At 39.5% G+C, this 288,358-nt stretch overlaps 6 protein-coding genes across 8 annotated transcripts; 3 read left to right on the forward strand and 3 right to left on the reverse strand.

Annotated features, from left to right (window-relative positions):
• The first annotated feature begins 20,247 nt into the window (after positions 1 to 20,247).
• Positions 20,248 to 36,043, forward strand: LOC128379627 (primary amine oxidase, liver isozyme-like). The gene is made up of 5 exons (XM_053339319.1): positions 20,248 to 21,860; positions 26,160 to 26,278; positions 26,562 to 26,728; positions 33,940 to 34,072; positions 34,179 to 36,043. Exons 1-5 carry the CDS (start codon positions 20,303 to 20,305, stop codon positions 34,461 to 34,463), a joined length of 2,262 nt encoding a protein of 753 aa, XP_053195294.1. The 5' UTR covers positions 20,248 to 20,302; the 3' UTR covers positions 34,464 to 36,043.
• A 9,427-nt stretch (positions 36,044 to 45,470) lies between these two features.
• On the reverse strand, positions 45,471 to 48,997 carry LOC128378641 (membrane primary amine oxidase-like). Its single transcript, XM_053338207.1, has 5 exons — positions 47,425 to 48,997; positions 47,188 to 47,306; positions 46,196 to 46,362; positions 45,849 to 45,981; positions 45,471 to 45,740 (listed from the first exon to the last, which is right to left on the reverse strand). Exons 1-5 carry the CDS (start codon positions 48,995 to 48,997, stop codon positions 45,471 to 45,473), a joined length of 2,262 nt encoding a protein of 753 aa, XP_053194182.1.
• A 2,790-nt stretch (positions 48,998 to 51,787) lies between these two features.
• On the reverse strand, positions 51,788 to 86,364 carry LOC128378537 (proteasome activator complex subunit 3-like). The gene is made up of 10 exons (XM_053338100.1): positions 86,247 to 86,364; positions 74,479 to 74,511; positions 74,307 to 74,369; positions 68,221 to 68,325; positions 65,616 to 65,667; positions 64,643 to 64,758; positions 62,938 to 63,006; positions 56,553 to 56,675; positions 56,256 to 56,342; positions 51,788 to 52,457 (listed from the first exon to the last, which is right to left on the reverse strand). The coding sequence occupies exons 1-10, from the start codon at positions 86,286 to 86,288 to the stop codon at positions 52,377 to 52,379; spliced, it is 771 nt and encodes a 256-aa protein (XP_053194075.1). The 5' UTR covers positions 86,289 to 86,364; the 3' UTR covers positions 51,788 to 52,376.
• Positions 86,365 to 87,529: 1,165 nt separating this feature from the next.
• LOC128378538 (apoptosis regulator BAX-like) lies at positions 87,530 to 99,203 on the forward strand. Its single transcript, XM_053338101.1, has 6 exons — positions 87,530 to 87,709; positions 87,849 to 87,879; positions 92,896 to 93,060; positions 93,157 to 93,304; positions 94,807 to 94,911; positions 97,530 to 99,203. Exons 1-6 carry the CDS (start codon positions 87,682 to 87,684, stop codon positions 97,671 to 97,673), a joined length of 621 nt encoding a protein of 206 aa, XP_053194076.1. The 5' UTR covers positions 87,530 to 87,681; the 3' UTR covers positions 97,674 to 99,203.
• Positions 99,204 to 120,913: 21,710 nt separating this feature from the next.
• Positions 120,914 to 190,952, forward strand: LOC128378535 (potassium voltage-gated channel subfamily C member 1-like). 2 transcript variants are annotated; one of them, XM_053338099.1, is made up of 5 exons: positions 120,914 to 121,471; positions 161,982 to 162,113; positions 162,804 to 163,665; positions 166,660 to 166,872; positions 190,794 to 190,952. In XM_053338099.1, the coding sequence occupies exons 1-5, from the start codon at positions 120,929 to 120,931 to the stop codon at positions 190,943 to 190,945; spliced, it is 1,902 nt and encodes a 633-aa protein (XP_053194074.1). In that variant the 5' UTR covers positions 120,914 to 120,928; the 3' UTR covers positions 190,946 to 190,952. The 2 variants fall into 2 exon arrangements, with proteins under 2 accessions (XP_053194074.1, XP_053194073.1); XM_053338098.1 differs by lacking the exon at positions 190,794 to 190,952 and adding an exon at positions 169,855 to 169,973 and having other exon boundaries at positions 120,929 to 121,471.
• Positions 190,953 to 215,608: 24,656 nt separating this feature from the next.
• Positions 215,609 to 225,628, reverse strand: LOC128378350 (pyruvate dehydrogenase (acetyl-transferring) kinase isozyme 2, mitochondrial-like). 2 transcript variants are annotated; one of them, XM_053337837.1, is made up of 11 exons: positions 225,406 to 225,628; positions 224,231 to 224,372; positions 221,768 to 221,839; positions 221,261 to 221,448; positions 221,059 to 221,148; positions 219,908 to 219,985; positions 219,684 to 219,760; positions 219,327 to 219,425; positions 218,559 to 218,669; positions 218,354 to 218,467; positions 215,609 to 217,506 (listed from the first exon to the last, which is right to left on the reverse strand). In XM_053337837.1, the coding sequence occupies exons 1-11, from the start codon at positions 225,533 to 225,535 to the stop codon at positions 217,363 to 217,365; spliced, it is 1,245 nt and encodes a 414-aa protein (XP_053193812.1). In that variant the 5' UTR covers positions 225,536 to 225,628; the 3' UTR covers positions 215,609 to 217,362. The 2 variants fall into 2 exon arrangements, with proteins under 2 accessions (XP_053193812.1, XP_053193813.1); XM_053337838.1 differs by lacking the exons at positions 215,609 to 217,506; positions 218,354 to 218,467; positions 218,559 to 218,669; positions 219,327 to 219,425 and having other exon boundaries at positions 219,724 to 219,825; positions 219,866 to 219,985.
• Positions 225,629 to 288,358: the final 62,730 nt, after the last annotated feature.

Raw genomic sequence — 288,358 nt, forward strand, 5'->3', positions numbered from 1 at the left:
GTCCTCCGCTTCTCTACCCTTTTTGACAGGGAGTGTTGAGGTTTTTGGAGTCCCAGACTCCAGCTGAACAGATTTAAACCCGCAGCGCTGAGTCCCGAACGCTACCTCACGGGTGATCCTGCTTATTCTGGCAATTTTATATTAAGAAGCACAAAGTTGTTGGTTGTCTTTCTGAGAGTTTATTGGGTCGCCTGGAGACGGACTCTTTGCTGTCTCAAGTGTGAGATAGCAAGAAAGAGCCCAGAGCAGGAGAAGTTGTCAGATTATATATAATACATTATCTTGCAAAAGGATGAGCTTGTTCTACTATTAGAACAATGTAATCAATCAAAGTCACGTCATAATGTGTGTACAATCAGGACAATGGTTAATCAGTAGATTTTAACATACATGATGTTCACTCAATCAGCAGACTATGACACACACAAGTTATGTCATGGTCAGCAGATTATGACAGACACACCTAATCATATGACAGTTACTCATTTTATCAGAGAAGATGACTAATAAGAATTCCCATCACAGGATAAAAGACCTCGAATTGAACTGTGCGTCACAGTTCTGTGGTACATGCCTCTTAAAAAATACTTATTAATATTACATACTTCTGTTCTTGGTGTAATAACACTTTATGCCCACTCCCATATTTTGTCACTTTCATCAATATCAGATTGCGTCAAAGGGAAACTTAGAACTTAGAAGAAATTGGTAAATTTTGCAGCCAAGACTTAGTGGGATCAAGCCAACAGCTTCAGTATGTTATAAAGAACTGAGAACTGGATGATAAAATGACTAGATTGTATCAGATAAAGGGAGGAATATGACAAAAGCTGTTTAAAACGTTTGAGCGGTGTTTACAACACACCCATACAATTACACTGGATAAGGTTGAGCTAGATAAGATGTGCTGGGGGTACAGGGGAGGACAAGACCACCTTCAATACCAAGAACTCTAATATCAGGAACTCCAAAATTAGATGTGTTATTTGACAGATCACAGGCAGAAGGGTTTAACAGTATGAAACTGTCAATGCTCAGATTAGTCTGGCTCAATCCTACAAAATAATGCCAGCAAAAAGACAGAGTAGGAGTACAGATGTATTCAGATGTATTGGACATTATGTGTATTTCTTACAATGTGCACTGTATGTATAGAGTATACAAACATAATGTAATGTATATGAGTGCATGCCTGTCCTTTTCTTGAGCTATGTTTTGGAAGGTAAAACAAATACAGTATCATAATTATTAATGTATTTTTTACGTATTCTCATCACTGTAGCTTTGTATGATCCCCACCCTTATGTGCATTATTTTTTGTCTGTCATTGTGTATTATATGTGCTACATTGTTTCAAAATATAGTTGGAAAAAGTGAAGTGAAAGCTTCATATTTTATTAGATATATTATGTATTTTATAATTTTTCAAGTGTATCTTAAAACAACAGTTAGGAGCTGAAATGAACACTGAAATGTGTTTTTCTTGCTTGTTCATACTGACCATTATAAGATCCTTTCATAATGCTCTTACAATGGAAGTGATGGAGGACTAAATCCACAGTCCTCCTTCTGTGTAAAAATGTATTTTATTTATGATTGTAACCTTGAAACATAGAAGATGATACAATACAATGTTTTTAGTGTCAAAGTCTTTTTGTTACTATACTTCCTCCATCACTTCCATTGAAAGCACATTTGAAGGAGATTTTTTATTTTTTAATAGTCAGTATGAACAGGAGGAATGATTACAGAAAGGAAAACCTCTTTCACTCAGATAAACACGACTGCTGGTTTAAGATAGATTTAAAAAAGTGTGAACTTATCCTTTAACTGCGTGCTCAGTCTACTAGTTGGTTTTTGCACAACATGCATTTCCACACCAGTATGTTTGTCTATCATATAGCACTTATAGTGATTAGTTTTAGTAGTTTAGGTCTATTAAAATCTATCAGGTTGAAAATTTGAAAATGTATGCAAGATGGACTGAAAGAAAGAAACTGCAACAATCTTCAGCTTTTTTAGTCATCTAATAAAAAAGGTTGCATGTCACATTTATAGCAATAACATTCACAGGTCAAATTTCCAAATGGGGACCTCCCAGTCTGCTAGGCTGAAGCAATACTTTTAAAAGTTCAGCGTGTCATAATCGTCCCATTTCCGTCAGCCTAATGGTTTTCTTTTAATGAATTCTCTAGACAGTTTCACTTTGTGATACAGAGCTGAAAGCCAAATCCTTATGTGCCTTTCCTCCCTGAGAACTTTCCCCTTCTCTGTCTCTGTCTAATAACCAGTACAGTCCCACAGCTCACCTTTGATTGTACCTGTTTGGAATATGTTTCACATGGGAAGCAGAAAGCTCAAAGTCTATAATATGAAAATCGATCTCAGACATTTCTGTAGAATAAACTGTAGTTGGTTATTCCAGCAGTGCAGAAACTCAAAGGCATATGATATATAGTACTATCTTGCTGTCTCAATAGAATGTACAGTATGAAGTGTAGATGGAGCTTGCTTATCTTCTCATCTGTTTCCACTATTTCTATTAATATCCCAAGCATGGTGAGGGGTTCCATACCCTGCTGTATTGTGCCTTTAAAAGTCACGACATCCAGAATCTTTTTTTTTCTTCTTGTAGATGGATATGAATCTGAAAGTAAATAATTATGTGGATATGAATCAGCAGAGGAGGGGGTTGTGAGGTTAAAATGACAAAAGTCTTGTGGACAAAGAGCAGACGTGGCAGGCTGCTCTGTAAAAGGACAGAGTGGAGGATTGTTGAGACTGAAACACATACATCCAGCTCGCTAGACACATTTGTTCTCTCCCAGTTCTTTCCACTGTGGAAAGATAGATAGGTACGTCTTAACTACTGGAATGCTTATACATTTATTTTCACTTCTTTCCCTCAATTAAAATGCATGTGTGTAAAGAGTTTAACTGGTTCTTATGTACAGTATAGTTTGTACACAAATGATACTTAATACCTAACTGGGAAGGCATCCAGACCCAGTATGTGTATCTTTAAGGTTCATTTTCAGAGCTCCACCTCCTTCCTGTCTTTCTATATGGTCCACTATAAATCCATCATGCCCCCTCCACCTCCCCTCCCTCTGTACAGTTTGTTCTGCTGTGGGAGAGGAGAGTCACAGTTTATTGATTTATAATCACAATTCATCCAATTTTTTGTTGTTCATATTTTGTCTTTCATCACCTGTCGACATGTAGAATTTAGCAAACTGGCCCTTTAAAAATACTTCTTTTTCAGTTGAGCACTGCTAGTTTTCAGTTTTAAGTTGTTTATTGACCTTATTTAGTTGAATTTGGAGCAGGCAGTAGTGTTTAAATGGAGGTTTTACGTTACTTTGTGTCAGAATAAAGAGAGATTACTCCAACGAGCTCCCACTATCACAGCTCACTAGTTACAAAAGCAGAGTAGAAACAGATAAGAGGAGGGGAGTGGAGAAGATACATCAGAGGGAGGATGGGGAGTGAGATTTCCTTATCATGTCACGAGGGAGTCAGGAATCTAAAGAATGAATGGGGCATGGGGTTTTGTAACATATTAATCATTTAATACATGACAGGAAAAGAGCCAGACTTCAGACAGTGATCACTGGCGTCACTGAATGGATAAAAATAAAGTACTTGATTTAGGACACTGATTTAGGTGCCATGTTTGGTGGAGACACAGGAACAGGCCTTATGTGGAATCTTGCTTTGGGAAGTCTAACCCTAACTCAATAGAAAATAAGAGAGAGAGAGAGTTGGCACCTTGTTACATGTGTTTCTAATTGACTTATGACACCGGTTACATAGTTCCAAAACTGTGAGGAGGGCCCCAGGGTCACTGTAGAAGGGGGCACATGACCACAGGGAGTCTGTATACAATGTAACAGCTGTGTTGACCACAGACTGTTTCCGTACCCAAAGTGGGGTTTGAGAGATTAGTGAAAAGTGATCTTGCTCTCTATTTGATCTAAACATGTCCTCCTGGTCGGCTCCTAACATTCATGTGAATAAACATGAAGTTGAACATTCAGAGTTCCAGTCAAAGAAACAACACAGTGAAGCATTAGAAGTCCTGTGTCGACCAGTTAAATGTCTGAAGCTAACCCTGCTCATAGCTCCCACACACAGGATCCAGTCACTGTTCAGCATCTCCTGTATAGCTACTTGTATTATTAGCTGCTCGTAGTTGTTGAACTTGGTGGTAACATCACACAGTTCTCTCCACCATGCACCATCCAGTAGTGTTGGGCATTTTATCCGATGCTCAATCAGTGCATCGATGCAAGGGTCTATGACACATTGCATCGGTTGGAGTGGTGTGCATCGGATATAAACTGGGCTGAAACCAAGATGCATCTCCTTGTAAAAGCTTTGCATCGGTAAAATCAGATTTCTTCTTATTGTATATATTTTTTAAATGATTATTTTCAGTCAATTCACTTCCATAATTATCTCAATCAGCCGTTTCTCATGAGTGGACTACTTGTTGCGGAACGACAAACACACTCTGATTCACCTATTCACAACCAGGCGTCACTAGTCACTGAATATCAACATCCGGGCCGAAAAAGAAGAAGCAGAAGAAGAATAACAATAATAACATTCAGGCAACAGAATCAACAAGAAACAAACGTGTTGAAGTGGGCTACCGGTAAACATGGCAGAAGACAAACAACAACAAATCCATAGCTTACCCAGCCATACATACAAGTCCAATGTTTGGCGTCACTCCGAATTTTTCAGAAAGGACAGAAACCTTGATAAGTCCCAAGCAATTTGTAAGATATGTCGTCTTGCTATAAAGTACACAGGCAGCACGACCAGCCTGATAACTCACCTGAAACGATGACACAGTGTGGCTGAAGAAGCCCCCTCGATAGTAGCCAACGCATTTGTTATAAGCCTCTTAATCAGGGGCGGGCTGACCATCGGGAAATTCGGGACTTTTCCCGAATGGCCGGTCTATTCCAGGCCCTAACCGGCCGGTGGTCGGAGCGTTTTTTTGTTTTTTTTAAATTAATGATGTTAATAAAGCGGAGCCACAGCAGGCTGCCCTCACAGCCCCGGCCGCAGGTAGCACAGAGTCGGTGGGACGTCAGACCGGATCAATCTAATATTTTGCAAATTAAGGGGGGTAAACGAGCGGCCCCTCCCAAATTGAACTGATCCATGTTTCCAGACATGCATGTTTCTGTCAGAGGCTAAATATGATTGGCTCGGCTGCTCAGTCAGTCATTAAAGTATTTTCCTGTTTTGTTAGAAAAAAAGAGAGAGAAGGTCCGGATGGTATTCAGCAAGCATGGCGAAAAGAAAGAGACAAGAAAAAGAAATGGGTGGAGCGGAGAAAGTAAGGGCTAAAAAGAAAAAGTTGTTAGTACAGGATGCAGCCAAATGTGCGAAAATAACGGATCTTTTCCGTGGAGGGGCTGCAGTCAGCCAGGCCGCTGACGACACGGGTCCGAGTAGCACGGCCACAGCAGGTTAGCAAGTGCAGCCGACATAACCCTATCATCACAGACTTGGCATGTCACGTGCTTGTGTTTTTGGATGTGTTAAGATAACTTTAAAGGTAGTAGCTATCAATGTTACACCATATGCATCACTAATCTGCTTTATCAATTAAAAAGAACATAGATACATTTCTTTATTGCAAGTATATATTTTAAATTACTCAACAAACATATTTCAGGAGAGTCTCTGTGTTCAAAGTTAAAAAGATAATAGCCTATCTAAATTCAGGCTGTGCATTATGTTTTCCTGTTCTGTTTCTACATTAATGTATTGCCATTTTACCAGCTCAAGAGAATTACATTAAAGTGAGTAATTATTTTACCAAAAAAAACTATGAGCAGATTATCAAAATCAAAACAAAAGTGTGAGTGAGTGAGTGAGTGTGTGTGTATGTTGAATGTATGTGCTCTAACGCTGTGAATTCTTTACTACAGTGCTTTATCATTTATCATTGTTGCTGTTATTGTTATTATTAGCAAACACAGCCAGTATAAGTCAGGACAAAGAAACAGATGTGGAGGGACAGGAGGAGAAGGAGGAGGAGGAGGAGGAGGAGGAGGAGAAGGTGGAACAGGAAGAGGAGAAGGAGGAGGAGGAGGAGGAGGAGAAAAGACCAACAGTGTCAGGTACAGGTGCACTGCACAGGACTGAGTTGTGAATTGGTCTTTGCATGGAATAGTATCAAGATGGTATATATTGATGTTCCAACTCCAGTCACATAGAAACAATAAGCCCATCTACTCCTGCAGTTATGTTCTGAAATAGATATCTGTTTTCCCCCCCAATATTAATGACTTATAGCTAATTTTTGTTATTACCTATGTTCTTTTCATGCAGATGTACAGGGAAAGGCAGGGCCCAGCACAGGGGAAACAGAGGCAGAGACATCAGTTGAAATTGAAGATGAGGGTTTTGATTTTTATGCACGCCCAGCCTCCAAAGATTTAGATCTCTTTTTTTCTTGAAATGCAAAACACTCTGTAGTATATAGTAGTAATAATATAGTAGTATTTTTACACTTAAATTAAAGTTGTAGTGTTAAAATCACGGTTCCACTTGCGTCCTTCATGCGGTCGGATAAAAGGCCTCTTGACACCAAACTCCCGGGCTGAATTTAAACCCCAGTCCGCCCCTGCTCTTAATGATGAGAAGTATGGTACTGCTTATGTTCTTGAAAGAACAATGATGTTGAGTCAAATTTGCACAGATTTGCATTGTTTTTGAATCGCAATTGCATCATGATCGCGGTAGGAAGATAAATCATATCGTACTGAATCATTAGATGCTTTATGTGAATCGTTAGTGTATCATACTGTAGCCTACATATCGAGATGCATATTGTATTGTCCTGGGGATGGAGATTTCCATCCCTACCATCCAGACTCCATGTAGAATCAGAGTAATGATGGGGGTTAATGTTGCTATTGATTATCATGGCTGGATCTACCATATGGGCAATGTTGTGCCCAGGGGAGCCTTGAGCAGAGAGGGGCCTTCAATGATGGGAGGAGAAAAAAATGTTGTTGGCTCCATTGAAATATGACACAAGGCTTGACTCATTTTTTGGATTATTAAAATGATTGTTGCTGTTGGAAACCTAATATGTCCAAAACCAAATATGGAGTTGCAAGGTTTCCACTTAACAATGCAATTATCCAATTGGGTGGTTGGGTTGTATCAACTAGTGTGTGGGTTAGGGTTAGGGTTTTACTACCTTTACGGTCCAGAAAATCCTCGTTCTCGGTTGTTTTACCTGTTGAGTCTTGGACAGTACCTTTTAAAATCCCAGTGGAGAGACCAATTGTCAGCGACTGTGAATCAGTCATATAGGGTAGCGGAATATATCAAAAACATCAGAGTTATATAAAAGATATCTACAATTTTATCCACAAGTTGAAAACCTTAAGGGTTCCTGTTGGAGCCTTCCTCTTCTCTGTGGATATTGATTCATTATATACAAACATAGAGACTAACAAACTACTCAACATTCAAAAATTAAACTTAAAGTAAACTTACAGAAAGATAAAGAAGAGTTCTTGGACACCACCGATTTCTTAACACCCATTTTTAGAAGTGAGGAGAAAGATGTGGTGACCAAAGTCTATTTTAAAGAAACCGATAGACACGCCCCCCCATATAAGAACAGTTACCACCCACAACATACTTGCCAAACAGATGATACAGTTTTGACCTGAGTCCCTAAAAACTTAATCATGTAACCATAAAGTGTGAGAAAGTGCACAAAGCACCACATTGGACCTTAGCATCTTATTCTAAGAGTGGCTGATATTCTCTGAGTCTTTACATGAAGAGATGAAGCAGCTGGTACCACCAGTATTTGTGAAGGGGGCGTCCAACTCCTGCTACAGCCTGAGCTTTGACAGTGTTGACACTAAACTAAACTATGTACGTGTGAATGAATGTGTAAGGGAACCAGACATCAAACTATACACACTGCATTGTCTGACTGTATGGAGACTACAAGGGTCAATCTAACAGCCATTTATAATGCTTGAGTGGGAACAGACCTGTGTGTGTTTGTGTGTGTGTAGAACCTAGGAGTCTGTGTGTGTGTGTGTGGGGGGGGGGGGGGGGGGGGGGGGTTATGCCGTGAGAATCCATCCTGCAGCCCATAAACATTCCCACATGTGTGTGGACAGAGAGCTAGCAGCCCTCCTCTTCCTCGCAACATTCTTTGAAATATTTCCAACAGCCAACCAGAGAGGGTTATCCACAGGTCACCTGCTATCACAGGCCAATCAAAGTGGCAGAACAGTTTCAAAAGCGGGGATTTTCTGAGAAAGAGTCAGACACTCCCATCATTAGATCTGACATTGTGACATCTGAAAACCTTCAGGCAGTTGTGTTTATCATCAGTGTTGGCTCTGAGCTGCTGGCTATCTGTCACGTACAATGCTGCTGCAGCAGTAAAGTAGTTGGGGGATTCCATCCATCCTTTTTTAATGCACACATACAAAACAAGTGCATGGAAACACTGGAAATTCAAACAAATGAAATGTCCATAAGATGATTTTATGCTTGGATGGAGGTGGAAAAGAGAAAGATGCATCGATAAAAGCAAAATGTGACAAAGAGCGACAGAAACAGATTTAGCAACACAGAATCTGCACCTGCAGAATTACACTGCCACAGATTCTCAATGGAAATGACCTTTTCCCTCTGTTAATCCTCTATCCCTGTGTTGTTTACAGGCTTGGGGAGTAACAGAATACATGTAGCATTTTACAATAAAGAACTTTACACTACCATGCACTGTAAAAGTCCCAAACGTGCGCAGAGCAAAGGGAAAATGATCTCTCTGATCCACGATGGAGTAGAGGATAGCCCCGTTTCCACAGCCGGAACTTCAGGAAGGGTTAGGGTTAGGTTTAGGGTTAGGTTTAGCTGGTTGCTGCGTTTCTGGTTTGTGTGTTTGTATACATGACGGTGGACTTTATGAACTTTTTTTCCAGCAGCGTAGACGCTTTCTACTACTGTTCGTCTTCTGCTGGGTTTTACTAATACTGCTTATTTTTATACTGCCTTGAGTATACCCAATCAGCACCAAGAAAACCCCAAGCCCCACCCAGGAACTTATCCAAATGGGGTACCTACCGTACGTACACACACTTCACACACACATTGAACTTACTGTAAAAGTTGGCAGGGTTTGTTACACACTGTGTCACTCCCAAAGACTCACAGTTATCAGAGAGCTTGAGTTTGCTGACAGCTTGTAGCGCACATTACTGCTCTCCACTGATATGACTGTGTGAGCGTAACGTGTTGACCTGAGCGGGCCAACAGTGGTAACTTCATTAAACATCAGGGGCCCGTTTCAGAAAGTAGGTTCAACAAACTCTGAGTTAAAACCTTAACCCTAGGTTGACCAACTCTGAGCTGTCAAACTCTGAGTTTTCAGTTTCAGAACAGGTGATAACACTTAGTTCAATCAACTCTGAGTCAAGGTAACCCTGAGTGAAGCCCGTGCATGAGGATATAAAAAGCCCTCATCAATAGCACACAGATAACATGATTCACCATGGCAACAAGTGATAAAAATCCTTGATCCTCCTACTTCTCCTCGGTGGAGATGGAAATATTAATGACCGCATATGCAAAGTAAGAAGAAAGTAAGAAAAAAAGCAACACTGTGGCAGCAGCAAAAGAGCGGGAGCTCGCATGGCAGAAAATTGCTGACCAAGTCAATGCGTGAGTATTAATTGGAGAAAAAAAGAAATGTTTTGTCTTGAATGTTCCACTTTTTCAACAATTATATTCCATATGTGTGTTTGTGCGCACAGGTGCAACCCAACAGGCACCAAACGGACGTGGCAGCAACTAAAGATGAAAAAAATGTAGTTCAAACAGGTAAGGTATAATAAGTACAAGCAATTGTGATGTTGTTTAGCCTGCCCTCATTAAACAGCATTCAGTGGCTACATTCCACATGTGATAGATATATTTAATATATTGGTATTTAACAGTGATGGGAATAAAAAAGTAACGCCGTTAGTAACGCCGTTTATTTAAACGACGTTACTAACGGCGTTACTTTTTTCAGTAACGGGTAATGTAACTAATTACTATTTCCATCGTTACAACGCTGTTACGCTACTTAATTAAATGAGGCATGTTACAAACTGAGGCTAATTAATCTACTCAGTGAACCTGTTCTCATCCAACTTTGCTCTCAGCCACAAAAGCTGCAAAGCCTTTTTTTTTTTTTTTTTTTTTTTTTTGGAGAGGGGAATGGGAGAAGGGAGGGGCGAGACAACCGTGATGATTGGTTAAGGCAGAGTAAGATTTCATGGTAAGCCAATCACTACTTTAATCTCCTTGAGGTAAAAGGCAGGAACATACATGTGAAATGTACATTATGTATCAGAGCGAAGTATTGGTTACTGATGGCGTAATCTGCCTCGTGGAGCGTTCTGCCATAACAGACCGCCATGCTGTTGTAAGTACTCTCAATATTCCACAGATTTGTCATAATGGGTAGAATATAATATAAACATTCTGTTTCATTACAGGAGGATGATGAAGACACCTTATCAGCTGCCACAGAGAGGGAAGATGCAGAGAGGCCTGTTGAGGTTTACACTTTTTTTCTTTTAAAAAAAAAAAAAAAACTTTTTCAGTTTGTTGTTCCACAATACAACTTGCAACTTCTTTCTCTAACAGAGCAATGCTGGAAATTACAATGAGGAAGAAGGTCCATCAACCTCCACAGCACAGCTTACCTCAGTAAGATGTTGTTCAGCATTGACCCACAACTTCAGCATTTATGTTCCTATAGCTCCCTGTGAAACAAATCTACAAGGTATATTTACAATCACAAATCAACAAATCACAACTAGAGATGGAACATATAAGGCTGCAGATCACCAAGACAACTGCTGGACCATCAGTTAAAGGTGGGTGATGTGCCCACATGATTTTTAATTGTTTCAACAAAAAAGGATTAACAACATTGAACATTTGTCCTTCTAGGAAATAAAGAAGACCTCATAAAACGAGAGGCATATTGTTGTTCTTTGGGTCAATTAGAAATGATTAACACATATCATGTCTCTGACAGCTCTTCCATCTCGTGCATCAGCAGGGGGGTCAGGATTACTATCTGTATCATTAGGGGAGAGAGTAGGACATTGTTCTCTTCTAATAGTGGCAATGTTGTGGAGAACCACACATGCCACTATAATGTCACAAGATCTTTCTTGGGTGACCCTGAGCCTACGAAGGCACTGGAACCGGGCCTTGAACATCCCGATGGTCATCTCCACTCTGGCTCGTGTCCTGCAGTGAGCCAAGTTGTAGTGTTGCTGTGGGCCAGGCTCAGGGTCAGGGTAGGGGGTCAGCAGATAGCGCTGGCAGGGGTACCCTCTGTCTCCAAGTAGGTAACCATCAAACTCTCCTATGATAATACAAGATACAGTTTAATGTTTCAGTTGCAATAGGAGGAAACAAAATATTGATCATAGGATATAGCTATATACTGTATATAAACTCATCACGGGCAAATCTGGCACTCAGTGTAGACTCACGAAACACTCGTGAGTCATGCACAGACACAGGCCACTTCGCTTCCACATTGTTTATCATGTGGGCTGCATCACATATGATCTTCACAGTGGAGAACAGTAATTAGCTGTATAGTGAAGTATATTTAATTTGGAATGTTAAAGGCTATTTAGGCCTACCTGTACATTAATGCTGTGGACAGATCTCCCATTCACATAATCTCCTTCATTTATTGAAGGAGCTATGATCAGAATGTGAGTGCCACCTATGCAGCCAATCACACCTGGAAACCCTAAAATATATCAAACTGACTGATTAGTGCTTCAAGCTTCACAACATAAATTAATTACTGCTTAGACTGATAATTGCAATACTGTGGAACTCGTCTTCGAGAAGTCTGGTGGGTCTGTGACTTGAAAACATTACAAACATGTATAGTGCAATACAAAGAATTTGCTCAGAACTGAGAGCGTGTCCACGATGTGTCATGTGAACGATGTGAGGGCTGAGAATATTGTTTAAATAAATAATTGATGATGCAAAGAAACAGAACCGACTGAGATTTCTGCGGAGTATCTGCGCCTCGACATCAACTGGCTCTTCAAGAAAAGGACACACCATGTCTGCCACTGCCTTCAGCCTGCAGGCTTCAACTTAAGAGCAGGAGAAACTCAGGGTTAGTTGAAGAAAACCTGCCAGCGAGCAGGTTAGGTTCACGGAGTATGTTCCCAGTGTAACTGACTCAGAGTTAAACTGAACTGGCTTTGTGAAACCGAAAAACCAGAGTTTCATCTCAGGGTTAACTAACTCAGAGTTTTCACTAAACCTGCTCTCTGTATTTATACATTGGTGATAGTGGGTTGGGCTAAGCTTGGGGGATTTATTCAACTCAGTTAAAGGGCTGATTTCATGTCTTTTGATTTATTGTTTTGGCTTATGGAAATGATGGGTATGATGGGTGGTTAACAATGTTGACTGATACAAGTAGCATTGTTGAGTGCCAATTGGTACCCCCCGGCAGTAATGGTTCTGCCTAATTGAGTGGAAGGCCTATTTAAGGGGAGAGATGTAGGTTTAGAGGAGGTTAGAGGACAAAGGTGTAGCTGTGTGCACTTGTTCATGCCTTAGTTTAGTATCTTGAGTTACTAAACTTCATTTTTTGGACACCCATTCTTTTGTGTTGTTACGCCGGACTGAATAGTCAGTTTTTACTCATTCAAATGACAGCCTGAGTCTGCCTGCCTACCACTTTCCTTGTCACTTGAGCTACACTACATCACACAAATAGGCAGTCTTTAATAAAATCAAACTGTTTTAGGAGGAGTTTTGTGACCGATATTTGGCTAGGGCCAGTTGCCAAGCCAGTAGTTGAGACAGGAAGTTACTGCTCAGGCCCAGGAAATAGTGCAGCACATAACCCCTGTACAACTGTGGCTTCATTTTAACACTTCATTTTTTGCACACATTAAACAAACAGCATTATTTACATGTTAATATGTGACATTTAGAGTTGGAGCCTGGAGAATTGTTTACCTATGCTTCCCGTATTTGTGCTAAGCTATGCTAACTAGCTATTGGCCCCAGCAAGATATTTACCAGAGCTAAATTAATCTCCTGATGTAACTATCAGCAACAAAGTGTACAAGCGTTGTATAACATGTTTGTGTACTTGTGATACGATACGATAAGTACCATAGCATAAGTCAAATAATCATTTCAGAGGAAGAAATACTTATACAAAGAGAGGTCAAAACATTCACAAAGAGTCCATTCACTATGTCTCTACAAGTCTATAGCTTCAGGGGCTCCGTCACCACACACATGCATGCAACAAAGAAACAATGTCTTTGATTGCAATCTTTCCTTGGACCGTGTATTTTTTTCTTGATGGGATACACTTTAAAAGACATTTATGGTCAAAGTTTTCATGCCACTGCACATGAAAATATCATCATTCTCTTAACCCAAATTGGTCTTAGTCTGACCTTAACCTGTGGCTGTCCTCTTGCATCAACATGTTGGAGGGGAAGTCTGAAAACATCCTGTGGCCATCAAACACATCAGAATGTCCAACTGAATTGTGACTGAGACTAATCAGAGAAAAACATTTCCCACCACGCTACCAAGAAACTCTGCAGGTCATGTGCAGGCCAATTAGGACCGACTTCCTCTTCTGTGTGACCTGACAGGACCTGGAACAAACAACAACAGGAGGCCTGTCTATTGTTAGCAGTCTACAGTTCTGAACTCACTGATGGGAGAGGGAGTATTTACAAGACAGGTCTAATCAGGACTCACTGACAACACCTATCACACTGTAAGGAAGTGAAATCTAGTTCCCTATAAAACAATGTACCCCTATCAGTCCCTGCAGAATCCTGCTGGTCTGCTCACTGCTCACAGGATAAGGCTTTTTTATGGTAAACAATGCCAAACCAACAATGAAGTGAGCTTCCTGAGCCTCAGTAAGTCACATCACTGCACTGGGTGATATGCTCATTCTATTCATTACAAAGACTGTAGACTTTAGGAATGTTGGTTTGTTTAGAGATTTACAAACAGTAAGAAAACACAGAAAATCACCACCCTTATTCTGAAAGTCAAGGTTACACAATGTCACTGCTATATGTTTTATTGAGTCGTAACATTTTGCTCTATCCGACCCTCATCAGCATATCATGGATAGCATCACAACACTTAAATAATTGATAAATAAGGGTTGGCAAGATCCACAATTCAATCTTTAAAATGTTCTTTAAAGCAGCATCAGGTTTGTTAAAATGTACATTTAGTAGTTTTGTTGGTTTTATGTCATTTTTTACCAAAAGTAAGACTGAATGCTCCTGAAAATGTCAAATGGTGTAACCACAAAAGAATGATAAATATTAAATATTTTATCCACCTACAGTGTATTTAACTGGACTTATACTAATAATGACTTCATTAAAAAAAAAAAAGTTTCCTGATTTACATGGTTCCCCAGATTTAGAACAATAGTATTCCATTAGCTTTATTTAATATAAAAGTTATAATGTAAGATCATGCTAAACTAGTTGATATGGTGTTTTATTGAGAATTTAATGTTTTTAAGCAAGTTGAATTATTTGGTACAAAGTTTTTATAGTTACACCACTTAGACATTTTTGCCATAATCCTCTAATATATTCTCTCAAAATGGATTAAAAGCAGAAATGTTATGCTGGGTCCATAAAAAAGTTTGCTATTTATTCATAAATTAATTTTCAAGTTTAAACCCTTTTAAATTTGACTAAACCACATGGAACAAACACATGTAATTGACCCATATACACAAGAGTTGCCTCAATCATTCAATGGGAAGACCGAAGGGATCAATCTAACAAATTGATGGGCACTTTGGGTTCATACTGTCAATCAACATGTCAACAATCCTGGTTCATACCAGCAAAATAAATGAACGTTCCAGCGTGTAACCTGATGTTGTGGTGATAAGTAACATTGTGCTCATCACTCTCCTGTAGTGGGGGAAGAGGCTGCGACAAGTTCACCATGGCTATCATAAGTACAAGGACATCTACTGATATGTAGCACACAAAGGAAAGATGCAGTGCTACATTTCTGTCAAAGCTTTCCGTTCTAATTTAAAACTGAACTCAGTGTGCAGTCATTATCTCTCTGGAATATCACCATCCTGTTCCTTCCTGTGTCATTACTCATAACATGAGGTCCAGTTATAGTTTTGAATAACAGGTCTATCATAATAAATCACTTGTTCATGAGTCAGAATAGAAAAATCAAAGATGTACTGAAAACGTTTTATTGTTATATGGAGAAACTAAGGAAGATCCTTTGCAACCAGAAAGTCTCCCTAGTGTTGAGTAAAACGTAAAGCTATAAAAGAATGCCATCACGATTCTGTTCCATTGTAAATAGTTGAGAAAGAAATGTAAAGATATATGCTCAACTCAAATTGTTCTTCAAAGAAATGTCATATATGGGGGTTGAAACTTTAAAAAGGTGATATGACAAATTGAAAAGTCTGCATGCCATGACTTACAGTATGAAGAAAATACCATTTAATGCACTGAAATCTGGGGTCGAGCCTTTCCTCAACATGTATGAATTTTATTTTCTGCATAAGGTAGGTGTTGAACCATGACCACAATAAATTCAGAAAGGTCAGAGAATGGTATGACACACAGTAAAAGCCACCCAAAGGAAAAATACAGTGAAGTATTGAGAAAATTTAAAAAAATGATAAGTGATCTGATGTTGATAATCCTAAGCCTAAAGGGAGAACTCCAACTGGCAGAACAACTACAGATTTTAAAAAATTGTTTGTATACTCTCTTTATTGAGATTTATCATCTATACAAACACAATCCCCACAACATACCCTCCCTAACAAATAGACTCTAAACAACTAACAAACAAGCAAAAAAGCAAAATTCTGTGCACCTTATAAGTACTTCCTCTTCAGTATCAATTCATATAGAGGCCAATTCAATGACTCCATCCAATTATTTATATATTTCAAGTTATTAAAATAGTTTAAGAAAGGAAACAGAATGTCTCTCAACCATCTAGCATGGGAAGGGGGACTAGGCTGTTTCCAATTTAGCAGAATGAGACGGCATTCCAAAAGAGAAGTAAATGCAATGACATTATGTAGATTACATGACCAATTTATGTCAAATTCACACCAAACAGAGCAGTAACAGGTTGCACCTCAATAGTAACACGATATTCTTCACTTAAGGATCCAAACACAGCCTCCCGAAAAGCATGAAGGCTAGGGAAAGTCCAACAAGAACAACAACAAACCATGGATTAACCCTGACTGAGAAGAAGAGAGTCTTTCTGTCAGGAAACAAAGAGGAACTAAAGGCTGTGCGGAGGAAGCTGAGAAGAAGGATCAGGGAGGGGAAACGTTGCTACAGGAGGATCAACTGCAGCAGAGCAACATCTGTGGAGTTTGTAGAGACCTCAAATCCATATCTGGCCACAGGGAACCCAACTCCCAGGCTGGGAGGGACCAAAAATGGGTAAATGATCTGAATTCATTCTTCAACAGGTTTTAGCAGACATCTGCCCCTCCCTCAGCTCAGTCATCACTGCTGCACACCCATCCGCACTCCAAGTACCTCATCAGCTACAGGCCGACGGCACTAACATCCCAACTGATGAAGACCCTGGAGAGGCTGGTCCTTGTCCATCTCTGCCTCCTGGTGGGCCCATCAATGGACCCACTACCATTCGCCTACCAGCATGGCATGATGCCATCTTCCTCCTACACAGAGCACTTTCTCACCTGGAGAAGCCTCGTAGCACTTTGAGGATCATGTTTCATGATTTCTCCAGCGCTTTCCACACAATAAAACCTGTGCTCTGTTCCTCTTCACCTTCTACACTGCAGACTTCTCACACAACACACCCACCTGTCACCTGCACAAGTTCTCTGACGACTCTGCGATCCTTGTCGTCATCACAGATGGGGATGACAGAGAGTACAGAGAACTGACTTAGGACTTTGTAAATTTGGTATCTGAGGAACCACCTCCAGAACAACGCAGGGAAGACCAAAAAGATGGTGGTCGATATGTGCAGGTGGAGACACTCCCCTCCGACACCGGTGAACATCCAGGGAACGGACATTGAGATGGTGACAACCGTCCTTCCTCCCTGCAGCTGTCAGACTGTACAACCAGCACTGCTCCCAGTAAACCTCAACAACCCCCCACCCCAATTTCTCCATTGTGGGACTAATAAAGGAATATCTGATCTTATCTTATGTATTTTTGTTCCTATTGAGTGACATTATTTATGTGAGATGTCTGTTAGACACTGATTTTGAGAGCTCATACACTTTCTGTTGCAAATTTCTGACTCCTGCCAACCTTTCATAATAAGTGTTTCTAAGCAAGTGTCACAAAATAAAGAAAAAGTCTTAACCCTGTAATCTCCAGGGCCCCCCCAAAAACTGATCTGTAACCACAGACACAGACATCCATACAGAGAGTGCTGTTTTCAGCACAAGTGTAAAAATACTAAAACAGTAGGGCAAAAGAAAGACTTAGTGTTTTTTCAAGAACAGTCTTTAAGGCCCTAACAGAGAATGAGAGGCTATTTCACTCTTGAGAGAAGACAGAAGCGCAACATGGGGAGTTTTGACCTCCTGCCACAAGACAACGAATGTCAACCTTCACCAAACTGTTTTTAGTACTAGACAGAGGCAGTAAACACCACTGAGGACACTGAGGTCACATCCTGTGTGTGTGTGTGTGTGTGTGTGTGTGTGTGTGTGTGTATAGGTGTGTTAATGAACAAGAGAAGTATAAATCCTGCTATTTCACACATATTACACATGGAGCAGGAATCTCTCCACTTCAGCAGACAACTGAGGCAGGATCTGAAAAGATGACATGTGGAGCATACAGTAATAAGAGCTTATAATAAGATTCACAAATTAACATTTTGATATAATGCATATTTTTATGTGGAAGAAAGTAACAAAGTACATTTACTCAAATACTGTAAGTAGAGTTTCACTTTCTACATCTCAGAGGGAAATATTGTACCTTCTACTTCACTACATTTATTTGACAGCTTTAGTTACTTTTCACATGAAGATTAGACACAATGGATAATATAAAGATGAAACCAATGGTTTCCAAACTTTTTGTCTTTAGTCAGCTCACATTTCAGATGTCTATGAGTTCACCAAATAGTGATTTTTCTCTCTAAACTTCTCACATGCTTTCTACTCAATAAATGTTCAAATGATCCAATATTTCAGCAAAAAATCAAAGATTAGAGAAAAAGTCCAAAAACTGAAAACACATTTGTGTATCACAACTTTGTTTTTTCTTCTTTCCTCTCCCATTAATCATCTCAGCAGCCCTCACATTTATCTGCTGACCCTTTAGAAGGGCCTCACCCCTCGGTTGGGAACCACTGGACTGTTATGTTTTGGACATGCAGACATTATGTCGAAATGTTAGTTGGTGCACTTTATAAAAAATGTTATTACTGCTGTGTGTTCCACGTCACATCTCTCCAGATTCCACACATGTTACATATCTTGTTTCACTAGATTGTGTTGCAATCATGTTTTTTTTCACTTTATCAGCTATTGTCTTTTTTATATGCTTCATATACAGGCTTGGAGAGTAACAGAATACATGTAACAGTGTTATGTAATTAGGATACAATAAAAAGGTAACTGTATTCCACTACAGTTACAGAAGAAATAGATTCTAATTACAGGTACATTTTTAAAAATGGGGATTATTTATCAGGATTACAATTTTAAAACAAATTTTACAATAAAGAACTTTATACTACAATGCAATATAAAAGTCCCAAACGAGCAGAGCAAAGGGAAAACTATCTCTCTGATCCACGATGGTCTGACTAGAGGATGATAGCATGACGAGTGCAGCGGGCGCACGTACACACACTTCACACACATATTGAATTTAAAAGTTGGCAGGGATGTTTGTTACACTGTGTCACTCCCAAAGACTCACAGTTATCAGAGAGCTTGAGTTTGCTGACAGCTTGTAGCGCACATTACTGCTCTCCACTGATATGACTGTGTGAGCGTAACACAGCCAGCGGGCCAGGCGCTGTTTCATCACAGCTTTTACCTGACAATGTTACAACACCGTGAATTGCGCAGTATTTGCACCGCTATCTGCTGCGTTTTATTTCTACCTAATCTGCAGCTGAGAGCAACACGCAGGTAGCTGTACATCACAGTTGACTGCAGCATCATTCAACAATAAAACAATAAGTGTGTCTCCAAACTGAGAAAAGGGATGTGCGCATTTACGCACGTGATACAGTGGTAACTTCATTACAAGTGTGGTGTTTACCAGATCGATCCGGATGTAATGGCAGTTAATGTTCATTAGCACATTTCCACAGATCAGCTGTTACACACTGACTCAGGTTTATATGTTGTTTATTATAAAGCTGAATTTATGGATGAACCTGAGCTCCATCAGAGCTGTCAGCACATTTTTATTTTTAAGTAGCTGAAATTAATTTAAATTCACTTGCCCTTAGTTAGCACCAACTCTCTGAGCACACTAACTGCATGTGGGAATTTGCGCTGCGCTGCGTATTACAGTAATCCTAAAGTAACGGAAAGTAATCATGTTACATTACTTTAATATTGTGGTATTTGGATTACGTTACTGAGTACATTTTTTAACAGGTAACTAGTAACTGTAAGTAACTGGAATACAATTTTAAAGTAACTCTCCCAACCCTGGTTATATCACTGTATATTTCATGCCAGTACAGCAAATTGAAAACACGTATGAAAGAAAAACGTGTGTCTATTTTCTCCTGGTTATATAATTATGTCTACATATATGGAATCTTTATGTATTCCAGTTTTTGAGAGGTTTGCTTTTTTTGTATTGAATCTGGAGGAATGCTCACATACCCTCGTTTTGTTATTTCTCTTGAAAGCATCTGTGATGATTATTAGACAAATAAACAGCACTTAAAATAGCCAAACTGTGTGCGTAAAACATTTCCTCTCTGGTGTGTGGCTGCGCACAAGATGGATGAAACAGTAATAAAATTGCCCATTGAAAGGAGGAGTTAGGGGCAGAGAGTTATGTGATCCATACATAGAGGGGTGGGAAACATAAGGTTTGAGGGGCGTGCTTCTTCTTTCCAAAATCGTCTGACCGTTCACCAACCCTCCCCGCACTCATTCCTTTCCTCTCTTTCTCTAAGTCAGTGCGTAATGGTATAGACGAGGATGAATTCCCTTGTGAAATGGGCGCTCATCCTCTTTGTCCTCTTCTCCATCATTCTCAACATCGTCCTGATTGGCATCCACCATAACAAGGCGCCCAAATGTTCTACCCAGCGCGTTCACCCTCTGCGGGGCAAACACAACGAGCGCAGCGACGTGTTCGCTGACCTCACCCGGGAGGAGTACTTGCAGGTCCAGGAGTACATGCTGAAGCAGAAAGACTTGGCCATATCCACCAAGCAGTTCACTAAGCCGTCGGAAAACTTCTTGTTCCTAATAGATCGCTCTCTGCCCAAGAAGAAGGAGGCGCTGGAATATTTAGACGGGAAAAGCCCCAAGCCGGTGCGAGAGGCCACGGTGGTGGTCTTCTACGGCACCGAGGGCCAGATCAAGGAGTATGTTGTGGGTCCTCTCCCTAATCCCCGACAACACAGAGATGTCACAGTGGAGAGGTACAAGAAGGAACTCCATATCGATGCGCGTACGGTCACCATCGGGGAGTACGTCTTGATTTTCCAGTTTTTTCAAGAGAAAGTTTTCTCCCAGTTGGAGACGCTCCTGAAGGAAAGCTTCAATTACGGTCCGAAGAATCAGCTGAATGTCTTTGAGCAGATGCCCCGCGGAGTCCAATCCGGAGATAGAATTACCTGGGTGTCTTTCTTCAGGGACATGAGTGGCATGTACATCCATCCCGTGGGCTTAGAAGTGCTGCTCAACCATAAGAGCGTAAACTCGTCCCAGTGGACAGTGGATCGGCTGCTCTATAACGGCCAATACTTCGACTCAGTAGACGAACTGAAACAGAAATATAATGACGGGACTATTAAGAAAATAGTTTACAAGGAGTCAACTGACTATGGTTCATTAAAACCCAAACACAAGCCTCTGGAGCTCGGCCCGCAGCAGTTTTACGCAGAGGGTAAGCGCTTCAGCATCAGCAAAAACCACGTTCTGTACCTGGACTGGAGCTTTGCTTTCGGGTTGAGCTCCCTCACGGGCATGCGGGTGTTTGATGTGCGCTTCAAGAACCAGAGGATAGTGTACGAGCTGAGCGTGCAAGAGGCCATGTCTGTGTACGGCTCAGTGACGCCGGGGATGATGCTCACCAAGTTTCTTGATTCGAGCATCGGGATTGGCCGTTTCGGACATGAATTGGTCCGTGGAGTGGACTGCCCCTATGATGCCACCTACGTGGATACATACCGGTACATCGATGCCTCTGCCCCGATTAGATTCAAGAATTCCATCTGCGTCTTTGAGCACAACATGGGTCAGCCACTGCGGAGGCACTTCTCTGACTTCTTCCACAACAGTTATGGAGGGATGGTGAACAGCGCTCTGGTGTTCAGGACCATCACAGCCATTGGTAACTATGACTACATGTGGGATTTCATCTTCTATCAGAGCGGAGCGGTGGAGGCCAAGGTGCACGCCACTGGATATATCTCGTCTTCTTATATACAAGACGGTTCTCTGAAATACGGACACCAGGTGGCAGAAAACGTCCTGGGAAACATCCACACCCACTTCATCAACTTCAAAGTGGACCTGGACGTGATGGGTGAGTACAGCAGTGTTGGTAAAGTTCACGTTCTACATGAACTAGTTCAGTTCATAGTTCACACATTTTAAAATGAACTAGTTCAGTTCACAGCTCCAAAAAATGAACTAGTTCAGTTCTTTTTTTCAATACGTTGCGAACTATACTCTTTTAAAATTGTTGCCACAGCCAGCAATTATTTCATTAGTTTAACACTGAAACTATGTGTCAGATTTCATCCAGTTTTGAATCCTTATCCAACCAGGATTTACATTAGCATCGAAGGGCCTTCCCCCATTGTTGTTTAAACTCCACTCAGTCCACACTTGTAGCAGTTGCAGCTTTCACCCCAACATTATATTCTCAAAAACATGAGGAAAAACTAGCTTGAATGTCATATATATGCTAGTTTATATAAGCTAGTTTTATATATATATATATATATATACACACACACACACACACACACACACACACACACACACACACAAACACATACTTAGGAGTTTATATTATATATATTTACAAATATTATGGAAGACAACACAGTAAGCAGGCTATTAATTAATGACATCAATAACCATTTACCCGATTTTTGTTATCTGTGACTGTGATTGTGGGAAAGTATGACTATTGTGGAATCCATGAGCGCATTTAAACATGAATCATTAACACAAAACTGGACGCTAAACAGAACGTGACATGGAATGAGAATATCATTTTTGTCATTGTGTGTACGTTGTCATTTGTAGTAAATTAAACATGAGCATTTAGTCCTTTTTGACATTTACTCGTGAATAAGAGATCTGTGGGTAATATATGTCCGTTTGGTAGTAGTTTATAGCGTCCTCTCCACATGCGCGTTCCCGTGACCTGTATTTATTAAAAAATAAATAAAAATCACCATGTTTTCTTCATATCCTATAAAATATTCTCCTGGACCAATAAATAGGAATTATGAATGTCTTGTTCCATAAATAAATAAAATGCAGCTTCATTAAGGATGAATCAAACATTTATTCATAAGTGATGGGGAATTTATGAATGTGAAGTAGTGTAGAGACTAATTATGAGTTAGAATATGAACAGTATGTGAGGGTTAAAAACAATGTTGATTATATTTATATGTTCATGTGAGGAAATTCATTGACAAGCCTTAACAATTCCTCAACTGACCCTGTATTATTGTGTAGCACCAAGTCTGGTTTAATACATCTCATTTTTCAGCATCTTTCCCACACACTTATACAATACAACCACAGTGCATTGTGGCCTGATAACCAATATTCACTTGCCCAGCCAGTCAAAAAATAAATGAAACAGTCAATCTTTGTATTTTATTCTGATTTGATAATAATGCATTTTAAAAAACAATTACACTGCTGTCAGACGGATACCTCATAACTCCATATTTAGTGTTTGATATGTTAGACCATGATTATCATCATCAAGAGAATGAGTCAAGGCTTGTGTCTTTTCGTTGTGAAGCCCAACAATAAAACAAGCCTGCACATTTTTCCCCCATCATTGATGTCCCCGTTTTACTCAAGGTCCCCTTGGCACTTACCGAGACTGCCTGTAGACTCAGCCATATACAGCTTATTTCCTGTATACTAGAAAATTACACAACCCTTTCAAAGAAATGTACTTAGAATTAACAGTTCCACATGATTGAAAATCCTACTATGCTGCTATGTCGTGCTGCGACTTTGTTTTGGAAATACAGAAAAATGTGTGGTGTATCAGTCTACAGCAGCCAAACCAACTCATGATGTTTTAATTTAAAAAATCAGTCAATAATAATTACAACATAAGTCTGATGTTATGCTGCACATATTACAAGTAGGCCACAGTACAACTGGATACCTTGTAGAGAAGTGAAAGTGTTCAGGTCTCCATTTAACAGCTAAGCATCAGTAGTAAATAGTAAACAATCAAATGGATCACATGCTGTATCATCATGTGAATCCTATGTGCATTCAAAGACTAATTCAGAGCAGGAATGGAAGACTGCCAGTAGCAATAACATCTATTGTTGAGTTGAGGGGAACTGTGAAACTTGTTTCCAGCGGGGGGAAAAAAGTATGTATTAATTATTTTCCTCAACACTCAAGACTGACGCCGACAGATGCAAACATCGCATCACTGCCCCAGCCAGCATATCCATGATAAATTATGTAATTCAATTCTTAGATGATACAATTATATTAAGCCTGCTGAAGGTAAATGACTAACCCTCAGTGTACCATGAAGAGATTTGCCACTTTTAAGGTTTGGTGTGACAGCCACTACCTCATTCTTAACACTGATAAAAATCAAAGAAATAGTTTTTGACCGAAGGGAGGTGAGAGGCCACGACCCTGTGTTTGTTGGGCACACTTATAATTTAAAATGGAGTGTCCATGTTGATTATCTATGTGCTGGCTGGCTCAAAGACTTGACTTTCTGTTTGGTGTGGGAAGTGAGATTATGTTAACATTGAACAATGCAGTGCTGGGAAGCATATGGCATGAGTGCATGGTATGGCTCCCTTACTGTTATGAAGCTGAAAGGGAAAAGAGATTACCTATGAAAACCACCTATGAGAGAACGGTGGTCAGAAAGGACCTATCACATATCTTACTCCAAGAATGTGAAATATGACTTTCAGGTAGATGCTACAGAGCCAGCAGATGTAAAATCAACTGTTTTAAGCTTTCCTTTGTCCCAACTTCTATTGCGCTACTCAATAAACAATCAGCTCAACCTTCACAGTTTGAGCAGTGCAGAGGTGTTGTAAGGCAGGACAACTAAAGTGTAGATTTATAGTCCAGACATCATCTATACTGCGGCTCTGTGTAGCACTTTTGCCCAAGATGAATTTCCCTCAGGACATTTAAGTTTATCTTCTCTTATTTTATCCTCTCTTATCTTCACCTCAGTGAGCTAATGGAAGCTATGGCCATGTTTTTGATTATGGATGTGGGGCTATACAATTTTGTAACATGTTCAATAATCATATATTTTTTAAATGCACATCAAAAAACACATACAATTCTAGATTTATATTTGGATAAGGCTTGAAGTTCACCATTTTAGGGGGAATGTTGCACTTTTACTAAAAAGGAACATATTGTGGTCAGACGACTGGGCGCCAATCTAAAATGACGTTTCAGCCTATTTTGTTTCACATCTTTGAATGTTGGCTGTTGCTTGCTGTGTTTCATTCACTGCATGCATGGAATTTTGAGGTACATGTATTATATGCTACCTCATACTACTACTTTACTACATTTTGGGGGGAAACTTTAAACTCAGCTACTTAACAGATAAAAACTTTGTGTATAAAAAACATACATCTTCAGCTCATTGATTAAACTGGCTTAGTGCTAACAATACTAATAAGATGTATAATAGTATCAAATTCTAACAAGAGCCATCCCAGCCAGCATGTCCATGTAGGCCCCACATGGGTTAAATGTGGGTACTGAGTGGGCATGGGCTTGAACTGGGCAAATGTTGTGTGTCCCACATGGTTTCAGTAATACTTACTGTAAGTGGGCTAAGCAGGCATGGGCATAAACAGGGGGAATTATATTGTCCCCATATTGTTTCAGAAACATGGGCCCCACATGTAAAGCCCATGTGGGCTGGCTAAATGGGCCCCATTTTAGGTAAATTCTGATCCCACTTAGACTCCATATGGGCAAACATATGGGGGACCACCATGGAAACTGCAGACAAATTTGCAGCCCAAATTTAACCCATGGACATGCTGGCTGGGATTTTTCATAATGTTAAAATTAACTTTTAATACTATAATACAGTTAATGGAGCTTTCACTTAATTCAGCTTTTGAAAGCAGTATTTTTAGGTTGTAGTATTGCTACTTTTACTTAATCGTGGATTTGAATACATCTTCCAGCGAGGATAATTTGGTTATGGGTAATGTGATCAATTGCAAATTCTTCAAGGAAATGAGGAATATCAAATCAGATGTATCCTGTATATCAGTTCGTCCCTGCCTCGCAATGGGGCGCTGAGTCAAAATGTGGTTTTGAGATCTGTATAAGTTTTGTTAATGTTGTTGAATATTTCTAAATATAGTTTGATGTATGTACTTACTTTGTGGGAGCTGGAAGGTAACAGGGTACAAGACAATGAGCTAAAAGAGTTCAGAGTTAGTGATAACTGCCTGTGGCTTGTCACATGTAGTCATATGGCCCACTGAAGACATGCTAATATTGAATTGTGCAGCTTTAAATAACATTTAAAAAGGGAAAATAAAACATCAGTGCAGCTTTGTTTTGGCTAAGACATTTTTCATGTTTTCTTCTCCAGGAGTGAAAAATGTGTTCCAGACGAAAGACATGGAGTACGTCAATGTGTCGCTGCCATGGATGCCTGATCGCACCGCTATGATCCCTCAGCTGGTTGAGAAGCAACTCAAAACGGAACAGGTCTGCCATTACCTTCATTCACTTCCATATAGGTGTTTAAATATTCACCTCCATATAGGAGTCATTCAACAGTATTTCAATAAGACAACAAGAATGAGTAACAATGTGGAACAAGAGTTATGAACTACTCAGGCTTTGATAATGTGGAGAGAGCATAAAGTGTTCTCTACTTTGACACAAGAATGTCTAACAGTGCTATTTTTATAGAGAGCATTTTGGAGCATCTGATGATTGATTGATCGCTTTCATAGCAAGTAAAGTGACTCTTAAAACACTTTGACAGGAAGCAGCTCTGCGTTTTGACACCAAGACTCCTCGCTACCTCCACATTGCCAGCAACATGACCAACCGCTGGGGGCACCAGCGCTCCTATAGGTTACAGGTGTACAGCTTTACTGGGGACCACCTTCCAGAGAGCCAGGCTGAAGAGAAGTCCATGTCCTGGGCCAGGTGAGACTGGAACCTTAGATCCTGAATAGCTAATCATAGCAAGCATTTCTTTACCTTGATTATTTAAAGTATGTTTGACAACATGTCTTTTACAATAATTTCAATATCTACATTTAGGTTGAGTTTAGGTTGAGTTTAATATAATCTATTCAGGTGAATCACACTAAGTATTTATTGTGTAGCATGGCTGGAAAGTAACAATCAGAGGATGAGCCCCCCTATGGACAGGGAAGTTCTGGAGACAGACTATGTTTTTCTTTCTGTTCGGACAATTTCCTTCAGTCAAAGTACTTTGGATGAAAGAACTTACATATACTGCCTGGGACCACATATGTGATATCACTGGATTACATATTATACAAACATGATATTAAATTGTATCTGTATGCAGACAACACACTGCTGTATGTTGCCATACAACCTGATAAGAGCATCCCACAATTTGGGAATAATATTAGACTCTAATCTTTCACATGAAAATTAAATGATGGTGGTTCAATCAATCAATCAATCAATCAATCAATCTTTATTTGTATAGCGCCAAATCACAACAAAGTTATCTCAAGGCACTTAACACATAGAGCAGGTTCTAAACCAAACTCTTCAGGTTTTAACTTTAAAGAGACCCAACATTCCCACATGAGCAACAGTGGCGAGAAAAAACTCCCTTTTAACAGGAAGAAACCTCAGGCAGAACCAGACTCAGAAGTGGGCGGACATCTGCCTCGACCGGTTGGGTTGAGAAAGGAAGGATAGAGGAAGGATAGAGAGGAAGAGGAGAGAGAGGAAGGATAGAGGAGGAAGCACAATGAAATCAACAATGAAGCTAGAAGGTCCGGGACTGGAATCCGTCATCCGGACGTCTACAGGCCCAGATTACCTGTGAGACGAGAAAGCACAGACAACTCCGGGGAAGAAGTTCAGGTTATTGAATGCATTGATAGAACATGAATGTTAATGGAAATAGATGGATAGAGAGAGAGAGAAAGGGAGAAGGAGAGAGGGGCTCAGTTCATCATGGGGGTCCCCCGGCAATCTAAGCCTATAGCAGCATAAGCTAAGAGCTCAAAGAGCCCTAACTATAAGCTTTATCAAAAAGGAAAGTTTTAAGCCTACTCTTAAATGTAGGGAGGGTGTCTGCCCCCCGGACCAAATCTGGGAGATGGTTCCACAGAAGAGGAGCCTGATAGCTGAAGGCTCTGCCTCCTGTTCTACTTTTAGAGATACTAGGAACCACAAGTAGACCTGCATGCTGGGAGCGCAGTGTTCTAGTAGGTACATAAGGTACTATCAGTTCTTTAAGATATGATGGAGCCTGACCATTAAGAGCTTTAAATGTGAGGAGGAGGATTTTGACTTCTATTCTGAATTTTACAGGAAGCCAATGCAGTGAAGCCAAGATGGGAGTAATATGATCTCTCTTTCTAGTTTTTGTCAGAACACGAGCAGCTGCATTCTGGACCAGCTGGAGAGTCTTTAGAGACTTGTTAGGACAGCCTGATAATAATGAATTACAGTAGTCCAGCCTAGAAGTAACAAATGCATGTACTAGTTTTTCAGCATCATTTTGAGACAGGATATGTCTAATCTTTGCAATATTACGCAGATAAAAGAAGGCAGTCCTTGAAATGTGTTTTGTGTGGGAATTAAAGGACAGATCCTGATCAAATATAACTCCTAGGTTCCTTACAGTGGTGCTGGAGGCCAGAGTAATGCCATCCAGAGTAATTATATCATCAGATAATGAATTTCTGGGGTGTTTAGGGCCAAGCACAATAACTTCAGTTTTTTCTGAATTTAGTAACAGGAAGTTGCAGGTCATCCAGGCCTTTATGTCCTTAATGCATATTTGTAGTTTCAGTTATGGTTTTCCACCCAAAGACTAGCCAATTCATTTGAACCTTCTCCTCTTATTGATTATTGCAGTACTCTTTGTTCAGTCTCAGTGAAGAGTCAGTAGGTCCTTTTAATGCAGGAGACCTAGTTTTTTTGAATTACTTAACCTTGACCAAGTAAGTGTATTTGTTCTTCACTATGATTCATTTGCCAAACAAAGATCTTTTCCTAACCTTAACAACCATAGTGTATGTTAGGGAATTTTCCATCATTTGGCATGCACTGGGTCAAACTAGGCTGTTCGGTCATCACAAGGCCACACCAAATCTTGGTTAAGTCACTGTCTCCCCTTGAGGTAGTGGTAAGCAGTGCGTCTGCTCCCTTTGGGGAAAACAGGAGGCATTCTGATAGTGTTGCTATAGCAGCCAAGATCAGATATGTGTTTGACTGTTTTCCCTGAACGGGGTAAAGGTAACTGTAGTCAGAGGTTTGATATTGTGTTGGATGGAGGACAAAGGTCCTGAGTGTTGTTGAAGCAATGTTTTGTCTTTAGACCAGAAGACTAAATTCTGTGGTAAATGTGTTGGATCTGCCCATATTTGGGCATGGCTCAACCTGTTTAGTTTAGTTTATTTGGATCCCCATTAGCTGTTACCCAGGCAACAGCTACTCTTCCTGGGGTCCATATTAAAATAAATACAACCAATTACATTACAATTACAATATAACATAAATGCATACCTAAATAGAGTGCCCCCCCCCCCTTTAAAACAGTGACTTCAAACTTCGTACAATTCCATTAAAACCAGCTTACATAATTGGTATCAAAACACACAAATGATTGAGACAACACTATAAACAACAAACAATCAAACAAGAAACAAAAAAAAACAACGAAAACAAACAAACAAACAAACAACAACAACCAAGCAATGATACATATTAAATATTTTGCTGGCCTCCGCCCAAGAATAACCTTTTTATATGCTTTTTAAAACGTTCTTTATTTGCAGTTTGAATAATATAGTCTGGTAATTTGTTCCATTGAAAACTGGCTCTATACAGAACTGTTGTTTTCATTGCATTTGATCTAGGTTTAGGAATTACAACATGACCCCTCCTCACCTGTCTTGTTTCATGGTCATGTCTGTTCCCAGAAAACGTTATTCTTGAGTATAGGCAGGTTGGTTGTTTAAAAACACATATATTCCAGAATAAAGTTAAAAGACTCCGTCTTAATCTATCTTCCACCTTCAACCAGGCAAGATCAGCGTGCATTTGGTCTGTACTTTTCCTTATTGAACACCGGAGTGCAAGACGGGCTGCTCTATTTTGTACTAATTGAAGCTTATACAGCTCTTTATAAGCTGCACTAGACCAGATAGCTGAGCAATAATCTAGATGAGACAGTATCAAAGCCTGAATAACCTGCAATGTGGTACTTGGCGTAAGAAAAGAGGAGCATCTTCTTATAACAGATATTCCTCTCCCCATTTTCCCAATAATTTTATCAATGTGATTCTGCCATGATAGTTTACTATCAAGGGTGACCCCTAAAAGTTTAGCCTCATTGACCTGCTCTATACAGCTGCCCTTGATGGAGATGGATAACTGCTTCTCCTCCCTTAGTGCATACATTGATCCAAAAACAATACATTTGGTCTTAGACACATTCAAAACTAAATTGTTATTCTCTACCCAATCTGAAATATGTTTAATTTAATTTTGAAGGAGAACATTTAACTCTTCCACACTGCTTGATGACATATATACAGTAGAATCATCAGTAAACATAGCTAAACTGGCTTTACTCAGAACAAGAGGCATGTCATTGGTAAAAATAGAATAGAGCAAAGGACCCAAGCAACTCCCCTGGGGAACTCCACACTGTACTGTCTTGACAGTGGAAAAACTACCATTAAAAGGCTGTTTGTGTTCTATTGGATAAATAGCTCCTCATCCAGCTAAGAGGCAGAGTATTAAAACCATAAGCAGTAAGTTCCATTAATAGCATCTCATGGTCAATTAAATCAAATGCAGCACTAAAATCAAGCAGAACAGCACCTACAATTCTTTTCCTGTCTATGTCATTCAACCACTGATCAGTCATCTGCATTAAAGCTGTACTTGTGGAGTGACCTTTCTTGTAAGCATGCTGAAAATCAGAGTTAAGTTCATTAACTGAGAAATAATGTGTGATCTGGTCAAATACCAATCTTTCCAACAGTTTACTTAACAGAGGAAGAATGCTGATAGGACGACTATTGGCACCTGTAAACACTTCAGTTTTGTTTTTGGGTAAAGGAATAACTTTTGCAGCTTTCCAAGCCTGGGGGAATACACCCTCCTGCAAACTTAGATTAAAAATATGACAGATGGGTAATGCAATAGGACCAGAAACCATCCCCAAGAGTTTTCCATCCATATTATCCAATCCTGAGGGTTTTTCACCATTTAGATTTAGCAGAAGTTTTTCCACCATATTCACTTGAACTGGTTGAAAATAAAATTTGCAATCTTTATTTTTCATAAGATAGTCATTGATTAATTGTTTTGATAGTTTGTTATCTGAATTTGTCATTTCATTTTTAAGTTTTTCAATTTTTCCAAACAAAATATTCATTAAGATAATTCGCAATATCATGAGGTTTTGTAATGAAAGTGCCATCTGACTCAAGGAAAGAGGGAGAATTATCCCCAGATCTACCCATTATGTCATTTAGTGTTTTCCACAGTTTCTTTCCATCATGTTTAATTTCATTTATTCTATTTTGATAATACCTACTTTTCTTTTTCCTATTTACTTTTGTAACTTGATTTCTGAGAGAACAGTATGACTTCCAGTCAGTTTTATTGCCAGATTTAATTGACACCATTTTCATTTTATCCCATTGAGTCATCAAGGCTTTCAGTTGATCATCAATCCAAGGTGCTTTTCTGTTTCTCACTGTGAATTTCCTAATGGGGGCATGTTTATCAGCTACCTCTAAGAACATTTCTGTAAATAGTTCCAGTGCTTTGTCCACATGTTTTATTAAACACAAGCATCCTGGTGCCTTTCATACTCAAACAGAAATGTATATGAAAGTGTGTGCTAGATAATATACATAGAACAAATAAACACACACTAATAATCACTGTATGACATTAACATGAAACCATGAATGCACGTCACTTATCGCTGATAAACATTTTAAAAAGCTCATAGAAAGACTGCGTGCTCTTACTTTGATATGCGGAAATGACGTCACCAGTAGGCGATCACTTGCTATCCGAAAATGTCCGAGTGATACGAGTGGATTTTCGTTCGGACTGGCGGAAAGTTCGTTTCAAAACTCTGTGTGTGTAAAAAGCAAATCCACAAGCGCAGAACTGAGATCCACAAATGTTTTTTCGATTCACAAATAAAAACTGAGTTCACAAATGCTTTTCATTTATTTGTAAATTAATTTAATGTATTTTTTATATTTGTGGAATTTGTTTGTGTATTTGCAGATCCGTTTTATATTTGCAAAATATTTTTGTGAGTATACAAATCTTTTTTTTGTATTTGTGGAAGGTGTTTATATTTACAGATTACACATTTACACACAGATTGTCGATCTGCACACACACAACATTATGAAACAAATCTAACTCCATATTGTCTTAACAGGTATATGATTTTGGACATATATTGCCACACCACCACCATAGCTGTTCCTATAATTCCTGAAAACATTATATCCTGACACAGCAATTTCATTTACACCTATTGTTGAATTTAAGTGAGTTTCTGAGATGGCAAGTATGTGTAAATTCTCATTTTTAAGTAAGGAAGTGATCTCATGAACTTTGTTTCTTAGACTACATATATTGAGATGGGCATTTTTTAAGCCCTTCTTTGGTAACTTAAGAGACATGATAAATAATTCCCAAATGTTAAATTCTATGTTCCATTTTTATTATTTTTTCTGTAGGTGCCATTTTTGGCTTTTGGTGGTCTCACCGCTGTCTTGGGGTGCTGCTGCGGGGGTGTATGATCAGCCTGTCGTGTCGCAGAAAAGCAATGTCCCCTCTGTCTTGAGCAGCTCTTAATTTAGGCATCAGTTCTTTCCTTTTCTGTCGGACAGCATCTGTATAGTCCTCATTTATGTAGATCATTGAGCCTTTGAGGCATTTGGCCCTCTGAAGAATCATTGATCTGTCCTTGTACTTTACCAACTTGACTACAATCGACCTGGGTCTGCTGCCCCCGGACACAGGTTTCCCTGCACGGTGTGCTTGCTCCACCTCAATCGTCCCCTGCAGTTGTAGTTTCTCCACAAGGACCCTCTTTACCTTTTCCTCTGAATCTGCCCATCTATCTTGAAAATTTCTGATTGCATGTCTTTACAGTGATCAGTCTGTTTTATAATACCCATTTTAATGTCATCCACCTCTTTCTGTGTATAGTGAATGCTGGCTTTAATTTCTTGAACTTCTTTTGAGATATCATCCATGCGTGTGTTTGTTGAGTCCAGGATTATTTTGACAAAGCCTTTAAAGTTCTCTTGCTGTTGCTACAAGAGTGCTAAAAACATCTCTCTCTGTTGTTGCATTAGCTCATTCACCTGTGTGAGCGTAATACACTCTTCCTCAGACTTTAGTCTGGCTTCTGCTTCGGTGGCATGTTGCTTCAGTGAGAGGGCTAACAGCCTGGGCCTTGGTATCAGGCTGCTGGCTGCTGCTGGAAGGCTGCTGGTGGCCCTGATGGAAGGCTACTGGTGGCCCTGATGGAAGGCTGCTGGTGGCCCTGATGGAAGGCTGCTTGTGGCCCTGATGGAAGGCTGCTGGCTGCTGGTTAGAGGCCTGGGCTGCTAGTGGAAGCCTACTGGCTTCCTGAGGGAGCCTGAGAGGCTCAGAATATGGAGTAGGCCGAAGCAAGAAGGAAATCCACCAAATATCAAGAATATAAAAAGTCATCCACAATTTTCGCCTATCTGTTCACTTAGTATGATCTAAGAACTATTGTAGTGCCTTAAATTAGAACTTTGTGATACATTAAACTTAGGAATTCACTCCAAAATCAAGGTGAGGTGTCAGGAACACACGCTGAGTGTTCTGGCCTCTCCTGTGACATTATCTGTGTGTTTTAAAGTCTATCCCTGGAGGACAGAAACTTCAGATTTTAAGGGAGCATCACAACATTACATGTACCGTATACTGATCATTCATTTACTTCTCCTTTGCCAAGTAAATAAACCATTTCAACTTCAGACATCCTGGACTCCTGTCTACTCTCTCCATTGACGTATGGGCTGCATAATTACAAATCTCTAACAGTGTAGTTGCCATGCACAAAAATAGTACAACAACAAAAAATCAAAATGTCTCTTCTGTCTGTCTCTCTGCAGGTATAAAGTTGCCATCACCAAGCACAAGGATTTAGAGCAAACCAGCAGCAGCCTGTACTCTCAAAACAACATCTGGGATCCAGCTGTGGACTTCAGCAAGTACATTGAAGACAACGAAAGCATTGAACATGAGGTGTGTTGATATGGAATCTGCATGTTATTCACAGAAAATCAGAAAACAAGATAATGAACTTTAGGTGTGAAGACATTTACATGATTGTTTGAAACTATGTTCCCAGGATCTGGTTGCCTGGGTGACCGCTGGCTTCCTCCACATCCCTCATGCCGAGGATATCCCTAACACGGTAACTGTGGGCAATGGGGGTGGGGTCCTGCTACGACCCCACAACTACTTTGACGAGGACCCATCCATCCACTCTTCTGATGGGGTGTACTTTAACCCGGGGAGTGAGCAAAGCTGTGAGAACAACAGAATGGCCTGTCTTGCTCAAGAGACCTGCAGCCCCGTGCTAGAATCCTTCACCTACCAAGGCTTTGATGGGGTTATGAAGTTTGAGGAGTAGGTGTGATTCATTGAGCACTGAAATGTAACCTCAGAGCACTGATGTGCTCAGAGAGGCGCTTGGGCTTACTAATCAATCTATCAAGAAGAAAATGATTCTTGCTACACATGTTTTGCAGAGTTTTATGGATATCAATCTCTTGTCTGTGTGTTCAGCACAGAGCTGGACTCAGACTCTCTCTCTCTCTCGTTGTATCTGGTTTGTTTAATCCATGCACAAATAGTAATATAAACACAATAATTTGTGGTTTTTGGCGGTGTTGTCTGCTGGAACAATTTCTCCTGAAGTCCTGTCATCACAGTGAGGTTGCTGGGTCTGGTACCGTTGTGCTAGTACAGACAACCTTTGTTCATAGACCGTATATGGCAACGCTGCACTACATCAGGAGACACTGCACAGACCTAACTCCAGTAAAACACAAGCTACCCCCCTCTGTTCTCCATGGTTCTATTTTCATTACATTTAAAACTATGCATCATGTAAACAAAATGCAAGACTTGGTGGCATTATAGTAGCCAACTTGGGGCCCTTAGTTTTTTCTTGTATGCTTTTCTGTATGTTATGCTTTAGTGTTGTACAGCATATTACCAGACACATTCTCAATGAATAAAGCTATCACAAAATAATTGTCACACAGTGAACTTGGGGCCTTTCGGAGGGTCCCAGGGGAGTTACCCTACTGGTAAAGTAGCCTTGATGGATAGATACAGATATGGCTGACTATAACGTAGGGAAACAATCTATTTTATGGTATCAATGATACTTTAAATGATATTTCAGTTGTAATTCTAGCATCTGTACCCTCAGCCCCCAGCCTATTGGTTCTTTCTAAAGATGTAATTTTTTGAAAATGTCTTAACATCCTAAAACAGGTAATCCCCACTTTAGTTTTTGTTAGTGTTAGGGTATTAGTCAAACAGGAAGAAATTATATATTGTTGGGAACTATTTTCAGTGGCAGATAGATCCAAATTTGTTGTTCTACTAAGTATTTCAGGCAGCAGGACAGTGTGTGTGGAAGTTGGGAGTTAAAAGAGGTTTAGGATCTCACTTTGCCTCAGCAACCCTCAGGAGGTTAATTCAGCCATGTAGTTAAAGATTTCTGTCGCTATTCATCTGAAATAGACAAAAACAAATAATAACTGTTATGAGCAGTAAAAATTGTGTTGCCTGGGATTTCAAAACTATCAACTGTCTTCATTATGTAATGGTTTTATTCATTTTCACTCTTATGCCAGCTAACGTTTTTCTTCTTTTTTTTTGCATGAAGTCAAAATTAATCCAAATGCATTGTAAATGACACATTTCTTACTTTTTCCTCTGATGAACCACTGTGATGTAAACTGTGACATAAACATTATAAACTGACACTGTACAGTCAGCTGTAAGTGATGCATTGACAAATATGAGCTTTCAGTCCAAAGGACCCTTCTCTGATGTGGCTCGAGGCTGGGACTACTGAACGTCTGATTGTTGTTTTACTCTTTTTAGATATTTTTTTCTACACTGGGACATTCAGAGGAATTTTACTGTTGTTGTTGTTGTTTCCTCTCTTAATAAAAGAAGAGATTATTTGTTTAAGAGGAGTTCTGCTATATTTGGTCCTTTGCAAAAACACACGCACACACATATGCTGTTTTTTTGTTTTTTTTAAGTATATTTTTTGGGGCTTTTTTGCCTTTAATATACAGGACAGTGGATATAGACAGGAAACAGGAGGCAGAGAGAGGGGGAATGACACACAGGATAAGACCGCTCGGCTCAGGATTCGAACCGGGGTCACCTGCAACGAGGGCTATAACCTCACACATGGGGCGGGAGCGATACCCGCTGAGCTATGCTCAACCCCACATATGCTGTTTTTTATATGCTTGTAAGGACATTTATTCCCTAGCCCCTCTGCCTAAATTTAACCATCACAACTATGTGCCTAAACCTAACCCTTACCCAAAACTGAACCTGAACCTAAACCTAATTAACCTTAAACCTTAAATGACCTTAAAGTCTTAACCCTCAAAATGCACTTTGAAGTTGTGAAGACTCAAAATGTCCTCACATCACAGAAATGTCCTCACAATGCTGGCACCTGAAATTGGTTCTCTCAAAGACAGAAAGACATGCACACACGCACACACACACACAGTAGTTTTTACAAAATTCTCACAAGATTTTATAGATTTCAAAAAAGAAAAGCACTGTTACACAGACTGAATGGAGATTTGAGATGCTGAAAATACACACACACACACACATACACACATACACACAAAGAGAAATGTGTAATGTGTAGGTCTCACTCTTCGACATTGTTTTTCCAGGAGCAAGAAAATTGAAACCAGAGCATCAAAGCAAGAGTAAAAACACACCCACCCACTTTGACTGTACATACTGTACTTCATGGGAACCGAATCAGCAGACGGTACATGTAAGGTTCAACGCTTGTGTTTGTGTGTGTGTGTGTGTGTGTGTGTGTGTGTGTGTGTGTGTGTGAGTGTGAGTGTATGTACGTGTATGTTTGTGTCCCTTTGTGAAGTCACATTGTAAGTGTTTCTTTTCTTCAGAAGTCAAGTAAAATGTTTCTCTTAAAGCTTTCATGCTCCTCTGTGGCTTGCACTTGTTTAGGAAAGCCAGTGTCAGGATGTGAAAAACAAAGGAAAGCAGAAAGCTCCCATGAAGAATCCAACAAAAGTCTGCACTCAAACAGAAAGCCAGGCCATGCTGAGATGGACTTGAACTGATGCTCAGAGATGTAACTCACCCTGATTCCATTCATCTTAAAATGTTATCCCCTGCAGATCTCTTTACACACAAATAAAATCAAATCACTGTGACCATTCTTTCTTCCATTAATATGTAGATGATAAGAGAGTACCCCTCCCTGAGCTACTACCTTATCATGGTGGAGGGGTTTGCGTGTCCCAGTGACCCCAGGAGCTCAGTTGTCAGGGCTTTTATGCCCCTAGTAGGGTCTCCCATGGCAAACAGGTCCGGGGGGAGGGGTCAGACAAAAGGTAGCTCAAAAAGACCCCTTATGATGAGTTCTATAAATGGTTTTCCGTGTCACCGGGCCCCCCCCCCCCCCCCCAGAGCCAGGCCTGGGGGTGGCCAGGCCTTCTCCCATGAGGCCCGGCCAGGCACAGCCCGAAAAGGGGACATGGGACCCCCCTCCCACAGACCCATCACCAGTGGGGGGGACCAAAGGGGTCGGGTGCGTAGAGGGCTGGGTGGCAGCCGTGGACGGGGACCTCAGCGGTCCGACCCTCAGCTGCAAAAGCTAGCTCTAAGGACGTGGAACGTCACCTCTCTGGTGGGGAAGGAGCCTGAGCTGGTGCGCGAGGTTGAGAAGTTCCGGCTAGATATAGTCGGCCTCACCTCGACGCACAGCAAGGGCTCTGGAACCAGTCTCCTTAAGAGGGGTTGGAGTCTCTTCCACTCTGGAGTTGCCACTGGTGAGAGGTGCCGGGCAGGGGTGCCAATACTTATTGCCCCCCGCCTTGGTGCCTGTATGTTGGAGTTTACCCCGGTAGATGAGAGGGTAGCCTCCCTCCGCTGAACAGCAGTTCAGAGTATCCAGCCTTCTTGGACTCCTTGGAGGGGGTGCTGGAAAGTACTCCCTCTGGGGATTCCCTCGTTCTGCTGGGGGACTTCACGCCTACGTTGGCAGTGACAGTGAGACCTGGAGGGGTGTGATTGGGAGGAACGGCCCCCCCGATCTGAACCCGAGTGGTGTTCGGTTATTGGACTTCTGTGCTCATCACAGGTTGTCCATAACGAACACCATGTTCAAGCATAAGGGTGTCCATATGTGAACTTGTCACCAGGACACCATAGGCCGCAGTTCGATGATTGACTTTGTAGTCGTGTCGTCGGACTTGCAGCCACATGTCTTGGACACTAGGGTGAAGAGAGGGGCGGAGCTGTCAACTGATCACCACCTGGTGTGGAGTTGGCTACGATGGTGGGGGAGGATGCCGGTCAGACCTGGCAGACCCAAATGTATTGTGAGGGTCTGCTGGGAATGTCTGGCAGAGTCTCCTGTCAGAGAGAGTTTTAACTCCCACCTCCGGGAGAGCTTCAACCATGTACCAGGGGAGGCGGGGGACATTGAGTCAGAGTGGGCTGATTGGCTCCACCTTTTTTTTTTCATCAAGAGAAAATATGATGTGATAATTACAGTGCTCACTTAAAGGCAGCAGAGTGTAAAATAGCAGTGAAATTATCCCACTCCACTTCACACACCAGCTTTAGTCAGAACAGATTTATACAGCGAAGCCCTGTGACTACACTGTTTACAACATCTGGAAATTGTCAGCAAAGTGACAGACCCATGGGAGCTAATCCTGCCAATTCTCTTTAAATACATGTAAACACATCCTCAACAATCACAGAAATGCTTAACCCTCTGGATCCCAAATCACACCGTTGGGATCAAAATACCACTTTTTTAAATTACTGGCATTTACAAACCATTTGTCCAATCCAAAAACTATCAAACCAAGGGTGAATGAGTAAAAATGTGACAGAAGCAAAAAATGACCAGAAACTGCATGGGATTCAGAGGGTTAAAGACCATTAAGCTAGTGGGGTTCCATGTATACCAGCACAGCAAAATGTGAAAAAATGTAGATTTTTTTTTCCTTCTGTTTGTCCCTTCAGAATTTGCATGCTATTGCTGGTTAGAGAGGGAATTATTAATGATGAAATTACTCCACAGAGGAAGGGCTGGTAAGATTGGAGAGAAGAAAAAATGTTTAGTTTTTAGGTGTGAGGAGTTCCTTGGCAGTGTCTACAACTCAGCACACATCACAAAATACTAGTAAATATCTTACTGCCTTTTTGGATGCCCAGCCTGAAGTCCTGTATTTGTGGGCGTAACACCAGTGCAACTTCAAACTCTTGCATAAAACCTCAGCCTTATACTCTAATCCAGTGTTTCTCAACCGGTGGGGCGCGAACACTCTCCGGGGGGGGCGCGAGCGGGCGCGAGTAGGCAACAGGATGGAGGGAAAAATCATAAAAATAAAAAAAAAATCATTAAAAACAAATCGTGAAAATCCCCATGTCGAAAATGCAACTGGTTGGACTACTACAACACAGAAACACTTCCCCAGCCTTGCAGACTTTATCACTGATGCAGGCACGTCACACGATTTCACCTCTTTATTTCAGTCAGCGTCTGAGCACCTGTCTGCAATGAGACAACAATTTGCGACGTATTTCAAAGAGGATTATCGCTCTTTCGCGTGGGTTCGAGATCCATTTGTGTGCACAGCAAACGAGCTGTCAATTGACATGCAGGAACAGCTTATTGAGCTGAAGAGTGACAGTAGGCTGAAGGAACGTTTCACCTCCTGCCCTCTTTCGTCATTCTGGGCAGCATTGATGCAGGAATACCCTCAACTCTGTGACGTCGCATTGAAGATTCTCCTCCCTTTCGCGTCGACATATTTGTGTGAGGCAGGCTTCTCGAAAATGACTGCACTCAAAACGAAATACCGGAATCGTGCACAAATTGAGGATGATTTGAGGCTATGTTTATCAGACATTGCACCAAGAATTGAGGATCTTTGCAAGGCAAAGCAGGCTCAGGTCTCACATTAACATCGCCTACCTCCCGGTTATAACAATAGCCTAGTAATGATAATAGGCCTATGATGATAATAATAATAATAATAATAATAAATAATAATAATAGTAATACTACTACTACTACTAATAATGATAATAATAACAGCAAAGCATGTAACTATAAATATATAGCTAGCCTAGTAATGATAATAGGGATATCACTACTCATAATAATAATAATAATAATAATAATAATAATGCCTGCAAGCTCACATTAGAAGTCTGGTGCTACTGCCAGTTATAACAATAGCCTAGTAATGATGATAGGCCTACCTGATGATTGTAATAATAATAATAATAATAATAATAATAATAATAATAATAATAATAATAATAGTGTGGGCCTAAAAATAACAAATCTATTATTTTATATATCTATCTATCTATCTATCTATCTATGCAAGGTGGTGTAGTGGGGTTGGGGCCGCGAGGGAGGGTGACACCGGGAGGAGGGGGGGCCCCAACTGCAATGAACCAGCTTTGGGGGGGCCCAGCTTGCAAAAGGTCGAGAACCCCTGCTCTAATCCCTAAAAGAAGATGATAAAATAAACTACTCATTTGCTCTAGTTTTCATAAATCATTGACTGCTATCTTCAGGGCTGTCATAAAGAAGACCCAATATATGCATCTTTGTAACCTCCTTTTTACCTCGCAAAATAATTGTCAGATGTCTTCATCTGACTCTCTTAAGGCGTCGTCAGACTTCCACAACTTCAAGAAACACTTGGACCGACCCACAAAGCAGCTCTTGTCATCAGGTTTTAAATTCTGTGCCTAAATGAGGAACATCCTTGAGTCATACATACTTTTATAAGTTACAGTGACAACCATGAATGATGCACTGCCATTTAAAGTTTGAGTGGTACACACATGTGCTATGTGTGTACTTTGCCTTTGGGAAGCTCTCTATAGCTTTCTTATACACACACTATGGACTGGTTGTACAGCAGATATCTTGACGGCCCAGTTCCATTAAGTATCCCAGTAACAGTAACAGTGAACCAGCATGCACAATAGCAGACCTCCCTTAAGTGGAATTCTCAATCATTAATAACACGAGTTTCCTGCTATGACATGTCCAAGTGTTTGCTGTACAGTCCATCCAGTGAGTATTTATCTATGAATGGTAACTTCATGAAGTACTTTATAGTGTTATACATTTAATTTTAATTAAGTGGGCATTTCCTCCATCAATCTACACTTAATAAGCCAGATTTGCAGAGTGAAAACACTTTTTCCCCCCTTCATACATTGAAGATTGATGGGAATCATTTCCAATTTTATCGATTTAAATGATATTCATAACACTGTTAAGTGGGAAAAGAATAAAAGGGTCTGAATACTTTCTGAAGCGACTGTAGATAGATTTTACTTTATGTGGCCAGCTTTTGAGATATTCAAAATATACGTTTCTTTAACCAGAGGTGTGCTGATGTGGAGCCATGTGTCAGAGGGATGACGGTTGGCCTTCTGGAGCCTCTGGATGAACATACAAACCCTGGAACAATTGAAGTGGCTGTCATGTCATTAATTTGTGTGGTGAAAACTGTGTAGTATTATGTTAGACTGACTTGTTACTAATGTTCCAGCCTGGATGAAAGTTGGGCCAACTTGCTCAGAGCCTACTTACATTTTTGAAATAGCCAAGTTAACTGTGTGCACGTTGTGTCAACTGAATGGCAATGTGAAATTTTAAACTTGGAAAGTAACTGTTTAAAAGCTGAATTAACTCAAACAATCTGCAAAACTTACAACAAAACTTTAAGTCGTTCCACCTTTGACAGTGCAAGTGTACTGTTAAGTTTATTAGTTTTTTACTGCAGCTGCATGTGAACTAATTGTCTTTTTCCAACCTGTAAGAGAAAGTAAGAGAGTTTATGGACCAATAAATGTATTCAGTAAATTCTTATCAGTGATCAGAGGGTTAGGGTAAGGTTAGCACAGGACAGTAGGTCGTGGGTGTGCAGCTGTGTCAGTGTTTCCAGCTTCTACTTTGGTTCATGGATCGGAAGGTGGGGTGATTACCAACTTCACTCTGTGCCAATCTCACTCTCTGAGCCAGTCATACCGAAACATGAACAGTGTTTAACCCATGGAAAAAGGCTTTTTCAATGCAGATTCAAACTCATCATAGTGTTTCATTAAAATTGTTTAGAGACATTTTGAGCATTATTCAGTTGTTGCTGCATACATATTAAGTTTGACAGAGTCATCAGCTTAGCAGCAAAGTGATGTATTTCTGAGAGATTTATTCTCAGGCAAGCTTTATTTATACAGCATATCAGACATTAGAAAAAAAGAGAACACACAAATATAGAGAAGAGAAGAGAAAGAAATAAAATAAGGTTAATAGGATTAATAACAACAATGATGGTGATGATGACAATTCTAACAGCAATAGGAACTGTAATAATGACAGTAGCCATTCACTAAAAAACATACAGGAAGACTTGCATTTACATTATTCAGATTACAAAAGATATATTTCATATTAATGAAAGGCAACAAAGGAAATAAATGTTTTAAGACACTTTTAAAAACACTACTTTTTCCTTCCACCTTATATCTTATACTTTACATATTTTATGTGTTTATGTATTTTAAGAATGATTTTATGGATTTTATGGATTCTATAGATCTTGTGTACTTTCTGTCTGCTGTATGTCTGTTATTGGTGAGCCAAAGACAATTTTCCACCATGGTGGACAACAAAGTTCTATTCTATTCTATTCTACAATGAAGGTTTCAGTAGTTAGTTTCTATTTGATGTGTAAAGTTCATATCAAGTCAGCTTTTTGCCAATTATTGGAATTCCTGGAAGGACAAAAAACAAAAAACAAGTCCATTTTCATGTCCCATTGAATTTGCAATCCCTTACACTGAATGTGTGTGATTTGTGTAGATTATGTGTGTGTGTGTGTGTGTGTGTGTGTGTGTGTGTGTGTGTGTGTGCCTGTGTACGTGAGTGGCTGCAAACACGTTCCAAACTACTGAAGGCATTTATAGCATGAAAACACACAACAGTAGCAGCACACTGAGTGTTAACATTTCCTTTCCTGGCCATTTTCCTGTTATACACAATGGGCAACCGAGATTGTAAGACATGTACAGTAGTATAAAAATGCCTTGAGTGGTCGAAAGACTAGAAAAGCTCTATATAAGTACAGTCCATTTACCATTATTGAACAAGACCACAGCAACAAGATCATGGATAGGAAATAGTTCAATTGAGAATAATGAAGGAGAGCTGAGATGTTCAATGATGGACGGGTCAGGGGACCGGAGGAAGATATGTGGGGGTGAGGGTTGAGGAACATGAGATGGGGGGGTTGGAGGAAGAGGGAATGAAGGGATAAAGGTGAGGTGGTAGGTAGTTTGTTAATATGACCATAGCGACTGATGGTGGGGAGGCAGGAGAGAACTAGGGGGAATCGAGACTCTGAATGGGGGAGCTGTTTCATTGGATCATCAGTTGGACAGAGCCCCCTCTTCCTGTGTTTGACTCCTCAACATCATAGACAATTCTTCCTGTAGTGAGCAGCAGGTGTTATAATAATATCTATCTTAACTTTCCATTACACAACTTACAGCGCACAGTTTAGCCATTAGTGAAGCAATATGTTTCATATCTGTGACAGTGTTGTAATAAACAGGTTTTATCTATTTTTGGCAACACATGGAAGTAGCTTCACATCCTTGTGATTACATTACGCATATACTGTATGTTAATAATCCACTATAATTTTGTCATGCTGTTTTTACATCATGTATTTCTGTAATTTGGCCTTATTTGTCTATTCTGTACACACCACATCTATTGCATACCAGTCTGTCCTGGGATGCTTCATCTGTTGCTCTTCTTAAACTTTCTTCCATTTTTCCCCTGTTATAGGGTTTTTAGGTTAGTTAGCACCGACGACACCGTCACACTATGTTACCTCCATCTTTATATACAGCCTGTGTATTCAATAGTGTTTGGAGTCTATGGTTCTAGTGTCTAATAAGCGGCAACACAGATATATATAAGGGCATATCAATATGCGGGAGACTCCAGGAACTGTCTGAGTAAGGAAGAGGAAGGAAATTGAACACAATGGTCAGCCTGTGGAAAGTTTTTCAGTGTTCACATTCACAAGCTTGAGGGAAACTAGCCTGTTATCTCAAAACAGTTTGTTATGTTGTGTTTAATTTTGGGTGATGTTTCCTAATCTTTATATGAAACTGTCTAACATTAGGACTTCAAGTTAGAAAGAGGCAGTTGTGTAAAGGAATTGACTTTTATAGCAAATGTTACACAGTTTCATTGGAAAAAAGGTTTTGCTTTTTTAGGAAGTTCTCCAAAAGAATCTAAGCAGCATTGTGAATTCTGCTGCTCAACAAAACTCATCCATGAACATTTAATTTTAAAGAGACCCAACATTCCCCACTTGGCAACAGTGGCAAGAAAAAACTCCCTTTTAACAGGAAGGAACTTAAGGCAGAACCAGGCTTCATAGTGGGGACCTGCCTTGACCAGTCGGGAGAGAGAGGAGAGAGGAGAGAGAGGAAGGATAGAGAGAAGCACATTGTAAATAAACATGAGTGTTTAATCAGAGATAGTGTGAAGTCTGCAGGTTTTAATGTTCACACTATGGATAAGAGGGGACGCTGGCTCCACCTGAACTAACACAATGCTCTATTTGCCATTTTCTCACCAATCTTTATGAATGTCTGCTACGTCTGTCAGGCCACCTTTGAATTCTTGAATGTGTTTAATTTGTCAGTGAGATCACCAGCCAATCCGACAAACTAGCCTATCTTTATTTCAAGTCTGACCTATTTGCTCTATTAGTCAAAAGAAACACTGATAAATTATGTTTAGAAATGGAAATCTACTAGTGTGCTATCACCCTCTTAATTAGACTAAAACCACATCATCACTCTCATAGTGTTATTCTGCCAGTTCACTCTGATAAGTAACCATATCAGAACCTGTCACTTCTTGTTGCTCAATATAGTGCAAGTCATGGCTAAAGACAGTCCTGGACTACAGATCTTTTTATCAAATGAATTCTTATTGTAATATTTAAATACAAGCAATAGAAATAAACAAGCTAAAAATCACAGTCAAAGTCCTCGTGGTGAACCTTTATTTATTAAAGTAAGAACATTCACACTCACACAGTTACACACATTTACAACTGGAAGCAGGCCCGTACAACAACAGTCTGATTTGCAAGCCACAGAGTAGCTCCACTGGAGGGGTAGGGGTTAAGGGCACTTCAATGGTGGTTATGAGGGAAGGGCAAGCACTGCTTTTTTTCAATTTCACTAAGCTTTTATCCTGCTCGTCTGGGGATTGAACTGACAACCTTCCAGTCACAAACTCGCCTTTCTAACCCTAACCATACTGAAAGCCTTGGTAGGTGAAGGGTTCCAGTTCAGGGCTGCAGGTCTCATGATCAAGGCAGGCCATCCTGTTGTAGTCACAGCTTTGCTCACTGCCTGGGCCAAAGTACACCCCATCGACAGAGTGGATAGATGGGTCCTCATTAAAGTAGTTGTGGGGTCGCAGCAGGACCCCACCACCATTGCCCACAGTCACTGTGTTAGGGATGTCCTCAGCATGAGGGATGTGGAGGAAGCCTGCAGTCACCCAGGCAACCAGGTCCTGTGAAAAATTAAGAAAAAAAAGGATAAAGACAGAATATAATGGTTAAATTGTATTTCATTTGTACTTTTTAGGAATTTTTCAAACCAAACTCTCCCATATACTCACCTCATTTTCAATACTTTCATTGTCCTCAATGAACTTGCTAAAGTCTACAGCTGGATTCCAGATTTCATGCTGATTGTACAGACTGCCGCAGCTCTCCTCCAAGTCCTTCTGCTTGGTAATAGCAACTTTATACCTGCAGGATTGAGATTAAGTGAGATTACATGCAGAGAAAAGGACTAAGCAATGTTGATGAGATGCTGTTAACACACTAAGGCCACTGTAAACAGTGGTATGCATGAAGTTGAATGCATTAATGAGTTGTTGATGAAACTCCTCCAGTTTGAGATTAATTGTCAAGCTGCTGCTTTCTGGTCTTTCATCCCTTCACAGGGAGCATGGTTTATCACCTGGCCCAGGACATGGCCCTCTCTTCAGCCTGGTTCTCTGGAAGGTGATCCCCATTGAAGCTGTACACCTGCAGCCTGTAGGAGCGCTGCTGGCCCCAACTGTTAGTCTGGTTACTGGCAATGTGGAGATATCGAGGAGTCTTGACATCATGACGCAGAGCTGCCTCCTGTGTGAAGATAAATTGGGAGAATGATCATATGAGTGACAAATTACAGTCTTATATCTTACCATAACTTGTGGGAGGTTGACTATAGTTAAAGCTGCAGTTGGTAACTTTGAGGAGAGAGAGGACTTAGCATCAAATTTTTAAGAAGTACAACTTTCAGATCCCTCCCCCACCCTCTCCGCTGCACTTCTGCCCTGCCTCCAAAGTCCCTCCCCCAGAGGAGGCTGAGGTGCGTGCGACGGCACACAACCACGTGCATGCGGTGGTTGTTGCTGCACCATTACTTTCTCTACGCCCCTGAAGCCGCTCTCGGGCATTTGAGTTTGACCGAGCTGAGGGGGAAGGGGGAGGGGGCTGTGTGCGTGAGCAGTGATTGACAGCTGACAGACACTCCATCAGACACAATCCTGGCTCTGATTGGTTCTTCTTGTCCGGTCGCGGTGGATTCTGGCAATTTGCAGTAGGAGCAGTAGGTGGGGCTAAATGAGCCTGTTTTTTTTTTTGTTTTTTTTTTACAGATTACTAGTTTCATGTAATGCTGTCATGTAGACTTACCAACTGCAGCTTTAATCCCCCCTGATTAACTGCTTTTAAGTTAGGTTTAACAGTGATCTTCTCTAAATATTAGATAGAGTTTTGTGTGTTTTAATGAAAATGCATCTAACTTAACTGATTGGAGCAGTCTCATTAAAAATAATGCAAATTAAATGGTGGGAAGGATATCTAGCTGTTTCAATTTTACTTACATTACAACATTTGCTTCCTGTCCAGACTAAAACACTGGACTGGAGCTATGTTTATGTAGCAATAAATGCAACACTGCACCTGTTCTGTTCGAAGTTGTTTCTCCACTATCTTAGGGATCATGGCATAGTGTTCCGGCATCCAGGGCAGCGACACATTCACAAACTCCATGTCTTTGGTCTGGAACACGTTCTTCAATCCTGGAAGGAGGACATTCTTTCACTTTTCTGCAATTTTCTGCAATTCTGAGTAATTGTAGTGCCTGTCTAATATATATCTATATCTACACACATACACACACACGCAACTCAGACTCACCTAAAACATCAACATCCACTTTGAAGTTGATAAAATGGGTGTGGACATTTCCTGTGACATTTTCTGCCACTTGGTGACCGAATGGATAACTGCCTTTTACCATGAAGGAAGAGGCAATGTAGCCGGTGGCTCTCACTTTGGCCTCCACTGAGCCGCTCTGATAGAAGATGAAATCCCACACGTAGTCATAATTTCCTATAGCTGTGATTGTTCTAAACACTAAGGCACTGTTTGCTAGTCCTCCATAACTGCTGTAGGATATTTCTGAGAAGTGCCTCCTTAGAGGTTGGCCCATATCATGCTCAAAGATGCAAATTGAGTTTCTGAGTGTCCGTGGAACACCAGTATCCATAAAGTGTAAAGTGTCTATGTAGGTGGCTGAATAAGGACAGTCAACTCCCCGGACCAACTCATAGGCACACCGACCAATTCCCAAGCTGCCATCGAGGAACTTGGTGAGCATAAGATTTGGGGTGAAAGACGCATAGACTGACATGGCTTCTTGAACACTTAGCTCATAGATGATCCTCTCCCCTTTAAAGCGGATGTCAAAAGCTCTCATGCCTCTTAGTTGACTCAGTCCAAAGGCAAAGCTCCAATCGAGGTAGACGACGTGGTTGTTCATAACACTAAATCGCTTGCCTTGTACGTAAAACTGCTGAGGTCCAATACCTGTGGGTTTCTGCTTAGGTTTGAGTGATGCATAGTTTGGCAGAGGTTTGTAGGTAACTTTACTCACATTTCCTGCTTCATAGCTGTCCTTCAGTTCTTGTATGCTGTTCAAGTACTGGCCGTTATAAAGCACTTTCATCACACGCCAAAAACTAGCATTAGTGCTTTGGTGGTCAATTAAGATTTCAAAGCCCACTGGGTGGATGTAGAAGCCCTCCTTCTTTCGACAAAATGCCAACCACGACTGTCTGTCCCCTGACTTAACACCCTTAGGCATGGTATCATAGTAAACTGGTTCTGCTGAGTGATCTATACCAAAACTGTCTTTCAGCAGTGTGCTAACTGGTTTAAGCACATCATGCAGGAACTTTTCTATAAGAAGGTACTCCCCAAAATATACAGGACGTGCAGTCAAAGGGATGTCCATTTTATACCTCTCAAAGGTAACATCACGGTGGTAGGTTGGGTTGGGGAGAGGACCCACGACATATTCCTTTATGTTGTTCTCAGTGCCGTGAAAAACAACAACTGTCGCCTCTCTTGCTGGTTTCGGCCCGTTGGTATCAAGATAGTGCAAAATATCTTTTTTCTTCGGCAGGGAGAGCTCGATCGAATACAGGTAGTTAGCTGAAGGAGGTGATTGCGGGTGTAATTTGATGTTCATCCCCGGGATCTTCTTCATGTAGTCACGTACCTTATAAAACTCAGTCGCCGAGAGATCAGCAAAGACATCACTGCGTTCATTGTGCACTGCAGATTGGAATGAATTTACCTGTTGAGCAGGGCACTTCGGAGTGTCCTGGGTCTTCAGCCATATCAGGACACAGTTGCCTATCAATGAGGCAACAACTGTAAGAACCAGAAGGCATTTGAGGACAGTGCAAACAGTTTTAGATACCATTTCTCCATCGATGTGCCACTGGTATAGCTGAGGAGAAGATAGGGTGGCAGTTTAAGAAACCTCTATAAAGGGGAGAGGCCACTGACATCAAAGACTGCTTTTACAACCTAAATTGCAGCACTTTGAAGTGTCTTAGGAGTTGAGCCATCTCAAGACAGTTACTTATCAGTTGCTTATCAATGAGGCAGCAACTGTAAGAACCAGCGTGCATTTGAGGGCAGCGCTAATAGCTTTATAGACAATTTCTCCAGAGATGTGCAACAGCTACGATTGAGAAGATATTTAAGTAATTAAACTGTGTGCCTTTCAAAAAACTTGACATTTGCTTTTAAAAGGAACTATACACTGCTGTATCTCCTCAGAGATGCTTTTAGGGCCTAAGATGAGAACTTTTTGTTAGTTAGTTAAGTTGGAGGAAGTTATTTGACATCCAGTCCTTGATAGCTGTTAGGGAGCCTTGCAAGGTGGAGCGGGATAAGAAATCCACGTACATCAAGAAACCAAGGGGGTGCATGTAATGAATAGGACCTCGGATTGAACCCTGGGGTACACCACATCAGCCGAGCAGATGAGGAGACAGTGATCAATTGCCACAGAATAACTCCTTTCAGAGAAAATAGAAGGGAAACCAGTTATGGGCAGTCATGGTTAAAGGTGATCATCATGCTTACACGCTTTACAAAAGACATCAACCACAATACATATTTTATGCTTAACACTGGCATATTAACATCGTCATTAGCAGCATTCAGCTCTTGGATTTACAACTGGGGTCAGGGCAATGCTAGCTCTGCAACTGTTGTGACATAATGCTGTGATAAAGATTAATTAAACTGATGTATGATCATTAACTTTAACAGTAGCGTGGGTCCAAATCATAAAATGGCATAAAAAAGTTCAAAAGGGTAATGGGCTTTCACTGAACCATGAAAGCCCATTGGACAGTGCAACAATATTGTCAACTGTGACGTCATCACAATTACTGCTGGATTGATACATACTATTTAACCAATACAGCATTAAAATACAAAAGGTAATTTAGAAGGATCATTTGTTTCTAAAAATACAAGTCCCTAGATTATTGTAGAATTAATAGTTTTATTATGTAAAATAATGATTCTCATAAAGAAAGGTTTAATAACTTCCTACTAAACAACACTGGATTACAAACAGGGTCCCAAACTCCCCAGGACTGTATGGCAATACATTTGTGGTCATTTGTTTTTTCCAAATTTGTTTGGTAATAATACAAAGCACAATATAAATCAAATGGCAAAGGAGCACCATGTTTTCACCTGATCTTGAGAAAGGTCTCAAATTATAATACCTTATTAACTCTATTTTTGTCACATCATACATACTGTATATTCCTCACAACATTTAGTGTAGTCAAATTGTCAGGGTCAAGAAGTTGGAAAAGTGTCCTTACAGGATGTTAATCTAGTACTGTCCTTTATAGACTTTATAAAAAATGTATTTAAATTGTGTTCAGATTGACATTGACAGGTTTATCATTGCACAAGCTCAAGAACAGAGAAACTACAGAGGTTTCATGGACCATAAAGTAGTAAAAGAGTATGCTGATTTCTAAGCAGATTTATGGATGTTGATCCAAAATGGATATCACATACCGACTCACTGGAAATAATTAATTCCAGTAAGAACGGTCGGTTATGATGAGTTGATTGAGATAACACGTGTCAACTGGCTCTTAATATTGAGACAAATAAAAGAATATTACAACGTAAATCTATCAGTGACTGAAAATCAGCTGTTGGGTAAAGAGACAAGATCAGTAACAAGTGTAAAAAACTATTCTCACATGTTGGAAACTGTCATACACACATGCATTAAGACAGTCGAGTTTTATTTAAAATGCAGTTCAGACAAATGAAAATATTGCAAAAAAAAAAATACTTTGTATGTACATGAAACAGGCTCTGTGTTAAAGCACGTCACTCACATTGGGGCAATGGAGGCGTCACAGTCGAAATTTACCTGCACACTGAGGCACAAAGTGTATAAGCATTCCAATTTAAATAATGTTGGTTGAAATTAGTTCCAACTTCATTTTGTTTTAAGTGATATACATACACAATTTTTGTTTGTTTAGCACTTCATTAGCTTTAAAAACGTCAAAATAAAACGGCTGTGTGAACCCTATGAAAACATATGTGTGTATATTTAAGAAAAAAAAATCTGATTACATGATTATAACAATCCTACGTTTTGTTTTGAGCTCCAGTTCAAGCCTGCTTGATCACTAGAGACGGACATCCAGCAAGTCTTATATTAGTCCAAACCCTCTGTGAAACTGTCTATACTGACAGACAGCAGTGTGGCACAGTGTTTCCAGCAGCAGAGTCTCACAGTCAACCTCTCAGGGCTTGAGTTTCATCGTGCACTGCGTTCCACCTGCACAAGATGTTCTGCACCACACCTCCCTGGAGAAGGAGGGCAGGTAAAAAAAAAAGGTAAAACTATATCTCCGATTGTCAGGAAAGATGCTGCGAGCACAAGACAAACAAAAAGAGAGAAGAAAACATGAGATTTCGAGAATAATCCGTGACAAATTAAGGTGTTTCTTGACAAACTGTACAGTTGTATCTGTAAATCAGCAACACTGCAACTGTTTTCTGAGGAAGGCTATCACTCCAATGAGGGGAGGATGAGTTGCATTTAGAAAAAAATCCCTTTTTTTCCTCTACATCTGTGGTGTGGCCTCCTGCTGTAAGGGCCAAAAAACAACCAAAGGCACATTCCCTGGGGAGGAGGAGGATGGGGGGGGGCAGCAGAGGGACAGATGGTAAAATGTGTGGGGTCACAGCATCCAGAAGATCAAGACTTCTGATAAAGCATCCGGGAGACAGGAAAAGAAAGCAGCGGGAGACTCCTGAGCTTCTGTCCCAGCAGAGTGGCAGATGTGAGACTGAAGATGAAGTCGCTTTTTTCTTTTTACTCCACATACTGATGAGAAAAGAGTCTGAGGTCAGATCCCAGAGCACTGCAGAGCCAGAACTGAGAGTTTACGTGTCAGGGACTATGTCTGCAGAGGAAGGCCAACAACAAGAAATGGAGGAGCATCCCAACCACAGCTGGTTTAGATGCTGAAGTGTGTGTGTGTGTGTGTGTGTGTGTGTGTGTGTGTGTGTGTGTGTGTGTGTGTGTGTGTGTACTTAATGTTTGTATTGTTTGCTCTAGCCCAGTTCAGATCATTCATGTCAATACTTAATGTGAACAGAGTCAGTATATTTTTAACTATTTGATATTTTGTGTTTGAATGTGTATATGTGTGTGTGTGTGTGTGTGTGTGTGTGTGTGTGTGTGTGTGTGTGTGTGTGTGTGTGTGTGTGTGTGTGTGTGTGTGTGTGTGTGTGGGTTAATAAAGAGCTTCAGAGTTGAAGCTTCTTGGTTTCTTAATCTTCTCAATGTTCTTCAGGATCATATCATGAAGAGTCACCTGAAAGCAATAGAGATGTTATGATTAGAACGGTGCTGATTAAAAAAACATGTGTTGAGGTGGCAGGGTTAGGGTTACCCACCCCACCCATACCTACATCTTCAGCAGTAACTACTACAGATGTGATATTTAAGATTAAGCAAGAATTCAACGACTGCTGACCTTTTGTGTGTGTCTGAAGTTGGAAGTACAAAGTGACCGTGGCGTAAACTCTAAATATGAAATCATCGACAATTAGACACCAGCGGTTGGGAGGAGCACATTTCAACAGGACACCAGTGATCCATGAACGAAGCTGTGGTTTCTGTACATGACTGACACTTCCATTCTGACCTTTAGCCAACATGAGGAGGACGAGTAAAACATGTTCTTATGTTCCGAAGTGTTAGTTAGACATTTAGTATCTACATTAGAAAACGTGTTGGATTCAGTCTTAAAGGCAATGCTATATAATCAGGTTTGGGAAGGTTACTTTGGAAATGTAATAGTTTACAGATTATTAGTTATCTTATTTAAAATGTAATAAGTAATGTAACTATTTCAATGACTTCATCAACTTTTCTAATGTTCTAACCAATGTTTTCAGCTGTTAGGGTAAGTGTTCCCATTAAAGTCCGTGTAAAGTAAGAATAAATATGTGTTCTGAGGTTGACATACCACAGAAAAGTGTGTTGTTAACCAACCTACCAAATTTAAATGATTAAAAAAAAAATCGGCAAATATATGAAATTAGGCTTCAAAGTTGTGTAAAAATCTGCCATTTTCTCTGCTACCAAACGCTGTGGGAGTTGCCCACTGAGTTCACTGAAACCCCGCCCCCTACCAAGTGTCACCTGTCAATCAAAGTCACCACCTCTACCAGAAACATGGACGCTACGTCTGAGAGCTTTCTGCTGCTAACTCAGCTGCTAGCTCAGCGGCTATCTCGGCTGCTAGCTTGGAGGCTAATTCAGCAGCTAGCTCAGCTAACTGGCTAACTGTAGACTGTAGTAGTAGTAGTAGTGTGTGCTGAATGTATTTGTACCTCTACAGCAGCAGGGACGGGTTTATGCTAATCACCGATTTTCAGACCCGCCCACGAAATCCTGAACACAGAAATCTTGAAAAACAGTTTGTGAAGCCTAGCCCCACAATTCAAATGTAAATGGTTTTTTTTTATGACCATTTATGACCTATTTAATGTGTTTAGAAGAAAATGTCACTTTACACGGCCTTTAAGCACCAAAATCTAAGTTCAGCTGTTTTTCATGGATACTGACATGATTTCTTATAAAGCAACATTTACCTCTCAATTGAAAATATATTCATTAGTTCATGTAGATTTTGGAATATAAAATAAAGATATTTGATGAATAAAGTGGGTTTAATTGGTGCTGTGACTCCATTTAAGCCCATGTGTGCTCCAAATAAGCCCACATCATGATTTATTTACTAAATATAAAAACATTGATTTTAAAGAATTAAAAACAGCAAAATGTGTATTCAGTAACATGTTGAATATTAAAAAATGAGGAAAATCTTAAAAGGTCTGACTTCAGATGTAACCTATATTTACACAAGAGGGGGTATCAGTTATAACTTAGAGGAACCACTACACATCTGAATTTACCATTTAGAGTTAAAAGGTCTGTGAGGCTATTTCATTATTGTTCTGCACTCTGATTGGCCTGCTCGATAGGACCCATGTGTCAACAGAAAGCAGGAAGAGGCTGAATTAGAAGCCAACAGTTAAGTTTGGAAAACTTGGAAAGCTGAGTGAATAACAAGCTACAGAGACAGAGAAGGCAGGAAATACCTACAGAGAGTTTAAACTGGAATTAGAGAATATTTCAGATATTTCTTTTCTCCCCCTGCTCTCTCTCTCTCTCTCTCATTTTCACTTGGTTCTGGTTCCTCTTGGTGAGGCATGCAAGCAAGTAAATCTATCACGTAATAATCGTATAATAGTTATAAATATATGTGTAGTTACAACTAGGTCAATTCAAATGATTACAAAGTTGATTTCATAATAACCCAACGAGCCCATATTGTGTCATTGTTATAGCAGGCAGATGTAGAGTTAGCTCCATTCTGTTTTCAGAGATCTGAACAATATGAAACCACCATAAGCAAAAGAGGAATGCAATCCAATTATTCACGGGCTGAACTGAAGAATTTATATCCATAACTATATGAAATATATGTGCAGCAAATATAACTTTGCCAACCATGTGTTGATGTACTGACCTGTGCTATTTAAAGTATCAGATTATATGAACTAAATATTTTCTCTTTTTCCAACATAATAAAGCATCAGATGTGTTAAGAAAGTGCACGTTACTGTACTAGCACAGAGCGTTTTCATGTATGATGTTCAGATGCTAAGGCCAAAGTCCTTGCAGACACATGCACACACGCACATGTGCACTCACAATTGCTCTCATTTTTCTGTTTTTATTATTTTTTATTAGGGATGGGCAATTATGGCAAAAATCAAAATCACGATTAATTGAACTTTTAACCTCGATTACGATTATTGAACGATTATCTCCACCCTTGATGAACAGTTATGTATTTTCAGTTTCTTTAGTTTAGTATTTTCCACTGCTGCCCTCACACATGAGTATCTTTAGGGAGTGAAAATAAAGATGTTTTAAGGTGTGACGGTGTGGTTAATGTCTAGTTTCCTTGATTAGAACTATGTAAAGATCATGGTTTGGGTTAAAATGATCACTGGAGACAAGTTTTAAATTCATTAAAAGATATGCAACCTTTACTGTCATGGCAACAGTGAACACCACCATTAATTGACATGAGCAAAATTAAGTCCATTAGAGTTTCTAAATGTCGGTTTCCATTGTTTTTTGATTAATTTTCCAGCCCTATTTTTTTATTGTATTCTATGAAGTCATTATTTTCTGTAATATTGTGTAATTTTAAAATGTTTCAGGTGGAGGCTTTGAATAAGCCCATTCAGGTTTTCTGCCTCTACCTGCACTCTATATTATCTGTTATTATCTGTCATTTCTTTGTGTAAATTTCAACTTTTGCAAACTAAACTAACGTAAACTAAACTGCCACAAAAAGCAAATCAGACAGAATATTATGTCATACATTTGTAGATGATTTGATGAAGCTACAGCCTCATATAGGCTGATCAGCATACTGGAGGTTAGTATCAGATGGCTCAGATTGGTGCATTGCTAGTTTTATTTAGTGATATTTCTGTTATATATTATATTAATGCTATCAGTGGACGCACTGAGTGGGACTGCTACTGCCTCCTCTTTGATTTGACATGTTTTCTACTGACTTTAATGGAAGAGAGCTTTGCTGGTCAGATGAAATCACGCTTTTACTATTTGGCACAGCTGACTGATGTTTTTTCAGTCCATCTGACAGGTGTGGTGTTTATAACATTCTTCCTGTGAAAAACTTAATACACCACTTAAATGACCTCATATCTAATCTCTGGATTATTGTATCAATAGTGGAGTGTTGAAGTGAAATCTCAGTATAGAGTTGATGGATTGAGCTCTTCTGTGTGCACAAGCTAAATGGGTTTAGCTAATGGTCACTACGGCTGCAACTGAAGATTTTTATTACTGATTCAACTGTTGATTATGTTTATTTGGTCCAGAAAATGCCAGAAAATGGTGAAAAATATTCCTGTTTTCCAAAGTCCAAGATGACTCATGATGATTCAGATGTTCAGTTTACTGTCACAAAGGACTAAAGAAACCAGAACACATGAAGTTGAGTTCAGGTTCTAAAAGTAAAAAAGACATAAACGGTGTCCTACTTCTATACAACACTCACATATTGATTCCTGAGCTCTGACACAATGATCTTCAGACTGATGTACTCCTTTTCATCAATCTCTGATACCGTCTTCCTGTAGTCCTCCTGCACAGCGGAGAGGGAAGATTGATACGGTTAATCATCAACATAGCCAAGCATGTTTCCTCACAGAAGGAAGACACACACACACACACACACACACACACACACACACACACACACACACACACACACACACACACACACACACACACACACACACACACACACACACACACACACACACACACACACACACACACACACACAACCCACCACGTGAGGGTACTTGATGATTTTAGACACCAGCTTGGCTCTAGTGATGTAATATCTGGATATCTGGTCCAAGTAAGACGCAGCCTCTGACTCCACCGTCCTCAGCTCTGCCACCGTCTCTTCCTGTGGCGACAAACACAAGCATATGCTGTACATCCCAAATAGGCCTTAGGGTTAGGGTTTAGGATTTTGAACTGAAGCACCTGGTGAAGGAGCCACTAGTTATACATTTTTGTTATATATAGTAATAATGCTGCTGTAACTGCTCTTCTATAGTCTTCTTTACATTGATATACTGTTCATATTCTGATTATTCACAGTATCCGCTCATAATTAGCCTCTAATCCAGAGGTAGGCAACCTTTTTGACATTTAATTAACATTTTTCTTGTTAATGTGTGTGCTATAATCAAGTTAAAACCTTAATTTAATTACGACACAAAATACAAAAACATCCTTATAGGCCACATGCAAGAACATTTTAAAGGTATTTTCCCGTTATTCACAACAAGGGCTTAGGAATTATGTATGGATCCCATGTTTAAAACACTGCTTTCAGTAACTCATTTAAAACTTAAAAAATATTGCATTGGGAGGAAATGTCAAAACAGAGACCATAGTGCATCAAACAAAAAATGTTCAAAAAATTATATCAGCATGCTGACATACACATGAAACATTAACATTAACATTAACATTTTGGAAGCTGACTGATGTATTAATTTGTATTTATTTATTTGAATGCAGCATTGCTCCTCTCTCAGCACGGACTGACGTGCTGTTAATGTAGCAGGATGACAGAGGTGATTTCTTTACATAGATCTTTATTATTACTAAGATGCTGGAACTTTTTTAGTGAGTAGATGTTTGTAAGCAGATATGTGCTCATACTTTTACACACAGCGCTTCAACATGTGCTGTGGCTCAGTTTGGTCTGTAAATACTGAAACATCACAGCAACTAGTGTGTGAAATACTTGTGATCAACACACTGAACCAGCACACATCTCTGAACTCTGCTGCTTTGCTTTTGATTTCTACATTTCATTGTGCTTCTCTCCTCTATCCTTCCTTTCTCTCCTCTCAACCCCAACCGGTCGAGGCAGATGTTCTCCCACTCTGAGTCTGGTTCTGAGGTTTCTTCCTGTTAAAAGGGAGTTTGTTCTCGCCACTGTTGCTCATGTGGGAATGTTGGGTCTCTTTAAAGTTAAAACCTGAAGAGTTCGGTTTTGAACCTGCTCTATGTGTAAAGTGCCTTGAGATAACTTTGTTGTGATTTGGCGCTATACAAATAAAGATTGATTGATTGATTGATTTCTACATACTAAACAGTAACAGCTCATCAATAATTAGCTGCAGACACAGCTGTTTACAGGACGCTATCGTTCTCAGTGTGGACGCTCACATCATTATAGTCATTGTTCTCAGTGTGGACGGGTCTCAACACTTGATGTTCAAGCACACAACATTCTGTCCATGAGACTCTTAGCTGACGGTGTTGCCATATCTGAACCAGGGCCCTCAGTGGGAAATGTGTGCAGGACACACACAGCACTGTGGGAAATGTGAGAGGGAGGGCTCGCTGTCAGTCAAACTAAAGAAGAGAGGCCATGTGTAAAGCAGGTGCCATAGTCAACAGGTGATTTTAAATGCTGCTGAGAGGATACTGCTTCTGCTGGTGTGCCAATGACTATGCTGCAGCATGCCAACAGAGGCACATGACCCCTGCTCTAATCGATCTGGTTTTCTTTCATAAATGTTACAAAGAGAAAACATACACAAGCCATCATGATTTCAATGAATCTTAGTAACATTTTTAAATAAATACATGTCAAACTGAACGCAGAACTCTATCTACAGTTTGTACATATAATGTCTATCAGTGTTTCCAGTTTTTATATTCTGGTTTGCTTTGGGGAACATTTCAGGCCAAAAGAAAAGTGTTTAATGTGTTTTTACTGCACTCTCATGTGACAATGTGGCTCAAACTGGCTGACTGTAACTTGTACAGACACAGGATGGAATTTCTGCAGAACATGTCTCATATTAAAAACATAGTACTAATAATAAGCCAGACGCATGGATTTCAGTGTGAAAGCTCAGCAAGTGTTTCATGAGGACGAAGCTGAAATGTGAGATGAGATTGAAAACTGGTGGACGAATGATTCTTACTCTCTCGTGTGCGTAAGGTGATTTTTCTTGCTGTCAGTAAGTACAAAAGAATTGGGATTTTTCTGTAAAGTATCAATCCCATACTTCTGATTTGCTAAATGTCTGCGTGTGTAAAAACATGCAAACTTGACATCACTTGCAAAAAATGTGCAAGTCGATCTACTAACATGGTGAACTGAGGTTTGTTATTTAGCACATGCATTGTGATTTACCAAATTCGAAGGTAATTTTGCTGACAGTAACTGCGCCTATAAATAATAGGTTTGAAGTAGGGATGCTTGATATTGGTTTTTCTGCCGATATCTGATATTCTGATATTGTCCAACTCTTAATTTACGATTCTGATATCACCCGATACCGATATATGCAGGCTTTTTACTCCAAAACTGTTAGATAGCAACATTACATATCTCCTATTGTGGCATTAACACATTATGCCTGATTTTATTGTGATGCTCCACTGGATGCTAACATAAATGAAACATGACTTTCAACATGTAAACCCTGTCTGTGCAAAATAAGAGAACAACTTCAACTCAAGTTTTGGAAAAAGGATGTTATGAAAATGTATTATGCTGCTTTGCAGTCATTGCAAATACTATCCGTATGACACATTTGGAAATAGATCCAAACCGCAGACATAATGTCATGCACCGGGCGAGCAAGCTTGTTAGTCACGGTTAGCAACCCACAAGTCTAGCGTGTTGTTGTTGTTGTTATACATCATCAAGCACACGCTGGCAAACGTCCCATGCTGCGTTCATGCAGGCTTGGAGATGCTGAAGCCTACAGAACAAACATCGGTTATAAAAACAGATACTTCCCGATATTACATTTTTAAGTAAATATCAGCCGATAATATCCCTAGTTTGAAGGGCAGGCATTAACTGGCTGTGCACTGAGCACTGATGACTTCTGTTACTGTGGAGGGGAGGAGACAGAGAGTTTTTTCCACCCGTATTAATATTTTTGGAGTGGAATATTTTACGCTTTACTAACAGCATTGACTTTGTCACTAATACTCTCCCATATGTCATTTTGCTGGTAGTATTTGTTTTTGTTGTAACTCAATATATTTGTTAACCTCTTTCACTAGAACCTGATCACATTTCATTTTGCGCTGCGGCTTTCTGCTCGTAATTTAATTTACGCAGTTATTCTTAGTAGTTCACCTCCAAAACGCACACAAACTAAACTCTCAATCATCGCACAAGCAATTTAGTACCCTTTATTTGGGATCTTAGTAAATCAGGGCCTTAGGCCCTGCCTTACCTTCAAAATTGAAGTCAAAGTAGTGTAAGTATTAACAACAAAATACTTAAAGTATCAAAAGTAACCTTCAAGTACTCACTATGAACCATTAATAGTGTTACATTTATAGTTTAGTATTATTATTGAAGCATTATTTAATTGACATTTTATTGTTGTCAAGATAAACCTATAATTATGAATCATATTTTAAACTCATCATATATTTTACAACACATTTTACATCTTATCCTGAAAGTTAAAATGAGCATAGCTGTTAGATAATGTGTGTGTATTTATGAAGTATAAGTAATTCAATATTATATATATATCGCACCAAATCACTGCACTTTTCACATAGAGCAGGTCTAGACTTCACTTTGTCATTTTATTTAAAGGTACCCAACATTCCTCCATGAGCAGCACTTGGTAACAGCAGCAGGAAATACTGAAGTACTAGGACCTCAAATTGAAACATATCATATTATTCCAGCTTTTATTTTGAATTTTGAGAAAATGACTTGACTTCCCCTCGAAATGTGGTTCATCACCTCAGTGGTTACTTTGAGTTTATTATATACAGTATTTAAAGCAGTGGGACTGCAACTGAAGTTGACTGGGAATAGTTATTGATATCTGACTAACACATTAATGTAAGCTGAGAAGCACTATGACCCTTTCCCCTGACAACACTGAGATATTTTAAAAAGAACCATCTGACTGCTCTGCTATCCTCTGAGCTGCTGCTGTGTAGCGTGTCAGTGCTGCTCCCTACTGTCAAACAGGAACTGCAAATGCACATTCACACACACACACACATTTATACACCATTTGTGCAGCCATCGGGAGCATTTGGAGTTAAGTATCTTACCCATGGACACATCGACATGCGATTGGAGGAGCCGGGAATCAAACTGCTGAATGATCTTAAGATTAGTGGACAATCCAATCTATCTCCTGAGCCTCAGTCATGAGTATTTCACCCTTTGCTTGGTAATGTCTTGAATGTTTCCTGGAACTATTAGAACATTTGGCAGCAAGTACAAGAAAAATGGAGACGGTTATTTTAACTAGTTCGGGTAACTGTCCAAAGGAAATTAACTACAACCCCAACTGGTCAAGGCAGATTGTCGCCCATCTAGAGCCTGGTTCTGCTTACGGTTTCTTCCTGTTTAAAGGGAGGTTTTTTTTGCTACTGTCGCCAATTGCTACTCATGTGAGAATGTTGGGTCTCTTTAAATTAAATTAAAGAGTACGGTCTAGACCTGCTCTATGTGTCAAGTGCCTTGAGACAACTTTTTTTGTGAAGGTTCACATTCATGCACCTGCTGTGCTCTCACTAAAAGACAAAAGTTATTGTATCTTAGCATTAGATTAGATTATAAAACTGGCTCCCAAGAAACTTCCTGGGACATGATTAGGAATTGGTGGACCCACCAAATGAAGCACTTTAAATGTTTATCCCTTTTGGGATGTGGACAGGATTACTGGATATTTGCAATAAACTCCACAGACTGGAACAAGAATCAAATTATAATCAAGTGACTGTACGTCTGATTTACTTACTCAAAAAGTCACTCATATACAGAATACAGACATCTGGAAAGACACATTTCTCTGCACAGTCCGGTGTGTCCTTACTCTTGAATGAAATCCAATGCTTGACCATTTTAAGCAGTTATCTGACATCGGCATCTCGACAGCTTTTGATATGTTTCCACAACTATTCAAAGCCATAATATTTGCAGAAGACATTGAAGATCCCTCAAGGATTTTCAATTCTACAGACTTTGATGATCCTCAGACTTTCCTTATAGCGCCACCAGCAAGTCAAAGATTTCACTTATGCTTTCTGGATTGACAAACAGTCTGGTTCAAACATTCATGGTCCCCAGACTATGTGGCCTGACTCTGATGATCCTCAACTTTTCATCTAACATATCATTTTCTTTACCAACATATCTCAACAACTATTGGATGGATTGTTATGAAATTTAGTTGACACATGTAGGCATGGGCCGGTATGAGATTCTGGCGGTATGATAACCATAAGCAAAAATATCACGGTTTCACGGTATGGCGGTATTACAGCTCCTAAAAGGAAGAAAAATAAAGACAGACATGTTAACCCTTTATAGGACACTCATTGAAAGGAAGGAAGGAAGGAAGGAAGGAAGGAAGGAAAGAAAGGAAGGAAGGAAGGACGGAGGAAATAAGGAAAGAAGGAAGGTAGGGGGAGGAAAGAAAGAGAGGAGGGAGGGAGGAAGGGAAGAAAGAAGGAAGGAAGGAAGAAGAAAGGGGGATGGAGGAAGGAAGGGAGGAGAGAAGGAGAGAGGGAGGAAGAACAGATGGAAGGAAGGAAAGGAAGGAAGAAAGGACGGAGGAAGGAAAGAAGGAAGTGAGGAGAGAAGGAGGGAGGGAGGAAGGACAGATGGAAGGAAGGAAAGGAAGGAAGGACGGAGAACATAAGGAACGAGGGAGGGAGAAAGGAAAAGAGGAAGGGAAGAAAGAAGGCAGGGAGGAAGGAAAGGAAGGAAGGAAGGAAGGAAGGAAAGGAAGATATTTTGGGATATTTACAGAAGTTACCAAATATAATTATTTGCCCAATAAAGGGTTAATTTAACCTGAATCTGTAATGACAGTGTGAGGGGTTGTGATACTCTACGCTGCAGCTGCCCCATGTGAGAGATTTCTGACCAGCACTTCCTGTCTTTGACCAGACTAAAAACACAAGCTCATACCTTAGGAACGGTATGACAGGAAATTTGGCGGTTTCGGTTATCGTGGCTTTTCCAAATCGCGGTATACCTTGAACACGGTTATCATCCCATGCCTAGACACATGCATAGCCCCCAGAGGATGAACTGTAATAACTTTGATCTTTTTACCCATCATCTGGTCCAAATTTCATTTTGTCTAAAACTTTGGCCAACAGCATTCTCTGGATGAAGTGGTCTTAAGTCTGACCTGTATGGAGACTCCAAAGTTGTTTCCGTCTTCGATTCTTGGGATGAGCAGCTGGACCCACATCTTAACCTGACAAAATGTAGAAACATGTTAATGACAGAATCTTAAGTTTGCGTTAATGTCACATGGTTAAACTGCTAACTGACAGATAAATCAATAATGAGAATAATCATTAGTGGCAGTTAAATATCTTGTTTTGTCCTGAGCAGCAGTCCACAACCCAAAGAATGATGGTATTTGTAGTAAACTGAACCACTGCAATGCTCTTTTTTACTGGACTTCCAAAGCAGTCACTTGAAAAATTACAACTCATTCAAAATTGTGCTGCTAGACTTTTAACCAAAACATGAAGAGTGAGCATATTACTCTGATTTTAGCTTCACTTCATTGGCTCCCCGTATTTTTTTAGAATTGCTTCTTTTTACAGAAACGTATTGCATTCACTTGAAAAAATAAAATAGCTCTGTCTTTCGGAATCAACCAGATCATTTTCCTGTTTTTCTGAGTCACCACATAGCTAGTCTGAAAGCATTTCATATATATTATGTTGTATCCGTGGAGCATGCCAAATCAAAGTAAAACTGGATTAAACTAAACAAGCGGGCCATGTTTGCGTCTATTAAATCGAGCTCTCAAGAAGGGAATGAAAGTGTTGTTTTAATGATCTAGTTAATTCAGAAATGAGGATTTTTTTTTAAGAAAACCAGGAAGAATGATCTCATTAATTCAGAAAAACAAGTTTTTTCCAATGAATGCAATACGCTTCTGTACCTTTTACTTGTTTTAAAGCTCAAAATGGTTTCTGGGGACCATCGTTATTGTACAATCCTTCACAAACTGTCAGATCATCTACTACTGAGTTTTTAAATACACACAAGAAAATAGATAGTGCAGCTTTCTTTAATTATGGAATATTCTACCTAAAGCTGTAAGAGATGTGAGCTTGTTACTGAAATGTGGCTTTTAATTAGTGTGACTTATTTTTACTATTTTTACTTAATTCTGACTAATTGTCTATTGTCTTTAATATTATTGTTTATTTGCTGTTATTCTATTATATAGTTTTTTTCCCCCTTTTTTCTGTAAAGCACTGAGCTACATCCTTTGTATGCGAGGTACTCTATAAATAAAGTTTATTACTACTATTTAAAGGGATTCCATTTAATATCATAGAATGACTCAAAATCATTCATGAGTCATCAAAATAGTTGTGTTACAGTTAGAAACGATTCATTTTCTGTCCATGACTAATAGATTAATGGACTTATTATTGCAGATCTGTGTGGTTACTAAAACATCTCACATACACTTATAAAGATGAGCTGCTTCCTTGACAATCCCTATAATCAGCTGATTATTTCATAGTAGTTCAGCTTTTCAATTCAAACAGGTTGGTGAAAATGTCTTTTCCTCTGTTGATCCACAAAGTGCTAATGTGCTAAAGATACCACATGACAACACAGAAACTGTCCAATTAATGCACTAGCTGTCAAATCATGTGACGTCATGTTTCCTCCTCTTGGTTATTTTGTAGTAAGTCAACATGAACCTAATGAACCAAACTACAGGTGTCAAAGTGAAAGAGTCATATTTGAACATCAGTCTCCTGTGAATAAATGAAATACCTTCCTTGGACTGTGTGTGTGTGTGTGTGTGTGTGTGTGTGTGTGTGTGTGTGTGTGTGTGTGTGTAGAGAAAGCCTTACGGTGTTACACTTCTCAATCAGCGCCCTGATCTCTGGTTTGACTCGTTCGATCAGGTCCGCCAGCTTGGTGTTACATGTCAGCATTCCCTCTGGCATCACCTGTTTGTTGGTTCCGCCTGGAATCAAACACAGACTCAGCTCAGAGTCCCCTCTCATCACAGAGTGCCAACTCTGTGCTGCAGTTCTGCTTATTCTAAAAAGGCTCAGAAGACATTAGCTTCATTATTTGAGGTGTTACACATGATGATTTATAGCTCAGTTTGTCATTCAGACATCAACATGATGTGTGGATGAACTCAGCTCTCATTGCTCTACAGTTGGCTTGTATTATATTATTGTATTATATATGGGTCAATTACACGATGCAACCCAGTGTCCAATTGGTGTAACCAGTATTTTTTCATAAATAAGAAAATAAATGTGAACTAGAACGTGGAATAAATACAAATTCACTTTTGCAACGCAACACTATGGTTTTTTAACAAATGTGTTAAAACATGACAAAAAATGGTTGTTTTTAGTGCTCTATATTGACAAAATGCAATATAAATTTAGAAATACTCCAACATTTTTTTGAATATTTTAAAATGAAGTAATATTTGCATTAGTCCACTTAAATACACTGTAGGTGGATAAAATATTTAATATTTATCATTATTTTGTGGTTACACCATTTGACATTTTCAGGAGCATTCAGCCTTACTTTTGGTAAAACATGGTGCAAATGTCATTTCAAACGATATAAAACCAACAAAAATACTAAATGTACATTTTAACAAACCTGATGCTGCGTTTAAAACTATTTTTATGATATTTTTGAATTGATCATCTTGCCAACCCTTATTTGTCACTGACCTGATACCACTGACACAAATGGGAAAAAGGAGCAATTGTGTTAGCAAAACTAAGCATCATCATGAAAGTTGGGAGCATATAACAGAGTGTCTTTTGAAATGAGTTTTTCATTTTTTACCTTGGCAGTTCCCATCAGCTACTCCATCTTCTAGTTTCCTCTTCTTGGTATTCTGCAGTGCACACACAGAGGAAAACACTGTGAAGTCTGACAACAACTGGAAGAACTGACATGAAATGTTGTCCACCAACTAACTTGTTCAACTAGCTCTATCATCAGGCCAAAATGTTGGTCACTCTAACAATCTTTGGCCTGATCTCATACTGTAACAAGTGACCTGGGTCAACACTGAATAAATAGGAAATCATTCTGTGCAGAAACAGGAACATGGAGAAAGTCTGCTCCCACACTTCATGAGAGACAGTTCCCTAAATAGTCTCCAGTTATCCTGACGTCACACATCCACTGCTTTACACTGAGGCTGAGGTCTGAGGCAAAACAGAAATTTACCAGCGTTTGTTAAGTTTTGGGTTTCATCTTCACTTCCTGTTAAGTCATAATTTAAGTTCTGACACGGGAAATGAAGGGTGTGTGTGTGTGTGGTTGGGGGGGGGGGGGGGGGTAGATAAAATGTAGCTTTAAATATAGCGTGTGAGTAAACAAGCCATTTGAACCTGAAAATAACAAGGCAAGGTGGTGTTTCTAATTCTTTCGCAAGACTGATTCCAGCATGAGGGCAGGAATGCAGGTCAATTAATAAAATAAAATAAAATAAAATAAACAAAGTGAGGAAACTCTATCATAACGTTCATGAATCTGCAGTGAGGAAAGGCCAGAGGTAGGTTGTAAAAATTCAGAATACCCACATTTAAAAAAAGATAATAAAAGATTAATAAAAATATAATAAAATACAGTCAGTATTAAATAAATGGGTAAAAATCAGAACTGTGAGGAGGGGTATTAAAAGGAAAACTAAGATAAGAAGCAAATAAAATAATAAAACAACTAAGGGGTAATGTGATGAAGTAAAAGCAGACATAATAGGCAGCAAACAAACAGGAAATAAAAATAGAATAAAAAGTATAGTTCAAGTAGTAAAGCTAATAAAATAAAGCCAAAAATATCAATCCATGCTGCAGCGTGATTATGTAATAGGCTGATATAAATAACACTTGTATTATTTTATTCTCAATGGGACAGTTTGTAATGGAAATGGAATGATATAGTTACAGTATAGTTATGTGTGAGTGGAGCTCTAGTTTCACTTGCTGTATGTATGTGTATGTAAATGTTATGTATTAATCACCAGCTGATTAAAAGTCTGTCATTTTATATAGGTCACATGTTAGTGGTTCAGCCTGGCAGTGAGTCAGTGTTCAGCTGCAGTTTCTCACACACACACACACACACACACACACACACACACACACACACACACACACACACACACACACACACACACACACACACACACTAACTGTGTCATCATGTCACAATTATCAGTGTGTTTTATACTTGAAGCAAATGTGTTCTATGATATTTTCTGAGAGTTTAGGCTGTGTGCTCTGTTTTCACCACCGGGTGGCGCCTCCGTCCACGGGAGCAGGTTTAATGTTGAAATCAGTCTCCTGCCTGTTACTGCAGTCTTTATTCTCTTATTATTTTTACCTTTATTTTCCTTTTAATAACCCAACTTACAGTTCTGCTTTTACTCACTTTATTTTATTTTACAATTTATCTATTCCATTTTATGTATCTCTTATTATCATTTATTTTTACATTTTTATTATACCTCTGGTGTTTCCTCATTGCAGATTTATGAGATATGACAGCGTTTCCTCACTTCCTGTTTTTCTGGAGTCATTAGTTATAATACGGTCATTTACTGTGGAGTGTGTGTGTGTGTGTGTGTGTGTGTGTGTGTTGGGGGTGGGGGTTGGAAGCACTTTGTGTTACATTGCCATGTATGACAAGGGCTGAACAAATAAAGTCTGATTGATCAATTGGTTGATTAATTCCTGATATTACTGTGTGTCATTCTATATTCATTGCATTTTGTTTTGTCTATAGCTTCTAATAAACTTTTAATTTTTTTTATTTTCTCTTATTAATTTTATTCTATTTTTATTTGTCTTCTACTATATTTTATTATCACTCTATAGTTTTATCTTCTTATTGGTTGTATTTGTCTGTCTTCGTTTTGTATCTTTTTAACCTGGTTTTTATTCAACTTTATTTTATTTCATTTTACATTTGTTTTGTCTTTTTTATTCTATTTTAACCTGTTTTTGTTATTTTTACTTTATTTGTTTTGATGTTTTAAAATTGTATTTCCACTTTATTTTATGCTATTTATATTATTATTATCATTATATATATATATATATATATATATATATATATATATATATATATATATATATATATATATATATATACACATACACTTATATGATAATAATAATATAAATCTTTTCATCTTTTTATGAATTTATTCATCTGTTTTTGTTTTTGTTTCTTTCCTTTTTGATCTAGTCTTTAGTCAACTATATATTTATGTATTGATATTGTTCTTGGTCTACACACATTCAGCATGTCAATCAACTGAGAAGCATTTTGAACTACATTAACCTGTATGAAAAGTGCTACATAAATAAAGTTTGATTGATTGAATATTTGCTGCTGTAGTGTTTGTGTGAATGTCACATGATCACAGTGGACTCACTGTGTCCACACCATCATGACTGTTGGTGAAGACGATGGGCTCCGGGACTTTGATCTTGACCTCTGAATGGATTTCTCTCAAGTCGGCCACGTTGAGAATGGGCTCCTGGATACAGAACACACAGAAGAAGAAAATAAACTTGAAAAAAAAAAACCCAAAAACATATATACATATATTACATAACCCTGTAAATGAACACATTTGTGACAGCTACTTAAATAATATAAATATCTAGAAACGTTCTATGAGGAAAATAATGATTTTGCTTTTCCTTGGAATAGGAATACACTCCTTTGCTTTCTGGTGGAGACTGTCATTACCCGATGTGAGTCGCCTACCCGATGTGAGTCTGACATGCGCAGTAGCGTTCTCGATCGTCCGCCATCTTGGACGGATATCTACGGCAACACCGCTTGGACAAACTACTGCTACCATAGGTAAGACTGTGGTTTTTTGTGCGTTGCGTTTCTCGCGCATGCGCCCTGACGCTACCTGACGTCAGTCTGCCGCGCATGCGCTTTGTGTTACCCGATGTGAGTCTGGTTACCCGATGTGAGTCTGTAGCGCATGCGCTTTGTATCTATCCGCGCTGTTACCCGATGTGAGTCGCGCATGCGCCACTTTTCAATCTTGCACCGTTAATTTCGTTATCACCGTTCATAATTAAAATGAGCGATTTTGAATTTTTCAGTCAGCTCCATGCTTACCTGCAATCGGGACAGTTTAATCCCAGTTGTGGAAAAGCTGAGAAGTGGAAGATTACTCGTTCTCTGAGTAATTACATCTTGAAAGGTAATTTGGCTAGCATGGTAATTTGGTAATGATAATCATGGTAATCATTTGAATTATAATAATAAAATAATGAAAATATTTTAGCACAACATTTCCTATTTGCCAATATTATTTTTCATATTAATCAATTTTTATTTTTAATCTCTTCATGAAAAACCGTTTTAAAAAGTGTTACACATGGCTCATTAGTGACAAAATATGTCTGTTTCATGAGGTTGTCATAAATCAATACATTTTGTAATCAACATTATTTTAATGAAAAACATGAATATATATTTCAAGACAGATAGAAGACACACAGAGAGAGACAGACACACACACAGAGAGATAGACACACAGAGAGAGACAGAGAGACACACACAGAGAGAGACAGACACACAGAGAGAGACAGAGAGACAGACACAGAGAGAGACAGACACACAGAGACAGACAGGCACACACAGAGAGACAGACAGACACACGCAGAGAGAGACAGACACACACACACAGACAGACACACGCAGAGAGAGACACAGAGAGACAGAGAGACAGACAGACACACAGAGACAGACACACACATAGAGGGAGACACACAATTGTAATTAAAAACTGAGCTGGACATCTACGTCAATTGTGTTTAAATGACACCGTTCCAGTCTCCACTCTCGGTAAGAAGCTGGTGTAGTTTGTACTTTAACTGTAGGATCAATGAATGCCTAACTTATCTTATTGTCATCTTCTTGTTGTCTGAATTCAGATTAATTGACTAAAGGACTGTGTAGGAGAGAGTGATCAAGTCTGAGCTGGACATCTACGCCAAATACAGTAAGTCATCCTCATCATCCTCCTCAAGTACCTGCCTCCCCATCTACGTCAATTGTATTTAAATGACATCCTTTCAGTCTCCACTCTCGGTAAGAGCCTGATGTCAGTAGTTTGTACTTTGTCTGTAGGATCAACACAATACTTAACTTATTTTCATCTTCTTGTTGTCTTACTTCAGATTAACAGTCTAAAGGACATGACTGTGTAGGAGACAGTGATCAAATCTGAGCTGGACATCTACACCAATTGTGTTTAAATAACACGCTTCCAGTCTCCACTCTCGGTAAGAAGCTCATGTCAGTAGTTTGTGTCCATCTTTCAAACATCTTGTCTGTGTAATGTTAATACATTACTTTTCTTCTTCCTTTCCTCCATCTTTACTGCTAACATGGATATATAGCCTACTGAACATGACTGAATCCTTGACAGAAGAAACCTGGACTCTACTCATCTTCCTCAAGTCTTTTTTGATTCTTTCAGAAGCTAAGTGCTCTGTTTGTTAACTACCCAAGTAAGAATGATACACAAATTAGCATTTGAACACATCCCAACACAAGACACTGAGGTAAAGTTAACTAGTATGAGGTAGAACTGGTGCTTAATTTGTTTTATTAACTGTAATATCTACTGAGTGTGTGGACACATGTTTAAAAGACAGTGCCATATAGCTTCAAGTTTACTATATCTGTTGTACTAATATCTTTATTTTTGTGCAATTTCAGGAAAAGATGAAGATGATCGGGAGACTGCACTGTTGACAATCATCCTTCTGCCTTAAGCATCTACATACCTGTATGCTCCAGATTCAGATTGCTTCAGTCTTTCTCTCTCTCTTTCTCTACCAACCCCAACCGGTCAAGGCAGATGGCCGCCCACCTAGAGCCTGGTTCTGCCTGAGGTTTCTTCCCATTACTGGGGAGTTTTTTCTTGCCACTGTCGTCAAGTGCTTGCTCATGGGGGAATGTTGGGTCTCTTTAAATTAAAGACTAGAGTCATATCTTCTTATGTGATTACATAAAATTGTCTTTACTTGAATATATGCAGAATTTTTCATATAGCTATGTACATACATGTGTCTTTTTTTCCTCCATTGTTTATATTAATTTTATAAAGCATGTGGTTAAAATTCAAGATTTAAATTCTTTGACAATACTGTTTAAGCTCTGTCTTTTGTTTTGTCCATCTCTGACATCAATTTGATGGAAACACATTTTTGTATTTTTAGATTAAAATGTTTGTTCGAATTCTTTGGTCCTTCAAAGTTATAAACTAAAAGTTAACAAACTTTCAGTACTGGCTTGAGCATTCATTCATTTGAAATGGTCTTGTAATAGTGTGTCAAACAGAGGCATGCATACCACAGTTTAAATATCTGTCTGCATCAAAACAACAGCTGAGGAAGTCCATCAGGTGAGTGGAGGAGCTGTGACAGAACTAGAAAGGGTGGTACCTGTGTCTATAACAAAGTATAAAATAGTGCACATCACACATCAGATAAATCTTGGCCTCTTTTTCGTTAACAAAACTGTTCCAAAATCAAAGCTCTATGAATGTAAAATGGATGTAATGTAATGTTAAAAACTTCAGTTAGTTTATACCATTCTCAATTGAAAAAATATAAAATATATAATATGTTTATAGTACAATACATCTATATGTACATATATATAATAAAATAATATTATATAAATAAAAAGATAGATACATAAGATAGTGTGTATCTATCTATATCTATATATAGATACATAAGATAGTGTGTATATATCTATATATAATTATATATTGTATATATATACTATCTAATCTATTTTATAGCTATATATAGATATATATTGTATATATATACTATCGTATCTATCTATTTTATAGCTATATATAGATATATATTGTATATATATATATACTATCTTATCTATCTATTTTATATATGTATATAATAAAATAATAATACAATATAAATATATCAATAAAAATATAGATAGATAGATAGATAAGATAGTGGATAGATAGATATAATTATTATTACTATTACTTTGTATTATTTTATTTCCATGTTTGATTTCCAGATAGTTCCATGATATGTATACTTACTCTTAACCTCTGACAACTATTTATAACCAAACTATTTATATTCATTCATATTTATGTATTTATACTATTGATTTATTTTATTTATATTTATACATGTCTGATTTCCAGATATTTCCATGATATGTATACTTACTCTTAACCTCAGACAACTATTTACAACCAAACTATTTATATTTATTCATATTTATACATTCATACGATTGATTTATTTTATTTATATTTATATGTTTATACAACTGATTTATTTCGCGTATCGCGTTTTGAGTCTGGGGGCGTTTTTTCCAAGCGGAGTTGCCGTACATAACCGTCCAAGATGGCGGACGATCGAGAACGCTACTGCGCATGTCAGACTCACATCGGGTAGGCGACTCACATCGGGTAGTGACAGAGACTTAGCTGAAGACAGCATTTCACTTAACTTAGCGTAGCATTACAGACTAGAAACAGAGGGAAACAGCTAGCCTAAAAAATATAAAAATATAAAAAATAAAAATGTTCTTATGAGGAAAATAATTATGTATAAGAATTCATGTCCAAATGCTTTTACTTAAAAAGGACCAAGAATATATTTATTTGCTTTCTGGTGGAGAGTTAGCTGAAAACAGCATTTCATTAGCTTAGCATTATAGACAAGAAACAGAGGGAAACAACTAGCCTAAATAATATAAAAATGTTCTTATGAGGAGGTTCTTATGCTTTTACTTAAAGGAACAGGAAAACACGTATTTGTTTTCTTGCAGAGAGTTAGCTGAAGACAGCATTTCATTAGCATTACAGACTAGAAACAGCCCGCCTGGCTCTGTCTCAAGAAAACTAAATTCACCTAATTCATCATAACTTTTGTCTTAAATATAACCAAACCATGCGTATTTCCCAGGTTCAAGAACAGTTTTTACCCAAGAGCAATAGTGTTGCTGAATGCAGTGAAGGCTTGAAAAATGTGTCTGACTGTGAAATAATCTGTTTAACTGTGCAATAACTTGAATGACATGCTGGGACTGTGCAATTATTTTAAAGACATGTTGTATGTGAGGTGTGTGCTTGGTAATTATGCTATATATATATATATATTTGCACTTTTCAAATATATATATATATATATATATTTGCACTTTTCATCGCTTTGCACTAATACGGGGTTGTATCTCAATTCCGTTGTATACCGTAACTTCCGGACTACAGAGCGCACCTGATTAAAAGCCGCATGCTCTAATTTTAGAAAGAAAATCAATTTTGTACTTGTACAAGCCACACCGGATTTTAAGCCGCAGGTGTCCCACGTTGTAATATGAGATATTAGCTAGGGTTGGTCCGATCGGCGATGCCTGACAGCCATCACGCAACCCTCCCCCCCTCTGACTACACACATTTAGGGCGCACTAGGCAATCGTACCGTGCCCAAGCACGTTTGCCCCCTAAAATCCGGATTATTTGGGTAGTGTGCTGTGAGTGCAAGTGTACCCTGCTTGAGGGAGGCAATTTTCCCGGGAATCCCGGGAAATGGACGATGTTTCAAAAGGCAACATTAGCTGAGCCCTGGTCATTTCAAGCAACACTAGTAAATGCGAGTGAGGAGACATTATGCATATGGGTTCCCAATCCGACCATTTTTTGTGTATTATTTTGTCATTATTAAGGCAAAAGAACTCAGTTTATGTCCATGGACATTATAATGAATAGGCTTAATATTAGTTTGCATCCAGCGTGCTGCGTGGACGTCATTACATCTGCTGCACCGCTGCTACCACAATTATCAAATGGTAAGTTTATTGTCTGTGACTGTGACCCTCATAAAAGTAATATTTTACAAATCTGCATTATATAAACTAACGAAATTCGTTAAAGTAAGTCATTTGGTGACTTCTAAGTCATTAAACTAAGTCTTACCTTTACTGGAGTAATCTACCTCGTTCGCACCTGTCATTGTAAGGTAAAACTTACCTACTGAGCGAACTCTCCCGTTCTCTCCTATGAACGAGTCGGACAACAACGTGTATCAAACATGAAACAAAGTGAAAAAATAATAAAGTACGTAACAGCCGCATCATATGCTTTTCTTCGAGTATTTTCCAGGTTGATGAGAGTGAGTACATATGACTGATTTACAATAATAAAGCGCGCTTGATTTATCACACAATTTCATTGGACCTCTGTGAACTACTCATCAATTTTATTGGTCTACTGTTACAAGGCAAAATATTTTGGGCACCACGAAAAAAAACATACATTAGCCGCACCGTAGTATAAACCGCAGTGTTCAAAGTGTGGGAAAAAAGTAGCGGCTTATAGTCCAGAAAATACGGTAATGTACAATGACAATAAAGATCCATTCTATTCTATTCTATTCTAATTGTTGAACTTTTCCTTCAATGCACTTGTGAGTCTTCCTGGTCACTTACCTTCACAAAGTTATCCAGCTCCAGTAGTTTTTGAGGGAAAACGCTGGCAACCAGGTGCTCAGCCTGTGATAAAACAACACAACATTGACATGAAGCATAAACTGAACCAGAGCTGAGAGAACATTATTATTTAACAATACGTTAGCTTGGTAGTACTGTGTCAGATACTCACTTCACTGGTGATCTGAGCCCTGAATGTCTCCACCTGTGAACAGATTGATAATGTCTTTTATTCATTCATAATTCAACATTTTAGCTTCATTTTATTGGGTCTATAAAATGGAAAATAGTGAAAAACTTCTGTCATACTTTCTGTAAACCCAAGATAATGTTCACAGAAGACTAATGACAGCAGGAAATATTCACTTCAGAGTAGATGGAATTTTAAAAATTATATATAAATGATAAATAAACTATAAAAAGACATATCAGAACTATACAATAAAGTTGTCTCTGTCTATATGGAGGCCCAGAAGAGGAAAAGCACAAAAAAGAGCAGCAGAAAAAAACAAAAACATTTTGCATCTGTCTCCTTAGCAACAACTTAACAACTATAACTCCTTGCTGGTGTAAAAACAGACAATAAATGCTGATATGTTAAAACATAGTTGTAATAATATATCTTCATAGTAGAAATGATCATTCTTTGACAAATATTGTACATTACTGTGCTCCTAACTAAATTACAGCACATTATAAACAAGTCTTTGTTTATCAAGTTTATCATGGCTGCAACTAACAATTATTATTTTATTTTTTGATTCATCTGTTGATTATTTACTCAGTTAAAAGTCATTTGGTCTAGAAAATGGTGAAAAATGTTTCTCAAAGCCTAATTTCAAGAGACGCTGGAACTGAATTTGAGCTTTTTTTCCAAAGCAATAAAATGATGAATAGTTCATCAACATAGAAAAAACTCTTTTACATGTTGATTGACAAATTGATTAATCGACTAATCATTGCAGATCTACTGCTTATAAACACTAAATATGCTGTTAGCAAAGAGTTGCACACATAAAGTCAGCCTGACTGCATTTAATACCAGTTTAAGCTGAGACCAGAGCTATAAAATATTCTAACGTTAAAATGAGTGAATACATTGCTTGAGCTGACCAAGCAGCTTCTATGAGTGAACGTTGGAGCTATTTGTTGTTATTATAAGATTTAATAATTAAATGTTAATTTTTTCATTTTTTGTTGCTGTTTTATTTTGAAAAGTGTTAGTATGTATTTTCTCTTAACATACCCCACTCAGCATGGCACCACAATGTCTGTAAAAACATGTCAAAGAATGATTGATAGAGTCCAGAATAACTTCCGGTGCCTTACATGGACATCACATTCAGCTCAAACTGCATACTGAAGATATTTGACCCTCTCTGTGACAGTATAAGACCCCTGTGTTCTGGAGTGAATCTTTGTCAGTGTCTCAGGCATGTAGACTTGAACCGAGCTCGTATTAAAACATGTATTAAGACAGAACTTCTGACTTGATTCATCTTTGCCGTCTATCTACACAGTTTCCGAATAACAATGGCGTCACGAACAGGATATGTGCCAAGGTAAGCAAATTAACTATACATCTTGATGCATTGATTTTCTGCTTACTCTTACGGTGCACAAAAAAGAACCTGGAAAGGGTGAACTGTGTATGATTTTACAATTGACCTCTACATGGATTGAGGAACTTGATTTAAAAAGTTCAAATAATTTGGCATTCTGTAACTGCTGTGTTTTAAAAGTTGCCACACACTATATGAGCATGCTCACTTGATAGGCAGACAGTAGTAGTTGTTGTACTGAAGTGATTGATGTAGTTGGTTATGTTGTAAGTAATATATGTTGGAAATAATGAAAAGGCCTAATTGTACGCTACGGGCGGGACAATAACAAAAGCGGTTGGAAGAACGCGCTATTGTGTATGAAAAAGTACTTTGCAGGCAAAGGGACTTAAAACGCTCACTATTGAGAGTGAGGCGTAAAACACTGTTACGCTGGGAAGAACCTAGGTAAGCAGGTGTTATATATGTTGTATTGAAAAGTACTTTGCAGGCAAAGGGACTTAAAACGCTCACTATTGAGAGTGAGGCGTAAAACACTGTTACGCTGGGATGAACCTAGGTAAGCAGGTGTTATTTATGTTGTGTATTAACGCTCACCATTGAGAGTGAGGCGTAAAACACTGTTATGCTGGGAGGAACCCAGGTAAGCAGGTGTTGTTCATTGTATGTTGTGTCTTGAAAAGTACTTTGGAGACAAAGGGACTTTAAAAACGCTCACTATTGAGAGTGAGGCGTGAACACTGCTATTCTTGGAAGGACTGTCCACCAGACGGCCCCGATCCTCGATAAGCAGGGGTTAGTTACTTGTTTCGTGTTATTTGTGAAATAGACACTGTCTCTTAAAAAAACGGACTGATCGCCAGACGGCCCCAATTTTTGGTGACAGGTGTTGACATGTTGTGAGAAAGATAGAATGGTTGTCTAGTGGTAATTAATAGAATAACTATTATTGATTATATAAACAAAGGCAAGTGTAAGTCTCGATCGATCGAGCAGCATTTGAAACACAGCAGAATAAAAAAACAATCCATAAAAATTAAACGGCACAATTCTACGAATAATTCTTGCTTAATACATGGATGCATGTGTATTTATGTTGTAAGTATATAACATTTAACAATGGGGAAGAAATTCAGTAAAACCTCACAATGTGAATCTACATATATAAAAAAATAAGTCAGAGAATGACTTACCAAAAAAAGAGCGAAAGGCTATGAAAAAATTGCTAAAGACAAATCCACATTTGAAAAATATTCCTATCAAGACACTTGAGCAAATGACACCTAGAGAGTGGATGCAAACCAAACTAGGATTTTATTATGTTGAACCATTTCTAACAGATATCTCTGAATGGACAGATGATCGATACCCTAGAAATGGTAGTTTTGATAAATCCAAGTTGGATATAATAAGGGGGTATTTACTTGACAACACGGCAGTCCCGAGTCCAAAGTGGGATAAGGATTACATGGTTGATGTATTCAAAGCTTGGGAATTGATGAGTAAACAATGGCCTGAAAATATTCAGAAAGCTAAGAAACGTAAACCCAAGACATTGACCTTTATGACTCAAGACTCAGAGAAATCTGATCCAACACACCCTGTTGTCAATCATACCGTCCCGATATATCCAAATCTTCATAACTTTATGCAACCTCCTGCATATGAATCAGATGATGATTATGACCTGATATTTGCCTGGTCAGGCACATCACATACAAAGACAAAATCTAGTAAAGACAGTACTAAAGTTATTCCTACAATCATTTTTCCTGTTGTCAATAACCTTACTACGCAAATCAAGACTTGGCAAACACAGTGCATTGATGAATGGCTAAACAATTGCCAGAGAGCTTTTGAATCTATGAAAAGAAAGTATGCATCAGATAAATACCAACTTTTTGATGAACAAATAAAATATGTCAAGGAATGCATGGCAAAAGAATTCAGAAGAATAATGACTGTGATAAAAAAGGGACATGATATTGGATTGAATGAGGTGTCCAAAGGCTTGCTTGATTGCTTTCATTCAGCAATAAAACGTTATCAAGAAGAAACAGATGTGAAATTGGATTTTAGTAAACCAATAGATACTAAACACATACAAGCTATAATCTCAAGAATATCTGAAACCGATGCAAAACTGGTATATGAAATGATTAACTACTTTAATAGCAAACAGACACAAAAGGATCAAAGCGACTATTCAAAGGAAGATGAAGTGAAAGTGATAACGCCATTGGTGACTTTTGATGATAAAGTACTAGACAAACCATTAACTCTTGTTGAAATATCACGTATTACACAAGATGCTCCTTCACCATTGAATAATCCACACGGGTTTATAAACTGGTGGAGAACTGCTTTGATGCATAGTTCATTGTCCGGTAAAGATGTACGTTATATTCTAACCACCTTAATGCCTAATATCAAAATTGAAACATTAATGACAGCATGTTCAACTCTAAGCTTTGACTATGACGGACCAATAGATGGAGAAACGCAACCGGAAAACAAATATCCATGGTTAAAGAGACAACATCGAGAAGAGCATTTATTAGAACTAGCACATGATAGAGATGTATCTCAAGTTCTAAACTGTAAACGTAAACTGAATGAACCTATGTATGAATATGCATCCAGATTTCAGAAATGTTGGAAGGGGCAAGCTAAATTGGAAATGAAAGAAAAAGAAGATCCATTTTTCATATCAATGTTCTTGAACGGGTTAGATCAAACTGCTGCCTACACTCTGAAATTATCCACACCAGACATTTATTCACTTAGCCCAAGTGAGTTGTTAAAGAAAATAAGAGAATTAGATGCTGTGGGATTATTTACAACTGTCAAACCTAAGATACAGGGATCACAAATGCTTTCAGAATCCGATGAAAATAACACTGTGCTTTTCCAACAGATTCCACCAAGAGGCAGGGGTGGAAATACGATATATGGAGGCCCAGGTCAAATGGGGCCCTCCACACCCAAAATAGGCTTTAACTACCCTTTCCAAAGAGGTAGAGGTTTTAACAGGGGAAGAAGAAATCGCAGACCCATGACAGACACCAACACATGTCATTATTGTTTGAAAACAGGTCATTGGGCCAAAGATTGTAGAATTAAGAGACAGGATGAATATCAAATGACGGGAGAATCTCAAACACAACCCTATACTCCTGTCCAGCATAGAGCTCCGTTTTCCCCGCAGGCTAACACCAACTTTCAGCCACAACAACAGGTTACATCAAGTAATCATCAACAACATCAGGTATCCTCTGAAAATAGACCAGTACATTTATTATGGAATAAATAGGACAACCGACAGGGGGACACGGGTGGTAACTTTAAACTCATAATCAATGCTCCGCAATTCCATATTTCTAATAAACCATCAGAAATACCACAATTAAGTTTACAAATATCAGGAAAGAGAATTCCATTCTTAGTGGACACAGGAGCAACTATTTCTTGTCTGAGACAAAAGGATTTAAAATGTCCTTTGAGTAAAGAATCCGTCCAGTCTGTTGGTATCAGTGGTGTCCCACAAACTGAATTTTTATCTAAGCCATTACAAGTAGATCTAGATGAAATAAAACTGCAACATTCATTTGTGGTGAGTGCAACAACTCCCATGTCCTTAATGGGACGGGATTTGTTAAGCAAATTAAATGCAACCATTTCATGCTCACCCAATGGCATTGAAGTTCTTATTCCTGCAAATAAAATGTACCAACTATTTTCTCATAAGTTAGGAATATCTTATAAGGCTGCCTCCACTTTGACAAACGTTGACTTTTTATCCAAAATATTTACAATGGAAGGACTTAAGAAACTGGCCTCATGTCAAGCCGCTGTCGCTGCTAAAATTTTAAACATGAAACCAGTTGATCCACCATTTTCAGATAAAAAAATTGAACAAAGTGTAATGCAAGAAATCCCACAATGCCTTTACGTATCACCACATGGACTCTTGCTATTATGGAAAAATACTTCTGAAAATATTGAACTCTTTGTGTGTGCTGTACGCACAGATTTTACTGATATTGATCTTTTAAAGGAATCGTGTAAAGTTCACCTTAATAAAACCCCAGATAATGAGGATCAAAACAAAAACTACATCATCTGGTCGTATGGAATTGAACCATCACATTTTTTTATTAAGATTTTACAAAAGAATAGTAAACCACATCTTCACATCAAAGATGTCACTGAGATTTCATTAAAACCACCTTCAATATTAGCTTCAGTTCCCACAGACTTATGGGCACTACATGCCAATCATGTGGGTTTATTGAATGTGGCGCCTTATCAAGCCAAAGTTAATCCTAATAAGTATCCGGTATACGTAAAACAATATCCATTATCAAAGGAAAAAGAAGAGGGAATTAAACCAGTTATTGAGAGTTTATTACAACAAGGTGTAATTGTCAAAAGACAATCACAAAATAACACTCCTATAAACCCGATCTTAAAGCCTGGAACAAATAAATATCGATTTACACAGGATTAAAGGAAGGTTAACGAAGCAGTATATCCTATAGCTCCAATTGTACCTGATACGAATTCCATTCTAGCAGCACTGCCGGCAAACTCAAAATATTATACAGTAGTGGACCTTTGTTCGGCATATTTTTCAATTCCAGTACATGAAAATACACAGGATTTGTTTGCCTTGCCTACAAAAATGAACAATATGTTTGGCGCAGATTACCAATGGGCTCTGTTGATTCTGCCGCTGTGTATTCTGCTGCAGTTAATATGCACCTGGCTCAATTAACCTTACCCGGCCCGTCTACGCTATTACAGTATGTTGACGACATCCTAGTGGCCTCACCGACAGAGTCTGATTGTGTTCAAGACTCTCTTGCTCTCCTCACACACCTTGCTATGGGCGGACATAGAGCATCCCTTGCTAAGCTCCAATTCTGTCAACCAGATGTCAACTACTTGGGATATGTATTAAGAAACGGATGCCGGTACCTCTCACCGGAAAGAGTGAAAGCCATCCAGGACATCAAAAGACCTCAGACAAAAACAGAACTTTTATCCTTTCTGGGTCTTGTAAATTATTGTCGAGCCTGGCTTGCAGAATATGCAACGTATGACTCCATCTTGCGGAAGGCAACAATCAAAGGCTCTTCGGACAATGTTCAGTGGTCTGATGAAATGAAGCAAGCCTTCCGTCACATCAAATAGCTCCTCTGTACCGCTCCAGCTCTGGGCTTGCCTGACTACAAACTGCCGTTTCATCTGTATATCGCAGAAAATGGACTTGTTGCCTCTGCTGTTTTGGCTCAGACGCATGGTGACAGGTTAAGACCAGTGGCATATTACTCGAAAACTTTACCTTTAATTGTTCAAGGAATGGTCCCATGTTTAAGAGCTGTTGCTGCAGCTGCTATAATGGTAGAAAAATCACAAACCATAGTTTTAGGACATCCATTAACGCTTCATACGACACATGCGGTTAACATCATTCTTCTTAATATAACCACCCAACATATGACTAGTCAACGGCGTAGTAATTACGAACATATTTTAACAGGAACCCAAAACCTCACTATATCCACAACTACCCATACAAATCCAGCTATACATTTAAAAACATTGCTGCATGGTAAAGACCAAGAAAATGAGGATTATACTCATGACTGTATGGAATTAATTAATTCTACATCAAGCATAAGAGCCGATTTACAACAAACGCCCTTAGAAAATTGTGACTTTATCTTATATTGTGATGGATCCTCTATGCGCCCCGATGATAAGACCACCTTATCAGGTTATGCTATCGTAAATGACAACGATCAATGTGTAGAGGCATACAGGTTACCAGTATCATCAGCACAAGCTGCAGAACTGATAGCCTTGACAAGAGCTTGTTTAATCGCAGAAAATAAAGCTGTCACTATTTATACGGACTCAAAATATGCTTTTTCAGTTGCACATGATTTTAGCAAAATATGGGAAAATCGTGGTTTTGTCACAACTGCAGGAAAACCAATTCAACATGCCGAGTTAGTCAAAGAATTATTGTCAGCCTTGATGTTACCAGCCCAAATTGCTATAGTAAAATGTGCAGGACATTCAAAGGCAGATTCAGATGTAGCAAAAGGTAATAATTTAGCTGATAAATATGCTAAGGATGCAGCTATAAATGCTCCCTTCCCTCCTTGGCTAAATACTGTTGTGATTGCTGCACAGATTTCGGATCCACCTTTTACCATTAACGATCTGATTACCTTTCAGAAACAAGCCCTAGATGCTGAAGTAAGATTGTGGAAGAAAAAAGGATGTCACCAAGACATTGACAATCTGTGGAAATTTAGAGATAATCGTATAGTTTTACCCAAACTAGCATATGATTCTCTTATTTCCTATGTACATGGTGTAACGCATGTTAATTACAAGACAGTAACAGACTACATTTCTAAATTGTTTTTTACAATAGGATTGGAAGAACACGTTAGAAGATTTATTCAAAGATGCTTGATCTGTGCCCGATGTAATCCACATGTAAATCAACCAAAACATGACCACCTGCCTAAGCCAGAAGGACCTTTCCAATCATTGCAAATTGATTTTACACATATGCCAAAATGTAGAGGTTATCCGTATCTCTTGGTAATAGTGGATAGATTTTCAAAATGGCCAGAAGCATTTCCTACTAGAAAAGAAAATGCACAAACAGTAGTTAAGTGCTTAATGGAACATATCATTCCACGATACGGGATACTTGCAGGCATTGATTCAGATAATGGCACACCCTTTACATCACGTGTAACTAAACAATTAGCACTAGCATTGGGAATCAAATGGACCTTCCATATTCCATACCATCCACAAAGTTCAGGACAGGTGGAACGAACAAATAGAACCATAAAGGACAAATTGATAAAGATTCATCAATCAAGACAAATGAATTGGATTGAAGCTTTACCTCTTACACTTTTGTCCATTAGAGCAATGCCTAACAAAACTACTGGTTTGTCACCACACAAAGTACTAATGGCCCGCCCTTTTCCTTTAGGTGTTCAGATGAATGCGAGACCAGCAGAAGACCTAACACAATTACAGGAATTGCAACAAAACTATGTTAAACATTTATTTTCTTTTGTTTCTAAATATTCTCAGCAGGTGATAGATTCTCTTCCCTCCCCAGCTGACACACCCACACATACTTTCCAACCAGAAGATTACGTCCTGGTCCGCAGTATGAAACCCACAGAAGGAGAACCACGTTACGGCCCACCAACACAAGTTCTGTTGGTAACGCGGACAGCGGTCAAAGTCAAAGGCCAACCGCAATGGATCCATGCCACCAGAATCAAGGCTGCACCCCTTCCGAGCATGGCATCAACATAAGTGGCGAACTAACAGAAGTTCAACAAACACGCAAAATTAATAAGATGCATGATACGAGTGTAAAATACAACTTACCTCAAGCATATCTATACATAAATTTTATAATTGCTTGTTGTATACTTGCCTGTTGCGTAACCATCCCTTATGTACTCATTGCTTGTAATGCTAACACGGGTACCATTGTTACATGTGAAAATAACAACACGAGTAAAGATAATAGGAAGTTAAAACCAGATAATAACACACTGACACGTAAGGAGGAATTGTTGAATAATGATTCTTATAAACGCATGAGAAGAGCAATCCCAGTAAGAATTGCTAAGCCTAAACCATACTTAGAAGTAGGCATGCTACAACATGTTCCAATAACTGAATTGGAAATGCAGTGTTTGTATTATCCATTAACTCCTAAACGCAACTCGATCCTACTACATTCATAATGTTACCTATGTTACATTAGAATCATACACTGTAGATGTACGAGTTGAATATCAGTCAGTAACAAATGAAGTGATTACTACTCGAATTATAGTACTAAGTGTTGTAACTGAAAGACCAACTGTTGAATTTTGTAATGCAGTATGGAAAAATCTTATTCCAAATTTTTTCGTACACTTAGATCAAGACGCTTATGTAGATTTTCAACCGATTGTGCTCAAAGCCACACAAATGACATCACCCCAAGTATGTGTCAACGCCATAACGGGAATTATACAACATAGTATGGGTGTCACTCGCAATTGTCCTAAATCTTAGAGAGATCCAAGAAGGAATTGTACGAACCAATAAAGATGCACGAGCCACAGGAGGCTATTTGAATCAACAACCGTGGGATAACATTTTCAGATTCTTTGGAGGACACCCTACCACTGCATGGATTTTGAGCATATTTGCACCTATCATTGGGATTATTCTCATTGTAACCGTACTGATGGGTTGTTGCTTTCCTATTTTTCGAGCACTAATCATGAAATCTCTTCATTCTGTTACAAATATGACGGTGATACAGAATCCGGTTAGGAACGTGACTATCTACGCTCCACCAGATGACAAAAGTGAATCCACTTCTATCTCATCCGAGTCTTCTGAGGATTCCAACGACAATGACCATTAAGGGACGAACCACCTTAAGGACCGGCATATTGTGGAACACGCGCAGAATGGATCCCAACCTTCTCGACGGCGGTGGTGCAAAGACTGGGTGAACGGGGGGTTGAGTAACAATAGTTCCCTCGTCCCCGAAGCCCAGCAGGAAGGATAAGCGTGCCGCTATTAGAAGAGGAGGAGAGGGAGAACCGGACGTGTCCTGAAGAAACTGTGCCGAAGATCTATTATCTGTGATAGGATAATTTTTTTCAATATAAGTGATTAGATATATAAAAATAAATAAATAAAGTAAAATATATAAAGAAGAGAAAAATAATAAAATATATAAAGAAAAGAAAAAATACAAAAGAGAAGAAAAAGAAAAAAAAAAGAAATCAAATAGAAAAAGGGGGAATTGTTAGTATGTATTTTCTCTTAACATACCCCACTCAGCATGGCACCACAATGTCTGTAAAAACATGTCAAAGAATGATTGATAGAGTCCAGAATAACTTCCGGTGCCTTACATGGACATCACATTCAGCTCAAACTGCATACTGAAGATATTTGACCCTCTCTGTGACAGTATAAGACCCCTGTGTTCTGGAGTGAATCTTTGTCAGTGTCTCAGGCATGTAGACTTGAACCGAGCTCGTATTAAAACATGTATTAAGACAGAACTTCTGACTTGATTCATCTTTGCCGTCTATCTACACAGTTTCCGAATAACAAAAAGTATAGCTGAATTAGTTATAATAATAATATAAGTATTATTTTAGTTAATTTGACCATTGGTTAATGCTTTTGTTTTGAAGGTACTGGGCAGCTTAGACACAGAGGTGAATCTATTTCTTTAGATAAGCAGGTTGATGGTAGGTTTATGTTTTTATCAGGGGAAGAGAGGCAGCGGACACCATTGTTCTTTGTCTGTTTGCTTGCAAAAAATAGTCAAATAAACCACACTAAACTTCATGCTAGCTTGGACAACAGATTTTTTCCCCTACAGAAGATTCACTCCTTAGGTGCCTCAGTGGATTGGTTTGATTGAGATCTTCACTTTTTTTTTCTTTTTTTTAAAATCACATTTTCTTATCAGGTTAAGGACAAATCACCACTACAGTGACTAGACTTGAATAAGACTTGGTCATAGTAACTTCAACAGCATACTGCAGTACTGGTGGCCATCCAACTGTTCTATGTGATCAGTGACATAGTTGAGTCAGTGGAGTAATTATAGACTGTAATGAGTATAAACAGGAAGGGTGACAGATGACACAACAACAAGAAGCTGAGTTCATGTGTTCAGTATAAAAACTAGTGAATTACTCTAATGTTTTATAGACAAACACAATCATGGTTAAGATTTAAAAGGACAGAAATTTGTCAAGTGTTTCTTAAAACAACAACCAGGAGCCCAAATCAATATTGAAACTGACCATTAGAAGATCTCTTCATAATGCACTTATAATGGAAGTGATGGAGGACTAATTACACAAATCCTTCTGATCTGAAGCTAATATTAAACTAAAACTGTGTGTGATCTTCACCCCTGAGTCCTGCAGATAATACAGTGATTTTCTACCTTTCAGAGAGCCGATGAGATTTAAAATAATCTCAGCTGTCCAAATGAGTCAAATCTTCATCTTCTATGTTTCAACGTTACAGTGTTTTTAGTGTCAAAGTCTTTTTGTTACTATACTTCCACCACAGCTCAACAGGAAACACTAAGAGGGAATTTGATGCTAAAAAGACTGTAATGTGTCAGATATCACTTGATATGACTAACTCACACTGCTGAAGCCTCATGTGCAGATCCCATGAGGTGTAAACGGTTATGAAAATAGAAGTATGAGCTGGAGACAGCAGTGATGAGAAGAAGAAGCAGACAGTCCATCACACACACACAAGCGCGCGCGCACACACTCACCTGGGCTTTGAGCTCGCTGTGGACTTTCAGAGTAGAGGACATGGTGTAGGAAGAGAATAAGTCACAATCCTGCAAAGTTTGAACCTTTCCTCCTTCTGTTAGAGCCACACGGAACCGCGTCTCCTATTCACGGACGTAATCAAAAAGCGACACGTGAACGCGGCATGCAAGGGGTACGTTTGTTTTCTCAATCTGGGGGAGGAGGAACGTGGCGTGGAGTACCCGCTCACCCAGACGAGCCGGTGATGAACACCCAGCAAACCTTTATAGTTGCTGGTGTGACTCTTTCTTTCTTTCTTTATTTAGTTAGTTATTTGCCGATTTTATTGCTATATTAAACTATCCATCAAGCGGTAAAAGGAAAGGAAAATAAAATAGGATAAATGACAGCAACCAATTGAAATAATTGAAATATTTAAAAATAATACTAAGTGTCCTTTAGGAAATGTCATAAATATGCAGGACATATGTGCCAACCTTTATCTTCACTAGTTGCTGCCTTTATGTACTTATTTGTCTATTTGTCTATTTGTCTATTTCATTGCCAAATCAAATGCTCAATCAATCAGTAAAGGAAAAGTACAAAAAATAAATAAATAAAAATGAATGAAAGAAAGAAAACAATTTAAATGAAACATGAATATTAACAAGAAGGCCATTTTTGTTTTGTTTATGTGCCAACCTTTATTGTCGCTCTCACTGACTTTATTTATTTGTTTAATTTATTGCCATATTTAACCAAGTCGTAACGGAAAAGTACAAACAATAAAATAAAATAAGTAAAAGCAAACAATTTGAAGGGGAATTTTTAATGATCCGTATGAACAGGAGGAATGCTTACAGTGAGGAAAACCCCTTTTACATACGGAGACCATAGACACAATGAAATAATGAAGTTTTCCTTTCAGTTCAGAACTCACACTCTAGGGGGCGGTAGTCCTATAACGATGCTACCGTTTACAACTACAAGAAGGAGGGGCTTTAATATAGTTTTACACATGTATGTCTATGGTTTTACATATCTAGGATAGAAACATGAACGTAAGAGCCCAAAATAAAATAGGATAAACTTCCATTGAGGTGTAAACTCTTGCAAACAAAACACAACAACAACAACAAAAGAATAAATAAATAAATATAAACCTTTCCGGGAATCAACCGGAAGTTACAGTTTCATGTCGGTTCAAAGTATTGCGCCCATAGACATGATTGCGCCGCCCAGTGTAGTTCAGACTTTTTAGTTGGAGCGGAACCTGGTGTGTGTCTCAGTTTGCGGTGATTAACGGAAAATTGTTCGTTTTGTAGAAGAACCGAAGCTAACTTTGTGAGGTGTTTTTTTTAACGAGACAGTACCGGAGGAGGAAGCGGAGGCTCCGAGGAAGCGGAGGAAATTATCCGAGAAGTTTTCTGAACATACTTTTTTCTTCGTTACAGGATGGCAAGTGAAGGAAACGCCATGTCTGGTAAACTTGACCAGAAACTCTTCTCTACTTTGCTATAAAGTCTACTTCTAGCCTCCTATACATACCGCAGTATTGTTGTTTGTTATAGCTGTGTGTGTGTAGCAGTGTTATAACGCTATGTTCCTTTATTCCTCCACAGATGAAAGAATAGGAGAAGCCCTCATCAAAGAGTAAGTTTAAATATACTTTATTTATTACTCTTTAGAAAAATGTTTCACACAATGATAAAGAGTAAATATTGGAGGTTCACTGTTATATATTAATTTAATATATTTGCATGTAAATATCTTCCATCTGCAAAGATAAAAAAAAGAGGAAATGATCAGATCTCTGAGCAAATTATTATAAACAAATTAAATAATAAATAAATAAATTATTATATGATGAATCAACTAATCGCGCCAACCTTGCTTTAAAAATCCAGGTCAGTTCCATGGATTCATTTAGCAAATGTTGTTGAGTAATACAACCATTTATTAGTATTTTCTAGATATGGCACCTGGTGGGTCTATATCATATCAAATCATATTGTATATTATATATCATATCATGTATGTTATATCATATTAGGGCTGGGCAATATAATGATATGATATCAATATCGTAACATAAGACTTACATATACTTAGAGTCTGGATGTCATGATATCATAATATGGTGATATGGTATAAGTTTTTGAGGCAGCATTACAGTAAATTGATGTAATTTGAGCACTAGTGGTATATTAATATTTTTATATGGAGAATATCTCCCAAATTCCCAGTTTCCAGGCTCTATAATCTGCTTTTCTTTTCTTTTCTTTTTTTTTTTTTTTACATATAATAGTACAGTTTGAAGTTGTAAATATATGTAAATAATTTAGATTGTTTTAGATATAGAAGATAAACGTTAAACCACATTCCGGTTTCAGTTTTGTTTCACCATAAAACAGCTTCTTACTGTAAATCACACCACTAATTAACACTGTCTTTCACGTACATTGAACTATGAGAAAATTCTGCAGAGGTAGAACGTCAGAGAAATGTCTCTTGCAGTGACTGATGTGTCTGGAATGTTGACAGATTCGATTCTCCTGCCGTCTTAAATGTGTCAGGAAGGAAATCACCATCATCTTTATCTAATCTTTCATTTGCAGAGTTTTTTCTAGTCTTTGTTTTCACAGGAAGAAAGACATGCGGTTTTGGTTAAAATTTGAGTCAGCTGCAAGTCGTTTGATAGCACCACAACACTTCCATAGTGGAAGCAGGCGTAAGTGGTTAGTTTAGTGGGTTCATACAGGAGAAGTCATAAGAGTCACCATGCAGAGTAAAAACAGCCTCATGTTTGAATGTGCTGTTGCATCACAGAAAGGAAACACAGGAGATACAGAACATTTTTCTTACTTTTTATAGAATCTGTGAGGTTTAATTCATCAGTGTCAAGTAAGGCAAGGCAGCTTTGTTTATATAGTGCATTTCATACACAGAGGCAATTCAATGTTCTTTACATAAAAACAAAATATTAAACGATTTAACAGTAAGAATTGGAAGCATAAAAGCATACCATTTTTTTAAAAAAACAACAACTCGACTGATTTCGTACATCCAAGGATGCTTCTCCTTCAGTCATTGAGCAATGACTGGAGCCTTTGACCAGGAGGTCGTGTCATCAGGTGTCAAGAACTTCCATACTGACCAGTGTTTCCCACAGATCTGAAGGCAATGTGTGGTGGTAGTCCGGCGACCGACAGGGGGGGGGGGGGTTGGTTGGTTGGTTTCGGTAAACCGGCCGACCGGGGGGGGGGGAGGGGGGGGGCTGGATGATGATCTCGCTGATGGAGACACACGCGGTGTGCACGGAGGGGAGGGGCTGTGTGTGTGAGCTATGTGAGAGAGACGCGTGAGTGACAGAGAGACGCAGGGTGAGCAGAGAAAGGAAAAAGGAAATGCAGCTTAACGAATACGATGCGTATTTTTTAATGATGCGTTAAAAAAAATTAATAACGAAACGCAATATGTGGCGGCCGGTGTTGAATCTGTGGCGCACCGCCACGAATTAGTCTATGTGTGGGAAACACTGCTGACTGTGCAGGGAAGCCTCTGCGTCCAACCTCGACCGGGTACAACCATGCCTTCCAACCTTTGACCCTACAGTCCTGCATCTTTGTATCGCTCAGATTTCCTTTCAAATGCCTCCTCTCACCCGTCTTTCCATGGTACAGTGAGCTCCACCAGGATAATATTCTTTCCTTCAGTGGAGAACAATACTGCATCAGGTGTTTAAGGTGGTGTGGATGACATCTGGGAACTGGAGCCTTTTTTTTTTAGGTCTGCCCTAAGTTCTCACGATTGGGCTGACTGCAGGAGACTTGCCCAGGTGGCTTTGACCCCGCCTTGATGAACAGGCGGCTTGTTCTTATATTGACATACAGCCATGCTTTAAACTTCCCTGGGAGTCCAGATTTCTCGATTTTCTTTAGCGAACCCTCTGCTTACTTCTCAGTGCTATGGACATTGTTGCTGTCCTTTTTAAAAGACTCATCGTACCACTTTCCCAGATACTTGATGGGATTGTCCTTGATGAATGGGATGACCTCGCTTTATATGAGCAGATTATATTTTCCAGTGATGTTGCCCTTCCTAATAATCATGCTTCTTAATTTTCTGTGCTTGAATGTCATTGTAGCCCACATTGCCATCTTGCCTGCACATGGGATGATGTTGAGATTGTAAGGTCATCCATGTAACCCCTGATCGCTGGTTGTCTGACCCTCAAGTCCATCACTGGTCCTCTGGTTTCCTTTTCCCCTGCTTTGACGATGAGGTTCATGCCCATGACAAACAGGATGGGGGAGACCGTGCATCCCATGACAATTCCTCTCTCAAGGTGCCGCCACTGTGTGATGAAGTCCTTGAGCATCAAGTTGAGCATGATGGTGGGGGGCTCTGTCATGCCAATTTCGGGAATGTTCGTGTAGGGATAGACCGCTGTTTGGGTCCCTGTGTGTCTCCTTGAGAAATGCCTCCACATCCTCTTTAGGGCTAATCAGACTCCCAGATTTGGCTTCTCCTAGCAAGGACCTGGTGAAGTTGTAGGGATCCTTTATGAACTAGGCCCTCCTCTTCTCCTTCTCCTTCTTCCGCTTTCTTGTCTTTTCTGCCCTTCTTAGTCTGCAAAGGTGCTCTCGAAGGCTCCTTGTGAGATCTTTTATCCCTTTCCTTTCCTCAACGCTGCTTGTTTCGTACCTCCTGTTAAGGCTCTTGATCTCTTTCCTTACGTTGTTGATCTCCCTCTCTCTTCTGTTTGGTTGTTTTCCTGCCTTGATGTTGACCTTTCTTTCTATTGTTCCAAATCGTTCTTTTGCTAGGTTGTACGTGATCTCAGTGAGGCAGTTCACTTTCCGCTCTGCTGTTCCCGCTAACGTGACTTCAAAGGACTCTACCTACGTCCTCGTCAAAGATGACCCACTCAAAGTCGGACATCTTTGGCCACTTGATCTTCTCCTTCATGGGTTCAGACTGGGGCATGGCCTCTATGGCAATACTCCCTTGGGCTGTGGGTAACAACAGTGCCGAGAAATCGCCAGCACTGTGGGGGGCTTCCTGACTGGAGGTTTCCTAAGTCTGTGCGTTGAACCTATGCCCCCCCCTTCCCACACTTGGTCTTGGCCTGGTGTATTTTGTCCCTTGTTCCTGTCGTGGCCAAAACTGTTGAATCTGTCCCGTTGAGTCTCTCTCACCCCCACATAAACAAGACAATTAAGCACTAAAACATTTTAAGATGAGAGAAAGAACAATACAAACGGGTTAGGGTTAGAGTTAGTCTTCAGTTGCTTTTTTTTAAAGAGAGTACCATAATGTTGGAGCCATTACTTCAAAATGCTGTAAAAAACTAGGTTGGAGGTCATTTATTTTTACACCAGGAAGCGAACCAAGTAGGATTTCCAACAGTAAATTGGTGCCATGCTGTTAGTATCTTGGTCAGTGTGTCTGTATCAGTCAGCTATACAGAGCATGGTTTCTATGTACTGTACAAAACTTCCATCTTATCTGCTTTTATCATGTTTACTGTAATTGTTTATAATGGTCCACCCTTGTTGACCTTTGTGTGTTTTTATGACTGTTTTTTCTCTTTCGATTTCAGTACAGCGGAAAACAAAACAAAACCAAAACTATTAGTCAGAAAGTTCAGTGACTGCAGCTGATTATGAAAACTAAGTTTTCTGCTATGTGCAGACAGTCAGAACCGCTGCTGATCCACACTGTATCTGTATATACTGTATATAAACTAGCTCCACCTTCAGCAGCTATAACAGTAACATGCTGCTCTAACACTGATGCTTCACTATTAATAATCTAATGATGTCATATATAATAATATATCACTACTTTTACTGTAATACTGCATACTACATCACTCATAATACTGCAGTACTTTTACTGTAATACTGCATACTACATCACTATAATACTACAGTACTTTTACTGTAATACTGCATACTACATCCCTCATAATACTGCAGTACTTTTACTGTAATACTGCATACTACATCACTCATAATACTGCAGTACTTTTACTGTAATACTGCATACTACATCACTCATAATACTGCAGTACTTTTACTGTAATACTGCATACTACATCACTCATAATACTGCAGTACCAGTGTTTCCCACACATAGACTAATTCGTGGCGGTGCGCCACAGATTCAACACCGGCCGCCACATAATTGCGTTTCGTTATTAATTTTTTTTTTAACGCTAATTAAAAAATACGCATCGTATTCGTTAAACTGCATTTCCTTTCTCTGCTCTCTGTCACTCACGCGTCTCTCTCACATAGCTCACACACAGTCCCCCCCCCCCCCCCCCCGGTCGGCCAGTTTACCGAAACCACCCCCCCACCCCGTCGGTCAGTTTACCGAAACCAACCCCCCCCCCCCACCCCACCCCGTCGGTCAGTTTACCGAAACCAACCCCCCCCTGTCGGTCGCAGGCCTACCACCACACATTGCCTTCAGATCTGTGGGAAACACTGAGTACTTTTACTGTAATACTGCATACTACATCACTCATAATACTGCAGTACTTTTACTGTAATACTGCATACTACATCACTCATAATACGGCAGTACTTTTACTGTAATACTGCATACTACATCAAGCTTATAATAGATAAAAATGTGTGTCTCTGGTTGGGTGTGCAGGGTCATACAGGAGGAGCTGAAGGAGGTGCCCTCAGACGATGTCCCCCCTCTCACTCCGCTGGCCGTGGAAGTGAAGACGGAGCAGGAGCAGAAGATGGTGACCCAGCTGGGAAAAATGATCCGCATCATCGGCGACAGGGTCCGAGACGACAAGGAGTTCCAGGAGTGAGTGACCTCGCCGCTTATGAATTTTACTCACGTCACATTATAAGTTCTGTGAGTCTCATCGGTTCCTCTGCTCTCTCTGTGTCTGTGTAACAGTGCGATAGACGGCATCGCTCGCGGCTGCGGCGGGACAGAATCCACATGGGACAGATTCAAGAAAGTGGCGAACAAAGTGTTCGAGCACGGCATCACCTGGGAGAGGATCGGCGTGCTCTTCTACGTCGCTGGCAGGCTGGCTCTCAGGGTGTGTTAATGGGTTTACACTAAAGAGTTTGTTGAGTTTTGATGAGATGAAAGCTTCAGAATCAGTCCAATTTTACATGACATGGTTTCATTATTGTGTAACAGGTAATATGAATAATTAAATATATATTACAGTATTTAAATCATGTTTTATAAATGAGTTTCTAGACTAACACAGCTGGTTAATAGCTTCATTATCTGCGGTTAAACCTTAGCGCTCTCTTGTAGGAATGACAAGCTGACGTTACCACGGCAACACCGCATGAGCTATAGTCACAAGTTAGTTAAAGTCTGTGTAAAGTAAGAATAAATATGTGTTCTGAGGTTGACATACCACAAAAATGTGTTGTTAACCACCCTGCCAAATTTGAATGATTAAACAAATCGGCAAATATATGAAATTAGGCTTCAATGTTGTGTAAAAATCAGCCTCTTTCTCTGCAGCCAAACGCTGTGGGAGTGCCCGCTGAGTTCGCTGAAACTCCGCCCCCTACCAAGTGTCACCTGTCAATCAAAGTCACCACCTCTACTCGAAACATAGAAGCTACGTCTGAGAGCTTTCTGCTACTAACTCAGCTGCTAGCTTGGCGGCTAACTCGGCTGCTAGCTTGGCTGCTAACTCGGTGGCTAACTGGCTAACTGTAGACTGTCGTAGTAGTAGTGTGTGCTGAATGTATTTGTACCTCTACAGCAGTAGGGACGGGTTTATGCTAATCACCACCACGTGATTTTTCAGACCCGCCCACTAAATCCTGAACACAGAAATGTTGAAACACAGTTTGTGAAGCCTAGCTCCACAATTCAAATCTAAATGGTTGAAATGCTTTTTACACCTTTTTTAGAAATACATTTATGACCTATTTAATGTGTTTAGAAGAAAATGTCTGAATTCACTTTACGTGGTCTTTAACGTGGTAGCTAACATTGAGCCAAAGATGTTTTTAAGCTAATAATCATGGTGAATGTCAGGTAGCCTAAATATTTAAATGCATACTGACTGTGAATGTGTTAAAGTGACATAAACAGTGAGTGGAGAAGTTTAGTGTGACTTTAGTTAGCTTTAGTGTTCTGTAAAATCACAAATGTGTTTTGTAACTTTGACCTTGCATCTGTTACATAACCCATTGAAATGCTAATATAGGCCCGCAGCTATTGATGTGACTTTAACAGGTCTGTTATGTGTTAAAGTCTCAATCTGGTTTGAATTAGTTGAGGTTTGGAGATTTGTGTCTCTGTCTGCAGCTTCATACCAAACTTTACTTTTTAACTTGATTTGCTTCTCAAAATATGGAACTCACAATACACGTAAATAGTGATTATATTATAGCCCATACCTTTTATTAAGTAGAAATAACTGACAGTATATCAGTGGGAAGTAATGTCACATTCAATGAAACACAAGATTATATAGTTTGGTAAAAGTACTACTAAAAATAAAACGCTGGTGTTCGTGTGTGTGTGTGTGTGTGTCTGTGTGTGTGTGTGTGTGTGTGTGTGTGTCAGATGGTGGAGGCTCATCTGCCTCAGTCAGTGAGGGAGGTCCTGAGGTGGACAGTGGATTTCTTCAGAAACAATCTGCTTGGCTGGATTCGAGACCATGGAGGATGGGTACGTATTGTTTTATATCACCATGACTACAAATACTTGGTATGAGGAGAAACTTGTTTTTTCTTTTTTCACAAAATGAATGAATCTCATTAAAACAAACATGTTGAGTTGGTAAGTTGTTATAACAAGAAGCCTTCACATTAAGGCTAGACTGATACAGGATTTTTGGAGCTGATGCCGATTTTAGGGAGTGAAAAGAATCTGATGTTGATATATCAGCTGATAAATAGTTAATATACAGAATATATGATTTTTGCAATGATGCCTCAGATGTAGCTGTCTAACACTTGACAAAGAGAAGTAATGGAGGCAAAGCAAGGCAGCTTTATTTATATAGTGTATTTCATACACAGTGGCAACTCAATGTGCTTTACATAAAAACTAAATATTAGGAGATGATTGCACATGAAACATACTTAAAAAAAGAAAACCCAATTATAATAAAAAAAGAAAACAAAGTACAGAAAAATAGAAAGAGAGGAAGAAAACAAAAAGCTGGACTGTAATAATATAAATAATTATTTACTTTAAAATGATTAAAAGAATTGAAAGATTCAAATTTAAAGTGCTTTAAAAGACCTCAATCATAAACACATGAAAAAGAAACGTTAAAAACACAGAAAAGACATATATACATATATACTAAACCTGAATAAAGAATTGCCCATACAACTTTAAAAAATAAAAATATATATCTCTGTGCATATCGAACATACAAACTAGTGATACTTTGGTAGTCAACATTTTATTGAACCATTCAGTATGCAAAGGTGACCCGCAATAGTTTGGTACACCCCTCATAAAAAAAAAAAGGCCATTTCAGACAGATGTGTTCTCTCTAGCACTCTGTTCAGCCCATCTTCACAGCCTATCAGCTAATCAGCTCTAATGTTGGAGAAGAAAGGGGAAAGTAAGCTTCTGTAGTGATAAATACTCACAATGAACGATGTTGTATCTGCTTAAAGGGTACTTGATTATTGATTATTTGCTAAAGATAATCAAAACTGAGGGCATGATCTGATAAATATACCCTAAATTATATGTGATTAAATGTACTACACTTTTATTATATTATTATTATTATTATTATTATTACCTTTTAAAAGAAAAGAATGCAGTAACAAAAGTCACAAAACAGTATTGTAATTGAGAGAGTATATAACTCAAAGTAAGTGGGCATCAGTCAATGAACTGAGGTAACCCTTGTATAGAAGTAACTGACCTGAAGTAACCCCTGTATAAAACACTGAAGCTTCAAGGCCACACTCTGAAAAAACTCCATGCACCTGCGACTGGAGTTTTGGAAGGAATCTGATTTACTCGGGCAGAGGGGATTTCCCACTTTCCCACGATGGTCAGCAAAATAATCAGTATAAAAAGAAACATTTATCTGAGATCATTGTATCTATTTCTATGTCTGTGTTGTTTTGGTTCCGAGGACGTTTTGTTCGTCGTAGAATAAAACTCTGACTGCATTCAGCCGGACCACTCTTGGTGATTTTTCTGTTCGGACCTTTTGAAACTTTAACTTTTTAAAAATAAGGAATTATTGAACTGTTATATTTGCAACTACACTTGTCAAGGAAGGAATGAAGGAAGGAAAGAAGTAAGAAAGGAAAGGAGTAAGGAGGAAAATAGGAAGGAAGGGAGGAAGGAAGGAAGGAAGGACAGGAGGAAGTAGGGAGGAAAAGAGGAAGGAAGTAAGGAGAGAAGGAAGGAAAGACAAAGGAGGAAAAGAGGAAGGAAGGAAGGACAAGAGAAAGGAAGGAAGAAAGGAAAAGAGTAAGGAGGAAGGAAGTAAGGAAAGGACTAAGGAGGAAAAAAGGAAGGAAGGAAAGACAAAGGAGGAAAAGAGGAAGGAAGGAAGGACAAGAGTAAGGAAGGAAGAAAGGAAAAGAGGAAGGAGGAAGGAAGTAAGGAAAGGACTAAGGAGGAAAAAAGGAAGGAAGGAAATGAGTAAGGAGGGAAGGAAGGAAAGGAGTGAGGAGGAAAAGAGGAAGGAAGTAATGAGAGAAGGAAGGAAAGGAGTAAGGAGGGAGGGAGGAAAAAAGGAAGGAAGTAAGGAGAGAAGGAAGGAAATGAGTAAGGAGGGAGGAAGTAAGGAGAAAAGGAAGGAAGGAAAGGAGTAGGGAGGGAAGGAGGAAAAAAGGAAGGAAGGAAGTATGGAAGGAGGAGGGAGCAAAGAAAGAGGGAAGGAAGGGAAGAACAAAGGAGAAAAAAAAAAAGAAAGAAGGAACAGTCAAACAGACGGGGTCAGTTTGACCTGAGAGGACGACAGGAAGGTTAAGATAATATTAAGATACTGACACCAAACGGTTAACGTTCCCCAAAAACCCTGATGCACCCCAAACCTTAGGAACTGTACCGTTGCATCCGTAATACCCACTGATACTGATCTGTCATGGGGCAGTATCAGCTGATAATATCAGCTGGCCCATATATTGGTCAAGCTCTAGTTAATATGTCATTAAAACGAGAAAAGATGCAGTCAGTGCCTAAAGACACCACACTGTAGTCGAAAAAATTTAAATGATTGGTTTATATGGTTTGATTATGCTTCTTACTTCCTTGTTGACGTGTGTGTGTATGTGTGTGTATGTGTGTGCGTCCGTCCACAGATCAACAGTTTCTCAGATCTGGCGTCAGCATCCATGCAGAGCGTGTCATCATTGAACCCTCACAGCTGCAACCTCATCGTCATCTTTGTCACTGGCCTGCTCGTAGGAAGCTTCATTACCTGGAGGCTGATCAGACGGCTCTGAGGCTTACACGCACATACGCACACACACACACACTCACTCCAGACATGGGTCACCATCACATAAAGCAAAAAATTCTAAGTGTTTACCAAGTGTTTGACAGGACTATGAAATGTTTACTAGAGGGTTTATTATCACGTGACCATCACACATTTAAATAAGAAACGCAGAGAATCATTTGCAAAAATGTGCCTGATCCCCTCTCTCTCTCTCTCTCTCTCTCTCTCTCTCTCTCTCTCTCTCTCTCTCTCTCCTTTTCTGCCTTATCTGAAATCAACTATGCAAACTTGAAGGAGGTAGGCACTTTGGTGCTGTATCATTTTTAACAGCGTTTTTCTATGTAGAGCAATAATAATGTCAGACTTCTAGTAACACAGCAGTAAACAGGCACCACCACACTATAACGCATCAACAACAGTTTCTATACAACACTGATATCATAAGCAAAGTTCATAGACTAAATAGCACAGGACTTATGTTATCATTTAATATGATCAATTAAAGTCCAACTGAATGCAATTATAGTATGTTTTTATTATTCAAAGAAAGAAAAAGGGGAAGTATTAGAAATGCTCCTTTTTAGTCTCAGCTGGCTGAAAGAGCATGTAGGTGGCAGGAGAAGATAAAAAGGTGTTTGTTTTTTAAATTGTGCCTTAATTTTGATAGAAAGTAGAGGCAGAAAATGCAAAGGGATGACATGAAGGATCAGGTACAGTAACATTAAAAAGGTTTGGACACGTTATCTCATTGAAGAGAATGAGACGATGTGTCTAAACTTGACTGAAACTGTATATTAACCTGCTGAATAATCAGAAAGTGAAGATTAAAGAAAAGACGTGTTCATATGAGAGTTAGATAAGAATGAGACTGAAGCTGATGTGGGCGAAGAAATTTGATTGACTGTATAGAATCCAGGTATTCTAATGGATTCATAAAAAACTAGATACAATTATGACACCAAAGAGCAATAATATGAATCTCTTTTTCTCAAATGAAAACTCAGGACAAGTGTGTTTTACTGAAGTAGACACACACGTTAAATTTAATATCAGTTGGACTTAATATTAAAGTGAAGTCACCAAATAAAATAGTGATAACAATATTATAATCATCAGTTCCTTTTTAGAGATATTTTAAAAGGACGCTGATGGATCTCTGTGCTGAGGTTTGAGATATCATTAGCTGCTACTTATTTTAATACTCCCTACATTTTTATTAGTCTTGTCACTGCCCACTTTGCTTATGCTGCCTTGAAACTAGACGCCTTAAAGCTTTAAACAAAAAAAAACAAAACAAGAATCAACAATTTGTGTCATATATTCTATATATGTAATTTCTTATAAAAAGCCCATAATGTTTAGTCATTTAGAAAATGTTGTAATAGTGTAAATCACCATTAGTTTACTGTGAAAGGTTTTATTTGCACAATGACCTTATTATTGGTTCAATCATGTCCACTACCAAAGCTTAAATCTTTTTGAAATGTGACTATGAAATGCTGTTGAATTAAAGCCATGTCACTGGAAGCTCAACTCTAGCCTGGCTGCAGTAGACTGATCTCATTACAACACCTTTCAAGTGTTTACCTGTTTGATATTGTTTCAGGATTATAAGTTCAATGTATTTAAATGTTTGATCCACATTCCATGCAAATAAGTGAATAGGCAGTTGTAGCTCATCACAGACGTGTCATTAAAGCATATGCATTAGCTAAAAGTAAGAGTACATATCGGTACAGAAATCACAAGCAATTGATTGAGGTCAGTTTATTTTTACACTGTAAGATATCCCACTCACTACATATATTTGTCATAAGTCAATGTAAATGCCCCCCACATGTTTTAAATTATATTTAAAAAATGATGATTTGAATAATTTGTGTCTGATGTGTTTTTGATCCGGAAATGAAAAATAAGATAAGAAGATAATTTATTGTCTTTGCATCATACCAAGTACAATAGTACAAATCCAGGAGCTACGAGTATACAAATATTGTTTATTTCAAAAGTTGGAATGGTGGCAGTGGTGGAAGAAGTATTCAGATCCTTTACTGAAGTAAAAGTATTAATACAGCTATGTAAAAACACTCAGTTACAATGTAAAGTCCTGCATGGAAAATCCATTGCACTAGCTGCAGAGTGTAGTTACAGTCCATGTAACAATAAAGTAGAGGTAGTATTAGGTAGATGTGGACTTACTTCAGTAAAAAAGTAAATGACTAGTAAATAAGAGGCAGGAGAATAGGAACATAATATTCCACTTAACAAAACTATTACAAATCACTGTTGTTTTTTCACTTTTTCTCCCTGTTTCTGTCAGCCTCTATGCCACCCACTGTCAAATATAAAGCAAAAATGCCCAAAAATCAATCTTTAAAACCAAGTTAGTTTTTTTTTTAAATGGTCTCCTGTCATATAATAACCTACAGTATGTAGCCATCTACTGCTAATATCGTAGTCACCTTATATTGATGTCGTCCATCACTTCTCTGTCATTATTACCACGGCCACCCGATGGCGCCTAAGGAAACCATAAAATGCAGTGAGAAAAAATGCTTCCAATAATAAATCGACATGGGAACCAAAACACCCCCGCCTTAAGTAAGATATGAGTTTGTGCATTAGAGGTAATGAGAACGGAAGGAATCATGTTCTTTTTAGTTCCAATAGTTGCTGAGCCATTTCACTTACAACCACAAACCTCACGGTGGTGCAAGAGTTAAGTCAAGGGGATCACTGACATCAGGTAGAGTTTATCCTCTGGGTGCCATGAATCTTAATCTGTCTATCGTTGAGGGGTTTCAGTTTGGATAAGGTGGTAGACCAGCCAGTCATCCCTTGAACCACAACAGCTCAAATCCAGTATTTTAAAAACCATGCCTACAAAAACAAAACTCAATGTGATATTACAGCTGTACATTGTACAATTCACCAGGCATGCATGGTACAATCTGACATGAAATATTGATATAAGACAGTATGACACAGATTGAAAATATGACTTTATTAGATCCATCTTGCACTTTGTGATATGTAAAGAATTATTGTGGTGCACAGAGGCCTTTGAATAAGAACCTTAGGCCTGGTGGAGTTGCAGTTTTTACTTCTCTCTGCTTCTTCTCTTTGTGTTTTCTTTTTTGAAAAATCCTCTTTCTTGTAAAGTGCACTGGAGCAGTCTTGTTAAATGCTCTTTGAACTGAAATAAACCTGAGCCGTCCTCTCCTCCTCCTCCTCCTTGTCATTTTCCTACATTCCCAGTGCTAAGAATAAGCTCTATCAAGTTCATGTGTGATTTGGCTTAACATAATTATACCCCTACACCCTCATCCCTCTCTCTCTCTTTATCTCTTTCTCCCTTGCTCCTTGGTGTCTCTTGCGGTCCTATAAACGGTAGACAATTAGCAGGGAAGGGTAGTTTTATTAATTAGCTAGTAACAAGGGATCAGTAAAAAAGAGTAAAGGAGGGGACTGATTGATGGATAGAATATGGTAGAGGAGAGGCGTTGAGCTTAGTATAGAAAGGTACATGTTTACTGCTGTTAAGCTGAATTTCTTTATCTCCTTTTCTCTGCGACAGGTCAAACTGCAAACCCTAGAGAGTTTGTTCTTGTACCAGTGGAAATCCTGCAGCGTATTAAAAAGGGAAGCCATGGTCCAAGTTTTACTGATATGATTGTTTGTACTCAGCAAAGTCATTGAAAGTTTGCTAATCCTTCCTTAATGTGGACACACTTTGCCCCAGATGCAGTTTACAATGACAACAGTGGAAGATTCACCACTGAAATTCTGAAGGATATCTGAAACAATGGCTTTTTGATTTCAAGTTGACAAAAATTATTTTTTATTTCATATTTATTTGTCAGGTACAGTACACATCAGTTAGCGAAAAGGCTATTTTCATCTGTAATCCCCGGGCAGGTAAAATGTTTATAGCCAAGCACAATAAAAAAAAAAGAAAACCTTTAATTTCTAACTAGCAGTTGTGAATTTTCCTGGCCAAAATGACAATGCTTACCTGCTAAATGTATCACCTGTAGCTAACTAGCTAGCTAAATTAAGGTAACATTACTGAGGTGTTGTGTCTGGGGGAGCTTTTAATGTTTCTATATGACTAAAAGACAGAGACTAAAGCTTAGTGTCTCAGGCAGAAAGTAATGGAGGACATGAAAATTGTTCTTGTATTTTTGTTTAGAGCTAGCTAGTCCAAGAAAAATATCCTATCACACTGTTTTTTCATTTAAAAAAGACTGCTTAGACACATTCTTGTTTATTTTACTGGAGTGAACATAAAGACTTTCAATAAAGAGCAAGGCAGAGCTGCTAACATTAGCATCTGATAGCATCCACGACTGGCTTCCACACAGTATGGAAATACTACACAGTGGAAGCATAATATAAAAGGTGAATATGGAGGCGCAGAATTGGGGTTGGACCAACATTTCAATAATTTCTGAGGTTTTTCATCAGGTGGAAATAGCTAGCTACTCAAAAGCTACAAGGAACTAATGATTGCTACCCCTCAATATTTGCCATTAACTTGATTACACTGTTGTAATGAAAATAAGTGAAAGTCAAATGTATGAAATTCAAACCTTAGTTGTAACAAAAAACATAACAGTAAACACTTCCCTCATTCATTTCAACTAGACGTCTGCATTGATGCTGTGTTGGTACCAACAGTTAGGCATCATTTCATAACATCATGACAGATGGATCAAATTTCATATTCAGAATAATACCTGTAGCAGCATACCAATGCAGTGTTTAAATATTAACAAAAATCATTTGAGTACTTGTGTGTGAATGGCCACATCCATATGTGTATTTGGCAGTACTCTTTTTTTTGATATATGTGGCTGTACAGTGATTTCAAACAGTTCTGGAAACCCTTCTATATGCATAGTTGTGTGTGTGTGTGTGTGTATGTGTGTGTGTGTGTGTGTGTGTGTGTGTGTGTGTGTGTGTGTGTGTGTGAGAGTGTGTGTGAGTGAGATTCCAGCGGTCCTTCTCTCTTTCCCTCATTCTGTCTGTCTGTTCGTTCATTATTAATCCATGGGCAGTGTCCTGCCCTCTTCCCTGCTCATTTATTATGGCTGTTCAGTAGAAAACACCAGTTGGGGCATCCTGTGCTATATGTGCAGGTCTCAGGTGATGTAACATGCCCTCTGGCAGCCATCTTGGAAATCCACAGTTCTTGACAACATCAGCTGTGAGTAGCTGGTTGCATTTTTCTTAGAACTTGACTCTGTCTGCATGAAATCATCATTTTTGAGGAATAGAAGGGTATAAGAATCCATGAAATAAGTGTTTTGTAGTTTTAATCGTTGTGACAATATCTGTACTGGATCTCTCTTAAAATTCACATTTTAACAAGAAGATTTCAATTAGAGATGACTATGTTACAACAAGAAAATGTCATAATATACTTTCCTCATTATTAGTCTACAACATACATACATACATACATACATACATACATACATAGGCATACATCACTTAGTCTTACAGTAAACACTTGGTATATGTTATTATTCTTTCATCTTTAATATGTGAGAGTTACAGTTAAATCTGTACAGTTAGTACAGTTAAATGTGTCATACAAAGTTAAATTACATAATTGAATGAAAGTTCAGAATCATACAATGCCAACTTGTTCTACTAAAGTGTGAATTATTTTATGAACAAATAACCAACAGCTGTAATGATGACAGTCCCCACTGATTCACCAGCACTCCTTTTTATGTGACTCACGAATTCTATCATTATTTTATGTAGGACAGTCAGCCATCTAAACTCATGCATTTATGGCTACGACATCATCAGATCAAATTCATATTCATCTTTAGTATTTGGAATGCATTTACAGATGTGAGAAAGTGAGGGACTTAAACCCTTCAGCACTAACCCTTAATCTACAGTGCTTCTAACTGCTTAGGTTATATCACTATTCTATATTTTGTTGTTGTGTTTGCCATAAATGTATAGCAGTATTTTTCTTAGTCAAGGGGAAGGTCTAATCAAAATATTAATCATTTTATATATAAAATGAAATAGAAGATTCAGCGTCCATCTCTACCTCAATCATTTTAACACTCCCTAATAACCTGTCAATTCCTAACCAGAAAAAAATGGGTTAGGGTTAGGGTTAAATTGATATTATATGGATATTGTGATATTTTAAAGATATGGTTCTTAAAATATGGTGATATGGAATAAGTGTTGTCTTTTCTTTCTTTTAAAGGCTGCATTATAGTAAAAATGTCATTTTCTGAGCTTAACTGTTCTAATATCTGCCTTTATGATGATAATTATTTATCAAAAAATCTCTTTGCTTTAATAGTTTGTGAAAGCACTGATAGTCATTTCTACATTATTGTCAAAATATTGATATTGGAGGTATTTGGTCAATAATACTGTGATATTTAATGCTGCCCATATATCCCAGCCCTAACATCCATCCATTCATCCTTTCTTTATCCTGTACAGGACTGTGGAGGTTCAGAGAGACAGTCATACTCACATTCACTTCTTTGGGCATTTTGGAGAAATGAAGATGAATATATGTTGAATATATTAAGATAAGATATTCCTTTATTAGTCCCTTGGTGGGAGATTTACAGCATTACAGCAGCAAAGTGGATAGCAAAAATATAAAAAACATCAAGTACATTAGGCAATAAAAATAATAGTAAGAAAATAGTAATAATTAGATGCGATTTTTTGGATTAAACTATATGTACAACTATACATGTGAATAGTGAATCTAGAGCACATAGTGTCCATATGATCTGCATTTATTTGCATTTTTACACATTTCACATCATGACTTCAGTCCAGAGAAATACAGGTTGAAGGAAACTGAGAGTCTAAAAATTCATAATTCCCTGTGTTCCTTCTCCTCCCCTCCCCTCTCTTTTCCTTTTCTCTCCCTCCCCTCCCCTCCCCTCCCCTCCCCTGCTCTCCTCTCCTCCTCTCCTCTCCCCCTCTACGTGATAAACTAAGGGCACATACTAAACATGTATCTTTAATTGCAGTTCTGGGGGAGGAGGCAAAGTATGGGGGGGTGGGGGGGTGGGTTAGAGGGGGCAAATGGATAGAGAGAGAGAGAGAGGTGGAGACAGAGGTGGGGGGGGGGGACTGCAGTGTTTTGGTCTCCTGCAGTTCTCTCTTTTGGCCATTAGATGTCCCCACACACCAGAGTGCAGTATGGAACATCCCAGAACTGATGCAGAAGCTGCACTGCACAGAGAGAGAGAGAGAGAGAGAGAGAGAGAGAGAGAGAGAGAGAGAGAGAGAGAGAGAGTGAGAGTGAGTGTCCAGGTACATCCACAGTCTTTCTCTCTCCATAGCAACTATGCAGTTTTCTGTCCTTCCCTCCGTCGCCGCTGTATTGTAAGGTCGCTTTCATTCTGTTATGTTGTTAAAGGAGTAGTTCAACACTTTACATTTATTTTCTTTCTGTTTAGGACTGATTTTTTATTGTGCAAAGTAAAGAACTCAAACAAATGAGACGGTTTTTGTTTTTTGTTGTCTTCTCATCTCACTACTGGACAGAAAGTAAATACAATTGATCCCTATATGTTGAACTATTCCTTTAAAATGAATATCAGCCTCTCTCTCTCTCTCTCTGTGAAAACATCTCGATCGACCACTCTCTCTGTAATTATAAAAACAGCTCTCTCTCTCTCTCTCTCTCTCTCTCTCTCTCTCTCTCTCTCTCTCTCTCTCTCTCTCTCTCTCTCTCTCCTCTTTGTTGTGAATGCTGTACCGACAGTCTTCTCTTGCTTTTTGCTTGCTGCACTGTTCCTATCGTCCACATACACACAAACACACACACACACACACAGTATTGTTTTTTATTTTGCTCAGCACACCATCAAATTTATCACTGTCTCTTCCTCTTCCCCTCTCTATCCACTTCACCTTTTCCCTCTCAAACTGAATTGTGCTTTATTTGCAAACCAGGTGCTTTAGCAGTAGTATTATTACTCACTGTGTTATTTAACACACTTTAAACACTATACAGCACTACATACACTATTAAACTTTCATTGTATGTTATGAAATGTCTGTGAATGGTGAAAAATGTAGACACTTTAAGGTGTTAAGGACGTCACCATGACTACTAACAATCCACAGATATTCAGTTTACTGTCATAGAAGACTGAAGAAGTTGAAAGAGAGAATTGTAGTATTTTTTTCATTTAAAGAATGACTAAAAATGTTATTTATTACCAAATTAGTTTATTTTCTGTTGATCATCTAATCTAAATGAATGAAGTAATTGTTGCAGTTCTACAATTCAGCATGCACTCAAGGCTGCATTAGTACACCAGGAGCCCCAAACTCATTTGATTTTATTCTGATCGGATAACACTGCTGTTGGGTGGAAACCTTGTAACTCTATTATTTGTTTTGGATATCGTAGCTTTCTGATAGTGACCATAAATAACATTTATTAGCCTTGCACTCTCCATATGAGCCTGATCACTGCTTGACATTCTGCATCAGGGCCCCTGTGATTATTTCCTAAATCTCATCTTGTCACTATAAGAGGGACCAGGCCTTTGCTGTGCAGACCCTGCAGCTGAGGGACTCTTGAATATCTTAACCAGGCAAACTCAGTATCTTCTTTTTCTTAAAACTCATTTTAATTTCTTTTTCCTCCTCTTTTTTCCAAAATAATAACATTCCTATCAGCCTCAGGTGTAGTTGTTTTCCTGATTAGCAAATGTTAGCATGTTAGCACACAAAGGATGTGTCTGTGTTTTATACAAGTAGAGAGTTATTGGAGGATATTACATGACTTTTTTGGTTTTGTGACTTAAAAAAAAATATTATATGGCAAATCAAGATCAATGACATTACCATTCCTCGCTGGTCTAGGGAAAGATATTTTCCCAAAAGTCTCCATATAAAAACTCCACAAGGTTCTACAACGTCACAGAGAGGCATAGGGAGGCTATGTTGGATGTTTACTGAAATTACCAAATATAGTCACTCGCCCCATATAAAGGGTTAAAAACATTTTTGACCCATATTTCTTTAACCCTCACATACTGTTCATATTCAGACTCTTCGTCGTATCCCCTCATAATTAGTCTCTACCACATTTTTGCACAACAAATCATTCATGAATGCGTAATCACTCTCAGATAATAAACCAGATTAATCCTCAATGAAGCTTTCAGAGAGCAGAGAGACTTTATTATTCCGTTTTTACACTTCTCTTTTATGGAGATAAACGTGACCAATGCAACACTTTTTGGGTTTTTAAAAAAATATATATATATATTATTTAATAAATATAGGTTAAAAATAATAACTCAGCTGCACTCAAATGTTTTAATAAGTCATCAGGCTAAACGTAAGAAGTACTGCAAATTTGACCCTGAACAGTATGTAAGGGTTAAAACATTCAGAAATATTGTTGGATTCTTCACATTTAATATAAATCATTTAAATCATCTTATTCCAATGTTCTATGTAACAAAGGACAATTACATGATATAGTGTGACATGTGACTGTGAAGGGTTTTTTTCTCCATAAACAAAAAGCATAAAAACAAATTAAAAGAATAAATTCTGCTCTCTGAAAGCCTCAATAAGGTTTATTCAGCTGTGACTGCTGAAGTTTTTATGAATGATTTGTGAATTTGGTATAGAGACTAAATATGAATAGAGACAGTATGTAAGGGTTAATGTGTAATGGGTGCATATAGATTGATAAAAGTCCATCATCTTTATTTATCTCCTGCCACTCATGTTCCAGTTTTCTCCATTCATCTCCATACCCTTCCTTTACCTTTTGATAACACACACACACACACACACACACACACACACACACACACACACACACACACTCCCTATTTGTTGGTGCAATGTCAAAACAAACACAGGTCTCTCCTGGTTGACTTTGTCTCATCCTGCACACATTTGTACTTTGTGTGCGTGTGTGTGTGTGTGTGTACTGTGCGTCCCACTCCTCTATCACTCTCATACCGCAAAGAGCTCCGTAGCTCCTTAGTCAGCATGTTAACTTAATTAACTGAGTGTGTGTTTACATGTGCTAATGCATTGTCCATCTCTAGGAAGGTTTGTGCATACGTTTGTGTTTGTGAGAGGCGCATGCTGTCATGACCGAACCATCACTCATTCCCAGTTTTTAAAAAAAAGAAAAAAAGAAGAGGCTGTGAGAGGAGAAAGCAGGAGAGGACAGGTGTCACAAGCAGGCTGAGGACAGGAGTTAACTGCAGAGAATATAACATGATATGACATTGGATTGTTCTTTATACTTAAAAACAAGAAATACTGTGTCACTGAACATTTTAGTGGAAGGTATAGTAAGCGATGTGGGGGAAAACTTTGTGCTCCTTCTAGGGCTCCACCCCCCGAAGTTCATAGACGTGCATTGTCATGATAATGGACGTCTGAAGCGTCTGCGGCTTGACGGTTAGCTTTACGGCTGATTTATACTTCTGCGTCGGAACGACTGCGTACCCACAGCATACCTACGCAGAGCTCCCTGCGCCGACGCAGACCCCTACGCCGTAGCCTGACGTGCACCTCCAAAAAATCCTAACTACGCATCACGGCAACGCGGACCGCAAGGGCTGTGATTGGCCCACTCAAAGCATCAGTTCCTCCAGCAGTTGCTGTATTTAATAATAATGAACAAAAGGTATGTGTTTTCTGTTATTAGAGCACATAGCGCAATGCTACATGCTACTGTGACTGGATACAGGTTAGAGACTCAGATACAGATAGAGACTCCTCTGAAACCACATACACACAGACACACACACACACACACACACACACACACACAGTCACACCAAGCAACACGTTCCATCGACACAGAACTTCGAAAGGACAACAACGGCGTCGCTCCGACGACGTAGCCTTTAGTTTGATAGCATGTATTGCTCTGATAGTTAAGGTGGCTAGCCTGGCTAAAACCAGACCGCGTCTCAATCTCATGTGAGATTATTGTGATAGCAAACCTGTGTTTATATGTCTTCATGACTGTAAGCTTGCAGCTACGTTGTAGGTTATGTTAGCACGCTGCGAACGTTAGCTGAGAAGCTAATGTGCACAGCGTCAAACAGCTGTAGTAACAACTCTGCTACTTTACAGCTAACATCACAACAACAACATATCCTGACTAACTAGACAGTGAGCTGAATGTCAGCAGTTTATGTGAAGCAGAGCTGATGTTACTCACCTGTGCGGAAGAGCAGCGCTCCTCCGTCGGGTCTCCGTCAGTCCCTCCGCCGTTTCTCGCTCCGACTGCGTACACTACATAACCTCACCCTCCACCCTCTGTCTGACCGTGAACGCACATGAACGCTCCCTGTCTCTAATTGGCTGGAGCATTGTTGTGGTGTTTATCAGCTGAATCTCAGAGCTGTCCCTGACCTCGAGTATCGCCTGTTCCTGTTTGCCTGTGGCTGTGTGGCGTCCTACGGCTTCGATCCTGTCAGGAGAGCACAGAACTTCGAGCTTTGTCAACCTCATGTCCATGAGTGCTACTGGCAGAGTCTTACCTACTGCCAACTCTGTCTTGCCTGTTGTCCTACACATACTGTATGTACCTGTACAGTTACCTTGCGGACTAAAATAAAGACATTTTCATACTGCTCACTGGTACTCTGTGCTGCAACTGGGTCCTACCACCTCCATCCGTTACAAGTACTCCAGGTGTGACTGAAGAGCATCAGTCTTCACCAGTGTTGGGAAATGTTACTTTTAAAGTAACTAGTTCAGTTAGTTTAGTGCTAAATGCATGCTGTGCTTCTGTAAGTAATCCATTTAACATTTGATTTAAACTGTATCCTATCAAGCAAACCATAATAAGATTTGTAGGATTTTAATAGTAGCGATAGGTTTGATGGTAAAGTAGCATTTTTTCAGTCAGGCAAAAATGTACAAAAAGTGATTTCATCATCAAAAGAAGGTGCGTCCATGCAAAATGTGCCAGTAAAAATATCTGTAGTTTGAGCCAGTGTTCAGACATGTTCACACGTCTTCCAAAGCTCAGTCAGCTCATATTCATGTCTAATGCTTAAAAGGTTCATCCTGTATCATCACTGACGGCCACAACTGGATTAAACTTATGAACTATACCACAAAAAAAGAGCTCAAGCCAATAAAAGTGTGTAAAAGCTTCATACACACCAACCAACATAATATGCTTCAGTATATATTAATGTATATTTCAGTTTGCTAGAAGAAAGCTTCTATCTTTATTTCCCATTCACCATACCACTCTATGTTATTTGGAATTTAAAAAATCTGCTAAAGAGAGGATACAGTAATTATGAAAGGAAGACCATGTGTTCTGCTCCTTTAAAATCTTTAAGTCCACCTATTTAGTATTTATAAGCAGTATATAACAGTTAATAAATGGTATTAATGTAGCTGTAAGCAACTTTTAAGGAGTATGGTTTGCTGGCAAATGCATTGATCAAGATTTGTATCTGCTTACAATAACATTATAATGTGTTTTACTGTAATAATCAAATGTTAATATGCTGCTTAAAAATGCTGCATAGTGGGATTTAAAGTGTCTGTGTAACTGCCTCCTCATTGGCTGAGCTGTTCTTTGGAATCATTTAGAACAGAGGACTCAAACTAATTATCATTCAAGGGCCACATACAGCCAAATTTGATCTCATGTGGGCTGGACCAATAATAAGATGGAAGAGAGGAAGGGAGGAAGGAAACAAGGACAGAAAGAAGGGAAAAGTGATAGGAAGGAAAGAAAGGAAGGACGGAAGGAAGGAAAAGGGATAAGGAAGAAAGGAAAAGAAGACAAGAAAGGAAGGAAGGAAAGAAAGGAAGAAAGGAAAAGAAGATGAAGGAAAGATGGAAGGAAGGAAGGACGGAGGGAAGAAAACAAAGAAGGAAAGAAGACAAGGAAGCAAGAAAGGAAGGAAGGAAAGTAAGAAAGGAAAAGAAAATGAAGGAAAGATGGAAGGAAGGAAGGAAACAAAGAAGGAAATAAGTAAGAAAGGGAGGAAGGAAAGAAGGACAGATGACAGGAGGGTAGGAAGGAAAAGAAGACAGGAAGGAAAGTGGGCCGGATTGGCGGGCTGGTTCTGGCCCACGGGCCGCATGTTTGACATCCTTGATTTAGAATCTATAAATTAGAGCAAAATGACATCATTAATGTTGAAATTTGAGATACAGAAGAGTAAATTTGACTCTGAATACATACAGCTATGGACAGGTACATTCAGTTTCTCCTCTTTAAAGCTGACAGGACAACAGTTTCACTGAATTTCCCTTTTTTTCTAGTTATCCTTTACCAAAAGTGGATAACTGAAGTATTTACAAGACAAAAAGGAGGAGGAGGGGGGGGGGGGGTTGTCCTTTAGGACTGATGTGAGTGTGTGTGGGTTTTTTTTAGATTTGTGTGGTCTGTTAACAGATGGAGCCAATGGTTGATCAATAATTTACTTCTGTCTCTCCAATCCAGTCATATGGTTTTCTTGGCCACGGTTTAATGCTGTTAAGATGAAAGTTTAGAGATGTTGTGGGATTGAGGTGAGGAGAGATGGCCTAACAGAGAGAGGAAAGGGGGTGGGGGGGGGGGATGAGGTTGCCAAGACCTCCAACCAAAACCACCTAACTGGTGTGCAGAGCCAGAATGCACAGAAGTGTTTGTCTGTTGCAGGGAGAGAGTGTGTACATGTGTTGTGAGTGGTGATGCGGAGGACTTTGTATTGAATCAGCTGTTTTATTCAGGTGTATGATATGTAGAATGTGTGTTGCATATGTCATTTTTTGGGGGGCTGAGACGATTATAGTGTTAGTAGTAAATTGTGCTGTTGGCTCTGTCTGCGGTGCTGAAAGCAGAGCAGACCTCAACACAGGAAAGCTCTCTGCTTAACCTTCAGCACCACAGACAGCGCCAGCACAGTCTGTCTGCTGCACTCAGTCCCAGTAAAGGAAAGAGTTGTGTGTGAAGATATTAAGACATTCATTTGATTGCAAAAAAACAAACAAACAACTAGATCTGTCATAATAATTATTGATTTATCGTATAATAACATAATTATCAGCAACATCATGTCTATATATGGACTTATCTGTACTGTCAGAGCATGTCACGCTTTTTAAATAGAAATGATCTTTACATGACTTTTTGATTTTGTTTTGGGTCCAAACATAAAACTTGAACAATCACATCACAAATCACAAACACCACTTCTACTGATGGATGAAGACCATGAGATGCTGTCAAAAGCTTGACAAAACTAGGTTTAAATACATACATATCTATATCTACAATTTATAGAATTATTTATCATTTTATCATGATTTATTTACATGTATTTTTTAATTGTAATAATTATAAATCGTGGTTGTATCAATTATTCAGTGTTTTAAAATCAGGTTGGACACACATACTCACACGCACACACACACACAGACACTACTCTGGTTCTCTTCTTTTTGTTATCTCTTCATTCCTCATCCTCTCTTTTGTGCTGAAGTCCACTTTATTGCAGCTTGTAGAGAGAGAGAGAGAGAGAGAGAGAGACACTTTTAAAAAATGTTATTCAACAGAACAGCACTGCCAGCAAAGTGGCTGACTGAATGACCAAGTCTAGAGGGCAGAAAGAGGAGGGAGAGAAAGAAAGAGGTGGAGGAGAGGAAGAAAGAGAGTACAAAAGGAGAGGCAAGGTGCTGCAGGGAGGAGAGAACAGAGATGAGGAGATAGAGGGAGTGATGAGGATAGAGAGAGAGAGAATGAGGGTTGTAGAGTTGATCACATGTGGCATGGATGGAGGAAAGAGAGGTTCCCAATGCAGGGGTGATGAGGGGAGAGAGACCAGGAGGAAGAAGAGTGGAAGGAAGGTGTGAAAAGACAGAGAGATGAGAGAGAGAGGGTGGAGGAGGGGGATAGAGTGAGGGTAAGATTAAAAAAAGAGGGAGACTGCTTTCACTGCAGCAGAAAATAAACTCCATTCACTTTCCAGTGCAGTGTCAGTATGTGTTAGTAAATGTAGACTCAGTATATTTTTATATACAGTTTGTTTTTAGCACTGAGAAATCCTGACTGTGCATTTTCTGTTTGTCCAATGGGTTTCATGAAGGAACCTGAAGGTCATCTGAATTCAAACATTCAACCTCTGATCATACAATATATACAGTGATGTGTTCACTATGATTAGACTGCAGGGCTTTGACAGGATAAAAGGTGAAATGGGACACTTGATTGACATTTTTGGTAATTTTTTTTGACATTTTGTTGTCGAGAGTTAAATGAGAAGATACCTCTTTCACAACTAACCATTAAATATGAAGCTACAGCCAGAAGCTGGTTAGTGAAGCTTAGCATAAAAACTGGCAGCAGTGGGTAATAGCTTGCATGGTCGTGTCCAAAAATTTGAGAAAGCCTGACAAAAATCTCTAATAGATCGAAACGGTGGACAATAAAAATAGCTGGGAGCTACTAGTACAGTTTACAGATCTTTTGTTTGATTCTTGCCTTTTCTGTCAGCACTTAATTTAAATGATTATTTTAAAGGATAATATTTCCCATGAACATGACTGTGAGGGAGCTTAGCCAGAGCATCAAGTAAAGTGATAAAAAAGCTGAGATTAGTTCAATGACTAAAATAGTGATTTCCTCATATAGGGACTTTACATTTTGGGTTTGCTGGATCTTATCCTTCATTCTGCTGAAATCTGACCTGTTTACCTCATTTGGTTTTTTTTGAGCCACCTAGTGGCAGAAAAAGCACAATTCGGTATGAAAAAATCTTGGCCAAGTCAATCAACAGCCGATCCCCAGATAAAAGTGACTAGGTACAAAACCGTATCAAATTTTATGGTTGAAGCTTGTTTATTTATGTTTAATAACACTGCTAATAAGGAAGAATTGTTTGAGGCAAAGGAAAGGTGTAAATGTAAGGAAATAAAAAATATAAGGAAATAAACAGTTTTATACATTGGTGAATTAATTGTTTTATACAGTAAGATAAACCCATTGTCCCCATATGAAGACATTATTTATTTCAAAAACTACTTCCTGTTCAAAGACAATGCTTAGTTTTTGTGCTTATCAGGTCTTACTGATCCCAAATATCAAGGGGAAATTAAAGATGCATACCAATCTCAGGAGGTTAAGCTTACCTTAACTGGTTTAACTAACGAAATCTCAACTCAAGTCTTTCTGCTCTCTTTCAAACCAACAACTCTCCCTTTAAATAAGATCTCAGGTCTATCTAAGCAGAAGTAGATGTAGGTATGGTCTCACACACTTCGTCACAATAATTTTACACAAATCATTTCAAATGTTCATCTCCGTCTGAACAAAAGTTAAAGGACCAGCGTGTAGAATTTATTGACATCTAGTGGTCAGATTGCAGATTGCAACCAAGTGAATACACCTCCCCTAAAACTCCTCTTCCATGCGTGTAGGAGAAGTTTTGATGGCTGTGAAACTTGCGAAAAACACAAAAGGTCCTTTCTAGAGTCAGTATTTGGTTTGTCTGTTCTAGGCTACTGTACAAACATAACGGTGCAACATGGTGGCCTCTGTTAAAGAGGACCCGCTCCTTCTGTAGATATGAAGAGCTCATTTTAAGGTAATGAAAACAGAACAATCTGTATTTTCAGGTGATTATACACTGATTAAAACATACATATGAATGTTATATTCCATTTCTGCCAAGTCCATTTCGCTAGATGCCACCAAATTCTACACGCTGCACCTTTAATGTAGAAACTAGCTGCCCTGGAACAGACATTACAGCCAACTGCATTCATATCTACAACCAGTTTGTTTACACTTTACGTTTACGTTTACTGCTGTTTACGTTTACTGCTTTAGATCACTTTATTTTCAATATATGAAATATTTTTTAATATCAAACTAAGACCAATATTTTCACCCTTCCTTAACCTGTGCTGTGTGTGCCTCAACATGATTATAATAACTTTATCCATATAGTGCAGATATGTGTGCATCATGGTAAAATGTGAGAACAACAAGAGAGATGAAAGGTCAACAGTCGTACCAGTTGGGGATGTCGCAACAAGCCTTTCAAGGAGTCTTTTCGGGTCAGGTTGACCTGACACACAGATTGACCCGACACTAAACTAATAACGCCCACACGCAACACAGTAGTATAAAGTGTATGAATGTATGGGGTTTGAGAGGCTGTTCTACTGTTGTCATTGTTTCGTTGGAGTCCCAGTTGACTGTTGACGGCTTCTGTTCTCAGTCTCTTACTTTTAGGATTACTGAAGGTAAGTAATCAAGTAATTATCTTACAATAGCACCATTCAAAAAGACCTACAAGGTGCTTTACAGTAAGTGAATAAAATCATAAAAATCAAGATAAAATAATAATAATAGTTACACGAATGGCCATGGCTGGTGCCCAGGGGTCATTGAGCAGAAAGGGGCCCTCGATAATGGAAGGGAAAAAGTGTGTGTGCTTTTTTTTTTTTTTTTTTTTATTGGGTCTCCAGAAATATGACACAAGGCTTGAGCCATACTCTTGATGTTTGGTCACTGTTGGAAACCTGGTATCAAAATTTGGAATTACAAGGTTTCCACCTGACTGCAGCGTTATCGAATCAGAATAAAATAAAAGTAGTTTCGAGTGGGGGGGGGCATGAGCTTAAGTGCCCAGGGGCCCCTGTGGGTAGTAATGCAGCCTTGCAAATGACATCAGTTGAGGAAAAAAAAAGAAGATACTAAATTTGCCAGCCTTAGACCTTTAAGAGTCCCACAGTTAAAGGGTCTGGATAGTAAAGGCCCGGTCCCCCCTTAGTGACAAGGTGAGGAACTATTCACAGAGCCCTGATAGAGGATCTCAAGTAGCGATCACACTCATATGGGGTGTTGCAAGGCGTTAAAACCTATAATTAAAATCTTAACATCAATTGTAAAATTCACAGGCAACAGTGCTTTGTATCAAGACTCAATCGTTGGATGTTTCCGCGTTTTTACAACTGAATAAAATACGCGGCAGTAGTCAGGTCTAGATGATATAAGAGCATGAATGACCTTTTCTAGATTTGCTAATGAAAGAATTGACCTAATATTAGTTAAATGTCTCAGTTGGAGAAAGCAGGACTGCATCACTTTAGTTACTTGAGCATTAACAGACAGCTGTGAACTGAAAACCATAACCATAAAACAGCTGAATCATACTGTGGCAACAAGCCTATATTATATTGAGAGGGTGATGTTATAGGAAAAGTAAGGAAATATGTTATCGAACGATTATGCTGATAAACATTTTGCCGTATTTTGCCATAATGGTCCTTCCAAAGCATATTTACTGTTGCAGATCAGTAGTAGAGTAGACACAGGTTCTGTTGGATGAGGAGATCCTCTCTCCAAGCAGGACATTCATGAGTGTGTGTGCATGTGGGAGGTTTAAGGTATTCCACTGACTGAGACTGTAGCAGCTTATCGTGTGTGTGTGTGTGTGTGTGTGTGTGTGTGTGTGTGTGTGTGTGTGTGTTCCAGTGATGTCAGAGTGGACCTTATACAGCAGTGCACAGTGCTGCAGACTGCTCTCAACAGACCAACGCAGCACATTAGCTCTGCACTAGAGAGAGAGAGACAGAGAGAGGGGGGGGGGACTAGCAGTGGAGATGATAAAGAGAGGTGGGGAGAGAGAGAGAGAAATGGAGAGAATACACTGTGAGATAGAGAGAGAGAGAGAGAGAGAGAGAGAGAGAGAGAGAGAGAAAACAGAGAAAATGGGGAGAGCACTAATGATCTGATGGTCTGCAGTCTTTTCTCCCCATTTTGTGGAGCTCAGCAAATACTCGTTCTGCTTCTGGCCTCTCTCTCTTTCTCTCTTTCTCTTTTTCGCTGGTGTTGGAGGGAGGGGAGGGAGAGAGAAAAGGAGAGAGAGAGAGAGAAAGAGAGAGAGAATGGACGGTGGGCGTGAAACACTCTATCATATCCCTCCTGCTCCACTCTAATTGAGCCAAGTGTTTTAGTAGATTGAAAGACAGTGTGGAGGAAGGGAGTGATGCAGCAGAGAGACAGAGAGAGAGAGTGAGAGAGGGAGAGAGAGAGAGAGAGAGAGAGAGAGAGACAGAGAGAGAGAGAGAGGCCAAAGAGGACAGGAGGAGAGCTTTGGTAAAGGAGACTGATTTTAATGCAGGACACTATATACTAAGTCTTAAATACAGATGTTGAGGTAGTGGCATTTAGAGTATTTTCAATTCCTTTGAGAACTCCACATATGTACAGTATGTGATGGATGTTTTTTTATCAGCTGCAACCTTAAAAAACTGCTGACACATAATCCCATGAATAATTGAACCCAGAGAGAGGGGCTGTTTCACAGAACGAGCAGCTTTAAGTACAGTTTAATGTTAATATGCCTTGACTTGAATATAAAATGTGTCCGTCCACTTTCCATATCTACTTATAGTTACTGTTGCTGCCTGTCAAGCTTTCGGTTCACACATCACACGTATGCAGTTAACAGTGATAATAGTGCCCCTTTAAATTCTTAGTTATTATTGAAACAGTTGGTACTTTATTTCAGACAGCAGTTGGTAAAAGTGGCTTTTCATTTCTTGCTTGCCGGCTACTAAGCTAACGTTATCTCTGTGTGCTGTTTAAAAACATCAAAAGCTGACTTTTGAATGTTTCCAGCTGACTCGTTTAAAAGGAGAATCTTGTAAATGTGGGTCTTGATGGCTGCATTCATTAAATCATGTTAATGACTGAGGCTAAAGCTAACACATCATAGGTTTAAAAAAAGTCAGCATCCTTGCTAGCTGATAGCAGAAGACATGGAAATAAAGAAACAGCTATAGTCTCGCCATCATAAATACAATAAGAAAATGTAACATAAGATCATTTTGTGCTAATGTAACTGTTTGGATACTTAGCTTACATAGCCTACTCATTTGTATTGCCAAACAGTATGCTTCACTTAATGCTACAACAGAGTAAAAGCAGTCAGGATGAAGGCTAGCCAGTGTGTTTGGCAAACAAAGCACTAGCTCAGGTAGCATTATCTGGCGTTGCTAGGATTTAAACATCACCTAAACCAGTTTTCAGAACAGAATTGCTAGCATGAACCTAAACTGTGATAACATCTAGGACATACTTCTACACAGTAGTTGTGGAAGGATCTGTTTTTTAACCTTTACAAACTAACAAGTCCTCCAAATGAAACGACCAAATACATTGTTTGACTGTCCACTTCAGAATGTGTTTTTTAATATGGCGCCCCTATTGGTAGTAATCAGCAGGACGACATCATTTCTCTGTGTACATAGTGTCCATAGCATGTACACTACTTTCTGCTAATGATCCCACAATACAATGCACCACATTTTAAAGATGTGAAAACTACTGTCATGTGATTCTACAGCTGATGGTGTGAGGTTTTGTACCCTTTTTGCTAATCAACTTTAATCAGACATAATGTAATACTAATAAGTTTGCTTATCTCATCAAAAAATGTAGAGTCAAACAGAGTGGTTGTTGTGGTTTGAAATGATGCTGTGAATCACTGACTCTAAAGGTTCACAGAGGGGATTAAGACCTTAAATTCAAGGTCTTCAATACAGAAGTGAGTATGTTTCCCCTTTCTGAAGTGCAGAAGGCCACAATAGCCGATACCAGGGAGGAAGAAAGTAAAACAATGCGGAACAAATAGCGGACAGTTTATTCCTGTGGGCTAATTGGAACTGGTTCCAAATTCATTATCTATTTTTTTACAGATCACTGACCTCAGTCAACAAAAAACTTAAAGCATATGACATGTCCACCTATGATATGGAAAACGCCCAAAGAAGGACAAAAAAAAAAAAAAAAAAGGAATTGAAAATGCATATTCAGGGCTTCTACTCCAGAACTTCCCTGTATAATTATTTGCTTTGTCAAATAAACACTTTCACTTTTGAACTCTCAAACATCGACTGCATCGCTTTCTTCAAATTTTGAACACGACAATGGCGATGATACAAAATGATGAGATCTTGATTTGCTGGGTGAACTACTCAGTGTTTATTATACAGGGAGTAATGAATCAGTGAATAAGGGAGTGATTCCAGGCACAGCCTTAAAGTTAGGCCACCTTTATCATCATGGCTACAATAATGCTGTGTTCCATTTACCTTGGAAGGTGGAGCTGGGAATAATGACACACCCAAGTTTGAAATGTTCCAGTTCAAGAAGTCAGAAAACCAGTTTTAGCCAGGTTAATTATTGATAGCATACTAGTTGATCAAAACGCATTTTGGACAGTGCTGTGTGTTTCATGAGACTCAAATAAGACAGGTACAGCAAGTGCATAAGACAAGTGCTAATAAACAGAGTATTACTACAATTTTCACACCTTTGATGCACAGGACAGCCATCTTGGATTTTGAGGTCAGGGCGATGAGGTTCTTCCAACCTTCAGAGTCACATTGAAATTTGGCAACTCAGAAATTCCAACTTCTGACCATAAATGTAATGACTCATGGTTGGAAACAGGAAACGAACACGAGTCTGCTCTGGTAAAGTCCACTGTTGGGTTAATGCCTCCATCATCACCACTCATCTCAATTAGGAAATCTGTCCACATATACAGTATCTAGTATTTACCCTCTGAATTGCACCACTGCTCCAGGTCATATTGTGTGTCATATTACAGCTGCTAGATGCCAATCAAATGTAACCATATGTTGTTTTTGGCCAACTCACATTATGACCTATTGCGTAATTTTTCTTGAGGGGATAGTCTCATACAAATCAGTCAGTTAGTGATGTGCAAGCTTCTTCACTCTGGAAGTAACACTTGGTTACTACTTTAGGTAGTAAGCTTAATAGCCAGACATACAAACAGATGCAACTTACCATTCACAGTTTAATCCATTCCTGACACCTTTGCTTTGGTGTTTTTTGTTTTGAAATTACAACTGAGAGGACTATACATTTTTCTTAACATCATGCTCTGAAATGACTACGTGTGCTATCACAGTTGGAGCCACTGGTTCCAATAAGAATTCAAAAGATTCGTATCAGTCAGTTTTCTTTGATATATGTGCCGAGTCAGCAGAAAGCCTCAAAAGGCCTCTGCAGGCTCTGCACTGTAAATGCTGGATGAATTCTATACCAGCACCTTTTTTTATTCTTCACACAACTAGTTATGTCAGTTTTTGTGTGAAGTACAATGCCATAAATTACCCTGAGGAGACACTGGAAATGTGCACCGTTATCTCCATTTGTACCAGCCGTTGCATTGAAACTACAAAGACACCCAGAGAGGAACCAGGAAGGCAGTGAAATGCAGGCAGATGAATGATATGATGGCAAGCTTATCGCCCAGGACAGTCTGGAGCCCTAAAGTCTGGAGTTCACAGTGTGGCATTTAGTTTGTGTTCATTTAACTCATTTCAAATGTGCATATTTGTTATATACAAGACGAGAGCATAATAACTCTTTATAGACGAACCCTACATCAAAATTTGTGTTCTGGTGATGGTCTGCTGCCCTTCAGTGTCCTTTGGCTTGGACCTCCTTTAGTCCACATTAATTGTACTTGTAGTCTGGGGATGTTTTTCTTAGTTTGGGCTCCTTAGTTCAACTGTGTTGGTCCTTTTCCCATGAAACCAGCTCCATAAAGAAATCACTAATGCTCTAGTACTGTAAGTAAATGGCAACAAACAGGTTGCCATTTACTGGAAAGCCTGCAACCAGAAGACTGGTGGTTGTTATAGCAGCAGATAAATGAACACAGTTTAATTCAACACTTAGATATATTCCGGTGTCCATGCTTCTGGCCAGTTTGATGAGTATTTGCAGTGAAAATCAGAAGCATATTCTCTATCTCTCGCTGCCTCTCATTCCAATCAATCTTATTTATTTGCAGTTCTGTTCAATATTCTTAGCCAACAGAGCAGAATGTAAATACATTTTGTTAGCAGCCATTGCAGTTTTTGACTTTAATAACTTCAAATGATCCGATAATACGAATTCAATCAGTCAGTCAATCAGTCAGTCAGGCATTCATAAAATCCGCATCCCACATATTCTCTCTCTCTCTCTCTCTCTCTCTCTCTCTCTCTCTCTCTTCTCCATCACACAAATATGCAGACTCCTCCTCTCCTCCTCTCTCCTCCTCCTCTCAGTTGGCTCAGTGACTCCTTGCCGGGACGGTATAACAGAAGCCTACAGAACGGGGACCGACGGTGGATGGGGAAGGGCAGTAGCCGCAGTAGCAGCACCAGTCGGGCGCACCGACCGAAGCATGCTCCAGCGCAGCCATGACTTGCTCGGCGTCAGATAGCGAGAAGATCGTGATAAACTGCGGCGGGATCCGACACGAAACCTACCGGAGCACCCTGAAGACGCTGCCGGGAACACGCTTATCTTGGCTGACAGAGCCCGACGCTTACAGCAACTTCGACTACGACCCCAAGTCCGACGAGTTCTTCTTCGATCGCCACCCGGCCACCTTCGCCTTCATCCTAAACTACTACCGCACTGGCAAGCTCCACTGCCCCAATGATGTGTGCGGACCGCTCTTCGAGGAAGAGCTCGCCTTCTGGGGCATCGATGAGACAGACGTGGAGGCGTGCTGCTGGATGAACTACCGGCAGCATCGCGACGCAGAGGAAGCCCTGGACAGCTTCGAGACCCCCGAGCCGGACGCACCCGAGGATGACCCGGCGCTCACCGGCGGGGCGGACGGCGACCTGAAGCGGCTGTGCATGCAGGAGGATGGCCGTAAGGCGACGTGGTGGGAGGTGTGGCGGCCCAATATGTGGGCACTATTCGAGGACCCCTACTCCTCCAAATACGCCCGGGTGAGTGACTGGATAAGCATTCTAGACTACAGCATTTTTTTGCGCATTGCACATCTTTCTTTCTTTCTTTCTGTCTTTCATCCTTTCTTTCTTTCTTTCTTTCTTTCTTTCTTTCTTTCTTTCTTTCTTTCTGTCTTCCTGTCTTTCTTTCTTTCTTTGGCGCGTGCGTGAACACATACCCACATTTGGCACTGTTTTGCCGCTGCGCATCGTTGCGCGCAAAGTAACCCCCCACACTGTTTTTGGAGGAATGGATCGGTGTCAAGTTGACTGCAGTGCTCTTCAAGAAGTAAACAAAAAATAGATGACATCATGAAATCAGACTTTCAGTGGAGATAAAGGATGTTCCATTTGTCCCTCTCTTCCTACCTATTTTTCCTTCTCTTTATTTTGGCGCATTTGGTTTTGGTTATCTCCCCTCTCCTCCACTTAATTACCATGTTCTCTGCCCTAAATCTTTTCCATTGATGACAGTGCGCATCTCTCTCTCTCTCTCTCTCTCTCTCTCTCTCTCTCTCTCTCTCTCTCTCTGCAAACACTGCACAGTCTTAACATGATTTAATTAGGAATTACCCCAATTTGGGATTCAGTCCACATTCAGTGTAAATAATTCTGTGGTCCAACAATCAACAACAATTAATCACCAAGTCAGTGAGAGTGAAAATCGAAAGGATGGTGAGTAGTCCTTTCATATCTAACATGTTTATGATGAAGCAAAAATTTAAAAAAATCTTGCAAACAGCAGGAGCCTCAGACATTATCCATGAGGTTGCAGGGCTTGTGTGTTTCTATGGGTACGCACGCATATGTGCACATGAATGCAGTCATATTTACTGGTGTAAGTTAGGAGTGCTGGTAAGTGATGTATACGCATGTAGTTTGGAATTAGATATAAAATTCTCTGCATTGATTTACAGCACAAAAGGCACACATGTGACAGTGGAATAATTTGCATTATCCAATAAAGCTCAAATATGGAATGTACAGCTCACAGGCCAGTATCACTCAGATTACTTTCATACTGGATGGTTCATAATTGATGTCCAGTATGAATGCAGGATGAGGTTTGTCCTTTAGGGTGTGGATGTGGACATGCAGCAACAGATAATATTCCCTTCTTTCCCTATATCCTTCAAAATCACCTCTACACATGTTTAACACAGAAAAATACTCATTTAGGTCTGATAAAGAAAGTTAAATAACCTCATTACATCTATTACTTTACCTTCATTAAAAAAACAATCAGAATCTATGAATAAACAAATCATTTTCAAAAGATAAAGTGTTGGATAGACACGATGTCTCCTGCTTCACTTTCATTTATAATTTCATAAGTTTCACAGGACCGCCATTGGCTCCAAACTCATGATGTCACAAATAATGCTTGTAGATACTTAAACGGAGATTTAAGATGAGCAAAGAGAAGGTTTCCCTCCCTCTGCAGTTGAATGTGAAAACACACTCTGCACATGCATCATTCTGCACAGAGAAGAGAAGGAGGATTTTAACCAAGTGTTGTGGTTGTTTTAGTTAACCATACCCTAACCTAACACTGCCCTCTTAAAGTTACATTTATATACTACTATTTTGGAATATCAAATGTCTTAAAAATATGAAAGTTAGTGAGAAAATGATGTGCTGATTGACTGGTTTTCCCTGAAATTAAAGCATGATTCATGTTTTTATAGTTATGCTTGTGTAACTTAAAGCAGGTGAAGCTTAGGGGAATATTACTCTTTGAAATCGTTTAAAAAATTGTAGTACAAAAAAATTAGATATATAACCAAAAAAAAAGTTTAATTAAAATGTTTCTGTGGGCTAAATGTAATCACACTCAGGACCCAAACTTGGTCTCTGGGTCTCCTTGAATGAACTTTGTGTTGCAAATGTTTCCTCCAAAAAAACACGAAAAAAATGTAGCAATAACTAAACATAATTTTAAGAGGATAAAACACATTTAGCAGTATATAAACAGTTTTTTAAGAAGTCAGGGTTGCTTTTCAGCCTGTCCCTTTTGGACGTCCTGTAAACACACACATGCCTACTTATTGTGGACATTTCTCTGGACTGAGATAGAACTTTTCTCTGGACAGGAAGTAGAACTTAAAGAATCCACATGTTAACTCTTTGGATTTGGACACTTTTCTCAGTTTCTCTGTGTTTTACCACCTTGCTTAGTTTCTCTTATGTACTCCATCTTTCCTTATTTACCTCTTCATTTCCCCTCTCCCCATGCGGTCAGTCCTCCACCTCTCACCCTCTGCCTCCCTCCTGCTTAATTGTTTTCTAAAAAATCTATGGCCGTTCGCAGAGCCAGAGGCCAGTGCTGACCTGATCATTGTGTGTTGAGGTGTGTTTTCTGTGGACTCTGCTATACGCAAAGAGACAGCATATTGACTCAGTCACTCTCTGTGACTCTAGGATAGAGACACACATGCTGCACACACACACACACACACACACACACACACACACTCACTGAGGCACAAGCACAAACAGTGTGCACCTGTATTGAAGGGAGGAATAAATACACATCAGCAAATGCAAATACATACACAGATACACATACACACACTCACACTCAGGTAATATTACTCTACAGATAGTTCAGTAGTTCTTTTGGTTTGTGGTGGTTTTACACTGGATTGAGAAATTTAAAAATAAATATGCACATAGAATATCTAATTTTGTTTGATTGATTTCATTGGACATATTCTGAAATTTGGAGTCTTTCTTCCTTACCTTTAGATGAACCTGAGTACAGGTACAACAATGGACATTTTTAGACGGTCCCTCCTGGAGAACATTCATACTGTTGTATTTGGTTGTTCACAAGTGACAAAAATAGTCAAGCAAGGAGAAGAAAATGAGCTTGTGAGAGCAGTCAAAACCCAGCGGTGGCTCTCTCACCACCACACAGCTAGCCAATCACTGCTGCACCAAGTGGTCGTGAATGTCAGATCGTCTATTTCGGAAAGTTACAGAAATCCAACATCAGAAAAGTCTGAAGCCAACACTTACTAGACTATTGGACTAGACACTGGATTTTTGGAGACAATGCCGATACAAATATTAGGGAGTAAAAACATTCCAATGTCAATGTATTGGTCAATAATCTTACATATACTAAATTTATACATAAACACACATTGTATATAATGATCCCTTATACGTGGTTATCAAACTATATTTTACTGTTTAACAATAAACTGTACTGTATAAAATGACATCAGTGCACTGAAATAGTACATTAACTGGGAATTTAATAATTTAATCAACAACCAAAAACTTATACACAGAAAATACACAATACACAGAAAATGTCACCTGTATAAAGTTAAAAAATTAAAAAATATTGGACAATGTGTAGGCCGATACCAATATATAGTGATAGGTTAATATCCGCTAACCGATATATCGGTCAGGTTCTAATTAAAAAAACATGGATCTATTCCATCAAATGTACAGGAAGTTGGTGGTTGGTGAGTTGGTGAGGTCGTAACTGAAAAGATAAAACATGTATATGTTTTATTCAAAATTCATTCAAGTATAACTTTTGGACCATATGTGCTTTCTTTGGGAGTTTCTTCCAGGCCAGCACAAATAGAAATGGGAACATTTCCCCTTATAATGTCCATCTAATGCAAACATTTGGAAGTAGTTTGCCATTTATGTAACCAGGTAGAAACTCAGTGTGTGGATTATGTGAATCTTGACGTAAAAACAGCTCATCAGTGAAGGAAGCTTGCAGGGAAAATGATGCAATTCCATTTTCTAACAGTTAAAGTGAAGATCCACCACTGGCTGGCTGTGTAGTTAAGTGAATGTGTCTTCGTACTAATTATATGTACAGATGGAAGTGTCAGTAGATGCCAGTGGGTCCATGTCAGACTATCACTAGGGGGGAGGACAGTACTTCAAACAGGTTGAGAACCACTGCTTGGTTCCAAACGATAAAGAATAATAAAAAGAAAAGGTTTGGACCGAGTCTTGGTGGCGTAGCTGCATCTTGTGTTTTAGCTTATTAACGTGGAACGCTCTTTGACCAGAAAGCCCTGCTTCCCGCATCCGTCTAACGCATAAAATCCGACAAGTCAGAAAATGAAATGGCAGCTGAATGATCCGATCGAAGGAGTGAAGGGGGGGGCTGACAGTAAAAAAAAAAAAAAGACAAATTGAGCTGCGGGTGTGTCAAGGTGGGGGGGGGGGGGGTGTAGAGAGTGTAGAGGGAGCATCAGTATGACTGCTGAGGTGACTTTGAAAGTGTTGCAGTCAATAGTTTCGGTGCCAGCACGGTGACATAAAGATAGGTTGGAAAGGGTGGGTGGGGGGTAGGCGGTGCAGCAACAGCAGCAGCAGCAGAGCTCAGGTAGGCTGAGGTCAGGCAGCCCGGCTCGGTTTTTAGCTGATTAGCTCGGCGGGTGAAGCCAACATCTCCACCGAAGACTAAAGAAGGGGGGAATGTTCGGAGAGTGAGAGCGATTGTGAAAATCAAGGACAGGATCACTTGTATCGTGTGTAACGTCCTCACAAAAGCACAGCATCTTTCCTTTTTTTTTTCTTTTCTTTCCTCTCGTCTCTTCTGCTATACAGTCTGCACAGTCCTGCCCCCCCCCCCCCCCCCCCCCTCCTCCTTTCCCCTCTCCTCCCCGTCATCGCCACTGACAGCTCGGGCTGCTTTATTACCACGATTTCAGAGCTGAGTGCTGGATTGCTTATTATCGCTATTCAGACCCCCGCTCCCGACCCCCCACCGCCCTACCCCCCCCCCCCCACCACCACCACCACCACCTCGTCCTCTCCCTCCATCTATCCCTCTCCTCCCCTCCTCCTCTGGTTCTCTCTGCTTGTGCTATAGCGTAACACTGCAGTCCCTGTAGTAGCTGACTGCACTCTAGTCTGCTGCAGAGAAGGAGAGGGAGACACTGAGAGAGAGAAAGAAAGAGAGAGAGAGAGGGAAGGGGAGGGGGTGAGAGGATGGGAGCTGTTTTTGGCTGTGTGGGGGGGGGAGGGGTGAAAATTTAGAAGAAACAGTAGTAGAAGAAGAAGAAAAAATGGAGAAGGGGGGGGGGGGGGGTCACTTTCTGCACCCCTTCGTTTCCAGGTCCAAACACACCCCTTTTTTCCATCTTTTTTTTTTTTTTTTTTTGCTGAGCTCGGCAGGCTGGGATGCTCGTATCCGTTTATTGATCAGGCCGTACGTCTCAGCTCGACTCATTCAGGCGGACGTCTCAGCTGAATGGTGTTCCTTTGTAAGCAAAACCCTTCCCACACACACACACGCATACATTCCTCCTCTCTCCCTCTCTTTCCTTTTCACACAGCACAGGGTGTGATGGCAATTCCCAGTCCCTGAAGGAGAGAAACAAATACCGACAGAGTGGCAAACACACACACATACACACACACACACTTACACACACTTAACTGTACAGCCGCACACAGCAAAGTCTATTGTGGTACTATCAATGTCATTTTGACCTTATTTTCAGAGGCTTTGGTTTGAGCTGTTTTTGGAAGTTTTCTGGGTTCACCATTATCAGACTGATGATGTCATACATGCCGTCCTCTAACTGCCGCCACACTGCCAGGCAGAGAATACGTACTTCTCATTACTGTTAACATATGAATGCATTCACACTGACAGCTGAGGCAGCTAGTTTCATGTAAAATAATCTGATTAAAGAACATTTCTATTAAGCTAGACACACATTAAAAACTGTGCTAGTAGAGCCCATTAAAGGATGTCAGCATGGTGGTGGATACACTAATTTATTCTAACCAATACTATACTAACAGTAATGAATAAAATGACTGAAATGTTAAAAGAGTCGCTCCTAGTAACAAACCTACAGAGAATTATCACTGTCTCTTTAGCTAAGTAGCTAACACTGGTAGTTTTAGCTTCTTTTAGCTCTTTGTTTTGTTTTATAAGCTATACTGTTCTCTAATCCAGCTCTTATCAGTGAACAAGACCAGTGGAGCATTTAGTTAAAGAGCTAGATGAATGCTAATGTTGCTATTTGTACGGCTGTAGCTAACAATAATAATGATGGATCATGGTGTGGACACGAAAGTAACCACTCCTATAAACAGCCACATACATGTCTTGGCATTGGTATTTCTCTTTAATTAGCTAGCTGTGGAGGAGTTGGTACAGTTAGCGTATTCCTTCTTCCAGTCTTTATGCTAAGCTAACTAACTATGCTAGCCACAACACAGACACGAGATAGATGTCAGTTTTCTCACACGTGTTCTGAAAGACGCCGCAGAAGGGATACAATGTCATACCGCTAACAGACTGTTAGCCTAGCATGCTAACACTATGTTTATATAGGAATGTAGCTAACAGCCAATCACGCAAAAGTAACCACCCTTTGAAGTATGTTCACAATCCCATACGTGTAATTCTCGCCTCAGCATTGGTATTTCTATTTTAATTAGCTAGTAGTAGTGATGGAGAACCAACGACAACAACAAAATAACATAATTTAGATAGCATTCCTCTAGGCATAAAAACATTTAAGACAAACATTTTGGGGTCACTGGTGAAATTTTCCTCCAGTTGTTTTTTGCTTCATTAATTCCACGTTACCATTTCTCCTTGCTCGGTATAAGTTAACATCCTTCCTTCAGCTGTGTAGCTACAACACAGATGTGAGCTAAGGGACTGTTAGCCTACCATGCAAATCCTACGCAAACCTATTGATAAGACATCTCTGTAATAACAATGTATCACTTTGTTATCACAGAGACATATTACTTTGTTATTTGAGAAAGAGAAAGGACTGAAAAAACAGGCACTAGTGCTGATATCAGTTCAAATGTGAAAGGTACCCAACCCTGAAGAGCAAAGGTGAGACAGTGGCTGCAAGCTGCCCCCATTTGTTAACAGATTCACTCCCCAAAAAAGAGTTTGCTGGTGTTATTTGTGGAGCACTACATTACTTCTGACCTTCAGGACAGAGCGTGGTGCTGGTAACATCACTGCAGGATCCTATAATACCTCTACGGCAAAACAAACAACCAGATGATGATATTTAATCACACACATTTTAACTGTCTGTCATGCAGTTTTTTCTTTGGGACCTTTCATCTTTTTTCACTTTCTTTCCTGGTATTTTTCAGTGTTTTTCCTTCTGTTTTTAAAAGCTTTCCCACCATCCACCACCCCTCCCTCTCTGGAGGTTTCGTTGCGCTATAGGCAATATATCCACCAGGGTCCCTTCCCCCTCTGTGCTTTTCAGGATAATGCTGCGACAGAGCTTTCTTTCTCCGTGTGTCGCCCATCGCAGCAGAGAGAGAGAGAGAGAGAGAGGCAAAGGAAGAGAGAGGGAGAGAGAAGGGTGACCGTAAGAGGAGAGGGTAGAGAGAGAGAGAGAGAGAGAGAGAGAGAGAAAGAGGGAGCCCATACAATATTTGATGACATGTCAAGTAGTGTTTAACCTCCGAGTGATCTCCGCTGTCCTCTCGCCTCACTAGGGGTCAACAAATACACACACACGGGCACACACTTGCTCAGAAGCAGCTAATTGAGCATAGAAAATAGCATGTGTAATAAGCCCCCAGCCTCCATACATACAGTGCACTCACACATGCAGCAGATTACTGCAGAATGATCTGCTATGACGTACTGTGCAGTGTGTGTGTGTGTGTGAGAAGGAGGTGAGAGATGCAGCAGATTTTTCTACCATACTGGCTACATGTGAACACACTAAACTCATCACTGATTGAATCCCCATGTTTACCAAAACCCCCCACCCCCACAAATATGTGTTAGTCCGTCTCGTAATACTTTGTGACTTCTCTAGCTTGTCTGTGGCTCTCACCTTCAAGCTCATTGGTTTGAAAAACACGTCTATGGTTTATATACAGTATATAGTTACATTTTTAAAAAGGCTCAGTAATTTCCTAAAACACCTGATCACTGTAGTTTTTTTATGAGTGTACCTCAAACAGGAGAAAACAGTGCATTTGTTGGGGACTATTTTCAGCTGCGGATGAATCTACATTTGGTTTTCTAGAGAATATTTCTGGCAACAGGATAGTGTAAGTGCAATAAGATGTACCAGGCTTTGGATACACACACAATACCTGTCAGTAAATCAATTCATTGTTGGTTTCAGTGTGAAATCATTCAATTCATCCTTTCAATGTCAAAGAGACAGTTCATGAGAATGTATCAATCTCCTTATTTGAATTCTTGTTTATGGACATTCTTCCCATCTTGTCATTGAAAGAAGTGAATGCAAGCAAAGTTGATAAATATGATTAGGTTACGTCATCACTAAAGGCATGGATTTAGGAAGTGTGTTACCCAAGCAGAACTAATAATGGGACGATTCTGCTGATTCAATATCCAATGCCAACTTTCTTTCTATAATATCTGCATATGGCAGGTACAATATAGTTAAGCTTAGAAAAAGGATGCGGTCATGGTAAACAAACTAAAGAAACTAGTTCAGATCTTATTAGGGTTAGGCAACTTCATTGATGTTTGTAAAGGATCTTCATTACAGTTTTAAAAAGCTGACATTAAATGCATTTTTTTTGTGGTACCCCTCCATCCATTCTGGAATTCTTTGGTTCCAGCTTGTCAATAGTGAATATTTTCACTTTTCTTCTAATCCTCTATGACCATGAACAGAATATCTTTGAGTGGACTGTTGGTCGGGACAAAACGAGACATTTTGAAACAATGACTCATGTAAACATTTTCTGACCTGCTACTTGTTTGGCTCATTTCTTAAGTTGATGCTAATATCACTGTTTGGTTGAGGTACGGGAAAAATCGTAGTCATAGTTAAAAAAAGAAGACAGGATATTAATGGTGCCCTCTAGTATCCAGAGAGAGAAAGAGTCATCATTCATACAGCCACAAGAAGTTACTTTTCACATGTCTTTTGGACTTGGTACTTGTCTCTCCCCAGAGACCAATACAGACTGAAATCAATCAAGATTCCCCCTCTTGTCACTTTGTCTGTCTCAATACAAGAAAATCTGAGGAAATGTTGGCAGCAGCTGTTCTGTGTGCTACGCCGTATCCTTGTAGCCCCATTACAGCTAATAACACCATATGCTCTGTTTAAGGTGCCTGTTAGCATACAACAACTCGCAGCAACACATGGGGACTCCATCATCCACATACACATGCTCGGACACATGCACACTCAAAGACACATTGATTTGTCACAGCTGTGCAGCAGAATGGACGCGCCGACAACAAAAGCAGCCCTGAGGATTAGCTCAGTTACAGCCAGCCTGGAGGTGTGAGACCAAATACAAGAAAGCTACTGGCTTGTGGAGCTGTGAACACACACACACATATTAACATATTTTCAACAAAACAGGGATGCATTTAACATTTATTTTCATTATTGATTAATCTGTTGATTATTTTAATAATTATTTGGTCCATAAAATGTAATAAAATGGTAAAAAAAAAACAATTACTGTTTCCTGAAGCTCAGTGTGACCAAAGATATTCAGTTTACTGTCATAGAAGACCAGAAAATATTCCAGAAAAATACCAGAAAATATTGGGAATTTTCCTCAGTAATTCAGCGATTACCAAAATGCTTGGTGATTTATTTTTTTGATTTATCAAGTTGCTGCTCTAAAAAATAGTGACGTATGGTTTTTTATTTGTTTTTTTCAAGCAAAATAGTGTAAAATGCACAACATTCTCACTCCAGCCTCTCAAATGCAATGATTTGCTGCTCTTCCTCATCACATTACATTATACACTGAACATCTGAAAGGCTATGGGAGGTTGCAAGTAGCAATATTTCCCCCACTGCATCAATGAATCAATTAATCAGATGAATCAATAATGAAAATAATGGTTAGGTGGTTTTGAGGATAACAAAACATAGCTCAAGAGAAGTTCAAACCCTGAATCCTTCAAGCCTCCACACACATGAAGACATTTTCTGGAATTTTCAATGCATCCTGATTCTATTGTCAGAAAGAGAGGCCCTTTTAGACAATACAATGACATCTAATCCCAGGCCTTATTAATAAGTGTTCCCTTTATTTCAATTCTGATATTGTATCTTAAATTAGTTAGACCGTTAATTATTTCTCCTATGTGTGACTTTTGCTGGGCAGCTTAAGCTAGCAGGAAGTAGGTATAATTAGGTGACCTCTCAATAGTCCTGTCATGAGAACGATTTTTGATCATTTTATACCACTGATGTACATGCGTTATTCTAATCTAGATGTGGATATATAGATACAGATCTCATGCTGATGTCAGGTGTAAATGGGTTTTTTTATTTGAAGCTGACGCCTTAACTGTCCAATCATTTAAATCTGATATACCAACCCAGTAGTTTGACTTATGGAGCCATAGTTACGTATGAGATATAGTACCTTTACAGAAAGCTGAATTTTGACTTTTCAGGCAGGAGATGTTTTTCTTAGTATATAAGGAAGCGTAAGTACACAAAAAATAAAAGTACCTCTATAGGCTCCTTGAGGGATTCCCCAAAATGCAACACGTTAGCAACCTCATTAAAGAAGTCCCAGACAGATTTGTTTAATGTTTGAGTATTTATGTTATAAGCAAAATTGAAGATCATTTTGCTGTGTGTGTCAGTTGTGTGTGTGTGTGTGTGTGTGTGTGTGTGTGTGTGTGTGTGTGTGTGTGTGTGTATGTGTGTGTGTGTCGTCAGCTTGCACAAAAACCTGGATGAAAGCCTGATTTTTTTAGTGCCCACAATGCATGAATCCTGTCAGTGTGCTGAGCCTCTGAGCTGTCCACTGCTGAGAGAGCTGATGTGAGGTGTAGGTTTCAGCTAACAGAGCTGTCCTATGAAAAATGAAATGCTTTACATGTGCTGTTTGCCCCCCGTCCAACCCCTCCTAACCCCCCCTGTTGTGCTGTCCAGCGCTGAAGTGGCTAATATTGGGCGCTGGCACCGATCAGCGACACTGAAATAGATGCTTTGCTCGAGGTGAAGAAGTGCTGAATCAACCTAAGTACGCAGTTTTAATTTGAGAGGGCTGCTAGTTGTTTGTTGGCACTTTCAAATGGTGGCAAATAGCAGCCGTCGTGCAGCGCTGAAGTGATGAAATAGTGTACAGACTGCATTTTCAGGTTCAGTTTTGAGATGCAGCTTGTTTAGGTACTGCAGCACAATTTCATGGAAAGTATTACTACATCTCATCTGTCATAAATAGTGGGGTTCTGTCTGAAAGAAGAGTACTAAAAGTACTTTATTAAAAGGAAAAATGCAGCAAAATATACCTCAAGTATGTACCTCAAAATGTACCTCAATTACCTCACTGTGAACAACTCAACACTTTTTTAGCCCTTGTTGATTGTTGCACGTCTTTTTTGTTGCTTATGATTTTTCTCATCCCTTTCATGCATCAATTATGATAACTTCAGTCAGATAACTCGGATTATACTAACATAAATCAACTGATTTACAACCGAAAAAGCTAGAAGTAGTGTATGAGATGAGGCACTAGTCACTGTGGTGGCTGAAGTGTAACTATGCCATCAAAATCCATGCATATAAGAACAGAGCTTTTGAATAGCTGTCCACTGTAGTGACCACTATGTGTGGAAGGGTTAAACACTTGTTTACTTCCTGTTGTTCCTTTCCTATTTTTAAAAACAACAACAAAAACACCTTCTGTCTAGCGCTTTTTCGCATTACACGTGTACCCGGTCAACTTGTCTTGTCTTGTAAATTTCTATAAAAGCGTCTGCCAAATGATAAAAAATGTAAGTATAAAATGTCATTATTAATGGAACACTTACTCAAGAACTACAGTTAAGTACAGTTAATGTAATATTACTTTACATTAAAATTACTTTACATTAATAATATTTTATATTACTTTACATGAATATTTCCATAAGTACTTTATATTTGTACTCTACTACATTTCAAAGAAAAATGTACTACACTTCATTTATCTGACAGCTGTAGTTGAGTCTACAGACTCAAGTTTTATATAAAATAAATTCAGTTAATAAAACATGATATCATTATGATTAAATAACCTTCCTAGAAAGTTTCCTAGAAATTACATTCATATATGACTAAATTTCAACAGCAAAAATGTTGTTGAATATAACGAGAAAATGTTGTTAATTAACATATTCAAGTTGCATAAATGTTGATATTGAACATAGACAAAGTACCTAGTTGTTGGCGTACAATATCTGCAAAATTAATATTAAACTCTTTATGGTTTATTCACTGGCAGAACTTGTTTAAGGTTAAGGAAAGACTGAGGTTCACTTCTTATTGTTAAAAAATTCCTGAATACACCGTCCCAAATAAATGAGTAAAAAAAACATAACATGTCAATAAGTGTTATGGTACAGCTGTAATGTCCAGAATGAAGACTCTCAGTGAGACACTTGAGACGCTTGCTTCTGGCAAAGTTATGGTGAGATGGATGACAGGCTGACAAGCAGAGTAGCATTCAAAGTTGCTTTCACTTTGTTCCTTTCCTTTGATGTTTTGGCCGTCACAATAGAAAATCCTGACTCACATGAAGAGGTGATGGTGAAAGGTGACAGACATTTGATTGGCCGTTTTGACAGAGAGGGATATTGACTGACAGCCAGTATGCAGAATGAAAAAAAGGTCAGTTTGTGTGAGCAGAAGCTTCAGGCAGCTGTCTGTTGATAGCTCCATCATTTCATTTTCATCACAGTGGACAGAGACATGACTTCTGAAGCAGAGGTTCCAAAATATAAAGGTTTCCATCAAATTCTTGAGCGTATTAAGTAAGACTGGGTATTAGTCAGACCGAAATAAATCGATACCAAGTAGCATTGAAACGTCTCCCGTCAAACGATACCTGTAATCAATCCCAGAGCTAGAAAATATGACTATTTGTATGGACTAGCTCAGCCAATCAACTCAAGCCTTCTTCGATTTAATGCGACATCTGATTGGCCCACTGCCACAGCAGCTACGACCTGTCTGTGGTGGTGAAGTCGTTTAAGCACACTTAACAGTTCAGCAGTCAAGATGCCACCTCAACGCTCTAAAGTGTGTCTACACTACAGGCCTGTTACACTACACGCCTAGTACACTACAGGCCTGTTACACTACACGCCTAGTACACTACAGGCCTAGTACACTACATGCCTAGTACACTACAGTCCTAGTACACTACATGCCTAGTACACTACACGACTGGTACACTACATGCCTGGTACACAACACGCCTGGTACACTACATGCCTAGTACACTACACACCTGTTACACCAGATAAAAGCAAGTGCACAAAATGTGTAATGGGTACAGAAGGAAGTACTCAATTGGTATCAGTATCAATTTATCATTTTTTAATCAATACCCAGCCCTAATATTCAGCCTTGCAAATACAAAAAGTATATGTAATTTTAATTTGGTATTTGGCGGTACCACTTCTTCTGTGGACCACTAGATGGTGCTCTGATGCCCACTGGTTGAGAATGGCCAATTTAACCCTTGTGTCGTCCTCTCGGGTCAAATTGAGCCCGTCTGTTTTGACTGTTCCTTCTTTCCTCCCTCGCTTCGTCCTTTCTTCCTCCCTCCTTTCCTTCCCTTCCTTCCCTCCCTCCCTCCTTTCCTTCCTTCTCTCTTTCTTTCTTTCTTTCCTCCCTCCCTCCTTTCCTTCCTTTCTTCCTTCCTCCTTTCCTTCCCTTCCTTCCCTCCTTTCCTTCCTTCTTCCTCCCTCATTTCCTTCCCTTCTTCCTTCCTCCCTCCTTTCCTTCCTTCTTCCTTCCTTCCTTCCTTCCTCCCTCCTTCCTCCCTCCTTTCCTTCCTTCCTTCTTCCTTCCTTGACTCGAGGACAACAGGAGGGTTAAACAACATCACAATCTTTCATTAAAATTAACCTAAAGTGCTTTTGTTGCTTAAACCTGAACACAAACAGGACTCAGGATGCAGACCTGGACCTGCATCTTATATGTTCACCATCTGCCTTGACTTCAGAAATATGAATGATTACATCTGTCAGTGCAACGAATGTAATTGTGAAAACAGTTTAGTTATATATGAACGTTCTCAGAACAGTCTTTTGAAACACTTTCATATTTAAGATCCTGTTTTATTGAATTGATCCTAATGATGATAATTGATCTTAAAGTGTCTGTTGTCTGGTCCACTGCTGCTTTTAATTTGTTCAACACATCCTCTGTGTGTGTTTAAATTTTATCAATTCTACATAATAATTCTTCCACAACAGTAATTCCATCATTCACCTCTTCACCATTCTGCTGCTCTGAGTTTCTCATTTTGAACAGGAACGTTCATTAATAAATGCTAACTGATTCCAGTTGGCTTTAGTTTGCAGTTATAGAGTTACAGCTGTTAAGCTGCTTTCAACAGACTCCACACTTCCTGCAATCCTTTCACATTAAAAGCCAGCTGTTCAAAGGGCTTCATGGTAGACTCACACTCGATGATTATCGGCAGTATCACACATTTAAAAAACAGCAAATTTAAAGTGACTGGAATGTGTCAGTGAACATGAGCTATCGTAGTGTGTGTGTTAATTCACCCAACCTTGGCTTTATCCCATCATTTATTAGCAGTTGGTCGGATTCTGCCCATATTCTTTTTATTATGTCTACTAATATATATACATTATTAGATATTTAATATGCTTCTTCCTCCATACATTTTGTTTCCTGCAGACTGATTTAGGATAAATCTGTGCACTAAGTAGAGAAAACTCCTACAGACTTTAACAGGCTTAGAATAAGGAAGCAGTGTGGTAAACCTCTGCTTTAACAGCCAGGCTCAACTTAAACCACATTTGTGTCCTGTAGCAGCTAAATATGTTCAATCTGAAATCAACATCACACACACACACACACACACACACACACACACACACACACACACACACACACACACACACGAACTGCGGTCACTACGACTTTATTTATTCATGACAAACATGACATTTGAAGAGCTTTCTCATGGGACGTATTGACCCGAAGAAACCTTTCATACTTGTTTGACCAAAGCAACAGTATCACTTTCACACTTGTTACAACCCCTCCGGCCATAAACACCACATCGCTGAAGTACAAACCACCAGAGAGGGCATTTCCCATCACAAGCCACGAGCATCCAGCCTATGCCATTAAAAAGCATGATAAAGGCATTTTGTTAATGTTAAATAATGAATTGACACAGAGCCATCTGGCTTCTGGAAGGACACCGGAAACTCATTTTTTCTGATGATTGCATTATTTCTTTATACTCACATACAAACAGAGCAGTTCAGATATTCTTATTATGTGCCACGAGAAGCTCTGTAAGCTGAATTTAATTGGTGTAATCTTAGGATTTTCTAAACAATTCCTCCTTAGGGGGATTGGGGGAAAGCAGTAGTGCCACAGCCTGGGAGCACACATAAAAATAGGGCTTTTACACGGGTATAGTGCTGCCAAAATTGGCCTAAAATGATGTTTGATTATTACACATAACATTCAAATATGTCATTTTGCGCATTGTTTCCATAAGAGGGCAAACCAATACAATGAGAAACTACTTGTATAGGTGTATTTAATTACATTTACATACTTACACATTACAAAATAAATGTATATTGTAAAACTTAATTTAAAGACTGTATTTGATGGGCTAATTTTTATGGAGGTTAGGTCATATTCATACTTATAACCAAAATCTTAAGGGTTTTTTTAATGGTACTTTCACACCTGCCTTGTGTAGTTTAGCCGGATTATCCATATTGCACACTGACAACTTTAATTCCCATTTACCACTTGATTTTGAATTTGAATGATAAGAACAAGAAAACAGTTGAAAAGGAGCATGGAAAGAATGAGAGAGAGAGACTCTGTTACTAATATTCATTTTTACAATTGAATGTGTTTCTTTTTACAGTTCGATTCTACGTATAATGAAATGTATTCATTGACAGCTATACACCGGTAACATGAATGCACAATTTTCAATGCACCAAACACAGATGTACCCTCAGCTTCTCTCCTAATCTCCCTCCTCAAGTAGCCAAAAATCCATTAGAGGAATGGCTTTCTTCCCTCCCCATCCCGCTTCCTCTGCTCCTTTCTTCCTCTCTAAATATAGCCTTCTTTCACTCCGTCATCTCAACACACACACACCTCGTCCCCTCTCGGTGGGGTTGGAGGTGTTACAGCGCCTCTGATGCACATTCATGGAGATGAGCCCTTGGTGCAGTCTCACACACACACACACACACACACACACACACACACACACAGACACAGACACACACACACACACACCCCTCTTTTTCCATGAGGAGGGGCACCCTGTGGTGGTTTTCATGGTGTTGCTCTGTGGCAAACCAAAAGAAAACAAATCTACACCTGCTTTTAGAGCCACTTTAATGAAATGTAATTACTTTTTAGGGAGTTTAATTTCAAAATGTAATTGTAATACATGTAATACTAATACTAGTACACAGATTAAATGATACTGATCAATATTTCTTTATATCAGCAAGCTTTTTAGCCATTTTTTGTTTAGTTTTAAAGCTCACAACTGTTTTTTGGTTGAGTCTCACTGCTCTCATCAACCTTATTTCAAACAGCTAACTGGCTAAACTGTTTGCTGACATGTTAGCCATAGCGACATATATACAATATAATGTGTTTTTTAGCTTGTTGTGGAGTTCTTATGCAAGAACCCTAACCCTAAAGAAGTTTAAACAGTTTTAAGCCGGTTTATTTAATTTGAAACTTAAATTGGGAGGAACTTAATTGCTCTCAACCCAAATTTACAAAGATGGAGTGACTGTCCCACCGGTGGGTCAGTGGCTTATACCTTTCTAGTTCTAGGGATGGTAGCTTCAACTGGGCTGTCAGTTTGCTCCAGACTAAAATATTTGAATTGCCACCAAAGTTTGTTCAGTTATTTATGATCCTCAGAGGATGAATCCTGGTGGCTACCATCACCAATACTTTTGACTATATAACTTCAAAATTAACTTTGTTTCTATTAGCTTGGGCTCTACTTTGCATTAAGTGCTAGCATATGTAAAACTAGTAAACTAGGACAGTGAACATGCCAAATATAAGAATGTTAGCATTTAGCTCCAATGGCAACTGTGCCTAAGTATAGCCTCACAGAGCTGCTTAGTCTTATCAACCTGAATTAGAACAAATTAGTCTTACTACAGATCACAAACTTCCTCTTTTGTCCTTTCCACTTCTGTGGATGGGTCTATTGAATCAGGCCTGGAGGGAAATCCACAATGTGGTCCTGGACACGTAATGACTGTTTGGTTGGTGATCTGAACACTGAGGATATAACCTTTGTAAATACACTTTAATGGATTCACCCACAGTGAATTATATTATGCCAAGCAAGTATGTAATAAACTGCATCACTTTAGGGATGATCCAATGTAATATACAGTATGCCTTTACTGTGTCATGAACAGCAGCTCTTGGATTCTCACATGTACAGTATCCTCTCTATCAAATGATGTCATTAGGAGATATGTTAATTCATCAGGAACTGTAGAACTATACAGGTGTGGTCTGGTCAGTATTTGCTATATTTGTGGTTTTGCTTAAAAGCAAAAGTACATGCATATATAATCATTGGAAAAGTATCTGCTATAGATTGGTGAATCAATTTTTCTGATTGCTACAACCCCCTGCAAAATTTCTATTATCAAAATTTGTTCCAATCGCATCATCTCTAATCGCCCCTGCTGGAGGAGGACTCTACTGCATGCTCTTTGGCCCCAAAAGTGTGAGGAAACCGGAAACTCAGGGAAACATAGCAGACTTTTATTGGCTTTACAGTATGTGTCAATGCTCAATCTCCACAGGAGTGAATGAGGCGTCATCTTTAAACATACTGTCCAGTTATCCTTAATACATCTATAGGAATACAATCTTAAATTCTAGATATTCACAAATGTATCCAAAAGTGCTCTTAACTTTTAATAACTCTAACAGTTTAATACTTCATCTAATACGTGAGCAGAATTTCCATTTCAACTTTAAAAGTAGTGTACATACACAGTGGTGCAATAACAGAAAGTAAGCTCTAGAAGAGAACAAGGATGAGCGACTGACTGGTACTGTAGTGGAAGATAAACCCAGCTCAACATGTTTTACAGCAGCCTTTGGGACCGGCTGTGCTTTATGGATACTGCTGCATTTTAACTTTCTGATTAAAGGCCAAACAAGAAAAGAGAGAGACTGATCTCAGAGGAGCTTGCGTGGAAATGATCAGCGATCGGAACATTTGATCCCTTATCATTTGATCATTAAGTAACTCAGTGAGCACACATCAACATCACACACACACACACACACACACACACACATACACAAACATTGGATTGAAGAGAAAGTGAGAGAGAGTGCTGTTCTACTGTTCATCTCATCTTCTTTCTCATCAAAAACGACCTCACTTTCTCCTGTCTTTTAACATTATCGCAGAGTCTGCAGTTTCTTTCGCTCTCCTGCACACACACACACACACACACACACACACACACACACACACACACACACACACACACACACACACACTCATGCCATAAACCTCTCAGTCAGTCTGCATGCTCTGCATTGATAATTCGATGATTCCCGCAAACTCCTCCTGTGCGCACGCTGTGTTCAAGTCACTCATGCCATGCTCTTGATTGATTGTTTGTGTGTGTGTGTGTGCGCGTGTGTGTGCATGCTGCGGGGCAAGATGTCAAAATCTCAGAGTTAAAACATAATAATAACACATTTAGAAGGTAACGAAAAGAGGTAGAGGCAAGAAAGATGGAGGATTTGTGGATGAAGGAGGGATTATTTTCTAAGAAATGGAGGAGGAAGGAGTTGCACGAACTGTATGGAAATGAACGGACCTCTTCTATTTTTTATTTTTCTGTATTTCTCCCTTTCAATGTTCAATCTACATTCTCACTATTTATTCCTCCCTTGCTTTTTTCTTACTCTCCTGATGTTCCATGATGTTCTCTTTATCCTCCATAAACCTGTCTGCTTTAATGTTTTCCCTTCAGTGCTATGCTGAAAAATATAGTTGTGCAGGTTTGCAGCTGTGTGTGTGTGTATGTGTGTGAAGGAGAAGGGGAAGCATGCGTATGTTATTTGATGATGGAGATGAAATAGGTTGCTGACCACTGCTTTACAAACCTCATGCATAATCATGTACTCAGCTTCTCAGTGAATGTACATAAGGTGTGTGTGTGTGTGTGTGTGTGTGTGTGTGTGTGTGTGTGTGTGTTTGTGTGTGTTTTATATTTTAGTGTTGGAGCAGGTACTATAAATGTGTTTAGTACTTGCAGTTAAATTTTAAAACATGAATAAACAAAAAACGATATAATTATGAGGTAATGATTAGTTTTATGCAGTAAAAGCAGAAATTCATGTTTAGTCTGGACATTTCACTGCAAACCTCATGCTAAGTTTATTTTAAAATTTGGGGGATCACGAAACATCATTAGGATCCATCCTCTGAGGACCTTGAATGTCTCAAAGTTGATTAATAGTGAAACATCCAATAGCTGTTGAGACATTTCAATGGACCAAAGTGAGGCACGATGGATCAACATTACCACCACAACTCCAAAAAGAGTGAGACTTTTTCTTTCTAGAAAATCTCATAGTGTTAATTTCAGGATTTGCTTTCTCCAATTAAACTTGAATTCATATCAGTAATCAATAATTTAAGACAATCTACTTCATAGTTTTTAGGACCTTCTGTATCTGGATTAAGTAGCTTATTAAAAATGTGAAAAGTCAGAGGCCTACAGCTGTTTTCCCAAGATGTCACATTAGGCAAGAGTAAGATGGCCTAAGTCTAATGGCCTAAATTTTTCAGTCAGATCTGTTTTAAAATGTAGACCAATACTGAATCACATTATCACTGAGCATCTGTGGGCGAGGATTCTTAAGTAAACAATACTTATGTGGCAAAAATGTCAGTGACAGAAAGTAGAGGTCTTATTTTCCAACATACATGTCCATAAAGCTACTGTTTGTTCATATAAGTTGTTGGCAAATGAAGCTACGTTTAGATGCAGATGGGCCAGGTGGGCATTTCCATTAACATACTTGCATGGACCGTGTTTGGGGGCCTCATTTTGCTAGGCTAGCAAGTTTTTGAAGTCATGGACATTTATGGGCACAACAAGATGACATCAGATTGTTGGCGAGGTAGAAAATCAGAAACGAAGCGTTCCTAGCAGGCTGGGCTTTTGACTTGCAGCATAAACCTCAAGTTTTGGAACTATATCCAACATGATGACAATATATAAATAAAAGCATGATATGGCCCCTTACACAGAAACCAGCGTGGACTGTGGCTAGGATACTTTGAATGACAGTCGAAGTGAGACACTTTATACACTCCGAACATCCTCCACCCTGCTGTAACAAAGTCATCTTAGAACAAATCCTCTTTCACACAACCACAAGAGGTCACTCATGAGGAAAACACAGTTTCTGAGCAAATGTATGTGGTTCTTCTGGTGAGGACAGTCTCGAAATGAATCAGTTGACTATGAGGTTAAAGTATTGACTTTCAGCTTTAAGGGTATTTGACAGTGTTCCCATCCAGATTGGGGGGAACAGTACAGAACTTGTTGCCCTTTTATTTAGGACATTGCAGCAGGACAATTATTCTAAATGTACCGACAAGGAGAGGAGTCCAGGAGACCAGACTAATGAATTTAAGTCTCACAGTGATGCTCCTTTTAGTTGTGTTTCGGTATCAGTTCTTGGGAAAATGTTACATTTACTTAGAAGTCTGCTGATTGAGCCTGAAACTGCAATGTACCTCATGTGTAACGTACCTAGTCAAGAAAAGAAATATCACTGATTGGCCCGAGAAGAGAAGTGTGGAAAAGGAACATTTTTACAAGGACAAATGTAATCGTCATTGTGTGGCACTGCAGCGATGAGGGAGAACAAGGAGAACTAAGTAGAAAAAGTGCACTGCCTTCTGTTTGCCTGCCTCACCTCAGTGAGGTGTGTGTGTATGTGTGTGTGTGTGTGTGTGGGTGGAGGTGTGTATGTGTTTGCTTATGCCAGGGAGACAGAAGGCAAGGCAGAGCAGCACTGGTAAGCGTGCCTGACTGACAGGAATGTAAAGGAGCATGTAGTCATAAGAGTGTGAGACATCAGAGGAATTGTATGAACTGTAGAACTGCATGAGTCATATAAGCAGAGCCTGGTGTAATAAACCACAACCTGTAAGCAAACAGCACTAAACGGGGCAGCTGTGTACTTTATGTCATGACAATAAACTGAACTTCACACTCATGTTTCGTCTTATTGAAAATGATGTGTGTGCTTATAGTAGAGTCATAATCTGCTTGTAAGTGTGCGTACTGTAAGTGCTTTTTTTCTTCTTCCTTTATTTCTTTCTTTTGTCCCTCCACACAATATCAGATTCCATTATCCTGCTCTCATTCTCATCATCCCTAAGGTCTTGTGCTGTTCTTAAACACTCAAGGGACTTATAGATGTGTGCGCAGACACACACACACACACACACACACACACACACACACACACACACACACACACACAGACACACACAGAAATTCAAACTGCACCCTATTTTTTAATTTAATATGTTTTTTCTATGTTTACAATGTTATTCTGTAGCCTATATGTGGGAGTGCCAGGCGGAAAGAAAGGAGATAAGGAAGGAAGGAAGGAAGGAAGGAAGGAAGGAAGGAAGGAAGGAAGGAAGGAAGCAGCCAGACCAAGAGAGGAAGCCAGCTAGTTAATGTACCTCCAGGCATTTCTTTACATCAGTGTAAGATGCAGTCATAATGTGCTGCGTTAGAAAGGCCAAGTGTCCCAGAAAAATTGTGAACAAAAAAGCCATACAATTCATTTCCTCTTCTTTCACTAATGCAAATCACCTCAGTGTCCTGCAGAAACCTAGGAGCGTTTTGCTTTTTGATGCCATTGCGGACATCTTCCTCCATTTGTTCCTGACCTGTGGGCTAAACCAAACCATTACCCTTCCCTCCGTGTGTGATTCTATCTCATTTTTTGGCTTTTTTGCCTTTATTGGACAGTTGTGGGCAGAGAGGCTGACATGAAACAAGATGAAAGAGAGAAATTGGTATGACATACAACAAAGGTCCCTTGCTGGATTTGAACCAAGGACATTGTGATGAGGACTCTCCTTCATTGTATGTTTTGCAGATCTGTCTACATTTGTTATAGCCCATCATCACAGGTATAATCTTAACAAATAGACAAGCAGTTAGTTTCACCACAGGAACCAAGGAACCTTTTTTAGAAACTTCCTTTTTTCGAAGCCTTCCACCATAGATATGAAGATCCCCAAAAAAGTCCCTGCACTATGAGTAATACTTTCTGATAGCCAAGGACCCATTGGACCATTTGCCTAATCTTTTTGGTTCTTGACATGTATTCTAATAGTTCCTGTGGCCCCTCAGTACTTGAAACAATTTGGTGTTCGTCGAATCATCGAACACAAACAGACACCACAACCCACAGGATGAAGGACAATTCACAATGACGAGAACAAGAGAGAGAGAGAGGGAGAGAGAAGGAAAGACAGAAGAAAAACTTGGGGATATTTTGAACATAGATGTGAGAGATGTGAAGACACACAAACAACTGAACATATTCCCTGATGAGCCTCAGTGTAGCTGATGAAATACAGAAGTAATCATCATATTGCAGGTGCTGTGTAGAAGAAAACCTTGTATGTCTGGAAAAAGTCACCTTGTTAGACTTTCCTGTTGCGATGTAACAAATTATACGTGTTGGGCCTTGGTTAGAGGTTTGGCTGTCAGTAATAATTGATTATCAAAGACACATTGGTCATGGTCAGCCAGTGAGACCCAACAAATTGAAGGTAGGGTTAGGGTTAGGGTGACTTCTGTAGTACCTTATTTGTCATTGGGAATTTTAGTCTTTCATCAACCGCCTAATGGTAAAAAGAAGTCTCATCATAATATAATGTATGATATTTTTTTCTCAAGACAATGGACTATGTAATGGTGTCACTGCTTCTAAATGACCTCAGACATTTTTGGCATTTATGAACTGCCACCTACCTGACAGACCAACAACATTACCTGTATTTTAACAATGTAAAGGTGTTTGGTTGGGGTTGTGTTGCTTCAGGTACGACTGAGACATGAAATATGATCCAAGAAGCCCAGTTGAAGTTACAGAACAGTCAGTTTGAGAGTTTACCAAATGGTGAAATACCACATAGAGGTATACAATATGAAACATTTTTGTAACTCTAGAAAAGCGGCAATCCAATTGTCTTTCGTCTTTGAGAAATCATCAAATTAGGCAAGGGAGGGCAAAAACAATTGGACACTCCATTTTTTTTGTCTAAAAGTTGTGAGTTGGCCCAGGTGGTGGACTGGTAGTCTTCCATTGAAGCACGATACACAAGATATAAAAAAAAACATTGCAAGGTTGGACCATTATCAAGACGATTTTGTCTTAGTTAAGGTTAGGGAAGATTGTGCTGATAGTTGAAAGAAACCAATGTTGACTGTTGGCAGGGTGCAGGAACACAACCAGCTGCTTGGTATCTTGGGCTCTGCGCTATTCTGTGGATGTGTGTAAGTGTGTGTGTGGGTCAATGGGTTGGTGGTTGAGCTACAACCCCAATCTTGTCCCTGCGCCAGTTCTCTGTTTGCTGTTGTGTAGTTTCAAGAAAAGAAAAAAAAAAAGAAAAAGAGAAGCTTCTTCACTTTTAACCTCACTCTTCTAATTATTTCCCTTTCAGCCACATACACAGACACAATGACTACACATTTATGCTCAAACCTGCAGGGATCTCACTTATGTCAGTAATTCAACTGCTTCTGTTTTTTCTTATGCCAAGAACACCCACACCAATACACCAACACACACACGCAAGCACATACAAGAAAAGATAGAAGATCAATATTTGACCTTAGTAGAGTCCCCTCCTCAGCTGATCACCTCATTTAACCGGCCAGTTTAAACATCAATATGGGGCAGGCAGGCGGAGCCAAGCTGTCAATCACTGCAGTGGACAGTGGGAGGCTTCATCCAGCCACCCAGTCATGCAGCAAACCTCAACCTGTCCTGCATTACTAAGAATTGCAGCATTAAAACTTATTACAGCAGTTTTATAGTTATTGCCGTATTTAAATAGCAGTAAAGCTTGAATTTCTGTACTTCAACTGCAGCAATCATGCAGTAAGTTACATACAAATTTGTGGAATTTCATGGAATGTGTTGACAAATGCCACGAAAAGACGCAAATCAAGGATGAATTACTCCTGACAAGTGTTATGTGGGTATTAAAGATGATAGATCTCATTCCTCTGTGCCATAGAGCCTCATCGATGTCTAAAAACTATTAAAAACACATCAGTGACCAACACTGTTACTCTGGGTGACATGTTCCTTCATCACCATGAGCACACACTCAATCCCACATTCACCTTCCTGCTGCAGAAAGTAGTCACTATAGCTCCAAATGTGTGTTCATCCACCACTGAAAGTAATCCCCAATAAATGGATGATTCCTCCTGTTTCGGTAACATTAGTTAAAAACTACAGTGACCACATGCTTTAAGAAATTAGCCATGCTAATGAGTTACATCAGGTTTGGGGCTGAGAGCCATAGGAAGAGTACGGAAGTCAAAAAGTGCTGAAAGACTGGTTGACATCGTAAAAGGTGTAAATGGACGCCAGCCTTATTTTTTAAAAGCTGCTCTAATCAATATTTAGTATTGATTGATGTTGTTATATTACCAATGAGTTATATGACTGTGTAATCTGGAAGGTGTCCCTCGTATTGTCAAAGAGAATTATTACCAAACTCTGCAGTTCATTTCCGTGAGGCTTTTTAGCATCTTTCAGCTCATCACGTCTTGTTTTACGGCCAGGAAACTTTTTCGTTCGCTCTCACCGCTCTCATCAACTTGGGTCAGCTGTTTTCAGTGAGAATGAAGCTCCAGATCACTGCAGTTTATCACGAAAGGAGGCAGGAAGCGATTAAGTGTCCTGCTCCGGGCCATTTTAATGACTGATTGAGATTGAGATTTAAGCCTGCAGTTCGTTTTCTGGTCACTATTCTTCTTGTTTAATTGGTTGTAAAATGACAAAAAAAAAAAATATTGAGAAGAACCTCCAATCGCCTAACGTCCAAGGTGCTGACTTCAGATTGAGAGTTTTACACAAGCAACTCTTTTAAAAACTGAAAATATAGAGTTTAATATTACGGAAAGAAAAAGCAGGAAATCCTGCTTGTTAAACTAGAATGAGTGAATGTTTGGGGGGTTTTTTGCCAGAAAAAAGGACTTGCATGATGAATTGTTTCAGCTCTAATTAGATTTAAGCCTGTTATGAGCCACAGTGCTGCCACCACTACACAACCATCTAGTGATGTAGTAAAAGATTAAAAGATGCATCGAAACACTAAATTTTTTCATAAAACCAGAAAAAAATGTAAAGAATATCCTGTTAGAATCTACACTGATGGTGGTGCAGTCAGGATAGTAAACTGTGCTGAATGGTGTGTGTGTGTGAGGGGGGGAGGGTATTATGCATCATGGCCACCACAGTAACAGGAAGTGTGAGACAGCGCCTCTACAGGCCTGTTTTTTTTATTCCCCAGATACACGCAGTATTCACTTTCTGGCATAGGCTCCGTTTGGCCCTCACTCTGTGTTTTGGCAGCCTTGGGCACTATTTGGCAGAGTTCCGTCCTTCCTACTTAGTGTATTGGAGCCACCTCTGCACTGAGTGAAGCACTGCAGCAATCTGTGGCCTGCAGCAGCACTACAGCAGAGAAGGGGAGGAAGGAGGAAGCAACGCATCCAAATACTGCTCTTATCTTTCAGGGTTTCTTCATGGCTTTTCCTACTTTTTAAAAAATTCTTTCAGTTTGACTTTTTGCTTCCTTTTCGTCCATCTTATCAATACAAACCCCCAAATTATATTCTAGAAACGCCTTCCTCTCGCCTTATTAATTCAACCAAGTGGACTTGATCTCGATGCACACGCACTTTAGACGCAGCAGGTTTTGCAGTGTGACTTGGGGCTGTTTTAGTTCTATAACCAGTATACAGTTGGTCGGCTCTCTACAGCGTTTAATTAGTCTCAAAAACACATTAAAAAAAGCAGGCACCAGCTGCACGTGATACAAGCACACAGAGCACTTTCTGTTCTGGGATTTTTCTGCTCAGCGTGCACAAATGCGTTCCTGCAAGCTGCTCAACACTCGCTCGCTCATCTAGTTGCCTTTTGAGACTTTGGAAGTGGGGCTTAAATAGTCAGTCCATTCCTTTGACTGTCCACTTTCAGACTACTGACTACGACCTTTGATTGGCTGTTTGATTTGTTATCATTGATATCAGAATCAGAATTTTATTGTCACTTCTAAATAATAAAATAGCGAGATGCCGTTGTCAAACTGATCAGTCATTTCCACATACAGTAAAGGACATATTTAACATAAAAATATAAAATCATAAAAAAAGCAGCCTTTAAATAAAGTTCTTATGTGTTTACGTAGGACAGGTAGTGCTACATATTAACAGAAACTGTCAACTGTATACTAATTGACCAAAGCTGTTGAAGAAAGGGAAATAAGATGAAGATATTTAGTGACTGATTCTCTGTTTTGTTAGTTTTTTACCACTGAAAAAATGAAGTAAAAAATGGTCATTTCACTGATATTTTTCATGACTTAATTTCACATTAGACTAGTTCCAGATCAAAAACCACTGTACTTCGACTTGTTAAATCTAGATTGGATTACCAAGGAGAACCCAGAGACTCATTTAAACACAGTTTCAAATTTGAGGAAAAACACAAAAATTGATAATTTTACTGATGTTGCCGCTAGAAAATCAGCATGATTCCACATCTCTCTATTTTGTTGGTTGTTGCCATGTAGAGCTCTGCTTTCTCACTTAAAAACAAAATATTTTGAAAATACAATCACACAATATCTTCATAGAACATTTTCTAATCTGTCTGGTTTGGTTGAGATGGGAAAAAAACAACACTTTTTCATAAGCGTACATGGTAAAAACATATCAGCTGCTAAATATTATAATTTATGTTTCCCTTCGTTCTCTCAGGCAACTACCTGCCTTCCACTGTGTCAGTCATCAAACCAAACCACCAGTCAAAGGTCACGGTCACTATTCTAAGTGACCAATAAAAGGAATGGACTATTTATCCTCCACTCAACTTCCAAAGTCTCAAAAGTCAATTTTACGAGCGATTGAGTGTTGAGCGGTTGCAAGAGCGTCTAGAAGGTCGAGCTGGCGTCCGTCACAGCTCCATGCTCACAGGACTGCATTTGCGCACGTGGAGCAAAGATGTTCTCTTACACAGATGCTTTACCCGCTTGCAGATTCTCTCCCGTGCCCTCACAGAACACAAACGTTCCCTCGTGAGGATGCTTTCACTGCTCACAGATACACTTCTGTCGCTTGTATCACGAACACGAGCCTGGTTTTAATGTCCACCCGTTTTAAGACTAATTAAACGCCATAGCTCTCACTGAGCCAGAGCCCCGTTGGTTTGTCACAGCACCTCTCCTCCTCCTCCTCCTGCCTTCCGGTCTCATTGTTCTACCTTGGGTATGCGTTGGTCCGTGTCATTATAGCGCAGTAGGGAGCTCCAGGCATTGCATTAGCTTGTAACGCGTCTGCTCTTCCTCTTCCTCTGCCCAGTCTTTTCAAGCACAAACTGCCTTGTTTAGTAGATTCAATTAGCCAGGAAAATATGTCTTTATTTCCCCCTAAATGAACACCAGTTCTAGCTTGTTATTCTTCTAACACCTGTGAATACTGCGGCGCAGAGGAAACAATATCTAAACTGTGCTTGACTGACTGTATTTATGACTTATAGAGATGCGTTGTGATTGATGGGATTTCATCCATCAATTTATAATGAAAAGGCATCAAGGCTGTTTTGTTTTTCATCCAAGAGTCCCATCGATCCTTTTTCCTTCTCCCTTCACCACCTCCTCCTCCCCCACCTCCTTGCTGAATCAGTGCAGTCCAGCTTTGCTTACGCATACGTCTGGTGAAGGCCAGACGGCAATTACTATCAGAGTGCTTTGGGAGGTTTATGCAAGGCTTCAGCTGGTTAGCTATGGTAAGGCTGGCCTGTTGATCTCTCAGAGGAGGATGGAAGGGTGAAAAGGTGGAATAAAGGAGGAGGCTCGAAAGGAAGGATGGAAAGTATAGGAAGGAAGGACAGAGGAAGAGTAGCTGGAAATCTGTCTTTGCTGTACAGTATCTAAAATACCTTTCAAATACAATGATGCACTTAAATATATTAAGTTTACAATGCTAGAGGCTACATCTGTTAATATAGAGTCTAGCTACAGTACACAAGTGATTCAATGCTCTTAACCTCTAGAAAAAACATTAAATAGAAATAGATGAGTAAGGCAGAAATACATTTTGACTATAAAATACATTCAGAATTCATATCCCTCAATCGAAAACTACAACAAACAAACATCATGCATACAAATCAAGAGATCAGCCTTTACAAAGATGGTGATCTGTTGAAGACACGCATCAATAAATCTACTTGAAAAACATAAAAGAGTTTGAGGTCTTGGTTAATAATTATGAAATTGCTGACTTTTTCTCCAGTACAAGTAATCCAGTTCATTTTTTTTTACAGTGTGTGAACAACAAACTCTGAGCTAACACAGTGTGTAACTCCATGCAGCAGATTCATTATCATGTTAAAGAAAAAAAGAACATGACATTGCAACATGTATTGATATATGTGTTGCTAGGTGATCTAGAACAGTTAGCATAACAACAGAGTGATCCAATCAATTAAATCCATCAATGCATGTTACATTACTAATCTTATAACAAGAAATCTGCTCATTTGCTATCAAGAGTTGGAGTCAGGATGTGGTTAGCCTACCTTAGCATAAAGCTAGGAAACGGGTGAATATTGAGCCTGTGTAGTAGTAAAGTTAAGCTAAGGAGGAACTTTATGTTGCCAGTTTTCTCTGTGATCGATCATTTCCTTCTCCTGTCATTAAAGCCGGTTGTTGTCATCAACCTGGATTGCATGTTCATTTTGTCAAACGGTGTCATGACCATAAAATAAAATGTTGGCTTTGATGCAGTTTTCTTGTTTGCCAACTAGTAAAAATGACTGAGAAGAAGAAATGCAGCAGTTTCTATAAAAACAACTCATTAAAAACAGAATTTTTATAATTAGATGGTGTGGTGTAGACGCAGTGTCTTGCTTCTAAATATGTTGAACAATGAAAAAAAGAAGAAGCTGAGACTGCATAGATAATGTAAGCGAAACAGATACATGTATAACCACAATGTGAATGCTGGTGTTAGAGTTGTTAGATGTCAAACAAGCACGTTTTTCTATCCATTCTATTCTGACACAAGACTCAAAAAGACCAGTACTACTGCAAACTGGTTTCAGATCTCGTTTAATATGATGTTGCTTTATAATATTATCTGAACTGTTTGCTTGTTTGTGTCGATGCTGATCTTTGACACCCCCCGCATGTCGCCATCTGTCAACAACAGGAAGAGAGGAAGAGACAGAGAAACGAGACGGCAAACAGGTTGAGGGAAAGCATGAACCGCAGTGAGGATGAAGGCAGCTTGATAGACGACGAGATAAAGAGCGAGAGATGAATGAGGATAAACAGGGAGAATGAAGTGGAAAGAAGAGGGGAAGAGAGGGGAAATCCACAGAGGGAGGTCTGCTGAGACTGGAGCACACTGGGATGGTTGTAATGCGCTGCATCGCGTCCTGCTGTCTGTAACAACATAGAACAAGACCACATACACACTGTCTCACACTGAACCTCAAAACACACGTTTTTCTATAGAAACCCACAACCTCACACATACACACACATTGTCCAGTCATATTTTCACTGACTTGGCAGAAGACATGCTTGTGTGTGTGTGTGTGTGTGTGTGTGTGTGTATGTGTGTACTGTACACACAGAGGGATCTCAGCCAACATACTGCTGTATCCTCCTCCTGGAGAGTAAACAGTATGCAAATCTTTAGTCAGGCTATTTGTAGTGAAGTCACCTTTACAAGGGACACTGTGTGTGTGTGTGTGTGTGTGTGTGTGTGTGTGTGTGTGTGTGTATGTGTGTGTGTGTGTGTGTGTGTGTGTGTGTGTGTGTGTGTGTGTGTGTGTGTGTGTGTGTGTGTTTTCTGCAGTGTAAGAGAGGACATCCCGTTTGCTGCGTCACTGCCACAAGAGAGAAAATATGATGTCATTTATGACAAATGTTTTTGCATTTTTAACTGAAAACTGTGATTTAAATGAGGAGAGGTTGTTCACTATACATAGTATCCAAGAGATGATCTTTGTTGAAGCATTTTGAACTTTTTGTTTGGGTTTCTGTCTTTAAAATTGCTCTGTCCCTCTGGACACATAGAGAGACTGACGTTGTTAGGTTCAGGCTACTAAAACACATGGTTGCTGTGAGGGAAAGATGGAGGTTTTGGTTAAATATTGAAAGGACAAAAACATGTTTCGGCTTGTACCGTGGGTCAGTTTTCAGTTGATGATCTGAAAACAGCAGATGGCCAAGATGGCGCACGGTTGTGTGCTTCCGTCCGCCGCAGCTCCAATCATGCAGAGTTTTCTGTTTATTAATATAATTTTCTTGTACTTTTCTCACTTGTGTGTGCTGATTTTGTATAACCACAACATGAAAAAAATCATCTCTTTTCTGATATCTTCTGTCATGGTCCTGCATGTCAGACTTGGAACACCTAATGATATTCCGCTGCACCCACTAGTTGTGCAGAGAATTGACAGGAATCATGATAGCTGCTGTTCATATACCAACTAATATGGACAACGCATGACCTCACTTCAGGAGTATATAAACATTACTCCAGACATCTTGAGGCTGTACCGATAGTGGTCAGGAGCTTCAATAAAATCAACTTAAAAAGGCTCATGCCGAACTTTTATCAACACAGTAAATCTGGACCAATGCAGTTACAAAACTGCCTCGCACCGCTTTCGGTAATTTTGACACCTGCCTACATGAGGAAAATACAGCAGGAAGCACCAATGACACTCTCCTGGACTCACAGGGAGATGTAGATCGGGACATGTTCCAGTCAAGCTCACATGATGACATCAGCATGTTTGCGGAAGTAACCACCAGTTTCATAAGTCAAACTAGAAGATGATGTAATTCCCACGGAGACTGTAAAGATTTTCTGTAATCAGAAACCAGGGGTCAACAAATCTATTAGAAAGGCTCTGAAAGCCTTCACTGCTGCATACAATGAAGGACTCTTGACCAGTCACATGTCAATATATAAGCATCATACAATCTCAGGAAGGCTACGATTTCAAATACTACCTACCTGGATGAGATGGAGAGGCAGACAGCATGGTGTGTGGTGGACAGTAATCTAGACTTGAATTTTGCCTAAACCAAGGAGATGGTGGTTGACTTCAGGAAAGACCGGCAAAGGATTCATTACTCATCACTACAGATCAACAGGAGCCAGGTGGACAGCTTGAACGACTATAAGTATCTTGGTGTTCACATCTCCAAGGACTAGACATGGTCAACACACATCACAGCTAAGGTGAAGGAGGCAAGGCAAGACAGAACCTGTTCCACCTCAAGAGACTCAGAAAGGTCCACAAGAACCTGCAATGGTTGCTTTCTACCCTGCAGCAACAGAACTGGTTTTCAGTGGAAGCATTATGGCTTGGTTCGGTAAGTGCGCCATTTAAAATAAGACCGAGTGATAAAAAGTGCTAAATGAATAATCGTAGACACTAAGATTAAACTACCTGACCTCGAGGACATTTATGTGAGACGCTTGTCGGACCAAGAAAAAAACAAATTATGCACGACCTCCACCAACTGAATCATAACCCGTTTAAAATGATCCCCAGAAGTGGGCGCATTTGCCACACAATGAGCAGGACAGTGAGGCGTCATAACAGCTTCTTCCCCTGGGACATGCGGCAGGATGACAGCGGGTGGCCACAAAACACCAGGCACAGATGTATGTCACTGTGTGGCCACAGCAGAGCAACTGAAGGTGTAACACTGAACACAGTAGCCACATGCACTTTCAGTACTAGTTAATATAGCCTCTGCTTTCAAACTCTGCATAACCACTGCAATATCACATGGAAAAACCCAATTTGCATGCAGTGATGGGGATAGAATTGGTGAAGAAGATAGAAAACCCTATTTAGCCCCAGTTGTGAAGCTGTGGCTACTGCTCTGCTGAGATGAAGAAAAGATGCATCGCAACACATTGCTAGTATAGTAGTAGTATATAATAGGAAAAAATAAACCCAACATTTGTATACAATTACCTAGCTATAAGTATCACCTTGGTCTCTGAGCTGCAGCTGTAGCTCCATGCTGCTATCTGCCACTTATTGGTGTGTAAAGATACTCTACATACTCTACAGTATATCCTATGTGAACAGGTATTAAGTCTGAACCAGTAATTGCTTTGCTTTTACGTAAATTTACAGTGGTCTTTCTCACAGTACCTCTACCAGTTAAAGGTCAAAGCTTACTGTACCACAACCACGTCTTTCTAAAGTTTCATTAGCCTTTCCTCTTTTCTCTCTCTCTCCTCGCTGACATATAGGTCAGTGTGGGATCAGTGTGATGAGTTTGGGCACAGATCTCTAGCCTGGCCAGGCTAAATGACTGTAATTAGATGCTTTTGATCCTCTGTCCCAAGCTGAGAGCAGTTTTTTTCTTGCTTCATTGCCTTCTTGCGAATCGTGCCTTTTGTTGCGGAATTGTCTCACCATCTTATTCCATTTCTTTGTGTCTTCAAAAAATGAAAATTGTTCATTTTCGTCCATCATCCCTCTCTGTACATCTCTCTCTTTTGCTGACACGCACACTTGCTTTCTTGGCTGTTTGTATCCATCCATCCCTCCCTTCCTCCCCTTTCTCTTAGTATTGACATTATTAGCTAAGTACTTAGGTAATGAGCATTTTCTGAGTCACCGGATGATGTTAAGGGTTTTAGTGTTATTCCCTCTGATATGCTAACACAGGCAAACCTGTGTGTATGTTAAGACCACTTAAATGCTTTTAACAAGCATGCATATTTGGTCAGTGTTTGCCTATATTTGTAGACTAGTTTAGCTAAAAGCAGGGTGGTTATATGTCAGCAAAATGTTTTAGTATAACAGGTACATTAATTGATTTTTGGCCACAAGAGGTAGAAAAACTCTGAAGGAAGGGAAATGGAAACACAGCCCATACATATAATCACCCAATATGGTTATGACTATCATGTTGGCTAATGCCTGTTTAAACATTTAGCAGACAGAGCAACATTATCCTCTAATCAGTTTTTGGTCACCTGACAAATATAAATCCAATATTAACTTTTTCTTTTAGCTCTGGTTTAGTCTCCACAATGTAAGTCTGTTTAGCTTTGGTAGCTAAAGAGAGATATTTGGTGTTTCGACTTTCTTCAACTGCTAACTGCTAACTTTTTTAAATGCTAGCTGCCTGCTAAAGTGCACAATCACACACTGAGCTAAAAGATAACTGAGGGGGGAACTGCTGAGTTCAATGATAATTCTCCAGGTTTGTCACCGCTAGCATTTCATTCTATGCACCCAGAGAAAAAAAGAAGAAAAGATAGAAGGAAGTGTGCTAGGGACAAAAATGAGGATGAAGAAAGGAGAGATCTAAGGATTCCAAGAGACGACAGTAAAAGGAACACAAATGAAGGAGAAAGGTATAAAAATAATGACAGAAGTGAAGGAGAAAATAGCTGAGACAGGAGGGAGAAGAGGGAGACATTGATGAAGAATGAAGAGAAAGCTAAAGAAAGAGAAAGATTGTCCAGGGGAGGGAGGTAAAGGGAAGAGATTTAGGTCACCGTGTATGACTGACAGGCGGTGTTAGCTGATACAGCTGATGGTTTCCAGGCCAAAAACGTTTTATAAACCACCAAAACATACACAAAATGTTTTATTTTTACACAAAATGTTTTATTTTGTGTATGCATTTTAACCGTTTACTGTACCACACTTAAAAGCAATGCACACTGGCAGCTTAAGCATACATTAAAAAATTCCCAAAGCGACAAACAGCTTTGAGAACAGCGGCCAACCACCACAGCAAAAACCCAGACAATGTGAGGCTGCTTTCACATGATAAGCCTTATTTATTTGTAGTTTTGTTCAGCTGTCCTGTAGAGAGAAGTGCTCTTCTTCGTCTTCTGTTGTGGTGGTTGGCAAACAGGTGCATTACCATCACATTCTGAGCTGGAGTGTTGCCATTTACCACTTGATTTCATCTCGATTTCTTAAACTTTGTCTAGGTGATTTTCAGCAATGTTGACAGATGTTGCTCTGTTTGGGTGCTATTGTTAATGTCATGCTAACATATAATTCTTAAGTCACTGCAACTAGCAACCAAGCAACCCGCCTAAACCAATTTTGACCTGTAGAGTCTTTGAGTTAATTATCATGGAAAGAAAATGATTATATTGATGTACTACTCGGTACTTTTGTCCATGTCAGTATCCTGAAGAAATGATAACTCACTTATTCCACTGGGCAGTTAATTGGCATATGACACATTGTGATCTGATAATCTGAGCTACAGGATAGTGGAAAACAGCAGTCAATCCCAAAGATACCAGGTGAGGCCACTAATCTTCAATCGTGATACAGGCACTTGTTGGGATACACTTGTGTTTGTCATAATACAGTATTACTAGAGGATTGTCTGATGTGGTGGTGCGCAGTGGTAGCTAAAATGCTCATATCAACTAGTCGGACAATCAACACTATTTTACCAGCCAACTATCATGCTGGCTGGTTACTTGCCAAAGTGTCTGGCAAAGCAGAGGGACTCACCAGCCAGACACATCTGGGCAGCATTTGGCTGGTAGAAGGTGTTTCCCACTGCAAGATCTCATCTGACAACAGAAACAGAAATAAAGCTACTGTATAAGTCCTCCAAACTTTGTATATATGCAAATTATAATATCCAATGTATACATTTCTAGTAACTTGACCGTTAATTCTCATAATGTATATTCAGAAAATATTTTTCCCCAAATTTGTCACTAGCCAAATAGATAACATGGGTTATACTGACTTGTTCAATTTTTTGTTTACATTTATCATATACATTTTATTTTTTGCAATTTATATTTATCAGCCCTGTTCCTCAGGAGTCATCTGATGTCAGGGATTTTGCTGATTTCTGTATTCCTGTATTATTTGGCAATATTGGATTTGTAGGTGATTTTGGCATCACTGTAATAAAGAGTTGTTCAGGTATTAAAGTAACTGGATTAACCTCTAATTATTTCATTTTATTCAGAAAATGTACTATGTAAATATCTCGACTCTCAGATCCTCCACATATTGGCCGCAGAAGCAACTGCATCAATAAACTGCAAACACTAGTAATATAAAATAAATCAGACAGTGAGAGACACTGCAGTAGTATTGCATGTATACAGTACAGCATGTGATGTAAAATGTAAACAGATGTTGTATTTTAGTAGCGAATATAATGAACTGAGATATTTTTAAAAAGGATGCAGAGTCTAGTTAAAGAGGGGGCTTGCCAAGTCAAGTTGTAAAAATTAAATGAGGGAATGTTTATGCCATATATTCTTCTGTATCTGCCTTTTTATAACTCCTCAATACCCCTAAAATGCTCAAGTGTGTAAGTGTGTGTGTGTGCGTGTGTATCCAGGACAGCTCTAGATAGCAGTGTTAAATTAGACCATGATAATAAGCTGTGGGACTCCATGTGCTCCCTGCGGATCAGAGGAAGTCTTCATCTGTCTGTCTTCATCACTGACCTGACACACACATACACACATACATACACACACGTGCTTGAGAGCATACTTACACATGTATACTTAAGCAAAAAACAGACACATATTAGGCACACGTGAACACAAGTGCACACATGCGAGCATCCGCAACATTAAGTTAACCTTCATCATTGACCTAACAGACAGTCGCTGTGTAAGACATGAGCGTCTATACACATACACACACACACACACACACACACACACACATACACACACACACACACACGCACACACACACACACACACACACACACACACACATAGGAAGTGGTTTTGACACGGTTTGACTGGGTTTTTAATCTTCTGAAGTGGGTTGCTGGTTAGGGTTGCAGCAAAGGGCCTGCTGAAGCAAGACAAACTGAAAAATATATATACAGTGACTATCATTTTATTTTCGGTTCAAATCCTCATATATGCAAAATAAAAAGAATCTATCCACCTTATACCTCATCCTCCTCATTTGAATCATGGGACCATCATCTGGCAGAGCTAGCAGATGTCTTCCTGTTTTCTGTTTGGGTAAAATGAATCATGTGACCTCTGACTACAACACTACTCCTTCAAGACCGATAGTAAAGCAATAAACAATTTGAAAATCTTGGGTTGTAATAAAGGGTGCTTTCACACCAACAGCAGCTGGATACAGACTGCGGTGTGGTCCGCGTTCACAGCTGGAAATGAATCAAAATTGGTCCGATTGACGTTCCCTCATCTTCCGGTAGAAGCACCAGAGGTCAGCATTTGGTGTGGAGTCAAGCAGACCAAGACCTTTTTCTGGAGGTCTCGGTCCGCTTGATTTAGTGCTCAAAGCACAAAGGGGGCCAAGTCAGAGCATCATCATATATCACTCAGCTAATGCTAAGCTAATTTATTTTCTTACTGCTATCTATGGCCATTTCTTCTGTTTTGTTCTGCCATTCATTGGTAGGCAGGACTAGAGTATCTGAGCTTTTCCTGCTATTACAAAATGTCAAACGTATTAGGTAATACTCAGATATTACCAGAGGACTGCAAGAGGAAAAAAAGCTGCAGTGCAACAGTGCAAATGTAGCAGATGGTAGCATCCTGCGGTTGCTGCATATACATTTTTGTACAGTAAGTATGCCACTATGTACGAAAAGTGTGCATTTTTAAAGCTTAACCTATTTTTATCTTACCTTAAATGAATAATTTACCCATAATACAAAAAACATATTTACTTAATATTGAGTGCTCACAGCAGTTTTTACAGGGACTATTTCTTCAGTAGAAACACAGTCAGGTGTGGTGTATGAGCTCTGTCATTAACTGGGACACTGTTTTTGAAAAGTAACATTTGTTGAAGGTAATTTATCCAAATTCCAGTAACTATACTGAAGCATCTGCAAGGCTAAATACAGTCTTTCTGTGGTTTGGATGAACTGGCCCTTAAACCCAGAAAACTGGCATCAAACTGTGTCAACCAAAATGTGTGTCAGTTTATTTTACCTGAGTAACTTTATAATGTTGAAAGCTGCATGAATCAATATTTGTACATAAACATTGTATCATATGACTAAGTGTAAGGTGAAAGGATTCACTCATAGTGATAAGCCCTCAGAAAATTATCAGCTGATACACCAATTACCCTGATACCCATTTTAGCATCATCTAACTAAACGTTTTGGTTTTTTGATGTCGATTCAGTCTCACTGCTCTGATTAATCTAGTTCTAGCAGCAGCAGACATCTGTTTTCAGTGGAAAAAGCTCTAAGAAGCCCATTGTACACTACCTGCTAAGCACGGTCAGCAAGTTAGCAACTAGCTGGTGAACACAGCAGAGTGTTTAGCAGCTAAAGAGCCACATACTTTAATCAGGATTTGGTGAAGACCAATACTGAGCTAAAAGTAGTGAATATTGTCTTTAGTAGAACAAAATATATCAATTTTGTGTTTGCAACTCTGTCTACTGCCACATCAGTGTCCTATGAAAAAAATTGGCACTCTTGGCCAGTTCATCAGAGTTTTAAGGGCCTCTTTTATATATGTATATGTATATTCATTGTAGAAAGTCAAAGCTCCAGCAACAGTTGCAGTATAGAACAACTGTATTAATAGACCAACGCGTTTCGGCTTGCAGACTTCATCAGTCACATCATAAAACACATTACAAGCAGTATTTAAATACGGTAGTTAAAAAGCAGGAAAAAAGTATGTGAAGTTGTGCCAGAAACCTCCACCCTGATTTATTAATTATATACATACTACGTACTATGTACATACTACTCCTTTTAGATTTGTGGTGTATGGTGTATAAATGTAGGATGAGAGTATGGAACACGCTTCATGATACTAACATTTCAGCGAGTATGGACGACCTTGATAATAAACTCTTGTGTGGAGAACTGAGACAGCGTGGAGAAGTCTGCAGAGATGTTCTGGTTAAGACGGAACAATGAGAGAAACAACATAATGGTATTTATTTGTGTGCATGTGTTCACTCCAAGCTCCTTCTGTCTGCTTCCACGAGCCACCTGTCCACCACAGACATGGAACTGAACACTAATGAATGGATGAGAAGTAGAAATGCAGTGGGAAGAAAATAAAGCAGAAGCTGTAAATCATCTGTTGAGTGTTCGAAGGTGATTTATTTGTGCTTCAGAACATAACCGCCAGGAAATAATCAGAAAATAAAATTTTAATTCTCTCATTCATCAGTTTTGTTCTTGCTATGGCCACTCACTCACTCGGTAAGCTGACAGAAAAGCCTAACTTTACTTTTAATGTCATCAAACAAAATGTCCTCCCCTCATCCTAAACTGTATACCCATCACTGTGATTTGCAGAAGGGCCAGTGATTGGCTGATCAACTTGCTCTGGATAAACTTTTACTTGCCCGGTAACATTGTGCCAGTGCATAAATGTATTGTAGGAGTTGGATAGCCATCGCTCAGCCATCAGCCTATTTTTCCCCAGTGGCCACTAACGGTATTGCAGCAAAAAATCCCCCTGCGTCCCAAAAAGCATTTTCCCCCATAGACCACCATTATAAAAGAGACATCTGCTGACAGCACACCTCGAAATGCAGACAAGCTCAATCATGACTCTTTCTATTACGAATGAATTTTTGATGCATGCATATTTGTAAAATTTTCCTCAAGCCGAGAAAAGTGATTTCAAAATCATCACAATGTAAAGTCTGTGGGCCAAGTGGGAATTTCAGTTTCATATTCAGTGGGCTGCATAACACAGAATTAAACCTGGAAGCCAGAGACTTTTTCATGTTTGCGCCAGCCGAGCAATTCTTATTGGACTGAATGGGCGCCATCTTTGGTCCAGTATCCAGCTCTTATAATACATCCATGGACCAGCTGTTGTGTTTGACCCTGCTCCAATTGGATAAATAAAATTAAGTAATGTTGCTTCAAATGCTTGTTTGTGTTACTGTGCAGTCATGGAGTGTCTGATAACCCTTTCCCACAAAGTTGCAGTTAGATACCAAATATGCAAATGTAGTGATAGTGGAAAATGTGCGAAGTTCAGAACGGGCAGCTCAGTCTCTGCATGATTGCTGAGAAAAAACAATCAGTATTAAAAGGAATAAAAGGGGCTCAGACGATGAGTCTGTGCTGTCCTTCAGAGACGTGTGAACATTAACATCTATCCCTGCATTTAGAGAGACGACTGCTACACTGCACACAGTGAGAGGACCCCAACACATCCTGGCAGCTCACTGCATAGAGCACAGGGAGAGAGGGGGTATGGAGAGTGGGGAGAGAAAGCAGGAGAGAGAGAGAGAGATAGGAGAGCAAGGAATAGTGGTGGTGGTGGTGGTGGTGGGGGGGGGGGGGGGGTTTAGGGGATGCTGCAGAGGAAAGGAAATCGCATTACACACATGTGAGCACTGTACGGAAAATGACTGGTAATATGCTACATAAAGTACATGAATGGTTTGCCAGTGTGAAGGTAGAGGAAGTGTGTATTGAGCATGTATTGGAGTGGGGGTCTGAAAGGTGGTCTTAGACAAATAGATGATCATTGATCTTATGCTAATAGAAAAAACACTGCTCAGATGTGGCAGATCTATAGACACACACAAACATACACACACATATCAATAGACATTTATCTCACATTAATGCATACATCTTATTTCAGCATTGTTCATGTACTCTCTTATTTTTTCTTTACTTGCACTGTGTATCCATCTTGTCTCTTTCGGTCTTTCACACACACACACACACACACACACACACACACACACACATACACACACACACACACACACACACAGACACCCTGCATACCTCATTTCTTTTACACTCTCCATACATCATCCCTCCCTTCCACCCTCCCTCCCTTTATCTCTCTGACTGCGCTGTTATCAATGGGATTGCAGCAGTCGGGACATTTGCACTGAATTAACAGCATTCCTCCTCTTTCCTCAGTGTGTTATTGGCGCCCTCTATCTGCAGTTTGTTGGCATAACCACTGCTTTCCACTTTACCGCAATGGCCCAAACCCCTCCTCCTCCACCACCACCAGAAATAAATTCAACACATAATAATAATACTTGTGATAAAGGCTTGAATGGGTCAGAATAATATTGGTGCAACAGTTTCTTGTAGTGTCATTTAAAATTAAAAGATTACATTTTTAACACATCTTCCCCCCTCTTGTGTGTGTCTCTTTCTGCAGTATGTGGCGTTGGCCTCACTTTTCTTCATCCTCCTCTCCATCTCCACCTTCTGCCTGGAGACCCACGAAGCCTTCAACACCATCTACAACAAAACAGAGAACGTCACCATCGGCAACGCGACACATGAGGAGGTACTGTGTGAAGTTTTTGTGAATGGGTCAATGTCAAAGAGTTGGTGTGATTGTTGGAAGGGTTTGACAATGCTTTAGTGTTGCATCTCCAAGAAGTCTGGAGGTTTACAAAGACAGATCTAAAAAAACAAGGCAACAAAGATGAAGCAATATCCCGACTATTAGCATCTAGAACCGATCAAGCTCCAAAAAGGTTTGATCCTAAACCAACCAAAAACATTCTTTCATGAGACGCTTCTGTTATATTGGAATGACCATAATGATAAGATTCTGGCTTGTAAATAGTGCTCACATTAACATCACAACAGCTTTAACTCTCGACCATGTTGATTTGTCCTGTGATGTGAACACTTGTGAGTTCTAAACATAGGAATCTTTCACATCTATATTATATCACCCTGGGGGTTAGCTCAGAATGAGTTTGGATTGTCCTAAAATAAATTATGTTGGGTTAAAACTGAATTTCTAAAGGAAATGGATATTCTGACAGGAAGCACAAATAGCACACATGCATATAGCAGTGAAATGGTAGAGCCCTATGCCCAGAGGCACAAGGTATTGACACATGGAAGGTTTTCATTTCATGAGACCTTTACTTTGACAGTGCTGTCAATACAAATTAATTAATCACTAATGAATAGATGCTTGGTAAAATCAACTAATCCTTTCTTTCTTTCTTCCACCCTCCAGATAGTGTATGAGGTGGTCACAGATGGCTGGCTGACCTATGTGGAGGGAGTCTGCGTCATCTGGTTCACCATTGAGGTGATGGCGCGTGTCGTCTTCTGCCCTGACAAGGCAGAGTTTTTCCGCAGCGCCCTTAACATCATAGACTTTGTGGCCATCGTGCCCTTTTACCTGGAGGTGGCGCTGAGTGGCCTCTCCTCCAAAACAGCCAAAGACGTGCTGAGCTTCCTGCGTGTGGTGCGTTTTGTCCGTATCCTGCGTATATTCAAGTTGACCCGCCACTTTGTCGGTTTGCGGGTCTTGGGCCACACTCTGCGGGCGAGCACCAACGAGTTTCTGCTGCTCATCATCTTCTTGGCGCTGGGCGTCCTCATCTTTGCTACCATGATCTACTATGCTGAACGCATAGGTGCTGACCCAGATGATCCAACAGCTGCAGCCCACACCAACTTCAAGAACATCCCAATTGGTTTCTGGTGGGCTGTGGTGACCATGACCACGCTGGGCTATGGGGATATGTACCCTGAGACATGGTCAGGAATGCTGGTGGGTGCCCTCTGCGCCTTGGCTGGTGTGCTGACCATTGCCATGCCTGTGCCCGTCATTGTCAACAACTTCGGCATGTACTACTCCCTGGCCATGGCCAAGCAGAAGCTTCCCAAGAAGAGGAACAAGCACATCCCCCGAGCTCCACAGCCAGGCAGCCCCAACTACTGCAAGCCAGATGCCCTCGCCATGGCAACTGCCTCGCCGCACAGGCTGATGGGCAATGTGCTTGGACCGGGTATGGTGGGATCCGGCAGCATGATGGGTACTGGAGACTGCCCACTGGCACAGGAGGAGATTATTGAAATCAATAGGGCAGGTGAGTGATTGAGGAACAGAACTGAGATCCTTTGTGTTTGTTAATGGGCAAATGTGTGCATGTGGTGGGAAAAAAGTACCAGGTCCATAAAACAAGCATGTATTGTAGTTATGAGATAAGAGATGAGTATAATGAAATACACTTTTTGAGCATGGGACATGTTTGTGTATGTTTGTGTACATGCTTGGACACAATGTTTTGGGATGGCTGAGAAATTATTTGTTTATCAGCCATGTCTTCTTCTTTACCACATATAGAGTTACAAATTACAAATTAAATCACCTTAAGAAAAATTATGATATAAGACTTTAAAAGTTTCTCACTTTCTTGTCAAACTGATGACCAGAGATCAGATTTCAAGCACTGAATGGATGTGAGAAGTGTGTATCTTCAGGTTTTGAAGCTGTAAATAACTTGCTAATGTCCTCGTTCTTCCTGGAGTGGAGTACACTAAAATAGATTTTAAATTACGATGGGACATGTAAGCTGAAATAAAAAAAAGCTTATTACTTTCTCTCGACAAATTAATCTCTTTTCCATGCCTGTACAGCCAAGGCTGGCATTTTCAGATTATCCTGGATCTGGTCTATATAGATATTCAGTATTTTCTGCCTGTCGAAACATTGATCCAAGCCATCTCATCTCATTTCTGCTCTCCTCATCTCTGCTATGCTGCACTGTTTTAATAGACGTGTCCATCATCTGCACTGATGCAGGAACGTGTGTGTGTGTGTGTTTGTTTGTGTGTGTGTGTGTGTGTGTGTGTGTGTGAGAGAGAGAGAGAGAGAGAGAGAGAGAGAGAGAGAGAGAGAGAGAGAGAGAGAGAGAGAGAGAGAGAGAGAGAGAGAGAGAGAGAGAGAGAGAGAGAGTTGTAGTGTGGGCCTTTACAGGATTTAAGGTTTATAACTATGAATAGTCTTTAAATTGGCTTGCCACCCAAGTGTGTGACAGCAAACTGACATGTAATCTGTTTGTGTGTGTGTGTATGTGTGTGTGTGTGTATGTGTGTGTTAGACCACTTAGAGATTTACTTTTAACTAAGTAGTTCCTCAAAGCACATCTTCAGAAATTTATGCTGTGTGTCTGATACGGTTGAGCCCATGAACTGCTGGGGCTGTATACTGGGATGAGGGTTAGGGTTATGGTTCCAAAGTCAGCAACTAACTCAGATAGAGATGCTATGATTAGTCGAGTAACTGATTAGTAAATCTGTGGTTCCAGCTTCTTGAATGTAAATATTTTTAAGTCTGGTAAACTGAACATTTTTAGGTTAAGAATAGTTGATCAAGACAAAACAATATTTGAGGACACCACCTTTGGCTTTGGGACACAGTGATCACTTTTCTTTAAAAAATAAATAATTTTCTGACATTTTATGAACCTACCATTTAATCCGTTAATTGAACAAATATGGACCAATTAAACAACAACTAAAATAACTGTTATATGCAGCCAGCAGAGCAAACTGAAATAAATGGCGGTTTTAAGGATTGAACATGCTGTAACCTCAGCATAACAAATTTTAATATTAACATGTAGTTCCACTTTGATCAATTTTGACATACAAATTTGGGCTGTCCATAAATAGCAAACTATCTTGACAGAGCTATCTTTTTACGGAACAGAGGAAGCTGGCATTGCCTGAGCATAAACTTGAGTATTATCTTATTGTCTCCCATGCGTCCTACTGTACATAAGTTGTTAGCTGATAGTTAGCAAGCCAGCTAGCTGAGAGAGTTATTGCGATTGCTTGCATGATCTCAACTGGCTAGCGATTTAGTGCTTAGCTTTCCAGCTGCAGTAGTTCACTAAGGACATACAAATGACCTCCACAAGTGTCACCATGTTAAGTTTATGTTATGTTTAAGTCAGAGGCCAATAAAAAATATTTAGTAGGCATTCAGTATGAAAGTAATGACCATTACCCATCATCTTCAGTTCAGTGCTTTTGTGTTTAGTGCTAATTAGCAGAAGTTAGTATGCTAATATGCTAAGCTAAGGTATTGACAATGGTAAACATGCAGGCTGGCTGTAGACACAAGGTCTAATTACTGTGTGTGTGTGTGTGTGTGTGTGTGTGTGGTCTGTATCTGTAACTGTTGAGCAGTAAGTCATATCAGATTAGATTTGACAGCAGTGTTGAAAGCTTCAAATGCTGCTTTCCCTGCAGCCATCTCCTCTATTTCTCTGTGCACACGTGTATGCACGTGTGTGTGTGTGTGTGTGTGTGTGTGCATGTGCGTGCAGAACAGTACTTTATCCTACTCCTTTGTTTTGTCTTTCATTCACTACTGTTAATGCCGTGTATGAGTACGTGGAGTGTGTTTACAGCCTGTTCTACTGCAGTGTGTTGGTCATGTGATCACTATAGCTATCACAAGGCACTAACGTTCCTTTACACCCCCCCCCCCCGTCCTCCTCCTTTCCCTCTTCCCCTGTATCTCCTATCACCCCTCCATCCCCTCCTTACCCTCTTTAATTTTCTCTTTACCTCCTAATCGTTTTTTCCCGTTTACTGTTCCTCTTACATCTCTCGCTTTTCGGCTTCTGTTTCTCATCACCTAATCCTTTCTCCTCATCCTCCTCTGAGTCGCTCCTCACCACCTTCGTTCTTATCTCCTTTTTCCATTTGTATTGCCTTTATGCTCTCAACCTTACCTTCCCTGCTTCTCTCAATGGGTCCACCTCTCACAACCACCCCCCCCCTCCTCTGATGATCCTCCTCCTCACTCCCGACCATTAATCTTCTCTTCCTTCACCTCCCCTCCTCCTCCTCACACTTAACTTTCCCTCTCCCTCCTTTTTCCAATTTTATCATTCACATTCTCCCTGTTTTTTTAACATTCTCTTATTTGATTGATTTTTCTCAATCCTGTCATCTCCTCTCCTTTTCATATTCCCTCTCCTCTTTTCTCCTCTCCTTTACTTTTCCCCTCTATCCTACCACTTTCTACTACACCTTTTTTTTCCATGGCTACATCTCATCCCACCCAGATTCCAAGCAGAATGGTGACGCGGCAGCCAACGCGGCAGCCCTGGCCAACGAGGACTGCCCCACTATCGACCAGGTCCTAGGGGACGAGCGTAGCCCGGCCACCGGGGGCCTCGGCTCCACCACCAGCCGTGAGCGTTACCCGCACGACCGGGCCTGCTTCCTGCTGAGCGCCGGGGAGTTCCAGCGCACGACGGATGGGAACGTTCGGAAAGGTAGGAGGGCGGAGGGAGGAAGGCAGAGGATGGAGAGGTTGGAAGGAGGAGGAGCAAGGGGAGGGCGATACTTGAATGACAGCAGCGAGCTGTCGCTTGATGCATGGTCTTGATTGATACATACTGACACTGTGTGTAGTGTGCAAAAACATCAACATACATCCAATTACATGCCAACCCATACACAAATGGAGTGGACAAAATAACAGGAACACCTAATCATATAAAAAATGCAGTCTCAGGAACGAGCATTGCATTTTACAGGTGTTCACGGTATTATGTCTATGCCTCCTGCACTTATAGAATGTTTCACACACAAACAGACAGGTACAGCAGAAAAATAGACGCAAATACACACACAACCTATAGACAATATAAATATGAACAAATATTATAGTTTTTAATTGTATTTCAAAGTAAAAGCAGTCAAGAGGACTAAATATATAATGCTAAAGTAAAACTAAGATTAACATCAACACATAAGCACACAACATGTCCCGTCTCCCAGCACTCATTTTCAGTGACAGCTCAGCATCACCTCAAAGCTCTTTCCTTTTAGACTGTCACACATCAAGTGCTCACACCTGAGGCACAAATGAAATATCAATGTCCAATAGATGGTATTGATTTGATCCTGCTCATTCACACTTTCCAACCACAGCTGTAGTAGAAGTTCCCTCTATGCATTTATCCTGCATCTGTACTGCAGAGGTACTGCAGAGGCTGCTGCAGCACTACTGTCTGCCGCTGCTGTTGAAGTTACTAGATTGGCTGTACTGTAACACAAAAGGTATCAGTGGCTCATAATGACAACATGCGTACATGAAGTACAGTATGGCTGTCTTTGTGTCGTGGTCAAATGATGCAGTGTTCAGACTGTGCAGATGAGGTGGATCAGCAGTCACTCAGCAACACAACATGCAGGATAACACTGGACTTCAGTGTGTGCTGTGTTCTGTTGGTACAGTTCTTTGTGTTATACTGTCTACATGCAGCTTAACTGTTTCATTTCAAAACACTGTCCTGTATTAGACTGATAATGTCAATTTCTTTACTGTATTAGATACAAATGTGTCCATATTTTTTTCTGTCATCAAATCCCATGAAAAGACAAAAAAAAAACAAAACAACAAAACACAGTTCTCTCATAAAAAAGACAGCATCAGTCATTTGTTCTCGTGGCTTTGATGATAGATGCTTTACCTGACAATGACCTCTAGTGGCCATGTGAATTATGACTCTGCAACATTGTGATGATTTTATGAGCACAGGTCATGCTGGATGGACGGATCAACAAACTGCATAAAAAGCAGTGCAAGTCTGCTGTTAAGCTTCTACACTGCTGTATTTGCATTATGAGACACACACTTCAGACAATATGTTCTTGCTGCTACAAGTGCAATGACTGTGTTTAATCTTACTAACATTGATATATGCAGACAAAAAACACTTCAAATCGTTCAAATGCAGTTCTTGTATTTAGTTACTTATAACTTTAGTAACTATAATTTCCTCACTAATTTGTGATAACATGTGTCTCAATAAACATTGCAGTAGTAGTGTGGTGTATATGGTACATGAGGCCTTGTAGTTTTGCTTTTAATGCTTAATTTTGTACATATAGTTGAAGTTTATAATCTATATTGTATTTTAGATTTTAGCCGTGCTAGTATGTGGACTGAAATACCTAAGCAGCTGTTGGATGGATGGCGATTACATTCACAAACTCCAGAGGATGAATCCCTCAGACATTGCTGACTTTTGTTCACAGCCATGTTTATCTGTTAGCAAGGTCAGCATCAGCAGTAGTATGAAAACGTCTCCTGTCAAACGATACCTGCAATCCATCCTTTTTGCACCCAGAGCTAGAAAATATGACTGTTTGTATGGACTTGCAATTGGTATCAGTATCACTTTAAGGGTACAGTAAATTACGATACCAGTGGTACTTAGATTGGTACTGGTATCGGAATTTTTTTAAATGATACATACCAGTCCTAATTATAACTATGTTAGCATTTAGCTTAGCCTCACAGAGCTGCTAGCATGACTGTAGATTCTGGTCAATCTAGTTTTTCACAAAAGTTACTCAAACAAAAGGAAATAGTGGATTTGCTCGGGACTATTTTCAGCAGTGGATTAATACACATTTGATCTTCTAGGGAGTATTTCTGGCAGCAGGACAGTGTGTGTGGGATTGAGTAAAAAACAAACAAACACTACAGTGTGTGTTCATAGTAATAAATGGCTCACTAATGTGTTTAATAGTTTTTGGACTGCATTGCAGGTCTATGGCCCAGACACACATATTATTTCATTGTTGGTTTAGTCTTTTCATGGGATTTTATTGACAGTAACAAAAATATAGAACATCTCCACATCCTTCAGGGTGCTATTGCAGTTACATTTGATCATTTCTGTCTATGTAAAGGAGGACATCTTTGTTTTGAAATGAAAGTCTTCACATGTAAATTGCAGTATTTCTTTTCAATCTGATCTGACAGAACAGACAGATGATGAGTGACATGTTTGTTCTTAGTCATCACATCATGCTTCTTCATGCTCTGTCTGTCTCTTCCTCACTCTGTCTCACTCTAAAGTTGAGGGTTTTTTTCTCACTTTTCTGCACTGTAATTCATGAACTCTTTCTCTCTCTCTCTCTCTCCTCTCCTCACTTTTTCCACCCATTCTTTCTCATTTCTGCTCTCAATTTTTGGTTTTTGCCCAACTTTCCCTTTCCTCCTTTCCCTATTCACTATACACTTCACTCTCTTTAACAATGCATGTTTTTTGCCTCTTTTTTTTTCTTAATCTTACATTCATCTCCCTGCTAATACCTTGACCTGTTAACACTAAAACAACTGACTTCATTTTAAAACTATAACCCCTGATCTTTCACGTTTAACGCCCTATACACTCCTCTACACACCCCTGACTCACACGCACAAACACACTCTGAAAATACTCTAACACGCACATCAGACGGCTCACAGTCCAGCAGTGTGACTTCCTCCCTGGGAGAGGAGTGGTTCAAGCCGGAGGGGCCTCTGCTCCAGCAGGACCTCAGTGTAAACTCCACCTCCTCCTGGATCAAACCATAGAAACACACAGGTAACACTTTCCACACAGCGACACCACCAACCACTACAAACTGTCCAGATTAAGCAAAGAACAGCTGAATGACAGGGACAGAATAGATGAGAACAGATTAGAAGGTTCAATCAGTTTAGATAAAGTTGGTCAGACTGGATTGGATTAGATTAAATGTGATTAGATGAGATTCGAACTTTGATAATACTAAATTAAATGAGTTTAATTTAATGAAACTAAACTAGATTATAGTAGACTAGATTTAACTAGATTGGATTATCTGAATTGTTGAGATTTGATTAGATCTAATTACATTAAAATACATTAGAAAACAGTAGACTACACAACACTAGATTAGATTAGAGATTAAATTAAACTAGCCAAAACCAGATTACCTTTGACTAGAGCAGGCTAGTATTTGACTATACTACAGTGGGCTGTACTAAACTAAACAAACTGGGTTTAGACTAGAGATTGGTTTATTAGATTAGATTAGACTGATCAAACTAAATGGGTCAGACTAAATGAGTTTAGGTTAGGTTAGACTGGACTACATTAGACATTAGATCTAGACTAGATTAGATTTTTACATCACAGCATAATTAGTTCAATCAATACAATAAATGAATGTGCATTTAATAATATACCACTTACAGCTCAGTAGACAACAGAGTATACATTAAACCCATGCAAAAAGCAAAGAGTACATGACAGTAAAGTGACAGATTAAATTAGTTTATATTATATAATATTACATTAGATTAGATTAGATTAGACTAGATTAGAGAGATGCTGGAAAACACCATGCAGTGACAAAGTAAAACACACTAGAAAAGAGCACAGAGCACCGAAAAAACATCATCAAATATCAAGCTGTTAGATCTCATCTCAGACAATATGAAGCATCACTTTACACACACATACACACAGACACGCGTACATATACACACACACACAGGTTTAATGTATACAGGTGCATGCAGGTTGCTTGTTACTGTAAGGCTTTTTCAGTATGGTTCAGCATCATACGGTGAATAATAGTAGTGTGTAGGGTGGGGGGGCATATGCATGGTGTGTGGGTGTGTATTCTGTCCCTACAGTGCAAAAAACACTTGACTCAAGCATTAATTTGTCCATGTTATTTGGTTCACAAAGGACTCATTTCAAACCACAGCAGCAATTTATTATTCCTAATGGTTAGTTCATTTAGCTTATATTGTAGTCACTCTTATTATATAAATGCTGTAGTATACAGTACAAAAAATCCCTTGCCTTAGATATTACAAGTACATACACATGAAATACATACAGTTATATAGTATTATATTTTTGAAAATGCAATGAAATATTTTGAGCACAGAAAAAGGTTTTTGCAAACAAATAAATTATATTTTGTATTTTTCACTTATTATTGCAAATAACTGTAAAATGATGTTAATAAAACTAGATATCTTAACCAAAACTATAAAATTATTTAGTTAGTTTAGTAATTGAACACTGTGACACACTGAAACACTGTGAGAATGATGGTAAATGATGATTTGTGAATCTAATATGAACAGCAATTGTCTAATCCAGTGTTTCCATTCTAACTGTACAGGCCTGATGGGCCACCAGGTAAATGAGGACCCCCACCAGGCCACAAAAATACTTTTTTTAATGCTAAAAAGTCCTTTCATTCAGAAATCAATAGTGGAGACTCTGTGCAGCGCTGTTCTGAAATGTGAGTCAACCTCTGTGTTGCTGCCTGGGAAACTCTCGGTAGTGTATCTCCTTTTAATAAATAGAGCAGCGTGAAATGTGTGTGTGTGTGTGTGTGTGTGTGTGTGTGTGTGTGTGTGTGTGTGTGTAGTAAGTGAGTGGTTGAGTGAGTGTGAGCGGTTGTGTGAAGTGACCCCAAAGCAGTTAACATAGAGTAAACACTGCAAACACATAGCAGGCTTACCACATTTATAAAGCAGTGTATTTTTATTTTTATTCATTTTATTTCTTTTTCCAAACATTATTCTCAAAAAAATAGAATTTATTGGCTTGCAAATTTAGATTTTCTGTGCTCAATGGTCCTATCTTGTGTGTGTATGTGTATGAAAAGACACAATATACTGTGACTTAAGCTAACATTTGAATTGTCCTTTTTGTGTCGTAAGTGAGTTTAATGGTACATTTAGAAGCCAAAAGCTGTGTTAGCTGGCCTGACGTGAAGGAGACAAATCACACACACACCTACACACACACACACACACACACACACACACACACACACACACACACATAGACACACACAGACACCACTACCACTATTTAACAAGCCGATCTCACCGTGAGCACCACTGCGGCTGTTTGAGTAAAAGCATGCCTTTATGTACTGTTTATTAGATTATTTGAGAGTGTGTGAATATATGTGTGTGTGTGTGTGAGAGAGAGAGAGAGAGAGTTATGCCTTCCCTCTCTACACCTACAGTATTTTGTTACCACCAGGGAGAAAGGGTCATGGGGTCAGAGTGGGTCATAAAGGTTACACTTCTTAGTATGGGTCCATGTCTGATGCGTGCCGTTGCTGTTATTGTTATGTTGTTGTTGTGTTACTGTCTCCTTCCCCAGGTTGTGTCAGGTCATGCGTTTGTACATTGGCTCTTGTCGGTCTGTGTTACACTATCCATCTGTCTGTCTGTCTGTTTCTCTTTTTTTTTTCTTTTTTTCTGTATGTCTTCTTTGTTTGTTTCTGTTTGTCCGTCTGTCCTTTTATCTGTGTGTGTCTGTATTTTGTGTGTGTAGCTGTCTTCCCCTCCTCCTGCTCCTCCTCTTCCTCCTCCTTCTCCTCCTCTCACCCGGTCTCTTCTCACTCTGGTACTTACAGATAGGGGGGGGGCACCGCAAACCAAACGCTCACCATCACGTTTACCCCCCCTGAAAGCACTTTGGCCTGGTTGTGAACAGACCAGGGAGGTGTTATGTCCAGAATGCTTTTGGGGAGATGGTGCCTGGTCTGCCCTTACTTTGCTTTTCAGATTCTACAGTGTAATAAGGACTAATCAAATCAATTCAATATTATATCATTGGGAAAACCAAAATTAAACAAATTATACCAAAGGAATAAATGGGGATTCAATTGGGTGCCAGAGTGAAAGCAACTGGTTGGCTCGTTGCCTTGCCAATGCCAGTATGAGAGCTGGTTGCTGATTGGTTGGTTTGGTCGGTTTCCTCTGGAACTGAGCTCAGGTGGGTTTTTGTTTTTTTTTACAGTGCAGCCCACAGAGAGCACACTGTGTGTTTTTTACAGCAGATTTGGCTCCAAACCATTACAATCATTACAGACTCAAGCTGATTGGGAACAATTCTGAATATTTGATTTACAAAAACAAGTTTCAATTGCACATTTAAAAATGAATGCGGTGTCTTTTGTGGCTGAGCCATGTCTGGCTCTCTGTCAGGCTGAGTTGGAACACTGACTGCTGTAGCTGCTTCGAAGGTTAGCTAACACAACAGCTAATGTGATTATTTCAAGTATTTTTAAAAAGTCTAGTTCTAGCAGGTTGTTTGACATACCAACAGATAGATGGACAGGCAAGAAGACAAAACTCTAATCCCCAAAAGACACACACACACACACACACACACACACACACACACACACACACATTCAGGTAAGTATTACAAAGAACAACTTCGAAGGACTGTGATGACTGTAGCATACTGTAGGTGGCACTGTTTGCTGTGCTGTGATGGCCTATTAGCATTCTCTCTAAAAGCTTTAAATCTACTGGAAAATCTATACATTGAGGGGAAAATACAATTCTGTGCTTTATTTATCTTACCTCTAAGTCATCTCCTTACATAAGTGGTTGGTCAAGTTTCTTGGTAAGATAAATAAAGCACACGCCAATAGAATTCGCAGTTGCACGCAACTCCAAATGGTCACCAGGCTTTTGCTTTTAAAGTGCCACCAGGGCTCTGTTCCCACCCCCTCTACAACACTACTCTCTCCTTCCTCCCTCCCCTCCCGCCAACATTATCACAGATCGTGCTGTACAAGGATGGGATTAATTACAGATCTTAATGTCACCGCTGTCACTGCAATCTGCCTCTATCAGATCTGTGGTTTGCAATGGGCGGGAAGAATGAAAGACTTGAGCGTTTCGGAAGGCGTTTGTTAAAGGGCAGCAGCATCACATTGTAACGCTCCTTTCAACCCCCCTTTTTTTTTGCTCCTCTTTCTACCGCCTCTTTTCCCCCCAACTCTCGTTTGCCTTGTATGAGCAAGCATAAGGGCATGGGCGCAAGCTAACTACTCCTGGATCAAAAAAGACCAATACCACTGTCCGAATCTAGCTTTTCATGTAAAACAATGGGTTCCATCCTTTGCATCACCCCTGCCAGAGGGATTCCTGTGGCTTGTGGCTCTATGTCATGGTTTTATTTTGTTTTTTCAACGCAACTCTAACTTTTTTAAGTGATCCTAGCTTAAGGGCACAGGTCAAACAATTGAGCGGACCTTTCTCGCTCTTACTTTCCCTCTCTGTGTCAGCTTGTCTGATTATCTATCTATCTATCTATCTATCTATCTATCTATCTATCTATCTATCTTATTGTCGACTGTGCTGTGTGTTTTAAATGACTTTTTCTTTCTTTGGTTTTTTGGTGTAGTATATGGTTTTTAATGTCATGTTTATTTTATTAATCATAAGCATTCGGTCTTATTTCCCCATCCTTTGATCATTATCCCACTATTCCTCAACTCTCACTGGCTCTTTTTCCTCTCTCGCTCTGTCACTTTCTCTTTATCTCCACGCTGTTGCTACGGAAACAGTGGACAGGGGAATTTCTATGACTTGGCGCAGCGAAGCATTTTGGGTCAGGGGCTCAGTGTTGGATTGCATTATTGATTCATATCGATACAGTAGGCTACATTTCACTAACGATCCACTGAAGCAAAAGGAGACAGGGAGACAGATTTTTAGTGAGTTGGATGATGCTGCAGTATGATTCGATTTTTGGGGGCACAATTTAAAGAAAAAGAGGATAGGAAAAAGGTGTCAAACACCACTTTTGGACAAAGATGTTAGACATGTTGAAGTTGGACAACCTCTACTAAAGTATGTTAGATAATCAGAATCTGATAATCTCATCTGATGTTAGAGACTTTTGCACTGAAGGGGACCAAAAAAATGTTTCACATGATCAGAACAAAAGATTTCATTCCTTTCATTCAATAAATAATAATGTTCTGACCCAGTGGCCCCTATGTTTGTCAGTGTATTTCCAAGTCTTTACAAATGACTATTACAGATAAAAAAAACTTTTTTAATATGAACTTTCCCTGATCTGCCACCTCATGGTTATAGTTTAGTTTCAACAAGTGGTGTTCAAACTATTCCATAAAGGACTGAGTGGCTGCAGCTTTTCATCCTAACCAAGCAGAACCACACCAGGCTTGATTCATTTAATCAACTGATCTCAGTCTTCAGACAATGGATTGGTTGTAGCGTGTGTTTGATGTGCTTGGTTGGTTGGAACAGAAACCTGCAGGCACACAGCACTTTATGGAATAGTTTGGACATGCCTGGTTTAGGCTATTCAAACTACTTGGCTAAGTTTAGGGTTGGGCCTCCAGGGTTTCAACTTACACGGTCTTGCAGCATTATACAGTAGCAACATCATGCTACTTCTGCCTTTTCTTCTCAGACAACGGTCATTATATTTGTAAGGCCACAAAACGTCCCTTGTGAGGAAATTGTAGATGGAGCCAGCAGAACTTTGAGTGAGTCCATTCAAGGTATAAACACTTTTGATTTTAGGCAAGATGTCACGCAACCTAGTTCATTTGAACCATACTGAGGCATTCATTCCCTTCACTGTCCTGCTGATCTAAAGACTGCTGGACTGTTACTCTTGCCTGTTAATCTGTCTTCCTGTGTCTGTACCAAACAGGATAAGTAATCAGGCAGAGCATCCTGCCTGCTAGAATGCAAAGAGGAGAACGCTGCCTGTTCCCCTTCAGGAAAGAAAAAGAAAAAAGAAAAAAAACCCGCAGAGGTAGAGCTCTAGAGTGGATGTTGGTGCAGTGCCACTAGTGCCTCTAAAGGCTAAGACTGCACATTACACCCTTCTCTTGACTGCATTCATTTCAAAGGCCGCAGACACACTCTGCATTATGATACTGTACACGTCTATCTCCCCTTTCATTGGGAAACCTAATCAGTGAATGGGCGGAGGTTGAGTAAGGGAATGAAATGTTGCATTAATCACTCCCAGACTGCTGTCTGGTCTCTCCTTTTATTTTGCTTGTTTTTTAATTCTCTATACTCTGTCTTTTTTTTCTTTTCTTTGTCCTCCTGCTCGTTGTTCTCAGTAGAAATGGTATTGATTCTTTTCATTGACGGACAGATACTACTGGCCTGAACTGACTCTTGAGTATTACTTAGAGGCTCATTGATGTAAGGATATACGTTGCACCATAACAGTGTGGAGAGCTCCCTCTTTCTCTTTTCACTCTCTCATCCTTGATTTCCATCACCACACCTTTCCACCTTGACACACACTTTCACACCATCTTAAATACACACTCTCTCTCTCTTCACCAGATTTAATTATCACTTTCTCTATCATTGTTTTTCTCTCACGTTCCTTTTATCCAACTAATCATCGGTGGCCTTTAGGCTAGTATTTAATCATTATTGGTGGTCAGAGTCCCTTGAGCCCTATTGGATTGCACTCACATTACTTTGTTTGTTGAACGTTACACAACACTAGAGCCACAGTGGTTTCAGGAAGAGAATCATATTGACAAAGAACAATATAAACATATTGATTATGTGGATTTTGGTTATAGAATAGACTCTGTACATTTAAAACCATATAAATAAGGATCTACGTTTGTCCTCAGGAAGATTGTGACTTTCATTCTTTTTGTACATTGGTACTGTTTATGTTTATGTACACTATATAGTTTGGTAAAGGTTACCTAATAGCTCTTTATGATTTATACATACCCACAAACTATGTAATAACTCTTTGTTTAGCAAATAGCTCTGCCTTCAATGTCGACCTTGTAGTTGTAATAATAAAAGTAGTAATATTATTACCAAATAACAGTACAGCAAAAAATCAGTGAACTCTTTAAATCGGTGTGTCAATTGTGGCTGAAGGAGCTCAGCATTATGCAACTTAAAGGCTTTTTCTGTTCAAAAATACATTACACTTACTGTTCTTTCAGTTGGATGTTAAAGCTTCAGTGTGTAGAACTTGTTTTCACACTCATCTGCTAAAGGAGGAAAGTTAAGGCTTGTACCTATATGAACAGGATTTGTGACATCATAACAATTTTGGAATTCGTGGTCCAACAACATACACAAGTGCGATGCAGAAACTTGAAGCTGGCAGTGCACAAACACTTAGAATGGATTTTACAGTAATGTAGGAGACATCTTGTGTATGTGTACTGTAGTAGAGAATTAAGAGAATTATGCCTTAAAACAAAACAAAAAAAAACGTTTCAGATGTCGATGTTGGAAAGTTATCTTACAATGTTTGTTACAGTCTTAACATACTGATAGCATGATTCTGATATAACTGGAGATATTAGATCATTTGTGTTATGCAGAGTTCAAGTTCAAGTTCAAGTTCAAGTGTACTTTATTGTCAAAAATCTATGTAACAGGGTTAGCACAGAAGTCTGAAATTGCGTTTTACCAGTCTCCAATGTGCAGTTAAAAAGACATGTAAAAAGACATAGACACGCACACGCACACACACACACAGTGTGCAAATACTGACATAATACACAACCACACGCACACACACACACACACATAGCAGCAGAAGTACAATCAGTGGTCATAGTAAAGTGAAAGTGTAGATCTGTGTACAAAGTGCAAGAGTAAAGTGCCAGTGGTATGGTGAAGGAAATGTTCATGGAATGTCATCCAGTGACCTTGGAATGTTCATGTGGTTTTCTTCAGTGTGTTGATGAGTCTGATGGCTTGTGGAAAAAAGCTGTTGCTCAGTCTGCTTGTGCGGGACCGCAGGTTGCGGTACCGCTTCCCTGATGGTAGAAGGGAGAACAGTCTGTGTGCTGGATGAGTTATGTCTTTGATGATGTTCATTGCCCTCTTGGAACAGTGTGAAGTGTACAGTTCATGGATGGCTGGTAGGGGTGACCTGATGATCTTTTCTGCTGTCCTCACCACCCTCTGTAGCGCCTTTTTGTCTGCAGCTAGGCAGCTGCTGCCGTGACACTGCTGGTCAGGATGCTCTCAATAGCACCTCTGTAGAAGATGGTGAGAGCAGAGGTGGGAAGGTCGGCTCTTCTCATCCTTCTCAGGAAGTGGAGTCGTGTCTGCGCCTTCTTGACCAGCGCAGTGGTGTTGGTGGTCCATGAGAGGTCATCTGTGATGTGCACTCCCAGGAACTTTGTGCTTTTCACAGACTCCACTGCACTGCCGTTGATGATGAGTGGGATGTGTGTTGGTTGTTTCTTTCTGAAGTCCACAGTAATTTCTTTTGTTTTGTTTACGTTGAGAAGCAGATTGTTCTTCTCACACCAGGCGATGAGTTGCTGCACCTCCTCTCTGTATGCTGAGTCATCGTTGTCTTTGATGAGGCCCACCACTGTTGTGTCGTCTGCAAACTTGATGATGTGATTTGTTTCTAATCTGGCACAGCAGTCATGGGTCATCAGCGTGAACAGCAGGGGGGATAGCACACATCCTTGCGGCACCCCAGTGTTTATGATGGTGGTCGCTGAGGAGTTGTTTCCGACTCTGACTGTCTGCGGTCTGTTTGTTAGAAAGTCCAGCAGCCAGTTGCACAGTGAAGTGCTAATGCCTATTTTACTCAGCTTGTTCACCAGATGTTGGGGGATGACGGTGTTAAACGCAGAGCTGAAGTCAATGAACAGCATCCGCGCATGACTGTTTTTGTTCTCCAGATGAGCCAAGCAGAGGTGGAGTGCTATTGCTATGGCGTCATCAGTGGAGCGCTTGGGGCGGTAGGCAAATTGGTATGGGTCCAGAGTGGTGGGGAGGGTGGATGTTAGATGGACCTTTACCAGTCTCTCAAAGCACTTCATCATGATGGGAGTGAGTGCTATGGGTCTGTAGTCGTTCAGTGATGATGCTGGTGACTTCTTTGGTAGTGGTACGATGGTGGTAGCTTTGAAACTTGCTGGTAAGATGGCTTGGTTCAGAGAGGTGTTGTAGATGTCTGTGAGGACGTCAGTCAGTGAGTCTGCACAGTCTCTGAGCATGCGCCCGGGTATGTTGTCTGGCCCTGCAGCTTTCCTGGGGTTAACCTTGAGTAGGGTCTTCCTCACGTCGGCTGGGTCCAGTTGAAGTGTTGTGCTGTCTGGGTTTGTGGGGTTTTTTGTGGGTGTTGTGGTGTTATTTTCTTCAAACCGGCTGAAGAAGGTGTTGAGTGAGTTGAAGAAGTCTGTGTTGTCCTCACACGGTAGGGGGGATGGTTTGTAGTCTGTGACTGACTGGATGCCTTGCCACAGGCGTCTTGGGTCCTTTGTGTCTGTGAAGTGCGAGTTGATTTTTTGTCCATATGCACGCTTGGCTGCTCTCACGCCCCGGTGCAAGTTGGCCCTGGCAGACTTGAGGGCCTCCCTGTCCCCAGACTTAAAAGCAACGTTGCGTGCCCTCAGGAGCTCACGTACCTCCCTGGTGAACCAGGGTTTTTCGTTTGCTCTTACTGTAATGGCCTTGGTGATGGTTACATCTTCCATACATTTTGTTATGTATCCTGTTACAGAGTCTGTATATTCGGTGAGGTTGACTTCCCGGTTGGTAGTGGCCGCCTCCCTGAAAACAGACCAGTCTGTGTATTCAAAACAGTCCTGTAGAGCTGCTGTGGAGCCCTCTGGCCAGGCCCTGATCTGTTTCACAGTTGGCTTGCTTCTCGTCAACAGAGGTCTTTAGGCTGGGATTAGCATAACAGAGAGATGGTCTGATGAACCCAGGTGGGGGTGGGGAACAGCTCTGAAGGCTGTGTGCTGTTCAATATAATAATAATAATTAACTTTATTTCTATTGCACTGTAACATAATACAATATATACCAAATGAACCGAATATTACACAAAAAAAACAATGGTCAAGCATAAGTAGATGAAACAAATATAAAATTAGCACATTAAACAATTAAAACAAATAATAATAATATTACAGATATACCAGTCTGTACAGGTGGATGTTGATATTGGGCACTTCTGCAAAATTCATGTAAACATTAAAAGGTCAATTAAAAAAAAAAAATCTTTCTTTATACAACATCTGCACATGATAAGTAGAGTATGGATAACAAGACATATTGTTAATACAAAAATACTGATTTAAGGAGCGTATGTTGAGTTCTCTCAGCCACCGTCGACCTCTGCACTCTTTAACTGTCTCAGCCTCTCAATCCACTTCATCTTCAGTTGGTAAAATAAAATAAAATAAATATATACATAAACTCAATGTATTTTATGCAGTGATATCTTGCCCAAAGACTACATTTGGTTTCTACTGTCTGCTTCATTCTTATAAACACTGTGCATGTGCATCTCTCTACATAATCATAGTGTGTTTCTGTGTGTTTCCATACTGTTATCTTTAATGTGTGTTTCTCTGCCTTCATATGACACGGCAACTCCCTACTCTCTGTGACTCCATATTTTCTTTTCTATCCTATGGTCTACTCCTCTTTGTGTTTGTGTGTGTTCGTCTCTCTCTTTCTGTCCTCTTCTTAAAACATAGTTGTGAGTAAGCTGCGTCACATGTCACATACATACACCTCACATGTATGTATGTATGTATGTAGATATGTACTTTTTAACATAAATGTGTCGGTGATGTCATATTGCATTTTCTGAATGTCTGTATTTGATGCAAATATTAGTTCTTGACAATCTCAAATCCACATGTGATTTCAACCAATGTAGTGAATCATTTTTATACATATGTGTCTTTAATAAGTAAGAACACTTTTGTAATAACTTCCAAATAGTTCAATATAAGCAGCAATTTCTGCTGTAAACTGAAACACATGTTGATCTATTGTGTGCATGCAGATTGTTGCTGAGATAATATTTGCCCTGGTTGTTCCCTCCTGTGTGCTCTTCCTCTCCCCTCCTTTCCACTACTTTCCACTCCTTTCCACCTCCTCCCTTGACCTCCATGCACTCCCCTCTCCACCACCATTCTTTCATCATCTTCCTCTATTCTCCCTCCCTCTCTTCAGGAACCTCATTCAATCACTACAATCATCACACAGATCATAGATAAAACTCTAGTTAATCAATCATTACAGTTACTTTTCATTACTCTCCTCATGATCATGGCAATCACTGTCATTTTTAAAGTATGATGTCACTACAGGATACTACTGTATGTGCTCACACTGCTAGTAACCATGTGGAGGCATTCAATTAGAGAAGATGACAGCTGGCTTTATCAGTAAGCAGTAAATCAATTAGAGTAACTGACACAAAGAGACCGTGCTTTAGTATTTAATTTAAAGCTAAAGGCTGGTCATATTCATTTTTTATTATCAACAAATCTCATGTGCAGAACCAAACCAACAGATGCATTTTTTTTGTCCACATAATTAATGTAAATCCAATATTCACTTTCTTTAGATGTTTATTCAGCTCCATCTCCTAGCTGCTAAATGCGGCTAATGTTTGACAGTTTGGTGCAGAGCTTTTTCTAAATATTAACTACTAAAGTAAAACAGCGGACTGAAAGATAGTAAAACAGAAGAGCCTCTCTTGTTTTGTCACTATGAGGAACTCCTTTCATATTATGCACACATCATACAATATGATACTGTTAATATATAAACCTCTAAAAAAAGTGTTCAACTATACATTTATGATCAGTTTTTGAACATTTACACTCTGTACATGTGTAGTATGCAAATTCCAACAGGTTAACGAGGTCAAACAAGGCGGTTGCACACTTACAATTAACTAGTTAGCAAGCTAGCGTTAGCGCCTAGCGTTAGCAATAGCATTAGCATTTGTGGCACCAAATCATTACAGACAGTTATATTAACCCAATAAACCTACTGATGGCTTATATCTGACAACAGTATAGTATTGCTTAGTGTAGAAAACACATAATTTACATTTTGTATAATGCAGTAATGTTCACCGTAACAACGTCCTTGGCCACCATTTCTAGTTTGGAAAGTGATATTACTGCATTTTCTCATATATCTCAGTGTGAATGCACTACACCTCTAATGTATTATATGACTTCATTAGTGCTTGTGGAGTAGTTTGTTCATTGTAAGTTTGACACAAGATTATCCACCTTGTTGTACAGTGCAGGTCAACACAGACACATGGAAACAGAATATTAGTAGTAGTAGTGGTGTGAACACACAATCAAAACATTCCATCTCAACCGCTGTTCCCTGTGCTTCTCCTTCACCCCCGTCTCCACCCACTTTCCTCCTTTTCCCCATCATCCCTCGTTCCTCTCTCCTCTCCCGTTTCTCTGCCCCCTCCCTCATGTTTTCTCATCCCATTCTAACACTGGTGTATCCATCCCATCCTCAGGCTATCCTCCTCAGTCTGTCCCACTGCGTTGTGTTACTAAAGTCTGACTGAGTTGAGGTATGTACAAGTCACCACCATCACTGCAACGCTGACAGATACGCAGCTAAGTTCTTTGGCTTTGGCTTTGAAAAGAACCAATCAGAAGTGAATGAAACATGTGCTTGAGCCAGATGTTTTGAGGATAGAAACTGTTTAGCTTTATAGCTATAGGCTTGTGAACCTGGAAACAGTAGGTACATTACCTTCTACCTTTTCCTTTTTCCCATTACCTTCAGTATTTACTTTCATTTTATTCTGCCAACAAGACTTAAATGGGTGCTACTCAGCCTATGAATACAGTTGTAATGGTGGGTTTGATGGCCTGTGTTACAGACTGGGGGTGTGAAGTTTGAATGATATGGGCATTAGCAACGCCTGGTAAAATATTGCATTATGGGACTTGTAGGATATAGCATTTTTGTAGTTTGGCCCATATTAGAGCTCTAAAATTCAGAATATATCAACCTTGCAGCCCTAAATATACAGACACTCATTAGTGTAGAAGTATCATACTACAATGCATATATGGTAACTCAATAACATTTGAAAACAGATAACCTGATACTTATTGCACCAGTATACACTGATATTTTTTTACATTCTAAAGTTGGTTTAGCTTGGTGTCTTTTCCCCAGAGAAACATATCTGGCTCTTTAGATGCTAAATGTTATGCAATGTGAACCATCTAGTTGTTAACTTAACATTTGTATGTTTGTAATAATGCAAATTAGACAAAATTCCAGCCCAGTAACATAATTTAACACTACAGTATGTCATAGAATTCATTAAATCGGTCCAAAAAGGGGCTGAATTTTTTTATTATGATTGAATATTGAGGCTTATTCATTACTTCTGTGTTTACTAGCCTTTAGTGAACACAATTTGTTCCAAGCCAAAGAGGCCAGTTATTACATGACTGTAATCGTAGGACAGTGACGACTTGCAAGTGCTGATTTATCTAAGAATATGGATGATAAAGCCTCAGTGAACACAGACATGAAGTGAACCTGCATGGCTTAGATGGACACAGCTAAATCATGAAGCCTAGCGGTCAAACACATTACCTGTTTGTTTTTTTGTCTTGCATTTCTACACATATTTCTTTATTTGTGTGTGTGTGTGTGTGTGTGTGTGTGTGTGTGTGCACATGTAAACTTAACACTGCTTTTGCTCTGTCCAATTCTCCCTCTGATCATGAGGAGCATGTTTCTTAATATTCAGACAGCAAAAAAACGTCAAAGGAAAAGAACATTATTAACAATCAGTTGTGAAAAGTATTATTTACTTCAATACATTTTTCAACATGGCTACTTTACTTGATGCTTTGTCATTTTGTATATATTTTATATTTTTATTTATTTTATACTTATAGTCCACGACAGTGTACTATTTAATACCACATTTTAAAGTCTTTATTTACAGTAGGGGAGAGTGGGGTAAATTGAGACTTTTTCTCTTTTTTTACTTATGTTGTCCTCTAGGCAAGGAAAATGATGCAGAAGTCAAATGAAAACCATCATTTCATGTCTCCTATCAATGGAAATGATAAAAATGCATCTTTGCCAAAGGACAATGAAAATATGACTTCTCAAAAAAAAAGTGGTCTCATGGCTCAACTTGCCCCACTCTCCCCTTTCTGACATTAAAATTTTACAAAACATATGAAAATCTTCTAAAATATCATGTATTTGCAATAGATTAAACTACCATATAGTACATAAAATAGTTGCTTTTAAATTTTAGTATTACTACTTTTCCCAAATAAGGGATCTGGATTGGATTGCACCATTAAATTTGTACTTTAAAATGTGCAGATACCCTGAGTGCAACATTATTTTAATGTAATTTTATTTATATTGAGTAGTTTTCTCGTGAAATGTAATTTAAAATTTAGTTTACCTATACTAATCTGTAGCCTAGTTTAATGTAGTGATGTGTACCACTATAAATAATTCCAATTGGTAACTGCAATTAAATTGCTGAATTTTCAAGTAGAATACAGGAATGTAACAGTTCTTAGTAATGCATTACTGCCCTACAGTTGATAATTAAAGTCAATCAGTTAATAAAGATTTTTTGTTTTATGTATTAAAATGTTTTAAATTATGTATTGAAACAACAGACACACCAGGCACATAAAGGAACTGCTGCATCTGCTGCAGAGAGAAAACTGCAGAGTGTCACTCATTATGGATGCAAAGCACCTTTCAGCTAGACTGTGTATACAGTGAGAGCTGCACTAGCAGAGGTGGCTTCATCAAGACACGTGAGCCCTGATCACAAGTGTGTTTTGCCTTTGCTGGTGTCGGAATGAGAATCAAATTTCCTCTGATGATCGCAGTCTTGATCACAGATTACAGGCCGCTATAAATTGCTGCTGTATGTTATATTCCGTAGGTTATTGATCCCGATCAGCCAAACATAGCCACTGCTCTGTGTGAGTGTGTGTGTGTGTGTGTGTGTGTGTGTGTGTGTGTGTGTGTGTGTGTGTGTGTGTGCGTGTGTCCCAATCAGCTAAGAGCTGCAGTGCTACTGATTTATTTCTGTGGTTACAGGACTTGACGTTGCAAACACAGCTATTTAGACAGAGGTGAATGTGTGCTGCTACACAGTATACATGCACACACACACACACACACACAAACACACGCACGCACACACACACACACAGAGTATATGTGAAGCTGTAATGTACACACACACTTTGGTCATTTCAGAATGCAATTGCAGAATCACCACACACGCAAATACACACATTGAAAAACAAGGCACAACCAAAATCAGTGTTTGTCATTCTCAGACTTAAAGGTGCAGTGTGTAGAATTTAGCAGCAGCTAGCAGAACAGACTTCACAAAAAAGGAAAATAATCTTCATATGTGTGTTTTTATCAGCAGTGGTTCCCTTGGGTTGACTGCTTTGGGATGGCGTTAGCAGCTTTTCCAACAGACATGACTTTTTTTTGGTCTTGAGAAGCTGTTAACTGATACACTGTCACCTATAGTTTACATTTATTACCAGACTTACTCTTAACATTTTATTCTGCTCTGATGTCATTCATCATCACTATTCTGCCACTACATACACATTACACTCTGCACTATTCGTTAAAAGGAAGTACACTAGGCCTGTCATCCTAACTACTTCTGTTGGACGATATGTTGCCTCAGAAATAATCGCAATAAGCAATATTATTGTAATTTGAAGATAATTTTATACCACTGATATATTGATAATAGAATAGCATAATAATACAAGGGGAGGTGGGGGGTGGGATTGGAGAATGCTTCTGTAAAAACACAGACTGTCGTTATGATTGGTTATTTAACTTTAATTCTTCTACAGTCTCTACTCAGGATGTACACAGTGAGGAATGGAGGACACTACTTGTTTAGCCAATGTGACATAAATAGCCTCTTAGCTGCTAATGTGAAGTGTGGCAATATTGAGGTCAAAAAATGATCAAGGTCCATGTATCATATGATAAGTCAGTTGTGATGCTGATAATTTTTTGTATGATATTTCCCTGGCAACAACACAGAGGTTAACTCGTGTTTTGGAACAACACTGCACAGAGGCTCCCAAACACTATTGAATTCTGAATGAATGGATATTTGGCACTATTTTTGGCATTAAATTTTTTTTTTTTTTCCTTTTTTTTTTTGTTGCTAGATGGCACCAAACCCTACAGCCTGCTCCTTAATCTCAAAGACTCAGATATTCATGCATTTTAACCCACTTGTGCTACACACTCATACACAACATACGGTGCATTTAATAGCCAGGTCTTTAGAACATGGTGACCCAGATCTGTCACTGTGGTATCCAGTACCCAGAATGCCTCCTGAGGTTTAAGCGGTGTCAAACAGAGAGATTTTCATTGGCCATTTCAGCAAAAGCACCACTATAGTATACTACCAGACTACCATAGTATATACTGAGAGGAAGCAGACTGGCTGCTGCTCACATATTGTAGCTTACGGTCAAATTTTTGCCATTTCAGTGTATCCTAGTTTGCACTTAAACCTGTGTTAATATGATCTTCCTTATCCAGATTAAATGGAGTCTTTGTCACAATTAGAATATATTGTAACTGACATAAATGAGGAGCTCTCAGTCCCACAGAGGCTGAGATTTGATACTTAAACTCCCTATAAAGTCCATAATAGAAATCTAAGTGAAATGTCAAATGTTGTAGTCCATTAACCAATCCCATTGGAGAAATGCAGGAGTGCAGTGAATTAACAAAATACTATTGGCTGAGTCTCAGCTCAGTGCTTTGCTTCTTCTTTACGCAATGTCCAACTTTAGTTTCCGCTGAGTTTAAACTGATCCGAGACTAACCTCACAAGGGCAAATCCTTCTTGAGATGTGTATCAACACATCTCAGAGTTTTTAGCTACATCATCAATGTAGCTAAAAACTTTGGTGTATCATGTGTTGGTGGGTTATGTATAGGTATTGATTTGTCATTGATTATTGTTGGGAAACTAAAGATGCCCTTTAGTACTTTCCTATCAGCTCTCATCCAAATCATATATTCAGCGAAAACTGTAGGGAACTATAGTGAGATAATCATCTAGGAAGTAATGTGAGGAAGCCTTTTTAATTTGAACTGCTGACAGTAATGTTCCCATAACAACAAATCTAAAGTCGCCTGTAAAGACGAATGCTAGGAGTAGTACATGTAGCAGTACTGTAGTTGTACATGACTAACAGTGGAAGGAAAATATACTGTGGACATACAGTATGTTTAATTCTCACTCAGAGAAACATTTGTTTCCTTTGAATAAACCAAATAAATTCTGTGGTGTCACCTGATACAACAGAACTACAGGGAGTTCTCACTTAATGGCCTGATTATGGGAAAAATGTGTAACCATAAAAACTTTGTACCAAATAATTCAACTTGCTTAAAAACACTAAATTCTCAATAAAACATCATATCAACTAGTTTGGCATGATCTTACATTATAACTTTTATATTAAATAAAGCTAATGAATACAATTGTTCTAAATATTACATTTAATCTGAGGAATCATGTCAATCCGGAACCATTTCAAATTTTACAGTAAAGTCCACTTAAATACACTGTAGGTGGATCAAATATGTAATATTTATCATTCCTTTGTGGTTACACCATTTGACATTTTCAGGAGCTTTCAGTCTTACTTTTGGTAAAATAGAATATAGAAGTAACACATGGCATTAAATACGATTCAAAGTGTTACGCTAACCTAATGCTAAGAGAAGATTCAGTTTCTCCTAAAAAAATTCAAATTTGACATTATTTGAGATCCTAAGCAACAACAATTAATATTTCAAGTTCAGTATAATATTCCAGATCTAATATACTGCTGTATTTTCTCAGCAGCAGTGACACTGTTTAGCGTTAGGTAATGAGGGCTGCAGCTGAAGTGATTTGAACAAATTACATGTTAGTTCTCATTCGTTCCAACTAGATTTTTGGAAAACGTGACAGCCCTATTTTACACTGGTGAAAAGTTACCACAGCGACAGGCGTTTAATTGTAAGATGAAAAGTACAGTCACCCCCCCCCCTTTCCTATTATTAGAAGACATGTATCAGTAATATGCAGTGGCAAGTCTTTTGCTGGATGACCCCAATATGCACTGCAGCAAAAGTTCAGCCAGATTTAGAGTACTTTAGAGGGCATCCCAGCTTTTAAAATTACACTCCTATTTCATGTCAGCTCAATGTGTTCCACTTTCACTTTACACAAGTAAAATGAGATATGAGTACAAAAGTTAAATTAAATTAAATTAAATTATATATATGAACATATCTTATTTCAGGTGAGGTTTTGATACGATTACTATAGTAATATATTCTCTAACTGTATTCAAATTATAAACAGTGTCAGAACAAGTTCTTGACTCTCTGAAGATGTTTTTAAACTCTTAAATAGAGGTTTTCATGGGTCCAAACCTCAAATGGACCTGTAGATAACCTACCCAACCCCAAAATGTATCAATTAAAAGACAGACACTTCCCGAGGGGGACCTGAGCACAGCTGGACTCCAAGAGTCCTGAACATAATAGACCTGATCCAAAATTAGGTCGACCTGAACATGTGCAATAATAATAATAACCTAACAACGAGAATAAAGACATAAAATGAAAATAATTTGTTTATATGATTCAAACACAGATTTATAACATATAATATAATCACATATAATAACTAAAAGTCCTATTCCACCTCCTGTACCAACAATAAAAACCTTCCGTAACCAACTGGGTGACGTTCTAACCTACATGCTTTTTTATTATATACTTTACAAATTATATACATTCCCAAATCCATTTAACAACATAAAACTTGTGGGCAACTGATTTTCCTACAATAAGTTTGGCTTCAGATCCCATGTCAAGAATCTTTTTCTCATCTTTGTTGTATAAAACACAAGCAAATAGCTGATGTTCCAGTTGCTTTTACCTCCTTTAACGTGTTCCTCACATTGATTCTCTTCACTTCATTCTGCCCTCACTCAAAACACACTGTTCTTTCCCGCCCTGATTGTGACTTTACACTCAGGTCCATATGGATCCACTCAGGTATTGGACATAAAGACGCATAGACCCGCGGTAGTAAAAGGAGACGCGGGTCTTATGCCCTTATGACCATGGTGACCCTTGACTTTTCATGTAGAACCACCCTAGCGTTTGTGGTTTTTAGTGAAATGTCTGGACAACTAGCTTGTGAATTGTAATCAATTTGACAATCCCTATATGTTTCATGTAGTGCCATCACTAGATCAAAAAATTTACCTTGGTTTATGACCAAATAGACTTTAAAACTAATGACATTCCCAGTGACTTCACATACACTTTGTGTTTTGTTCTAATTAGCGAATGATAGCATGCTGACAAGAAAAACAAAAATAATTAACATTTTCACAATGTTTGCATGCTAACATTAGCATTTATCTCAGAGCACTGCTGGGCCATGCTAGAACTGCCAGCATGACCGTAGATACATAGAAACATACTGGACATTCCCACTGACCTCACATATACTTTGTGTTGTGTTCTAATTAGCAAATGGTAGCATGCTAACAAAGAAAACCTAAATGTTTTCACTGCGTTAGCATGCTAATGTTAGAATTTAGCTCAGAGCACTTTACAGCCATGCTAGAGCTGTTAGCAAGGAAAACCAAAATGATAAACTTTTTCACTATGTTAGCATGATAATGTTAGCCTTTAGCACAGAGCACCACTGGGCCATCCTAGCGCTGCGAGCATGGCTGTAGGTTCTTAATACATTTGACTTTCTAAATTCATAGAAACACATACTGTACCCTGACCCTGGAGAGAGTTTTGTCTTCAGTCAGTCTGTCTGTCTTTCTGTCTAACTGACTGTCTCCCTGTTAACAGCAGTTTTCTGTTCCTACTGGTAGACTGGCTAAAACACCTGGACTCTGAGATTCAAACGTCTTCAAATGTAGACTGGAGTGTTAACATGGATGAATGTGTGTCGCTTATTTCTGACCCTGACTGTGTGCTCAGCTCCAGATGATTTACCCACCTGAATTGCTCTGAGTTTCCCAAAAAATCACAACACCCCCAGAGCCTGGCTGTGTCTCTTGTTCTTGAACAAAGTACCAACACTGATGTGCTTTTGGGAATCTCAGAACTGGTAGTCCAGTGGATGCAGACAAAGTACAAGAATCTACACACACACATAAAAAAAAAGGTTTTTGTGTGCGTCCACTGGACTAGTGCATCTTCCCTTCCCTACACAGTTTATGTGGGTGCTACAGAGCACCACCACTAGGTGTCTAAGGGATATTGTGGCAAGTGATAGCTGATTTTTCGTAACCCATATTCCTGTTTTGTCCTGTCTCTGTCTGTCCATCTGTTTGTCCCTTTGTCCATCTGTCTGTCTGTCGGTCTGTCTTTTTCCAACTTCCTCCTTTGGTCTAAAAATATTATCTTGGTTTGGGCTGGTTTTTGTTTTTTGTTTTTCTCTTTTTCTCTTTTTTTCCAACTTTGTTTCATTTACAAATGCTTGTAACTGTAACAAATGGTTTATATTTGGTATTTCTGATGTGCAATGCTGTCATAACATAACATAAATGAATATAACTAAAAACATTATTTTCTGTCATGAAAATTTGCATCTCCATAAAACACATTCCTCACCATATCATACAAACCTTTAATGCTCACTGCCAACTCACCTTCATGACCTTTGCTCTTTGACATGTGTTTTTCATCTTCGTGTAGCCACGGGTTACGAGAAGTCGCGCAGCCTCAATAATATCTCCGGGATGACGGGCGCCCAGCTGCGCCTCACCCCCATCACCAACTCCACCTTTGAGCCCTTCGAGCCGCCTGGCCTCAGGCGATGCCACTCCCCTATCCCTTCCATCTTGTAGCATAGTCAACAAGAAACAATAACAACAGCAACAATATACTCATCATTTTTTTGGTTTTGTTTTAGTTTTGTGGGGAACATGAGATAGAAACACAAGCATCAACGAAGGAGGAGTGTCTCATGGATTCGATTCATCCCAGCCGCTCTTTCATAAACCTCCACTACACGTTTCCTTCTTGATAGAAACAGCAATGAATTAGGCTCTATAAGCACTAGAGGGTCCTATTTTAAAACCACAGAGTAGCTCAATTTTACTGAATAAGCTGAGATAGACGCTTAAGCAACTGTATTTTAAAATACACACACACACTAACACACCTGCCTTACTAACAGGGATAGAGTCTAGGTTAGTTTAGATTGATATGATAGCTGAGTTAGTTTACCTCTAGCTTTCCCTGTGCTACTTCTTGCCTGTATCTCGACTGCACTTGCACTTCAATGCTTTAAGACTGACTAAGAGTAGCTTTGAATAAGAGACTTTTTCTGATATTAAGCCTCAGAACGCACACAGTCACACACACACACACACACACACACACACACACACACACACACACACACACACACACACACAAACACATAGACACTAACATATTACTCAAACTGCAGCATGCATGTTTTTACTCATGAGACTCCAAAAATAAGAACATACTGTATACATATGAGTAGATTGAAAAAACAAAGACATTTTTGTACATTTTAAGCATATCTGAGAAGGAAACTGTAGCACCTGTAGAATAGAAATGTTCAGTTTTTTTGGGTTAAATGAAATGAAACATACGCTCTGTTACACGCATTAACATAAACACACACATTTGTTCTGAGTATATCCCTTTAGTACAGTACAGGAAGAGAGGAGAGATTGTATATCACCTCCATATAAAGAGCCTCTAAAGGCAGCAGTGTCCCCTCCTCCTCTTCTCCTCTTTCTCCTGCTTCAGGCTTCACACTCTGACCCGAAACACTCACTCTCAACAACACTCACAGACCGCACTGCAGGAGGACTAAGTAATGTTTGTTTGTTTTTAATACGGTGGACAGCAGGTATTAAGATGCATGGATGTCTCTGTCAGAGTGGGATGCAGGTCACAGTGCAGTAGTTCACAGCCTGGGGAAGCTCAAGGCTAATAATAGGAGGGCAAGGAAGAAAAAACATATCTGTAACATAATAAAGGTGATATTTTTGTGAATTATTAGATCAGCTCCCTAAAAGTAGCCCACATACTGTACTGACATGCTTATATTAAATCTAAGTCCCCCTGTTTATAACCTGCTCCTATTTTCATTAGCTGAGAATACACACTTAAAGCTTCCTACTTATTTACTTATTTAAAAAAATGCACTAGAGGACATTTAATGTGCATTTGGATAGTGGAATTGTGAATTTTGAGACATAATAGTATTCCACCCCCACTAAATGACCTTTACCCAGCTCTAAATAGGGGCAGGACCTTTATATTTCTTGTGCTGATCACATGTATGTGAAGAAAGTTCCAGAAAATCCCAAATTCCTAGGATACACACAGAGGATATAACCTCAGTGTCTTTATGGTAGCTATAGCCCTGATTTTAGGGGGGGGGGGGGGGGGCAGAGTCATTCAATCATCAATTGGCTGAGTTGGCTGTCATTCAACAGACAAAAAGCAGCTGTGGGGAAACTCCTACCTTAATGACTTTGGGATGGGAGGGGTTGCAGTGTAGGTGAACACATGATGAACCTTGATCTTTAGCCTCTAGCCAGACCCTCCAGTGTAGACGTTGTCATGGAAACTGGAGCAGTAAGGGTTCCATCTTTGCCACAACACCTCTCACCTGCTCTCCATACACTCTCACCTGGCTTCTCAGCAAAAAAAAAAAGGCTGAACTGCAATGTCCGAAGAACATCTGCCTTTTTTAATAAAAGGAAATGATCACCTCTCTCATTTCTCAGTCTTATTTTAGTCATCGGCTGAGCTTTAAAGGCTTTCTTCATCCGAGTGAGATGAGAGGATCAATCTAGGAGTCTGCATGTGGTTAGCCTAGCTTAGCATAAAGACTGTAAGCTAGCCTGGCTCTGTTCAAAGTACAGAAATGAATAGAAAAGCTCACTAATTAACACGTTGCTTGTACTTTAACTTGTACATAAACAGAAATAGAGGAAATGTGTGGTTTTAGGGGGAGTCATTGCGTCACTATTTCTAGGCGAACAACAGCTGGGAGCAGTGACTTACTGACAATCTGAGTTCTAGTTGGAGATGTTTCAGATTCACTGTTGGTCAAAGCATACCAGCAGTTACAGTAGCTCCACCTAAGACCAACATTGTTTGTGTACAGATTAAACAGATGAGACAATGAAATGTCAATAAGTGGGCTTTAGAGATGCTTGTAGGCTAACCGCATCATAACTCCAGCTTTATCTCGAAGGTGGCAGCTCTTCTTTACAAGTACAAAAATCTCATGATGCTCGAACACTGCAGCTTAGCCTGCGTGTGAGAAGCATGGTTTTCCTCAGGTCTGAGTTCACCATCACCATCTCACCATCACTACCACCAACACCGCCGCCGCTGCCAACAGCGTTACTACTTTTGCACTGACTACAGTGTGATTCAGCAGCCAGAGGCAATATTTTTAGTTTTCTCCCTTTTTGGCTTCTCTTTCTTTCCCTGCTTTTGACCCTTCTGAAACCCCCCCTCTTCCCCCTTGCCCCCCGCCCCCACCCCCTTCCTCCTCTGTCCGTCCATCTCTTCCTTTGTTTTTTTCGGCTGCGGCCGTTCAGTAGGAGGCACCGTAAACGGCTACTGGAGCGACAGCCCGTGGTAGAAGAGAGCAGAGGACAAAAAAAGCGACACGCGCCACACGGAGAGAAGAGAGCGAGAGAGCATGACACCAGAGACAGCATACAAAAACATAGAAATATGCAATGTAGATAAATGACAGTGGTGGCTGGATCTATGCGTTTCTGTTCTGATATGTTTCATCTGCAGCACCCGTGACCTGTGTGCACGTGGATGTGCGTGTGTGTGCCCAGACCTGCATCTACCTCTGTACTGAGATGCACAAATGTCAACTTTTTTTTTTCCTTTCTTTTTGCTTGCTGCAAGAAAGAAAGGAAAAAATATTTAGTTCAGTTTTGTTTTGGTGTATTATTATTAGCAATCTCTGTGATCAGATCATGATGTCATCTTTCTGTCAGTGACTTGTGTATTTTTGTATTTTTTTAATCTTATTTCAAGTTGTTTCTTTTTTCTTCCTCTAAATATAAATGTGGTTTCCTTTCTGTTTTAAATTGGATCCTTCAGATGTATGAAATGTATTTCATGTCTTATTCACTGCTGTTGGTTTGGCTTCATATCTGTTTAAATCCCTTGTCCTCAATTCTCACTCTCACCTTCCTTCTCTCCCACCAGAAAAGTAACAGAGAGCTTTCAGCCGGCAGGAAATCTCCCCTTTGATTTGACTCCCAAAAGAGAAAAACAATCATTTACCGCCGACTAAACGAGGACACAGTTTAGTCAAGAATATCCTTTTGGACAAGATCCGCTTACCAAGCAAGTGTTTACCAAGCATGGTGATCTAACATAAAAATGGGACTTGATTTCTCTGTGCTGTCCATCCTGTTACTTTTTTATGCTCATTCTGGGAGTGCTGGGAGGTGAGGGCACTAAACAGGGAGAATTCCTGGCTGAGAAACAGACTGTTGTACTTTTAAGAGATTTGTTTGACATTTTTGGCTTATATGCATTCTTGCCAAGAGTGAGAGTAAGTCAATATCATGTCTGTGCGTTAAATATTGAGCTGGAGCCAGGAGGCAAGTACGTTAGCTTTGCACAAAGACTAGCAGTAGGGGGAAACAGCTAGCCTAGCTCTGTCCAAAGTCACCTTTTTTGTGTTTCTGCATATTTCTGTCAGTAGTTCAGTTTCCATTAAGGAAGTGAGTTAAGTGAAATGTAGGAGGTGGGAACTTTACAGGAACGTCCTCTCAGCTGTTGTGTCTCCATTGCAGAGTAGGATTTTGATAGGACCCATCACACTCTGGAGGTGACTTAATCATTCTGCAACAGTTTCCATCGTAACATGGCACTTATTTTGGCGCTTTCTGTTGATGTCACATCCTGCTTTGAGTATACCCAAAAAGCGCTGAATCAACCTCAAAACCAACGCAGGGACTGGTTTTGCTCTCATAAAAGTTCCAGGAGATTGTCCTTAAGGGGCAGTTCCTGTTATGGAGACATGCACCAACAGTCTTGGCCCTGTAAAATTACCCTGAAGTTCCTACAGTGGAAACGTCCCTACAAAGTACACTTTAGAGGAGGTGGCAGGCAAAGTTTGGGACTTTTTGGAGCCAGGCTACATGGGCCCAACTGCTTCCAGTCTTTATGTTAAGCTAACGTAATCGCCTCTTCCCTCTAGCTCTGTACCGCTCAGGCATTAAGTCAATTTCTCATCTCACTCGCAACAACAAATATGTCCTAAATGTCAAACTATTCCTTTCACCCTGATACCCCTTTCAGACAGAAGAGGCCGGTGTGACACAAGTCCACTCAAGCAAGTCTTTTAAATTTAAATGTCAAAGTGAGCAACGCCCATTCACCAAAGCGAGGCAGCCTCTGACCTGCACCTAACATTTTCATGAGAGGTTGGCACACATTGACTCATAAAGATACAACCCCGCCCAACATGGAATAGACCCAAGTCACCGTGTCGGTGTGAATGGGGTATTAGTGACCCCTGGTGGCCTCACTTCTGACTGACTGAGATTTTAGGTCACCAGGGTTTTTTCTGTTTCTTGTTCAGCAGCCTCAGGAGTCCAACTGAATCTTGACTCATGAACTTCTGATTGATTTTGAGGTTTTAACTATCTGTAAGTGCAGGAATAGATTCCCAGTTAGAATATCATTTAAACCTATTAAACCTAATAGACGTGCACACACACACACATAGATATCAACACACACTCTAATTTCTCTGCTGAACCATTTCTCACCATTCCATCCTTCTTCTCCTTCTCCTCTTCTCCCAGCGTCCACTTGTTTTTGAGTGTGTGTCCGTCATTTTTCTCTAAGGCCACTGCTGATTGGTTGTGTTTGTCACGATAATGTACAAATGTAAAGTTTGTGTTGTAGATGAATCTGCATGGGTTTCCATAGCAAGCAATAAGGATATTGATATGACTAATAATGTGAGGAGGTTTGATAAGATTTTAGTCTCAAGCTTAATGAATGTGTATATAATATTTAGACTACTAAGAGTGTGTATGGATGTGTGTGTTTAGACGCATACATATGCACCAACAAAGCATGCAGGACAAAAAATCCTCACCTCTTTGAATGCAAGAAGAGGTGGGACAGGCTGAAATTATGCATGCCAAAATGCTATGATGCTATTGGTCAGAAAAGACCAAGTTAGGTACTGTAATTGGGTGGGGCAGGGGCGGGAAAGTTTATTTTTGCAGGAAGGGGAGGGGTTACATTTCTAGTAGGTCTTGTATAGCGGCTTTCTTATCGATCTTGAGAGACTTATGATAAGAGAAACATATTAACAATCGTAGCTTATGATTTATTTTGTTTCTCCTTTTTTGCTTCTCTTTTCACAGAGAACTGTTCTGAAAGCCCTGCGCTTATCAGATATATGCAAAAAGAAGCAGTAACTGTGAACTAACGCTAAGAAATGAAAAAAAAACCCAAATCCAGCTTCTTCCATCAATGTCTCAACTCCTCTTCTGCAAGAGAGAGAGAGAAGAGACCCTTCACCTCCCCAAGATACCTCCTCACCAAAGTTTCCCTGTCCATCATTTTCATTAGTTTGCGTCTTCATTATCTGTCCACGTCATGGTTCATTTCCTCCTGTCCTGTTCTCTACACTTCTACCATAAACGCTTTTTAAACTTTTGCAGTGAGTTCAAAAGGAAGGAGACCTATGCAATGTGAGAAAGAATTGAATGCCACCTCCAACAAAAAGATGTGGATCAAGACGGATAAACCTGCAGGCAGCTGAGCTCCCCAAAACCCACCCTGGATCTCCATGTCAGTTTGATTGTAATTTGACTGAATGCAAATTTATTTTAAGAAATGCTCATTAGGTAGCAGGAGTCAACTTAAAGATTTCACTAAATGTTTAAATTCCTGTTGAAACAAGTCAGTAAAGGTGTAAACTAATGGTAATTACATCCTTCTTCTCCCTTGTGTAGATTAGTCCACAGTGTCCACTACAATGTCAGAGCAATGGAAACTCCTACACTGACAAGTATTTATACAAGTTGAGAGCTTAGGCCCTCACCGTCTAAGCTTAAATTCAGCATATATTCCAAATTGGACGATTTGGTGCCTAATAATTTACGTACAAAGTACAGCGCCAATGCAGCAAGTGGTGTGACCTTTATGTAGCGAGGTAAAAGGTAAGGGATGTGGAGGTTGGGGTGGTGGGTGGACGTGTAGCAAATCTGTATTTCATCCAGGAAACTGCAGTTTGTGGCCTTCTTGAACCATAATTATGATCTTTCCCTTACACTTTAAACAAATCAGAACTGCCATTCCGGGAATCTTAAAACAACAGTACTGAATGAACACTATTCAGAAAATTGCCCAATATCGATAGCTGGCGATCAGATTCATTGTGATTCAGTGGTGCGATTTGCAATCAGTCAAATTATCCTAGATTAGTTATACACAGTGGAACCTGGGGTATTTTGAACTCCTATGGGTCTTCCCCCTGGGGTAGTGATTGGTAATCCAGCCTGGATCAGGATGGGTTTGAAATGGTTCAAAATCCATGTATGGGTGGACCACAGGAACACCATAGTTACCTTAATTTGGCTGTAATTACTATTTTTTTTTCAACTGGGGAGAATCTGTAGCCTTTTGCATTAGCCTCAGACCAGTAAAAGTGAGTTGGACTTGATCACGTTTGTATCAAATGTATTTGAAATCTTAGATCTCAGCTTGTTTTTGTTCAAAAGAAGAAGAGGTTGCATTGAATTCCCCATGTGACATCACGCTGCAGAGGCTTCCTTCTAAAGTCAGATGATATTTCAATCTAAATCACCGCTGGTTCTCACTTGATATAGTTTAGCTTCTGCCCCTCATTGCCAATATTTCTATCCTTTCCATCCATTCACGACTCAGGTATCTCTTTCTCAATCTCTCCTTCTGTGCACCCCCTTGTTCCTGTTTGCCCATGTTTCCTAAAAGATGTACATGTATTGTATGTGTGGGGGAAAAATGGAGAGATGAGGGAAAAAACTGAGCTTTCCTCTCTTTTCTGTGCCTGTGAATACCATGTGCTCCCTTGAAAGATTTTTTGGCCATTTTGCTTTCCTTGTCCAACTGTGCTTCCTGTTTTCTTATGTCGTCCCCTCGTCTCCGCACCCTTTCTCAATAACTGTGTCCCTCTTTCTGTGAGACTTTATACCCCCCCCCCCCCCCCCCCACGCCCTCCGACACCAACCACCACCCCTCCCGCCAATGCTGAAGTCTCTCACAGCAAAAAACCAAAAAGGAATTGAGTGAAATTGGAGCACCTTCGCACCTGAAATTTAAAAAAAAAAAAAGAAAATACAGATTGGCCCTCAACAACGGATTTCACCGAGGAGGAAGACAGAATGGACATTTTAAAACAAACGAACAAAAGACTGGAGCGATGTTATTGTAGATGGGGGGAGGAGGAGGAGGAGGAAGAGGGGAGGAATGTGCTGTGAAATTATGTGTTCTGAGTGGATTGTCAGCCGAGCAGCGTCAGAGGGAGGAGATGGAGGAGGAAAAAGTTTGGGGAAGACAGAAAAAGTGTGGTGATGATGATGATGATGAGGAGGAGGAGGAAAGAAAGAAAAGAAGCAAAAAATCGCTTCTCCATGTAAGAATGTGTAACCTCACTGTTGTTTCCTGTGCACCTGTTTGCTTCTCGTGTTGTGTTTCCTCACCTGTGTGGTTCTCTGTTGGTGTGACATTTTTGTTTTGTGTTCTGTGTGTTTTTTGTGTCGTGTTCCGCGCTCTTCTTCCTTATTCCTTTTTCTTTCTTTCTTTCTTTATTTTTCACGTAGGCTTTGTGTATACCACACCTGGGTCAAACAGCCTTCACTTGAAACACCTACCTACCAGCTTGTTTTATCCCACACCGGGAAATCAGTGGTAGTTTGACATTTGGGGCCAAACACAAACTGCACCAGAGTATAATTATATTTGAAAATTGGTGCAGCAAACTCCACCTGACTGATGGTTGAAGTGGGATGAAACAAAGACCTTAAAAAAAATGAATCGTTATTTGGCCAAGGTCTGGTCTGTACATGTGCAGGACACACCAACTGAGATGTTTCACTCTCAGCTCTTGGTCTGGATTTTCAGCCCAGTCCTGGTTGGCCACAGTCCTCTGACCTCACTCAGTTCTGCTTTCACCTTTGACATCTATACAATATCACTAAGCCTATGACTTAATTAGCATCTAAAGATTCATTATATCAGAGGACTGAGAAGCCCCCCGAGGACTGAAACCTTCTGCAGATTGTATCTGTGTGTGTGTTCCAAAGATGGAGACGAAGTTAGTGTGTGTCATGTTCAAGCTGTGTGTACTTGGTGTTGTTGCATGCCGGCTGGGCTGGGCGAGCTTTGTAGTGATGTGACTTTTCTTTGCTTCAGTTGGTGTGTTTGGCCAATCATTTTCTTGCCTTGGTGTACAGTACTATTATGTTGCTGTAGTTTCCATTAGTACAAGCAACTATTTCATATTTACTCTGGAAACTACAGATTAGATTAGGAACACTGCCTGCCATTGTAGAAGTCTTTCCATTTCTATGTTCTTGCTCCACCCTGCAAGGAGCTGCTTGGAAAGTTGTGAAGTAGTAAAGAGAACGGTTTCTACAATGGCTACCACTTTAAATCTCATTTATAACATTAAATAAACTCCTAAGGCCTCTTTACCAACAGTATCTTAACAGGAATAGAAATAAATAATACAGCAGAAAAGAAAAGACAGAGCATGAACAGTTATTTGTTACTGTGGAAATAGCAATTTGACACCAACAATCTCAACTCAATGTCCAGTTTAGTTAGAAGCTGTTCTTCATCATAAAAGCACCAGTACAACAATGTGAAATGTGCAATTAAAGTCCTGCATCAGCAAAATGTGCTTAAAGTGTAACATATTATAAGTACTTACAGTATTTGCGTTACTACAGAAAAATGGCCTATAACATCATGTATTGTTATTACTGAGGCGCCAACATTTTACTGTGAGTACCGTTCTAGTTTTAACTTCTTTTTTAAAATTCTTATATAGCTTGTCTCTATTTTCTACTTTTGTTAAAAATAATGGATTTTAACCTCTTTCAGCCTCAAACAGTTGATGACACTGTCCAAGAAATAGACCAGGCATATCCAAACTATTCCATAAAGGTCCATGTGTCTGCAGGTTTTCATTCCAACCTACCAGGAGCACACCAATCTTCAGACAGTTCATTGGTCAAGTGTTCTTGATTGGATGGAACAAAAACCAGAAGACACATAGCCCTTTATGGAATAGTTTGGACATGCCTGATTAAGATGGAAAATGTCTCCTTGGAACTTTTAACAATTTATAGAAATTTGAAACATAAGCCAGGGCCCCAACTACACCACAGGTTTACATATAGGTTATTGTGTGATTTTTCAATTTAAAAAAGTTTAATCTGCAAAGTAGCTAGTGACTAAAACTGTCAAATAAATGTAGTGGACTACAAGTTCAATATTTCCCACTGAAATGTAGTGAATCAGAAGTATAAAATAATAGTAAAAGTACCTCAGAGTTGTACATACGCACAGTACTTGTTGCCTTCAACAATTGATATGTGATGGACTTTCAGTATTTAGATCATGCAAGATAGTAAGTGAGTTGTGTTGGGATTGTTAAACTACACAAAAAGATTAATTATATAAATGGCTGGAACATAGGATATATATAAATGAAAAACAAGGTCTTACCCTGACAAGATGCTTTTGGGAAACAGGCCCATATCTGATGTGGTTCCACATTGGAAATGGAACTCAGCACTCCTCAACTTGGAGGATTACTGAAACTTGCATTTGCTGCGATGGTGGGTAAAATAATGAGTTTTGCTCACTTTTCCCCTTTATCTCTTGACAAGTTAGATGGGTTTTCTTGGTCACATTGGCTCCTACTCCTAACCCATTTCATTGGCCAGTACCCATGGACCAGGACTGTCTATACGAGCAGATGCCATACTTATGAAATGAAATGAAAGAAAACATTACTTTACCCACCACCATGATTCCACTGACTTACATGTGTTCAAAATAAGCTTAGACCTTGACCTGCACCAGACCTGGATGAAGAAGTATCTAAAGCATCTTTATATTTATTACATTGTGTTACTCATGAAATGTGTGTAAGGGTTGTACAGTTAGCCCCATCATAAAAATTTATTATTTTTTTTAAATCCAAGCTTGATCCAACTCTTTGCCATGGTCTGGTGTCTAAGGGTCAAGAGTCATTACATACTCACTTCAAATCCTAACTAAATTCTCTTTTCTTTTTCCCTTTCAGTGCTGAGTTTCTAAATCCCCACCCTTTCCCTACAAGAAGAAACCAATAAACTTTAAAAAGCTGCTCCTCCATCTCCCCCAGCAGGATTTACCATAGAAGACGGGAGGGAGATAGAGAGAAAGAGAAAATAAAAAAGAAGACAAGAGGTAGAAATCATCACCGTCGGTCACATCTGACGCCCTGACCTGAACATTTTCATCACCTATGTGACTCATTCATATGCAACCTGCTGACAATCCCAGTTAAGAAAAATGCTTATGAATACATGTAAGCGATTTTAATCGGGAGAGAGCAAAAACATCTCCAGTCGTGTTGGAGCTCTTTTTCAGAGCAAATCTCAGCATGTAGCCGGATGGCTTGGAAAGATCGGGATGTGGTACCATGGGACAGGGACGCCCTCTATCTCCAGTTTGTGATTTTGTTGTTTCATTGCTTTATTTTTATTTCAAGAAGCTACATGTGGAACTGTTCATTTCCTCAAAGCACTATGCAAGGTGAGGGGTGGCCCATTGTGATGTCTAACAGCCTGTTATGTTGTTGATGTCTAATAGTCTGATCCAGTGTATCTGCTGCACTGCCCAGACCAGGGTGTCCTGCGAATCCCTGCTGAGCTACAGGACCTCTAAAAAAGAAAAAAAAGCAGGCTGAAATCTACTCATACATATCAGAAGCATCAGCCATATCACATGTATATTTGACATGATCCTGTCTATTTGATATATCGTCAGAATCTTCTGGGAGATAGTTGACACCTTGGGACTTCAAGTTCAACTGATCATTTTAAAGACTTCACATCTCAGCAGATGTCAGCAAGTTAGTTTTAATCCACCTTGTGATGGAATTAACCCAAAGACAGAAAAATGGATGGACAGACCATTTTGGTTATGATTCAGGCCAGTGGGGAACAGAAACCCCCAAAGACCAGAAACTGGCCGTATCATTTGCTGAGGAAAGGAGGTGTCACTGAATATGAAGGTGTGATTGAGCCTCTTTCGCTCTTTCTTGCTCTCTCTTTCCCTCTTGAGTCTTTACAGAATCCTGACTGCCCATTCCTGCATCTCAGCATCACCGCTGCTCCTCTTTAGCAAAACTGCATGGCATGAATGAAACCAATTAAAACCCGAAGAAAGACAGTCAACGACACAATGGATGGATTAAAATTTTTTTTAAAGCGAGGAGAGAGAAGGGAAGGAGTTCATGAGAATGGGGGAGAGAGACCATCTTTTTTTTCCCACCCGGCAATGTCAATGCAAAGTCACAGCACCATCGTCGTCATCCGAGCTACTTTTTATCCCACCCCTACCCCCCCACCCCCCCACCCCACCCAACCGGCTGCTAATGTGTGCAAAACAGCAACTCCTGCAGCAAACTGCTCTCTCAGAAGGCATGATGGATGAGAAGGCGCTCCCCTCCGCTCTGATGGAGAGAGAGAGGGGGGCAAGGAGATTGTGCAGACCATACACTCTATACCTCTGGGGATGTGGGGCGAGAAAATAGAGGCTTTATAAAGAAAGCAGGTATTCAGCAGGAGTGGGAGAACATCTTTGAGAAACTATTCTAGGGGAAAAAATTCAACGATTGCAAATTAGAAATGCATTTTTATGACATTGTTTACCAGCATGAATATTCTGCATGACTTCTGCAAGCCATTCTGATCTCCCCCATGAATAACAGGGCTAGAAATTGAGAATTTAAACGTGAAGATTTCATGAGAATTATGTTATATGCAACAGATTTAAAAAAATGTAGGATTATGTTTAAAAAAGATTATCTCAATTTTGTTTTTTTAATGTTGAAACATGAATAAAATAAGAAAAAAAGGGTTGTAACACCTACCCATTTTTTAAAGAAATCTTAGGAGACCCATCCCACCTCTCTAAAATCCTTCCAACCTCTGCAAGTATTTATCTGGCTACTAGTTTGTCTACTACTATTACTTCAACTTCTCACCTGGCTGCTATTCTGCTTCTTCTTCCTCCTCCTCCTCTTCTTCTTCTCTGTCTTCTTCCTCTTGCAGTCTTTTACCCTTATATGTAACTCTCTCCAATGGCAGCTGTGTGTATTTGTGCCACAATTTGGACCCAGGACTATCAAACTGACGGTGAACTTAAACTGTGCTGTCCACTCTGAGATGTCATTGCCTTGTGCACTATGGTTTTCTGTATATTTGAAATTTTTGGAACTTTTTTCTTGATCTTCATATCATTCACTGCATCAAAACAAGGTTAAAAAAGGTGACGTCACTAAAGATTCTGCTCCCCACACTCTGAGGGTTAAGTCAAGGATAAGACAGGAAAAAGGGTACTGGTGAGGTTTTGTGCCAAACAAGTATATGTTCACTTAAGCTAATTTAGTTTTTAGTCATTTCTTTGTAGGGTTTCTTCAGTTAGGATTAGTCAATAAATCATATTGCTACATTGAGGCACAGCCAGGCCTTCAGGAAGTCCAAATTAAATCCCTAAAAACTATTTGTGTAACTCTGAATTTCATGACATGAAGGACATGATCTTGGATGTCTGGATGCCCTGAATAAATGCAGTGAAAGGAAATAGTGGTTGAGGAGATTGAAGGGTTTCATAGAAACATCTCACCTCGAAAGAGAAGCAAGAAACTAAAGGGTGTCATCTGCAAAATGTTTGATCCAGTAGCTTTTTCATGTTGTAGCTTTGCCAAATTTGTCCTTTGAGAATCCCACAATCCAATTATGGATAAAATTCATCATTTAAATGTGATGACAGCAACGCAGCGTAGGTTCTGTTTTGTCTCAAATTATCTTTTTAAGCTGATATTACAACTAACTCGAAGCGGTAATGTATCACTCGGTTGAAGACCCCGTATTGTTTCGTGTTCTTTGGTGTTCAAAATTTACTCAAGCTCAGGAAAACAGTCGCTTTCTTCATGGAGTTAATGTTGCTGTTCGTTTAAAGAGTATTTATTTCATGAATAAAGTTGAGGAATAAGTCATTGAAAATATTACTGGATGAAAATACATATTTAAAATTTGCCTTGAGACAGACCTCAATTATTTCCAAGAATATGTATTCTTGGTGGTGTCATTCATCCCAAAGTATTTTTCTAAATAATGTAATGTTGGTATTGGCAGTTATGCAGATTATGTGAAGGGTCTGCTGTTTTACATACTTCAACTAAGATACACTTCCCTTTGATTGCCTGAGCATTATTATTGAACATTATTCAGCACACTGTAGAAGTGTGACTTGAGGGCCCCATGTGCACTGGATGAATTGTGGATTCCCAAGAATGTGCCCTTTAAGTTTATTGGTTTGCGAGTGTGGGGGCAAGGGTGAACTGGACTGTAAGAAGAAATGGATTACCAGAAGAGAAAGACCATTTGTTTTCTCAGTTCACTTTTTAAACAACGGTCCATCCAGTGTTTATTATTTTGTTGTGTCCATGTAGTGTTTGAGAATCTGCTATAATCCTATTTTTGAGTATTGATAACCATTGTAAATTGTAGCATCTATAGCACATGCAACCATGTTGACTGAATCCAATAACTTGAAGCACCAATGGATTTCAAATGGGATTCATGATTATGACATCATGGCTGAAACAGAGACTAAATCTCCCAGCTGGTTCTGTATGGGGTTGTTATTTGGTTTCTATACACAGTTGTGTGATTATTTTTTGATTATTTTTTGTTTATTTTTTCATTGTCAGTTTCTCAGATGAACAAGTTCCAAACAAAATGGCATAGGGCCAGTAAATTGAAAGGGCCTATCTCAGGAATATAGTGTATCATACATCTGAAAAGTGGGATGTGGAGATGTCATAATGCTACAGTATGTATTTTCAGGAAAGTTTCCATGAGTAAATCTGGATCCCTAAAACGCTACTTGAAGCCTGAAAGAAGAAATTTCCGTGTTTTTTTTTTAGGACTAAACTGTGTCCATCTGTCCTTCCACCCTGCAGTAGGTCTTGTTGCTTCCAGGGTGTTTGTTTTATAATGGTACTGTATGTGATGAGATTAGGGATTGGTTCTGATATCATTTGTCTTCCTAAAGTACCTGAAGCTTCTGAAATGTCAAAAATAATAGTAGTCTAAGGTGTACTGTAGCTACACTGAGGGGAACACAACTTCTTTTTGGTTTTGTCAGTATATATATTAACTTGCTAAAACTGTATTTTTGGTTTACATATCATATATTTTGTAATTTATTTAACACATGCATTCATTTACCATGAATGCTTTTGTACTCAAGCATGCAGTGAATATAAAGTGAGCCTATGCACGCACTAGTTACAGGCCGGCCTGAAGAAAGCATTTGGTCATGTAACTCAAATGGGGTTTGGGGTAGTTAAGTCAGGAGGCAGATGTAGCTGTGATAGGATAATCTAGAAACTATAGCGTCATGTTACAGACTTTAAACCTGGTCACCTCTGCAGAGTGAATTCATACAAAGGGACTTCTACCCACTAACCCTTCCCTGTAAAAAGTGAGTTGTCTAGAACAAAATGGTATGTGATTGAGACAAAGATGTTAATGCAGCTGCTTGGGAAATCAGAAAGTATCTCTGTGTATTGCTGCCTAAAATCTGTGCAAGTAGGAGGTTTTAAGAATACAAATTAGATGTAATGTAGCATTAAAAGGGTACTCCACTGATGTAGTAATAGTCGTCCATAAGTCGGAAAAGTTTGTGAGAGAACAGGGTCAAATCGGAAGCATCCCACACCAAGATATCCAGATTTTTAGTCGCTAGTGTGGGCTTCAAAAATGCTTGATATCATCATTCCCACAATGCATGAATGGGCACAGATAGTGTTTGGCATTATACCCCTGCTAACTGATCTTCATGTGAAATATCAGAGGAGTGCCCCTTTAAAAATGATTTTGCAAGCATTCTCAAACATGTTCGGTTTGTAGCTTATTATAAAGATTTATTCTGTTAAAGATAGCCACCAGAGCATTATTCAGTGTCACGGTATTCAAATGTCTCCAATGTCTGTCTGATACTCAAATGTCTGAGAAGGAAAAGCATCATGGGATATAATTACAGCCCTGCATCAGGATCCACCCTTTACCCTTCTCCTTCCATACATTTTCCTGAGACATGCTGCTTCAGAACACATACACAAAAGAAATAAAAAGAGACTGAAGTGGTTGTTATGTGATTAGAATGAAGATGGCAAGTTAGTTGAAAGGACAGCAGGTGAAGAAGTAGAAGTGATGGCTGTGTGGTTCTAGAAAGACAAATGGAAACCTGTAGGAGTCTGGAGCAATAATGCTGTAAAACTCTAGTTTAGGGAATCTGGTGTTAGTTATGTGTGTGTTAGTATGTGTAAGAATGAGTGTGTCTATCTGTATACATGACTGGTGTGTAAGAAAAGTAGCAGTGCAAACTGAGCTAAGCTTCGCCCCTGTGAAAAGACTGACAGCTGAGCTAACCAATAGTGCAATTTACTTGAAACCCAAACAACAACCAACATATCAGGACAAGATGCAGAGGAGCAGCTCTGCCTACTGTCACATACCCCACCTTTCTTCCATGCTGATTGGAGTTTTAAAAGCCTATATATGATATGAATGGAGTATTTCAGGATGCAAGTGCAATCTGATTGGTGGATGGTGAATCAAACGTCCTGTATGGGCATCTGGCCACACCTCAGTCGCCACTGATTTGGGTGTGATCATAAGCGTAACATACAAAAGTTTAAACTTGTGAATTTAATTTTGAAACATTAAATGGACACAGCTGAACTCAAATTGAGACCTAACATATAAAACGTCAATCCATTACTTTGCATTTTTGCGATTTTAGGCTTGCTAACTAGTAGGGCTAAGTCGAAATTGGTCATTTGTAAAATAGTGTTGACTCAAGGTTCACTTACTTTCCGCTGCATCTTAATGTTTTCTGTAAAGCAACAGTGAACCTTAAGTTTGAATACATCCGCTAACTTGTTTTAGGCTAGCTCTACTAGCATACACTGTTTGGATATATTGGTTTAACTATCCTTAAAAATCTACTTTTCGAACAGTCCTCTGAAAAGCTACTAAGTGGACCTTAGCTAGCTTGTTTTGGCCCTCTTTTTGGTTACAAAATAACGTTTTCTTACCTACTCTGGACAGATAAACTAATATCTCATGGTCCTTAGTTAACTAGCATTAACTAGCTTTGGCCTAGTTGTACTGGCCTATATAGGCTGGATATACTGGTTAATCATAATTGATTTGGCTAGCTAGATTTGCTAGGCTAGGTTTTTGGCCTGGCTCTACTAGCCTACACATCAGGATAAAACGTTAGCTAACTTTGTAATGCTACATATTATGTTACTAATACAGCTATTAAAACATTGATTAAATATTATTTTGAGTTAGGATTATTTTGTCAGATTTTTTTTTAAATGTTGTTTGTAGCTAGCAAGTTAGGCTCTAAAACTCCAGTCTGCGTTTCTTGCAGCAACCTTTCCTTCACTCCATCCCATGCGCCTCACCTCTCCTCTTTCTCTCTGTCCTTTCCTCCTCTTCCTCCTCTTTCTCCTCCTCCTCCTTCAGTTATTTTGAGGAAGAAGCTTCTTTTTGCATCCCTTGTTCTTGTGTTTTTCTATCCTATCTTTTGGAGATGAATTCTAAATGCATGCGTGGGAAAACTTTTAAATGATGAATTTAACTTAAATATGAATGGCGAGTGTGAAGGAAAGCCTCTCCTATGTCTGAAAAAAGCAGAGGTTCTCAACTTCCCTTCTTCCTTTCTCTGTCAGTTTAGAGAGTGATAGAAGATATGGCGTGGGACATATTTAGACATACATGGCACATTTTTTACCCAGCTAATAAATACCTTATTTGATTTATTGCTTCTTTTCCTACTATAATACAAGTATAGGCATTTTTCAGTGGTAGCCACTTTTCATGATCACTCTCTGGTAGCAAAACAGACTCAGTTTCATGAGTCTGATCGTTGTTTTCCACAAGCTTCCCTCACTGGTGCTGAGGTTTTTGGGAGCTTGTTTGGAAAATCAAGCGGAGAGATTGTCTGTCACTATTTGAGAACATTTCCTAGATATTTTGAGTATCACCTTTCACAAGTTTTCACAGAACCACGAATGCTGAGTTCTCATGTTTTATGGAATTCCCAGCAACTTTAAATCTTCATTACCATTTATTTTGTTTTTTGATCTTATCTTGTGCTCACTTTGCTTTGCCTTCTCCTTTCATTTTCTAATGTGGGTGTTTATTGCTGATTCTCATAAACTGAAAAATACACCATGCTCCAGTCCAGATGCAGCTATTTACTTGATATAAACACTGTTATACATTATAACATATCACTGTGGACTGATTGGTAAATTGGGCAGTGGATTGATCAAGAGATTGGTTGAATGTCCCACAGCAGAGTTAGATGAGTGGTATATCTCCACTGGTAAGAAGCAGAGAAAAAAGAAAGGATGACAGAGACAGATAGACGAGAGGCTTCCCTCCATCGATGAATGGGGTTTATGCTATAAAGACTGATGCTGGATATAATTTTATTGTCATTACACTGGAGAGAAAAAATATATATATAAAAAAAAGAATAAAATAAAAAGAATCAAGAACTGTATAAAATATATTTCAACGGAATGTTTATTATTTACCTTTTATATTTTTGAAACATGTAAAGAACAAAAAAGGTGAAACTGTAATAATTCAACAGCATTTGTGAAAAAGAGACTTATTAAAAAAAACAGTTCAGTTATTAAAACATATGAAGGTTTGACTGTGAATGCTGATTTACCTGAGCAACTCTTCTCCTTTACTGATAGGATAAATAAAAAACAGATGAATAATAATAATAATAATGAAAAGAAAAAAAATCACAAAACTACTGGGGAAAAGCAAACAAATTCAGTTTAAAGAGAAAACGTAAAAAAACTCAATAAAAACTTAAAAGCTTATGCCAAAATTTTCCATTTGTGTCCTGTGCCTTTTTTCCACACTGAATTATTCATTCACACATTCTCACATCACACTTGCACTTTTTTTAAAGTATACTTCTGAAGTTTTTGCTCTGAATCTCTGAAACTATGTATCTCATACCAATGTATATGGGTCAGTGACAAATAAGAGTTGGCAAGTTGAATAATTATTTTAAAAGCAACATCAGGTTTGTTAAAATGTACATCTTGTATTATTGTTGGTTTTATGTCATTCAAAATGACATTTGCACCATTTCTTTTAACCAAAAGTAAGACTGAATGCTCCTGAAAATGTCAAATGGTGTAACCACAAAAAAATTATAAATATTACATATTTTATCACCTACAGTGTATTTAAGTGGACTTATAAAAAATAATTACTTTATTTAAAAATGTAAATGGTTCCTGACTGACATGATTCCCCAGATGAAATATAATATTTGGAACAATTGTATTCCATTACCTTTATTTAATATAAAAAGTTATAATGTAAGATCATGACAAACTAGTTGATATGGTGTTCAAAATTTGAATTATTTGGTACAAAGTTTTTATGGTTACACCACTTTGACAATTTTGCTATAATCCTCTTATATATTCTCTCATTCTATTAGGTACATCTGTGCAATCTAATTCAATCCAATACAACAGCTCTTCTATAAATTCTACAACTATGAAGTTTATATTTTTTCAGTTTTTGTTAACATTGTCAGAAAGGTGATAATTCTACTTTTATCTACTACGTTTATTATTGAGGTCATAGTGGGTGATGGTGGTGTATTAGGGTGAATTATATTGAATGGTGTTCCTAATGTTTTGTCCATTAACATACATGAGGGGGGCAAAATATTAGGAACTGGGTGGTGACTAAATTTCTTGCAAAAGCAAACTATTCTGTGTGTTTACTACATGTAGTAAACACACAGGTATCCAAATGTGTAAACAAGTGATCTCTAACCTGGAGAGCTACTGCCCTGCATGATTTAGGTATCTCTCCACTCTAACACACCTGATTCTAATTATTAACGCGTTATCAAGCCGGTGACAAGCTTCAGTTGCTTGATAACAAGTTAATAATTAGAATCAGGTGTGTTAGAGTGGAGAGATACCTAAAACATGCAGGGTTGGAGACCACTGCTGTAAAGTATGGATGTGTATTTGGAACATGTACGTTCAACACAAATAAGGAGGGTTTTTTTGTTTTTTTCTCAAAATGTTGGAAACTCCTCAAACAACAAAAGTACAGTAGAGGAAAAGATAAACATTTGTGTTATAAAAAATAAAGAACAGAAAAAAATTTGGTTGAAAACTCTTTTCACATGTGTCAGTGTGGAAAGGCAATTGGCAATATAGTGTAGCATGTTTATCAAACTCATTTTAGTTCAAGGGCCATACAACCCAATTTGATCTCAAGTGGGCCAGAAAGGTAAAATCATTGCACAATAACCTATAATAATATATAATATGTAATATAACTTTACTATAGTAAACCATCTATTTACAAAACAGATGAACAGCCTGAGATGTAAGTAAAATGAGTGAAATTTCAACAATATTGTCTCAGACTTTTACAGATTAATTTGCACAAAAGCTGCTGATTGACAACATTTTGCACAATGTTTAATAAATGAAGGGTTTAAATAAATGACCACAATACGTATTCAATGTTTTTTCTTTTGTTTGTTTTTTCTTCAGAGAACTGTATTCTTGTCAGAGTGTGAAAAACCTCTGAAGCTGCATTTTACATGTACAGTATGTTCCTCACAGTTTAACTTGCTCCTGTAACCTGGCATCATACTCTGCAAAGTTATCTAGTGGACCAGATTAGACTTCTTGGCAGGCCGGTTCTGGCCCGCTGACCATATGATTGACACCCCTGGTATAGCATGTACAGGCCAATGTTTACAGTTTTGCCACAAGTGTGTTATAATATTACAAACTGAGTGTAAAGCGGAGAACACGCATTCAGTTTGGCATACTTGATAAGTGTATTGGCTACGAGTGTTAATAGTTTCAAAGATAGAGCTTCTACAATCACTATTACATTCAGAAAGAACTAGTAACCAGTTACCTGTCCACACTGACACAGATAAACATTTAGTTTGGACAGAGAGTCATGTCAGGCCTGGATACAGCACTCCATGTTGTCCAGCTCAAGACAACATCACATGTGATGTGGATGAAGTCCCACATAGACCTACAGAGAGCCTTATTTTTTTCTAACACAAATATTTTTTATTTCTTCTACTGCATTTTTGTGGCTTGAGGAATGTTAGAACATTTTGAGAGAGAAAATAGGGCCGTTTCCACTGCAGGAACTTTGGGGTGATTTTATGGGGCCATGACCGTGGCCGGCCGTGAAGTACAATTTCCCAGAACTTTTACGGGGGCCAAACGATTCCCAGGCTTGGGGTATGTGCTCGGTGCAGCCCCGAAAAATTCCTTGGTGGGGCTTGAGGTTGACTTGGTGCTGATTGGGTGTACTCAAAGCGGGATGTGATGTCTAAAGAAAGTGCAAAGATAAGTGCCTATAAACAGTTGCAGAATGATTAGGTCACCTCCAGAGTCTGATGGGTCCTATCAAGGTCTTACTCTGCAATGGAGACACAACAGTTGAGAGGACCAAGTGAGAGGACATTACTGTAAAGTTCCTGCCTCCTAAATTTTTTCCAGAACTTCCTTAATGGAAATCGGACAAATAATGGTAATTAGTTATGTTCAGAATACACATCCATTCTTGTTGTAAGGTTTTCTGTTTAGAGTGTATCATTTTGCAAAAATAGCCTATAGTTACACAGATAGTGCCTGAGCAATCAGGAAAAAAACTTTAACCGGATGGTCATATAACAACCTCTAGTGGACACACATAGACACAGCATTTGTAGTGTGGAAAACGTACACTTGATGAAAATTTATTTAACGGTCCAGTGTGTAGAATTGTTGTGTTTTCTGTAACTTACAATGAGCCTTTTATATCTACATAGGGAGAGGGTCTTCTTCCAAGGAGGTCACCATGTTGCGCCATCAAGTTTCTACAGTAGCCCAGAATTAACAAATCAAATACTGGTTCTAGAGATGACCTTTTGCATTTTTTCAGGGCCACCATGAGTTCTCCTACACGCTTAGGTGTGGTAGGAGTTAGGATATTCAATTGGTTGCAATCTACAACCTCACCACAGATGACACTAAATTCTACTTTAAAACTAGAGATAACTAAATTAAATCTGATATGGAAATTGGTGCTAAAAGCAGTACATGGATGTGTAGCATATGAGATTTGAAAGCAGCAAAAAGAAGCGTAGATGATGAAGGGTGGATGTCAGGGGAGTGAAGGAGCAAGAAGAAAAACTTTTTTTGAGTGTTTTTGAGTTTAATTGTGTAATACTAATGACCAGTGGTAAGCAAAATGTGGCCCGCAAGTCAATTCTGGCCTTCCAACTAAAATATTTTAAAACAAATAGACTTAGAGCAGATAACAAGTTAAAAAACAGGCTCATTTTAATGTCAATAAATATGATCTTGTAATCTCTCATAAACGTAGATCATATTAAAGTATTTTTAAAGTGCATTTAGATATATTATAAATTAGTTAATTTAAAGTGTTGTTTACTGATTCAACATGAATGTGAAAGAAATTTCCTAGAGTATGTTCAGAACTGAATCTGTAGATTTAATAGTGGTAATTTCTGAAGATCACCACACGGGGTCGCTGCTTAGCCAATAATCACACTATTGAAAACTACAACAAGACTATAACAAGCTGCTTCTTCTCTATACATTTCTTCAGGGAGTAAATACTCTATTCTACTGTTAATGATTTCCTGGATTACCACTGAAGCAGTTTAATATTGTTTCATCTCATCAGTGTCAATGGCCTCATTGTGAATGAACTTTCTTTTTTTTTAAATACATTTTGACTATCATGGACACTAGAAATCAGTGTTAGAGACTTAGAAACTGGATGTTCACAGACTGTTGGGCTAAAATATATATTCATCCCCATTATATCACACATGGACACTAGAAATCAGTGTTAGAGACTTAGAAACTGGATGTTCACAGACTGTTGGGCTAAAATATATATTCATCCCCATTATATCAAACATGAAGGACACTGACATTCCAGTTATCCTAATGATCAGTTTTAGTGACTAGAATGTTCCCAAATGAGCGCCACTCTAGATTATTTATTTTCTCTTCTGATTCTTTAGAATAATGATTACAGGTTGTCCATTCTTCTCTTCTATCTTCCACACATTTTGTTGCACACAGATGCAGGCATATTTAATGTTGCCCTGTTACTTTATGTTACAGTTTGTTTGTTTTTTAAATATAGCTAAAAACACCATTTCTGGAACTAGGCCCTCTTTGTTGAAACTCAAAAACAAAAAAGTATACAGAAAATACAAAATATCTCACATCCCTTTCAAAAGCAAACACTTCCTTCAAAACTATATAAACTCTTCTAATATGATGTTTTTGTGACTGTCAAACCTCAGCAGCCTGGTGGAAACTCACCCACCCATATGACAACACATGTGAGGTTCCCCGTCACATTTGTCTGGTCATTGGGAATGAGGATGTCATGCAGTATGTCAGTGCATCTGATTATAATGATAATGAGCTGTGTGATATGGGCCACGAGTGGCATGATGGTGGAGGACACCATTCTGCAGTTGAAGTATACTTTATGATGTTGGCACGCTGTCCAGGAGCATGGACATTCTTCCCCAGCATCTTTTCTGGCTAGATTCAAGACAGCCTCATCAATATATACAGTAGTGTGCAAAAGTCTTAGGCTACCGCTAGCTCTGTTGTTTTAGTAAAGTTTTAATAACCATCCATATAATATACAAACAGAAAATAAAGGAAATATGGACACAAAATAAAATACATTTTCAGAACAAAATGGTTTCTACAGGCAAAAGTCAGTATTTAGTGTGACCTCTCTTGGCACTAAGCACATCTTGATCTAGCCAAGTTCCTGCTATTGCTCAAGTGTAAGTGTAAGTCACAATAAAAACTTTCAATTTTAGCCTATTGTTTGTTTTGTTGTTTTTTACTGCTTTTTAATACTGCATATACATTTCCTGTATTTTCTGGTTGTTTTCTAATAAAGAGACAAATAATTATATATGGTCATTATAGCCTTGCTAAAACATCAAATCTAATGGTGGCCTAACACTTTTGCACAGTACTGTATATATACATACATATATGGACCATTCTACTGAATTGGTGCAAACTGAAACCCAAAATGATTGTAGTTTAAGATCTCCTTATGTAATACTGTAATACTGTAAAATCCTCCATTGTTGTGCACACCAAACAGCACACTTGAATCCTATTTATAGTGTTGAAATTCTGCATGGTGGGGGGGTTTTGGGTGCAGATGATTGAAAACTGAGTGTGGTATTTCAATGGTATCATGAGCACAGTGCAGATGTAGAACAGGGTAACCTGGACAATGTTCTTATGTAACAGTGTCCTCATCACGTTTACTGGTTCAAACTAGCCTGCCATGAACCTGTATTGGTTTAAAAATGCTGTGTGTGTGTGTGTGTGCGTGTGTGTGCGTGTGTGTGTGTGTGTGTGTCTAACAGGCAATGAACTGAAAAGGCAAGGAAGCAATAAACCTAGACTCATGGCAAACATGAACTAATCAAACATTAAGTTACATAATGAAAAATGTACAATATTATGTGTTTGTTTGAGTAGATGACCTGGAACATCTCACAGTATCAGGGTCAGTGGAGGGACTTTGGCCACCATGCTGATTGTGATACGTGGTCTGAGAAGCGTATGAGATGGCGGAGGATGACTTTTTGTGCATAGGTTGTGTTACAGTGCTTTCTGCTTGGCTACATGTCAGCATACTGTAGGCCTTAAAGTAGTCAAGTTGATCCTTCAAACAACACGCACACACGTATACACACACACACACACTGCATGATAACTGGAGTGCCAACAAACACAACCTGCATGGTGGCCAAAGTCCCTCCATTGACCCTGGTACTGTGAGCTGGTTCAGACACACACACACATACACACACACGTGCACGCGCTGTATTGTACATTTTCATTATATAACCCAGTGTCTGAAAACTCTTTATCAGTAGAAGTGAATTCAGCCAAAACACACACACACTCATTACACAATATAATAATACTAATACTAATACTACTATTACTAATAATAACAATAATAATAACAATAATAATAATAAAGACAAAAGTGAAATTCTTCTCAAGATATTTTATTTTCCAATATTTCTTTTTATAAAAAATAAAAGTCCTCTAAAATGAACAGCTCACCTCAGATATACACACACTTCAAATGACACAAACACACAGTGCCTGGGTCATACATATATGTGAATACACAGTAAATGTTATCGTACAGTATAACATTATATAGTGATTATTTTCATGCACAGTTCAACACACATGTTGTACTGTAGTTTTTACCCGGCACACGTCTTCAACAACAATGGGGCTAATGAATGGATAACTCAGTGATCCCTAATCTGTATCACTATCAGTAACTGAACTGAACAGCTCAACGTCTGCTGCTTCTTCTTCAACTTAAACTGACATTTAGCAAGGCCACAAAGCAGGAAGTTAAAGGATTTATTGAGCCTTTTTGCTCTAGTTTTCATAGTGTTCTTACTGACCTATTAACACTAAAAGCAGGTCAGTTACACAAATAAAAGAGGAAATGTTCTGTTTCTTGTAGCATGACATTCAATGTATCACTAAACATGCTCTGGCACTTCATGTTTCCCAAAGAAAACCTCCTGCTAGCTAAAAAATACATTTTAAAAAAAAAAGCTCAAAAAAAGGAATCAGCAACAAGGGTGGCTAACTTTTTGGTGAAAAGTGTTCTTCCATATGAGGTATGAGTTAGACTGGAAGAACCTGGACTCCACTGGAAGACAGTTTCATCAGGATGTTTTACTCCTGAAAACCCTTTGATACATTCAGTCAGCTGTTGATACTGTTAGCAAAAATGTAGGTTCAAAGTAATGCCAAAAAAGTACCTCAACATTTGTGTCAGCTAGATAATTATCTTTCTTTGATACGTTTTTTTCCCAAAGTAAGAACTTCAAACCAGCTGCTGACAAGTTTTAGCTAGTTCTTTACAAAATAAAGACATCTCTTTCTGTCATTTAGGGCTGAATGATTAATGATTCTATGTTGAAACTGCAAGTTTTAACAGAGTTGATGTTAGCCAAGCAGTAAAAACACTTGCTGAACATTAATTAGTCACTCTTTAATTCAGTTGTAAGTAACTGACTAAACCAAGAACTCCTGGCTGATTAATATGCTATCTGCATGTCAGTACCTCTACTTTCTGTATCATTTTTATGTTTGAAACAATAGTTTCACTAGCTAGCAGATAGTGAAACATAACTTTTAAAAATACTTACTATTTGTTAGCTCATTGTTGTGAATTTATCACAGAATTACGGTATGTAAGTCTGTGAAGAAAGTGACGTTAGCAAGAGAGGCTACAATGAACAGCTGTCTACTTCTTTATGGATTATCAGTCAGATGTGACATGTTAGCAGTTAAGTCACAATTGCAATATTTGTCCGAAAATGTTAATGAGATATTTTCTTCAAATGTTTCAGCCCTACTATCATTTCAATTCATCCTTCAATCTTTCTCTCCCTCTCTTTCTCTCTTTTTGGATTTCCACCACTGCATCTCTGACTCTTCACTATCATGACGCAGAATGTCAACCTCATTCTTCTCTTCCTGTATGTATATCGCACACTTGTAAGGAAAGCAGGAGATGTCCGTGCCAATTGAAGAAATTCACAGACGATTCTGGATGCCGACGCTCGGCTTTGTCTTTGATCTCCTTGGCTACTTTTTGGTCCCTTCACCACCGGGCTAATAGTTCTGGTCCCACAATGGCTGTCTTTACAGGGCATTTTATGGTCAGCTTGCCAGTGTTTGTGTCATAAAAAAATTTAGGTCATGACCTCATCACTTAGCGACGCGGTAGACGGCGAGATCCAGCGGCTCCTTGGAGGGAACGCACCAATCGTCTGCCTCCAAATTCAGCTTGTAGTGACGCAGAGCGGTCTTGTTAAAAACTGGGAGCCTCTCCACTGAGTCTGTAGACAGCGCCTGGAGAGAGAGACGGTGAATAGACTTTAATGCAACCATACTTTGTGTCAAAATGTATGAAATTTCTGTGTATCACAGGTACAAACTGTACAACCAGACTGAAATAATATACTTTGTAACTCATCTGTATTTTACAATGGATTACTGAACTGTCGAACCCTGAAAAACAAAACAAAAAGACTAAAATCTTTTTACTATTTAGTCTGATATGATCATTTTTGTCGAGGTTTCTAATGTGTGTAAAGTACGATTGGTCTGTTAATATTAAGTGAACATGTGCCGACTCAGCTAATTTTGGGTTGCCTTTATTTCAAAATTAGAAGGCACTGTTATTCAAGATAACTCGGGTAGATAAGTGGATATTTTTTATCTACAGTAGCTAACATCGTGTTAACCTGGATTAATTAAACCACACTTCAAGATCCCCTCCAGGCATGTTTTAAGATATATATAAAATACTCTACTTTCACTAATTATTTGTATCTGATATGGGTTTTTTTTCACAATAAAAGGTGAATTATCTTCCTCTTTAAAATGATGCATTATCATTCAGGTTTAGAGTTTGTTAAAAAACCAATAGTACTACTTTACAGGACATCCTGACATTTTTTTCCAGTTTGTTCTTGTTTTTAATACTAAGACTGTCTAACCAGGAAATCATAGAAAAATAAAGGACAGACTTGAAAGAAGAATAAAATACCTTCATAATTGTCATGTCCACATTAAAACTTTACAATTTCCAGCTGATTTGCCTTTTTACATATAGCCTCTGCTCACAAATTCATCATATCACACAATATGTTATTACATGTATGTGTATGTGTATGTGTGCGTGTTTGTGTATTACCTTCAGGTGTATGACCGCATCAGTGCCGAAACCCTCCATAGAGTAGAGTTGTAAGTCTCCCTGGAAGTAGCGAGCGTAGAGACGAGTAATGGGCAGCCCATAGCCGAACCCAGCCTACACACACACACACACACATATACACATTAGCGTTTCCTATATATGGATATTGTGTTTGAATGTGTGTGTCGGTGTGTGAGTCACTCACCAGTGGGGCTCTGTGTTTATCTCCTATGGAGGGTCTGGGAGCTGTAGAATACAAGTAGCTGAACAGATGCTCTGTCTTCCTGAAGGGAACGCCGCCTCCTTTGTCGCTCATCTGGAGAGTGACGCAGATCACAGAGAGATTAATACAGATGTTGAAATCCTTCAATTTTGTCACCTTTATGAGCATAAAACCTGTCGTGTGTGTGTGTGCATGTGTGTAACTGTTTTGTTAAAGGCTGACAATTAGGCCAAAGGTTGCCGTTATCTGCCAACAGTACTCTGGGTTAAGTCTAATTATGGCTGCAATGTGTGCCAGGAGCCTATGACGTTAGTGAATGGGCTTGGTATCTGGGCAGATTCGGGTTCTTTGATGATAAGGAGGGTTTATGAGGTTTATGTAACCCAATTAAGCAGCTGAATAAAGGTGAGTAAAGGTGACAAGAAAAAATGGAGCAACGGGTGATTTTCAGAACGGGACAAAGAAGAAAATAATCGTCTTAGTCTTTCTTTCCAAAGCTTTTCCCCCTTTTTTTTCCCCATAATGGTCACATAACCAGCTTGTGAATGCGTAACATACCTCAATATAGCTTTAGTACAAGGGGGATTACTGAGTTTTATGAATAAAGATCAGTTTCTTTGTTTCTATTCTTGGTGTGAGACTTTGATTCATTCAGGTCAACTCTCTCTTTCAGCCAATGACGTATTAGAAAACATGAGTAATGTTGGGTTGTGTATGGCTGCTGTTGTATTCTTGGGGGGGGTCACTCACCTGGATTGACAGGTCCTCTCCGCCGAGCGCCACCATAACTTTGATGGGTGGGAGCGTCCTGCTGGCCTCGTGGTTTTCAATAGTTGCTCTCATGGAGTTCTGCAGAGAGGGGACAGGGAGGTTTCTATCAGCTGGTGGGTAGCACACTCAAGTCACAGTCAACTTCCAAGAATGTTCAACTATTTATAAAACATCAAACTTTAAATTCAGTTCATTTTGGATCTGATACCAAAAAAGGGCTTTGTTTGTTTTGGGTCTGCTGTTTCAATTTTCAGCTTTCTTTTAAAAATCTGGTTGAAAACTTGCAATGCTAGATTACTGGAAGTTATCAAGAAGGCTCAGTTACAGTTTATTTACCTTAAAGAGTTCAAATAGCATGTGGTACAGGTGAGATGGGATGTATGAGATGGTGATGGGCTCTCTGATTCTGCTGGCTAAGGGAGGGGGAAAAAAACAACAGTTAATACTAATACACACATTTATCATTAATAAAAAACTGTATGTATATATATAAGTACAGTCCATAAGTACAGTCCATTTATGTGTGTGTGTTAAATCACAGAGTTTTGCCCATATCTCACCGTTCATCTCCCTCAGCTCTAATTCAGGCGCTCCCAGGTAATACTGCTCACACAGCAACTTAGCGCTCTCATAGGCATCTGGGGAGAAACAAGCTCAATTGTTTGTTCTGTTTGGGACATGATTAAACTGACATAAAGATAAACAGTTATAAAAGCTCAGCTATCTTCAGATTAAACAATTTGTTGAACAAGTTGTTCTGTTTAAACTGAAAGTGAGCCAAACTGAATGGCTGCCAGCAGTCTCTGTCCCAGTTCCTGATCTGTCTCACCTTTGTTCATCCATCATAAATCCACTGTGTGGCATAGTCAAATAGTTATAGGAGAACTATGAATGAACTACTATAAATGCTGACTATGATTGATTTTTTTGTCATAAAATCTTTGCTTGTCTGAATATTTCAAAAAGCATTGAAATGTTTGCTGTTTGCTAACCCTTTTTTGTGTCCATGTGGTTTAGTTAAATTTAAAGTGAATAACTTGCACATATTCTTTTTTTGTGAACCCAGCATCAAATTTCTGCTTTTAATCCATTTTGAGAGAATATATTAGAGGATTATGGCAAAAATGTCGAAGTGGTGTAACCAATTTGTACCAAATAATTCAACTTGCGTAAAAACACAATTCTCAATAAAACACCACATCAACTAGTTTGGCATGATCTTACATTATAACTTTTATATTAAATAAAGCTAATGGAATACAATTGTTCTAAATATTACATTTCATCTGGAGAATCATGGAGATAAGGAACCATTTCCATTTTTTAATTAAGTAATTATTAGTGTAAGTCCACTTAAATACACTGTAGGTGGATAAAATATTGAATATTTATCATTCTTTTGTGGTTACACCAGTTGACATTTTCAGGAGCATTACTTTACTTTTGGTAAAAAATGATGCAAATGTCATTGAATGTAATATAGTCTGCTGTGTGACACTCCTGTTACATACTGTATATCTGGAGTTACCCTCCATATTACTGTATGCATACACTAAATAGATAAGAAGTCACAGATGAAAGGTCACTGGTTGTAATTAGAGCAAAACGGAACCCAAGGCGAGTGTCAGCTGATAAACTGTACCAGTATAACCTAATTAGCATTAGTGTAACCCACACGTGAACGGCCTCTCTGTCTCCTCCGTTTCCTTACCTCGTACAACCTCTGTCACATCACATTGGGAGTCAATACAGCCAATGGTGTTGGGGTGGGCGGGGTTTGTGTTGCCGTTGAAGACGAGAGCTAAAAGAAAGAAGCAAAAGAGAATATTAATTGTGCTAATAGTGTTTATATAATCTGAATGTGTGTTGACTGATTTTTGTTCTTGTGGTCAGGTGTGTGTGCAGCAGCTCACTGTGCTGGTTGATGAGCATGCGGATAGAGATGCGGCTGGTGTAGAAGCGATCCAGGAAGTACTGGATGTTGTGGTCGGTGACGGCGTCCTGCTGGCCGAACGCGTCTTTGTACTCGATGACTCCCTGAGCCAGGGTGGGGACTACCTCGTTGTGTCGGTTCCTGATGGATTCCAAGACCTCCACGAACCTGAGAGGACGGGCGGAAGACAAATACAGATTAGAATTAAAAAATCTCTTCTGATCTTCTATAATTATTATTATTGGTGCTATGCTCTATGTTTCTTTCTGCTCTTTCTCTCTCTCAAGGCACATGGTCGCCCACCTAGAGCCCAGTTCTGCTTGAGGTTTATCTTTGTAAATTAAAGAGAACAGTCTAAACCTCCTCCATGTGTAAAGAGCCTTGAGATAACTTATGTTATATGAATAAAATTGACTTGAACAGAGGAGAAAGTAAAAAGTTTCCTATCCAGGTGAGATCATATTTTCCAGATGTTTGTTACACTCACATCTCCAGGACTCTCTGGTCATCTGGGTTCTTGTCCAGAAACTCCAGGATCTCAATCAGGCTTTGGACGTACCTGAAAGAGCACAAACATTGGAGTGTTACTAACCAGCAGAATACTATAAACACACACACACACACACACACACACACACACATTCAACCTGCTGCTGGTTGTTAGTATCAGTGGTACATTCCACTGGGTGAGGGAGAAAAACAGACACAGAGAGAGGCGGAGGCAGAGCGAAGAGTAGAACGTAAACACCATCATCTATCTCCAGTCCTGAGATGTGATATGTATGTTTGTGTATGTTGTGGCAATTCCAAGAAATGAATGCAACGTGACTCTGACAGGCCCTTCCAGATCACAAACATCACTTTGCTGTTTCTTATTACAGTCTATAACAGTCAGCTGCATGTTATTTTCTTTGACAGCACACAGATCTGCTGTAAATGACAAATCACTAATCCAAATATTTGATACTTTCATACAAAATGACATGTAGCTTGTATTCTAGGAAAGGAGCATATGTAGGAATTAAACCAGATGTTTCAAGTGTAAGGATGCTTTAATATATATACTTCTGGGTTTTTCAGCTCTTACATATCAACATTACTTTAAAGCCACATAAATAATAATATAAAAATCACATAGACGTGAATCTTGACTGCAGATTGTTTCTGCTTCATGTACACAGCTTATCAATTAATCATGTGAGGTTATATTAGAGAGGGTGACGCATGAACCTTCTTTTACCCCATAAGGACAAGCTTTGCTCCCTCAGTCCGTCTCACTTCACGTCCTGGAAATCAGCCATGTTTACGGAGTCAGACCTATGTCATCTGACTGAGATAAAACCGTAACATGTTTCCAGAAATCAGGTGGCGGGGGGCGAGCGGGTGGGGGGTGTCAGCACTGCTAAATTTCAATCTGTGGACCTTTAAGATGCTATTTCCGAGAACTGATGCTTTCGAGATGTGTCACTCAAAGCTCACTCTGACCTTATTTCCCCCCAAAAGTTAGGAAATGTGTGTGTGACGAAATCCTTCCCTGTGAGGAATTCCTGGAAAGTTCCTAGAAACACCAGGATTTAGATTTCTGATTTTGATACATAGAGACTGTGTAAATGTTTATGATTTCAATTAAAAAAGAGATCAATCTTTCAGCAGCTTCTACAGTTACACCGTTGTGTTACGAATGATGCTGGAAGTGTGATTATGTGTATAACTCGCGTCGCTCGCAGCTGCTATTCTGAACACGCTGTTCCCTTCGGCTGCAAAACAAGCAGGAGTTGGCGAGGAAAAAGAAGGAGAAAGGCGGGGGTTAGAGGAGGAACTGGGACAAAGTTCAGCCACACTCCCTCCTCCTTCTACAACGCCACCAGCCCCACCAACCCCACTCTAACCGTTATCTGATTATATGTGGGACTGCAGTGTTGACCTGCTATTCATAGCAGTGGGATTATAAAGCTTGCAGCTGTGAAAATGAGGAATTACACTGCAGTTTAGAAAGAGTTTTGGAAGTGTTTCATATGTCTGAAGGGTCAAAGTACTGTCAGTACTTAAACAGGACAGCATGAGCCAGCATGAGCCAAACAAGTGTCCAAACAAGTTCTAATATTGTTGTTTCATTGTTATTTGGTACATTTGTGAATACATACTGTTCTTACAGTAGCTCCTTTTGGAAGAAACAATTAAGTAACACTGTATTTATCCCTATCCTGGAAACCAAGTGTAAAACAACAGTAATACTTATTGTAAAATAATGTAATTATCAACATCATCATGTCTATATATGGACTTATCATATGATATAAGGATCATTATTTTGACCTCAGTATGGTTGACCATTTTACAATATTTCCTCTAATAGTGTCCAGGGCCTTTATTTACCTCAACTGGGGTACCAGGCCTTTGTTGGAAGCAGGCTTATATTAGAGAGAGGCCTTTATATCTGATTATCCCTGTTTGATAAGTACATTTGGTTATATTTTAGCTCAAGGAGAAGACATTTTCTGATCTGTTTCAATTTGGTCTGTTTTGAATTTAGATTTTTTCATTTTTTTTATTACAGTATCAGTTACTGCATTTTTGGTATTTGCTTGTGGTCATAATTATCAGCAACATCATGTCTATATATGGGCTTATCATATGATACATGGACATGACCTTGATCATTTTTTGACCCCAATATTGTGTAGCACCCACTCTCCAATCCCACCCCCACCTCCTCTTACATTATTATACTATTCTATTATCATTATATCAGTGGTATAAAATGATCTTCAAATGACAATAATATTGTTTATCGTGATTATTTCTGAGACAGTGTATCGTCCAACAAAAGTAATTATCATGACAGGACTATCAGTCAGTAAACAAGTCAATAAATCAGTCCCCAATCAATCAGATATTCTGATAATCAATAAGCCAATCATTCTGTGAGTATAATGATTCCATCTCTCACCAGGTCTGGACCAGCTGGACGGAGGGCGTGGCCAGCAGCCGGTCTGGCAGCAGGTTGATCTCCTTCATGATGTTGGACAAGCGGACAGGAAGCTCCTGACGCAGGAAGACAAACGATGTGCGCTCACAGGCGTTGATGGAACCTGCAGAGCAGAAGAAAACAGGATTACAACTCAACTTCAAACATTATCAATTCCAATGCTAATGTCCCAGGTGTAATCACAGGCAAGTTTCCATCGATTGATTAGTTGATTAGATGCGGTGTGCATAAAGTAAATGGACTGTGAGTTAAGAGTGTTTTCTCAAGGCCATCATGAACTTTCACACTCAGGTTTTAACTGATTGAATTGTGAGAAGAAAAACAAGATGCATTATTAGCAAAAACTAAGGCACTGTACAAAAAATATTGTCAAAGAATGACGTCTAAATAATATAACAGTGATAAACTGGTGCAGCTTCATATTTTAATGGAACTTTAAATATAATCCGTGACACAGAGACAGGACTGTTTTATGCATTTGGCACCATAAAACAAGTTAAAGTTGTTGTTTTTTTGTTATACTTTTGTATATACAAAAAATAAAAAATCTGGAATGTGAAAATAAAATTTAACAAAACAGTCACCTTCAGCTGATAGAAAAATGACCACACCCTCACCCTTTTCTAAGCCCTGTAATCATTTCCATACAGTCCCTAACAACAGTCATCATCAGTTGCAGTGACAGCAGCCTGATAACAGCTTGTTGTCCTGCAGTGATGAGCTGAGTTAGTGAAATCAGACCTATAAATCTTTTATAACAGGACTCCTCCTTTGTCTCAGCACTTTTATTGCTAATGACTTACTGCCTGTGTCACTGTACAGACTGAGAGAAAAGGCAAAGTCCACAGCTTTTGGCTTTTAGAGCAACTCTGCTCTCTTATGTTTGATATATCAGTGGATCACCTGGTGTCAGGGGCTTTTAGAGATACACTTAAAGATACATCAATTATAAAAGATTATAATGTATATTGATTTATTATATAAAAAAAATGCAAATAAATTCAAATAAGCAGTGAAATAAACAAAGAATGTGACATTTCTGTAGCATGCAGATGTCAGACAGTTTTCTATACATGCATTATGAATAAAGATGGATATACATTCAACCTGTACTCTGTGTATTATTGATGACTCACCGAAATCCAAGAACTGCTTCATAGACAGAGGAGAGGGGGAGAATTTGGAGAAATGATCGATGTGTTTGGGCACGTTGGCCAGCGCTGCAGCCTTCATCATAGAGCGAACAAATTTCATTTTGCTAGTCATCCTCCCAAAGACTCAGAGGATGAAAATGAAAAAAAATCCTTCAATGGGAATCGATGTGAGTGTAGTTAGTAGAGCACAGTATTCCTGTTTGATGCTTTTCAGTCTGCAGCTCCGCACATGCAGCCTCTTACTTAATAGACTCCTTCAGCCAATGAGAGAGCGCCGTGGGTGGCAGCTATCCAATCGGAATCCAGGAATTCCTCCTACTTGGACTGCAAGAAGATAGTAAACAAGGAGGTGTGTGTTGGTGCGTGTTGGTGCGTATGTGTGCGCGCGCTTGTGGATGTTTTACATAACGTTTCCTCCCACTGATAAACAAGCGGAATGGAAAAGTGTCAGTATGTCTGCTGTCGTCAGATTAACACGCACTGAAAAGTTACCACCACTCAAATAACATGAACAGCTGCAGTCCTGTTTATGGAAGTTAGACATGATGCATGATATAAAAAAAAAACTGGGGGGGGGGGGTTGTGTGACTTTTCCCCCAGTGTTTCCCCAGTGATGGAAGAAGTACTCTACACTAATAAAAATACTCCTTTACATGTCAAAATGTTACTTAAGTCAAAGTATGCATCAGTGTGACCCCTAAATTTGATCTCAGCACCCCTAAAGATAAGCCAATTTTTCCCCCCTAAAAATTATTTTATACAACTTTAATTATTTTTGCAATCCTGTCAGAGATGGGACAAACACTTATACTACAGGTTGAAATTGTTTTATTTTAACAGCTTTAATGTACTTTGGATAGTTTTGTCATTATTCCTCTCTGTAGAAATCTGATGTTTTATTCTGAAGCATTATTATTATACACTATAGTAGACCACTTTACTATGTATTGATGTCATTTCTGTTATCCAGTGAAATGAGTTATTTAGCAGGGGGGTTGAACACTTGCAGGGCATTGTTTGTCAAATTATTAGGAGCTGAGGTCTGATCCTAGAATCGTCCCTGGTATGCATGCATTATAAACAATGTAGTTAAAAGTATTAATTATGCAGAATGGCTCCTTTAAAAGTGTTATATTGTAGTATATAGACCATTACTTGATTATTATTATTATTATCATTATTATTATTATTATTATTATTATGAATGCATGCAAGCAGCAATTTATTATGGCAGCTGGTTGTTTAGTCTATAACATGACATTAATATTACTAGATTAGTATAGAGTCTGATAGAATAAAACTTCATTGTTCACCAGGTGGAAAATTGTCTTCAGTAAAACATACACAGGTAAGTAATGCTATTCACAAAAAGTAATCAAACAACTTAAGAAAGACTGAAAAATATGAAATTAAAAAAATCTAAAAAGAATTAAAATGGTCAAGTTTCCTCTGTAATACTTTCTTCCTCACTGTGTCTTCCAAAAATAGCTGACAAGTGGCCCTGTGTCCTTCTGATTGGTTAACTGGCCACATTGACTTTGTTTATGTGCCAGTGTGAGCTGTAACCTATGGAAAAATAATCTGTTCCACTTGATGTCCCAGTTACCTAACTCTGTCATATACACACATATATAGGCTATATTTATAGTCACAATGTTACAGCAGAACACCTTGGATCACCAACAACAAGGTTGAATACAGGAGAGAGCGACAACAACAACACAGTCACACCAGGTTTACGTCACTAGTGTACTGTATGCATCAGTTACAGGAACATCTGACACACAGTCAGACCAGTATCAGCTCACACTCACAGCTGTGGAGGGGCATAAAAAGGAAGGCTATTAATAGTCATGTTAACTGTGAGATATACAGGAAGCTGTCCACCATAACCACTATTAATAATCGCTATTAATAATCTAATCATGTCATACATAATAATATACTGGAAGCTGTCCACCATAACCACTATTAATAATCACTATTAATAATCTAATCATGTCATATATATAATAATATATCAGTCAGCGGGACCAAACCACCACTTTTACTGTAATACTGCATACTACATCACTCATAATACTGCAGTGCTTTTATTGTAATACTGCATACTACATCACTCATAATACTGCAGTGCTTTTATTGTAATACTGCATACTACATCACTCATAATACTGCAGTGCTTTTATTGTAATACTGCATACTACATCACTCATAATACTGCAGTACTTTTACTGTAATACTGCATACTACATCACTCATAATACTGCAGTACTTTTACTGTAATAGTGCATACTACATCACTATAATACTGCAGTACTTTTACTGTAATACTGCATATTACATCACTATAATACTGCAGTACTTTTACTGTAATACTGCATACTACAACACTCATAATACTGCAGTACTTTTACTGTAATACTGCATACTACATCACTCATAATACTACATAATACTTCCTCCACATAGTTGTTTTAATCCACAGTTACAGTATATGAATGTTTTATATTACATATAACATTAGCCTTCTTAATCATCCATTAACAATGGCACAAGACTAATAATGGCATTGTGTTTATTTTTTAAGGGCACTCCCAGACACACAACTGGTGTCTTGCCAGAAACCTTCCAGCCTCTCATCCTGTAGCCCTGTTCATCAGACCTGGACCCTGTTCATCAGACCTGGACCATGCTCTGCCCATTACTCCCCTGGACTCTTCTCTAGACCTGCTTGGCTGTTGCTCTTCTCCCCACAGCATTTGCCCCCAGCCTGCCCAGCTCCTCTTCAGCCTTTTCCCAGCTCAACCTCCCATTTCTATTCCCCTCAATAAATACTGTGTTTTCCTTCAGTCCCTCTGGTGACATTTGAATAAAATAAAATAACGCATGGCCATGTATTAGTATCTCATGGTCACAATATAATTAACGCATGGCCACACATTAATTATCTCATGGCCATGAGATACTAATGCGTGGCCACGAGTTAATTATTGTTGTAATTTCCATGAAGATACTGTTGATTGTTGCTGAGACTGCGTAAACATGGACAACTTTGAATTTATTTCATTTGATTTTAATACAGGAATGAATTACAATGACATACTCAAGTCACTTGCGGTTAGACCTGGAGTAGTTCTTAGCAAGAGACATTCAGCTGCTCAAAATGCATCGGCTTAACGCTCGTGTCGTCCTCCCGGGTCAAATTGACCCCGTCTCTTTTGACTCTTCCTTCTTTCCTTCCTTCTTCCCTTTCTTCCTTGCTTCCTCCCTCCCTACTCCTTTCCTTCCTTCCTTCCTTCCTCCTTTCCTCCCTTCCTCACTCCCTCCTTACTCCTTTCCTTCTTTCCTCCCTCCCTCCTTACTTCTTTCCTTCCTTCCTTCCTCCTCTCCTTATTTCCTTCCTCTTTTCCTCCCTCCCTCCTTACTCCTTTCTTTCTTTCTTTCCTTCTTTCTTTACTTCCTTCCTTCCTTCCTAGATGCTGATCTAGGGGATGCCATGGATTTTATCATTCACCAGCTTGAGTGATACCATAACAAATAAATCCCTGGCCACATATATGTTTTCATTCACCCAACACACTCAATATTAACCAGTGTTATGAGGGACTTTTACTAGAAATTGAGTTTTTCAGTGAAAGACTAAATAAGACAAACTTAATATAATTGGTCAGGCTAATGAATGAATGAGGGTGTCCTTTAATGTTCTTCAAAGCAATATGCGCCCTCTGCTGGATCCCTCAGGTAACTACATTACACTCGCATGCAGCCATGCAGTTTACCACTAATGCGTAGTATCTCCTGGCCAGGAAATACATAATGTGTCATGATGCATTATTTATTTATTTATTTTCAAATGTCACCAGAGGGGCTCCGTACAATCTCTCTGTATCACACTGTATTATTTTCAAATATATTTAAAATTTTCATTAAAACAGAATCACAGTGAATACAAAAATAAGTTGAACTGTACAACATCAATAGTAAATACCTATAAAATTAGGGAAATGCTTTAAAACTGGTATACTCTGTTATGAATGAATGAGTACTGGGTCTGAGTGACAGATCCTCCACACACAGCAGCTTGGTGTCACCACTCTTCAGTCTCTAAGTGCTTCATGTTGGAGGGAATCTCCCTGCATCTCTGGCAGAAACACCAGGCTGGCTGACCCCTGACCCCCTGCAGGGTAGGATGTGGCTGTAGGGTCACCAGATGAGGACAGTAACAACATCAGACAGTGCTGCAGTAGCTGATGAGACTTGTCTAGGTCCTGAATAAAGTCCTGAAATGAGAATTATTACATTACATTTAATTAGTGGTCAAATTCAAGATATTACTATGACAAGATGCAGTTTTCATGTTATATGTAGTCAATCCAGAGGTAATGCTGTTACTGATGTATTGATGTGGGGAATTTATGAAATATTACAAACAAGCAAGGCAATATACATACTCAGCTGTAAGTCTGTGAGTCTCCAGCGTCTGCTCACCCAGAGCCGGCCCGTGGCATAGGCAGTATAGGCAAATGCTAAGGGCGCCGTCCATCCAGGGGGCGCCACAAACGGGGGAAGAAAAAAAATGTAACTTCCACTATTCTTAAAACTACTTGGTATCATGTCGTAATATGAAGATAATAAGCCCACATTAATTTAACTGCATAGCAAAGCCTGTTAAATAGGAATACTAATAATAATAATGATGACACGTTACTTTCCTAAGACGCCCCCCCCCCCACTAATTAGACTGTACCTGCTACCTGGGGGAGGATGGTCATTTTTTTAACGTGACCCCAAGGCAAGCTCGACAACAACATGTCAAAATGTCCCAAACTGTCTGGTGCCCAGGGGAGGAAAAAAAGAAAAGAAGAGGAGGAAAACGAGACAAAGACAGAGGTAATGTTACAATCAAGATGATGTCATGACATTATTTGTCTGTTGCAGAACGACGATAACGTCGTTAACCATTAGCATAACCATCCAGTTAATGTTATGGAAGGGCCTAAGTATTGGATGGATAATAGTAATGTAACTACTCCCACCTTACTTCCCAGCAAAATGTCTAAAAGACGTCTATGGTGGGCGCACTGGTGGTCGAGTGGTTAGAGCGCATACCATATACGCAGCCGACACTGGTTCGAATCCCGATCAGAGGTCCTTTGCTGCATGTCACCCCCCCCCCCTCTCTCCCATGTTTCCTGTCAATCTACTGATGAATAAAGGTGTCTATGCCAACAAAATCTTTAAAAAAAAAAAAAAAGACGTCTATGGTAACTAGTGAAGAGACGTTGAAAAGTGAAAGTTTTTTACCGGCTATATGGAGACATTTATTCAACTTTCACATAGAAAACATATTTCACCGGGAATTGCTGTATAGAAAAGTCCCAGCTTTAGTGTAAAGACATAACCTATAGCCTATAGTTTCATATTTATGATATTTTATTCAACATTAAATGCTTTGAAATTATGTTTTGTTTAGACGTCATTTCACCTCCTCTCATTTATAGAAAACACATCAAAATAATGATAATCAATACAATCTCTGTAGAGAGCTACAACTGAGCTAATTATCAACCGAAAGCAAACAAATGTGTGTTTTGTGACACGTTGATGTAACTGTTTTTAGACGGTTGAAAAGACGTTGAAAGACGTTCAGACCTCATATCAATCTGTTTTTGACAGGTGTCGTGCCAAGATAGTTACCCCCGATAGAATTTGTATCCCCTGGCCGCGGGAGCGCGCATACTTCGCTTCAGTTTATCAACAATGTTTTTATTCTGCTGTATGCTACTACGTGTTAACTTAAATTTATACTATTCAGTGTTCTACATTCACAATGTTGTATCTTTTTCCTCCTATAATCTGACAGTGGTATTTAACCACGTAGGCTAGACGATTACTTAAACTGTGAAGTCAAGATCACATTGACTCGAAATGTAGGCTACATTAAACCACAAAGGTAATAAAAGGCTGGTCTTTTGTCTTTTATTTTGTGAATATTTCAGGTCATGACTAGTGAATATGGAGAAGATAACTCTATCCCAGCTCAAGTTACAGGGGAGATACTTATTATTTCAGGACGGATTTCCAGCCTGAAATAATAAGTACCCCCCCTCCACACTAGAAAGATGAGGCACTGTCATCTTGTGTTTCATTTTGTGAGTATTTCAGGTCATGTCTAGTAACACTGGTGAATATGGAGAAGATTACTCTATCCCAGCTCAAGTTACAGGGGGGATACTTATTATTTCAGGACGGATTTCCAGCCTGAAATAATAAGTACCCCCCCACACACACACATTAGACAAATGAGGCACTATCATCTTGTGTTTCATTTTGTGAGTATTTCAGGTCATGTCTAGTAACACTGGTGAGTATGGAGAAGATTACTCTATCCCAGCTCAAGTTACAGGGAGGATACTTATTATTTCAGACATAATTTTTTTGTGCAAAGATTTGTTTTATAAAAAGATGGTAAACTTAGAATAAATGTACAAAGATGTAGTCAACTAATAACTATTATGTTTTAATTATAACAAAAAACAAATAAGTAAAATAATTTTAAAAAATAAAACACTACACAATATTAATACAAATAAACATAATGAAAATAAGTCACAGTAGCTATACAGTGGTACAGGCGAGACAAACGAATGATTTGTCTGTTGGTGGGCCTTTCACACAAAGATGGTGGAACCACCTCAAACAGATGTCACACTGAATCTGTGAAAGAAAGACAATTGGGTTTAAAATAAAATGTCCTCAGTAAGAACATGCACATTTTATTACTGTTATGATGTTATCTTTTTCATAAACAGTACTTCACATGGAGCTACAATAAAATAAAAATGTTAGTTCTTGGTTAAAAAAAGAATCTGACATTAATTTTGCAATACAATTCTTAACAGAACACATTCAATTTCATATTTAGAAATCTCAGTCGTTTAATTGATTTAGTTACCCAATTGAAGTCTGTGTCATGCTCCTCTTCCCCACAAGAGTGACATGTGTCAGACAGGTCATCTGTTAAAGGAAACAAAAAAAAAAGGGGGAAAATGAAGAATATGCCTGATGTTGCTCGTCATATATCACAGTCATACAGTTTGAGTAACTTTAGAATAACTTGATAACTATTTTTTACAGGAGTTTTCATGAAAAATGTTTGGATTGCCAGGACATCCTGATGGCATATTATTTACCCGTCTCTAGCAGAAGAGAGACAGCAATTTTCTGTCGGAGGGTTAGGATTCCGTCGCTTGTAGCAGGAAAATCCACTGTCTCCCTTTTCAACATTTGCTCCACAAACTGAAAAGACATTTTAACACAATTACCCAAAGCTGTACCCATTACTAGGAAAGTGCCTACATATCACTTTACGTTGACATAAATCTGCTGACAGTGAATAACTTCTGTGTTTTAGTCATTGGTGTAAGATCATTTGTTTTTGGTAATACTTTTAAAGGAACAATACTATTATAACACATTAATGTAAGGGTGAGGACTAGATAGTAAACATACTTTCAAGGCAAAGACACCACACGAGGTACCGTCTGATTGCTTTGGATGTGGGACAGTACCACATGTCCACGTTGAGACATTGCATCCTTTTCTTCGCATGAATGCCCTGAAGAGAGAAAATAATAATGTTAATAAACATTAAGTGTTGCAATGTTATTAATCACACACAAAATTTAACAGTTGTATATGTTACTTTTTTTTGCAGGTTGGCACCCTGTGCAGAGCCACCACCATCAATGTATTGATGGGTAAATGTTGACATGTAGGGTGAAGCATTTTCAGCTTTCTAAAGACCACAAAGGCAGTCCATTAAGTCCATTTGTAAGTCAATTTTCACAGGATAGTGGATGTACCTAATTACAAGTTGAAATGTTAATAATGTTAAATTTGAACACCTATCTTTACCTTGTCATTTCCAAACAAGTTTTGATGGCTTGCTGTGACTCCCCCAATGGATCCAATAACAGGGACTTATTTTCTTGTGGGTAGATGACCTAAGTAGATTGTTCCATAAAAAAGAATTAGACATGGTTTCTGCACCAACTCAAGTGCATTAGGAAATGTGTACTGCATTTGTCTTCTGACTTCATTTTATTTGTTTTATGTGTGAATCATTTTTACCGCAACTGTCCAGTGGTGATGCTCATTTATAATTCCCACAATGATTTCGTAGTCCATGGGTTTAATCTGAAATAGGACAACAAAGGTTGAAAAGAAATTCTACATATGCATTCCTAATAAAAAATGTGTTCAATGCACTGTCTATCAAAATATTGAATATTAAGATGTGAATGTATTTACAATATTTAAATCATCTAAATATTCCTTACATCCTAATAATTTGTAATTAATTGTAATATGAGAGCGAGCTCATGATATATATCGTATATTCATTATATAAAAAAGGACCTTGAGTCTTGGTGATTTTCCTTTCCACATTGCGGACATGGCAAAGGAATCAATGAATCCTGCTTTTTTCCCAGGATTCAGCTGATTATGTTTACACACCATGACCGCCATTAATGACCTGTAAAGAAATTTTTAAACAATCGATTGTGATCTTTTTTTCAGAAAAATACATAGATAGCTATATAGTTGACTTGCTAAACCTATATATTTTCCAAAAATGTATATTATACCTCACTTTCCAACTCCATGTCTGGACCGACTTGCTTTATGTCCCAATAAAATAATTTATACGGCCCAACCTTTGAGAGGAGGATATGGACATCCTTCCCTGCCCAAGCATCCTGTACATCTTCAAAAAAAAGACATAAAATAATAATGAAATAAAACATCTAGTAAGTCAATTTGGAAAAAGCAAGTAGCAATTGAAATGCATTAACCAATGTAATGCCCCATTACATACATTATTGTTACCATATTGTTGACATACAATACACAATATACAATACATACACATAGATATACATGTATGTGTGTGTATATGTTTGTGTGTCTTCAAGCAAATCTTACATTTCTCTGCTACTGATTTTGTTGGGCTGTAGCTGGGGTGGATGTCACTGGTGGGGTAGCTGTGGTTGGTGGGGGTGTCACTGGTGGGGCGGATGTCACTGGTGGGGGTGTCACTGGTGGGGCGGATGTCACTTGTGGGGGTGTCACTGGTGGGGTAGGTGTGGTCGGTCGGACTGTAGCAGGGGTGGCTGTCATTGTTGGGGCTGTATCTGGGGTTGCTGTAGCTGGTGGGGAAGCTGTTGCTGGGGTTGCTGTAGCTGGTGGGGAAGCTGGATCTGGGGTTGCTGTAGCTGGTGGGGAAGCTGGATCTGGGGTTGCTGTAGCTGGTGGGGAAGCTGGAACTGGGGTTGCTGTAGCTGGTGGGGAAGCTGGATCTGGGGTTGCTGTAGCTGGTGGGGAAGCTGGAACTGGGGTTGCTGTAGCTGGTGGGGAAGCTGGATCTGGGGTTGCTGTAGCTGGTGGGGAAGCTGGAACTGGGGTTGCTGTAGCTGGTGGGGAAGCTGGATCTGGGGTTGCTGTAGCTGGTGGGGAAGCTGGATCTAGGGTTGCTGTAGCTGGTGGGGAAGCTGGATCTGGGGTTGCTGTAGCTGGTGGGGAAGCTGGATCTGGGGTGGCTGTCACTTTCCCTTTTGCTTTTGTGGCAGTATAGCTGAGCCTATGCATTGTACAATCTTGAACGCACCCCGATGGCCTGTTAGCCTATCCCAGAGCAGAGGCCCGTATTTAGGACAGCTCTCTCTTGCTCTCTAGCTGCCACATCACTTCCGGGTAAGAGGTCGGTCTTCCTCTCCGCTACAGCAGGTGTGCTGCTGCACGTGTTGCTCTGTGCAGTTCATGAGCTCTCCTTTGGCGTGGTAAGTGTCCTCTCTCTCTTCATAGTGGTGATTGTGTTCAACAGCTAATGCTAGTGTGGTCATAGGAAATGCTGATGTCCGGATCTGTCGCGCTCCTCCTCCTGCCTGTATGAGTGTGTGTGTGTGTGCCCCTCCATTTCTGCTACAGGTATGTTTGTCTCTCCCGCAACTGTATCATTTTCAGTTTAAATTGAATAGTGCTAACATTATGTTTTGGTCAGGTGGAACCACAGATCGGACTGCTGCTGCTTTGTCTCGTCTCTTTTTGCCAGCGTGCCTTCGCTTTGCCTGCTTGCTGCTGCTCTGTCTGTCTGCTGCTTGCTGCTGCTTGCTGCTTTGCTGCTGCTCTGCTGTGCGGCCTACTAGGGCGGCGTTTTGACTGTCGCATTCTCTCCACGGACAATTAAGCTGCTGGCTCCATTAAAAGACTCTTGCTGCCACAGCAGCTTTGCATGGCATAGCCACGCATGCTTAGGCTAAGTGACTCCCTGTTCTTATTTTGCTCAGTTGTATGAGTGTGAGGTGTGGGTTGTATGAATTAATTTGGGTTATTTGCATAGGTTTATTTATTTCCTTTTGATTGATTTTCTGGTTCTTTGTGTTTAATTATATTGTAAATTGTGTACTTTCTTTGAATTAAGTGTTTGCTTTAATTAAGGGTTTAGTTATATTTGTTTTCTGTTTCTAAATTATTTTTATTTTATTTAGTGTGTTGTTTGAGTTGCAAACCCCCATTAATTATTTTATCTTTGTTTCAGTGTCGGAGGCCGGTGGTGGTGGCGGTGACTGGTGGTGGTGTCTCCCCTTCATTGGTGTGCTGTGCTCTTTGGTGGTGGATACTTCAGTGTGTGTGTGGGTGACTTTTATTTTATTTTTCTATTTTGGGTGAACTACTCCCGTCTACTACTTATCCACCCGGTAAGCCTCTGACCTGACTTAGTTTCCTTTCTTTGGTGTGAGTGAGTTTGATATTATTTTAAACAATTGTAATAAAAAAAAAAGTATTTTTATACCTTGAACCACGTCTCAAAGCCTATTGAATAGAGCGAACCTGTGTCTACTCCCTGGGTGAAATTCCCAGGGTGGCGTTGTCATGCAACCTTTTAAATTCCTGGAAGATTTGATACCTGATAGAAATTTACCCTACCCCCGCCACACTTTGATACCCCTGTGTGGCACTCTGGGTGTGTCCTCTGTGGCCAACTTTAGCTGATCTATATTTTTTTTTTTATTATTGCCCCCTGGTCATTTTGGAGATCAGCACTCTTATTCTGGATTGCCAGAATAAGAAATGGGCCTAAAAAGCTGGCCTCTAATTTGCCTCCTTTTCTCTGTTGGCTCCTTATGTTCTGTCGCCAAACTTTGTCCCCAACTTTTAAATCAGCAGTATTGTCTGTTGTTTTTTTGGCCCTTGTTCTGTCTTGCCCCTTGTTAAGATTGTCTTTGACATTGTCCATCAGCGCCTGTTGTTGAATGATGTCCTGTGACAAGTCTTCCTGTCCCACAATGTCCTCCACAGTGGTGTCAATCTTTGAAGAAAAATAAATTTAACTTTATCTATGTATCTAACATTAAACATTAAATAATGCCTATATGTATGTGCTCACTCAGCAGGGATATTACAGTAAATGTGAAAATTTGATCTACAGGAGAATAAATATTTGAAAACAATTCAGAATGCCCATAAACCAACCATGTAGTGTTCCGGGACTTGCGATGGATAGCGAGCCTCCCTGCCGAACATTAAATAAAAAGGGGAGTATTTTGTTATCTGTTTTTTGGTTCTGAGGCCAAACATCACTGCATCCAGATAATCATCCCAGGTGTCTGGATGCTTCCCGACCAGCTTGCTCAGGGCTCTGAGGATGAAGGAAAATTTAAAATAAACATATGCATGACCATTTCATCAAGTTGTATTTATATGCAATATGCAATTTCAGTAGAAAGGTACACCAAGGGGTGTTCACACCAAGAGCGTCCATTTTGTGTACATTCGCGCCATCGCGACTCCGCCCATTCTCACGGCACAACAACATTGCTTTCTTTTCTCTTCAACCATGGTCTAGACATGCGCGGATCTCTATCTCGACTCGAGATAACAACATTTGCTACCACCGCTGCCCTGTCCATCTGTCTCCGGTGAGTAGCTGTGTATTGTTGTGTTAAAATCAATAAATATTCACTGACAGGGAGATTTAGCTGCTGCTGCTTTGCTGAGAAATGTTGCTTCACAGCTGGTGTTTCGGTTTAACTGGTTACCGTGTTAATAGGTGACGCTCTCATAACTCTTAAAAAAGCCATTGATTGTAGTTTAATCCTTTAAAAATACACAATATGTGTAATAACTAATCATTTATGTAAGTTTGGTTTTGTTCAGGTAACTCATTGACTTCTCGTAACGTAATGTGAGAAAGTCACCAGTTAACATGGTCACCAGTTAAACCGAAACACCGGGCATAACTTCAGCAGTGAGCCTCGTTGTTGCCGTTTTTTTGGAAAACAGGACCAGATCGCCTTTCACCAATACTGATCTTTATTTGTATAGCACTTTTCATACATGAAGTGCAGCTCAAAGTGCTTTACAAGAAAGACATTACATGCATTGATTGCTTGAGCACTTTCACATGACATATCATATGTGATCATTTATTTGTGTCTTTGTGGTTGTTTTGTATTTTGAGTCTTGAGTATGGATTTGATGCATGCTGTAGGCCTATGCATTTGTGTATTTTCTGATCTAAATAAAATATAAACTGCCACATAAAGTATCACTGCATGCTACAACTCAGCTTAATTTAATGTTTTCTATGATGCAGATACCTGGCTACTGGTGACTCCTACAGGACCATCGCCAACAGCTTCCGTGTGGGGGTCTCCACTGTGTCCATGGTCGTGGCTGATGTGGTGTCCGCTATCTGGGACTGCCTTTAATAAAGCTTTAATTTGGCATGTCTGCAACAATACAATAAACATAAAATGTGCATGACATGATAAATATGCTAACTATCATATCAATGGTGCCATCTGATATTATTCTGGTATTGTTTCGTCCTGTAAATGATTAGTCAGTGTCCCACATAATGCCCTCTGCACAGCTTGAATCAAAGTTTACAGTACACAATGTGGGTGTGCAACAAATATCTGAGGTCTGGTGAGAATGTTCACTGTAGGTAAGAGTAGATGAAAGACAGCTGAGATTTTTATATTTTATTTCTGAAAATTGTCATAAAAAAATATATATCTATATATATACATACATACAAAAACAACAATAAAAAAATAAATAACGTATGGAAGAGCCTCAGGGACACATATGAACAAAATGAATGATTCCTCAAAAGTCTGATACGTTCCCTGCAGTGATTGCTGCCCCATTGCTAAACAGCTACTCGGCAGGTTCCAAATTGAGCACAACAGTGCTAGCTTCATAAATAAGTTTATGTATTTGAAATTTTACAAATGCCTTCTTTTGGGGCGACAACTTCTCCAGGGAAGGAACCAGGCTTTTGAGGAATAATTCATCCTCTGAGGGGGGAGGTTGGGGAGCAGGTTGAGCTCGCTGCTTCAGGCCGTTGAGGGTTTCCAGGACGAGAGCCTCTAACTCCGCCCGTCTGTTGGTGGAGTCGGCGGAGTCTTCCTCCTCCCTGGCTCTCTTCCTGGACCTCTTCGTCGCTGTATGAAATAGAAAAAACATTTTATGAAACTACTACCGTCCAAAAAATGCAATAGTTAGAAGTAACTCAATATCCAAATTAATATTTGTTTAAATATCTTAAATTAATTATCTATTAAACTATCTTAAATATGTCTTGTACATACCTCTTGGCACTGAAGCAGCAGAGACAGCAGCGGGAGAGACAGCTGGACCATCATCAGGGGGAGCACCAGCAGACTCTGGCTCAATGTCAGAATCTGCTTGGGCTGTAGTAGTGACAAACATGTCTTAGTTTTTTTGTTCATACAGTATATTAATTGACTAGGTTATTCTAACAATTACAGCACATAAAGCATTTTACAGATGCAGTCATTTAATACATCATACAGGTCTAGCCATAGCAATATCTATCCTCCACAACACTTTAAAGCAAATGGTGTTTTAGTGCCCTTCATTCTTCACATTTTAACTTGTAGGTTTGGTATAGGTGAGAGTACAGATTAGTTATTTTGACATTTTTTTGTGCAGGCTGTGAAAAAAATATCTACTGACACATCAATACAAGTCAGTTATCATTTTATACAAAAACTAGTTTCCATGTCGTTTCTGTGTGTGTGTTCATTCATCAACAAACCTCCGATGGTAATCCCTGATGGGCCTGCTGTCTCTCCCTCGTCCTCCATGGACCCTACACTGTACTCCACGGCCCCATCTTCCTCGACCCCTGCCCCCATGTTCCCGCTTGTTTCACGGGGTGCAACAAAGGGGTCGAGGAAAGACAGGACCGCGAAGTACTTCCACTTCTTCGCTGTCCCTGCTGCTGACCCACTCCTTGACTCTGTCCCCTTCCTCCTCTCCCTCATATATGTGTCCCTGAGGCTCTTCCATTTCCTGCGACACACATCAACTGACAAAAACACACGTAAATTAACTGTTGAATCTAGTAAACCAGTAACTTTATGCCGGGAAAGCCAGCTACGCTAACTGGGGCTATGCTAATGCTAACCAATAGCTGCAAACACGCAACAAATACATATTTACAAAATTTACCAGGTAATCCAGCCACCTCGCTTACTTTAATCCACGCCTGCTCCTTTTTGTACCGATCCCGGTAAAGGAGACAGGACGTGTCGTAAAGCACGGGGTGAGCTGTCACGGCAACGATTAGTTTGTCCTCCATCTTGCAGAAGAGTGATCCAGGACGGCGACGTCAGTGACGTCAGCGACGTCAGGAGAATCTCAACGCTGATAGGCTGCTGCAAACATAGACATATATACATAGACCAGGCGGGGAGTTCCTGTCCTCTGAAAAGAAGCCAATGCGGAAGTAACTAGAGCTGCATTCTATCAAAAGGCCACCGGGGGCGACCGTTTTGTGTTCAAAAAGACGTCCGTCTCTATACAAGCCAGTGGAGAATTCACCAACTTCTCACTTGATTTCTAACCTCAGTAAACGTTTTCAAAATGTGTTTATGGTCTCAATCGCTAGTTTAAAGCCTTCTTCAATGCAGTCTGGTGTTCATTTGTGAAATTTTGGACTCTCTGATTTTATATTTGACGATAAAGCAGGCTACATGGCTATGTTGTGATTGACAGGTTGATTGACCAATGTCCTTGAGATCCAGCCTCGCAACCAATCGCAGCCTTCCCGCTTCGCCGTTGGTCCCGCCCATACGTCCGTCCATGACTCCGCCTCATGCCCATATAAGTAGAATCCGTGTTCATTTTTTCCCGGCATGCACCTGAAATTTTCAAGATGGCGCTGCCTAGATTCAATACCATTGGCTTCCGAGCAGCAGTCCACAAACCAATGGGTGACGTCACGGATGTTACGTCCATTTCTTATATACAGTCTATGACATAGACATATATACGTAGACGCCGCATTGACTGCTGCTGCCGATTGGAGCAAAGTCCTTCTAAGGCAAGTCATCTCACTCGGCGGCAAAATTGGCCACGCCTCCGGGCAGCTATTTGGCCATAGGAAGACCAACCGGCTATCTAAATGAATAGGGAGAGAGCTGTATCTCCATTTTCCGAGGTCTAAGGGACATAAAAAACATATGTTTTGAAATCACGATGAAAATCAAACGATAATCGCTGAAAGGGTTTGATGGTTTGGTATCAAATTAACGTTTTAAAAGCCTTTTTCCTTACAGGCATCTTGAACTGCGCATGCGCAATACTTCACGACAGTCTTCATTTACGGCAGGCACTGACAGCAAGACGTCATCTTACGCTCACAGCAGAGACAGGAGTTTACTCACAGTCAACTTTCCCAGATCATGCCACAATTTTGGATAAAGCATTACAAAATATATGTACACAAAGTAGTATAAACTGCTGATCATGTGTTTTAAAATGTCGCTGTTGAAAATGACTTCCAAGTGTCGCAAAAACGTGACCGCGTTGGACCAGCAAAATGATTGGAGCAACGGCACCAGAAGAGGCGGGACATGTGCAAACACCGGCCATCTTGGCGTTACGTAGTTTCCCTATGCATTTCAATGGGAGTGATATGTCTCCTCTTATTATAATGTCTCTGATTGGAGTGACGTGCCTACACGGCGGCCATCTTGGTACGGGGCCACTCGCTCCTGCAGCACATTATGGCTGTGTCCCAATCTGGTCCCAATTGCGAGGCTGCATCCTCGAAGTACGCGGCCTTTGCGGCCTTCGAAGGATGCAGCCTTCTGAGGAACCTCCGAAGGCTGCATCAACCGTTGTTAAATGAGACGGTCTAGCCTTCGAGGCATTTCCTGGTTGTGTCACCAGCTGTTCCCTCCCATAAGACGAGAAAGACGCCACGACCGAAAAGACGGTGAAAAAGCTGACAAAATTATAAGAGAGAAGAAAGGAGAAGAATAAAGGAAAGGAGAAGAAAGAAGGAAAACACACAAGAAAGAAAGAAAGAAGGAAAACACACGAGAAAGAATAATAAAATAATAACAATCTGTAAATAGTTATTCCTGATGTAATTTTTGTAAATAGTTAAATGGTTCATCACTTGATAATAAAAGAAAATATTTAATCCCTTGTTCTTCCTGAACAGTAGCACTTTATGCCGTTTGTTAACCCTGTTATAAATTGTACTTAAGTTGTAAATACTAAATGGAATAGACAACGTGTAACAATTGACAATATTTTTTATTTTATAACATTAACATAAAATCACCACTTCTTTTTCGCCTGGTGGGGCTGGACCTTCCCCTCCATGCCCATCTTTTCCAGTATTGTTCTAAACACAGAGGGAAGCAAGAGAAAAGGTAAACACAGGGATGCTATGCTATGTTTGTACAGACAAATGGGTTCTAATATAGCAAAAAATTATCATAATAATGAAGTATAACATATAATAGTGACAATCCCAAACGTAGCTCTTTATTGAAATCTAAATTTGTTCATCTTAGTATATAGCCTATGTGTGTATATATATATATATATATATATATATATATATATATATATATATGTATATATATATATATATATGTATATATATATATATACACAAAAAAATAAGTCAAATAATAAAATATAAGTAATTAGTAAAAGTATAAAAGTATAAGTAGTAATAAGTACAAATAATTAAATAAAACAAACCAATACTTACACTTGAATGAAAAGTCTTCACCTGTTGGTGTCGCCATTGTTGTGTTTTCGCGGCACTGAACAGCGCAAAGGATCTTGGGATCTGGGAGCATGTGGGAGGCCGCGAAGGATAGTAGCAGTGCATCCTCGAAAAAGAGGGAAAAGAAGGCCGCATTTCAAGGCTGCATTTCACGGAGTCTTCGAATTGGGACAGCCTTCGCGCGGCATTGTGACGTAATCAGCCTCTAAATGCGTACTTCGAAGGATGCAGCCTCGCAATTGGGACCAGATTGGGACACAGCCAACGTCTATAGAGGCATTCCTCCCACTGTTTGCACCATGGTTTGCACTATTAAAAAGTGCTCATACATCGCTGAATTGTAATAAAAATAAATAAATAAAATTGCTGAATTGTCAAGACAGACAGACAGACAGACAGATAAAGACATAAGTAGAACAAAAGGAACCCAGAAAACGTTTAGATGTGTTCAAGTCTTTATTTAGAGAAGTGCTTGTAGGGTTATATTTCATTTGATTATTATTTTTATTATTATGTTGCTATTATCATTATATTATTATTATTACTATTATCATCACTATTATTATAATTTTGTTGCTATTATCATTATATTATTATTATTATCATCACTATTATAATTATATTGCTATTATCATATTTTCATTATCATTATAATTATATTGCTATCATCATTGAATAAGTCCCAGATAGCAGAGTCATTGAAACAATGTTAAATCAACATTGTTTTGTCAACATTAAGTCATTGAAACAACGTTGAACTCTGATGTTGATTCATCATTTTTGCACCCTCAATTAATATTGAAACAACATTGATTTTCTAACTGAAGATCAACATAATTTCAATGGTATTTCAACTAACACAAATGTTGAAACGTTGAAATTTCAACCTAACCATAGATCAATGTGCTTTCAATGATATTTCAATATTAAATATAATAATATTAAACTATAATAATTACTAAATATGCCTTTATAAAAATAGGCTAATAATACAAATCCTGCTTTATCTACAGTCAGGGTGTTATAGACATAGGCCTAAATATGATGGGCCTTATTAAACAGGTTTTTATCTAATAGCGAATGACAAATCCACACAATGTTTTTTAAACAGTCATTTATTTAATCAATAAATTTCACAGCTTCTAAGAGGGTCCAATCCCTCCTGACTGGTCTGTGGTGTAATGCAGCCTCTTCTGATCTACCTGAGAAAGGGCTAATTCGTTTGCAGTCCCCATTTGTAGTGTCAGGGCATCTAAAACAGAAAACACAAGCAAAACACAAATTGTCAGTTAAATAGCTATTACTGTACATGCCATTGTGCAAGTGGTGTGCAGATTCAGATATTAAAAAGAATCAAAAATAAGGCATAAAATACTTTAAAGACTTGCTTACTTGATAAATGATGTGGATCAATGATCTGTAAAAAGGACAAAAAAGGTTAAGTAAACAGCAATTTATCTTTAACAACCAACCACCGTCCTGATAACTCTACAGCAAGTGTTTTTGTGACCATGGAAACACACAGTGTATATGCTAACTTCAGAAGAAAAGTGAACGTATCTTTTCTAATATGTCTTTAATTAATAAAATGGCTGCAAATTGGTCATATTGCTTTTAAATTGAGCGATAATATGGACTGTGTGTATCCTCGATCGCTGATCCTAGATAACATTGTCCTCATACAGTTAAAAAGATAAGCTATTTTAGCGAGCTACGCTAATGCTAACGCTAATCCTAACGCTAATGCTAACGCTAATCCTAACGCTATGTATACACTTCATCGATAATTTCGCATCCTGTATATTTAAAGCCAGCATTTCGACGAAATAAACCGGTAGGCCTACATAAATGCTTGCTTTATAACTTCTGAGTGTTTATGAAGCGCTTGAATGAACTTGCTGTGGTGCTGCATGAATGTGTGTATTAGTATATTATACATATAAATTATAACTTATAAATTAATGGTAATGGTAAATTCTGACAGCATACGAATGACTGCATATAATGCTGCACTACCGTTTGGAGATCGGTCGACATTTCAGTGAATAATTCTACTTTTAGACTGTGGAGTACCTCTTACCTCCGTAGACATACATGTACTACTGTCTCTGCTAACCCCGTACCAAGATGGCGGCGCTTTAGGCACGCCTCTCAACAGTCAATGCGGCGTCTACGTATATATGTCTATGGCTGCAAAAGTTCAATATTTTCAACTCGAGCGTTGACGCGATTTTCGCAGCATCGCGTCGCGTGTGACGCTGTATCGCGCCGCAAAGCAGTAAATCGCGTGTTTGCATTGACTTTACATGTAATCTCGACGCAAAATCGCGTCCAACGCTCTTGGTGTGAATGTTGTGCCCTTAAACAGGGAAAATAGTGAGGGAAGAGGGATGAATGAACACACTCTGCTCTTGCCTTCACTCGTTTGTATTGAGTTTCAATTATATACAGAACTTGTTACAGTAATAAAACAACAATAGCATCTTACAGCAAATACCACAGTAACAAGCTCAAATATAGAAGATGACGGAACAGTCAGGCGCGAAAGCGGGACAATGACAGTAGCTAGCATACACAGTGACGGAGTTAGCCAGAAACTCTTTAAAAACATAAAAGTATAAAATTCACCTCTTCCTTTCACAATTAGCAACCATGACAACATAACAATTATTAACAACGCGTGTCACTACATTTACGGTGCTTTGTGTAGGTAATTACCTTAAACAGGGAAAATAGTGAGGGAAGAGGGATGAATGAACACACTCTGCTCTTGCCTTCACTCGTTTGTATTGAGTGAGGAAATAGCGCGAATCCCCCTACTGAAGCCCTGAGGCATTACTAGTAGATTGACGCATAATCAACCCAGACAAAGAACATACATTACCTATTTATTATTTACACTCTGGCTGCATTTTCTCCAAGAACCTTAGCAATTTAGTTGAAACAAACAATGAAATTATATGTGAAGAAAGTGGAACACTAGGCATAACGCTGAAAAGGAAATCAAATTATTCAAATTATTTTTAAATTCTTAACTACCACATACTCCCCCTCAAAATAGATGTTGTCCCCAACATCCTGACATTTGACCTTTAGTGCATATAAGGGGTTAAACTACATATCATCTATAAACATTCACTGCAACATTACATACTATTACTGTTGCTACAACTTGTCTTATACTCTACACATGTCGTTTTACAGGCTGCAACTCTTTTCATACATTCTTCCATATGGGTTAATACCGAGAGTCCATTTACTTACACACAGCTAATATAGTCCATTGCTGGCTTGTAACAGAGTCCTGCTATTGCAGCATGTCCAAAGCAACTACACTCTCCTTTGATAAAGGTTCATGAGAGTGATATGATTGACTGCAATCATGTGATGTACTTGAGATGTGTGTGGTGAGCTGTAATCACAGTTTATATGTGTACCAATTGTTCAACAGTCCCTTTTAATGAAAATTCTATGCTGAACAGTCCATTTGTTTTGTCTAGAGTGTAATGTTTATGCATTTACTCAGTTCAGTGATCTGTGGTGTGTGTGATCACAATGTTTCTACCGCCCATGTCCATAGAGTTGCTGGTAGTAGTATGGCTGCACAATGTGTGTCCATGGCACCTTAAGGTGTGTATGATGTGGTAGTGCTCTCAGATTGTAGCAAGCTGGTGAGCCAAGTCGATCATATGTGAAAACCTTAGGTCGCCTGTGCTGTCGTCTAGGCTGCTGAGACCTCTGCTCAATGGTCCTGTTGTGCTCGCTTGGGACAGGTGAAGGGACAGCCTCTTCCACAGGTAGGTGTTCGACATAACTGTCCTCTTGGTCCGGTAAGTGCTCAGGTTGGTTTATCACTCCATGTTCTGTCTCTGACTCAGGTGACGCATTTTCCTCCAACTGTATTTGTTCAGCAGGTTTATCTGTCCTCTCAGCATTCAATGTCTGAGGTCGACATGGCTGAAATGGCACTGGGTAGTATTCATCGTCCTCTTCTTCCTCTGACTGCTCCACTCCCTCAGTTGTCTCTACAGTTCTTTTCTTTGCTCGTGGCTGGACAGGCGTTTCGAGTGGCAGATGGTCACACGGTAGGAGAAGATTGCGGTGTAATATCCTTGATCTCCCTTTTTCCTTCTCAGGTCTGAGCTCGTAGACAGGGATGTTTTCACTGACTTGACGGACAACTGTATGGACCGCATCTTCCCAGTGGTTTCTCAGCTTGCCCGGACCACCACGAGGTGTCATATTCCTGATTAAAACACGATCACCGGGCTGTAATACTGAGCTTTTCACCTTACTGTCATAATGCCTTTTGCTCCTCATGGCTGCTTTGTGAGCATTCTCTCTTGTGATCTGGTATGCTTCTTCCATGCCCTGTTTCCACTTTTCCATGTAGTGATGATGATTACTGTCGCCTTGTTCTGGGGTCAAGTTGAACAGCATGTCAACTGGCAAGCGTGGAGAGCGCCCATGTAGCAAGTAAAAGGGAGAGAAACCAGTCACCTCGCTACGAGTACAATTGTACGCATAGATCAGTTTGTTCAGTGAGTCTTTCCAGTTGGTCTTTTGTCTTTCTGTGAGTGTCTTTAACATTTGGAGCAGTGTTCGATTAAAGCGCTCTACCTGTCCATTCCCTTGGGGGTGGTAGGGAGTAGTTCTCGACCCAGCAACTCCACAGTAGTTTTTCAGTTGCGCAAACAGCTGATTTTCAAATTCACCACCCTGATCATGGTGTATTCTGCTTGGGAAGCCAAATCGTAGAGCATAGTCATTAAAGATTTTCTCTGCAGCTGTTTTGCCTGATTTGGAAGTCGTGGCGTACGCCTGGGCGAAGCGTGTAAAATGGTCAATGATGACAAGAATATATTCATAACCACCCTTGCACCTATCAAGGTGGAGAAAATCAACAGCAACAAGCTCAAACGGGTGAGTCGTGACAATGTTAGTCAGTGGTGCTCTTGTCTCACGGCACGGCTTCTTGTGTTTAAGACACACACATCTCCTCATGACGTAATCCTCTATCTCCCGTTGCATATAGGGCCAGTAAAACCGGTCCCGTATCAGTGACGTCGTCCTATCCACACCTTGATGGCCCATTTTATCGTGGAGTTCCCTCAACACTGTACTTTTGTGTTTTTCTGGTAGGACCAGCTGTTTTCTGCTAGCTGTTTTCCTGTACAATACTCCAGTCTCACTAATCTCTAATTTGTCCCATTCTCTCAGAAGACAAATGATCTGTGAGCTAAGTTGTTTCAGTTGTGGACCTGATGGCTTTTGCTCTGATAGTTTATACTGAATCATAGGTCCAGTAGTCGGATCACTCCTCTGATCCTGTTTGATCTGTTCTGTTGTCAGGGGAATGATGGGTGTGTCTGTAGTTATGGTTGCACACTTGGCTGAGATACCCATGGACCAAGACACACTGGATTCATCCTGATTTTCCACTGCCTGTGAAGTTGCTCCAATCACATCGTATGACATTTCCTCTGAGCACCCTTTCATGAACATCTCCATATCTATAGGCATCCTAGACAGACTATCTGCGTCAATATTATCCTTACCAGGGCGATACTTGATCGTGAAATGGAAATCTGCCAATTCCGCTACCCATCGGCACCCTGTTGCATTCAATTTGGCAGTAGACAGTACATAGGTAAGTGGATTATTGTCACTATAGACTGTGAAGAAAGGCGCATAGTAGAGGTAATCACGAAACTTTTCTGTGATCGCCCACTTGAGGGCTAGAAACTCTAACTTGCCTGAATGCAAATGATAATTCTTCTCAGCTGCAGTCAAAGTACGAGAGCCATAAGCGATCACACGCAGTTTTCCATCCTGCTTTTGGTACAATACTGCACCTAGTCCCTGATTTGATGCATCAGTATGGAGAATAAATGGCTGTGAGAATTCTGGGAAGCCTAGAACAGGAGGCTGAGCTAGACAGTCGATCAATTGCTCTAATACTGACTGATGCATGTCGGTCCATTGAATAGGTGTACTCGATGGAACCCTACTGTTTTGTCTTGTTTGCCATTTTCTCCTTTTGTTTTGCAGGGTTTCAGTTTCCACAGGTCCTTTAAGCAGGTCATACAGAGGGCTGGCAATCCGTGAGAAATCCTTAATATACTGTCTGTAATAACTCAACAGTCCCAACACTGCTCTTAACTCACCAACAGTACCTGGCTGTTTGTTTTTCAGAGCTATTACTGCAGCAGTGTCGGCGGGGTCTATCCTGTTTCCCTCTGCAGACACAATCCTGCCAAGGTACCGTACTTCAGCTTTAAAGAGGTCACACTTCCTGGGTTTTAGTTTTATTCCATGCTCCCTCAGCCGTCGCAGGACCATCTTGACATCATTAACATGATCCTCAAATGTCCTGCTAAACACTAGGACATCGTCCAGATAAGGCACACATACTTTATCCCTTAATCCCTCTAAGCACTCTTCCATGCAGCGCTGGAATGCTGCAGGCGCGTTCATTAGTCCAAATGGGATTCGGACCCATTCATATAGGCCCCCGGGGGTCACGAAGGCTGTTAGATGTTTACTGTCCTTGCCCATGAACCCCTGGTGATATGCCTTACCCTGGTCCAGCAATGAAAACAGGGTGTTTCCACCAAGATTGTCCATGATGTCCTGTACTCTGGGGATGGGGTGGCGATCTGGGTGAGTTTTCTTGTTGAGCTCCCTGTAGTCGATACATAAGCGCAGAGTACCATCTTTTTTTCTCACACAGACTACTGGGGAGGAGTAGGACGAAGTGGATTTTTCTACCCACCCCTGTGCTATCAGATCCTGTAAGTAGTCTTTCATCTCCTGGTACAAGGGCTTTGGGACAGACAGATATGTCCGCGACACTGGTTCATTATCTTTTAGTGAAATGTTCATCTGCAGATTTTCCACACAGCCTATGTCATCATCAGACCTAGAGAATGACTGTGATTCTTCTCTTAACATCTGCCTTACAACTTGTCTTTGGTGTTCAGTCAGGTGTGTCAGGTCAACAGGAGGATCCCATTGCTCATCGGTGGGTGTGTCCTGGCTGGAACTCTTAGCCTGGACTTTGTGGACTGAGGCAGTAGGTAGGCGGTCTGACTTGAATATGTTGGCAGGATAAACTGATCTAACAGACTGCACTGTTCCAATAACAGTCCTTCCTGACAATGTGATGTCATGGCCGGTAGAATTTTGTACACTGACAATGATTTTTGGGGTCATGCCTGCCTTCACTGATACAAGAGTGTCGCAACACTCAAGTCCTTCAGGCCACTGTGGGTTCTCATGAGGCTCAAAAATAAGAGTCTTATCCTCCTTGAAGGGGGGAGCCTGCACCCGACATTCAATCTGGAGGGCGCTGCGTTTAGGCACACTGACTCTCTCATTTGCTGTTCTCACATTGTGCTCACATGGCTGCCCTACGCTCACTGCCTTAATAAAAGCTTTGGCTCTATTCTTCCTGAGGTGAGGGAAAGCTATCTTTACTGTTTTCAAGAGCTTTTCTTTGTCCCTGTGCTTTGTCTGATCCAGCACACTGTTCACCACTAGGTACTCAATAACGTTAAAGCCAATGATGGGACAAGGTTGTTGATTACCTTTTAGCACTAACATGGGTATCAGTAACTCTTCATCATTAGCAGTAAGTTTAAAGCTCACCTCAAGCCAACCAATGTATGGCATTTCCGTTCCATTGGCTGCTTCAATGTGCAACGGGTCAAGTGGGTCAACTAACTCTGCTACATCTCTTAATTTTACATCAGGTAAGTGACTCTCTTTCCAGACCTCATCTATAGCACAAATTTGCGAGCCTGTGTCCCACAGTGCCTGGATTCTCTCTTTGTGCAGAAAACACCTGATAACACATTTCTTTCCTACCAACTCCCTTACGGTAGGTGTTTTAGCTGGGTCGCTAATTTTCCTACAATTGGACTTCTCATATGCCTGTGTTTCTTGTTTCTTAATGCCTGAACATGTGTACGGCTTACAGTGTCTTTTGTGAGCCTGCCAGTGGGTCTCTTGGCATTCTTTTGAACAGTACAGTGTTGTTTTACAAACAGAACAACGATTTAGTTCCCCATTTTCTTTCTCTTTTCCACAGCTAGCACAACCGTGGGACTTATCTGTATTGCAGGTTGCCCCATGTCCCGTAGGAGCAACCCCTCTTAGTTTAAAGGGCTCTCTCTAGCTGGTTTTATCAGTCTCTGTGCCTTACATCCTGCACGAAAATGCTCACTACTTCCGCACCTAAAGCAGTGCTGACAGTATTCCTCACCTGACTGGATACAAGCAAAACACCTAGGGCGGGGGCGTGGTGCTGAGTAATATCGTTGTGGTGCAAATCTTTGTTGGAACTGTGCTGTTTCCCTCACATGTCCAGGTCCAAGTGCTGGTTGGTACTCCTGTACCGTTGCTGGTGGCTGCTGGTGGTAAAACTGCATACCCTTGTGTTCAGCCTGAAAGGAAGAGGGTTGTGGGGTTGCAGGTGCTGACTTTTGAATGGTTTCTATAATTTGGGAGACCTCAGCTCTCAGGCCTTTCAGTAGCACCATGTCAGACCGTATTTCTTTAATTTCTGAGAGGAGGTCGGGGGGTAGAATGGCTGTATTTTGTTGGGTGTTGTTCTTCTTTTCCACTGGGGATTCACTGGACTGGACAGTGTTTAAATGAGTTACTCGTGATGGAGCTGAATGTTTCTTTTTGTCCTGTCTCTCCTTTTCATATGCACATGCAACGTTCACTTTCTCCAGCAGCAGCTCATCTGATGTACTTGTTTGCAGGAGGTAAGGCTGCAGGTCACTTTTAATATTGTCATTCTGCAGACCAGTCAGGACAGTGTGCATGAAGAGACTTTGGACTAGCGCTGGGTCGTATTTGAGACTTGATTCAACTTCCTGAGAAGCGAACAGAATTTTCTGTCTCAGATCCATTGCCCTTATCAGGAAATTTTGGGGTGTCTCCTTACTACTCTGGACCTCAGAGGTGAGTTGTTTATATAGCTCTGTGGCACTTCTTTCCTGATAATGGGACCTGAGGATTCTCCTCAGGGCAGGCAACGTGAGGTTTTCTTTTCCTTCAAGGTAACTCCTCAACTGCAGGCCTGGTGTGATGGCACGGATTACAGCATCAGTGACCTCCGACTCTGGGTAGCCCTTGCTGAGCCCACTTTCAATTTGCCTAGCCAGACTAGAAAAGGTGAGTCTATCTTTTTGTCCGGGCTCCCCTATTTGGCCTGATATCTTAAAATCTTTGTGCCACATAGAGCCATTTGGCAGTGCTGGAGCCATGTTTTTTATTGGGGTGCTGGCACTTAGAGGGAGTTTCATGCTATTTTTCATCAGATCATGCATTGCACTCTCTTTTTCACTTAATGACAGCCTTAATGCCTCTACCTCCTTCCTGAGGCTTTCCTGTTCCTCGATTTGATTTTGAAGTTCACTTGTACTCTGTACTTTGTCCATTTGTATTTTGCCTATGACATCCTGAGCATTAAGGAGGTCGGACATACCTTCATCCTCTAGGCTGGCCGATTCTTCCCGTTCAAGGTACCTTATGACATGTGCAATTAACTGACTGCGTGTCTTACCAGTCACATGCTCTTTTCCTGGTCCTGAGATTTGAAGTGCATCACATACTTTAATCAGCTGCTCTACAGACAGTTTATACAGTGTTCCTTTAATCTCCAGCTGCAGCTTCTCTAATTCAGATTCCATTGTATCAGAGGAGTTGGCATAGGCAGTCAAATGAGGGTTTATCTGGTTCAATTGGTTTTTCGCTGCTCCCTAGTGGTCACGTTGCTCACTTCAGGATACAAACCACCAATTTTTGTCTGAAAAACCACCTCCACTGCTTTGCTGAGCTCCTTTCTGATGCCTGGGTAGTTTGGGGGGATGATCGACGAGAGGATTTCTCTTACAGGTTAGGGATGGTCCTAAAGCCGAACATCCCAGCGGTGCCTCCAAATGTTGTGCCCTTAAACAGGGAAAATAGTGAGGGAAGAGGGATGAATGAACACACTCTGCTCTTGCCTTCACTCGTTTGTATTGAGTTTCAATTATATACAGAACTTGTTACAGTAATAAAACAACAATAGCATCTTACAGCAAATACCACAGTAACAAGCTCAAATATAGAAGATGACGGAACAGTCAGGCGCGAAAGCGGGACAATGACAGTAGCTAGCATACACAGTGACGGAGTTAGCCAGAAACTCTTTAAAAACATAAAAGTATAAAATTCACCTCTTCCTTTCACAATTAGCAACCATGACAACATAACAATTATTAACAACGCGTGTCACTACATTTACGGTGCTTTGTGTAGGTAATTACCTTAAACAGGGAAAATAGTGAGGGAAGAGGGATGAATGAACACACTCTGCTCTTGCCTTCACTCGTTTGTATTGAGTGAGGAAATAGCGCGAATCCCCCTACTGAAGCCCTGAGGCATTACTAGTAGATTGACGCATAATCAACCCAGACAAAGAACATACATTACCTATTTATTATTTACACTCTGGCTGCATTTTCTCCAAGAACCTTAGCAATTTAGTTGAAACAAACAATGAAATTATATGTGAAGAAAGTGGAACACTAGGCATAACGCTGAAAAGGAAATCAAATTATTCAAATTATTTTTAAATTCTTAACTACCACATGAACACCCCAGAAATAAAAACTCATATGCATTTAAGTTAACAAGTTGAAGCTGTTACAATTTCATTTTGCTGATTATTTTATCCTACATACACCAGAGAGTTAATACAACACAAGCAAAAGTCTAGTCAAGAGAGAACACAACATGTAAGTGCCAAAAAGTGCACAGAGGCAAGTTTAGAGTGGTTGATTAAGACTACAGCAAAGTACTCACCTCTGAATTGTGCCATTCATACGCTCTACCAAGCCATTTGTTTGTGGATGGTAGGGCGAAGAGAGGCTTCTTTCAATTTCCAGTCTTTGACACACTCCTTTGTTTATCTACAATCATAAGGGATTTTTTTTTTTAACAAAAATACACTAATTGCATGTACAATACAACTCCAAAAAATATAGATGTCACAAAAATATAGTGAAAGTAAATTAGGATAACACATTAGAAGTTTTATATATTTTTAATTTCACATTGTATTAGTTTTCTTAGTACTGTGAAGGTGAATTTAGTTAAATATTTAATTGCAATGCTGTATTATTAACCCTTAGTTCAACTCTGTTAAACTGTCTTAGTTTTATTCTGGGTGAGCAAGACAGGATGAACAACAATGCTGTTATATTTCCATTAAAAATGTCATATGTTTAGTAAGGACATCACATGATTTCATGCTATTCATGCTTTCATAAAATGTTGACCAATGACAGTTTGTCCTCTTTAAACTATAAAGGATTAGTTTTGCTCTTTGTTAGATGAGACAGGGGTATTTTGCCAACTGTGTCCGTCCGTCTCCTTATTGGTCAAAATAACCTTCTAGTCTGTCTGTGTCTATGATGTATTTGTGGTTGCGTCCAATGTATTGATAGATTTATCCTTGACAATATTGCAAGAACAAAATTAATCATAATCTGAATTGCAACATTATTGTGGGAAATGTTTTTGAGAAAGTAATATGTAATATATCAACAACATGGACACAACTTCTTCCTGGGATTTAAGTACTTACGGCATTGACAAATTCTTTCCCCTGGTCAGTCAGAATTCTTTTTGGGGCTTCGAATTGATGGACAAATTTGATTATGCATTTTGACACTTATTTTGCTGTCTTCGACTTTAGTGGGTAAGCCTGTGGCCACTTTGTGAAGTAGTCGATCATCACGCAGATGTACTGATGTCCATTCTTACTTTGAGTCAACTTCCCAATGAGGTCCATCCCCAGCAATTCAAAAGGCTGTGAAACCTTAAATGGCAAAAAAATTCACATTAAAATAGTTTTCTTCCAGACACAACTGTAAACAACAATAAAAAAAATAATTGATAAATAAAATGCACTCAAATCAACTTCTATTTAACAAGCATATTTCCTTTAGGCCATATACCTTTTACACAATTTAAAAAAAAACCTTTTTGCATTATTTTGGATGGATTACCTGTATGGGAGTCAACTTTGTTGGCTTTTTTAGTGTTTCACCACTCGCCTGGCATGCTGAGCACTGGGAAACCTGATGACATAATTGTGTAAACATGGCAAGTTATTAACACGTGCTGTAAATACCACAGAAAAGTTTTAATAAATCATTTTCAATGATATAAAAAATAAAGTCGCAGAGAATTTGTTTTGATGCTCCTACATTAATAATTAGGATCGTTTGTATGTAGTGCTGACTTACCCACTTGTTGATGTCTACAGACATCCCTGGCCAGTAAAACCTTCGGGATATTGCATCCCTTGTTTTAGTTTGGCCACAGTGTGCCCCAGTAGGGCTTGCATGAAAATCTATAAAGATCTCATTTGCAGCCTCAGCCCCACAGACCTTGGTCTTGATAGATTTGGCAGTCCCCTTGTACCGCCAATAATACAGCTCTCCTCCTAAATACAAGTAAAAACCAAGTAAGAACCTGTTCATGATATGTGTAATAGTGTGTTACAGAGACATGAGATTTGTATAATTATTGCTAGAACTTAATAATTATCAAATATGAAATATATAGCCTAGTTAAGTACATGTTGTTTTCCACATTAATTTAAAGTGGATATCTTTGCTATGCAAGTTAGGTTATATATATTTCATCAACAGTAAAAATATATAATCCAAACTTTTTGGCAATTAACTGCACCTGCGCGATGAATTAGGTGGCATACAGAATATACTTTACCACAACGTTATATAATACAACGTAAATGTCGTGGATAGTACTGCAGAGCTGTGGCATGATGGAAAGTGACAATGACGGGATCTATAAGGAGGAATTCTTTGACAGCCAATTGTGTGTATAAATATGCTTATTACATACATCTTACCTTCAATGTCATAAAGGCCAGCTTTTCGTCGAAGAAGTAATTTTTCTGTCTTTGTTAAATTTGATGGATATTCTTTCCTCTCTTTGTAGACGGCTATCTGTGCGTAATCGCTCGGATCCATGTTTGGTGGTAAATGGCAGTATTGACAGATAAATAACAATATGGTTTACTGACGTAACCCCTGACCTCAACTAATTTGCATACTTGATTGAAGTAATCACGTGTCATGGAAAAGTACAAACACACAGTACCAACAGTTCAGTGATAGAAGCGAGACAGTACCAAGGCCTATATTATCGAGGGATATGTTTTGTGGCAGTTTGAATTTATTTTTTGTATTGAATTTATTTTTCTATTATTGTTAATTTTTAATTACTTAAAAAAAGAAATTTAACATATTGTTATTGCAACATAACAGTCAACGTTTTCATTACATTTCCAGATTTATCCTGTAACTTGAGCTGGGATAGAGTAATCTTCTCCATACTCACCAGTGTTACTAGACATGACCTGAAATACTCACAAAATGAAACACAAGATAATAGTGCCTCATTTGTCTAGTGTGTGTGTGTGTGGGGGGGGGGGGGGGTACTTATTATTTCAGGCTGGAAATGACATCTGAAATAATAAGTATCCCCCCTGTAACTTGAGCTGGGATAGAGTAATCTTCTCCATACTCACCAGTGTTACTAGACATGACCTGAAATACTCACAAAATGAAACACAAGATGATAGTGCCTCATTTGTCTAATGTGTGTGTGAGTGTGTGGGGGGGGGGGTACTTATTATTTCAGGCTGGAAATCCGTCCTGAAATAATAAGTATCCCCCCTGTAACTTGAGCTGGGATAGAGTAATCTTCTCCATATTCACCAGTGTTACTAGACATGACCTGAAATACTCACAAAATGAAACACAAGATGACAGTGCCTCATCTTCCTAGTGTGGAGGGGGGGGGGGGGGGTACTTATTATTTCAGGCTGAAAATCCGTCCTGAAATAATAAGTATCCCCCCTGTAACTTGAGCTGGGATAGAGTAATCTTCTCCATATTCACCAGTGTTACTAGACATGACCTGAAATACTCACAAAATGAAACACAAGATGACAGTGCCTCATCTTCCTAGTGTGGAGGGGGGGGTACTTATTATTTCAGGCTGAAAATCCGTCCTGAAATAATAAGTATCCCCCCTGTAACTTGAGCTGGGATAGAGTAATCTTCTCCATATTCACCAGTGTTACTAGACATGACCTGAAATACTCACAAAATGAAACACAAGATGACAGTGCCTCATCTTCCTAGTGTGGAGGGGGGGGTACTTATTATTTCAGGCTGAAAATCCGTCCTGAAATAATAAGTATCCCCCCTGTAACTTGAGCTGGGATAGAGTAATCTTCTCCATATTCACCAGTGTTACTAGACATGACCTGAAATACTCACAAAATGAAACACAAGATGACAGTGCCTCATCTTTCTAGTGTGGAGGGGGGGGTACTTATTATTTCAGGCTGGAAATCCGTCCTGAAATAATAAGTATCCCCCCTGTAACTTGAGCTGGGATAGAGTTATCTTCTCCATATTCACTAGTCATGACCTGAAATATTCACAAAATAAAAGACAAAAGACCAGCCTTTTATTACCTTTGTGGTTTAATGTAGCCTACATTTCGAGTCAATGTGATCTTGACTTCACAGTTTAAGTAATCGTCTAGCCTACGTGGTTAAATACCACTGTCAGATTATAGGAGGAAAAAGATACAACATTGTGAATGTAGAACACTGAATAGTATAAATTTACGTTAACACGTAGTAGCATACAGCAGAATAAAAACATTGTTGATAAACCAAAGCGAAGAAACGCAGCTCCCTGGTATGCGCGCTCCCGCGACCAGGGGATACAAATTCTATTGGGGGTAACTATCTTGGCACGACACCGGAAATCAAACGTTGAAATTAGGGTTTGTGCTCGCTGGGTTTCCTCAGGGAAATGTGTAAATATTAGATCTAATCAGCATTTTTATTAACATCTGGCTAGCTAAGGTTTTCTTAGCTTGTAATAGTCAATCAAAATGCTATTCCTTTTCCACCCTTTTATTATAGTTGTAAGCCTAGCTGTATGTTGTACTACAGTTCATATTGTCTAAAGTGTGTTTATAGTGTTAAACTTTACATCAGTGTTAAAGTGCACATCATTCATAGCATAACTTATCATTCCCACATTCTATATTATACTGCAGTTTACTGCTTCTTTGCATTCTGCTAATCAGTATTTTGTTGTAATGACAATAAAATTGAATCTTATATAATGTGCATATCAGAAAAAGTACATTGTATATTATACATGCACAGTATAGTCTAACATCATGCATGTATCTCTTAGGTGTTCATTTATATTATTTCATTTCATTTTATTCTTGAAATCATATTTATTATTAGACTGGTGTCACATACTCCACTTCTCTCTTCAGATGCACTGTTGAGGTTTCTCAGTCCCACCCCTGCAAATCTTGGGCCACCTACAGCATCAAGCGCTCCTCCTGTTGCCTCCACCTCAGCAGCACAACCCAGAAGTGATGCAGCAGCATGTCACTTGTTTACACTTTTTATTTTGTGGGTATTTAAATCTTATACTTTATGTAAGCTATTTATATTGTATTTCATATATTAATTTCATATTTTTTTGTATTTCTTTCTAATTTGTTCTAAGTATTTTGATTGGGCAATTGCTTTCTTTAAATAAAAGAATGTCCAAGATAAAGCTATTCAGTTTCTTGTGAGTATGTACACCAGCAGTGGAATTTACTTCGATGCAAGGGGGGCGCCACCTAAAATCTTGCCTAGGGCGCCACATTGGTTAGGGCCAGGTCTGTGCAGATCACCTGGTTTTAGGCTTACTGAACTGGTTGACCTCTGACCTCTGCCTCTTCTTCACATGCAAGGAACAATGCTGCACCATGATAGTAATTACATATGAACATCTTATGTTGCAAACTTGGTACAAAATAGTTTACTTACTACAGGACATATCACATTATTTCCCTCTAAATAACATGTAGACTATGTGACATTACTGTTGTAGTCTATGTGCTCTTTTCCCTTCATGCAAGTTCACCCTTTCAAAGGGCAATAAAATTCTATTTCTCAGGAACAGGAGTATTGGAATTGGAATGTGAAGAAGTAGTTTTGAATATCCAAAATCAATTCACAATTTCTTTTCTCCTTTTTAAAAATATGTATTGCTGTATGGCTTTTTGGCAGACTTTGTCACAAGCTTCAACTCAGCGATTTCTCTCACCGAAATTGATTTGAAAACATAATTTCCAGGTCTTTTTCAATCTGGAAAAAAATATCTTCATAATAATTAGTAAATAAAGCTTGATTTCTAACAGTTTAATGTACTTTGATTCCTAATTAAGTAATGGAAACTTGTTAAAATGCTAATGTTGCCTAGAGGCAACATCGTACCATTATGGAATCACCATGACATGACATTTTGGTATTTAGGTATGCTGTTCAAAAGTCATCATCATTTTCATTTTATATCTACAATTTGACACTTGAACCACCAGAATAATATGCTTATATTTTCCACACATTTATCCACCATTTACAGAATGAACACATCAATATTCTATGGATCTTCAAAGAAGAAGGTAGAAATAGCACTACCAGCTGATGACAGTGAGGATGAATTAGTGTTAAGCAATGATGAAGACGAGCTGCAGTCAAACTGGGAGAGTAATAGAGAGTATGAGCTTGAGAGCGAGGATGAGGACAGTGAGGGTGAAAGTGCAGCGACAGGTATTATCAGTATAAGATAAGGTGTAGCATGCATTGTTAATTCATTATTTAATTTTATTGATATTTTCATAGCATACTCAGGACATTTGTTTGTTTATACATCCTTCTTCAAGAAGCACCAAGAAGGCCCAAGGCACTGGAGTGGAAAAAGCGCAGGAGCAAGCATTGAAATGAAGCACCAGCAATCAAACACTGGACTTAACTTCACATAACGTTCTTATTTTTCAAGTTTTAATAGTTTGTTTTGTGAAATTGTCCGGATAAAGTCATGTGAATTGTGCTTAGACTCTTTGACACATTCATTCCAATAGTTTGTTCCACAATAGTACGATGTTACCTGCAGGCAACATTCAAACATTCAATCCTATGAAACAACTTGTTTTTTAAGGTTATTAAATGTCAAACTGTATGAATTGTAACCTTTTGAGGCTACTGAGAATTTTGCATGTTTTAAAATAAATTTTGTTAAAATTTTAAACAATATCTAATTTTTTTCATTCTGTACCATTATGGTACAGTGTTGCCTCAAGGCAACGCACCCCAAAAATTACCCCCCAAAATAATTATTTTGGAAAATTTCTTTAGATTATGTTTATTTGGTCTGTTTTAAGATTTAAAAAACACCCAACTGGCATCATAATGTGTACCATAGAGGGTTAATAACAGCGTTGCTCTTTTTAGCAATGAAAGATAAGTGGTAATATACCGATGCCAAGAAACTTTTTGATGAGTTTCACAGCCCACTATTGTGTTTTTTTGTTATTTGTTATTTCTTTTAACTTTTATGAAAGCTATTCAAATGTTAATTGTTTAAGGTGCTGGAATGTGACAAGTGCTAGAGGGTAGGAAACCCTTTAAACCTCAGAGCCACTGCAGTATATATTATATCAAGGTCAATCGTTACACCTGCAGTAACATCTTCATTTAGTGTACTGTCATTAATGCGCCAAACTTATATTTCCATAACTACTCCTTCAATGCATTTTTTGTATTATCTCCTGCTTATATTTTTTTAATACCATGTCTTCTTAAAATTATCCATATTTTGTATCCCCTCTTGTTGATATTGCTTATTGTTTTATACTTGCTTGCTACAGCACACTGTAAATTTCCTCAATCTGGAACTAAAAGTAATTTTGTTTTTACTTCATAGGTGTCTGCTGTCTGGGAGCTTGTGGGAATAGATTTTACAGGACCTTTACCCAAAACTGTGGATGGGTTTGAGTATATTCTCACAGCCACAGATTACTTCTCCAAATGGGTCGAGGCATTCTCATTGCGGACCAAAACCGCTGCAGAAGTGGGACGCCATCTTTGTTCTGTGATCTATAGACATAGAGAGAAGTGTGACAGCGGCCTATCATCCACAGACAAATGGCCTGGATGAGAAGACCAACTCCAACATCAAGCGACAAGTTTATTTCTCAGGTTTTTTCATGAATGTACATGAGAAATTGTTCTCAATTGACTCGCCTGTTTAAATACAGGTTAAAAAAATAGTCTGTACTCTTTAGTTTGAGGGAAAGGAGCTCTACTGCTTTTATTTGTAAGACTTGAGTCTTCATATTATTCACATAGTTTTAATATATTTTAGATATATTAATCCCTAACTATATAGTCATTGATATTTATATTGTGATACCAATGTTGTATGCAGTGCATAATAGGTGTGATACATATAGCACCAAATAGTTGGTTTATCTTGCTTCATTTCACATCGTAGAGCCCTCACTATGCTAGTGAATGAGAAGCAGGACAACTAGGACGTCTCCTTGCAGACAACCTTGTTGTCATTGAGGTCCAAAGTCCATACAACTACAAAACATACACCGTTTATGTTGATGTAGGAGCGAGAGCCGATCCCCTCCCAGGTTCCTGTTGACATGCCGGTAAGTTTGTTTCTTTGAGCCTTTAAACTCTGACACCCCTAGGGTAAAGGTTGTTGAGGTATTTCGTCTATGACTTGTGCTCAGCTTATGCTGTATTCATCATGATATTTTGTGGACATGATTTTTAGGGGCTGGGTATTCTGTCGAGTTGTCCAACCTATCGAAAAGTGCTTCCACGCATGTGCATTGAGTGGGAAATTTAGGTATGTCTAAATATGCTGCCATTCATCCTACAGTGGTAGTGAGTGATTAGCAGTCGTATTGAGTAGGGGGTTTGATCCATCAAAATACACTACCCATGACATCATTTTCATTACACTTTTTGTACATTAGACAAATGAGAGAAGAAAACACTTACTTATGCCTTTATTTGATATACAGAGGTAGAAACCCATAAAGTAGCTTTTTTTGATAGGTCTATCTATTGATTCATGCTACTCTACCGGTTTATTGCGGCGGTAACAATTTTTGAGGTGAGTAACATCAGCTCTGCTTCACATAAACTGCTGACATTCAGCTCACTGTCTAGTTAGTCAAGATATGTTGTTGTTGTGATGTTATCTGTAAAGTAGCGGAGTTGTTACTACAGCTGTTTGACGCTCTGCGTTAGCATCGTGCTAACGTAACCTACAACGTAGCTGCTGTATAGCTGCTCGCTGTGTATCTGATGCAGGCGGGGAGTACCTATCCTCTGAAAAGAAGCCAATGCGGAAGTAACTTAGAGCTGCATTCTATCAAAAGGCCACCAGGGGGCGACCGTTTTGTGTTCAAAAAGACTTCCGGCTCTATACAAGTCAATGGAGAATTCACCAACTTCTCACTTGATTTCTAACCTCAGTAAACGTTTTCAAAATGTGTTTATGGTCTCAATCGCTAGTTTAAAGCCTTCTTCAATGCAGTCTGGTGTTCATTTGTGAAATTTTGGCCTCCCTGATTTTATATTTGACGATAAAGCAGGCTACGTGGCTACGTTGTGATTGACAGGGTGATTGACCAAGAGAGATCCAGCCCTCGCAACCAATCGCAGCCTCCCCGCTCCGCCGTTAGTCCCGCCCATACTTCCGTCCATGACTCCGCCTCATGCCCATATAAGTAGAATCCATGTTCTTTTTTTCCCAGCATGCACCTGAAATTCTGAAGATGGCGCTGCCTAGATTCGAAACTATTGGCTTCCGAGCAGCAGTCCACAAACCAATGGGTGACGTCACGGATGTTACGTCCATTTCTTATATACAGTCTATGATCTGATGTTTGTTCACTGCTTTCTAAGTGTTTACAGTCATGAAGACATATGTTTGCTAACACAATAAAATTATTTGGAGTGATACATGGACCAACATGCTATGTTATCATAGCATGTTCAACTCGTCACTGTAGTTGTGTAAAATCAACCTGAACAGCTAACTCCTGCTAGTTTTTACTCTGTTGTGTTTTGTTACATAAACAGATTGATACACACAAACAGATTTACTTTATTCATCCAAGATTTGGAACATCTTGATATAGAGCAGTAGGTTATGTCAGAACACAGAGACTGGCGGACACAAATGCAGGCAGGCAGAATCAGTTCTCAAGTATGTTTATTCAGTCCAAGAGTCGGAAACCAGGAAGTCCAAAATCACAGGGCAGAAGTACAAAATCTCTAGGCAAAAACTCAGAATCCAAAAGGCAAAAACTGGTCAATAACACTAGGAATCTAAACTAGGGATAACGCTGGAACTCTGACAGGAAACTGACAAGACCATCTGGCACTGACACACAGGGGAGCACTGATTATATACACACAGGAGGGAAGGGATAACGAGACACAGGTGAAACACATAAGGGCGGGGACAGGTAATCACACGGGGAGCGAGCAGGAAGTGAGCACAGAGACTAGGGTGTCAAAATAAAACAGGAAACAGACACATGACAGACCCTGACAGGTTATCCAGGCATTGCAGAGGGGAAAAAAACACAGTAAATCAACATTAGACAATAGAAATGTATGTCTGTAAAAAAAACAGTAGCTCAATACAAAAATATAATTTTGAAAAGCTCCATGTTGTTCGTTAGATGATGTTTAATATGATGTTTGTTTAATTCAGCTGAAAAAATCAAGGCCTGGTGATTTCCAAAAATAAAAATCCCCTCCCCTGGATTCTTGTCCTGACCTGCTCAGCCCCTTGCCCAGTCCAGCTCATCTTCAGCCTTACCCTCAGTTCAATATCCCATTTCTATTCCACTCAATAAATGTATTTTCCTTCAGTCGTGCCTCCTCTCCTCTCTGTGTGTCACACTTACAGTAACAAGCTTCAACTAACAACTGAGTATCGAATTATGTACAAATTATTATTATACAATTTACAAATGTTTGTGTACATTTTTCTTATTTCTACTGATATTGTGATTGTTCTGTTTTATATTGATAATAATACATAGATTAAGTAATTTTACTCAGCAATGATAAATTGAAAAACATCCATGTGTTATTTTCCATATTTATTTTACATTTTCAGCAAACAATGAGGAAAAACTTATAAAATTAGGGAAATACAATAAAATAGTCTGGGTGACAGATCTCCACACACAGCAGCTTGGTATCACTACTCTTCTGTCTCGAAGTGCTTCATGTTGGAGGGAAACACCAGGCTGAACTGGTTGACCTCTGACCTCTGCCTCTTCCTCCCCCGCCAGGAACAGAGCTGCACCATGATAGTAATGACCTGTAAACTTGCTATAATTGTGTTATTTACTACAGGAGACATTTTCATGTTATTTCTCTAGATAACACTCCACTGTGTGACGTTACTCCACCCGTCTATCCACTCTTTCCTCTTCTTACATCATAACTGATACTGTATTAACCCTTTATAGGACACTCATTGAAAGGAAGGGAAGGAGGAAGGAATGAAGGAAGGGAAGGAAGGAGGGAGGAAGGAAAGGAAGGAAGGACGCAGGAAAGAAGGAAGGAAGGAAGGAAGGAAGGAAGGTAGGGTTGAGGAAAGAAAGAGAGAAGGAGGGAAGGAGGAAGGGAAGAAAGAAGGAAGGAAGGAAGAAGAAAGGGGGATGGAGGAAGGAAAGAAGGAAGGGAGGAGAGAAAGAGGAAGAACAGATGGAAGTAAGGAAGGAAGGATGGAGGAAGGAAAGAAGGAAGGGAGGAGAGAAGGAAGATAGGAAGGAAAGAAGGATATTTTGGGAAATTTACAGAAGTTACCAAATATAATTCTTTGCCCAATAATGGGTTAATAATATAAATAATGTCAGAGTAGTCTGCTGTATGAAGCTTTCTTCCTAGATCTTTTAAAATTCTATTTAAAGTCAGAATTATGACTTTTCAGAAATGAAAAACAAAAAATCCTCCCTAAAAAAACAACCTAACCCTTTAATCTGACTTTTTTTCTCAGAATTCTGACTTTATTCTGAGAATTCCATTTTTTTCAGTGGCTCTAATACTCTCCCATAGCTAACAATTTAAAAAAATAAATAGGTACTAAAAATGATCATCCCTAAAATAAAAAACAAACAAATATTTCAGACACACAATGAGCAGTTGTGCTAACAAAACATTAAAAACACAAGAGTTCAGCAGAAGTTCATATTATGCATTACAATATATTGGCTGGTTTTACAATTAGTAAATAAATTGTGAATTAACAATTTCACACTTTTAAATGTTGTATATTTAGGCCCAATCATTTAAAAAATAGTTTTTCTAATACAGTATACTGTTTATACTGAATGAATATTGACAAAATAATTTCTGGGACATTTATGACTTGTGTGTACAGATGTTTTATGAATCCCAAAGATTTGTGTGTACAAACTGTCTGAGGATGAGGACCATTTATTATCAGCAAATCACTCCCACGCCATTTATCTCTCCTTTGCCACTGCAAGTGTGTTGCTTTTATTTTTGGAAATGTGCTTGTACTTGAATCAGTCCAAATTAACAATATCCTTAAGAACTGGTATCGTTTTTTTACATGCCAAATTCTGCAGCCTAACCTACTAGCAACACATAAAAACTAAAATATTAGGATACTGTTTATTTTCTTTATTCGTTGCTATGCAACCAGATTGGCTGGTCATAAAATGTAACAGTGCATAGCAACAGTAACCAAGGAGAGGTAACAATGAGATCTAGAATGTTGGTCAATGATGTCATAGAGATCAAAGTCATTGGAATGCTTTGAAGTGATTTGATGATATGAGTTCAAAGACCCACGGGTTTGATATAGACCATATTAAGCTTTTTAATATATAATAATATAACACACTGTGATCCAAACGTACAACACAACCACCAGAAAGAAACTGAAATGGCTCAAGTCAAGTCTACAATTTTGTCCAAGGCTGAATGGGCAAGAATCCAGGATGCAGCCAAAGAAATAACCAAACCTGAAGTGGTTCAACACAAGAAATCACATGTACAGGAAAGAGAGGATGAAGCCAAACGGCTCATAAAGCTGAGAGGCAAAAAACGTAAGGAGGAAAAGGAGGAATATTTAAACAAACTTGCTGCAGAGGAAATTGAAGCCAAAAGACAAGATCGGCAGCAAGTAATTGATACAGCCAACCAAAAAATGTTTTATGATAATGGCTGTGTCAGAAAATTTACCCGTGCGGTCCTGGTAAGCCACATCCAGAAGGAGAATGAGCTCCAGGTTCAAACTCAGAGAGAAAAAAAGAGGGCTGCTGAACAACAAGAGAGGCAGGCTCGAGAGGAGATGACAATGAAGCTGGCGGATGAAAATAAAAAAGAGCAGGAAAAAATGAACCTGAAAAAATTAAATAACCTGTCTGTGGCAGAATATTTGCATGAGCAAATGCTGTCATTAAAACAAGAGAAAGAGAAAGAGATACAGCAGGATAAAATAGACAGAGACAGACTTAGAGAACTTGACCAACTTCATGCTGAAGAGGTAAGATGTCAGGCAGAGAAGGAAGCTGAGTCCAAAAAAAGCCTCTTGAAAATGAGGCAGGAAAATATTACAGATAAAAATATCGGGAGAGAAAAGCAGGCACAGGCCCTGATAACAGAGGGAAAAAAAATAAAACTTGCTCAATCTGATTTAGAAAACAAATTTAAACAGAGAGATAATGAGAAAGCAGAAAGATTTAGAAAGCTCCAGACACCAAAGGAGATTGTAGCTGAAAAATATGCTATAAAAATGAAGGAGGAGGCTGCCACAAGAACTCTGAAGGAGGAGGCTACATTGTTAAACGGTGTAGCTGAGCAGGAGGCAAAATTTGAAAGGCAGGAAAATGCTAAAAAAGAGAAGAAAGCTGCTACACTTCAGTCTATTTCTGATCACTACAAGGCAACAATACAGGAGAATGACCTGTGGAGAAAGGAAGAACATCAGAGAGATCAGGACTGGTGTCAGGCCCAGAAAGAGTCTGGCAAGTTGTTCCTGGAAAAGGCTGAGCTAAATACTCAAAAGAAAATACAAAACCAAATGAAGTGTCAGGACTTCAATGTTGCTCTTATGGCTAACGAGCAGGCCCGTCTCCAGCAACTGAAAAGTGAAGAACACAACATTGCAATGGCAGCAGCTGAAGAGATTGCTAAGAAGGACAAACAGCTCAATGAGTATGTTCAGTGTGAACTTAGTAAGGCTGCAGACAGTCAACGAAATAGTCTGCCCCTTTTAACTGCAAGCACAGGAAGATGTGGTGTCATGATGGATGGAGAAGAACCCCTCCACAAACAGTATATGAGTAAAGGCCCTGGTGCACAATTGCTCAGATATACGACTGACCAGACCCGCAATATGAAACAGCATCTGGAACGTGACAGCCTGAAGCTCACCTATATAGAGACAGGAACGGTTGATCCAGAACCAACTCGCTTCTCACATATTCCTAAAACGATCGGACAATCTACAGACATGTCAATCTTGAAGGAGACAACTAGAGATTTATGTAGCCCCGCTCTTGGTGTGGAGGGGTCTGCCTACCAATCTCAAGATACAGGTGAATCCTTGCCCAGAAAAGTCACAAAAATGACTCAATTAGTCAAGCAGCGTCATGAAGAAAAAAAGCTGGATTTGACTTATCTAGAAAACAGTCGTTTTCGACCAACTCCCCCACCACGAATTCCCACAATAGAAGTCCCTGCAGGATGTCCTCGTCCCCCACCTGGTGTGGAGGCATCCCCTTATTGTTCAGTCGACAGATGTGAACCACTGCCCCGAAAGGTCACTGTAAGAACTAGAATTATCAAAGAGCGACTAGAACGCAACAGACTGCAGCTTACCTATAAAGAGGCAGGTGAGGTCGATCAGGAGTCGACTTGCATAAAACCCAGTGCCCCACTACCCATTCCCACAAAAGAAGACCCTGCAAGATGTCCTTGCCCACCAGCTAAAGTGGAGGCGTCCCCCTATCGCACTGTAGACACGTGTGAACCATTGCCCCGAAGGATCACCGCACGATCCCGGGAAATCAAACAACAATTAGAACGCAACAACCTGCAGCTTACTTATATAGATCAGGAGCCGCAACGTAACTCCACTGTTGGTGTGTCAAGTGCTCCACCGTCCATGCCCACAAACGAAGACCCTGCAGGGCGTCCTTACCCCCCACCTGGTATGGAGGCATCCCCCTATCGTACTGTGGATACTTGTGAACCACTGCCACGAAAGGTCACAGCAAAAACCCGAGCGATGAAGCAAAACATAGAACGCAACCACCTGCAGCTTACCTATATAGAGGCAGGTAAGGTTGACCAGGAGCCGCAACATAACTCTACTGTTTGTATGCCAAGTGTCCTACCACCCATTACCAAAAAAGAAGTGCCTGCAGGACGTCCTTGCCCCCCACCTGGTATGGAGGCGTCCCCCTATCGTACTGTGGATACATGTGAACCACTCCCACGAAAGATCACCGCAAGAACCAGAGCGATCAAGCACAACATAGAGCGTAACAACCTGCAGCTTACCTATAAAGAGGCAGGTAAGGTAGATCAGGTGCCTCAACATAACTCCATTGTTCGCGTGTCAGGTCCCTTAACACCCATTCCCACAAAAGAAGTCCCCATAAGACGTTCTTGCCCCCCACCTGCTGTAGAGGGGTCCCCCTATCGCACTGTTGATACGTGTGAACCACTGCCACGAAGGGTCACTGCACGAACCCGGGAAGTCAAACAACATTTAGAACGCAACAGCCTGCAACTTACCTATAAAGAGGCAGGTAACCGGCTGAGACTGGAACCTCTTTGTACCAAGATTAGTATGCAATCTGTGGTGTCGGTTAGGAAGGAACCACTGCCCATCTCCTCCATCCGACCGAAAATTAAGACAAAAAAATAATTTTCCCTACATCCCTACAACCCCTCCCCCCTTACTTCCCTTGTAACCCCACTGAACTTTCCACCATCCCCCACATCTCTTCCCTCCATCCCTCTTCCCCACCTTACTTGCCCTTGTTCCCCTACTCCTCTGTTCCTCATCCCATTTTACTGCCCTTGTTCCCCCACCCCACTTCCCTAAATCCCATTTTACTGTCCTTGTTCCCCCACCCCACTTCCCTAAATCCCATTTCCAGACCATACTTCCCCCTTTCGTTCATCCCATTGTATTGCCCTTGTTCTCCCAACCTATACCAAAGTCCCATTTCCAGACCTTACTTCCCTCTGTCGTTCATCCCATTTTATTGCCCTTGTTCTCCTAACCTTTACCTAAATCCCATTTCCCTTCCTTTACAAAAAAAAATAAAATAAAAAAATAATAATAATACTGAATGGAAATCATTATTAATAATTAACAGAAACATATGTAACATGTTTGAATTTTCAGTGCTTGTATTTCACACTCTCGCAAATATGCCCTACAAATAACTCCTATTAATAACAGCCTGCATGAGTGTCAAGTTTTACCTCTAAGAGTCACATGTTAATGGTATGGCTAATAGATCAATGATGTGGTGCAAATTTTTTGGTTTACTTGTGGTTAGTCAAATTTAAAAGGGTTAAAATTTGAAAATAAATGTAAATATAACTTTCACACATTCTTTTTTGTGGTCCCAGTATAAAATATTTGCTATTAATCCTTTTTGAGAAAATATATTTAGAGGATTATGGCAAAAATGTCTAAGTGGTGTAACCATAAAAAGTTTGAAAAAAAAGAGAAAAAAGGTAGTCTTGCTATAGCAAAACTGCTGTACAAACTCTGTTATTCTCATGGAAATAACAGTGTATATAAATTAGAAAAATTAGACTTCAAATAGAACTTTTGCAAAGAATAACTTAGTTTAAAACAGAGAATCATGCATACCACATCCACTGGCATCTCGACCGCTCTTTCAGTGCAAGATTGCTGACGCTTTGAAACAGGTTGTGGCTGCTCCTCTGTCTAAAAGGTGTGTGGGGTGGGAGGCAGTGGCGGCCGGTCAATGCGGGGTGCTGGGGCGCCGCCCCCATCAAATCCAAAATCTAAAAGCCAAAATCTACTTAATCATATTAAACATAAATTAATTAGAAAATGCTAAATAATTATGAAATAAAAAGTATTTGTTTGTAAGATGGTCCTGTTGGTCTTTAAGCACCTGTCATCATTCATTATAAATCGATTCCAAATGGTATTTTATTAATTTCTATATGTACTTCCTGTATGCGGGGCGCCGGACTAATGGAAGTCAATGTAAGCCCTCAAACTTTTGACAAGCATGTGACCTGAGGCTGCTCTCTCATTGGCGTGCGTCACGTTTCTCACGGGGCAGCTCGTGCACCCCGGACACGCCCACTTATATTGGCAGCGAATTGGCTTTGTTTTAGATTTTTTAATCTACTGTGATTGAACAATTATGGCTGTCAATCACGCCCATCGGTCAACGTGAGCATGAACGTGACTGTCAATAAAGCTCTGTCTAATAGTAATTTCAGGAGAGATGGCTACTACAAGCGGGACCACAGAAATAAAAGAAAATTCAGTTATTTCTCTTCAAAAACACCCCTTCACACGGCGTTCACTTGAAGAGAAAAAGAGGATTAAGGAGGACCGGACCAACCCAAATTACAGCTTCAGCAGCAGGGAAGTGATAGAGGACGATCTTACACCAGGAGTTTTTCCCACTCCTGTTATGAGAATCTGAGCTGGCTAGCTGGATGTGGTGTAAGTAACTCATTTTATTGCTTTCCCTGTTTGCTTTTTCAAAGTGTCGGCACTGAAACCCTGTGGACAAAAACGGGTGTCCGAGACCTAAAACATCTGTCAGAAGAATGCATACGACATGAAAGTAGCCGAAGTCACCTTGACAATAGCATGAAGCTAAATTTTTTTGGCAGGCTTAGCATTGCTGAATAGCTGGATGAAGGCTACAAGATTGGCATTAGTATGGAGCTATTACTGTTGCAATATTATTTGCAAATGCGTATCTCAATCTGTGTGTGTGTATTCAGATCTGTGTGTGCGTATTCAGATCTGTGTGTGTGTAATATGATCTGTGTGTGTATTCAGATCTGTGTGTGCGTATTCAGATCTGTGTGTGTGTATTCAGACCTGTGTGTGTGTAAAAAAAATCTGTGTCTGTATTCAGATTTGCAAGTGAAGACAAATCTGCAAGTGCATGCAAAGATCTGTGAATGTGAACACAGATCTGTAAGTGTACATAGATCTGTAAATGTCTGTCATCACTTACAACTCAGGCAGGAGCTCTGATTGGCTGTGTTTTTACACGTGAATTTTGCAACACTTCTGCCGCGGCAGATCTGTGATCTGCAAATGTGTAGAAATGAGATTTGTCTGTGACCTCAGTGTTCCTTTGCCCTGAGTTCAGGCTCACAGGCTCACGCTGCCTGGCTGCAGTAGCAGTACCGCCTACACACCACCAGTCGGCGCGTAGCACCCAGTGATGATAAACGTGTCATTTGGGGTCATTTCATTGCGCTCACAGTTGGCGTTGTGTCGAGTGTATGGTCGGGAGGCAATACACATGGATTCAAGAGTGTTCGCTGTAAGTACAAGTTCATGTTTCAACAGTAACTTAGTTGTCAGAAGTATTATTGCCTTCTTAAAATAAATTATCAGTAATGTTATTTGTGAACAAGTTACGTTTGCTCAGCTTGTGTGTGTCACTGAGCAAATATGTCAAGTAACGTTAGCACTAGAAGCTAGCTAAATTAACAGGTCCCATAAACGTTGGCTGAAAACGTCGTTGCCCACACAGGAGGATGACTTGCATGTTATTTAGTTGTAAGCAGGGTGAAAGGGTGATTCCCTCTGTTAGCTGTGAACTCAGATTTGCGCCAAATGCTAATGTTTGCGTTACGTTACAACGTCTGAATTAGCGTAGTAACTTTATACAAGTCAGATCTGACCAATAACTCTAATGATGGGGGGATTTGGGGGTTAGTTACACTTTAAAAATGTCGCTATGAGTTAAAACTCGTGTTTGTCTTGTTTCTGTAGGATCAGAGTCCAGGCCCAGAGAAGGATGTGGAGAGTGTGGCCAGAAACCTGATCACACTCATCCAACAAAATCTTGGGGGCAGTAGTGATGAAAAAACATCTGCAAACCCCTCACCAAGAGCAGCCACTGTTTTCAGTCCTCCACACAGGACAGCCACCACTATGCAAACATCAGTGTCATCAGAAATGCAAAGGTAGTTTAATAGTTTAAAGTTGCAGTTCTGTACACACACACACACACACATACCAGTGTTGGGCAAGTTACATACAAAATGTAATACATTATATATTATTAGTAACTGTGATTTGAAAGTAACTAGTTATAGTGTATATTATATAGGGAGTACTGAATGAGTGAATGGGACAGTGGTAGATTAATTGTTTAAGAAAATAATCATTTTATCCAGCCCTAGATCGGGACATTCCTAATGGGCATCAATTTTGGAAAAAGCCTACCAAGGACATGCATCGATACTGACTGATTACATTACATCAAAACATTTATACATTTTACACAAACCCACCTTCCTGGAATATCCATCTACTCCGCTGAAAATAACAATGTTATATCTGTTGTGAGAACAACAAAAATGATTAAATGAATGAACATAACATGGAGAGATTGGGATGTAAAGACTTGATTAACATAGACTTGATACATTGTATGAATGCACAAAATCTTTCTTACCGAATCAGCTTGTGGTTCGTATCTATATGAACAAGAGACCGTGGGCATGGCACTGAATATGTGCGTCTCACAGTACACCCCATTGAGGTCAGTCTTGTCAGCACACCTATGGTGTCCACTTTGTGCATCGAAGCCCTTACACGCTCCCACTGAACCAGGCACCCTCTGGATTTAAGGGACCCTTTCATCATTCGGTACCCACAGTGTGGCATTGTCAACTTTATGTCTGCAACCATGGCATCCAACTCCTCATCTGTCATTCGACTATACAGTGAAGTCACTGACATGTTGTTTTCTGATAGTCTTCTGTGGACTGTATATCTCGACACTCCCAACAGGCTTGCAATGGTTGTGACAGATAAAGGTATTTCAAGAAGATGCTGAAGGTACTCAGGGCTAATATAAAGCTTTGGGCGCCCTGCATGATCTGCATCTATTTGCACCTGAAGATTTGGTTCCAAATTTTGGACATGCTCCCTTTCATCCCTGATCAACCTACACAGTTTGGATAGTGTGTCCATGATGCATACTGGAATGTCAATGCTACTTGAAATGGCACTACAGAACACCAGGTCTTGAGTACAAACAAATTCCATGCGGTCCAAATCCAGTGGCCTGTGATTTAAAACATGTAGCAGCCGAGAGTGTAGCCTCTCAAGGATGTAGCGACGAAGCAGAACCTGCCAAAGAGAAATAATTTGCTATTAATTTAACCAACAGCCTATTCCTCACAGACAGTCTGACAATTCATGGAGAAATGTGAAGTGTGCTAATGACTGATAGCGGACACACAGCTGTCAATTTAGAATGATTCTGATTCACTAACATAACAACAGTGATGAGAACAAAATTGGCCAGAAACATTTCCACACACAAATTAGTGATTGAGGCCCATTGTCTTGTAAAGTGCAACAATCTGTATAGAAACACATATGATCATGAAACATTTGATAAAACACCTGTAGCAGTAACCATAATTAAGTAAATGTGTGTCATGAATCATGAGTGATGAATAACACTGTGCCATTTAAAATTGACAAAGGATGTCACAATGATACAAAATACGGTCACACTGAGCCTATGGACTAGTATTGCTACTTACATTGCGCCTTCACCTAAAAGACGGAGGGAAACAAGCTAACAGCTAGTAATAATGAACAGCTCTGTGCATTGGTTGAAATAAATAGTTTTTCAGTAGCGGGCTTTTGAGAAGCTCTTTTAGTTGTTTTGGTCGCTTCTGTAATTATATTATGCGGGCTGATTTTACATTGCGTTTGTTTAAGAAAAAACAAACGTTCACTTACCCATGGGTTGTTAGAAGATCCAAACGACTCATTAACAGCAGCCATCTGACACATGCAAGTCACCCTCCTGTGTGGGCAACAACGTTTTCAGCCAACGTTAATGGGACCTGTTAATTTAGCTAGCTTCCAAGATTTTGTTGGATGAGTGTGATCAGGTTTCTGGCCACACTCTCCACATCCTTCTCTGGGCGTGGACTCTGATCCTACGGAAACAAGACAAACACTGGGTGCTACGCGCCGACTGGTGGTGTGTAGGCGGTACTGCTACTGCAGCCAGGCAGCGTGAGCCTGTGAGCCTGAACTCAGGGCAAAGGAACACTGAGGTCACAGACAAATCTCATTTCTACACATTTGCAGATCACAGATCTGCCGCGGCAGAAGTGTTGCAAAATTCACGTGTAAAAACACAGCCAATCAGAGCTCCTGCCTGAGTTGTAAGTGATGACAGACATTTACAGATCTATGTACGCATTTACAGATCGGTTTACACATTTACAGATCTATGTACACTTACAGATCTGTGTTCACATTCACAGATCTTTGCATGCACTTGCAGATTTGTCTTCACTTGCAAATCTGAATACAGACACAGATTTTTTTTACACACACACAGGTCTGAATACACACACACAGATCTGAATACGCACACACAGATCTGAATACACACACACAGATCATATTACACACACACAGATCTGAATATGCACACACAGATCTGAATACACACACACAGATTGAGATACGCATTTGCAAATAATATTGCAACAGTAATAGCTCCATACATTAGGAGGCACAACGAAGAGGTGACAAAAAATCGGCACATCCTGTCTAGAATAATAGACTGTGTGAAATTATGTGGAGCCTTTGAGTTGGCTTTGCGCGGTCATGATGAGAGTGAGAGCTCAGATAGGCCCGGGATATTTCGTGGGCTGGTGGATTTTGTTGCTTCCCTTGATGGCGTGTTAAAAGAGCACCTGGAGAGCGCCACTGTATTTAAGGGAACTTCAAAAACTGTGCAGAACGAGCTACTGGACTGTATGTTTTCTGTTTTGAGGGAACAAATCATCAAAGAAGTCTAGAGCAGTAGTTTTCTGTCAATCCAGGCTGATGAGACCATGGACATTGCCAACTTGTGCTTGTGCTGCGCTACATTGATGACAAACACACCGTGCAGGAAAGGTTTTTTGAGTTCATCCCTCTGCAGTCTGCTACAGCTGAGTCCATTGCTTCAGCACTAAAAGAGCGTCTTGCTGCCATCCTTCCTGAGGATCATAAAAATAAGCTCATCTCCCAGGCTTATGATGGAGCCAGTGTCATGAGGGGTGCCACTGCAGGAGTGCAGAAGAAAATACAGGATGTGTATCCAAATGCTCACTACAGCCACTGCTACGCACATCAGCTCAACCTGATAATGCAATAGGCCACATCTCACATATCCAAGGTCAGAATTTTTTTTTCTGACCTTGGTGGATTTAGCAGCTTTTTTTCCAGGTCACCCAAGCGGACAGCGGTTCTTGATAAAGTTGTGGCCCATAGGCTGCCAACATCCAGCAACATCAGATGGAACTTTCACAGCCGTGCCATCAATACCGTGTTTGAGCACAGAGGAGACCTCATTCAGTGTTTTGAGAGTATACGAGACTCAGGTAACTTTGACCCCAATACCGTCAGAGAAGCAGGAGCCTTTGCCATGCTACTGGAAGATCAGGATTTTAACTTCTGTCTGCAGCTCTTTCACAACATCATGCCACATGTGGACCTCCTCTATGCTAAGCTCCGGAAGAGGAATATAGATTCGGTCCACATCAATGGGTTCATCCAGCAGTTCTATGAAGGTATTATTGGTGCAAAAGGTTTGAGCACCTGTAACAGTGGAATTTGTAGTTGTGTACAGTGATTGTGTATGTGTGTCAGTAAAGTTGAGGTCACATACTCTATGAGTTGTGTACTTGTAGATTTTTTTTCTCTCCACAAATACAACACAACACTTACACATTCACAAATTCTTAATTACAGGTGCACAAATCCTATTTTACAAGTCACAGATTAAAAAACTGACACGTTCACATTTTTGCTCCTATTGTTGTAGTATATTTGGTGCAAAACATATTTGTGTAGCTGTATCAAAAAATGTGAAGTTGTGGATAAAATTTGAATATGTGCAAATCTGAATGTGAAGTTGTGCAATAAATATTCAATGTATGTAAAATAATTTCTCATGAAATTATTTGTGTTCTTTTAAAACACAAACACAAATCGATAAGTACAACTGCTCGAATCTTCCCCACGAGTCACAGATTCTGTTTCCTTCAACTACAAATCACAAACCGCGCCTCCACTGAGATATGTGGTGCAGAACTATCTGTGCATTCAGTCTATGGAGCAAAAGGCGGGTGCTGATCTGAGATCGACTGATCCCACAGCCAATCAGAGAAGAGAGGGGCTTCTGTCCCACAGCCAATCAGAGATGGGCTTTTGTTTACATGCGGAGTGAGAAGGGGAAGAAGAGTTCCCACCACAGTTTATGGTTCCCACCGGTGGATTTGGACTTGCTAAACTAATAAATAATAATAATAATAATAATGATAAATACTTTATTTTTGGATAGGGACAGTACATATTGATGTACATCGATATTAAAACATCTCTGTAAAACACACACAGCACAATACAATACACAACCAAAAGGATATCAGATCCAAACAGGATACAATGTAATAAAAAGTTCAGTCAGCAGCAGAGACAGCGAAATAGGCAACTTTCAAGGTAGGTTGTATTTTTAACCACATTAATAAATAAACCCCGACGTGAAGCTGAAAAATTTAGCGTCCGCGTGCATTTGTGCATATCTGTCACGCGCCGTAATCTCTTTTTACAGTTTATGACAGATAAGACAACAACAATACACACTTGCAACAATGCACGCGGCCGGGAGGAGGGTTATCAAAACAGAGGAAAAGTGACAGGACGCCAAATTTCTCAGCTTCGCGTCGGGGTTTATTTATTTATGTGGTTAAAAATACAACCTACCTTGAAAGTTGCCTATATCGCTGTCTCTGCTGCTGTTAGTTTTAGCATGTGCTAAATCCTTCTCACTCCGCATGTAAACAAAAGCCCATCTCTGATTGGCTGTGGGACAGAAGCCCCTCTCTTCTCTGATTGGCTGTGGGATCAGTCGATCTCAGATCAGCACCCGCCTTTTGCTCCATAGACTGAATGCACAGATAGTTCTGCACCACATATCTCAGTGGAGGCGCGGTTTGTGATTTGTAGTTGAAGGAAACAGAATCTGTGACTCGTGGGGAAGATTCGAGCAGTTGTACTTATCGATTTGTGTTTGTGTTTTAAAAGAACACAAATAATTTCGTGAGAAATTATTTTACATACATTGAATATTTATTGCACAACTTCACATTCAGATTTGCACATATTCAAATTTTATCCACAACTTCACATTTTTTGATACAGCTACACAAATATGTTTTGCACCAAATATACTACAACAATAGGAGCAAAAATGTGAACGTGTCAGTTTTTTAATCTGTGACTTGTAAAATAGGATTTGTGCACCTGTAATTAAGAATTTGTGAATGTGTAAGTGTTGTGTTGTATTTGTGGAGAGAAAAAAAATCTACAAGTACACAACTCATAGAGTATGTGACCTCAACTTTACTGACACACATACACAATCACTGTACACAACTACAAATTCCACTGTTACAGGTGCTCAAACCTTTTGCACCAATAATACCTTCATACAGTTCCAGGATGACATACAAAAGATCAGGTAATAATTGTATTTTATTAATATTGTAAAAAAAAGACTTTGTACAAGACATATATATTTATATATATATATCCTGTTCTGGTATTGCAACATATTACAATGAAATCAGACACAATAACTAAAAAAAAATATATAGTGGTGTCTCTTATTAAGCACATAAACTTATGTAACTTCTCATTTTAATAATGAATTGTATACAAACTGTAATAGTCAAAATGACTTTTTAACATTCTAACATTTCTTTTCCTGGATTTATGCATTTTAATCTTTTGCAATCTATATTCATATTTTGGTCTTGTACAGCCTTTTGAACCATTTACAATATGATTACTATTAATTGTTTTCTCTCTTTTATTATTATCTCTCTTTTTAATCATTATAAACGTCCTTGGCAGAGATTCTCTCCATTCCATGGTGGTGCAAAGTAGCAGCTCTCTGCCAACAAAGAGGCGTCGCACACTCAGCCCAGAGGAGCATAAAAGGATTGCAGCAGAGGTGAGTTTATGTTGTAGTCACAGTCCATGTTACACTGGAATTTAGTATTTTTTATTTTAATCTGTGTGTAAGAATGTTTGTCAACTTTTTACTAACCTATGTTTTATATAGGTTGAAGTTGCAGCAATGTAAACCTATTGTCTTTTGCCATTTGTTTCATGGTATTAAAGGCCTTCCACAGTAACAGCAGCTCTATAAAAGGCCTTGGAATTAGCAAATATTTTTATTTTCAGTGTCAATAAAATGGCTGTAGTAGTTCCATGTTTAGAAATGGAACTGTTGCCTGTTGTAACTTTAGGTGATGTGGGTGAAATGGGCATTTTGTCATGTCTAAATATTATTATATTATATTTTATTCATCTCTCTGTAGATCTGTGACACCATACTGGGACACACCAAGGAACGCTTCTCCTTCACAGACCACCTCGTTAGTGCCACCTTGCTGCTTGGGGACAGGTTTGAGCAGTACAAGGCAGGATTTCCTGAAGATGCACTCAGCAACACCCTGAAAGCTTACCCCATGCTCAATGGAAGCAAGCTAAAGACAGAGCTTGGTCTCCTGTACAGCAAGGATGAGTTCCAAGCCTGTCGTGGTGCTGTGGATTTGTTCCAGTTATTCATGGAAAACAATTTGGAGAGGTATTTTCAGAGACTGTCACCCTCCTGAAAATCCTCATCACCACACCCATGACCACGATGGAAGCTGAGAGATGCTTCTCGACATTGAAAAGAATTAAAACTTTTCTACGGAACACCATGACCCAGGAGAGGCTAAATGCACTGGCCATGCTGTCCATGGAAAAAAGACTGGTGACTGACATGACTGACTTCAATCAAAAAGTCATTGAGAACTTTGCTGGCCAGAAGGAAAGGAGGGCAAAATTTATGTTCAAATAGTTCTGGCCTGTGTTTAGGCAACTTTACAGTTTGTTGTGTTATTTTAGATTGGTTTTCCTTTCTGTATTAAATTTAAATTAAATTAAATTTGTTTGCTGAGGTATGACTGCTGCTACTGTTTGTTTGTTACCACCCCCCGAACCCCACACCAAATTGCGCCCCCCCCCCCAAATATTTTTGTCACCAGCCGCCACTGGTGGGAGGTGAAGGTGGGGTGGGGGGTGAGGGTGAGGAACACACAAACATTTTTATTCAATATTCAAAATAATGCAATGACCATGGCTGGCGTAAGGACAACATGTTGATGCATCAAAATACTGATAAAGAATATGCACACCCAACATTGTTCATTCCAGCTTTCTCTAATACTTCGACTAGTATAACATGAGCCCTTCTTCCAATGGGTGAGAAATCACTGACCTCAGTGATGTCATCCATTTTCTGTTTCTTTAAATGATACACTGGTGGCACCTCATCTTGCAGCACACACTTTGAAATGTCTGTCCAGTGGGCAAACATTTTGCCATAGCTCAAATAAAAAGAAAAAGAAATATGCTCATAAATGTGCTGTTAATATTTTCAACACAATTAAATGTCAAATTTTTGTGCTCTTACCTTCCAAGTTCAAAATTTTCCAGGAGCATAACACACCACCACTTTCGCAAAGCTGGCATGTCCACCTGAAAATAATTTTTTAGCACAGTTGGACAGAGTAGATGTTTACATTTTATTTTGAATATATAATAGTATATTATATTATATATAATATAATAGAGTAGAGGGCATACTATGGAAAAAAAACAATTCCATATCAATATCTTTAAAGCACATAGAATTAAATAAGACTACTAACATCTCCTACCATCAACATGAAGATCCCACAGTCGTGTCCATATGGCTGTCCCGGAAAACCCTATGATGACAGAATAGAAGTCAGTCGGTGATTTTAAATGGTGTTAAATGGAGATTACATGTGGTATATGCTGTTACCTGTATTTCCAAACCAGTGGTCTCGTGCCACACTCCAGGAAATATCGATTGAGAAAGGTTTCTAAAAGTTAAAAGACATTAACATAGCATCACATAGTTGTCCAGATCATGGTTAGGTTACATGTAAACCATACTGCGTAAGTAATTTAGGTCAGGAATAAACCTTTACATGCAGTCACACACATGCAGAAGGCTTTTTATGGTACTATTTTATGACATATATTATTAATGTAATGTTATCATCCAAGAAAGTTTAATTTAAAAGAAGTACCCGATGTGCTAAATTGCAATTATATTTAGGTGATACCATAAAAAGACTTTCACAGATCAGAACATGATCCAATGACAAAACAATGTAGAGCTGGGCAATATATCAATATTCACATCTTGTGGGGTTTTGGATGCTGTAATGGTGGGCTTTGACAAGGGATGCAACAACATTTAATATTTTATCAAATCATTGAATGCCCATTAGGTGCAATAGACAAAGGCAATTTAACTTGATTGGATACTGCATCATTTTTTTATGGAAGGCAATGATATGTGATGATAGAAGTGTTAAATTTTGATATTTCGGTTTTTTGTTTTTTGTTTGACTATATTTGTGCTTTTAATTATTTTTTCATGCAATATTGGCTTAGACAGAACTGTGGGACAACTCTACTGTTGCATCCCTAGTTTCGACCATTTATCCATACTGCTCAGCCCTAAAACAAACCTTTTCCGAATAGCATAGGAACATGAACACCATTCAGAACAAAACAATATGTTTTTGTTAGTGACCTCAGCAGTGCTCTCATTTCCTGATCACCAAACCCAAATTGTGCATGTGCACATTTGTAATCAAGAAAGAGAATCTCTCTCTGGCTTCAAAACCTATTGTGGTGAGATATCATTTCATCGTAGGGGGAGAGGTTAATACAACACAGACAACAGAAACACAACAGCACAACACTAATGCAGCACACCTTTTTCATTTTTTTATTTTTTTAGTGTGTGCTTAGTGAATGTAAAAAAAGATGTGAGGACAAGAAAGGATTTGGACAGCAATGATTCAGGAAGTGTGGTTGCCTCCACCACAGGAAAGGGAGTGTGTGGTTAAGTTATAAAAGTGACGGCAATAAAGAAAAAAATGCAACTGTACTTACACACAACATGAAATGTCCAATTTTCCACACAGGGATAACAATGGAGTCCCTTATGTGAATGTCTCCCTAATATCAAAGAAACATTTAAAAGATAAAAATAAATCAACATAAAAATATATTATTAATTGAATCCAGTATTCTTACAGGTAAACTTGAGAGTGGGTTGGCTGCTGTTGGCTGTTGCCATGTCGGTACAACATACAAATCAGCCACAAAAATGCACTTCCCCTGCAGAATATATTGCAAATGTAACCATGTAACAGTATGTACAGTATGTAAAATGGATACAAACGTACGAGATCAAACGTTATACCTTTGATTGAGCAATTCTTTCTATAAGTTCAAAACAGGCATTTCCAATCTGCAAAAAAAAAAAAAAAATCAAATATAAAAATAACTTGGGCAGCATTAATGACATATATATGTCACGTCCTCACTCTGCACCTCCTGTTTTTGTTTTTTCTTGTCCCTCTGTTTGTCCCTCTCCTCTCTCTCTCTCCTCAGTGGACCTGCTCCTGAGTACCTCTGCCAGCCATTCTCCACCTGCCCATTCCTTTTCACCCTGCCTCGGATTCAGCCTCATTCTCGCTGCCATCAACCTCACGACCTGCGGCTCCATCCCCTGGCTCCCTCTCCCTTCCATCCCATTACCTTTCATTTAATAAATCATTGGCATTACCTCCTGCATGCTGTCTGCATTTTTGGTCCAGTATTACCTGTTCTCACAACATAATTGGTTCACTTATAAGATTCATTTAATATTAACTCACGGTTGATTCCATCTCCTGATTCAAGCCAAGAGTCCAGAAGTCACCACGCGTTAGGCAACTCTTTTTTGTCTTCACAATTTCAGTATCCAGGACATAGTCAAGCTAATGATTGAAAAAAATATATATAAAAAAGATTGCACCATATTAAATATTTCATAAACACCATAAAATGTAGCCCAGTACTTTCACAGGTGTCAAGATTTCAATATAAGAATCACAACACTTTTTTAAATACATACCAGTTGCTGTTGGGAGGAATGCATGTGTAATGTCCATGACAACCGGCTTGGTTGTATGTTCTCACATTTAGTGATGTTTTCACAGTGTGGTCCACATGTGTCACTATCTTTACAGGAAAATCCAAGTTTTTAAAAAAGGCTAAATAAATTAGTATGGATTTGAGAAGCTGCTACATACCTTTGTGTGTGTCAGCGTGAAGACCTTGGCTGCAAAGGGGCTCCAACTGGTGATGGCAGATGTTGATGCTGTGCAGAGTTCTTTGATGGTAGGATTCCCAAGGCTTTAGAAAAGACATGGTTTAGTACAAGCATTATATTTCACATTTCAAGTATAACATTAAAAATCCCATATTTCATATTTACCTAACACTGCTTGTACTTTTTCATTTAGAGTGATGTCATGCAGAGACTCTGAATCTCCTCCTCTCTTGAGCAGGTTTTTCAGAATCTTTTTGTTTGTTTTTGTGTTTCGATGATGTACCAGGTTTCTTATTGTAAAAATGTGCGTTGAAGGTGCCATGTTATTGAGGAAGTAATTGTTTTTCCGAGGAGTTGAAAAGAGCTGCTCTGCCACCTGGCTATTCAGGGAACCCTCGAGTTCTGGGACTAGTTTGATCCTCCTTAAAACCTCCTTTGGATCCTTGGTGTTGGCCTCATGAAATTTGTCATAAAGGACATAATGGTCTGAAGACCCAGTGCAAGGATGCCCATCAACATCATGATTTTGTAACTTTTCAGTCAACCAGGGAAGAGGGATTCTGAGTTTTCCCTGGTGAGCAGCTGTGACATTTTCGGCGGTTGTTTCAGCCAGTCTCCCTTCATGTGGCTTGATAGGTAGTGTGGTTGGGACACGGAGGTTGACGTGAGTTGCCAAACCACGAGCAAAATCATAAACAGAAACATTTGGCAGGTGCTTCCAGGAGAGAAGGAGATCAGCAAAATCTCTTGGCAATTCTGCCCTCAGGTTAGTTGAAAGTCTCTTTAGTTAATGTTAATAACACATTTCAGATTGTTCTTAAGAACAATGTTTGACCCATAGCTGAAGCTCCCCAGATTTTTTGGAAGATTTTGTCATATGTATGTCTGGTTTTCATCTCGTCTCTTAGTCTGTTGATGAGGTCATTCCTTGATCCCTTTGAGTCCTAATTGCAGGCCTTACACAGCTTGCGCACTGTAGAAACCATTTGAAATAAAGAAAATGTGAAATCAATTCAAATGTTGTTACACACTGCAACAAAAATGTAATAACAATATATGTACCTTCTGCTTCATGAGCTCATCCATCAGACGGTCCTCTGAAACCATGCTCAGCTCAGCTTCAGATGAGGACTTTGAAGAGGAAACTTTTTCAAATTCTGTGTTTAACACAGTGTCAGATATGCGTGTATTCTTCCCAATCCATGGGGCCCAGTGCTCAAAACTAGGATGGACAGCAAAGTTGTTCTTTGCATGGCCCATGGAAAAGGCACCAAACATGTAATTAATAGTATGTTACAGTTCAATTATTTATTAAATAAAGGTGATAACAAAGAAAGAACTTGTGTAAATACTTGGGAAAAAGGCACAGGAAATCATTTCAAGCTGGACAGAATCCCAGAACTCCTCAATGTTGACCTCCCCAGTGAAGTTCTCGGAGACTTCTTCTATGTCACTCACTGAAAGAAACAGCTGTAATTTACTGTCTGTAATACATGCACAAACACATGCACACATGCATGCACGCACAACTTTGTGACTTACCAGGCAAGTTAAACACGCCATTCTTATGGAGGTCCATCACAACCACTGGAGGATGGTAGCCACAGCAGACACAGGAATAGGAATAATTGTGGTTTGTCAATGCCTCGAAGTGGAGGTATGCATGGAGGATTGTATTTTTTGGTTGAAATTTTACTTTCCTTAGGCCTTCCAGTGACTCCAGTACCTTGGAGACTGAAACATTGTTCTTAAAGAAAAAAATACATTTTAGAAAATTACAGTCAGGGTTATTTCAGAGGAATAAACATGTACCAATAAACATTATCATGAAAGTTAAATTGTACTGACCTGTAAATTCAGCCTCAAATATAGCCACAGTTCCAGGTTCAATATGACATGATCATCAAAATTGTGAAGGCTGTCCATCCATTCCTGATAACGGTACACCATGTGGCACTGTGGGCATCGCCGGAAATAGGTTGATACATCTGTTTAAGAAAGAAAAAACAAAACACATTTTTAAACAATTTTATATTTTGTGAAAACGTGTAGTGTTACAGGATTTTGAGTAATTAACAATGTTACTATCACATTTAAAAAATACTTACGTTCAATTACACAATTCATAGTGATTATCCATGCATTTTTGGAAATTAAAGTTGATTTTTCAAGATGCACAGACCCTGGACAGATGGTGCAAGTTGTCTCAGATGGATGCAACTCTGTAATGTAACTTGCAGATGGTTTTGGTTTAATAATGTCATCTGGCAAGGTGTCTGGAAGCCGTTTATGTTTGTAAATGTAGTGAACAAGTTGCTCCAAGATGTCTGCAGATGGCGGATAGAGACTATTTTGTTGTAGCTGAGGTGTACTTGCTACAGTCTCTGTTCTGAATATTTCTGGGGTTTTCTGAAATAGATGCCACTTGCCAATGTTTTTGTGGACACAGGATGTTCTTGGTTTGATGGTAGGCTGGGCAGCGGAGGAGGTGGTAGGCTGGGCAGCGGAGGAGGTGGCAGGTGGGGCACAGGGAACATCTTGTGGAAGTATGGATGGTGGAAGAAGGGGGGGATCGGGTGCAGCGAATGTCCAAAATTTGACAGGTCTCCAGATGTTCCTCCATGTCCGCTCTTCTTATGATGGTTTTGTCACAAATGGGACAATGGAAATGTGAGGTATTTCTGCAGTTTAAACTGCATTTGCAGATCTTTTGGTCTAGGAGGAAGTCAACAAAAGGTTAAATTTGCCAATGATTAAAAAGGTATATGAGCACATGAAAACACAGACACATTGACATACACATACCTTTGAATGTGATGGCGTTTTGACATGTACATCCAGGTGTTTCTGGAGCCTTCCTCTTCGGCTGGGTTTATATTTTGGGCAAAGGGGGCAATGAAAAAGCTTGCAATAAAGTGTGCAGCGCTCCACTTTATAGCCCTCACCTGATGAAAAAATGGAGTGATGCATCTACATAACACAAAAAGTGATATTATGTTCAATATTTTATTTCAGTTGGTAAAAATGTATACCGTGTGAAGCGAGTTAAACAGCTTCGGACTGATTGTGATGTTACATAGGCTACTTGTACTTTGCAAAAAGTGTCATATCACTAACACCACGGCACAAACGCGCCTCATAACAAGTAATACCTGGTTTATGACAGGTAACACTTGAAGGGTTGTTATGTTATGCATAAATATTAATCCATTATACACACAGAACTGTTATATAATCTTTGAATAAGCATTGAAGAAATGTATATTAAAATGTCAGTGGAGAAGAAGTCTCAGCTTTGTAGACAGGGTGCAGAGCTGTGTCGCCATAGATAACAATAGAAGGAAGTGTGGAAAAGTTGCCAGGCAATGTGGGAGAGACCAAAGGGGGGGGGGGGGGGGAGCGACACAGCTGTTAGATATATTAAATATGTGTAAAACAGGATGTGCAGATCTTAAAATAAGCAGCAGAATAAGGTAATAGTTTAAGGAGTAAGCAACAGAAATAGGTAATAGTTTAAACAGCAAAATATCTCCTAATAAGGGAAAGGGAAGTGTAGAAATTAGGATGATACAAAAGGAGCAGCAAAAGAGAAAGAGAGCAGATCTCTCTGGGTGAAGGGCTTGAATACTTTTATTCGATGTAAGAGTGATCTCCGCTTTTTGCAAACAGCGTTAAATAAAAGAGGTGATTGGACCAACTCTTGTCTTCAGAGGTGCTCTCTTCTGCATAAACCAACTCGGGAAAAGCAAAAGCGTTTAGCTTTAACAATTTGGGGGCTCGTGTCCGGGATGCAGAAAGAGCGGTAAAAGAATTTGACCAAACCTCATCGGGACAGGCACGGGGCACCAGCCGGCTAACATAAGGTAAGCAGAAACCTATTATAATAAAATTCTGCATATTGGACATTACCAAAACAGGTGTCTCTGATCTGAACCGCTGAGGAAATTCCAAATTGAAGACATGATAGTGGTATATTTAAAAAAAAGGGTGTTTTTTTAAAAAAAAAAAAGAGAAATTAAGAACAGACCGATAAGCTTAAAACAGGCGGTCCTTGGTCCGTGGCAGGCCCTACCAGCCCCTGACGAGGGGGTGGATCGGTTGCTGGGGGAGCACCCCGGGGAAATATTGAGGACCCCCAAATGCTAAAAAGTGAAATAATTCAGAAATTATTTTGAATAAAGGGAACCCTCTGAGGTAGATCTCAGAGGGCGAGAAGCCTGTTTGGGGTTAGAGTCCCCTAGAAAAAAAAAGCAATACGGAGTCTGTTCTAAGGAATAAGGTTAATATTTTCCGGTGTGATATAATAACCTTATGCATTATTTTTTGTGTTTAATAAGGTTAATATTTTCTGGTGTGATATAATAACCTTATGCATTATTTTTTGTGTGTCATGACAAACCCGACAAACGGACAGAGGAAACCTTTGCGGTGTTAACGTAATCTGTCCGAGCCTTGGAAACCTAGCGGTGTTAACGAAAATGGCCTGGTTTGTCATTAGGGTCAGTTGCTCGGATTAAACTCCAAAAAACTGACTGGCTGCTGATCTTAAGATACTGAATTGGGCTTGTTGCTCGGTTGAACTACATACAAACCGGCTGGCTTCAGAGTTCAGGATAACTAGAAAAAGAAAAAAAGATGGACGGAGAGTTTGACAGAGAGATAGATGATGACGGATGGGGTCCCGTAAAAGGGACGTGGAAGCCCCTTGAGACACAGCTGAATAATGTAATGATGGCAGCTGCCACGGTGGTTGAAGGAAAGGAAAAGGAGAAGAAAATGACAGCGATAAAAGAAAAGATAGAGAAATTGATTAAACATAAAGGAAAAAAGCTGTCAGATGCCGGCCCGTTAGGGGCCTGGCTGTGGGAAAAGGTAAAAGAATATGCAGCCAGGAAAAAAGAAACAGCAGAAAAGGAGAAGGAGGCAGGGATGTTGCAGAAAGGAAAGTGGAAAAAGGAAGGGAAAGCTCTAGAAGAAGAGCAAAGAAGCTGGTCCGAACTGGCGGTCTGGTGGCAGAGCACGAGACACCTGCACGATGGTAGACGGGAACAAAATGACAAGTCGGAGGTAAGACCACCCCACAACACACAACCACCACCGTATGCACCACCAAGCGCGCCAAGCGGCCTGTACCCAACCTTACTTGTATCAGGAGGAACGGTACAGCTAGGATGTGAAGGGTCAGAGGAAGGATCCGAAGTAGGGGCCACAGCGGGGAGTGTGTCAGCAGTGGGCGGCGGAAACAATCCCTTTATCGATTACAAAGTAAGGTCACAGGGAATGCCCCCGCAGCCACGACCATTTGAAGACAGAACACAGAGAGAGAGAGAGAAGGAAATAAAATATTGGGAAGAAAAACGAGAGGCTGAGGACAGAGAAGCAGTGGAGAAAGAAAAAGAACAGGAAAGACAGTTCAAAGAAAGATTGAGGGAATATGAGGAAAACAGGGCAAATCTGAAAGCGGGTGGGAGTTCTTCCACTCGTAGAACAGGGAGTAAAACCAAAAGGAAAGGTTAAAATGAAATTAAAGGGAAAGCTGATAGACGGTCCAGGAAAAGGAAAAGGTCACCGAGCAGCTCTAAAAGCAGCGCTTGAGGGAGAGTGGACCAGTACAGATGAGGAAGATTGGGAAGAAGAAGGAAAAATAGATGACTGGTATAAAAGGATGGAAGATGAACAAGAGCAATTGATAGAGGAAATAGAGGAGTCATTGGGGGAAATGAGAAACATAGAAAAAACTCTTAGGGCCGGAGAGAGGAACTCCGGGAGAGGGAGACGCATCCACCCGATGCAGACTAGGCATGGACCGCAGGTACCGCCACGAAGTAGCATGCCAGTAGTGACTACCGGAGGGGGCCCAAGATATAAACCATTTGGTATCGGAGATATACAGGCAATAGTGGATAAACTACCGCCAGTAGCCGAGGGAGGGAACCTATGGTTGAGTAAATTAGATAGTCTAACAGCGGGCCAAAAGTTGGCATTAGGGGACTTTAGGGCAGTGATAGCTAGGTACCTGACGGGAAGCGACATCCGAGACATAGAAACTCAGGCAGGGATACTAAAAGTAGCAGATGACGTCGAATGGTGGAGACTTAGTGACTTAATAGGAGGAGTAATGAGAGAAAAGTACCCCCTGCCGAATGCGTCAGTTATGCCAAAAATGAAGTGGGATCCTAAACAAAACCCTAGAGAATACATAGACCAGGGGAAAGAAATGTGGCTGAAATACACAGGGTATCATCCAGGGAAGGAGGGATCTCAGAGGGA

The sequence above is a fragment of the Scomber japonicus genome, chromosome 18, assembly GCF_027409825.1.
Source record: "Scomber japonicus isolate fScoJap1 chromosome 18, fScoJap1.pri, whole genome shotgun sequence".
Taxonomy (NCBI): domain Eukaryota; kingdom Metazoa; phylum Chordata; class Actinopteri; order Scombriformes; family Scombridae; genus Scomber; species Scomber japonicus.

What these genes read in the sequence shown, in the direction of transcription:
- LOC128379627 (XM_053339319.1), top strand. Translation starts at nt 20,303, where the DNA reads ATGAATTCCCTTGTGAAATGGGCGCTCATCCTCTTTGTCCTCTTCTCC. An exon ending in AGTGGACCTGGACGTGATGG is followed by an intron (nt 21,861 to 26,159) that starts GTGAGTACAGCA and finishes TTTCTTCTCCAG; the next exon opens with GAGTGAAAAATGTGTTCCAG. An exon ending in AGCAACTCAAAACGGAACAG is followed by an intron (nt 26,279 to 26,561) that starts GTCTGCCATTAC and finishes ACACTTTGACAG; the next exon opens with GAAGCAGCTCTGCGTTTTGA.
- LOC128378641 (XM_053338207.1), bottom strand. Translation starts at nt 48,997, where the DNA reads ATGGTATCTAAAACTGTTTGCACTGTCCTCAAATGCCTTCTGGTTCTT. An exon ending in AACAACTTCGAACAGAACAG is followed by an intron (nt 46,363 to 47,187) that starts GTGCAGTGTTGC and finishes ATCTTCACACAG; the next exon opens with GAGGCAGCTCTGCGTCATGA. An exon ending in ATGAAAGTATTGAAAATGAG is followed by an intron (nt 45,741 to 45,848) that starts GTGAGTATATGG and finishes AATTTTTCACAG; the next exon opens with GACCTGGTTGCCTGGGTGAC.
- LOC128378537 (XM_053338100.1), bottom strand. Translation starts at nt 86,288, where the DNA reads ATGTCCTCTACTCTGAAAGTCCACAGCGAGCTCAAAGCCCAG. An exon ending in ACTTTGGAGTCTCCATACAG is followed by an intron (nt 56,676 to 62,937) that starts GTCAGACTTAAG and finishes TTGTCGCCACAG; the next exon opens with GAAGAGACGGTGGCAGAGCT. An exon ending in TCATCAAGTACCCTCACGTG is followed by an intron (nt 56,343 to 56,552) that starts GTGGGTTGTGTG and finishes TCCGCTGTGCAG; the next exon opens with GAGGACTACAGGAAGACGGT.
- LOC128378538 (XM_053338101.1), top strand. Translation starts at nt 87,682, where the DNA reads ATGGCAAGTGAAGGAAACGCCATGTCTG. An exon ending in TGAAGGAAACGCCATGTCTG is followed by an intron (nt 87,710 to 87,848) that starts GTAAACTTGACC and finishes ATTCCTCCACAG; the next exon opens with ATGAAAGAATAGGAGAAGCC. An exon ending in GGAGAAGCCCTCATCAAAGA is followed by an intron (nt 87,880 to 92,895) that starts GTAAGTTTAAAT and finishes TTGGGTGTGCAG; the next exon opens with GGTCATACAGGAGGAGCTGA.
- LOC128378535 (XM_053338099.1), top strand. Translation starts at nt 120,929, where the DNA reads ATGACTTGCTCGGCGTCAGATAGCGAGAAGATCGTGATAAACTGCGGC. An exon ending in GCAACGCGACACATGAGGAG is followed by an intron (nt 162,114 to 162,803) that starts GTACTGTGTGAA and finishes TCCACCCTCCAG; the next exon opens with ATAGTGTATGAGGTGGTCAC. An exon ending in GGATGGGAACGTTCGGAAAG is followed by an intron (nt 166,873 to 190,793) that starts GTAGGAGGGCGG and finishes ATCTTCGTGTAG; the next exon opens with CCACGGGTTACGAGAAGTCG.
- LOC128378350 (XM_053337837.1), bottom strand. Translation starts at nt 225,535, where the DNA reads ATGACTAGCAAAATGAAATTTGTTCGCTCTATGATGAAGGCTGCAGCG. An exon ending in CATGCTCATCAACCAGCACA is followed by an intron (nt 221,149 to 221,260) that starts GTGAGCTGCTGC and finishes TCTTTCTTTTAG; the next exon opens with CTCTCGTCTTCAACGGCAAC. An exon ending in TGTGACAGAGGTTGTACGAG is followed by an intron (nt 219,986 to 221,058) that starts GTAAGGAAACGG and finishes GTTTCTCCCCAG; the next exon opens with ATGCCTATGAGAGCGCTAAG.